This window comes from Motacilla alba, chromosome 3, assembly GCF_015832195.1.
Source record: "Motacilla alba alba isolate MOTALB_02 chromosome 3, Motacilla_alba_V1.0_pri, whole genome shotgun sequence".
NCBI classification, from domain to species: domain Eukaryota; kingdom Metazoa; phylum Chordata; class Aves; order Passeriformes; family Motacillidae; genus Motacilla; species Motacilla alba.
The window spans coordinates 59,206,809-59,492,587 of NC_052018.1; the positions used below are offsets into that span (position 1 = coordinate 59,206,809).

Below are 285,779 nucleotides of genomic sequence, written 5' to 3' on the forward strand. Positions count from 1 at the left end.
CGGAATGGCAACTGCAGGGCTGGAATGGCACCTGCAGGGCTGGAATGGCCCCCGGGGGCCGGCTGTGCCCGCGTCCTGCCGCCCTCCCTGGGGAGGCACCAGCGGCTCCTCCGCCCCGCAGCGCTCGGAGTCACTCGCGCCTCAGCCTGGCTGTCAGGAGCCGACTTTTTCTCGCCAGACTGTTCAAGTGAGCAAACATTTCACCGGTATTTACAAGTCGGGTGAGAAAATCAAGCGGCGCAGCTACTTTTCCTCTCCTCCTCTCTGGTTTTTGCAGGAGGAAAAACACCTTGGAATGAAATTTATTGTCTGCATCTATTGTCTCCCGCCTTAAGCAGAGGAGAAAACAGGGATAAGGCCATAGCTGTCACCTCTGTTGCTCCTTTTGTGATTTCTTTTACAAGCAAAACAAAGGAGACAGGGAGTTAAATGGCAGAGGGAGAAACTGAAGTGTCCCTTCTCACCTTGCTGCTCCATGTCCAAAACATGCTGGGAGCTGCTGGCATCCCCTTGAGATGGTGAACACTGACATCACACTCCTACTGCTAAGAAACTCTTGACTGGCTCACCCAGCAGCTCCTTTCAGGAGACTTGCAGCTCATACTACTGCTCAATCGTTACCATAAGCCTTACTAGACATCTCAGGCTCAACTCAGATATTTCTGAAGCTAGAGGGCAAAGCCAGAATGAAGAAGAATGTAGTAGGTTACAGAAAAATCATACACAAACAGGGAGGAATCTTGGGAGAGATTCTGATTCAGCGCATAGAAAGTTGCAGATAAGGCAATAAAAGAAATCATTATCCGTAGTTTCTTCTTTGCCTCCATTGATTAGGTGGCTTTCTAGGAAAAAATGTGTGACAGTAAATCCCAACAGGTATAGCCCTTGAGAAGGTGAAGTTTGAGGGCAATGGAGCTCATTGGCCACACTAGAAATAAGACCCAGAAACTCATAAAATTCTTTAAAAGAACTTTGTTTTAGAGGGGACCTCATTGACCAAAAACGAGAGGCACGTTACTCTGTTCTTGATTACAGGGAAATACAAGTTCATAGCCCAATTTATGAGCTCTTTACATTCTACCCCTTCTGCCTCACAAAGATTGCGTGGCAACTTGTGCTAGATTCTCAAATATACACAGCATGACTTTTTTTTCTCCTTAGCAATAACACATAAATATCTCTGGCATTAATTATTTTGTGTTGTTTTTTGCCAAGTGGTTTTGACAGCTCTCCTTGATCATGGGACAACAATTTTCTTTAAAATACTCAATTTTCTAGACAGCCACCTTAAGCAGACAGTTTTCTACAGCCAAAATGAAGAATATTTATGGAACTCCATTGTTAAATATTGATCTGTTACTGCTCTTCATCATTTGGGTGACTGCTTTCCACAGTCTAAAACCCCACACAGTAGAATCTCACCAGAGTCATATATTCAGAGGGGTAGTCAGGGTCTTCAGAAACAATGAATTTATTTCTCAGCAACCATTGCTTTTCCTCACTTTGATATATCTGCCCTTTCACTGAGCATATTTTCCAGTGCCACATTGAAAGTTTAAGTGTTTTTCAGTGCTTCCTTCAGAGAGGCCAATGAATGAAAAATAGATCAGCCTCTGACCCATATACCTGTTTCAAGTATTTTTAACCCCAAAAGTATTGTTCCTCACATTCCAAAATTAGTGTAGGGCCTGTGACCTGTAACTAGCAATAGTGATCGTACTGGTTCACATGAAACAACATTAGTTGATTTCTCACAGCTACTACTTAACAGTTGTCATAAGGCTGTCCTTTTAACCAACATTATCTGATGATGCTAAGCTGTGACAGCTGGGGAACCAACACTACAAACTTTGTGGCTCACAATGAACCAATTATTGCAAAGAGTTAAGTAATAAGATGAACGTTTGGCTTAATCATGTTGCTCAAAAGCTGGAATGGGGGACTGTCACCAGCTCAAACAACTCATGAAGGCACAAGATAAAAAGCACAACACATAATTGCCATTAGCTGTGCTAAATTCATTGAGAATGTCAAATGCTTTTGACAGAAACTTTTTTTTAAATGTTGTCATTTATCCATTTTCAAAACACTTTCTAAACACTTTCTTTGAATGAAAAGTGGCTCAGCTTGAGACATGGCATAACTTATGCTCATCTTTGACTATTTCTAGTGCAGTTGAAGATAAATTATATGCTAGAATATGGTCCCAAACCCCCATAGGCCAGTGGAATCCTGCAGTGGAATTCAGTGGGCTTTGGGATTACAACAAAATGAGATGTCCTGAAGGTAAGAAGAAGCATTGACAGAGGATAACACTTTGAAAACCCCACATTAAGTTCCTAAGCACCATCTCCATGGGAAACTCAAAGGAAAAACACCAGCACATCTCTCAGCATTCCTTTCTGCCATGTAAATTATTTTCAAGGGGTACCAGCTATCTTCCCACTGCAAGACAATAATGTGAAAGCCCCTCTGGATTCTCAGCCAACTTCAGATGCTGCTGTGGGAATGCTGCTGGGAAGATCACTGGCAGGACCCAAGGCTGTCCTCCCAGGCCAGAGGTAAGAAAGAAATAGCACAGTAATTGTCCTGTACTGCTCCCATGGCTGCACTGCTCTTGCACCCAAGCAAGCTTGTTTAAAGCAAACATGATGCAGTCCTTTCCTCTGGCATCCCACAGGGTATAAACACACCTACTTTCCATCATTACTGACAGTTCTCATCCTCCCTGCTTTGAATACAGAACTAAAACCCTTCTTTGAAAACTGGGAGAATGAGTTCACAAAATCCGTTGGGGCTACAAACCCCATCTTCTCCCATCATCTTCCCCAGAGCCCTAACAACATTTCTTGCCTTCTCTTATAGCAAGACCATCAAGGAGTGGAAGATAAAACAGTATGAGATTTAAAAATTAGTACAGCGTAAATTAATTTGGATCAACAAACTTTAAAGTTACCCAAATGCAGTGCTTGTAGGTTTTGTACAGTGTCACAATGGGGAAAGTGAAGGTTTCTTCCAAAGAAGATAATTTCACTGGTCATGAATGAAGAAAAATTGAAAGCAACGTCCGAAGTACGTAGTGAACAGGGCTGCAGCTTTTAAACCAGGTGAGGATTTGGAAAGGTTCTAAGAGAGAATATTAAAACTCCTAGCTCATACAAACACATTTTTTTATACCTTATAATTTCTAGATTCACTTATCTAATAATACATTCAATTTTTTTTATTTCTGGTTTCAGATGAGTTATTACAATAGCCTGTAAATATATTTAAACATATTTCAACTAAAACTGTTTAGCTATGTTTCCAACTGGAGCTCTACTTATGTTCTTGCCTGTCTATGAATCAAAAGAGTGTGAACTTGTTCCAAGTACTCTTAGTTGGTGATAGAATTTAATGCAAACCGATATACAACTTTGTAAAGAGAAATTGAATACTACAAAGTAAATCTACACAAAATGCATTATATTACATGATTTTCAGCATTTACGTCATTCTTTAATATTTTACTTTCTTCAGTTCTGCTTGTTTATGCAAGATAAAATTAATGTTTTCTTAATACCAAGGAACCTGATGTTTTCTGTATGTTTATCATTTATCTGTTTCAGTTTCTTGATCTAGGGCTGTCATTGCATAAAAACTGTCCTTTTATCTGCAATCACCAAGTTTTACATCTTGCATACACTCAAGACAGCTTGCTTTTAATTTTTCTTACTGCTAATAAAGCTAACATCCTTTGACAGTTGTAAGACAATATCTAATTTGGAGATGTGGCATATCAGGAAATCTGGATTGCAGTTTAAGTTGGAAAAGAACTGGCATCTAGAATGATTAGACATCTGCTAAAAAGCCCCACATTTCAGCCCTGACAGAGCCATGCAGGTTTTCCTCACATTTTGAAAGTCATGTTTCCAGGGGTGAAGGGGAGAAAAGTGGGAGCAAAATTTCTAGAATATTCAATCTAACATTATTTTGGCAGCACTTGAGAGGCAATCATATGCCATCAGGACTTGGTATGGCCCATGGAGAAAAGAAAAAGGTATGGAGGCTTTCTGGTGGCACCAAGCCATCAGGACAGCTGGGTCAGCTTGGTGGGGACACTCTTCCAACTGTGATGGTGATTGCTTACAAGCAGGAAGCAATGGCTCAGCAGAGGTGATGTAAGGACTTCCCTCAAGCAACAGGGCAGCAGCTAATGGTTATAAGCTGTATACCTCTTTTGCCCATGCCAGGCTCCTGGAAGGTCAGACTGGCTGCTGGTGAGGGAGTGGAACGGAGTTTTTAGGGATTGAGGAAGCTGAATTCACACTCATGCTTTTATTCACTCCTCCACACAAGAAGCCTGTCTGCCCTAGACAACGGCTCCATCCCCTCCCTGTCTCTCTTCTGTCTGTTTTCCTCCCTGTATTCCTGTCAAAGGGCAGGAGCAGCTAAGACTGAGCCCAGGTGTGTTTCCCACCGATTTGCACTGCAGCATCTTGCTTAAACCTACGCTGCAAACAAATTTACAGTTAGCTAGAGCTTTGGCCTGCATGAACCAGAATAAAATAAAATGGCAGAATACGTAGCTCCTTCTAAGAATATAGAGCAGATACAGGCTTTTTTTCCAGAGATCAGTTCCAGTCTCCTCCTAGTACCAGCTGTTATACCACAGATCTCTTTCACAGACCTGGTCAAGTTTGGTCAGGCTTCAATCCTGACACTATTTAGCATTTCAATCCCTTTACTGCTCTCAGAAAATGTTTCCAGAACTAGGTTGTTTGGAGCAGAAACCTCTTCCCAGTATTGAGGGAACATACAAACATTTGCTACAAGTGTACTTTGCATATTTAGTTCTGTCTTAGCACTGGGGAAAAACTAAGTATATTCCCAAGGCTCCTTCCAGCCTTAAAATTCTGTGATGTAAATTTATTAATTTATTTTCCATCTCTCACTCTCCTTTTTTTTTTTTTTTTTATTTCTTGTTTTGGTTTTTTTTTTGTTTTTTTTTTTTTATTCATCTCTCACTTTTTATAGATCCTAATCAATCTATTTACCTTTGTCTTTCAATGGCCAGCAATGATTGCAACTTTATATTGGCACAGTGTCTTAAATATAGACCTTTGTGAGGTGTTCAGACCAAAGCTTAAGAGAAAGCACTTCATCATCCCAACAGTATTAACATATTTTCTACAGTTAATATGCAGTTAAGCTAAAGTTAAGCTAGCAAATATTTTTTTTCCATAGACTACAGTACAATGCTGTATGTAATAACATTTCAGCAAGGCTGAAGCTTTGATTCCCTTTGATGTATCACAGGTATCAGCTTGTCTACAGTTACTTGGGTGGTAATTATGTTCCTCTCAGAACACCTCAATAAAAGAACTCATTGTATGGTGGAAATTCTCACTTTGAAAGTGATCTTGTCTAGATAGTATTGGCAAGCCGGGGTCTTTTTTATTGTTTGCTGTTATTACTCTGGAAGGCAGCTTTTGCCTTTTTTATCTGATTTGCTGTTGTTTACAAATTGCTTAGTGAGTGTAACCTCTGGGAAAAGAATATTAACGATGAATTGGCAGCCAAGATAGAATATTAGCAAGCGTGGCTTCACAGTTTAGTAGTTTGTGCACTCAGATTAAAGTGAGGAGACTCAGGTTCCCACCCTGATTTACAGACCATTTGTGTGCCCTAGTCAAAGACTGCTTGACATAAGTGTTGACTCCTTGTTTAAACAGGAGTCCCATGCTATTTATCTCCCAAGTGAACAGCCAAAACATGTAGCTAAAAACCAGACCTCTTTTTTTACACTTTTTTTCACAGCTACTCTGAACTCCTATGAGCAGTGCCACAACTGTAACAATGACAAAAACAAAGGTACAGTCTTTGGGTAAGGAAAATACTGATCCTTTTTTTCAGAGGGAAATGGAAAGTCATGTCAGGAGAGGCAGAACTTTACATTTGTGTTGTAACCAGGGAGCTCTTGCTTAGCAAGGGGGCACCTACTTGGAAAGAAAGCAATGGTCCCTGCAGTGTCACCTGCAACTTGGGCATCATGCTCTGAAATTGCTCACAAGACCAAACTCCTCAATCTAGACAGGTGGAAGAGCACCTTCAGTGAGATCTCATAAGGATTCCTTTATTTTACAGTAAAATGGGAATGCCACACTGTTGGATAGAGTGCCTCAGATGAGAGAAAAGCTGCTAGCAGCTCACAGATGACAATTGGATAGAAATTGTTTTATTTAATAGTCTCAGGCAGCTATCTATAGCTGTCTACATCATTTCTATAACACATATACCTCCATACTGCATTATCTCTCAGTCATTCACAACAGTCAGCTATAGTAGAGTGCAAGTCTCCTTTTCCCAGTTTCAATATTTCGCAGCCATTAAAGAAACTGTGCAGGTGTTCTACAGAAATCAAGCATAAGATGAACTTCTTTTGCTCTACAATTTATGGTATATTAAACAAACTGTAAATGTTGAATTTACAACATTCTGCTTGTCACAAACTTCAGGTTTCTTTGCACCTGCCTAGGATTTAGCACTTCATTCTCCTTTCAGAATTATTTTGCCAAAACATGTCAAAAAATTATATCCAGAAAGCCTAACTAGCCCTTGAATAATCTATTGATGTTCAATACTCACATACAGTTAGTCTGCAGAGAACTTTTTGATCTCCAAGGGAATTACTTGCACATAAGAAAAACATTGATTCATTTCTTATGTTGGTTTAAACACTGTCAGACGTATGATATATTGTTAGCTCATTGGTTAAAATTTCATAAGGGGTGGAGGCATGCTATTAGCACTTTTCTGTCATGTACTAGTGAGGAGATTGCAGGTGTCACCATGTTCAGTTGAATTGCAGGTGTCACCATGTTCAGTTGAATTCAGATTTTGTCCCATGTGGCAATTCCTTCCCCAGGTATCAGAACCAGGTCCATCCTGTTCTCAAAAAAATCTTGGCCTAAAGTCTTTGGAGGAACTGAACCCTCAGCAGCAAAAGTCTGCTTATTGAGTCTTCTTTTTCTTTTCCTTCTCATGGTGCGACGCTTGGGGTAGTCCTGTGCTGGACCAGGAGTTGGACTTTGGTGATCCTTGTGGGTCTCTTCCACCTTCAGATATTCTATCACTCGGTGAAAACTTTTCCTAAGATCAGAAAAAAGTTCTAAAGTTTCTGGAAAACTCAGCATGTATACGAATTCAGTGCAAAAGAAGCACTACCTTGGCAAAGGGCTATTCTTTTATTATCTTCTTCATTAATATAAAATCATCTTAATGTACAATAGGCAATTGGATACCCTCTTAGCAAAATTAGATAAAATATGAGTAGACTGCAATCTTTGCAGTCAAGCCAATTCCACTATGTTTCTTTCCAGAGGAAATCCCTAGCTCACCTCATTTTCTCATGTCAGTTTTCCAGTCATCAGATTTTCAACTTAACTAGAGCTATGCTGACACAAACCACTTGAAACAGTTACTCATAAATGCTGCAGTGCTACTTACATCTTATTCTGTCCCCGGTGGTTATCATGCATTATTTCCTACATTATCCGACAGTAACCGCCACAGGCTTGCTAGAAGAGTTGGTTTAAATGCATAAAGAATAAAACTACATAAAGAACTGCGTATCTTGGGTGTTTATAGATCTAGTCCTGATTTAATTAACCTAAAGCATGTAATTTAAATAGGAGGTGAATGCATGAATACTTCTGTGGCTGAACTGCAAATCAGGAATTCATAAACTAAGGTCACAGCTCACTTAACATTCACAAAACATGCCCACAGATTCGATTTTTTTCCTCCAATCCAGGGAGCAATTCAAATAACACTAAAAATTAATCCATTACTGGGTTTTTGCTCATGCAGTAAACAGCACTCTCTTCCTGAGGAGAAACCAAACTAGGTAAGACCAGCAGTTCAAACACAGTTTTCTTTGACCTGTGAGATAGGGAAAAAAGAAAAAGAAAAAGAAAAAGAAAAAGAAAAAGAAAAAGAAAAAGAAAAAGAAAAAGAAAAAGAAAAAGAAAAAGAAAAAGAAAAAGAAAAAGAAAGGAAGTGTTAGGTCTTCTTAAAAAAAAAAAAAAAAAGAAAACAGAAAAGGAGAGCTTGCTTTTCTGTTTTTGCACACTGTTTTCTTTGACAAAAATTTTTTTACAACACCAAGTCTCTCTGGCTTTTCATGCCTTTTCCCAGGAGTTCTCCTAATGCAACAGCAGATGAGGACATGCTGAGCAAATTCACTGAGCTTTGACATGGTAAAGGACAATGCTGAGCAAAGAGTAGCTGCATCTCTAGCAAACCAACATAACTACTTCCCTTACTGCAGAATCTATGAATAGAAGAATGTATTTCCTTTGAAGAAACTATTCACACAGATAGTTTTAGATGTATGTGTAGTGTATGCTGAGGCAAACTAGATAATGGGCATATTTGTTTGCATGCCAGCAGTCAGGAAACTCAGATTAATAAGCAAACAAGTTAAAGATCAGCAAGTCACTATTAAGAGTGCATATGTAGTGGATGGCAAGCAGTGGCCAAAAAGAGCAGACAATCATACAAGAAGGAATATGAATCGTTGTAGAAAATATCTGCATACCTTATATTATAGTGCCATATCTTTGGAAATAATTGAACTCTATCCTTAACTGCATTGCCTACTGGCAGACATGATGCATGGGTAGAGGAAGAGACACTGACATTTGAAAATATTACATTAAGTACAGATGGGTGTTAATGTCTTTCAGACAAGACAGGGCTAAATGCAAAATGCCTTCAATTCAATTTTGTTGTTATTTACAGCTGACAGTGGATTTCTGATGAATGTGTAAGGATAAAGATAGGTGTAGGTGGTTCTCAGACGGTAGAAAATAGCATTAACATACCATACTTGTCTATGCAAAAACCCAAGGTTATAAATAAATGCCACAGAAGGCTCACTGACAGTTCCTCGTGCATTATTACAGCTCATTATTGTGGTATTCACAACAAAAACTCTTCCACATAGTGGAAGGGAAGGGAAGGGAAGGGAAGGGAAGGGAAGGGAAGGGAAGGGAAGGGAAGGGAAGGGAAGGGAAGGGAAGGGAAGGGAAGGGAAGGGAAGGGAAGGGAAGGGAAGGGAAGGGAAGGGAAGGGAAGGGAAGGGAAGGGAAAGGTTAAGTAATGTCTTAGAAAATGCAAGGATGTCCTCCATCTTGGGAAGATCCTAAGTGAAAACTTATGGAAACCAGAAGAAAATCTACTACATGCTGGTCCTGCTACTATTGAGTTACAGGCAGCACCTGCTACTGATGACTAACAAAGTCAGAATTTAGGCTGACATCTTTATATTCTTATTCAGTTTGTGGTTCTGTGAATCATAAATAGTATTCTGGCTTTTCCAAGTAAACACAGCCCTGCAGTGGTCTGAGTCTGCAGAAACATGTCACTAGGTGGTATCTTAACTTCAGCATCTGCTTAACACCGAGTTCAGTGAAACTGCTGCGGTGATTCACTTTAAAGAAACCCTAAGGACAGGATTCTTGTCCTGTCTAAGGACACCACGTGGTGGCAATGACACAAGACTCTGAAGACTCAACAGGAGACCAGATGAACACCTTAAAGGATATCTTTAATGGCAAAGGATGTCTATGTTTAAGGAACTGAACTCCACCCTGTCTGAATTGGCCACTGAGAAAGCCCATGCCAAGACTGATCCCTCTAATTCAAATCCAGCGGCCCACATTTTGCAAAGCTTTTTTTTTTTTTTTTTCTTGTTCTGTTTTTTGTGGGGTTTTGTTTTGTTTTGTTTTTGTTTTTAGCTGTTAATGCACACTTAAATATTCTGCTGCTTTGGGACAAAGAGAGGGTACTAATGTCTAAAAGCCAGAGGATAAGATATGCCCTGGGACTTGCACTGGAGAAGGTCAGAACTTGAATATTTATTTCATTTTGTTGATTAATGTCATTCCAACCGTTTGACTGTAATGGGAGAAACAACAGCAAGTCCCAATACAATGGTGCTGAGTTAGAAGATCGTTCCATGCAAAGAACACAGGGAATCTCATGGTAGGAAAGGACAAAAAGAGACAAAAGGTCTTGGTATCTGAACTGGAGATTCTGGGATTACTAAAACATTTCACAGAGCACCATGACTGTGTTGAAAACTAATTTTAATTCAACTTTTCATTTTAAAATTTCCATTAGAGCAGATGAAACTAATAAAAACAAATCATAGATTTAAAAAAATAGCATTTTGAAAGTAAAACTTTGCTCTATGGGAAATTATTTTTTCTGGATATTCTTTCTTGGAAAAATTTAAAATGTCAGGTTACATATATAGCTGAAATTAAAGTAATTTTTTTAACTGTAAGCTTCTCTGAGAGAATGAATTTCTACCCTGTGTGTCTCAAATACAGATTCTGTGTGGGCTTGAGAAATTTAGGCTGGAACAAGAAACTTTTGAAGGAGACAGGAAAAGATACATATAAAAGTAAATTATTGAAATTTTCACTATTAAGCAATTTTAAAGTGAATTGCTCCTCAGCTGCTGGACTTCTAAACTACATCCAAACCTTGCTTCAACATAAGGACAAGGCGCTCTAAATTAAATTAGTGTTATGGCCAGACTGAGAAGGCAGAGAAGGCAGCCGGTACTCTCTCCATTTGTGGAGTTGTTTGAGTCATAAATTAGTTATATCAGGTTGGGTCACTTATTTTTTGGTGTCCCCAAAGTTTCGATCTGAAATATAGACTTCTGACTGCATTTACAGTGTCCTTCTAGAGAGACATTTCTGAGGAAGGAAAGGGACTTGGTCTTTTCTTCCATCTGGAGGACCATACAAAGGAAGTCACATGCTGTATACATATGTCTCTCCACAGGTAGGCTGTTTTCTCTTTTCTCCTCCTTTCTTTTCCCTTTCTTCTACTCTTAATGCTAGAAATAAGTCTCAAAGTTTGTGGTCTTTGTAGGAGGTGGGATTTAAGGCTGAATTAGAAATAGAGATCCATCTTTTTATTAAAGATCACATAAAGTGAACATTGATAATACCCATACCTGTACATCCTTAAACACCATTCTGGGATTACAAATGAGCCTCTTTTGAAATAAGGGGAAAAGCTTCCAGCCTTCAGGGCACAAATCTGTTTTTCCCAAGACGACTGGGAACATCTGGTAATCATCTCTCATTGCCTCTGACATGCAAATATTTATCAGATGGAAAGAGCAAACACTTTAAATAGAAGATATTGGGTATTTTTAAAAGCACATTGGGACAAGATTAGCCCTTCAGTCCCTTCAGTCTCTGCTGTTGCATAAAGCTACTCTACTCATATTTTTCTATACTACCAAAGAAAAGTTCAAATCAATAGTTAAAAATAGAAAAAATATTTATGGTGAGAAGACAAATCATCCACTAATACCTGACAACAGATATGGTGATTGATACGCCTTGGTTTATTTGCTAGTGTTGCTTATAGAACACCACAAAAAAGTAGTGAGGAAAATTTACACGTTACTTGTTACAAGTAACATTTGTAACAAGTGAGGAGTCAGCCCTGGCACCTCTGAAACGCCCCTGCCAGAACGGGCAGGCGCTTTTGTGGACACTCAATGCAGTGAGAGCATGGTTTGGGATCTGAATTCATGCTGGCAGATCCACAAGCAAAGAGCTGTTTGACAAGGCACCAGACAGGAAATGGGCCCAGCCCTAGTTCAGGATTCCTTACCTTTCTGCATGCACTGTAGTCTAAAAGCAACCTACATCAATTTACACCCAATAGAGGAAAAAGATGTTCCTTATTGTTGCAATACCATAAAAGGAAACAAATAGATACAGATAAACTGATGGATAAACTCCATGGCTTTAGTCAACAAAAATTTCTACTTATCCCAGGGCATAGGTCATTACATGTTCTCATGGGCAAGTTATTCCCTGGAAATTTATGAAATTAAAGACTAGACTCATTTTACTTGGACACTTTACAGAGGCACCTGTGTTAGAGATTTTTGAGGTTCAGGACACAGGAAACAGAAAGATTGAGGCTTCCTCAGGAGAGAGAAATGCCTCTTAGACATGATTAAAACCACTTCCCACTCTGCCACTACTTCTTCTCCTCACTGTAGCTCTACAGTACATCCTACAGAACTGGAACTCTTTCTTCAGTTCCTGGCAGAAAGGGAATTTTAATATGAATGGGCTGGAATAACAGCAGGTGCCATTAGAAAAGTGATACTGGAAGTTGCTGCACACTTATGATACTCATGAACAAAGGAAAGTTTTCCTAGAAGGACCTGGAAGGGAAGAAATAAACTCACCAACTTGCTGAGTTATTTATTAGACACAGATTCTCATCTGCAAATGCATCTTCTGTATTACAGCTGAAGGACCCTATGCATTTGCTTACATTTTGTTTTGTGCTTGTGCCCTAACCCCATTCAGCATTTGATGGTCCAATGCTCTCCTGGGCACTTGCATTTAGGGAGCCTCATCCGAAGGGCTTCCTGACTGAGCAAGTGTGCTATTGGAAAGCATGAATTGTAGGGTGCTCTGAAACCACTTTCACAATACTTGAATATGAAAAACATATATTCATTCAAAGAGGGCAGTGTGACTTCAGCCTTTCTGCTGCACAAATGATTCATTCCAGGACTAATGAAATGTCAAGGTTTTGGCAACCCATACTCCCACAAGTCTGCCATATCCAGGCACAAACTTACAAGGACAATCTGAACTCTGAATTCATGTTCTAATTACTCTGCATACTTGACACTCAACCTTAGAAGTTGTGAGAGGACTGCAAAGGTAATCATTGTCTGGCAGGTGAAACACTCACAATAGCATTGTGGATCATGATTCCTGCCTCCTAGATTCCTTTCCTTTGTGCTTATTTTCACAATGACTTCGTAGGTCCTTAAAATATGTGAGACTGAGAATTGTTAAGATTTTTATAGAAATGAAGTCTTGAACAGTGATTTCTCCCTTCAATTGTAAGTGATTTCAGTGAGCTGCAAAATCTAACACCCCCTAATGCTATATCTGGCCAGTACTGCTGCACAAGTTCAAGTGGTCTTCTAACCAAGAAGAGAACACTTCTACCCCGGAGTAACTTGATGAAAGGTAGATGCACTGCAAAAATCATGCATTTAATGGATAATAATCATTTTGTATGCTTCCACTGTACATGTCATCTGAGGATTGCAGAACACTTCTCAAATGTTAATTGAACTTCGTAATACCCTTCTGAGACACATAAAAGATGTAATGAAGGCTTCAGCTCCTCAGTAAACTGTACTAGCTTCCAAGAGAGAATCAAGAAATTATCTGACAATATATAAACACTTCAACAGGAAGTGAGAAATGTTAGCATATTGCTTTGAAATAAAGCAAAGGGAATTCAGTAGCAGTTTATTCCAGAAGGCTAACAGTTACTTTTGCTTCATATTCACTGAAACATTAATGAAAATACAAGTCAGGAATTTACTATTCTCTCCTATTAGCACAGCTGACTATTTAGTAATACTAGTGCCCCAAGCTCTTTTTGAAGTACTGCTGTAGTAAATTCTGCCAAAAAGCAACATCCATTGCTTCTCTTCTCCACTTCCTGCATGATTTGCTATCCTGTATGGCAGTTATACCATCAACTGTGGCTATTGTGCAGCTTCCCACTATGGGTCATTATACAGTTGCAGCATGAAGTGGTGTGGGCCCAGGCAAGCCAATTCTGTGAAGACAAGGCTCTGGAAATATAGAATCATAAAGCCACAAATGGTTAGGATTGGAAGGCACCTTAAAGATCATCTAGTTCCGACCCCCTCACCATGGGCAGGGACACCTTTCACTAGGCCAGTTTATTCAAAGTTCCCTCCAGCCTGGCCTTAAACACTTGCAGGGATGAGGCATCCACAACTTCTCTGGACAACCTGTTCCAGTGCCTTTACCTTATGGTAAGGAATTTCTTCCTACTATCTAGCCTAAACCGACTCTCCTTCAGCTAAAGGCCATTGCCCCTTGTCCTATCACAACATGCTCTTGTGCAAAGTCCCTTTCCATTTCTCTTATAGATCCCCTTTAGGTACTGGAATGTATTGTTATGAGGTCTCATCAGAGCCTTTTTTTCCTCTAGGTTGAACAATCTCAATTCTCTCAACTTTTCTTTATAGGAGAGATACTCCAGCCCTCTGATCATCTTCATGGCTCTCCTCCAAACTCATTCCAACAGGTCAAGATCTTTCTTGTGTTGGGTGCTCCAGAACTGGATGCAGCACTCCAGGTGGGCACTCTCTCACAAGAGCAGAGCAGAGGGGGAGAATCACCTCCCTCGCCCTGCTGGCCACGCTGCATTAGAAGCAGTGCAGGACATGGTTGGCTTTCTGGGCTGCAAGTGCATGTTGAGTTTTTTGTTCACAAACCTCCCCAAGTCCTTGTGCCCAGTCTTGATCCTTTCTACACCCAGTCTGTACTTTTCTTGGGATTGCCCCCACTCAGGTGCAGGATTTTACACTTCACCTTGTTGATCTTTATGAAGATTGCACAGACCCACCTCTCAAACTAGTCAAGGTCCCTCCAGATGCCATTCCTTGTCTCAAGCATGATGACTGCGCCATGTAGTTCCATGTCATTGGCAAACTAGCCACAAGTGCATTCGATCCCACTGTCCATGTTACTGACAAAGACATTAAAAGGTGCTGGTTCCAATACCAACCCTTGAGGAATGCCACGTGTCACTGCTTTCCACTTGGACATTGAGACGTGGACTGCAACTCACTGGCTGTGATCATCCAGCCAATTTCTTACCCACCAAATAGCTGATCTATCAAATCCATGTCTCTCCAGTTTAGAGACAAGGATGTCACGGGACATAATCCAATGCTTTGCACAAGTCCAGGTAGATGATGTCAGTCAGGCCTTTCTCATCTACTCCTGCTGTAACTCCACAGTAGAAGGCCACCAAATTTGTCAGGCATGATTTGCCTTTAGAGAAGCCATGTTGGCTGTCACAAATTACCTCCTTATTTTTCATGTGACCTCCTTTGCCATGACTCTTTTCCCTGGCCCTCTACCACTCTACACATTTATTACAGCAAAAGGAAAATCTTTCCCACCTCCTAGAACTTGCATTCTAAGTAAATCAAGAGAGCAGACAGAATCTGTTTCCCTGGATAACAATAACCAAGTCTTTCCTTAAGTTCCTGTTGCCCTGTGAAGTTCCACTGATTTCATCAGAATTATACCTTACTTACTCCAGTAATATCAAAGACAAATTAGTCCCATTGTTTTCTTTATGGTTAAATGATTTATGGTACAAAAAGATACTGGCATCCAGAAAGGAGAAGTTTTGAAAGTGATGCTAAGGGTGGTGTATCCAAACCAGAAAAGAATAAGGCTACCATGGATACTACTACTCTATCATTTCAAGTACTTCAAATACATAAAACATTAAAAGATAATTATGCAACTACAGTATCCATGTTTACAGTCATCCCTCACACAACTTTCCACTGCATGCCCCATATGTTGCTCCCATTTACCTCAGGCAAAAAATGCACATGCTTCTTCACTCTGTTTATTCTTGCAGGCAAAGACAACAAAGTCACACATCAGAGGTTACAAGAGCTCTTAACCTAATAGACTACAGATGTTTCATAGAAGGGAGAAATCAAAGAGAGAAAAGATATTCTGAACTAGTTTGAAATCATAGAAATTTCAATAAACAATAATTTTCACAATCGAATGGGGTGGGGGTGCAAGGACTATTTTTTCCATCACGTCAAGTGTCATTGTACCCCAACAGGACACCTTTCTATTGCCAGTGGCTGTTAGCATTCAGAATCTTAGTGACAAATTAAAGGTCATTTTCCTGTATGTCATATCCTACTGCAAATTAGTTTTTGCAATCACTAATTGATGAGAAACTGGAAGTGCTTATTATACAGATAAGTGTGAAATCTTCAAGTTGATTTCTTTCTCCTATTGTGGTTGTTTGGAAATGAATCATCTCCTATGCTCTCTTTTTAGTAACTGCAGACTACTTGCAACTAAAAAGAAAACAGAAAAGGAAGGAAGAGAGAACATAAATCAGAAAAATCAGAAATAAAAGTTTATTTCAAATTTTAGATTTTATGTTACTTAAAAATACATAAATAAATTCAGGACATGCTTGTGACCTTTCATCCTGTCATAAGTAGTACTATTATCCCTCCTATGCAAATGTGAAGACTATGACTCAGACATCTAATTTGTGTAGCTTGCTGATTCTGTTATGCATTTGATAAAGAGGCTTAATAACGCACTGAGCAGAGTCTCTGCATGCCTGCACATATTCACAATACAAATACTGCATTCAGAATACAATAACACGTCACCATGTTCCAGTGAAATCCTATGCCATGTGACTCCAAGATTGTTACCTGTTCATATGTTGTCTCTTGTACTTGCTGCAAAGAAATAAGCTGGGCAGATGTACTTCTTCAAGAAAAATTAACCAGGAAAACTCTTTGCCCTCCTTCAATGCCTCCCCTCACCAGGTCCATTGTTCAAAATGGATTAGGGTGGGAACAAGGCTACAATAGTTCATCATTTTCTCAGCTCATGAACTGGCAAGCCACATGTGAAAAAAGCATTATACCAAGAGAGTTCTGCTTTCTGAGTGTCATGGTTTAACCCCAGGTGGCAACTAAGTACCACAGAGCCACTCACTCACTCCCTACCCCTGCTGAAAAAAAGTATAAGTTTTTGGGTCAAGGTAAGAACAGTTTAATAATTGAAACAAACTTAATAATAATAATAATAATAATAATAATAATAATAATAATAATAATAATAATAATAATAATAATAATAATAATAATAATAATAATGGAGAGAGAGAGGAACACAACGCAGGAAAATGAAGTGATGAACAATACAAGTGAAGTGCTCAGCACTCACTCATCAATGGTCAGCCCATCTCCAAGCAGTAATTATCCCCTCCCAACCAACTCCTCCCAGTTCATATACAGGAAATTATGTTCTAGTGTATGGAATGTCCATTTAGACCATTTGGACTGTGCTGCCTCCCTGCTTTTTGTGCACCTCCTCACTGGCAGAGCATGAGACACTGAGAAGTCTCTTATTTAGGGTAAGCATTACTTAGCAATAAACAAACAAAATGTCAGTGTATTATCAACAGTATCCTTGTACTAAATCCAAAACAGAAGACCGTGCCAGCTACTAAGAAGAAAATGAATTCTACCCCAGCTAAAACCAGGACACTTGGGAAAAAATAAGTGGAGAAGTGTAAGTGTCTTTCTTTTGTGTTTTATATAGATGCAATACTTTTAAGATGCAAACTCAAACATTTGTCAAACGTATGACAAGGACGAATGCAAGTAAACAACCTGAGAAAGAGTAGTGCTATTCTTTGTCATAAATCTAAACTGAGATTACACCAGCACTCTGCTTAAGACACTCTATTTAGACAGTGTCATTATCTTGCAACAGTCATCTATAGAGCACTGTGTGGGCTGAGTTCAAGCCCCAAGGTTTCTTTAAAGCAGGCATTTGCAAGTGCTAAAGTGAATCTGAGCACGAAAATCAGAATTTATCCTTTGGACATAAGTTCCCTTACCCAGTACCTGAGGAAGATGCCTCCCTCAATTTGAAATCACAGACACAACTCCTTCCACTGCTGGGTGTCCATCTCCATGTGACTTCATCAATCACTGCTGCTGCTGCTGCTATGCCTTCTCTCTCATATGTCCTAATATGCACCCCAAGAACAAGACACCCTGCAAAGAAGATGGAACACCTCAGCTCTCATCTCTCATGAGATCAAAAGGACCTAAACACAATTAGCAGAGTGCCTAAACAGCAGATGATAGCTCAGAGGAGACTGGGAGAAAAAAAGGATGTGAAAGATCTCTCTCCATTTAGCTGTGGATAATTAACCATTTACTTACCCAGGGCAAAGGGACAACGATAATTGCCAGTTCAGCAATTAAGAAGTCTTGCTTCCTGAGGTGAACTTTAACGCCAATGCCTATTCCAGTGAACATTGCAAATACAAAATATTTAGCATCTAGTGACACATGGCAGCCAAATAAAAGTATGGAACTTTACATTTTGGAAAGAAGTGATTCTGTGACCAAATATCTAAACCTTTTGGTCAAACTGGCCTTTTGTGGCTAAACTGATGACTTGAACTTGAAGAACTCATGTTACATCTCAAGGTGATTGTTCCTACTATTCAATAACAAAATGAGGTTCAGCCTCCATCTCTATTTGCAGGGATTTTTCTAGGACTGCACCTGGTGCTATGAGAAGCCAGATTGACATCAGATTCTTTATGGAATTCAAGTTTTCCAGTGTGCCTTTTCCTTTCCTGTTTGTCTTTGCTTAGCCTCTAGCCCTACTTATGTCTTACATCTGTTATGTGCAAGGTTTAAAGTGTAGTGCTCTCTTACAAAAACAGGGCAGCCTTCCATTCGGAAAGAAGCAAGGCATGCTGCACACAGTAAGAATGCACACAAAGGCTTCCAGAGCATTTTGAGTATCAATTGTCAGAGCAGACAAATCAAGCAAGAAGCAACAATTATGAACTGGATGACAGAGGACCTTATTTTACACTAATTGATACTTGCTGGGAAGACAAAAGAGAGATTAATTCACTTTGCAGTATCACTTACTGTGGAAAGGTTTGAAAAAACAAAGCCCATGGCATACCCGCAGGTAATTGCTCTCAGTTGGGTGTGTTCCCGGTGCCTTTGCAAGCATTGTTTGTGAGGACACTGCTTTCATGATTTATATGAGCCTCTAAAATTATCTCCCTACAAATTACTGCAGATATGGTGGTAAAGTGGACTTCCTCTGCATGTGGAAGAAGGGAGAGATAAAGGCTGGGAGGTGGTGTGCTGAATTTTTATTTTGGCTCATTTCAGTGGTGCCTCAGCTCTGGCTTATGCTTTTGTGAGGGGGAAAACAGGATGTTTGAAGGGCACATCATTTTTAACACTTGTATGCAAGAATAATTATGAACTATGCATTTGTTCAAAACTCCCCATTATTTCACATTAAGAGTATTCATATGGGAACATGAATGATGGCAATTATACCAGCAGGGTTACACTGGACAGATTTCCCTATGATAGATCAAATGTATGTTTTATCACTTCTTGTTAGGGCTGCAAAGGAAATAATAAGCAAGGAAGGATTTAAGAGGGAACAGGACATGAGTTTGAAGGACAGAATAAATAATGCAGTCCTAAAAACAGATCCATATAGGATGGTCACAAAGAAGTTTTGGAAATGTCAGCAGGTAGAGGCAATGAAATGTTAAATTTGATAGACATGTCAGGAAACAAAATCCTGCAGTTGGGTTTATGGAAAGAATCATAAGCTCACACTTCACACAGGAGAAAATTGAGACTATTTCCTCATTTGAAAATAAGTAAATTGTCAGATTTTAAATTCTGTAACTTTTAATCATTTCTAAAACTAACCAAAACACGCATCGGAAAATTCTCAAAATCATAATCCCTCATTTACCCTCTCCTTTTGGTTTTGAAAATAATTTATTTCTCAAAATAAAATCACACGGATAAATCAAAAAGCCAAATATCACGCTGCCCATTCTGTAGAGACTTTGCTAGTGTCCTCCCCTTCCAAGAATCAAAGTCAGCTCTTTATTCTGCCACACTGTATTATTTAATTTCATTAATCACATAATGGGTGGCAATTACTTAGTGTCACATAATGCTCTACTTTTAGTGCTACCAAAGTGGCATTACGCTGTAGTTTAGAAGTTATATTTGTCACAGGGCAATTTATGATGGCTCAGAGTTTTCCATTTATTTCAATGCCTTGTGGAACCTGTGAGCCCCATAACAAATATCTTATTAGTGCATTCTGAGGATTTCCTAGAAGTATAGAACTGTGTTTAAATTATCTATTTGAATGTCCTCCCCTCAGCAAAAGCCAATTTTATGGCCACATAAATATTTTCCCCTACATTACCATCTGTGAGTGGGCAGAGTAGTCAGTCTCTGTGGACAGTATTTCTCCAACAGGTGCATCCTCTGGGAATGTCTAATACAGCCTTTCTGGCATATTAGAGAAATCAGTATTTAGCAGTGAGATTGACAGAGATGACTCTTAAGTTATGTGATCTGTCTCTGCACACATGCAGGGAGAGACAGAGACAGCAGCAGGTGGGGGAACCTAAATCATTCTCTGCCACGGCTACTCCAGGAGCCATCAGAGGAACCACCATCCCAAAAAAGACCCATCTCCTCACACAGGAAGGAGCCTGAGGACACAAGGGCAGATGGGAGAACACTGATAATGCCATCAGAGAAATGAAATCTCTCCCTAGACTGTCCCCAGGCTGTCACAGGGGAGCCTCAGCCCATGGGCCAAGCACTATAACCAACACCACAGGGGAGCAGTTGCCTGGAGCACCTCCCAGACTGCGGAGTGTCACTGCTAGGGATATGGGACACAATATGGGATGCAGGAGAAGAGTATCTTGGGATTGCACAAAAATGTGTCATGAGATGCTTAAGGGAGGAGGAGACACAGGCAGGAAAAGGGAGGGATACAGGCCAGCTACTGGGTACCCTAAATCTGAGGATGGTTCCTAGGGGGGCTTAATGTGTCCACCCCATGTGTGTGTTGGGTGTCTGAACGTGAGTCCATAGCCACAGCCTGGGTGGTGCTGCAGCCTCAGGGCTCCTTTGTCCATGTGCAAACAGCTGGGATGCAGGGAACAGCTACTGGGCAGACTGAGTGTCTGATCCAGGTGCTCACTGAGGAGAGCTATATGGTGTACATGTACACATACATATTCCCACTAGCAGATTTTCACCCTGAAGCGCCAGAAGGGAGCAGGGGGAGGCTGTTGGTGGAGTTGGTGTTTCTGTTAATGCTGTTTGTGTCTGTGCTGGTCTGTGGGGCCAGCTGTGTGTATATGTTTATGTGTGAGTTCTGTGCAGGCGTGACTACTGGGAATACAAGCCCAGTCTGGCTATTAGTTGGACCTAAGGGCAAAGAGCTGCAGCAATCTCCCCTCTGTTAAGCTACTGGATTTGGAAAGCCTAACCAACGACCAAGAATTGAATTTGCAGAGTCAAAACACCAAAGAGCTAGAAAATGTAAGATTGTATGAACTGAACTGTCCCCCTGACTATTGTATTAAATTATATCACACACTAACTTCCTCTAGACCCTTATGTCATTAACTACAGTGGTAGTTTTTTGGAACACCTTTCACTCTTCTCATTCAATATGTAGCTCCAACTCAGCAAAAAATGAAACTATTAGTTTGTCAAGGATAGTTGATAATATAGCTAACTATCAAGGACAGCTAATACAAATGGTCCTTAACAAAGCACCATGAATCTGTTTTGTAGCCTTGCCAGATAATGAAATTGAAGACTGTATCACAGAATGGTCAAGGCTGGAAGAGACCTTAAAGATCATCTAGTCCAACCATTAATGTGGCCCAAATGACACCCCTACAGACTTGTTATGCAAACACAAAAGCTATCGCTTATAGCTACATTTATTAAACTTTGAAGAGACATTTTATTTTCTGCAAGGGCAGAAGAACTCAGAGATTATGAAACTTAAAGTACCTATTTTCAACTAATGGATATAGTATTTGCCACTCTGCAGATTACCCTTATCTGCAGAGTCAGTGTCAAAATCTAGAAAGGAGACACAGGTGATCTGTGAATACAGAAATAATGCAAATGACTGAGACTGCTTCTTTTCTATGAAGGAGGAAAAATCTGAGCTACTAACAGCAAGAAAGACTTAACTGGTCTTCAACTTCACAAACACCCTTTCACCAGAATCTTGGCTACACAGTCCTATACTATCTGAAATTATTTGAAAAAAGGGTATCACACATTATTACACCCAAAATGATCTTTACTATCTGAAAGCATTATTCTAAACATTTATTTCACATTGCCTATGTCCTTGTGAAATAATACTTGTAATAACTTTGCAAGGAGGTGCATTTAACTATCATTCCCCTGCCTTGAAATTTTGCTTAATGAAGCCTGTCTTAAACAGGCTCAACTCCCAGGGCTTTTTGCCAGCCCTCTCTGCATCCTAAGTTTTCATCTGCACCTGCCAAAAGGTTGATTTATTTGGGCATAATTTTTTTTTTTGTGTAATCACTTTTCTGTGAGCAGTCATAAAGAATTGTATATAGCACTCAATTTACCTGGGCATCTGTTTTTAAGGGTTTTTTTAAGACATTTTAATGTAATTTTTATGTCATTTTTAATGCACAAAAAGGCCTTCTGTAGTGAGGATGATACAAATCTGGCTATGACACAAGATATGGAGTGGATCTCCTGGCAGCCTTGATTTTTGCTCCCCATTTTCCCCATCCCTTCCACCGCCAGGCACCGTTGTGTTCAAAGGGCTAAATACGAATTGTGTACTTGTGGCTTACATTAAACTCTTCTGATGGCTTTGGTGCAACAAAGGCCAAGCACAGAGAGAGGCTCCCACACTCTGTGCACATACCAGAGATAAAAGTCTCTGAGAAAAGGCCAGTTTTAAAGCCTTGTTCCTCCTGCTCTGTGTATGACTATACATGCTATACTTCAGCAGGGGATAAAGAGGCAGTGTCTTTGACCACATAAAATCTGAGTTCTTGCTTTCATTTCCCCTTGTCCACAGCTTTTTCCAGAGACAAAAATAACTCCTATTCTAAAACTCATCCTACATGCAATGCTAAATGGGCTCTCTCCTACCCAATGAACAATTCTGAAAATACTCTCTCTGGCCATGAAGCAATACATGCTATCTACTGAAAGTGCCCATTAATAGCTTATTTGTTCCTTCCACTTTAGAATGAAAAAAGGAATGCATATTCTCCATATCTGTATCCCTCTCAAAGTCCAGTGATACCCCTTTCCAGTTGCCTCTTCTTCCTCCCCGCAAATTATCGGATATACATCGAAAGAGCGTGTGGTCAATTCCGCCACTGTTATCTGCCCTGAGCAGCACTGGTTCCCACTGCTTGTGGCACAAGCACATAGGTAATCTAATCCTTATACTAAAATGCCTGAGATTCTGCATCTTTCTCTTAGGTTGCAACTTGTTTCTTCTCCACTTCTGTCGTTACCACTCTTGAAATAGCGGGAGGTGCTCTGCACAGGGTGAGCAGAATAAGTGCGCATCCATGATGAGGCAGCAGGAGCAATCACTGCTACTCTGTCACCTTCCTGTTCACCGGGAGATATTTTTTCTGCCTTACCAGGGATCTCTTCTGATTTCATTAGTGAGACAGTAAATGAGCTAAGCCCTAATAATCAGCCATCAGGCAGTCCTGCACCTCTGTGCTCATTTGGAACAACTGATCAGGGAAAGGTGCCAGTGGAAACAAGCAGTGTGCGAATTAAGCACCCAGTAACAATGAGTGTATGGCTCGAGAACGGTTTTGATGTCGATCTTACCAGTGTTATCACATCCGATAACAATCACACCAACATCTAGGGGAGAACATCCTTGGAGCTCTGAACAAAAGGTCCTCTGAAAATCCTGAGGATCCATGAGATCCTACTAATTTCTAAAGGACAATTCTGTTCACAACCACGCCTCCCACAGTGTTGCCGTAAAGTTCGTCACATTTTATTACCAGGTTCTGTTATCTCCATCATCACTGAGGACATCGTTTTGCCAAGACCCCTGTCTCACTACGACAATCAGTCGCGCATTGAACTCCTCTCTGCACCGGCCTTTATGTCGCCAAGACAGTGTCCCCCGGTTCTCTCTTTCCGGTGTTTGCCACCGATGCCTGCGGCGCTGGGGAAAGGAACATTTTAAGCGCTTTGCCTTCAAGTGCCACCCGCAGGGGAGGCGAAAGCCGCCGGCTGTCCCCCGCAGGTGCGCCCCGCTCGCCGCTGGGGGCGGCCGCCACCGCGTCCCGCCGGCCTGGGAGGAGCGGCGGCGGGCGGCGGGCGCGGGGAGGCGGCTCCCGCCGCTCCTGCGGACACGGCCCCTCCTCCCGGCCCGCCCCGCCCGCCGCACACATGTGCCCGCACCCAGCGGCGGGGCGCGCCGTCGGGGCGGGCGGGTGCCGTCGCCTCGCCGACACCGCGCCAGCAGCGCGGCGCGCCGGGCGTCCCTCGGGCGCGGGGAGCGGGTGGCCGCGCTGACGCCGCTGCGCGCCATGGCTGTCGCCTACCTGCTGGGCAACGCGTCCGCGCCGCTCCTCGGCGGCGCCCCGGAGGTCCCGTTCGCCGCCAACGCCTCCGCCTGCCGCCCGCCCGGGCCGCCCTGCCCGCCCTGGGGCAACGCCTCGGCGGCGCTGGGCTGGAACCGCTCCGAGCCCTGCGGCGGCGGCAATGGCAGCGCGGGCGGCGGCGGGCCCTGCGCGCCCGCGGGCGGCGGCCCCTCCGTGGTCACCGCCATCGCCATCATGGCCCTCTACTCCGTGGTCTGCGTCGTGGGGCTCTTCGGCAACTTCTTGGTCATGTATGTCATCGTCAGGTGAGTGCCGCCCTGCTCCGCCCCGCAGCCCACGGCCGCTGCCGTCGGGGCGGAACCCCGCCGCCCGGAGCCGGGATGCGGGACGGTGTCCCGGCGGGAATGCTGCGGTCCCCCTCCGCCGGGCAGCGCGCAGAGGGGCTCACTGGGGTTGCGGACGGGCGCCAGCCCCTACGGGAAAGGGAAGGAGGCTTTTGAAGCGGGTGATGGGGGAAGAGAAACTTGCGGTGGAGCAGTGAGGGGCGGCTGGTCCATCAGAGAATATTCTAAGGAACCTCCGAGCTGCCCACCTCTGCGAGCGGCTCTGGCAAACGGGGCCTGAATCCCGGACTTGTCCTCTAAGGAGCGAGGATTTAAAGGGACTGTAGCCACTGCCTGTGAGCGTGTACGGGTACGGGATGGTGCACGGATAGCCGGTACGCATCCCCCTGTCTTTCCATCCACCTCTCCCAAATGCGCGAGCAAAATGTAAATGGCACCGCGGTTAAACGCTTCTCTGTGGCCGCGTTTGGAGATCCCGTGCCTCATGTCTAGATCTATATGTGTATATTGAAGTACGTTTATATATATGTATAGACATACATGCGTATACACGTGTATAAATACGAATGCCGTGATCGCGACCGCTTTCTGTGATGCCGGCGTTCCGGCTGTGCTGCGGCACTTCGCAACTTCCTCGCCCGCAAGAGAAAAAGCCCCCAGTGGGGCTGTTACAGATCAGATCACGCGCGATAAATCCATTGCCCGTAAATGAGCGGAAAACGAGTGAGAGGGAGATGAAAGAGGCTCCCTTGCCGGCCTGGCGGCGGAGCTGGGCAGGTGGCTTCCGTGGGGGAACACTGCCACCTCCCGGGAGCGACGGGCCGGGAGCGGGACGGCGGGGTGCGACAGGACGGGGCCGACGGAGCTCATCTCCCTTCGTGGCTGCTCGTCTTTCCCAAGCTAAGCATCCATTGAGCCCTGGAGAGCCCAGCGGGCGATTTTAAGGGGGGAGATCGGGGTAGCCAGGGGCACGCTCCGTTCCTATCGGGGCAGGTCCAGCACTTCCATTTCCCCCCAGGTCTGGAGCGTCCGCTCTCCCTTTGAGCTCTGCGCTCCCCGAGGAGTCGGGGCCGCAGGAGCCAGGGTTGTCTCTTGGCATCAGTGGTAAAACCGCGGGCTGCTCTGTGGTGCATGGGTGCAGCGCAAAGCAGTGCCAGCTGTAGAATGCCGGGGTGAGGGTCGCGGTCACGGTGGGGTGCTGCAGCAGGATGGAGGATGCGGCACGTGTCAGGGATGTCGCTGCAAAGCCTGTGCATCTGGTAGACCTAGTGGGAACACAGGTGATATCCATCAGTGGTTCAGACTAGAGCAGTTCGGAAGCCTTGTGGGCTTAACTATGCTTTAGAGGCTGCATGCACAGAGCCGGGGAGATTCTCTTCTGTCTTGTGGTTTTGGTCAGTCTGAAACTCCAGCTGTCTGTGTGAGGATACATCTGCAGAAAGGCTTCTGAGTGGGGGCATGACTGCAATCACCGGAGCAGTGTTGAATACATTCCTCTGGGAGGAAAAGCAGATGCACAGTGTAACAGAGACAGGATAGCTGTCAGCAGAGAAATATGCCGCAGCTTGTCCCTGAAATTATGTATTTATTATCCTGGGCATAACCCTTACTAGGTTCATATTTCTTTCAGTAATTAATTGAATTACACTTGCACCACAAAGCCAAATCTAATGAGGCACTTGTATTTAGATTCCTATCTAAAGAAAGCATCTTTCCTTGAGATGACAGCTTACAAACAAAAGCCAGAAGCAATCGGAGAAAGCAAAAATATATTTTCATTTTACAGTAGAAAACACAAATTAAATGGCTTGTCCAAAACCATCAAGAATTTTATGGCAATCCCCACATCTCCTGTGCAAGAACAGCTTTTGGTATGACAGAATTCCTTCCCAGTTAACACCACAGCTGTTTAGCAATTGGGATGACAAGGAGTTTCCATGCTAATGGCTGAATAGGATCTGCTGCTTAAGCAGCATAAAAATACATTCCCTTTCTGTGCTTCTCTGCATGTGTAGTGTATCTGGTCAGCAATAGGGAACTTAGTGATTTAGTTGCTGCTGGAAGCTATACTAGCTTGAAAGTGTTTCAAATCATAGAATATGATGAAATGTGCTCACATTCATGCCTCCTTGCATCCAACTACACATAAGAGGCCAAAGTTTCACCGGATTGAATTTTTCATCATATAAAACTCCCCTTCTTTATTTGCCTTTCCCATCATGCCTGCTCAGGAAGAACAAAACATTGAACTTCAAATTAATTGTGAGAGGAATTGAGGCTACTAAAAATTAAGATTTTTGAGTAATAGTGTGTCTTGAAAATACTAGGAGTTGGGAGGTAGATGCTTAGATGTTTGAAACTGTCCTACTCACCTTTCCGAGTCCAGCCCCAGTGAAAGCAACAGTGACTTCACAACAAGTGTACTGCATGCTAACATCTCATGCTTGGTTTCTTTGGAAATAGTTTTAAAATAATTATATCATTCTTATAAACATTATTACTCTTAACAATTTTCCACATGAGGCAAATCCAGGGGTTTGGAGCCAGAGCTGTGCCAGTGCTGGCCTGAAAGGGAACTATCATTATCACTGAACAATGCCACCCTGCTATCTGTGCTGGGCAAACAGAGATCAGAAAGCAGATATGTCCAAGGAGGAGTTAGAAATGTGTTGTGATTATGAATGTGAAAAGAAGGCTCTTTGTGCAAAGCGGATTGACCAAACACATTCCAAGATTTCCAATTTATACACATTACATTATAATTAATGTATTCTCATCCACCCTCCTCATTCTTCCAGATGGTTCCTGTTCAGCTGAATGCTTTCATCCCTGAATTAATATTTACATGTTTTATATGTAGTATGTGAGGCTTAACCTCCTGTTACTAACACTGAAGTGTTCCCTTTCTCAAGTACCAAAAAATGCCTTCAAGTGACAGCAGTAGTAGTTTAATAGGTTTTACTGCTAGCCATGAATTTCCTGCAACCTGAAAAAAATCTATAGATAATTTTATTATCTGTTTTCCTCGTGTGCTTTGTGTAAGTGTAAATTACTAATATGAATACAATGTCATTATGGCTATATCAACAGCAAATGCTGTTTCTACCTGCTGTGCAGTACAAGAAGACAGTGTGCAATTAGTACCATGTGGCATTGAATTAATTTACACAGTAATCCAAAGGCTTTTCCAGCTTTCTCATCAAGTCGGTGGGATATTAGTCTCACAATTTAAGTGGAAATAAGAATGTGCCTTGTGATTAAGGCAACATGCTAGAAAGCTACAATAGAGCCTAGATGAAAATCTTAAGTACTGCAGGTCTGGAAGAGAGGACTAGCTCACAGAGACCCCAGTCCTCCTCAATCCAAATGCTCCGGGAGAAATGTAATTCCACCAACAGCCGCTGAAGTCACTCAAGTTCAGAGTGATTCCTCATTTGTTTTGCTGTAAATTTTTCACATACTATAAACAAAGGGGTCTCAGGTTCTCCACAGTCCTTTGTTGAGGAAGGAAATTTCTTGTTTCATTAAGTAAATGATTACACTGCTTTAAAGAAAAAAAAAGGTAAACAGGGAAAGAAGTCGAAGAAATCCTCTCTCTGAAATTAAGAGAAATCCTTCTGTGTGTCTCAAAACAGCCTGTTAATAGTGTTTTGAAAAAAAAAGAGCCATGACTGGAGGGTCATCTAATCTGGAAAGACTGTGCAGCACTGAAAACTCTGGTCCAGCTGATTTCACTCACAATTCAGAAAAATGATTTAATTAAGTAGAACAGACTTAGAGTTGAAATTTCAGTTGTAGAAATAATTGATATCACCAAAGGAATAAATATTCTCACACATGTGCACAAAAGTGTGGACAATTTTTATTGAAAAAAAATCTGGAAATTATCTCAAGCTTGAAAGGGGGAGAAGCAAAACAAGTGTTTCTAAAAAATAGGTTATTTGCAAGGTGACATGGTGTTATGGATGCTGTCTGTAAGGTGACCTTCAGCATCTTTTGTAGCAGCATAGATCAGGGAGTTTAGAAACCGAGAAGTGCATAAAATTCCTGCTTTTCTTTCCTGTCCGCAGCCTCATGAACCTCTCTGCATTTGCACAGCATTACTTAGGTGAGTGTGTGTCCTGCCTCTTCCACTGACTGCAAAGATTCCGCCCCCATGCTAGGAGCTGAAAGCCTCAGCAGCCTTATCCAGTCATGTCAATTATGAATTAATACAGCTCACAGCACCAGCCAAAGACCTGGGGACAGAACTGAGGGAGCACTCTTGGGCAGGAGCAGCGGAGGAGCTGAATTAAATCAGCAGCGTAGCAAGGGGGTGACCCTCAGCATCCTGCCTTACAGAAAGGCAGGTGTCCCTGTTTGCATACTGTTTGTGACAGAGTTTACCAACCTTTGCTCGTGGGTAAATGTTTAACTAGCAAGCAGCTTCCCTCCCTCCCCCAAGATGAAGGAAAGCAGACAGATAAAATGGAATGTATACCTTTATATTCTTTTTTTTTAATTATGTTTTTACAGACATGATGAAAATTTGACCAAAAATACATGAGGCTGCAACCTGGCGGTAACACCCATCTCACTGAGGAAGCAGAGATACCTGAGGGATGAGTGAGAGCTCTGCAGCCCCAGACTCATCTCCAGACCCTGTGCCTGGCCCCAGTCCTAGTGAACTCCTGCACACAGGACAGCGTGCCAGGCCCAGGTGCACAGACCCTCTGGCTCTGCTAGTGCCTACCACCAGCCAATTCTGGGCAGGGAACAACCCTTCTCACTCAATTTGCCTGTAAAAAGCTGTTTGATCCCACTGTACTTTGTTTGGAGTGACATTATGGTAATGGCTGCCATGAAAAAATAGTGTTAAACACTTAATCATTTTTTTAATTTCTTTATAAAAATAATCGAAAGTTACCAACTTTTCAACGCTTCAGTAAGGGTAGAAAATACTGTATGCACATATTGCTTACATTACATAATTACTAGCAAGCTAATGACTAATGAGCTATTTAGCTAACATAATCCTGAAGTACTGCTTTATTTCATTTTCATGTACAGTGTTTTCCCAAAGCATTGAGTGTAACTTTTGCTGAACACTGTGGATAAGCTTTTATAAATTTTCTAGATCAAAAGGCGACGTATTTACAAAAATCTCAAACATAACATGGTGCAAGTCCAAATGTCACAGAATCATAATTTAGCTTACTAGCCTCTTTTCTAGCCATAGCCAGTAGCTGGTGTTTAGTCACAGAGTGGAAAAAAATAGGGGCAAAACTGTGTGAGTATACTTCTAATAGACTTGAAGACTGCAGAGTTTCTGAGCTGCAGTTTGCATCAGCATTTATTCAGTAACTTTTTGTGGACGTTTCTAACATGCAGCACTCCCCAAAAAAATGAGGATCAAAAATAAGATTGGAAGAAAAAGGTCAGAAAGATTGCCACTACTAAACAAAGTTGCTTCAAAACAAACATGTGAAGCATTTTTACGGATTCCAATTTGGTTATTTTTAAGCTTAGGTGTTTTAAGATGGTTGTTGTACAGATCTTCATTAACAGACATTTTCAAAAAATTATTTATTTTCATTATGATTCCAAGTAATAACAAGTTTTCAATGCTTGATAAGTCTCTTCAAAATACAAATCCACTCTTGTAACTATATTTTTTAAAAAATCCAAAAGCAGCTATTTTCTGAATTGTTGTGCTTAAGCTGATCTCATCTGTGTCTTCTTTGGTGTATATAATGAAGTTTGGATTTATGGTATTGAAAGTGGGAATATTGTAATTATCTTTCAAAGACCTCTAGTCCTTTTTGGAAGTGGACTTTTAATGATGTTTACTATCAAGGAGTTCCACAGCTTAGCCAAGCTGTGATAAGCATTCTCATTCATCCATTTAATGTTAAACACTTCTAAATTTTATTTATATTTCCCTTTGAATTTACATGATGAAAAAAGTTTGGGAAGACGTACCATAGCTAATCAAATAACTGTGAAGGACATGAAATAGATTTTTTCCACCTTCTTACTGAGAAGTGTTCAATTATCAGCTATAAGATCTTGTGTCTCAGATCAAGAATAAAACTTCAGTACAAAAATGTTTGTGTAAAATGGAACATCTCCTCCTTGTTGTGTTGCGTGGAGCAGTTCCAACTGAGTGAAGTCTCTTTTTGAAGGGGGAACAGGGAGCAGCAGTTGTCACAGTGCTGATCTTCAGCCTTGGGATGTGCTGCCCCCATAGAAAAATCATCTAAGGAGCCAATTACTCACATCACTCTCATAAGATTGTGGTCTTAGTAACTCCCTCAGACCACACTTTCAGACACAATCTCATCCTTGTCATGTAGAGACTGAGTCCCTGATTTCCAGTACTTTAGATTTGGTCTTCTCACATAACACATAGCTGTGCTCCTTCTTCATCTCATGCCAGCTTCCACTACTGCCTGCTTTCCCCTTCTCCCCACATCATAGGCAAGCCTTCCTCCAAGTTTATTCTCTCTAACTCCTTTGTCTCACCTCTGTCACTCCTTTACAGATCACACTTAATAGCTTCACCAGAAGATCCCAATCCCCTGCATGCAAGAGGCCATACTTTGTATAGCTCGTGTTACTTTGGTCTGTACAGTGTGTGTATGGCCTGGCCTCTAGCCCCATGCCACCTCCCTGCTACCTCTGACCTGGGGGGTTGCTTCCCTACCACACCTTTAGGGATCTCACATCTACTGGTGTTAAAACTGTCTCCAAAGGCTTCCCCGCCAGCTTCCCTGCTGACCAGGGATATTTCGTGTACAGTCCTTATCTCAGGTGATCAGTCTACAGAGCAGGAGGAAGGTACCAGCACCTGGAAACCAGACAAAGTAGCTGATAACTTGTCCCCTCTGGGAAAATGTCACTGCATTATCTGTTATCAGAGGTGTAGTCAGCAGTTTTACTCTCAATCACACTTCCCTCAAGGCAGAGGGAAAAAGTCAAATTGAATGTACTGACAGTTTTCCTTTATATGTCTTCCTAGCAAAGCGAAACCTTCAACAATAAGCACCTGCTGCTGGATAATGGAAATATATTGAAGTCAGCCTTTTTAGCACCATTGATTTATTTTGGAGAGATATGTTACACAATAACCATGAAAGCAATGACCTTTATTGGAGACCCATATATGCCTCAGCCCCAGGCAAACAGAGACTCAAATAAAAGTGGTTTGACAAACAGGCCAGATTAAGTTCTGAAATAATTGGCAGGTAATTTTCCCCCTGTTCAACTAGGCTGGAAGGGAAGGAAGTGTACCAACAGATGACTGTTTGGGCACTGAAGCATACTTATTACTGTCATTTGTTTTTTATCATTAAGTAACTTTTTATGATGTCTGAGGAAAGCTCATTTTATTTTCTCCGTTTAAGGACTAAACTCACTGGCTTAAACCAAATAGCAGAAAAAAACTTCTATGTTATGCCTTTCAATAGCCAAAAAAAATAAAATCAGGAAGAGCCACAAAGACAGTAGCAAGTAATTTTTAGTCCAAAGTCCATTGCAGGAAAACAGGATGAGTCAGATGCCCTCACAACGCCACATCATTTCCCAAAAGACTGGCACTGAAGGCTAAAGGTGACTCTGCCTAAAAGGCTTTTGTTTAGCTCACCCTCTCCCAAAGCTGAGGCATGAGATAAATTCCTGATGGGTTCTGAGTACAAGAAAAATGGCCCTGAGCTGGTGCTACTTCCCAGGAGGCGATGTGCTCTTCTTGCTTCTTCTGCATCTGGTAAGCAAATACTGCTGGATCTGCACATGCCTTGGCACTGTCCTGATGAGAGGAAGGGAAAAGCTGGGAAGTCAAAGATGCTGACAAGGTAATCCAAGGGAGTGAACTTTGGTGACATTCTGGCCACATCTCGTTTGTGCCATGGAGGAGAAAAAAGTGACAAAGCAGTGGGGAAACAAATTGCTAGGGAGAAAGGAGGTAGCAACTGAAGCAGCTACAGTCCAGCAGTTCCCTGCCCTGTGTTCAGGCCCACACTGACCACATATATGCTCAGACTCCTTCAGAAAATGGACAGCCCCTTGCCAGTGAGTGAAGAAAGGAGAGAAAGCTGCCCTAGAACAATGTATGTGAAATATGACCGAGTATGTGAAATAACTAAACTTAGATCTACTGCACTCCCTCAGGATGTCATGCCTTGACACCTAAGTGATGCCTAGTATTTTTCATCTCTAATTAAACCCCCAGTAGACGTGGTTCTTAAAGGCAGCAAAAGCTTCCTTACTCCCCCATTTCAGCCTTTACCCCCAAACTCAGGATGGGTGCAGGAAGTAAGTGAACGTGATGCAAATTGCACAATTTCATTGCAACCAAGTGTGAACGCTTTCAGCTCTATTATACCTGCTTAAGGTTTTGTTTAGTTTTTCAATTTGTTGTTGGTTTGGTCCACTCAGGGCTTACTATATTTAAATTACAGCCTTGTATTTCTTGTATAGAAATCTAATAATAGAAATCTATTATCTTTCGTAGAATATACATCAAAAGGATGCAGAGGTTGTTAGCCACAAGACAGCACTTCCAATCTGGGTGGCCTTACTGCCTAATAACCTGTCAGGGTTGTGCACAAATTTATGGTGCTTCTAGCCAGAGATGAAATTAAATGGCTTAAGGAAAAAGCATTCAGAAGTACCCATTAATAGAAAAATCAAAGACTTAAGTTTTCAAGGTAATTAAATCATATGTGATCACAGACAGGAAGGTTAGACCTATCCAGAATATATGTGACTTCAAAACTTTTAATAGGTTACAGCTTGCCACAGCACATGTCTCAGCTGTGGCTGAGATACAGTATGGGTCTTTCACTCTATGGAGACCCATTACCGTAGGAAGAAAAGGATAATAAAATAGGTGGACGTCAGTAAAGTCCTTCATTTGAGACCCTTTAGCTCAAAGGTACTTTCCAGAATGTGGCTTGAGAGACTTAATTTCAGTGTTAAATATTACAACTGGATTGGCAGACAGAAAAATTTTTCAGGGTTTTACAGACTACCCTGAGTTTGTCATGACTTTGTTGAAAGCTTTAAGGGCTCAAGAAAAATTGAAAGTACCTGATATCTCAAGAGAACGTGCAAAATAAATCCCTTTTTCCTACTGCTTTTGAGTTGCATATACAAGGTGCACTAGAACAGTCATGAGGGAAAAAATTTAAATTGATTCAACTAGGCATACTTCACATGTTTTTAATCTTCCCACCCAAGGCAACCTCAACTAATCTAATGTATGCACGTAATGATTCTTCATTTGTTTAACAAGTCATTTATGCAAGAAGAACATGAATTTGAAATGCTAACCTAATCTCCAGCATCAAGAGTTATGTCAGGTTGTCTGTATGCAAGACCTAACTGTTGGCTGTTGTTTCTTTCAGCAGCCAAACCATTTTTGAGTGACTGCTTTCTGCAGTGAATCTCCAGTGATTTTGTCCAGTTTTTCATGTATTTTGTGCTGAACTTAAACACAGATCTTGAAGCAGTCTGTGTCTCCAAATTAGCATTCTGTAGGCAAAACCTTGCATGCCTTTGTGTTGCTGAAAGTAATTATTACCAGTCTGTCATCGACCAGCCCATTTCCTAAGTGCAAAAGACTTTGTGCTTTCCTCCTTATTGACGTTATTCAGAGAGGAAATTTCTCAAATTAATTTGTAATGTTATGTATTATTCTGAGCTGCATCATTATCATTAATAATAATTATTATAATAATAATGTAATAATTTATCATTATTATTGGTTTTGGTTTGTTGTTGCTGTTATTAATATGAATATTAATATTAATATTTATTAATATTATACTCTGTATTACACTGAGCTAAATGTGGACCTCTTTAGCTTCTTTGCATCAGCCCAGTGGTCCAAGGATGCTGTAAAGCTGATCTGATCCAGAAGGGCAGAAGACTTTGAAGGAGAGGATATCTCAACAGTCCACATGGATATAAACCACTTGACCAGGGAGCAGTAGGAACATGACTACCTTAGTTGTACAGATTGCAATAGCAGTATTAAAACTCTGTGAGGCTTAAATAAGGTATGATGCAACCAAAAGATTTCATTAAATTTTTAAGAAGCCTAAAAGAAGAGACTCTTAAAAAATATTTGAAGGTGGTAATTAAACTGTTGGAGTGGACAGGCCAGAAACGGGGCTGTGGCAGGGGTCTTTGCAGAGTCACAAACATGCTCACATCTCTCCTGTTGCATGAGAAGTGGAAGGGAAGGCACTCCTGGCTCCTGTCCAAGGTGCTGTTACCCTTGGGACCCAGAGTCTCTTTGAGGTTAATCTGGTGAAAGTTTATTTGGTTTACAAACTACAGGTGCCTCATAAGCAGACAGTTGAGGGTCCATTTCAAGACTTTCTGTTAATCTTTGAATGCTAGGAACATGGTGACTATCTGAGCTGAATTCTCACTCTTTTCTTCATTGCTTTTTCTTATTCCAAGCAAATCTCAGTTGAATGGACCTGTACAGCTCAGGTCTTCAAACTTGAAGTCTACTTTAAAGCTTTGTAGGATTGAAGACAAAGACAAGGCTGAGCTTTCCCTAAAAATTGGACAGACATAACGTGTATTCTTACTGTTGTAAACCTGATTTATCATCTACTATTAGCAGCAAAACAGCAGTTCATGAACAGATATTTTATGATGCAAAACCTGCACTGAGGAATTAGAAGGAGTATACTGGTAGGTGCCAGTATTATAAGGAGCATAATTAATTTGGATATATACCAAAAGCAGTATTGCACTAAATATTCACAAAAAGCTCCCAATTCATCACATTCTATTAGCCTTTTCATTGCAGAGTTGTAAAATAAGAGTAAGGCCACCCAAAGCTAACTTCTGTCATCACTTGCAACCTTGTTCTTTGTTGTGCAGAATTTAACACACTTGAGGTTTTAGACACAGAAATTTCAATATAATCTAAAAACCAGTATTCAGATTTTTGTGAGTTTGCGATTAGGATTTTTTTCTCTGCATGTCTGTTAAGTTTTAGATTCTCTAGTAAGTTTGAATTAAAGTGTGAAAGCAGTATCTTAAAAGATTGTATTTATAAATTTTGGTATTGCATTATAAATTTTGGTATTACTAAGTCCCTCTCAACTGTAGAAATAGCATCACATAAACGTCTGTGTCTGGATAATGGAAATGTTTGTTCTGCTTGTTCAAATAGGTAGACTGATACCTTTAGCTGCAAAAAGCAGCTAAAAAAATAGCAGCTAAGATCAAGACTTTGAAAAGCTTCATTTTGATTGACTGTTACTTTTCATGCTGTTAAAATTACGTTTAATCAATTGCTTTGGCATTTATTTGTTCATGCCAAAAAAATAATCCCGGGGACACTGATAATCTACTAATTTAGAAAAATACATGTTTTGCAAAATGTACCTTGCAGAAATAAGCCCCTTATAAAATCTTTAAATATTCCGTACAGAGAAATGCCCATAGAATTCACTGAAAAGAACATTGTAAATTTCAATAGGCTTTCGTTGATTAGGCAGCAGGTGGAGGTAAATACTTTCCATCACCATAAGAGCTCTGCTTCTATTCATTTTAAGAACAGCATGATTAGAAGTACAAAGATTATAGAGTACATAGAGCAAAACCCTTCATTCATGGTCTACGGAGGCCATTAAACAAAGCAAGTCCAAGAACTTTTGAACTTAAACTGGCAATGAAAATTAGATTGCAAAACTGAAAAATATGTAGCATTTAAGTGGGATAAGGCCCACGGCCAGTGAAGGAACTTTATTCTATTTATTCCATTCTATTTATTCAGAGCGTTTTCCTGTCCCTCTTCTGTCATGCTAACCTGAAAGTCATTTACATATTGATTGATGGTTTGGGCTTTTTTGCTGCATCAAGCATTCCTTTTAAATCCTTTAATTCCTTTTAAATTCCTTTAAAATAATAAGTGGCTTTAATTATCATAATAATAATCATAATGGCTTTAATTACTGCTAACAAAGCATTGTCATTATTATCTGACCGATGCGCTCTCCAGACAGACCTGTCCCTGTCACGTGTGATGGCAGCAGCACTGAGCAGCATTCCCAAGTGTGCTTTCTTGTCCAGCTGTGAAGAAGGCAGGCAGTCATCTAAGATCTGAGCAGGGATCAGCAGCCCAGGTGGGGGCACAGAATCGTCATCACCTTTGAGAGCTACTGCCCCTCTGTTGCTGTCCCAGCCTGAGCAGATCAGGTGGGAGCAAGCTGGATATGTCTGCTCACAACACAATCAGACCTTCAGATCAGCTCTGAACAAACCTTCAGCTACTCCTGGATATCTCAGACCTTTGGAGAGATATTCATTTTGATAAACCACAGGGCTTAATACTAGATAATATTAAAAGCAGAATATAAATGTTGCTGCTTTCATTCTCATCTGGAAGATTCTCCAGCAAATTAACCGAGAAATATTTTCTTCTCCTTCCAAACAGTTTTTAGAGCTGTAGCTTTTATTGTGCACCTCTCCCACACTGCAATCCTGTACATTTTCCTCAATTTCCAGAAGAGAGAGTTGTAGATGCCTGCAGCATTTACCTCCTCCTGTGTTAGTTACAAACTTGTTCTATAAATGGGGTGAGAAAGGTTTTTACAGGACTTTCAGAATATGGAGTTTATTTACAACTTGAAAGTATCATATTCAGATCGTACTTTCTCAAGGTATCAGCCAAGATAGAGCTTGGATCTACTTGAAAATCTGTTTTTAAAAACCACTCTAAATTGAAATTAGGATTGTTAGTGTCTTCTCATGCACAGTGCTAAAATGAGAGAACAGATGCAGTACCAGTGACTTCAAATGTTCATCATAAAAGCTTTCTAGACTTCATTCAACATGAAGGCTGCATTTCTGCACACCCTACCAAAGAAACGTTCCAAATGTGCAATCCCTACACAATCCTTTCATTGGGATTTTTTGCAACTGACTCATGTTCTGAAGAAATCTAACTCAGAGAGATAAAACCCACAAAATTATGTATTATACATTTTGTTTTCCCTAGCAGGTTCCCTGACAGGTCTTTTGAAATGAAGTATTCCTCTTGAAAAGCACTCTATAAATTGTAAAATATTTTGTCAAACACTCTTATTAGTTTTGCAGAAATGGAGGGAAGTTTCATCAAAAGAGCAAGCCATCTGACCCCCTAAAATCCAAGCAGCCACAGGGAACAGCAACCTCAGCAGCAATCAGGGCAGCATGGCCAGGAGCATTGCTTAAATTGGAACTTTTTTTGTACCACTGCAAAAAGTACAGCATCCGCTTAAAAAATGGGTCTCAAGTGCTGCTCATTTGGAATGACATCATTGCTACTGCACAACCTAGAAATGAATTTTCTATTTCTACAGAACATAGTTATGATATTTGGCAGGACATCAGCAGGTACAGAAAATCTGTGCATGCAGTATAGTATCTGATCTGCAAACGTACAATTTTTTTGTTTTCTCAATTCATTAGCATCTGTGATATTGTTTCTTCTTTGTGTATCTTTTTCTTCTTCACAAGTTAAATTATTCTTTTCTTCCTTACACCCTTTAGCTGATGTCTCACTGAACTGCCAACATGGAGATGAATCATAGCATGGTCATTTCTTTAAAAGCAGGAAATGTGATCTTTGACCGTATCTAGCACATTATTTTACAGAAGCTCTTTATAGATGATGCACTGAATTCGGTTTTATTTACCAATGTCAGTTGTGGTCATTCACATGCTCTGCCAATTTTTTTTTCTAGGTACACGAAAATGAAGACTGCCACCAACATCTATATTTTCAATCTTGCATTGGCAGATGCCCTGGCAACAAGTACTCTGCCATTCCAGAGTGTGAATTACTTGATGGGAACCTGGCCGTTCGGTACCATCCTCTGTAAGATTGTTATATCCATAGACTACTACAATATGTTCACCAGTATCTTCACACTCTGCACCATGAGTGTGGATCGCTACGTGGCTGTTTGCCACCCAGTTAAGGCCCTTGATTTCCGCACCCCCCGAAATGCCAAAATTGTCAATGTCTGCAACTGGATTCTTTCCTCTGCCATTGGCCTGCCAGTAATGTTCATGGCAACTACTAAATACAGGCATGGTAAGTCTGGCTTTCACTCCTAAATTGAGTACTCTACATTTAAACTCCTTTCTGCATTATTTCACTGTAGTGTAGCGGCATCGAATTAACTTCTGACCTCTAACCTGTGTAAAGCAAGTACCAGTGCAAATGAGCCCCTTCAACAATTTTGCATCTGGCTGTAGTTGACTGGACAAGCAGTGCATAGGATCTGTGTTTTACAACAAGCAGCTCCAGCTCCTTCAGTGGGTCCATGCAAGTCTTGCTGCCCCACTCGCTTACTGCAGTGTTTGGAAAAGCATCTGTGCCTGCCTGCCTTCTGCTGTGGGGCAGTTCTGCACTGCTCCTCAGCACAGGAGCCTCTGCTTTACCCAGGGTACTCCCACTGGGAAGCTGGCAGTCATAGATTTGTTACACCCTGTCTGGCAGGACATGATACAGAGCAGAGAGCACGTTCTGGACCACTGGTGCTCCAAGACCTTCCATAAAGGGGCTGTGACAGCATGTCAGCATATATCTAGACCCTCCACAGTGCATGGTTACTAAGTGTCGTGGCATTCTCTTCCCTGTTGCCCTGAAATGCCCAAACTCTCAGCATACATGGTGGCTTAACAATCTTTCTTTTCACCATATTTATATTGAAAGTGAAAATCAGTCAAAGTTTAAGCATATATGCAATTCAACTCTTTTCCTTGTTTAGTATGCATTGAATTCCTAGCCATAATGTGCAAAAGAGAACATGTTATTTGGTTTTGTTTTCCTAACTCATGCTTCTTGCACTCTATCCTGCCAATGTTTGTGCAAATGACAGGTCACAGATCGCTTCATTTTACATGTTTACTTAGGTGTAAAGTCTTCATATATTTGCCTATGATATTTAATTAAAGAAAGGATTAAAGAAAAATGCAAAACTGAATGAAAAAATGCAAAACTGAATTTCAAATGAAAAACTGACCTGAATGATGTTCTCTGCTGTTTTCCTCAGGCTCCATTGACTGCACACTTACATTCTCCCACCCTGCTTGGTACTGGGAGAACCTCCTGAAAATCTGTGTGTTCATCTTTGCCTTCATCATGCCGGTCCTGATCATTACAGTGTGTTACGGGCTGATGATTTTACGCCTGAAGAGCGTCCGCATGTTATCTGGCTCCAAAGAGAAGGACAGGAACCTGCGGAGAATCACAAGGATGGTTCTTGTAGTGGTGGCAGTGTTTATTGTCTGCTGGACTCCCATCCACATTTATGTTATCATTAAAGCTCTGGTCAACATCCCAGAAACTACTTTCCAGACTGTCTCCTGGCACTTTTGTATTGCTCTAGGGTATACAAATAGCTGCCTTAATCCAGTCCTTTATGCATTTCTAGATGAGAATTTCAAAAGGTGTTTCAGAGAGTTCTGCATCCCCACTTCCTCAACCATTGAGCAGCAAAACTCCACCCGAGTCCGACAAAACACTCGTGACCATGCTTCCACTGCCAACACTGTGGATAGGACTAACCACCAGGTATGACTAGCAGTGGAGATGTCATCTCTGGATCCAGGCCACCCACTTGGAGATGACATGTGTTCTGAAGTTACCACTTACACTGATTTGTAGCTTTTGGAAGGTCTGAACACTTTCAAGGTTATGTTTGAAACTGGTGTGTGCATACACAGAGACCCCAGTCCTGCATGGTGCTAAGTTGTTCTCTGCCTTGCTTGATGCTCAGAAGCCAAGGGTTCTAAAGGGTACCTTGAGTGACTGGGTCCAGCGTGCATGCATGCACAAAGCACATTAATAAAAAACAGTGTTTCACTTGCAGGGTGTTTGCAACAGGTTGAAAACCACAGATTTCCCTGTTCATACTCCTTGTCTGCTGATGGAGACAGGAGTGGGGCAGAATATAGATCTCTCTTCTTCTCACATTGCAACAGTGAATAAAAAGATAAAAAACTGTGCTTGTTCATTTTGATTGATGTACAAAGAAGGCCTACCTGGCCTTGTTTGTCCTGAAAGTCATGCAAGAAATAGACCAAGGCTTGTCTACATGCAGTTCTTGTGTCAGATAATTATGTGGTGAATAAGGTGGGGTTATATATGTATATATATATATATATATATATATATATATATATATATATATATATATATATATATGTGTGTGTGTGTGTGTGTATATATATATATATATAGTTATGAAGATATATACACACATGTTAAATACTAATGTGCCATTTTGTCATTTCAGGTATACCAAGAAAATACCTTTTCCATGTAGAAAAAGCCTTTAAGAAGTAGGGATTTTATGGCACATCAGATAACAAGAGTTGTTTGTGGGTTTTTTATTCAGCCTATTTTTGCATTGTTTTTGCAAATAAGCTGTTTTGTACACATTCAGTGTTCATGGTCCTGTGCTTAGTCCTGAGATTATCCAAGCTTCATCTCTCAGCAAAACAGGAAAGCAAATCTTAACATTAATGAAAGTAATTCAAGCACATTGCAAGCACTAAAAGAAGTCTCTGTAATTCCTTAAAAATAAGAACAAAAGGCATAAGCCTGGTTCATTCCTTGCCATATCACCTTTCAGCAATATCCTTAGGTTGCTCATGCAACAGTTTCTCACTGCTGCCACTTCAGCCACAAGCTGGCTGCCTCCTCGAGGTGCAGAACTCAGCTACCTGCCTGACATTCTGCCAGAGTGTCAGTTGATGACAGATAGCCCAAATAAAAGTATTCCCATCTCCAAGGAGACTAAACAGTAATTGCACCACAAAAGAGGAGGGAAGTCTAAAGGGAGAAGGGCTAAAGTGAGAAGCTTTATGAAGCATCAACAATTGGTGTTGTTCACCTGTGTCTGACTCATTCATGCCAAACTGTGGCCTGTGAAATCAGCATCTGCTCAGTCTGATGGTGAGGCAGAACTGCCAAACTCGGCATAGCTGCACATATATATGTATGTATGTATGTATGTATTGTAGTATTTACTAGGCGTAGCAAATTGCTACATTCATCTGTTAATAATGCATTTGTAATCTTCAGTGGAGTCAATTTTGTGCATGTGTCTGACAGCAAGATTGTATTTCTGTCCAGTGCAATTCCAGCTTTTTAAAGTGTAGTGTGTATGCACCCATTTTCTACATTTAGTTGTATATCTTTATATTACTTCTAGGAGAGCTGTAGCCTTCTAAACTTCTACCCATAGAAAAGATTAATGTGTACTAGGTACTGCCTAGAGGCTGAGTGAAATAAAATCTGTTTCCCTGAGCACAGAATAGAAGATGATGTTTCCCAGAGAGATGTTTCAGCCTACACCACCAAGAGAGACAGCCTGCTGGGGCAGAGATGGAGCAAGCAAGTGAAGTGATCTTGAGAGTGGCAATAAGGAGGAAGCTGGTCCTATAGTTGGGTTCTTTGCTGGTTAGGGTTGGTTTTTTTCCTTCAGGTAATAGTGATGAAATGAATTAGTTATGAAGAAATGAAGCATATGTAAAGAGCAGGGAAGGGAAGGACACTGAAGGGAAGGGGAGGTAAGAGAGGAAGGCTGAGGAGAGAGGGAAACATAAGGAATAAGGTCTGAGTGAGGCAGTAAGGATGGAAACTGAAGCAAAGAGCCAATCTGCATGGAACAAAAAAGGTGTGTGCAGAGCTGGAGGAAATTGTTTGACTGCTTTGATAGCTCTTCCTAGCGACTAACCATCAGTTTTCCCCAGAGCCAGGGAGAAGGAGCCAGCACTTGGTAGCTCAGGCCCTCATAGGTGGGTGGATAGGACTTTGCATGTTCAGGTATTTGAAAGACTCTGGAGTGGCCAACTCCCCTTCCCTCCCCACCATCCCTGCAGTCCTTGCTTTGGCAGCTGCTGATGCCAGATGCACTCCCTGAATGCTGACCTGGGCCTTCTCCTTGGAGTTCAGCTCAGCAGCTGTTTTGGTACAGTCTTTCTCACTCTCCACAATGTCTGTGGAATACATTCACAGCAAGCCATGTTCAAAGCTTAATATTAAAGTTAATTTGTCTTTTTTCTCCTGCAAACATTGCTCTAAGAGACATTTTTTGATGTCTGCTTTTATCAGAATGAGAGACAAGATTGTTGAACTAATCTACACTAAAAAGCTTCTCTGAAATAGTAACTAAAAATGTAATACCTGATATTTTTATATTATTATTTTAAACGCAAAAGGCCCTAGAGTGAATGCAGCTTTAGCTCTCAGAAAATAAAAAAGAAAATAAACCTCCAGACAAACCAATATTTGCTCAGACAGTGAGATTATTCTGTAAATTCTGTAGACACGGTATTCTTTTTACAGGTAAGTGCTTTCTGTAAAAGAAAGTCTAGCTTGTGTACCTATCAATTGAGGTATACTGACAAGCTCTTTCTTGTATAGACAAAGCCTTTGAGAGCATTTGGCATGAATTCTAATTGCGAGGCTGTGTAGTACTTGGCACACTTCATATAGTTTTCTAAGAAACAGATGTTCTACAAGTTGCTTTTTTTGCCAAGTGAGAATTCTTTGCTCCTGCTAAAGGAGAACTGCAAGGCTCAATCACATAAGGCCTAACACTCTTAAAGCATTTAAAAGCATTTTGAATTGACACTCTTAAGTGTTTAAGTTGTTGGAAGGAACAACAGTGTCTTCTACCAGTTCAAAAGCACCAACAGGAAACATCATAAATATTCATATTATTCTGAGTTAACGTAGTGGCCTTGGGCCTACTCTGTGGCTCCTTGGCATTATCAAAAAGGTCTAGATTAAGTGCTTATAGTTTTCAGGAGGGTTTATGCAATCTTGGAAGTGCATTTGCGTGGAGAAGGAGTGATGTAATCCTGGGGGCAAAAATGCTTGAAAAGTAAAACTGATTTCTTTGAACTTTTCTCTGTGACCAGGTATTGGCAGGGGAGGGGAACAAAGGACCAAAGAGTAGCTTTTGCAAATGGCAAAGGGTTTTTGATGGTATGGACATTAACTGATTCGTATCAAAATCTTGGCAAGTATATTGAAATGGCTTTTACTTCAGATGCTCAGAGTCTCTCTGCATCAGTTATCTCTGAGATTAAAAGAAGGTTTAAGTTTTTGAATGTAAAATCAAGTGATAGTTATTTTCCCATGAAAACTGAGTTTTTGCTAGTATCTATGTGTTATAAATAACTAAAACTCCTAAATAATTGGGGAACTAGATTATTAATAGTTATAGAAATCTAAGAAATTTGTTTCAGTGGATTCATTTCTTTGTGACCCATTTTTATAGCTGTTTTTGTAGCAGCTTCACCTGAATATATCCAAGCAAATAAGGAAATTATGTATAGGCACACCTTTGGGATGATTTAGTGTGTAATTCTTCTTTTCAATTTTAGCTTCTGATGCTTTTTTGTCAACTACTGAAATGTCTAAATGCCCTAATGGAAACGGTAAATCTTCCCCATTTGCTGAAAATGAGGCCTCAGATATGTTCAAAACCAAAAGGCTCAGCCCTGAAACTTTGCCTTTACTGTCTGGATTGGCAGCCACACATAGAAATAAATAAAAAGGATATTGGATTCAAGAGAAAGTTTTTAAGTTAAAACAAGGAAAAAATTGAAAGCTAGTTTCACTTTGATTAAATGAATGAAGAAAGTGTTTTCTTACTTCTTAATTTTCCCTGTGCTATATGACCCACTGTGAACAAATGTGGGGAATGCCCGTGATTCCTGTTGCAGAAACATGAAAAAAATTGGGCAGCTTCTTAGCAGATTCGCATCTACTGGTACTAACAGAGAATGGCCTTCCTGTGTGTTTTTAGAAAATTAATATTTCTCCTTTGTGAATTATGCTGTATTTTAATAATAATTTTAAAGTACTGGTTTCTTAAAAAGCAAGATAGTGACATCTGGAGAGTTTCTGTTGAGATAGTGACATCTATGAAACATTTGTAATAGATCCTTAAAGCTGGGCTTTCTTTTGTAGCTGATATGCATTGACACAGGCTCTTTGTGAATCTCCAGGCTCCATCTGTGTCTATGCCATTCCATAAACCCTTGATTTGCAGTGTCTCCCACCCAGCTCTCAACAGGTTCTGGTACAAAGTTTGCTGAGCAAAAACGGGTTGCAGCCTTTCAGGATGTGCCATGCAGCAAGCAGGTTTTCTTGATGAAAACATCTGTAGAGCTACCATGCCTGCATGCAAGTAGGACTCAGCCTAGAGACTGTGGACATGCAGGGCTGAGGGATTGTTGGGTTTGTTTGCTGATGTGAGTCCATCTCACACAGAATTTAAACTAGACTATAACTGAAAACCCAAAAGTTAGACGCTGTTCTGATATCAACACAGAATGTATTCAACTAAAGCACTGATTCCCCTGTAACTGCTACAGAAAGAATACAGAGAGGGAGTGAAATTTTTCCATGCTCATGAAATTCATAGAGTTTCTCCCTAGAAAGAGAACAACTGGCTTGATATGAAATATATTCTAATTCAAATTTCATACCTACTAACGTTTCTTTGTGATCATTTCCTCTGTTGCTTCAGACAAAAGCATAGCCTTGCCTCACTCTGGACTATGTGCTCAACTTTATACATCAGAACAGTAGCTGTAAATGGGAAATAAATTCCTCCTGAAAAAAACACACACGAAAACTTGTGGGTGGGAAGATATCAAGCAATTGTTCATTGTATTTGCAATTTCTTTCCTTTCAGTTGGAACTTCAAGAAGCTGAAACTACTCCACTGCCGTGACAGGGTCTCCTGCTGCATGGCTCTCAGAGCAGTTGCCACTGCCACAGTGTGCTAGTGGGAACATGTAGGATATGCTTTCCCTCAAAAAAATACCGCTGAGGAAAGTGCCTGCTTTTCCAGTCTGTCAGAAATTGCTTCTGCAGCACATCTGCATTGCATTTAACAGAAGCATGAAATGTAACAGCGAGCAGAGCCAGGAGATGCAGGGGCCTTCCAGGCTCCAGTGTTCAAAGCAGTCCTGTTTACCAGGAGCACATACATTAGTCTAAAACAAAGCTACTGTGCTGCAGCAACCTGACATGCTCTTGGTAAGTTACAGTGGTGTTAAAACACCAGGTTGGAAACAAAAATTCAAAGGCTAGACAACTATAGTTTGAAAAATAAGGTGAGCTTTTAAGGATGGAAACTAATGGGATATGAAGTTGTAATACAGTTGGGTACACTATTTACTCTTAAAATTTATTTGTAGAGGTGTTTTTTGTGCAGGTTATTTATGTGCTGAAGTCCTCACGAGGCCATGTAGAACAACACATTTGTAGTTCAAGAGATCTTCTCTTGAAGGGTTGCATGTTCTGCAGGTTCAAAGGAAAAATTTTTTTCAGTGATCCCTTAAAAAAAAAACAAAAAAGCAAACCAAAACAAAACCAAAAAAAGCCTCCAAGCTTCATCTTCTGCTTCTATTTCACATAAATTAAAAAAATACTTTAAAATCAAAACAATGAGCTATCACTTTTTTTAAAAGATTTGAGTAAATGAAAGTATTCTACATTGTTATTGATTGTCAAATGATTCCCAAAATAGCATAGATTAACATAAATTTATTTGTGAATAAAAATGTAGCTATAAGCCTGTCACAGCTTGCACAGGCTGATGATGTCTTTCAAGTAGTTTCTCAAATTTCAGTTGCTCTGTCAGCAGCATTTTCAATTTGTAAGTAAACTACAGCCCTTACGTGAAGTACTTGGAGCAGTCAATGCATTAGACCTGTTTTAAAAAAGAAATTTTAAAAAACAATTTCCTAGACATCTACTTAACCAAACCCATAGTATGTTTGCTTTTCTAAATAACATGATACAATCTGCATCTGCATTTTCTATTAGCTGCTAAAACACATGAAGATTTCAGGAAGAAACAATGTGCTGCAGCAAATGCCTTCTTAGCTGTTTTCTAGTATGAAGATTAGAAATATCCATGTAGATAGTTTGTGGTTCAATGGTATTTTCTAGACATTGTTTGTTACTTGCTCTGTAAATAAATCATCGGTAGTTAACTGGAGGAAAATTGTACTTTGATGAATTTAAGTGTTTTCTGAAATACAGCTATATGGAACAGGATTTTTTTTGTTTATTTTTTTTCTGCCACCAAAATATATTTATTTTCATTGTTAAAGTCTGTGTAACAATAAGGTTATAATGTGAAATTGTTTGTTTCTGCCATAGACTGCATAATAAAGACTGAAGACCAAATCCTTGCAAGTTGTAAATTAAAGGATTATTTGAGTTTCATCACTGTGTTGCAGCTAAATATGTAGCCTATATGTCAGCAGAATATAAAGCTAGATATAACAGAAGTGCCTTACTTTTTTTTCTCTTTCTGTTGAAAATTCAACTGTGTGGTCATATGAATTTATGTTTAATTTTGTGTTAGTTTAGCTGTATCACCTCATAGCCATCATTAAAGTATAAACTAGAGTCATCACCATTCTAAGAGGTTTTGCATCTAATTTTAAACAGCATAAGATAGGCACTTGGAAGAAGTTGATACCTTGTTTTGCACCACACAGCAGTATTATTTAAATAACAAAACCAACATAGAATACACTAGATTTAAATGGTCTGACATCCTCTGACATCATTACTACCTGATGGATTCAGAGTAGTCTGACATGCTCACATACAACAATCAAAAAATTTTAAAATATTGAATGAATATTTGGAAAGTCTTAACTGATAGACCAAAAACATGTTTAAGTAAACTTCAGATCATAGTTTTGTGGGTAATCAAAAGTTAAGCTTTCACAAAATTTATGTAATTAACTGAAGCCATTATTTCTTCTTTACTTTGCATGAAGCACACAGGCAAAATACTCTGACTTTCCAGCAGACAGCCAAATATTTTTAAGGACATTTTCTTTCTGCAATCCAAAAATTGAGAAACCTGACTGTAAATATGTTTAGCAGTAATAATGTTGTAGCCTTGATGACTTAAGGATATGAGGAAGTAAATTTTATTAGCAGAGCACTAGCAAAAAGTAAGGAAAATGTCTTTTTTTTCCATAAGGCTTGAATGTTCATCAGTAGTACTTTGCAGTAAGTAGTATATTATTACACAACTTCTGTATCTGCATTGTAAACCTTTAATAAAAATGTCTCTGTTTCTTGTGGATTTGCACTCAACCCCATTGTCCATGTTTGTGGTGAAAACATTAAATAGCACTGATCCCAAACAGACCCCTGAGGGAGAACCATTTGCCACCGATGTCCATCTGGACATGGAGCCTTAGACCACTACTCTTTGGGTTTGGCTGTCCAAGCAGTTTCTCATCTATTGAACAGTCCACCCATCCAAGCCATATGTGCCCAATTTAGAGAGAGGGACATTGTAGGAGATCATGTCAAAAGTCTTACCTATGTCCAGATAGATGACACCCGAGGCCCTTTTCTAAACCACGCTGATGTAGTCATTCCATTGTAGAAGGCCACCAGGTTGGTCAGGCAGGATTTGCCCTTTTTGATGCCATACAGGCTGTCCCAAATCACCTCCTTGTCCCCTGTGTGCCTTGACACAACTTCTAGGAGTTCCATGATGTTCCCAGACACAGAGGTGACTGAGACTGATATGTTAGTTCTCGGGAGCCTCCTTTCTACCTATTTTAAAGACAGGTGCAATGTTTCCCTTTTTCCAGTCACCTGGGACAACACCTGATTGCCATGACTTTTCAGATGTGATGGATAATGTCTTAGCAATTACATCAGCCAATTCCTTGTTTACTTGAAGGAGTCTTTATACAAGGGAAGAAGAAAATTGAGTTGACATTTTCCACTGCAGAGATGGACTCCACAAACCCAAGACTCTTTGTGTGAGTTTGTCTCTCTGGAAGGTGGAATGTAGTTGAGAGTAATTGCAGATGCTCTAGCAGAAGAAATATGCAGCTGAGTTGGCTTTGAACTGACTTGCGTAGGTTCACTCAGCTAAAAAAGGGAAGGGAGAGCTCAACAGCTGAACCCCCCATCATTTTGGCTTTATTGTTAATAAAGTCAAGGCAGCTTGAGTAGGATTCCCTGTGCTACAGGCATCTGGCTCTCTTTTTGAATAATAGGAAGAAACCTTAGGAAACTACATCATGCCCTTCCATATCTCCCAATTAATAAAAAATAGGGCACTTAGATTGTGTCATGAGCAAAACAGTCTCAACTAATCCTTGCTGATTTACCATAAGGATTCAGGTAATCAGGAAAAATTCTGGAAATCAACTATGTGCCACTGCAGTGGTAAAAATACTACTTTGGTGGCCTCCAGTGGGTCCCTGCCTCAGTATGGGTTGCCAGCAGACACAGTCCTCTGGGGGCCATCCCTGTCCTTGCTACTTATTTTTCACAGGTTTTGGTGTGTTGGGGTCTTTTTGATCAAAGCAATTTTCTATATCAGGTCAATGTTTTGTCAAATTTCTGAAAAAACAGTTAAGCTCTGATTTTCCAAAGACCATTCAATAATTTTTTTTTTAGGTGACCTACTTCTGTGTTACTTGATTTTCTTAGAACTATATTTTTAAGGTCATGTTCTCTTAAAAGCCTTTTTGTACAAACAAACTGAAAGACGTACTTTCAGTTTTTGCTTTGCATCAAACATTTTCTTCAAGGTGTAGGATCAAAGTGATGACTTTTGCGTCAGGACTGTAAACTGCCTGGAAAATATATCATCTGGGAATTGCCAGCACTGAACTCTCCAAACCAGGTGATAAGATCAGCACTTTACTTTCTACTGGTATCCAGTTCCTAATTTGACCAGCTGCTGTTTCTCCTGATCTTTTAAAAATTTTCTCTAGATCAGTGATTCCATGGACTACACTTTGTTAAGTAACATGAAAGTAAAAGTGTTTGACTTTGGCTGAACTTTTTACCTGACACAGGATCATATTCTTCTCCTTTCTCTCCCCTACCCCACAGATTTCCAATAACTAGTTGTTTTCTTTTGAACTTTTCAAAGAAGCAAGATATTTGTGAGTAAGATGCAGTTTAGTTCAGGATCATCTGAATTCTCTCTCACTTCTTACCAATTCTGCAAATGTACATAGTCAAACCTCTTATATTAAATGTTTGCTTGGTTTACTCAATAATGCAGAGATGATACAGGCTGTTCAAATTTAATTGCTCTTTTTGTATTCCTTCACTGTGATATTTTCTTGTATCTGATGTTCCAGAGAAGAGAAGACAAAAGAACAGGCAGGCTCCAGGCATACACTGTTCACATGTAAATGATGCATCACATTGTTTCGGCACATCAATTTACTGTCACAGTCTCTTTCTGTAAACATCTATTTTATTTTTCCCTTGTAATGCTGTCGGTAGACAGCATCAGAAGAACTCATTCTTCTCGAGAGTCCTGTACATTGAGTCACAGGGATAAATACCACCTGGTAGATCCAAATATGATAAGGGGTCTGATGATGAAGGCAGACAAAACTTGCTCTGAAAGATTTACAAATCAAGATTGCTTCCATGTACCATAATACAATTAGATAAAAACACAGAATGGTAGCATCATAACATTAACACAAAAGTTATTATGCAATGTTTATGAGACTTTTATTTTAAAGAGAGGATCAGATCATATCACATCACAGTATCCACTTACGATGGATCAAAATTTCATGCTTTGACATTAATTCTTGGTAATGGAGAAGATGAATATCATCACCAGATGAACTCTGAATGGAGGGCCTCCCATTGGTGTTGCTAATAACTATAACCTCCCTCTGTGCTGATGGTCTCTGGCTTAATGCAGTTCATTACAGAGGAAGAGAAAATTATTTTTTTAAAACCTTTGATAGAGCTTTTACATTGCCTTTTATGCTGCCATCATCATCTCTGTAATTTTGAAGTTGAATATGGGATAATTGTAAGAAAGCTTTTTTTCTCTCCCAAGAAAAACTTGCATTAGATGTGGCAGAGAAACCCCATGCCAACTGTGTGAAAGTAGAGGTAGCAGTGGAATTACACATGTGCTTGTACCTGCACTCACTACCTGTGCTTCTGCCTACTGGTTGAATTGAAATAGAATCACAGAATCATAGAATCACTTAGGTGGGAAAAGAGCTCTAGGATCATCAAGTCCAGCCATTGACCCAGCACTGCTAAGCCCACCACTAAACCTCATCCCCAAGGGCTGTATCTACACATCTTATAAATACCTCCAGGGGTCAGAACTCAACCACTTCTCTGGGCAGCCTGTTCCAATGCTTGGCAAGCCTTTGCATGAAGCAAGTTTTCCTAATATCCAATATAAACTTCTCCTGGCACTTGAGGCTGTTTCCTCTAATCCCATAATTTGTTACCTGGGACTCCTTTCAGGCAGTCATAGAGAGCAATAAGGTCTCCCATGAGCCTCCTTTTCTCCAGGCTAAACACCCACAAGCTCCCTCAGCCACTTCTCTGAAGACCTGTGCTCCAGATCCTTCACCAGCTGGAAGTTTTAGTCTGTTTAATAGATGGGGGTCTTTAAACAGCCAGAAAAGGAATTGCAATCAGTAGGGAGTGAAGCAATGGCCGATTCAGGTAGCTCCCCTGAATATGGGCCTGGAGACATTTTAGACAGAAGTATTATGAAGGTATAATGGGATTTCAACTTCATGAACCAAGAGCACCCTCCGTTCACACTTTTCTTAAAGCAAAACATCATGTGTTGGGATCACTTGGACTTGGTAAAAGACTAGACAACCTTTGTAGACAGTCTGAACAGAAAGTTGTAGCATTTGGGTTTGGCTTTCAAATCTCTGGATTGGTGAATTTGCCTGTGAGGGATGAGCAAAACACCATCTAAAGAAATCCTTCCAATCTTTTGGTTTAAAAGTAGTAATACAGGTCACTAGTTGCAGTAGATTCTAGGTAACAATGCCAGAACTTCAGCAAATCTCTTCCAGGCCCTAAATGAACATAGTCAATAATAAAATACAGTCTAGAGGAGAGTGAGAAGAAGAAAGCAAACAGAGTAAGTAAATTTATATTGCAGGAAAATTCAGTGAAATCAGTATTACCCATAACGGAGTAAAACTTAGGGGAAATTTTAAATGTCACATAGGTGGTTGTCTCCACAGGCTGTCTTACTAAGTTTTTCCCTTTCCACTTCTCCACCCCTTTCCATTTAACATTACTGCCTCTGCTTTGCAGTTGCTATTTTACTTTCTGTCTGGTGTAAGTTCAGTGAAACTGCTGCTGCCTCTTCTCCAAGACAGCAGCAATCCTTCTTGTCCTATTCTTTTGTAGAAATTATTTTTCCTTCTAAGTGCATATTTTCTAATTATGTATTTGATGGCTGCTGCTGGGCTTTCAGCAGAGGTATCAATGAGAGTGTTAGAAGTGCTATTTTTTTTAAAGTTTATGATTGTGGTGGTTTTAATGGAAGGAAACTGTTTCAAAGAACAGTGAAATAAAATGTCATATAAAAAGTGCTTTGAAATGTTATATAAAAAGTGCTATGAAGAAAAAAGTATTGTGAGTGTTCAATATTGTACAGGCTTTCTTCAAGCCCAAGGTGTTTTGTTGCAACCAATATCAGCACCTTCATCTGTGAATCTGTGGGTATGTGCTGCAGAAAAGGCTGCTGCTGGATTTGAAAGGATTAATTGGAGCAATACAGAATAAATGCCTCTCTTTCATCTTGATCTGTACTACTCTTATAATCCTCACTAATGTAGCACTTAAGAATTTAGCCTGCTACTGCCTGAGCTACAAATTATTCCAAAACTTTCAATGAATCAAATAAAAACTATTATCTCTTTCTTCAGCTAATGCCAAAGGTGAATTTGGTGCAGTGGAATTATTTGGATGCTACGTTAAGAACTGAATACAGATATGTATATAGTTGTTTTTCTGATCTTTATTGGAAATTTTGACAGACAAAGAAGGAGTATGAAATTGTTGCAAAGATCCTCATCCAAAGTCATTTTACTGTGAAACTCTGGGAGGCTGCAGGTGGCATAAGATCCCAGAGATAGCTATGTCTTTCTTGAACTATAAACAGAATTTGTCACTGTAGCCTATCCAGGAGGTAGATAGTATATCAGGGAAGGTGTAAACCCACACAGTAGAACTTCGTATGTTCCAAAGCAACAAAATCACTGGAAGACTGAAGGCTGGAGAAACTGAACTGTGAACATTGCCAAAAGTGGCATCATGGTTCAGGCCACACTCCAAAGCTCAGGCCCTGGGTGCTGACCTATTACAGCTGCCTCTTGTGTGCAAACATATCCTTGGGAACTGAACCTACTGTGGTTTACCCTTGTGTCACTTTCCCATCCTTGACACCAAGACATGGTTTACTATGTCTTGATGCTCTTCTTGCCTTGCCAGGTGGTGTCTATGAAACAAATGAAACTTGGGAACTCAGGCAGTTTTGCAGCCTGTTTTTTCTCTCCACGGGATCCTCTTGCCTTGTGTAATTAATCTAGTCCCAGATGTCAGCTGGTGTGCTGTCCCGTCCTGCCCGGGCTGTGGTTTAACAAGGTCACCCTACAATCCTCCAGAGCAGCCATGCTCCTAAACCACACCTTCCTGTATCTGAACTTCATTCCCAGGGTTTACTTCACTCACTGATTTTTTGTATGAACAGTGCTGTCACACAAACTCTGCCTTCATCATTTCTCGGATTCCTTTCTCTCTTTAATGAGTGAAATTCCCACATTCTCTTTTGAAGATGTCATTTGTGCCACTGTCTCCAAAGTGCTGAGCTTTGTTTGCTGCCTCAGTCCTGAGGCTCTCATCTGCTTCTTCCAAATAGTACCAGCACCGTAAGTCATTCTTTATCTTGTGTTAGAAAACACATTTCAGAAACAACACAGCTGCCTGAATTGCCTCATGTCATGAGCAGCAAGATTAATAGAATAAATTGTTTCACAGAAAACAAATTATGATCACGATGAAATATCAGATGTATCTGGGAAGGTGATGTGTGTGTTTTACAACAGTATAAAATCTGATTTGGAGCTCCTCCTGACATTTGTAGAGAAAAATTTCCAAATTTTACAGCAAATGACACCATTAGCAGAGTCATCTTCATAGCTGCTGTAACATATGAACTTAAGTGCTAGCCAAGGTGAACTGAATTTACTGTCTATAAAAAATAAGATTTAGGAAAATGCACCTTAGAAACAAAAATCCTACTTTAGCAACAGGACTGCAAGAGCACAGGCAGGTCTGTCAGTTACCAGGACATGGCTGCCATTGCAAGGGTTGAGGACATTGGGAATGCCTCTGACTTTTCAGCTATTTTCTTGTGACACACCATGACAGTGGCTTTGGGGTTTCACCAGGCATGCACAGAACATTTCACAACGGACAGAAACATAGTCCTTAAGCACATTTTACACAAAAAAATCTCTGACTTCAGAACCCTCAACTTTTAGGGTTGCAAAACAGCTTTAATAAATTGCTGGATGAGATACATGGATATCAAATAACCAGATACTAAAAATCATCCCCATCTATTGTATGGCCAATTGAGGTGCTCCACTAATCCCATGCCACCTGCTTTTTGTTAGACAATAATTACCCCTTTCCCACACCCCCTAATTTACCAGCTCTTTTTCCTTTGTGTTTGCCTTTGCTACTCAGGTGTTCACTTGCTCTTTCTCACAGAGCATCTTTATCTCCAGACTGACCACGGTTTCATTTTATTGCTTCTGTTTCAGCTCTGGAGAGGGTCAGTGTCCCAGACAGCATCTCCCATTTTCACACTTGCTATAAATGCTGTCACCTCTCTGTAGAATTTCCTCAAATGTGAGCTGAGACCGTCGCAAACTCGTACATGCACAGAAGAGGGGAAAGCAAATACCAAAAACCTTGTACTGGGCATAATGAAGCCGAAAAATCATGATCCTGCAGCAAACCCTCTTATTTTTGTTTCCCCTCTTACCTACGAACCTGTGGTTTCCCTCCTTGCTTGTCGTGCTGCCCGCAGCCAGCAGGCTGTGCTGAGGGATCAGTTTTCTCCTTCAGGAACACGCTGGGAGCCCCTTGCAGAAGTTTTCTCACCGGCAGTACAAGAACTTGCTTGTCTCCCCAAGACTGAGAGCACTTTGCCAAGAAGCGGAAAGGGAAAAGATACAATTTCCCCACCAAAATAACAGAGCAGTTTGTCACTGTACACTGTATGTCATGTACTGCCAAGGCTTCTGTTAGACAATTTGAAATATCCCCTAGTGATAATGAGGATATTTTTTGAGAACAGGAAGATAATACAGGAACTTTCTCACTGACAGCAGGCACTTACTTCCAGCAATAAGAAAAAGCCACCATAATAAGAAGAATGATAACTGAGCCATTCCAAAATAAGCAGTGATGAAATAGAGTCAGATGCAGGCATGGAGCCTTTGTCCTCTGTGTTGCCAGTGACCATGCTCATCCCAAGCTCACAGGAAGCGAGCCAAAAAAGCCCAACAGGGTTTTTTAATCAGGCAAAAGACAAGAGTTCAAATCATAATGAGCAACTCAATGATACTTTTATAAAACGTAGGAACAGCTGATGTTTTGTACCACCACAAGAGGGTGTAAAGCAAAAGCAAGAGCCAAACAAGAGGCAGCCCAAGCCAGAGAGGTGAGGTGCTACAGCAAGCATAAGGGTAGACATATGGTGCTCCACTGCCTTTCCTGTCAGCATCCCCACAGCAAGCACGTCAGGAAGGATCCTAAAGAAAGGTATCATTGGATGCTTTTTTGAAGAGTTTTGTTTTCAGGCCCAGAAACCAAATGTTTGGCCGTGCATTAGGCACTGAAAGCAAGAGCGCAGGCTGAGATCACATGAAAACCGTTTCCTCAGGCTGTCTTCATGACTCTCTGTCTAGCAAGGGGGGAAAAAGAGAAATCATTGCTTGGTGGAAGCAAAGGTATAACTTTGTGGGAACCTGAGCCAAGCTAATGCTTTACTTCTGAAAGGAGTCTCCCTCTTCCTTCCCACTTACACAGCTCTTCTTTCTGCTTCTGCCTACAGAATCCAGCTGCAAACCTTTTGAAGGCTCTGTCAGGCACTGGACCTCTCCATAAGGCAATTTCAGTTATCATCACTGTAGATAAGTATCCAGCTTGCTGTGTCTGTTCCCTGCTGCCTGACTTGGCTGAGCTGACAGAGGTGCCAAATGACGAACTGATTAGCCAAAGGCAAGCAGTGGGAGCATGTAGGAGGTTGGGGGAAGAGAGGGGACAGAGACAGGGACATTCTGTTTTCAGCTGAGCCCTTAGGACAAGTTCATTTCCTAGGAAACACATTTTCACCATACTGCTACCTGGCTGGCCTATCCAGCTAAACTGAAACCCTTTTGACAAAAATACCTATCTTCTTTTAATTGAAGCAGGCTGCTCTGTGAGCTTAAAAAAAATCTAGCAATGTTCTATACCTGTCAGAAAAGACTGATCTTCCTAAAGGGTGCCTAAAATAACCAATTAAGAGTTAAGAATTAACTATTTAAAAGCAGTTTCAAATATCACATTGTGAACCAGTAGAAAGCATTCTTCAGTCAAACCCTTCACTGACTCTTCCTGGTTTCAGGTTATATAACTTAATAATAATATTCGTCCCACAGGGAAATTGCTTGCTTCAAGAACCCGGAAAATTTTATTTCTTTTTATAGCAGTAAACTGAAAAATCTGCAGTGAAAATAAGAAGGAAAAAAAAGGCTGAGCAAAATATTCTCTCATTTCAGTGTTTAATTGACAAGTGCAAACATAAGGCTCTCATTCTGCAAGATGTGTGTATCATTCCATGAAAATCAGTTCACACGTGTAGGCAACAAGCAGTAAAAAGGCAGCGCTGAGTGCCAACATTGTGCTGTGAGTTTTAAACTAGTGAAGAAAAAAAAATAAAAAAAAAGACTCAGCAGATAAAATACTGATTCTGAATTTGGATCCCATGTACTTGTGTGGTGCTGAAGGCCCAGCCACTGCCTGATAGAAGTCCTTGTAAATCTTCTGTGCATGACTTTTCCTCTCTACACAGAGCACAGTGGGACAGACACATCCATTCTCCCTTTGGGCCAGTCCTCAGCACTGAAAGCTTGTCACAAGAGCACTGCTGTTTGTCTGCACAAATGGCTTTTCACCAGGTGACTTATTTTGGTAAACCCTCATAAATAAGGTGACTTACATTAATCTCTGCTAGACTAGTGCTAGTTTTAATGCATGTGGGAGTGGGAGATGTGCTTTCATATCCTCTTTGTATTTTGGTTGGGAGAAGAAAAAACTGCCATAAGCAGCTTCAAGAGACAGAATAATTTGGGCAGGTCCTAAGGCATCTAGGACACAGGGAGTAGTTCCTAAGCTATGGCATGATGACACAAACTATTTGCCCTGTAGAAAGGCCATTCACCTACGTCTTCAAAATGGACCTCATGAGGACCAGATGGGGTGCATAAGCTTCAGACACTGGTAGCTACAATGCTTTCCCAAAGAAATGGATTTTACAGGCTGAGTGTTACAGGCTGAGTCATCTAAAGTCAACCATTTCCAGATCATACATCAAGGCTGTTGAGCTATCAATGCGTATTTCTTCTTTAACTTGCTGCCATCTTATAAACCACTCCCTTTGGATTTTTATCACGAGTAAATAAATTAGGAAAATATTCATTTTTCCAGAGCAGACAGGTCTTGGAACTTCTCCCATAGCAAATTTCAAGGAATGTAGTACTCTTTTCAACACCTTACAATTTTTTTCAATGTTGAAATGCTTAGCTTTTGGCAAGCTCAGCTCCTACTACCCTATGCAAAGATGTGAATTTCAGCATGATCTTAGCTCCAAGATTTTTTCTGTTCTATTTTGCTTTTTTCACCTCAAATTTTGATTCAGTTCAGAATGAAGGCAGTTTTTAAAAAATGCAATAATGTTGCAGCTTGAAGCAAACCAAAATGGGATAAATCTTCAAGCATCGAGGAAATGCTCACTGACATCTTAAAATGTCTGCTGCTTTCAATGCCCCACACAAAACAGGAAATTCCACTTTGGCTCCACTACTACGAGAAAACCACTCTGGCTTCCTGTTAGCAGAAAGACATGTATCATATAAGTGAAGTCAACTCAGGCCCTCACTTGGTTGCAATGGTTACAATTGGCTACTTTTGTATGACTAAACAAGCAAAAGAGTAAAAAAAAGGCCAAAGCCCAAAACCCAGTAACAGTACATGGAGTTCCCCTCATAAAAGTATGCTTTCATGGGCCCCTTTGCTGCTTGAAAAGTTTAAAAATACAGGTTTTCATATTAAATCTGTAATATACATGATTTTGTGTGAGCCTGATGATGATATTGCTCACACAATAGATTTAACACACCCGTAATTTTTCCAAGTTAGAGATAATTTTAAATTCTGAATTTCCACACAGTTTTAAATCAAATACCATGTTTTTTCTTCCCCTTCCTCCTTGAAAAGGCCCCACACCAGCCTTTTCTCTCAATATGATGGTATCCCCCAAAATTCAAATTATTTGCAAAAAAGAGAAGTAGCACATTATTTATTCCTGTTTATTCCTGGTATCAGTTAGGGTATAGTTAATTTCTGCTTCAGTAGCTGTTACAGTGCTGTGTTTTGGATTCAGAATGAGAATGGTATTGGTAACACACTGGTGCTTTGTTTTTTGCTAAGCCATGTTTATCCCAAGTCAAGGATATTTTTCCTTGTCTCCTGCTCTTCCAGTGAGGAAATACACAAAAAACCAAACGGGCAGGGAGCATAGCTGGGACAGGGAACTCAAACTGACCAAAGGGATATTCCACATCACAGAACATCATGCCAGGTAAATAAACCAGGGGCAAAATAAATAAACCAGCTACCTGGGAGGGGGGCCTCACCTGGGTTTGGGAAGAGGGGTTTGGCAGGTCAGTGGGTGGTCAGCAATTGCATTGTACATCACTTGCTTGGGTTTCTTTCCTTTTTTATCATTATTATTATTTACCATTACTGTTGTGTTTTACTTTATTTTAAATTATAAAACCTTTCTAGTCTCAGCCTACAATTTTTACTTCAATTCTGCTCCCCATTACACAGGGATAGGGAAGGAAAAGAGAGGGGGGCTGAGCAAGCACCTGCATGGTGTTTCATCTCCAGCTGCACTAAAAACCATGACAAGGTGAAACCCTAGTATTGATTGAATCATCAGAGCTAGATGTAAAAATATTCACAATCCCCACATGGAATCTCTTCCATCATAACAAAGGAAATGTGATCCCACCTCATTCTCGTATCTCAAGAGATGTACACCACCAGAACAGAGAGATTAGATTTCCAGAAAAGCTACAGAAACAGTTGAAATTAGATATTGTTACCAGGAATTCCAAAATCTCCATTGCTGGACTTGCTGCACCATCTGGCTTTACTGACAGAAGAAAAATTGTGCATGTGCACGTATCCACACACACATACTTTCTCCCAAAAAAGTATATAAAACATCTCCCTTGAGGCAGATGGTTAAAGACTTCTTGACATTCACACACTAGGGATGCACAGCTCCCTCTGCTATGAGTCAATAGTGCAGGTCTTCCAATCCAGACCAAGAAATACCGGTTACTGCAAGCATCACCGAGCAGAGCACAGACTTGTCCAAGTTTCTCCTGTTGAGGTGGCTCCCCGCTGTAGCTGTCAGCTTGTGCGTAATTCTGTCTCTGATTATGGCTTTCACGCTGCTGGGCAGCGCCTTGTGATAAACCCAGGCGAAAAGTGTCACAGTAATTAGCAATGCCAGAAAATTAATCCTGTTTCACTGCAATTTTCACTTTGCATTTTCCACGCTTTCCATTATTTTGAATCTAAGCAGTAGCTGAGAGAGTGGAGTTAGACTTCCTGCACAGTACATAAAACCCATACATTTGCTTTCCTGAACAAAGAAATTTGTTAAAGTTATAACTGGGATTAAAGCAACCCCGTCCAAGAATTTTCTGTTCTTTTCTAAGCAGTGATTGAGCCCATGCTCAGTAGGTCTCCAAAACCTCAATAGTTCAACAATAAGTATCTACTGACCATCTAAAAGAGAGTAATTTAAAAGCAATTTCGGGCTATGTAATCTGTCAAAACCAATAGAAGAGTTTGGGCAGTCCAAGGGCATCTCTTTGTCTCTAGATTTGGGAAAGCTGTTTTGTCTTTGTTTACACAAGTGCAGTGTGAAAATAGCCAACACAGCATGTACAGGCCACATAGGCTTTTCTTTGTAGGCAGCAAATCTACTTCAGCAAATGGAGTTGACTCAGACTTTGCTCAGAACTGCAAGGCACTGACTTGTCTGGCCCAGCTCAACAGGCCACTTAAGTATGTGCTTCTTTTCAGCATCTAAGTGAAGATGATTTTGAAGGAAAATGGTGTTTACATGAGAAACTCACATATGTGACAGAAAATGTGCATGCAATTTGTCCTCCAATATTTATCCATTACTTAGCACCAGGTAGTTAAAAATTAAATGGACCAAGCAGATTAATCCCTACACTCCTAATTTTCAGGGTGCTCTTAGCAGTTAATTGACAACATTTCAATGAGAATGGTGGAATAATTATTTAAAAAAAAAAAAGAAAAGAAAAAAAAAAAAAAAGAAGAACAAAAAAGCAACCCAAAAATGGGCTCCATTTTTAAGACGCAATTACTCCAAACCAAATTGCACCAGGTATTTAGCTTGCTTAACTTCTAGTTACTTAGTGAAGTGATGAAATCACCACGCATATGATGATTTCCTGAAAAGAATAGCTTTTTAACCATCCAGAGTTTTGTGTCTGCTTCCCCATTTAGTCATGTTCATCTATTTCCTTGCCTCTATTATAAAAGAACAGCTGCTGAGAATCAAAAATGCAATATCAACACTCAAATAAATCACTACACAGGTGGAAAAGATTTCACATGTTTCCACTAACACCATTATCTTTTGTTTTGTCAATCAAGCTGTGATAAAACATAAAATGTATAAAGAGAGATGAATATGGCTGCATCCCTATAGTGTATTTTACTTTAAAAGATAAACTGTATTGAAAATAAATGACAAATAATATCTTCATGAAATAGCAACAGAAGTGCAGATTGTCACAGTTCCTATAGTGACATTAATTTGGGAATGGTGGACTAATTCTTGCTTTTCAAAATTCAGCACTCTGCAAAATTTCTTATACTGCAGAAGAGAGGAAGGCAAAAGCCCAAAACCATGTACTAAGGACAATGAAGCCAAAAAATCATGATCCTGCAGCAAAACCTCTATTTTTTCCCCCAAAGGGAAATCTTGAAACTGTCTAGAAAACTTTCTTCAGGCCCTAAATTGTACAGATCTTCTTCATCTAAAACTCAAAGCTAGAAAAGCAGAAGAAAGAGTCACAGCATATGCCTCAGGGTAGTCTCAGCTACAGAGCCATTACCATGATCTATAATGGAACACAAAATAAAGAGGCATTTCAAGTCAATCTGTAAGCACTCACAGCTGGGTGGGCTTGGTCCACATGTGCCTATTTATATTAAGAAATTCCGCATATATAAATATATAAATAAACGTCTATACAGTACATAGTCACATTCATATAAGTCATAAAATTACATATATTTACAAAAATATTTGCAGCTTTGTTTTACACTTCCAGGTCCACATTAGGAGTTGAGTCATTTAGCTTCTGGCTTGTGAATATGATCACCTTCCTTAAGTTGGACTCTGGGATGAACTTGTACCTTATATACTCCCAATTGTCAAAAATAAGAAAGAAGAACATAATCTTCCAAGGAATTCTGCCATGTCCATAAGAAAAGTTGAATCTTGTCTCACTGAAGAGTAAATTACATGTTAGCAAAAACTTAGAGACCTCTTCTTCATGTAGAAAGACAGTACCTTCTTGGTCTGGACCATAAATAAATTTGATACTCACAAAACATCAGGTAGAGCCCAAACTGAGTGCCTGGCAGCTGTCTACAGTATCAAATCATGCATAATTACTCTTCCATTTGTCTCCATTTAAACTGGTTGAGTGGTGAAAGTAAACGGATACAGAGATGAAAATATGTACATCAGGTTACCTTAGAGGGTAAAAAGGTAGAGTAGACTACATCCTGTTTGGATCAGTTTAGCTTCATTTCAAGGTAAGTTGTATGGTCAAAACAATCCCAAGGATCTCATATTTATACAGTAGATATTACATAGTTCTGTGTCCTCCAGGAGCTGGACACTTAGAATTTTCTTCTCCAAAAACTGAAAAATGTTTCTTTGCTGCTTTGTTAAATAGTCTTCTTACGTACGCAGGCTACATTCAGGTGTGCTTTTTTGGGCAACTTGTGCAAGTTTGGGGAACTTGCCCATTTGACATTAAATGAGTTCTGCAAGAGCATTTAAAACTTTGGAGAATGGGTCGTTTTCCTTTTGAAGCACACTTGCGAAAAACAAACCTCAAGATACAGCAGCTTAAATTGCTTGTACGTGAAGACCCGTGCAGAAAATCTTGCCATGTGCAATTGATCAAATAGCACTTTCAGTGACTGGCTGTGGAGTAATTTCTTGCTCCTCACTATTCTCTGTGGACATGTCCTGGACCTCCTGCTGCTGATAAATATCTTGGACCAGCATGATGTTTGTGCTCCTCCACTCTCTGTACTTCACTGCTGTCAACTTTGGGTCGTCTAGCAACTGGTTAATTGTGGCCAGGTCATGTTCCTTACACTAGGAAGAGAACAAGTGGTTAATTCCACAGAAAATGTCAAGACAATTGTCCCTAACAAAAACACTCTGGGAATGTTAGACTCATGTCACAAGGAGATGGCCAATTACCCATCCTCCTGGCAGCTTGTTCCCATTTTTAGAGTGTAGGTCATCAAAGTTATGTCTACAGTAAAAATTCTTCCCAGTTAAAGGCAAGTTACGATTTCATCTAGATTTTTTCTAGGCTTCTTAACAAAACTTGATGAGAGAAGATTCATGTGAAAATTACACATTGTTATTCTGTCTCTCAACAAGACAGTACTTGCATGAAACGAGACACAACAGCACTTATTTCTGTAATTCTCAAAAACCACTTATTCCATGTAATAAATGTCACTTCTCTGGGAACTGGACTGAACATAATTTTGGATATAATTTGTGCACTGGCAGTAGAGTGGCTACAGTACCTGTGTCTGCCATCTACCACCAGCTACTGCCAATAAATCTGGTATCTACTTTTAGGCAAGAGCAGCTCAGACCATTTATTATGGCACCCAGGTTCACTTGTAAGATGTGGGCAGTGACTGATGCAGGGACACTGAGACTGTGTATGTCACAGAACTACAGAATGACTGAGCTTGGAAGGGACTTCTGGGAGTCATTTGGTCCAAAACCCTTCCTCAAACAGAGCCACCTACTGCAGGCTGCCTAGGACTGTGTGCAGATGACTCTTGAGTATCTCCAAGGACAGAGACTCAACAGCTTCCCTGGACTATCTGTGCTTGGTCATCCTCACAGTGTTTCTTGCTATCTGGGGAAACCTTCTGTGTTTCAGTTTGAACCCACCACTTCTGGTCCTGTCACTGGGCACCACTAAAAATAGCCTGGCTCTGTCTTCATTACACCCTCCTTTCACACGCTGATGTTCTTTGATGTCCTCCTCACATGTTGTGGCATAACAAACCACTTTGCTTTTCCAGCCCATATTGCCTATCCATGGACACAGGATAGAGAAGCCCCAGTGAGCAGGTATAATTTATTAATGGAGGCACCATGCTGCACTAACAAAACTTGGCTACAAAACTTCCTACTTTTGCTGGGCTCCCTTGCTCCAGTCTGTGTGTGAAAGCGATGGAATAGTTCTAACCATCTTCTCCTGCTGTGACCCATTCATCATACCCAAGGATACCCTGTACTGGTGGCTGCCTTGAAAACATCTTGAAAGTACTCCCACACATTCATTTCACCTTCTGATAGCAGCAATCAGCTGTTTCTAAATCCATATCCCACTACTAATCTAATGAACCTTCAACTGCTCCAATTCCTGTCTTGCCTTAGCTGCTTTTTAAACACAAAAGCTCTTTCAACTGTATTTTACAGATGTCCTACCCTCAAGATCCAGTGCCAGCTCCTTTAAGAAGACTTCTGGCATTGACACAGGGATATGTGCAGTTAGCTTAAGAGAAGAAGAAAGGAGATAAGGAGGTGAAAGGAAGAGAAGTATTTCTACTGGATAAACTTGGCAGCAAAAAAGTCATGCCATGGAGTTTCTCCTGTAGCACTAAAACTATTTCCCACATTCACTAAGACTGTGATGCATTTGCACATAACTTCCCTCTCTTCCAAAGTATTCAAAGCATGTTTTGTTAATGATATATTGTGGCAGCAACATCAATCTGTTGTTAAATATGTGGAGTCAAAAGTCTAAAATTAAAATTGCATTGAGACTTGCATAAATCACTTCTCAAACTAATAGGGTTTTAATTAAAGCAGAGTACATATGGATCTAAAAAATCCTGATTTTTAAATTTCCAGTAGATCATTTCCAATTATCTAATGTCTTGTATTGTACATTAAGAAAATTGACTTTAAAAGCACATAATTCCACTGATGTAATTAATATGGCACTTTCCCACTGGAGGCACTTGACTTTCAGACAGGCTAACTTAAATACTGCTGTGTAGAGAACTCCGTTTGTGTCTATGAGAAAGTGTCTGTGCTTTTTTATTTGTCTTGTCAATCCTCCAGGTTCTTAGTTTGAAAAAAGAAAAAAAAAACAAACAAACCAAAACAAAGAAAGACAACCAACAAAAATCCAAAGAAATCAACGCATTTTATATGTTATGAACACTCAAAACTTATTTTTCCATATTAAATACAAGTGTTAGACAAACCAAAGTTAATCACAACTCATATAATACTCCCATGCTAAATCAGTGCACCGTTGTCCTCCTTGTTCATGTCTGACAATAAGGCTTCCGTTCAACTCCATACTAATGAAGGTGACTGTCCCACAAATACAACTCCATTTTGCACTACCTGGTTCTTAGATTTATTAGTGAGGGTCCTGTCAGGGAAAACTTTGTGGAATGTTTACATACTTTTTAAATCAACTTTCTGCAATGTGGGAGGCTCACTTCACTGCTGATGCAAATGAATACTTCTGCAGTCACTGCCACATCTCTGAAAACTCTTTGATACTAAGGAGAGACTTCACCAGGTCTCATACAGAGCCAAGAAGGATGCCTCTCTTCTCAATTCTCTTTACTTTTCAGGAATTTCAATACAGGCTAAGGTGCTAAACCCAAGCCTTCCATTGCAACTAATAATCAAACCAATGATTGTGCTGGCAGAATAAGTTTTTAGAATCACAGAACTGCTAAGGTTGGAAAAGACCTCTAAGATCATCAAGTCCAACATGCATTTCTCCAGCTTACAGTGCCTGAAGCCAAATGCATCCATTTGAAACAAGATACTCAATTCCTGCTTCAAATGAATACGAAAAGAAACAAGTGAAGCCCCAAGTTTGCATTTATTCTGTCTTCTCCTTACAATATAAATGCTATGGTTAAGCTTTTTGTTTCCCTCAGTACCATTCAGAAGTAGGCTTTGAAATCCCGTGACACTTGATGTTGGAAAGTAAACTGCTTCATAAATTCCCATATTCCAGATGGATTTACTTGCCCTTTAATGGAACATCTCCTGAACCACTGTACCCCTCCAGCTCCTGATATATTTCCAACATAAAAGCAGGATGCTTTTGTTATTAGAATATTTTAGTTACAGGAGGTCTTTACAATAGCTTTGGCACATCCTGTACATTCTCTGATAATCACATAAGGAAAACTTTTTTTGGCTCAGGGTCATTTTCATGTCCTTTATCATCAATGTACTTTGTCTGCTCTTCCTTTTTCAAGGCTCCCCTGTTTAGTGCATTTAGCTGAGCTTGCAAGTTTTCCAGTTAACTAAGAGTTTTCTTTATTAAATTTTCCAAATGGGCTGGAACTTCTGCAAGAGGAATCCCTCCTGAGCTATTGCCTCTGCTTCCAGTTCAAGCTGAACAACACAATGCAGATCAGTGTTCACAATGAAGCAGAAAAACAGAATTCAAAAACTTAACAATTATCTGGGGCTTTCAGTAAATATGTAATTAGAGCTTGGCTGAAGTCTATACTGCTGTTTTTTTCTCTCAAGCTTTTCCTTGGCAAGATCTGCAAACTCACCTTTAATGTACTGTTCAGCATTCGAATTTTGTGGAGTTTCTCATTAATGGAGGGGTTTTTGCTGCGCTTGATAAATGACTTCCTAAGCTCCTTCTTAGTTGACAGTCGACGATCACCAATGGGAGACAGGCTTGCTTGCTCCAATGACTTGTAAAGTCGCTCCATTTCATCATCATCATCACACTTTTCCTGGTCTGCAAAGAAAAGAACAAATTGGGTATGAGAACATGAATGTGGCAGCAGATAACAGAAAAGTTAGGTTCAGCTATTAGGAAGGCTCTTAACCAACTCAAAAAATAATTGTATTAAAGTTAAAACTAAGGGCAATTAGGGTCATTTCTAGGGTAATAATGCCTATGAGAAAGACATACTTCCTAACTCACATGTTGTTAAGAATCAGGTAATGATCCAAACAGATGTGAGCTTGTATCTCCACTAATAGAGGGCTGCTTTAATGCTCTGAATGTACCACAGACTTTGAACAACTGTCAGTAGCTCTATGTTTGAATGAAACAACTCTGATAGCATCTACACCCATTCATCCCTCCCTGCATGCTACACACAGTGAATTATGCTTCTACTGGGCAACTCACAAACCAAATTCTCTTTGGTGTGCTGATTCATCACCAGGTTTTGGTAATCATTGAAAAGAGAATTTTTTAAAAATGAGCAATTAAAAGAAACATAGAAACATTTCAGGGGCCCCAAGAGAAGGTCCCTAGAAAACAGATTAAAGCAAGAACCCTTGGGGAATCCAATGCCTTGCTCCTGAGTTTCACAGATTGCAGCAGAGAATTCACTTATAAAGCCTCACAACAAAGCCTTGATTATCTCCACGTTAATTATTCTGTTGGCTCCCAAGCTGCGGGACCATCTTCCAAGACAGAGAGTATATGAAAGGAAAAGCAAGTAAACAGCTGAGAATAGCATAAAATAAGATGAAAATTTAAGCAAAGGCATTCCTCAGAATAAAACAACTTAAAAATGAACAGACTGAAATAAAAATGTGCCGGGCATATGTAGGGGCGTTTCAGCAGAAGGACATTTTTAGCAACAGACTGCGCAACTCGCTTCTTGTCCTTCAGTCCACACAGCTTCAGTGATCTCTAAAGGAAAATCTTACAGCTATTGCTGTTTTCAGGGTGCTAATGAATCCCTCAAGATCCACTTTTGGTAACACTTGGTTTTATATCACTGGGGGTAGTGGTGTTGATTCTTCTCAACTGCTTCCCATTGAACTGGCTGGGCACTTTTTTCTTTTCAAGTTAAACATTTACTTTTCTAAATCATCTGCAGTCAGCAAATATATTCTGAACAAAAGGAAGAAGTCCTTCTGCTCAGTCATGCTGCTGTGAAAAGAATGCTGCAATATGTCAGCATGCTAAGGAGGCTGCTTCTTATCTTTTCCATGTTTTATAAAGTACAGCATCCTCCTACATCTCTGTTCTTTCTAAATATTTAGGTTACAAGAAAGGTTTATGATACGCTGCAAATATTTGCCTTCACTGTGTTTCTGGCCTATTCTTCACTACTGTGTGATTATAAAAAGCCTACTGTAACTTGACAAAAACTAAATATAACTTCCAACATTGGTACATTGCTGGGGGAGGAAAAGGGGAACTGTTGTGTATTTAACAAGGTGCAGGAAACAGAAAAAAAATGGAAGCGTAAGGCATAATACACGGCAATAGTATTTCCTGAAAGCTATTGGCACATGCCATGAGGCTTGCAGTAGCTAGTTTCCTGCCTACTTTCTTGGGATGAAGCAGCTGTTTGTTTCATTAGCCAGCTTCTGCACAGGACTGGCTAAGCTCTGCTGTAGACATCACCCATCAGGACTGTGCACAGTAATGCCTTGAAAGATAAATTGATTTTTATTAACTATCCAAGAAAGTCTGTGTTACAAGGGCAAAAAGTTGCTTCAATCGTGCCCAACAACTTTTAGATAAAGTCAACCCACAGGGGACTTAAGGTCCCTGCTCCAGACACCTTTTGAGGCTTAATAATGAACTTCCTCAGTATCCTAAGAGGGCTACAAAGCAGCAAGCCTGTGAAAACACCCTCACCGAACACTCTTATTTTGTGCTAAATAAGCTGATATCTTCCATGCACTTGTGGGAAACTGTAAGGAGAACAGTAATATTCAGCACAGAAAAAGATGGTGCCAAAGTCAGAAAAGCCCAGGAGAAGGCTCAGACATGATGCACTTGCCCAGCAAAGTGTACTCAGCTCCTACAGATTTTCAAAACTTCTACCTGAAACTTCTTTTCTCTTTCTTATTCTTCCACCATTCTCATCCTCCAAGGGATTAATCAGAGTCAGGTAATTTCAAAGGGAAAGGAACGCGTCAGATTCTTCATATTAGGTGGATAAAGGACTAAATGGAATTTCAGCAAACTGCTGAAAAACAAGGGTCAGTGGAACTTACAGGTTGTATAGAGCCAGGTATGAGTTACACAGCACTTTTGTCTCCATTTTTATGAATTTCAACTACAGCTAAAAAATAAGAGAGTATCCTAATATTGTGATTTGTGTAGAACACTGTTGGTGTTGACAAAAGATATGTCTGCCAATAAAACTCTATAAACTGAGGCCAGACTATCTGTTACCTATCTGGAATTTTACCTTCAGCATCCTGAGTAGCCTTGAGCCAAGCTCAGAAAGAAAAAGCCCACAATTTGCAGGCTTGAAGCTGCCACTGAATGCATTAGATTGATGTTGTAAATCGGAAAGGGGGAGAGGTAATGGAGGAACTGAAAAATTCTGATTTAGGGGCACTAAAACACAACTCTGAGGCTTGATGCCATTTATCTGGAATTTCCCTCTAACAGGAGGTATCACAGACAAGAACAACCTCCCAGAGGTTCAACATGCCTATTCTTCACCTCCTCAATTTTCAGCTTCCGCTCTCCTGTCAGCCAACTTGCCAGAGGCTGGAGAGATTAAGATTTTGAGACTCCCCATCTTGGAGCATCAGTGCAGGAGCCTGTCTGAAATCTCAGCTTTAATGCTCTTTAGGCCTCCATAAGTGAAATTATCCAGAACTTTCAAAAAGCAGCTGTGAAAAATAATGTTGATTTTTTCCCAGTAGTAAAGATAAAGAAATAGGAAATGTTTGGCAAAAAGAGCATTTTGCATTGAAAACCACCTCCAGCAGAACGTATCTGACAGAATTTATCTGAAATGTAAATATTTGTTCTCCCATTCTGTGACTTGAGATCTCACAGACCCCCAGTTGTGTATTAATCCCAGGGAAAAAAACTCTGCTTCTTCCTCCTGTTTGTGCTACTCTTATGAACATCTTGTAGCTTTGCCAGCACCTCTGTTTCTGATTCTGCTAAAAATTTTTATGCCAGTAGAGAGAACACATACACCCAAGGCTGAAAAGAGCAGAAGGGAAAAAAGTCACAGATGATTTTTGCCTTTACCTACCTATCCACCCCCTAGCCCTTCTCCACAGAGGTACTGGACTTTTCTATGGGAATATGAAGTCACCTCAGGGAAATCCTATTTCTCACATAATTATGGAACAGAAAGTACAGAAAAAATTTCAGTTAGGTGAGCATAACTCAGGCAAACTCCTCACTGGCAAATGCAGAGCTAAGAGGAAAGATTGAAAGAAAATAATAGGAAATCTATGTTACCACAATTAGACGCTGTTGTCTGACAGTATAGTGGACTCAGCAGTGAGGGGTGGAATTTTAATAAACTGAACTGGAAACAACATAAATAAGTATCTATTTTTCAGAGGGTTCAGAAAACCATAGCACCATAGTTTTCACTGTGATTTCTAAAGCTTTTTTGATGAGAAACAAAAAAAATCATTCAAGTTGTTTCTCTACACAGTTGTTCTCACCAGAAGCACATTTCTCATCTAGTCTCAGCCACGATCTAGCTATTTGCTATAACTTTTGCAGAAGGAGAAAAGGGACCAGAGCACACCAGAGGATCTGTTCTGGCTATTACTGGCACAGGCAGAGTCCAGAGAGGAAGAGGATGTCAGTCATGAGAACACAAGGAATTGAATGAATCCAGCTCTAATTTAACCAACTCCTTCCCACAAAACCAACCCAGATAAAATCCAAAAGGTACTTGAAAAGCTGTCCAGGTTTGAAAATATCAGCACATACCAGATCTTCCACAGCTACTGTGAGTTGAGGTAAAATAAACCAGAAGTGGTAAAATAGGAATGCCTTGCCTAGATACATTAACTTCATACGATCATGAAACGCTTAGAAAATGCAGGGAAGGAGGATCTTACTGCTATAGTAGTAGATCCCTAAATAAACAGGAACACATTCCTATTTTTTATATAACCCCTCAGTTCCTGTGGCTTCCTTTAGCTGTAGTGGTTTTTGATCATAATGGTGGTGTGTCAGGGTCATATACTTTTTCTTCCAGTGGTTGCCAGAAGAAATACAGAGGATGGAGAGTGTGTCTAGCCATCCTGGAGGGGCCAAGGCCAGCTTCTGGATACAGTGCACGTAGTCAGACAGCTGCTTGTATTTTCAGCTGTTTCTTGTTTACCTTTCAGTTTCTTTGCATCACAGGCAGCTTAGAATCCTTTGTCACTCTGCACATAGCAAGCTGCATCACCAAAGTCTTAAATATTCCCAAAATGTAAATGGATGCATAATGTTGGTCTCCTTTCAAAAGAGAAAACTGATAAACTCCCCTTCTTTGTTCTTTGTGTCAGTCTCTGGTAGGTAACATCTCCCCAGTAACTGGTGCAGAGAATTAATGCTGACAATGTTCACAACCACTAAGAGTGGTTGGAAAGACTTAAAAATATCTTACGTTATGGCTCCTTGCACCAGACACTCACAGTTGCGTAGCAGAGTTCATTCAATAATTTCTGCAGAAAAAAATCGTCCATCATCATTTAGTTGAATCTATAGCTTCTCTTATGGAGATTCATTCATTTCTGGAAAATGCTTCTTCCATTGTTTAACTCATCACTAAGGCTTCTTCACTGTTTTTGTACTTTTTCATGGTAAGCTCTTCCCACAAAACCACAGCTTCTCTTTCTTCCTTTTAGGTACCAACTTTTCTCACATTGGTCTCCATTTCTAGACTTTGTCCAGCAAAAGTGCTCTTCAGTTCTAGAAAATTTTCACCTCAAGTCTAGGCTCTTATCAGCTACAACCAAAAATTCAGCTTGTGCCTCTACCTTTAAGAATGTGGCCAGAAAACAGTGTGGCAGGGTTTTTTATCCTCACCAGAAGAAACAGACACACCCGTAGGTTCTGTGGGGGACTGGAAACAAAGACTATCTAAGAATATAGTTGTTCTGATGATAGTAGGGCCATCTTTATACACAGGGAACATGTGCTTTCAGGACAAATGTGGACAAAAGACAGACTTGTCTCCTCCTGCATGCAGTCTCATGACTCTGAAACATGTCAGAAACACACTACTCAGAAGGACTGTAAAGCAAATAATACCCACTGCACTGAGGTATGCCTTCCTGTTTTTGCATCAGATAACAAGGTTGTTCTTACCAGTTATTGCAAATCAGGAGAATCTGCAGCTAGATTTTACTCAACAACTTGAATTAATCTCACAGTATTTATGTACATGCTTATCAACTAGCTGGAGAGGGAAATTATTGGGGGATAAGCCACAGAGCCAAAATCGCATCCTTTTGGATAACTGTCACTTGGAACTGAAATGTTATTTTATATTAATCCTTCTTTTCCTACTTCATGCTCAAATTGAAGTAGCTTAATCTCCTTGCAAAATATTTCCTTAATGTTTTCAGTGACCATTGCAGGGAAGGGCCCCACACAGTAGAACTCTCCACACCCAGCCCATAGTATGCAGACTGATAAAGGAAAGACAGACCTGTGTCTGGTGTACATTTGCTTGGTCAGCAATGGGTTATGATGCAGACAAGAAGTAGTGAGGTTATACAGTTTCCATAGTGTCTGTCTTGGTGAAATGATCTGTTCATGGAATTCTGTCAGTGATCACCACTGTGGTTTGGATGGAAGCGTTCTGTGTTCTGCCATGGGGCCTGCCCATCAGCTAAGCAGTGAGCAGAAGAAGAATTCATTTCCCCAGGAATAATCATATCAAAATTAAACCATCTTACACACTGCAGGAGCATACCAAAATGTGCCTTGAATTACATTTTAATCCCATTTAATTGGTTAGTATGATTGAGCCTATCAAACTATACTTTAAGTGATTATGAATGTGTCATGCAGATTCTATGACATCCATAAAAGGATCTGTCACTTTTACATTACAATGGAAAGCAATAACCTATGCATTATTGCAGGATTTCTGACAATACCAGAGGAATATATTCTAAGCAAAAGTTTATATTTCTGAAGAGCAACCACTGAATCTTTGACAACAGGATCTATAAGCCACTATGTCATCTATGACATACATTCCAATAATCCACTTGAATATCTCTAATGATGTTTTCCAAAGACATTACTTTATCAAATTTAACTCAGAAGGTAAAATTACAGAAAACAATATGGGGGGACTCCATTCCTGCCAGCTCCAGCCTTTTCACAACTTGGAAAGCCAGAATTAGGGGAATTAGATTCCACAGTAACTCAAAGCACAGCACTCTTTTCCAAGACATAAAAACAGCACAAATGCTCACTCTAGATTTTAATTCTTTCTGCTCTTCATTGCTCCAGAATTTTCTAGCAGAGAAGCCTACAAAATGGATAAGGTAAGTGAGCATAAAACAGAGAGTTAATTTTCACTTTTGATGAAAACTTTACTTTTCTTAATGTCCTTTTTTTAATGTAAAATCAGAAAAGGTATGACAACGTAAAGGGGTGCCAGCTAAGTGTGTATATTTGTAAAACAGAGGGACTGACCAGGTAACTAATGTGCCTCATAGTATCATCTTTCAGCATCAAGTTCACCTACAGAGAAATACCCTGATTTCCCAACAACTCCAATGTTGTTCCTTTCCACCACTGCATTATTTTCAGCCTAAGCTCTTTGACACACCTTTCTTTTGCATCTTCTCTTTCAGCACAAAGTACTCCAAATCTTTACAAGGATTTGGGAGGAGCTGAGGCACAGGAATGTTGCTGTTCCCTTAGGTATTACCCCTCCACACAGAAAAACTGTATGCTAGGAACAGCTCTTAGAGCTCTTAGTCTTCAACTGCTTTTTGTTCAGAAAGAAGCTTTGCTCAAAAGGCAGGAGATATTTCCTCGCTACACAGGAGAGTTATGAACAGTAACAATGACCAGATTCTGGAACCATGCCACCTTTTTCAATTAGCAGTACATTTCAGTAGGAGGATACTGTGCAGACACCTATTTGCTTAAACAAAATCCAGTCTTAATAGACTTTCTGATTCAGAATTTCAGTTGTTTTCTCTTGATTACAATGAAGCTTAATGAAGCAAATAGGGAGTATGTTCTTTGACTAAATGCAACAGCACAGATTTGTAAAATTGGACTGACTTAACCCTATGTTCACCGTTCTCTACATATTACAGTTTTGTTACAGTGCCCATTCTGTGACAAAACTTTGTTAACATTTTAATTCAATCCTAGCTAATAAAAGATATCTGCACTGAAATAAAGACTGTTAATGAAATAATGTCTATGCTAAATTTATACACAGAGGTTGTGGCCTAACATATAGATACAATTTGAGAAAAGTTGTTAAGGTACCTACAAACCAGATACTAGGTTATATATTTAATGTGCAGTAATTTAAATGTTATAAATGATGTGCCACTGGAAAACACTTCAGTGAAGAATATAGAGGAAGGAAGGGGGAAGGAAGTTAAGGAAACCTGAAACTCTTCTATTGTATGGCTCTGCAGCAAAAGTCTCCTCTCTCATTAGCTCACCTCTGGCTGGTAATCGCTGTCCTGTTGCATCTGGCACAGTTAGACAATGTGTATCTGCACCTAAGTAAGAGGTTTGGGATCCACCGTTGGGTGCAGAAAGCCGGACTTCCTGGTCTTCTGCTGCATCCCCACAGACCACGTCTGGGGCCTCGTCAGAATGAATCTGTACGCAGAACGTTAAAGGCTGATCACCCTCTTCCGTGGCAGAGCTGGTAACCAGGTCAAGCCAGGACTGCCTCTCGGAATAAACCACTTTGGATGTCAAGGAAGACGATGATTCTTGGGAATTGAAAGTGCTTTCAGGAGAGGAGAGAGAACAAGATGCTTCACTTGACAGAGTTGAGGTGAATGATGACTTCTGCTGATCCTGCTTTCCAGAAACAAAAGGGGCAGGGAGGGAGGAAAAAAAAAGAAAAATTGTTTACTAATTACTCCTGTTGGTAGGTTCTACATAATATATAGCTATGCAGCTGAAATGCTGAATGACCAAAAATTGGTGTAATCTGGTTACTTATTCATCCAAACAAGTCTGTGGTGTGGCAATCAATCTCCTACAGAGCAGTAACTTCAGCAACCAAGAAACCAGGAAGCCAAAGGCCAAAGAGGTATAAACCTGACAATGCCTAGAAACAAAGACCAAGGAAAACTATTATGCTAAATGTAGCCTTCTGTGGTAGGTCTCACACTCACCTTCTTTCTTAAATTTGTCTTCACTTTATTGGCCTAATCAAGAGTGAAGAAGAAAAACTCCAAAGTAGCCATTGAACATGAAGCACTCAACAGTTCCACCAATGCAATAATCAGAGATTGACAAAAGGGGTCCCAAGCACTGAAGTACAGTAAAGTATTTTTCCTAATCCATTCAAGGGATAATCATTCACCAGGGCAAGAAGGCTTAGTAGAAACTAACAGAAATTGTGATGAGGTCATCATGATATGAAAGCCGTATCACCATGATATGATATTTTTGCTACTGCAGAAATTTACTCCTTCTGCATATCATCTCCTACTGGCCAATGCCTGCATCAGAATATCAGACTTAATGGACCACAATTCTGGCAAGTTTCTGTCCTCAATATTTATGTAAAATAGATCTGTGTAAGGATTAAAACAGATGATAACTAGACTGTAAATATTGAAACTTACTGAGAAGGTGTTACTACGGAAACCTGGAAAGACTGAAAACACAGTAAGGGGACTAGCCTGGAATACCTATTTATAAAGTAAACCAGAAATAAGTTTTATTCAAATAAACCAAAACGAGAGTAACAATTTTTATTATGATTTTTAAACTCCACAATTCAGTGTTGTATACTGTAATGTATACTACTTTCTTCTCATATTAAAAACAGCAAAGTCTTCCTGTGCTTCTAACACAGCTGAATCATGTAACAAGGAGTCAATTCAGAGGATGAGGAAGGCCCATATCAGACTGTGGGCACTATTTGCTTATAGCAGCTTCTTCGCTTTTGTAAATTTTTGAAGCCTTTCCTAGTATCAAAGAATTTTCAATGTTGGAAGAGACTCTCAAGTGCACCCAGTCCAGCCAAGCACCCAGCACTTCCTCTGTAACCCCTAAACCACATCATCCAGCACTGGATTTGGATCCCTCTTGAACATTTCCAGGGATGGTGACTTCACCACCTCCCTGAGTAACCTATTCCAATCCCTGACTAACCTAATGCTGAAAAATATTTGCCTTATATCCAATCTGAATCTGCCCTGTCCCAATTTAAGGCCCCTTCCTCCAGTCCTGTCACTGTAGGCACGGCCCCCATCTGGCTACAAGCTCCTTTCAGGGGATTGTAGAGGGCAATGAGGTCTCCCCTGAGCCCCCTCTTCTTGAGACTGAACAAACCCAGCCCTCTCAGCCATTCCTCATAAGGCATGTTTTCTGATCCTTTCATGATTCCTACAAGACCATGCCAACCATGGCAGGACCTAGGCATTTATACCCCCCTATGAGAAGTACAGCACTGTGTTTCAGGCGTGTTTTTGTTTCTAAAATAGAAACCTTCACATATGCATACTCAAGCAAAGGACAAGGAGATGCTGTAGTAAACTAGGAGTGCTAAAAATGCCCTTGGGAACACAGGTGATATGAAGCATTTCATCTAAGAGCTCCTATCACAAAGACAAATTGTTGAAGTGTTTATAAAGTCAAGCAGAATAACCTAACAGTAAAAGCTCTTGCCCACATGTTGCAGATGGTCTAATTTCAGTTGTTCAAAGCTGGAAAAGGAAGATATCAGATCTCACCTCTATTTTTCTGGCATTTGTCTACACAAAAAAAAAAAAAAAAAGTGTTATTAAAATGAAGGCCGTGCCTCACTGAGAGGAATATGGTTTTATTTTCATTTTCATTGTGTGTTAATTAAAAAATATGAGTGAGAATAAATATGACTGCCAGAAAGTGTTTCTTTTTGTCTGCATATGTGTTGTGTTTAGTTTTTTCTTTGGCATGATAAATGTTTACCTAACTTATTTGAGTGACTCCTCTGGAAGTTTTGCAATCATCCATATAATGAATTTCCATTTGGGGATGTTTTAAAAAGCAGATCATAAGGATTCCACTGGAGATTAATGAGTCTCTAGATATTTTTTAGAGAAAAATCATGACCATGAAACACTTCAACTGTTTTTTTGGCCACTCCTGCAATCTATTGTCCTAATGTATCTGCTGATTTTTAAACTGTGTATGCATTCACAAGTGGACAAATTAATGCAGGTGGTCAGTTTAACTTTTGTCCTACAGATGTTATAATTTACTTGTTCCTCACTTACTTTTTTCCTCCACAGTACCCAAACTCATGCATACACATAGAACTTCATGATCACTACTTTTTTCTTCTGCAAATTTCGAGATGGTTTGAGTCAGCGGAGAATAGAACAGCAAGTACAAACTTGGCTCTAGAAGTACAGCAAAGTGTTTGCTGTTCTAAAATGTAACAGAGCCTACACCTGGGTTTCTATTAGTTTCCAGAATAATAGGTTTTGGTTTGGAGTTAATGTCAAGAAGTTTGGAGGCCTTTCTGCTTAAAATAATAAAAAGACATTAACTCCAGTCAATGCCTGTGGCATTCTTGACACTGAGCTGAGTTGACAGGGTAAGTGTCACTTCCAATAGCAATCTGAGAAAATTGAAATAGGCCAAGCGCTGCACCCACATAATATGAACCCAAATCCACCACATTTTTGAGACTTCACAGCTTGGTCCAAGAACTCTGCAACAAATAAACCTGCAGAGAGCTGTGTTTAACCAGCCTTCCCTGAGACAACCACAGGCTGTAAACCTAGAATTGAGTTTTTAGTGGAAGCTGCGTTTTCCCAATCCTTCCAGTGTTTTTCTTGTTTCAGCACTTGCCCAGAAGAGGTATTAAATATGGTATTTAAAAGAAGAGTCTGACTTGCAGTCAAACAAAGCTCTTTCTACTCACTATGTAAGCAACCTGAGCACAGGGCAGACCCACAGCAAATGGAGTGGCCAAATGGGTGAAAAGATGACACCTTTGTCCACAAGGGAAGGGATTTTAAGGGATAGGAAAAATCAGGAAATCAGCTGATGAAGGCAAAGGCTGAAGAGAAGATTCCCTTTAAGGGAAAGCCTGAGAAAGCAGGATTCCTCAGCATCTCCACCACTGCCTGCCTCCCACGCGTTCCCTGCCAAAATGTGGAGGCCAGCACTCAAGAGGAGCATATGGAAAGGAGACAACCGGAGATGGCCTCTGCAGCAACAGACCAGCAAGCAGCAGGAAACCAGAAAAACAGAGAGCTAAAACCAGCACCTGTTTAAAACTCATCATCTGGAAAAAGGCAGGCATTCACTCAGAGGAGAGCAAATGGAAAACACATCTACATCACCTAAAGGCAAGCCACTGAGCTATAAAATTCAAGATGCTTCGTTAACTGACCCACGGCCCCGAATAACTGCGGGAGATATATTGCCAAAGCTCTTCTCTCCTCTGATATTTATAGCCACTCAGTCACATTTCACTTCCAGTTAATACAGGCAATAAAGGACCACGTTCCACAGCAGTGAAGGCCTCACACCCCCGCGTGCCAGGCAGATTGTTCTGGTGATAAACGTCCCACATTTCGGGAGAGGAAGTGAAGACTGACTTATCTGACTGAAAATGACGGGGGTGAGTGGGTGACCATGTGACATGTGCTCCCAGCTTTATGGGAGCTAATTAGAGATTGCCAGACAGGCAACTCTGTCCACATCTCCTTCTATTAATGCCTGTGATTGCACAAGCTTCTCTAACTCAACTGTTTATTTCTGATTTGCTCCTGCTTTGCTGGTCCTGTGCCCACCCCAGCTGCTGGGTGTCATTTCAGCGTGCCACAGAGGAACTTGTACCACAACAGTGAGGCAGCAGACACTTCCCTTCCATGAGATGCCATGAGAATATTTAGTACTAAGTATACTACTGCAACACCTCTCAATGCTAACTTTCAGGTAGGGAAGGGAAAGGCTTGAATCAGGATTCCTTATTACCAACCCAAACCAGATCAGTAATTTCTAAACAGAGAATTAAGCAAATTAGACTTTCCATTTTAATGGGAAAAATTTAAAAAAATTTTAAATGTAGTGACAAAAGACTCTCACAAGGCTGCTCTATAGTTTCCAAAGCATTATATGAACAATCTGTTTACTCCAAAATTGCAGACGAAGCCTCAATGCCTGTTGCTAGCTCCAGGAAAACTTACTGGTTACAAACATCAAGTGATTGCGTCTGCTACTTGCAACAGCTCTTCCTGACTTCTACTACAAATGAAACTTTTCTTTTAAAGGCTGCATAAAGAGGGAAAAAACCCACCCTAAACCTACTAGTGAAGCTACCCATCATATCAAATTTACAACTTTTCTTTCTCTACTTAAAAAAAAAATGGATTTTTTTTTAAATTAGAAGATTTTTTTAAAAATCCATTTAAATCACAATGAGATCACTGGGAAAAACAATTATACAGAAACAAGGATAATAGGGCAAGAAGCAGATAATAATTAGGCAAGCCAATTTGATTAGACTCATGAGGGTTCATGCTTATTTTAATTTATGAAATGAAGTGAGAAAGGAAGGAATATTCTGGGACAATATGCTACATAGATTTTGGAAGAATGCCTATTATCTTTTTTCATAGTCTATTTTTCAGAGGTAGAAGGAAAAAAACAGACTTTTATCTCTGTGCGAAGAGACCTCTTTCCCTTCATTTCCTTGACACAAAAGCAGCTTCAAATTCAGCAGTCTTAAAAACAGCCCACTCAAAAAAATAAATATGAAGCTGTTAGATATGCTACCAAGGTCACAAAAAGAGAGAGGTTTCAGGATGGATTAAAAAGAGAGAGAGAACAGTATGAAAAAACAGCTTATAACAGTGTGTTAAAAATCTAGTAAAGAAAAGACAGAGATTGTGTATGAGGCAGAACAACACCTTCCTTTCCCCAGCAAGATAAATAGGAAGGAGCTAATCTTTTACAGTGTAAAGCTCCCTGTGGTGCAGGATGTGCCAGCTGTGAGCTCTGACTCGGGGCTGGCAGTCTGTGCATGAAGGTTTCACAGGAACACAGCGTGGACATTTCCAGAGAATGTTTTAGGTTATTCCTAGAGGTCCACCGCCTCAGGAGGGTTTTGTTTCAACCTGCTTGCAACAGGAAACAAGGTAATAACTGGAACACTTACCGAAGGAGGAGGTGGGGTCTGAACTGTGTAGGGTGGAGGTGGCGTGTCTGTTATTTCTGGATCATCATGCTCACTTTCACTGTAGCATTCTGAGGCAGACATAGAAAATGAGCAAAAGTAAAGAATTAGACCAACATATTATTCTTCACAGCACTGTGGCAACCAAAGATCACCAAGTAGGGTGTTCTGGATTTAGGACTAGTCTTTAACAAGTCAGTCTCTCCTAATCCACTTGTAGTAATGCTGGAGAGCTGTTTCAAGTAGCAGAGGCAATCCCTTAATTCTGTAACCAGTAAGTTTTCCTGGAGCTAGCAAGAGGCAGTGGGGCTTTGGCTGCAATTTTGGAATAAAAAGATTGTTCATATCATGCTTTGGAAACTATAGAGCAGCCTTGTGAGAGTCTTTTGTCACACATGGTATCTCAAATAGACACACCATACAGCATGGCTGTACATATGAAGAAGTAATACCAAAAGTAAACACAGTACTCTAGGAATACTTGTGTCTTTTTTTTTTTTTTTGGTAACAAACTCGTAGGAGTTTGAACTCATTGACATGTGGCAGAGGCAGTCATCCTGTTATTTCTTTCAACTACCTGAGCAGCAGTTGAAAACATTTTCCACAAATTTGTTTAAAGGTGGATTAAATGAAGTGATAATCATTGATAAAATTTGACACAGAAAAAGGGAGGCAGAATGTTGCTGGTTCTTATGCCCAGAACCTGGCAATAGTAAACACTGGACAAGATCATAGAATAGTTTTGTGTGGGAGGAACCTTAAAAGTTCATATAGTCCAACTTCTCTGCAATGAGCAGGGACACCTTCAACTAGACCAAGCTGATTAGAGCCTTGCCCAGCCTGACCTTGAATGTTTCCAGGGATGGAACTTCTGCCTCAGCTCTGGGCCACCAGTTTCAGTGTTTTGATTTGGAAAAAATCACGTCTTTTTATCCAGTCTAAAGTAGACCTTTCTTAGTGTAAAACCATTCCCCCTTGTTCAGTATACCCTGCTAAAATATTTGCCTCCATCTTTCTTACTGGTCCTCTTTGTGCACTGAAAGCCCACAAAGATCCCATTTCCTACATCTCCTAACACAAATGCAACCTTTACAGAGCAAGTGCTTGCATGCTGCCTGGCAGCACCTGTGCAGGGGACAGCACTCACCCCCACCGCACTGAGCTGGGGACATGGGAGTTTGCAAAGACAAAGACAAAGTCAGAGCCTGATGAGGACAACTGGAGTGCCAAGGGTCACAGAACAGAGGCTGCCCCTGTGGTGTCCATGGGATCAGTGCTGCCCTTTGCTGGCCACAAGCACTCAGCAGCCTGTACTGACCAAGAGCCTTTGTCCAGCTCTACCCCAGAGAGCAGGGGCTGCTTAAGTCCAGTTCTGATTCTTCATCACAGTCTGACTTCAGGGGCTCACACCACTAGAAAGCAGTTTGTTAGCATGGTCTCTGGACAGTCACCTGAAATTATTTCATCTAAAATTAACTCATTTAATTCCCACACAGTTTATTTTTTCTGCATGAGATTGTGGGGGGAGGGTGGATGTTAATAAGCACAGGGTGAGGGGACTAAAGTTGTAAGAGAGAAGAATTTTGTGCATGTTAACAAGGAGAAACTTAAAGAAGTTCATTACTTTTTCTGCAGAACTGTAGGGTTTTGAGTAGCATAGATGCTGTTCTGTTTACTGGAAATACATGCTGGCACATCTAAGCATAAAGAACTGAAACTGGCTGCAATTAGGCCTATATCAAATTCTAAGACTCTATTAATGTCTTTTTGAGTAACTCAGTAAAAAGCTCATGCTTTCTACAGCTCCCCTTTTAGGCACACAGAAGAACTGAAAAAGATTCAACAGCTGTTTCTGATACTCCAAACAGGCAAATGTGGGGGGTATGTTAAAATGCACAGAAAGTAACTGAATACACAAGAAATGCCATAAAAAGATCCAAGACTTCTGAAGAATTATGGTGTGTGATACAGAGAGAGGAACTGGTCAGCAGGAACAGAAGTGACTGTGGGTAGTGCCAGTGTTTTTATGAAACATAGCAATGTTTCTGTAAGGACGTGTCCACCCAGGCACCAGTGGGTGCTGCACCCACACTGAAGGCAGCTGCTGGATCACCTGTGACAAAACATGCATGAAAAGACAAGGAGGTGCTTGACACTGGAATCAGAAGGCCTTTTCCTGAGGGGGAAAGGGGTGACTATCCTTAAAAGCTGGAGAAATATTTGCTATATTTTGCTATTGCAAAGTTATTAGATAACCTATTGCAGAGGTTATTGAGTGGATTATTTTTTATGTTTTGTACCTTTTTTTAAATATTAAAATTGGTGAAATAACTAATTTTTATTGCTTCATAATTCTTGATTCAACCAGTACAACCAGTATCACATTTAACTGATGTTTAAAAAAACTGGTTTAAAGCAAAAAATTTTGGCTATTCCCACTTTCCATTGAACTCTTCCCTTCATGAAAAGATGGACAATATATTTGCACACTTCCTCCCTGAGTACAAGTATCCTGCAGTTCTTGCTACACAACCTAATATTCAATATAGCCTTTTATCCTAAAGTGTTTTGATAAAGTTGGCTTCAAACAGGATACAGGCAGGAAGAATTAGATGGTGTGGAAGTTAACAAGTTTCCTGACAAGAAACAAATATGAACTGAAAACAAAGAAACTGATGAGACTTGCTGAATTCTCCAGGAATCAGTAGCATCAGTGTTTATCAACACCAATGCTGCTTTTAATGGTAGAGCATAAATGGAGCCAGATCAAATTAATCAATAATGTAATGACATGTCCAAGCCTGGACATAAACCACAATCTTGAATTTTGTGGTAAAGCAGAAGGGATGCAGAGAGGAACACTTCATTGCTTAGACAAAACAGGCTGCATCACCTAAGTGTTCATACAACTGCAAATAACAGCTTCTTCTTTATAACGCAGCTCCTTCACAAGCTCAGCAATTCCCAAAAGGGCACTGGGTACCAATTCTCTAAAAATGGAGACTTAAAAGCCCAGATGATAGCACATATTCCTCAGGTTAGAGTCCATTTCTGGTTTGGTAACATACTATTACTCAGAGCACTTCTCATTCTAAACCAGCTCCTCTGCCCAGATTTGTGATTTGAGTGCTGGTATCCTCCCACCAAAGAGTTCTATTAGGTCGGTGTGCAAATTAAGACAATAAATAAATTGTTTAGGACTTTTAAAGTTTTTCATTCTGTAATGAACTTGGGCTTGACTCCGAAACAAATTGTAGGCTCCAGAATAGCAGTACCACCCTCTCATCCCCCAGCATTGCAATTGTTGAAACCCCCCAGACTGGAGGACACGGTAGGGATGGGTCTGCAGAGCACAAGGTATTCCTGGGCAGCAAGCTGCCATGCTGCAGCACAACTCCTGTAACATAACTCACCAGCTCAAAACCCAGAGCAGCACAGCTGTTCCTCTTCACGCTTGGTAGGCTTAGCAAGCCAGCAAACTGCCAGAAAGTAGTTACACAACTCTCCCAAGATCACCTACTGTCTCTCACTCACACTGTTTCTCACCATTTTTTCTTTTCCTGTGATTACTCTGTACTGTGACAATGTGGTTTCTCTGAACTCAGGCAGTAGGCAGACCCAAGATGACAGTTCAAAAGAAAGAAAATAGCTGACAAAAATTTGGCCAAGCAAAAACTGTGAAGGACATAATGGAGTTACACACTGAAACCAGTTAGGAGCATACCTTCCTCGTTCTTCCTGTTTGGTGCCTGAGGGTCTACAGCCATTCCCAGCTTACTTAGCCACCTGTGTTTGAAACAGAGGGAACACAGAGTCAGGGACACTCACATGCTCTTCAGACTGAGTTTTGCTCCTTTCAGTTGCTTTCTACATCACCACATCTGCTTTCATTAGCCTGATGATAAATGTCAAAGTTTCTATTTCTTAGATTATCTTCTGGAAAGGCACCAGTTACCTCTGTTTTAATATTCCTTATATATAGTGAACAGGGACAGGTTTCCTTGATACTGAAAAAAAAGCACTACTGATGACCCAGGAGTCACATTTGTGTAAGCTAAAGAAAAAGTCTTTGGGGTGTAACACCATGTCAGTGAATTAGTCCAGCTGTTGAGGTGTCATCTTTCACCTGAGAGGAAGAAATGGGCATGGGAGCCTCAGAAGATGATGTCAGCTGCCCTGGCCAGAACTATTGCAGCACAGTCTGCACCACTGAAAACCAAACTTTTTGATCATAACATATCACATTTTTCAACTTGCTATGTACTTTTGGTTTTAGTAAGTCTCACTTCCTGTGTTGGTTTATGCTATAATTGGGGTGTTTTTCACTTATCTTCCTAGGTGGCTGCATCCTTCTGGTGCTAGAAACATTCCCTAGTCATACTTTTTGTATAATGTGTTTGCCTGTAGGTCATTCAGATCTATCCACATTTTAAGTAACTAACAACTGAAAAGGCTCAAGCTTTTAAGGTTAAAACTCAAGGCGTATATAGAGAGAGTATGAAGGGCAGGAATTCATTACTGGAAAAAAAAAATTGTGTTTGATTTTGGTTCTACTAAAGCAACAGGGAATTTGCTAGTAAGATCAGCATCAAAGTAACTGTACTTTTACACTGCAGTATGAGCAATAGTCTCACAAACAAATCAGAAAAACAAAGTTGCATTTTTGTAAGAGTGGTCCATTGACTCCTTTCTGGCAGCTAATCCTAACAGAGTGATTTTTTAAATGAAAATCCACCTTAACAAGGAAAAGATTTGCTAAGAAATTTCTAGGACTTCATTAATGACGAGGGTAGCCTAGTCACTAATGTACAAATGGCCAGCTAAAAGCATGCAGCTAGTCAGCATGGCTTTACTTTTCATGTGTGCCTGACAATAGCAAATACATGATAAATTAGTGAAACAAATGACTTTGCTAATAAATTCACTGTTGATTTAATATACATATATATTTAATATATATATTTAATACATACACAGGTATATGCATATGTCGATATATGCATGAAGAGTTCCAAAAGGTCATGATCCATCAAGCATTTATGCACACTAGTAACTCGACACACACAAATGCTCCAGTGAGGTCAGTGGAACCATTCACACGTGTATTTGCAGGACTGGAGCCAAGGGAACAGATGTCTTTCAGTCTGTTTCAACATATGCGTGAGTATGCGTGTACTTCATGTATTAAATGCATGTATTTTGTCCTTTGCCAAGGAAAACATCATCAGTTACAACAGTGGGGGGTTTGTACAGCATAGTGCAGGCTGCTCTAACACTAGGCTACCCAGCTTTAAGCCAAAATGAAATTTAATCAAGAAGTGGAGTTTGAACAAAATCATTCCAAGGGCATAAGAGCTGAGACACCTGCTTGGATTTCAATCACTGACTCACAGGAGACTAAGCATTTTTCACATGAGAATTTCCAGCTGGGCTCCAAACTGGCTGTTAGCACTTACTAATATTGTCCATTAGCTCTAATTTTTCTTCTCCAAACATCCTTCCACCTCCTCTCTTAACCAGGGTTACCCTCTCTACTGAAATATTCCTGTCCAGCTGTCCCTCGTTCTTAGTCATCCTCATCCAATCTGCCTCAGGATCTTGTCACTCCATTCAGGAGCTCTGGTGGGAAATGCAGGAACACTGAAATGGATGGTTATCACCCCACCAGAATGCTCCATGCTGCTCCAACTTGCAAATGGCAACAGATTCTTTTAAACTATATTTACTTGTAGGCATCTGTAGAGTACAGATTTATTAATACATACCTGTGGACATACACTACTGTAATACTGTACAATTCTGTATCTATAAATCTTTCAGAAGGTCACGCACGTTCTCCCAACTTCTCTCTTTTTCTATTGTGGTAAATATGTGTCAGGTCTCTCATTTATAGAGGCAATGAGTAGTCATTGCCCTGTGAAAAATCACACAAAGATCACCAGTAGACCCATGATTAAAATCCTGACCTGACTATTGTAGGAGCTCTCTTCTCATTTAAATTGTACTGCTTGTATCCAGTATTTGGCCATTTAATGCAACAGCATAGAGAACAGAGTGCAATCTGAAGTAAAAAGGGCAAAGATATGAGATAGATCTAAATCAGCCAAATTTGGATCAATAGAAAGTAATATCTTTCTGATAGTTCAGTGGTTTCTAAAATGGCAGCATTCATATCCATTTTTACTTCTTCCATTGAGAAATTTGGTTGTCAATCTTCTGGACATTTGTGGAAAGAAAATTTCTGACTGCCATGAGGATCATTTAACTACAGCACAGTTTGATGTTGAAATTAACACTAATTTGCATAAAGGAAACAGACCTTTCTATCCCTCTAACCCTCCTTGTTAGCTGATATGATACTCTCAAATCAGAAACTGTTATATTCCAGTCCTAGATCACTTCTGGGACTTTTCCTTCTCTTTCCTTTCTCCCCTCACTTCTTCCCTGGTGCTGTACTTGCTATCAAATCTTAGCACCACTCTAACAGAAAGGGATTTATACCAGCAAATGTTGGGAAGATTAGCATCAAAATTGGGCTAATTATGGGATTCTGATTTCAATCATAATTAGTGAACAAAGAGCAATAGTTTTCTTCCATTTAGTGACCAGAAAAATTAGACTTAGTAATTCCCCAAATAACTTTGTCAGCGACTGCTTGACAGTGAAAGAATGAACTTTCAAAGAGTGTTCTCAGGCATGAGACAGAATGAAACATGACCAGTCGCTCCTACTTACGTGTTCATTTCCAGAACATTTTCTGCCGCAAAATAAAATGTCTTGATCTGTGGGTGGCTGATCTTAATAGCACTTTAGGAAAAGAAAAAGATAAGAGATGTGAAGAAAAATAGTTTCCATAAGAAAGAAAAAAATAATAGCCGAATTAACTATTTAAAATATTTATTCACTCCACTGTTTTAATCCAGATTAGTTTGTCCATCAATTACAACTCTAGTCTATTTTTAGCTCATTTCCTAGGTCATACATTATTCAGATAGAATAAACTACAGGAACTAAAAGGGAAGGAACAACAAATTAAAAAAAGTCTTCCGTTATTTCATGATATAATTCTGTGGCCTTCTCAAACCCCAAATACTATGTGCAGTTTTGCTTCCTCCAGCTCTGAGATGCAAAGCAAACTTGAAAAATGTTGGAAGACAGCACCAGTAGTGACCCAAGACATGGAACAGCTTCTGTGTGCTGTGGTCAATCAGGCTAAGACCTCAAAGCATGGAAAACTGATGGCTGAGGGAAGGGACATGTGACACAGTAAAATCTCAAGCAGCACACAGTGGGTGGACAGTGACTGGCTCTTCTGACTTCTCCATCAAAAGAATGAAGGTTTTCTCTTGAGGGACACAATTAAAACCATGCTGCACTTTATAACTTTCAACAACAGCAACACCCCTCCAAACCTTTGAAGTGTGCTCAGAAGCAGCTTGAAATCAGTTCTGCATATGGAGTTTGGAGAGAATATTTTTTAATGTGCACCCTGCTAAAGAAAGTACTTATTCCCTGCACAACCAAAGGCTTCAAGTACAGCCCAAGCTCAGTTGCATCACAGCAGCCTAAAGAACAGTGCATTCTTGGAGTGATGCAGCATTACTTGCACCACTGCTGACCTCCTCAACTAAGAGGGGGCATCTGACAACTACAGTCTACTCAAAATCAGTGAGTGGAAAAAAAGGAGAAGAAACAGAAAGCATTTGGCACACTCATCTGTTTGGGTTTTTTTGTTTGTGGTTTTAGCAAAGAACATCTGGCAGAGATTTTTCAAAAATATTTTTGCAATATGGTTTTCTTTCAGTAGCTCAATTAACATCTCATTATTTATACAACACAAAAGAACTCCCCACAGCTTCCTGTCAAAGACTACTAAGACTCATTCCTTGCAATGTTGTAAAAATCATGCAAAACTGGGAACGAGAGATAAACTTACTGCTTTTTTTTGCATTCAATTGCTCGATCCACACTGAAGTCTGGAAGTCTTATAAATCCTTCTGCTTTTTCAGCCTTCCATAAAAGAAAAAAAAATTAAATATCACCACATCAACCAACTGTTAAACTAGTAGACTCCAATGCTGAATAATATTTAACATGCAAGTGCTTGTTTTTGACAGCTTTTTATACTGTGAAAATATACGCTCATCACCATGGGGACAGATTAACGCCTGATGGAATATTTCTACACCAGCTATATTTGTGCAAATCCGGGGTGCAAGTGCACTCCTGTTGGTGCAAGTGGCAGAGTGTAAGCATAGATTTTGTTGACTAGTAAGGATGAGCAAGGGTTATATCATCTGTTCAGGTCTGGGTGGCACCTACAATCTCAAAGGTGAGTTTGTGCCATGACACAGAATGTGCGTATCTTACACAAACATGAAACAGCAGCACATAAAATTACCTATGTGTAGCTGAAAAATACAATCCAGAAGTGCCCTAAGATGATTCTAAGTAGAAATGGAGGAGGGTGTTGCCTGTGTGATTGCAGCATGGACCATTTTGCAGGGTCACCTATACACCTATACACAAGCAAGGCAGAGGCAATGCAGGCTGCTCCCCTCCCACAGGGTGCAAGGGGGTCATCCCACACAGCTGAGTTCTGTGGTTAAACACTGCAGACCTGCCTCAGAGGGCTTTGGTCACCCAGCTATCACTAGCCCCAGAAATTTGCAGGCATGGTGCAAGAGGTAGCAGACACACATTTACATTCACATTTTACATATTCCAGTACCCTGTTTATATCCAGTCAGCCCTTTCTGCATGCAAGGAGCTTTATTGAGCATTGACGTCTCCGCTCTCAGTCAGCAGGACTCTGAGTCAGAGCTGACAAACTGAAGTGACAAGCCTCAAATCCCTGTTTGTGCTGCCTGAAACTGAAACATCTGAGGCAGAAACATCTTCCTTACTACATCTATCTACATACACCTGGTCATCTGCAGTAAGGTTAGGAGTCCTCCTAAGATGAGATGTCCATGAGGTACAGCAATATATAATGTCAACAAAAGTCTGTAGGACATAATGTCAGGAAAAAACGTACTTTCCAAAACACATAGTGCTCATTCCTGAATTACAATTTTGCTGCTCCCAGTCATGCTAGTAGACACATTAAAATTCTGAAAATGTACACTGAGTTAAAGCAGATAAAATACACACAACAATTACAAAGGCAGAGGATAAATGAAGATGACTGACAGTATCTCAAGTCTCATTACGCATGAATATGATCAGACTACAAAAAGATGTTCATCAAGACAAGTCTTTGAGCTTTAATGCTTGGAAGTATGAATCTCCAAGAACTGAAATATTAATACAGAATGGTTACTTCAGTGGGTGGCTTCCCCTCACATCTGCATATCTGTTCTTTGGTATACAATAAATCATGCCCTAACCATCATTCCTGTCATTTACATGTATTAAACCTTCATGTGAGTAGTTTATATTTCACATCATCACCAATAAACAGTTTTGCTGCTCCAAGACATGGACACAGCATCACTGGAAGGGGTTTTTCTTATTTTCTTTCAGTACAGGAGAGAAAAAAAATCACATCTGGGCTGAAAAAGTTTCATTTTGTAATATTTGTATGAAAAAGTGCTTATTTGCTACTTGGGCTTTTAACACTTTCTGATTGTATTTGTACCTGTAAAACTTGTTTAATGACTATCTTGGAGACCTTTTGTTTCCATTCCACAGGTTGGAATTTCATGAGCTTAAAGTCATTGAGATAAAATGACAACTAACTAAACCTAGTAATACCATCCCAGATGCATGGTATATTAAATATATAGGGATGAGCAAATAAATACTGATGAGTAATGAAGGAGCACTATTCTTGGGCTGTACTGTACTAAAAGTAGAGACTGTATTATTGGAGCATTTCTGTTCTAAAAATATTATCACTTAGTGGACCTGGAACACCAAAATTCCTGTTTAGTTCCCAAGATCAATCTGAGAATACCATGAACTGAACTCAGAAAAGCTGCCCATGAGGTACAACAATCACTATTGCACACACTGCTGGATGAGAAATGCATACAGTGCCAGTTGCTTCTCTGTAGTAGGAATTCATACTACCAGTTTAAGAAAAAGTTATCCCTGAGACCCTGGGTGAAGGAATATACCCAGGTACCCATGCAGCAATAAATCTGTGTCCTGCGCTGGGTAAGCCATCAGGTGAGTGAGTCAGTGACTCAGGTCTGGGACAGGTTTGGCCTTTCTTCCATGTTTTGAATGCAGTTACAGCTAAGCCAATTCTATCTTTAAGTGAGTGACCATTGGTCTAGACTGCGCCCTATAACAGTTTAGAGTGCAGCAAAAGCACTCCTGAGGGGATTAAGTCCATGAAATACTATTAGATATGTCACTGTCTCTACTGTCAATGTACAAAAGTATTTGAGTGTTTGGATTTTGTATTGGATTAGTGAATTACCAGCACCCCACAAGCCAGTGTGGAGACACCCACCTGGAACACTCCCACCCATGCAGAAATGGAACTCCGACTTGAACCACTGACTTAATCCATCAGTAATTTAGATTAGATTAAAATAGATTCCTCTATCTAAATTAGGGGAGTGCCCTCTAAATTACTAATGACTATAGGTCTGTAGGCCTTGATTTCAGTACTTTAATTTTAACAATTGTACAACAGAGAAACTCCATATTTCTTATGCAGTATTTGGCCTCTTCCAGTTGGTAAAAGTTTATGTTCTCACATACACATTCTCTCTCAATGCCTTCAGATTTTATACTAATTCTGTCTGTGATTTCATATTTGTTCATTTAAAGAAAAATTCATGTTTCATTTTATGTATGAGTGAAATATACTATTTGTACACATCTAAAATGTGCCATTGATGTAACAGAAAAGAGGGGTTTGATGGGTATGTAGCTTCAGAATTATCAGGAAAAAAGAAAGGAAAAAAGAAAAATAAGTCACTAAAAATCTTAAGGGTGTTGTTTCAGTCAGCAAATAGAATTCCAAATAAATCCTAGGAATAGGACATGTGGAAGTCATCTTTTTAATCATTCTTAGGATAAAAATGACATTTTAAAACATTTAAAGCATATAGAAATCCTAAGTGCTTTCTTTCTTCCAAAATGTTATCTCTAACATGACTTTAGCATGCTGTTATTTAACTCACAAGTTTCATTCAAGATTCCTTCAGATTTTGATGTGAAGCTGTAAAATAGCCCTAAAAACTCAGATACAAAGATCCTTGACCTATTTTCTACTTAATCAGGATGTTTCAAAGAATAAGCTGTTATCTCTTGTGGGTTTTATGGAGGTTAGGCTAACATAAATCTGTGCTTTTGCTATTCCAAGTTGTAGAAAAATAATCTCATTAATAACAACAGTCTCTGCAAATTCTTGTGGCAAAAAAGAAAGCAGCCATTTTTTTCACAGGAAAAGCTTTGCACTCAAAAAAAAAAGAAATTATTTATGAAACACAATGCATGAATCCAATGAAAGAGGCTAATGTCCTTTTGAGCTTGGCTCAATATATCATCTAAATGTTGTAGCTTTAGGAGATTTAGTAAGTCATTTAAAGTGAGTGCAATGTTGCAGCAAGATTTAAAAACATAGTGCTAGAAAATGAAATATCTTGTTATTGTGGAAGAGCTCCAATCTGCAAATCAGGGTAGTCCTCATGGCTTCATCAGTATTTCAGCACTGCCCCCAGAAGACGCTATGGATGTTGGAGGAGCAGTTCAGCATTTTAGTCTTTTTTTTCTCTCTGCCAAGTACACCAATGAGGCATCCTATAGAACTGTGAATAATTTGTGTACTATATTGGGCCATAGGTCCCCAAGCCTCTCAGCTCAATCAGCTGACATCAATGACTTTTTCTCATCTACATAAGCAGCTATTACAACTCAAAGGTAAAAGATTTTTCTTTTAAAAGACCGTAACTGTACAGCTTCCAGCAAAGCTGTTGGAGTGAGGACCAATTCAAATGCAGTGAATGAGGAAAAAAAGAAGTACAAAGACAAATAGTGACAGTAGATCACAGTCTGCCTCTCTTTAATTTTATATTTATATTTCTTTCAGCTGAATCCCTATGACAACCACCATTAAAACATTTTACAAAAATCTATTTCAACTCTATTTGGAAAACCAGTCAAGCTACCCTAAAGACCCACCAGACAGAGGCATTTAGTCCTTTGTCCCATTCCAGCCAACACCATCCAACGCAGTCGAAACAAGCACAGAGAGCCAGGAGCCTGAGATTACATGTGACAATCCTCCCCCATCACCCCTCTTCCTATGTCAGAGTACTAATTCCCTCTGGGGTTTCAGTATGAGAATTGAAACAGCTGAAGGGTCAGGCAGGATCACAAACTGTACTATTTAAACACTTCTCTTCAAGGCAGCTGCCTACAGAGAGTGGTATTAAAAAAAAAAAAAAAAAAAAAACAACAAACAAAAAACCAAAAAATAACACCCAAAAAGAATAAATGAACACTAATGAAGAGCAGTTGTCCAAGGAGTCTGGTGTTCTTGAATGCACCCAGAAATTCTGACTGCCCAGATATATTTCCTGACATGTCCTGTGTTTTCATTGCAAAACCAGCCCTTCCATGCTTCCTCCTAGGCCAAACAACTTCCCCTCCCCAAACTGGGAGTGCTTCCGTGCTGCAAAGAGAAGTTTACTTGTCTCACGTTTTATAGAAAGAAGAAGGTCGTGTGGGAAGGGGAAGCCTGCCCAAGCCTGCTGAGACCACTGGACCCTGACCTCAGCTAGCTCATCGAAAATTTATTCAGATTTGCTTGTGTTCTCTGTCTTTCTTTCAGTGAAGGAGAAGCTTGACTCTCAGGGTGTCTAATCTGCTATTGCTGACCTGTTTATTTCTTTTACTCTTTTGAGCTGTGGCATTCACAAAATATTTTATGTTAAATTGAAGGAAATATCAGCTGCAAATATCACAAGAGTCCTATATCATGTATCCAAATCTGCCTCTCATGAGAGACCCAGAACCAGAGTGGCTTGAAGAAAAAATAAGCCTGAGTGACAGAAACATCCAGAGCTTCAGAGGCACATGAAGACAAACTTGACCAAGAAAATGATATTAAGATGAGGTTATCTCCCCAAATCCAGGATAATGCATGTTCACATACAAATTCCACCCACTCTCTATTTTCTCCATCTCCATTAGAAAAAAAGGTCCAGCACCCTGTTGCTATGCTACAGTTGCCAGTGTCTGGTTTTCACACAGCCACAAACAAGCTCAAGCTCAAGCCACAAACAAACCAAGCTCATTTCTCACCAGAGCCAAACTGGTCAAGCAGAGCTACAGGCAACCAGTGCGCCCCAGTCCTTTTGACATCAGCCTCACTCTTTCATCACCACCTTTGGCATCAGCCCCTGTAAAAGGGCCGGTCACAGGAAGCCTCAGGCACGTGAGAAGCAGGACTCCTGTTTCAACAGAACTTGAGACTGTCATCTTGTACACCCCCTTGGGACTAAGGATTAACTTTTCTGAAGACAGTGGAAGTGCCAGCAGACCTAATGTCAGAGACCTGTCAAACAAGCAAGTGAATGTGTCACTGCTATTTCTCTTTCATCAATCTAGAAGTGAGAATATCTGGGTCTAATTGACCCCACATGCAACTCTGAGCATGCCTCTGGTCTCAAGAATTCAAGAGAGCAGGCCTTAGCAAAGAACACCTCCCCTCCTTCCTTTCCAGACCCCACAGTTACTGACCTTCTGCAAACACTGGTTGAATCTATAATTAAATAGAGGCTGCACTTTAAGCTGCCCAAAGAAACCTTTAACATAAAATAGTGTGTGAGAGTCGACAGAAGTTGAAAGCAAAGAGGTGCTACCAGCTAGCATGCTTAAAGCACAACTGTGATAGGTGAGAACTCAGGGCTGACACAAGACAACAGTATTTTGAAGCTACATTAGTTCTTCAGAGGAAATGAAGTAAACTGGAATGAGACTGACACTTATTTTTCAGCCTTGTTCTTTTAGGGGCAGTCAGTGGCAGTCAGGAAGTAGGCATGGGCTAAAAGGGTGAGTGCTGTCTAGGAGCACTGGAACCAGCATGATCATGGTTTCTCTGGATCTCAGGAGTGGAATTCAGTCAGGCCAGAACAAATGAAGGAAGTGGAGGAATTTACACCTCTCCCATCACTCTTCTCTTCCCAGAGGCAAACTTTTCCTAGTCCTGCCTTTTTTTTTCCTCTCATCTTGATAACTCCTTAACATTATTCCTTTCTGATATTTTCTGTGTCTAAAAAGTCATGTCAGCCAGCCAGTTCACCTTTCTCAAAACTGCTTGGCCAAAAGTATAACTACAAACAGATTTATAAAAGCCAATAAGGTTTTGCAAGGTATTAATGCTGCTTATTGGTATTACTGCCTTGCCATGTTTTTCAAGCAGAGATATTTTAAGCATAAAGAAAAAAGTGCCTTTTCAAAACTTTTTTTCCCCAATATTTCTATTTATTTTCTTTCTATTATGCATGTATTTGGCATAGTCTTGAAAGGAATCTCTATCAGGCTACCACAACATCCTAAAAAACAACAGCCCAAGACTAGCAGAGTTGCTTTCCTTTACCCGAAAAAGAAATAGTTAATATCATTTTGAAGTACCAGTCAAAGTTTTTATTTGGATTTTTAAAAAGAAAACAAAAAAATCTCTCTCACACACACACAAGCAAACAAACAGCCCAAAAAAACCACTAACACTATATTCACAACTGAAGGGAGAATGTGAGATAGTCTACATGAGTAAAGCTTTGTTTAGATTATGAGGATTTTTTAATGGCTTAAACCATTGGGGTTTTTTCCCTGAAACAGTTAGCAAAACTTTTGATGGGGGTGACTGCAGTGGAAATAAACAAGTGGAAATCATCCAGATTGCGTTTGATATTTTTTTTTAATGCTCTAAGAATTAATAAGTGTTCCTTTAATCTTTCTTTCTTTGCTGTGCCTGTGACATGCTGATTTCCAGTGCAGCTGCTTTGCATTCAAGGAACCTCATGCCCATCCACAATTCGACACTGAAGCTGCTGAGTTTCAAACTATTTTTTTGCTGGCATACCCTAATTCTCTTCACACCCTAATTCTTAGCTCTGTCACTCCATCATTTGAATGTGGTGAGAGCTTTTTAGTGGTAGCAGTGCCAGACAGCAAAGTGAAGGGAATAACTATATATGAATCTTCCTAGGATGGGCAAGACACCCTCTCTGTCCAATCAAAGAAGCCCAGAGTAAAGCCATATGCCCTCTACTATAGAAAAGAAAAGAAAAGAAAAGAAAAGAAAAGAAAAGAAAAGAAAAGAAAAGAAAAGAAAAGAAAAGAAAAGAAAAGAAAAGAAAAGAAAAGAAAAGAAAAGAAAAGAAAAGAAAAGAAGGAGAAAAAAAATTTAAATAGGAAAAATAATAGAAGAAAAAAGAGAAAGAAACCAAGAAGACAAACGGAATAATCTCAGTGTGGAAGGGGATGGAAAGAGAAATAGGAGAGACATTTCTGAAAATGAAATTATTAAGAAGCGAAGAAGCATTCCTGTTTTGAGTTTTGACAAGTGTTTGCAAGTTGTCTATATCCGGGAAAACATTTCTCAAATTCAAATGCCACCAGAGCCTTTAAAGAATAGCTCTTTACAAGGCAAAACAGACAGCAAGTTAACATTTCACAAGTACCTGCTGAACTACAAAACACATAGTTTTCTGCATATTTCAAATTCATACAAACACTTCCCAGATCACAGGAAGTGTCAGGGCTGAGAAATAAACCCAGTTATTTGTACTCCTCCAAGGTGCACCTAAATTGTGACCCCAGGTTCCCCTCTCTCAGTCCCAGCAGATGCTGTTTGTATGGCACCCGGAGCTGCCTGTACACTGTACTCACCAGCTGACTGCTGTACCAATACAGAGACGACTCCTTTAGCACACACCAGAACTTTTTCCATTTGTTGCCAATGAAAGCTCCTTTTTCCTTCTTTTTGTAGAGCCATCCTTGGCAATCGGCTTGCCCCAGCTCTTTGCACGATATCCTCCGTCGGCTCATTATAAAGAACCCTGTGCCATTAAAAATACAGTGTTGTGCTTGCTTAAAACTGCATTACCAGGAAAGATGTTGCTGCCAATTAAGGATATCATCCTTACTTAGGAACCTCAGCAAGTCATCCAAGCATATCTTAAAATATACTTAGAAGTAATTCAGTTTTATAATGGCTGTGACAGTCACACACATTCGTTTGAAAGGCTTGCTGATGTTCAGAAATTAAACAGTAAGCTATAGATAATGCAGATACTAATTAATGCTAAGATAACCATACATGAGTTTTTGTAAATTAAAAATACAGCCTTTGATCCTTTTAAGAGAAGCATGCATATATTTTCCCTCACACAGCTGCACTGAAAAGGATACATCTATTTAAGTCAGCTAGAGAAAACTATTATGCCAAGTACATGAAAACCACTAGTGTGGATGTCTGTGCAGGCAGCAGATTCTACCTCACTGATTTCCAGCTTTGATTCAATTAACATACCACAAGGATTTAGTCCAAAGGAACAGCCCGTTGTCATTTTTCTCAGAATCGGTGTAAGAATCAGTGGAGTTAAAAAGCAGCTTTTCACCAGATGAGTAGCAGTACAAAATCCTCACCCTCCCAAGAATAAGACATACTTAGAAAATAACAAAAGAGGAATCCAGGAGAGAAAAGAAAAAACAATCTCTCATTACCTTGACTTTTCTTTTTTGCCTTCTGACGCAAAGGAACCTGTAAGAAATGCAGGAAGGAAAGAAAAGAGGAAATTTCAGATTGTGTTGCAACATTTGTGTAGAAAGGGGAGGGGGAAGCCAGAGAAGGACGTGGTGGTGATGCTGGTGGTATATGCAGGATGGAAACACATAACCCACTCGCTGCTGAAGGGACGTTAGCAGCTGAAGCAAGAAACGTGTTAATTAAAATTGATGTATATCTAGTTGAGCAAGAGCAAACACAACCCTATTACACATGTCTATCTACTACTGCTTCCTGTTTCACATGCACAGACAGCTTCTACTTTGTTGTGTTTGCCCGAATTGTGTTCTGTGTTTTGAAGTTAAAAAATAGAAGTTAAAACTCCAGCATTTTAACGCTTCATTAGGCTCCATAAGGAGGACTTACAAACATGGGGTGATTAAAATACATGCTAGGTGACTGATAGTCATTTAGCTCATCCTGAAAAAGAAAATAAATTGATCTTCACCTTTGCTTTTTTTATTTAATGCAGAACATGTATTTTTCCCTATTAAATAGTTTCATAATATTTTTAAGGGAAAAAAAATCACACAAAATATATGGAAATTTTATCACTGCAAAAATAACAGAACTGAATTTATTTATGCATTTGCAGTCTACATATTTAATCCTGCATAAACACATAGAAAATGAAACTAAAAGAGAAGACCACAGAACAAAAAAAGGAGGTAATTGAAAATGGAAGGTATGGCTTTTAGAGTAAATTCTCCCCAGACAGACTGGCTGGTTATGTGATTGCGGACAAAGTACTTGACTTCTTTTTGCCCCAACCTTGCCTTCTCTAGCGTGGGAACTAAAGCATTCACTTTTTTTCTATTTTTAGGAAGGGTTTGAAGCCCCCAGATGACAAATGCAGCATAAAGTGACGTATGATTTAATATGCTGGCCACAATGTTGCTATGCAAAGCCGCTAGCTACCTGATCCGCTGCAGAGCTACGCTACGAACATCCCTAATGTAGCCCCTCCGCCTCGCCAGACAGCTTCTTAGGAAAACAAAACCCCAAATCATATCCCATTTAAAAATTTGATGGCTCTTCTCACAGGCAAATTAAAAGTGAGTAAAGCTAGACCATCTGCAAGTTGATAGAAGGGCCCACTGTCATCAGTATTTACAAGAGCGACAACTTTCTGAAGCAGGGATCTCTGCAGCGTGTACCACAGAGCACAGAGCCGTGTCTCGCAGTCCTGTGCTTATCTGGTGCCTGTTTGACATGACCTGAACAACACTTTTGAGGGAGGCTTTACCAGGCAAGAATAATCCCAGACTCCTGCCTAATCACTGAGTATTCTTTTTTCCTTTTTCCCTTATTGTGTTTTTGTTTTTTTATTATTCTACCACTGCCTCGCTCTCTCAGACTATTCTCCATGACAACACACAAAGAAAAGCAATAAGAAAACACATCAGCTCTATTAGAAATTCTGCTATTTCCCCATCCTTTTCATGTCTTCATTCCAAAGAAACTTACGCCCTATTTAGGACACATGGAAATAATGTACAGCCTCAGGGAATCAATGGGTCACACAAACGAATTGCTTTCCTTCAGAGCTATCCAAAATGATATGAAGAAAAACAAATATGAGCCAGGTCTCCTGGCCCAAAAACTATGTAGTAAAGCAACATCACATCTTTGCCATGGCACTATATTGGGGTCTTTTAATCTCTAACCAATGTAAAGTCATAAAAAAGAAGCGCAATACTGAGACAGGATGTGGCTCTCTCTACACAACTGAGGAGGAAGTAATCTTTCCACTTACCTTGTTGATGATCTAAAAAAAAATAGCACGGTCTATTGTTCATGTGTCAGGAAAGAGCTAATACCCATGTTATATAAGACATCCTTTTGGGTCCCACTTTATATCAGACTGAGGCAAAAACAGATCACCTAGTAACAGCCTGGGCTAGCTAAAATAATTTACAAATTTATGTGTATTATTCTGCAGCAATTATGGTATGCTGCTTCAAGTTGACAGGGGTGATGAACCAACCTTCTTTTCTTCATATATTGTGGGAGGAGCTGGGAAATTAATGGTGGAAAGAAGAGCAGTTTCTTCACAGCCAGACCTGTATTTAGTCTGCCTGGAAAAAATCAGTGGTAAATCTCTAACAAAATAACTGATTAATTAAATTTTTTAAAAATTAAGATACATTTCTCATTATCTTTCCAAGTATTCCTGAAAATTGAGGTAAATTTTCAACAAATTAGCACTAAGCCTGGAATTCTGCAACTTCTGGTTGTGTTTTAGTGCTGTTCAGAAACCCAGCTTCATCCTATAAAAAAATATGTGTTCTGCTCCACACAAGAGAAACCTCTTATCCCCAAATGCAGCAATAAAATGCAGCATGATTCACAAAATTGCCTTCTCAAATTTTGTTGATCTATAAACAAATAAAAACAGCCTCTTTCTCCAAAGCACAGTGTTTGGAGTCAGATAGATACTTTATGAAATAAACAAACAGTTTTCAGTAAAACAGTTTTCATCTCAAACCAATAGAAAACTTATATTTAAATGAATCTACCACAAAATTCATTAAATGCCTCACCAGCACAGTTTGGATTCAATTTTCCATGAGAATACAACACATTAGCAAGTCTCCAGTGGCAAACCTTTTTTCAAGAAGTGAATTAAAGTTTCCTTCACTGAAAACTCTTTTATAAAAAGAAAACTTTTTATAAAAAAAAATAATCTTTATATCAGTGGACTTGGGTGAACACTGATTAAGAGATACTCTTAAGTTTCACTCTTCTAGAGATTCTTACCAGTGCAGAGCAAAGAGAAAACTGTGGAAGGCAGAATTGTTACCGATAAAACACAGGGTATAGCAGCAATTTCAGATGTGCATGTACTATAACTAGCAGACATAGTCAGTGGAACAATCTGAAACTAAACCAAATGTCATGATTTTGCTTTTAATAATGGTGGATATTTTCTCACAATTTTCAATTTCCTAATGGGAAGAGATTTATTTGTTTATCACAGGTTCAACTGAAAAACAAGCCAAGAACCTCAGATGTATTTCTATTTCTTCTTACCAAGAGAAACCTGAGAGCAATAGCTCTCAAAAAGCTCTGGGATAACTGCAAAACATACACTTTTGTGCAAGACTGGCAATAAAGAGTAGGTTTTAATTATTTTGGTATTCATTGGTTTGCTAAGGACTGAACAGCATGGGCTAGTGATCCTGCAGAACTACACAGACTTCAAACTTGCTATCTATAACTCCTGCACTTGGCAAACACACCATGAGTGAGTTGCAAAGGAACCTGTACAACTGTGCATTGTTCATAGCCACTTCCATGCCAGGCAGGCTCCAGTGATGAGTAAAAACGTGTGAGAGAAGTGACAACTTCAGCAGAAGCTTCTGTCAGTTCAGATGTCCTTTTTTTCCACAGAGTAACAGTATGATTAACACTGAAGGAACTTCAGGAGGTCATCTAAGTTCACTCTCCACCTGAAACTGGTTTTCCAGGACCGTTTCCAGATGGCTTTTGCATTTCACCAAGCACAGAGACATCCCAGTCTCTCTGGGCAACCTGTGACAGTGCCCAGTCATCCTCACAATAAAAAACGTTTCCTGATGTTCAGAGGGAACCTCCTGTGTTTTAGTTTGTGTGCATCACGTCTAGTCCTGTCATTGGGCACTGCTGAAAAGAATCAGAGAATTGTTAAGGTTGGAAAAGACCTTTAAAATCATCAAGTCCAACCATCAACTTAGCACCACCACCATGTTGGCCATTGAACCATGACCTCTTCTTTGCATCCTCCCTGCAAAGAAGAGGTCCCTCCCTTTGCATCCTCCCTATTTATGCACATGGGTAAGAGCCCTCCTAAGCCTGTTTTCCAAGCTAAAAAGTCCCAGTTCACGTAGTCTTTCCTCATATCTTAGATGCTACAGTCCCTTCATTATTCTTCAGGCCCTTCATTGGGGCTCTTCATGTGTCTCTTATATTGAGAAGTCATTCCAGTGGTGGCCTCAGCAGCGCTGAATAAATTATGACCTCCCTTGACCTGCTGGCAATACTTTGTCTGAGGTAGCCAAAGATACCATTTACCTTCTTTGCAGCATGGGCACATTGTTGGCTCATGATGTCCACCAAGGTTCCCAGGTCCTTCTCCGCAAAGCTACTTTCCAGCTCTACGGCCCCCAGCACATACTGATTTCCCCTAGCAGTATCATTTGTGCTCAAAAGGAATATCAACAGGGGATAGAAGTCAGAGGGCTGGACAGGCTTTGGCAGTCTCTGCACAACATCCTGGATCCTGGCCCCTCCCAGGCAGCAAACATCTCTGGATGGTTGGTCAGGCCTACAGATGGGTCCTTTGTCCCTTGCAGCAGGGAGTCACACAGTGCAGGGTCTCACCTTTTCTTCCAGCATGGTTTACACTCAAGTGAACCACGCCCTTTGCTATGGGACACATCTGGCTCCTCTTCAATTATGAGGGCAGTCAATCTGTTCTTAGATGAGGTAGGAGCTTCCTCTTGATACAAGAAGTCATCAACTTCCATCTTTCCAATTCTCCAGAGGTTTTGCTTACTTTGATAGAGGACATAGACACTGCCTGCTTCTCCATTGCAGGTGGAGACTGGTTGTCTTCACGCTGCTGTGTCTCAGAGAAGAGTCTGTCTCTCTCCCTTCCACTTTCTCTAATGCTGCACAGTTTGCACACTTCCTCCCAAACTTCCTCCACTTCCCAGCACAGCTCCTCCAAGATGGCCTGCAGGGCCAAGAGACATCGTTCTTGGCCTCAGGGAAAGGTTCCCGACACCCACTGAAGTCTGGGACTTGGAGAGCTGCAGCCACCCCGTGTGGAAACTTCTGCCCTAGCTGCTGTTCCTAGCAGGGACAGCTGTTCTACACGTTCTGGGGACACTGCCGTGCTACCACCATGTCTGAGACTGCTACAGCCCCACAGTTCAATGGAGGCCCTCTTATTTCACTCATTCTTCACACCCAGCTGCACAACCTGGTAGCTCTGTTGGCTGCTCTCAGGGCAGATCCAAACACCACTTAAAGGACTCCTGACCCTTCCTAGTCAGAGAGACCTGCATCAGAGGCTCCAGGAGTCCTGGGTCAGGGGCAGCCTGCAAACTCTCCAGGAATAAAAATGGGGTAATATAGGTATATGAGGCTGTTTCAGGGGAAAGAAAAAAAAAGTCTACATGGAAAAGCAGGTGCATTGGGCTAATACTAAAAGACAGGCTTCATGTCTCATGAAGTTTTACTCACAATGCGTGAGTCTGAGAAGGCACCAAAGGCAGCTATGATCAATGGATACATTCTATAGAGCTGCATTTTCTTTAAGCTTTCCAAGGTTTAGACTGTGCAGCTAAGAAAAACCTTTGCTAAGCTCATGTATCTTAGGTTACAGTTCTGTCATCCATTGAGGGATAGGATTTGGAAGTGAAGGCACTGCTAGCAGCAGGCATGTGAAGTAGATTTCATTTTATCCTTATAGCAGAACTGGGGCAACCTCTCCGCTTGAGCTGGCCCATAAGAAAGATCCTGTTTGGATACTGATGCTGTTGTGCATCATTTATGCTGTTCATGGTCTTTGTGACTACAAGGATATAATCCCAACATACGACCTCTTCAGATGATCAATAGCGCTGTCATAGCTTCAAGTATACTTACAAGAACGTTGCCATCAGCTTCCATGAATGGTTTCAAAGCTCAATGGAAAAGCTGTTAAAAGAGAAAATTTCGTGTACTTAAGCTCTGTATTGTATTTTTATATAACATAAATCTTGGCAGTAGAGTAAAAAAATGCTTTCAAACATTTTGTCTTTCTAACTCTACCCTCTGACATCTCCCAACCCCTAAAAAAATTTCCAAAGACAATCCTGTGTTGTGTGAACTGATTTTACTGATTTAAAAATCAACAAGCAGTAAGTAACATTAACTCAAAAGTATCCAAGCTTATTTTTATGAAATAAACAGAACAAAGTGCATGGATTTGGCCAGAGGGTTGCTTTTTGCTTGGTTGTGATAGGTTTTGGAGTTGGGTGGGAATGGAGGTTTTTGGGGTTTTAGGAGGAAATGCAAGAGAGAGAACAAATAAATAAAATTGGGAGTGGATTTTTTGGTTCATCTTGGTCTTTAGTCTGAAAGAAGTCTATAGGACTTGGATTCCTGCTTTGGTAAAGCAATTCCCAGCATTTTCTGCGAATTAAAATTAAGTAACCTTCTGGTTCTCCTGAATGGGATGAGACCTCATACTGGACTACCCATTTTATAGTGGGTTGAGATTTTCCTTTCTGGAGACCAAAATCTGTGCAGTCCAACAGAAGACACTGGACTCTGTTTTCCAAAGACACGAGGTCAGTAGGTATTCATTTAGGTGGCAGATGAGGTGATTTCATTTGGTTAATACAAGCACTTGTCAGCTCCCTGTGTGATTTTCCTTTGGTTGGTAGAATGGGCAGATGATGAATTGGTGCAGTACAAGATGAATGAAAGAATACCTATGTTTTGGTGCCAGCAAAGTTCCTATAAAACTCACCCCTCTGCATGTGAAAGAATCATGGAGGAAAAACGGAGACAATACAAAACTCTACTGAAGCAAGCAATAAAGGATTTCCAGAAATAGAGCCACACTTCAGAAGAATTTCTAACAAGAACATTTTCCTGTTACTAGAACCAGTTATCTAAGATGTGTGCCACTCCTCATACATAATATTTGTCTTAGTTTGAAAATAAAATCTTAAAAAAGAAAATAAAAACCCACCTACTGGCTTCCAGCAATTTCAAACCAAAAATAGAAAGGCAAACAGATACATATTTTTCTGGCTGCTAGCCATTTCTGTTCAAAAGTAGAAAGAAGCACTTTCTATAAGTAGCTCAAGTTAAAGTAATATCATGATGAGGAAAGATGTTATGGCCAATAATTTCAAGGATGTTTAGAAATCATAGCTAGTACAAACAAGCAGAGGAAACACCTTGAGTTATACAAGTAAAATAACATTGAGCCTCAAATACAGAGCAAGAAAGAAAGGGAATAACAGACCATATCACAGTAATTATTGTGATGAGGCCTTTTTCCTGTCATTTCTTAATTTCATGTGTGCCTTGGGTTTGGGGAGGAACTGCACAGCTTTGAATCACACAGTACCAGGAGCAAGGGGAGAAGCATTAGTTAACCGGCAAGGCAGTGTTTCCTCCTGTGTGCTTTGTGCCAAAGAACTTGAAATGCATTTCACCTAACCCTTCTCCGTGACATTAACTCAAACATTTGTCAAGTTTCCAGAAACTGGACAAGCAGTTTTGAGCCAGCACCCAGTGTTCAAAAGCAGCATTGACTTCTGTACCATTCTAGTTAAAGAATATAATTTATTGTTCCCTGTGTAATGAAAGATACTTTAAAAAATCACACAGTCATTGCAGAAATAACTCTTAGACATTTAACCTGAGTTTGTTTCTCCTAAGAAAATCCAACCTGAGTGAGATTAGTTCCTCTGTGAAAAGGCATAAGGATTTTTATATCCACTCAAGTGTACTCAACTGTTTCAAAACTAACATTTCAGAAGGGCATAACCTGCTTATCTCTGCACTAGAGCAAAAGAAGGGATTCTTTTCAATTTTGTGCAGGTTTACTGTGGGAAAACTATCCTTTCTAAACAGTCAGGTGAAATAGGAGAAGGAGCTGGATAAATGTGGCCACTCAAATACAGCCGATCCACCTTACTGGATGGCCCAGCATGACTCTGCAGGGGCTGTCTCTGGGAACCACAGCCCCCTGCCCCTTGATAAACCCCTCACACAAGCTGCAGCTGGGATCTCGTGATGGGCAGTGCCCTCACTTTTCCCTCAGTGAGCTGGTAGTGGTCACAGGGGTGTGCTCAGGGCTGGCAGCTTGGCCAACAGAAAGACTTCCCAGGCCACAAAAGCTACACCTGAGCTCAGGAGTGGCTACAGCAGGAGAAGACTCAGCCCATTGCACAGCACTCACAGTGCTGCTTTGCAGCCTGAAGACCTGTGTGTATCCTTGTCCTGAATGGAATGGAATTTGAAGAGGGATGTTACCCCAAAAGGTGTGTGTGGGATTCTAGCCCTCTTCCCAAAACTCTCCACTTGCAACAAGATAAATTCTAGGAAGAGAAGGAGAGGAAAACCCTCCAACCTATGGATTAAGGTACCCACATGGAAGATTGCAGTCTGCTGTAATGGATGCTCAATTTGCTAAAATTAAAATGTGGAATAAATCAAAGAGAGAAAATAAAACATAGTAAACCCTTTCCCACTTCAGATGGCTTCAGAAACAGCAAAACAAACTTGAATCTCTCATTTTCTGGAGGCTAAACTGCAATGGATGTACTCAATAAAAGCAAAGGGGATGGATCTATATTATCAGTTTGTAAACCATATCTATATTTCTTTGGCTTTTGTAGGAGTTATCTCAACCACTTGATTTTATTTCAGTCTGAATTGAATACAATGTCAAATGTGGTTTCAGTTAAAAGATTTCCAAGTCAAGTTCTTGAGGGCTTTTTAAATTTTGATTTAACAACTGAACATTAAGTATCAGTGTGCATAGTTTTATTAGTCTCACTTTATCCTAGCTTTTTCAAGAAGAGTAATAAGCAAGTAGGTATGTGAGCAATAAGCTGATGCAACAAACATGGAAATGTGACAGGTGTCTTATCAGAAATATCTTGCAATAATAGAGGTAGTCAATTTGACTCATCATCTCTCCTAAAATATATAGAAATATCTATAAAGATCAAATTTAATTTGAAAGGGTGGGAAAAAGGAAAAAAAAGAGAACACTGAGGCTCCAATGACTTAATTGCAAAAATCAATCTTAATTCATTAGCAATATTCCTCTTGGGAAAATCAAAATCCACAAGGCCTTATGCTGTATCTTGCCAATTACAAGCTACAGTGAGTATGTCAATCTGCAATGATGAGGGCATAGGCCTGCCAGACATGCCTTCCAGGCATCTCTCAGATGACATTCAGAGTGGACATATGCCTTCCTGCTTCTGAGCAAAACATTTGATATATGCAACATGACTCAGACTATTTGTGTCACAGAAGCACCCAAAATGTGCATAGCTAAGCTCCTGTTCAGATGGCATTGACACAGACTACTCCAAAAGAAAATTTCTGGTTTACCAAGCACCAAGCCAAGGCTGTGGACAACCTGGAAAATAAGCTCTGAGCCTTCTGTTTACATTTCTCACACTGGTCACCAGCTTTAACCCCTGTGCTTGTTTTCTCTTTGTCTGGCTGCCTGCAACAATCTGTGCTTCAATGGGCAATGAATTGACAGGGGATATGAAACTAGTGAGAGTGCTACAAAGTTCCCCCCCCAAAAATCAATGATTACTTAATCACATATTTCACCAGACATTAGGAATAACATTGCCCCAATTTACAGCAGCGCTTGAAGCACTGTCCTGTGGCAAGGAGACAGCCTTACATAATAGTCCTAATTATCACCTTACCTCTGACTGGGGTTCTTGCAACAATGCAGGGGGAAAATTATCACAGTGATTGCAAGCTCTTAATTGTCCTTAGGCTTACTAGAGATCAATTTAATCTGACAGAACCTTACCATTAACCACTAATTAGTCAGCCCTAGTCAGGTACTTAACTGGTTAATCAGCTATCTAAATTGACTGTCTGACTTGTACAAGGAGTTTCTTGGCCTGCAGATTTTCTCTCACATACAGGCTCACCAGAGAAGATGGATATTAAGGTGGTACTAAGCCTCAGGGCAATGACAAATAGACACTAAGGTAATTTTCACAAAAGTTCATGGACCCATTCCCATCTTTGATAAGGTTGCCCCATCTACTTTTCATCCCCATGACCTTGTGTTTCTAATTGCAGATGAAACTACAGATTCACTATTGGCATCAGAAAGAGCAAGTCCATGAAAATATAGTCAGAAGACATAATTTTTAGAGTATACATTCAGCTTTGGCCAATGGATAGCTTTAACTTTTTGAATAAGCATTACATTTTGAAAAGACCAAAGGGCTGTTTTCACATAGCAGCAAGAAACTGCATCTTTTTGTATCTAATATAATTATATTTTATAATACCATTGGTTACAACATTGTTTTCAAATGCATTTGGAATTACTCCATCCCCTCATGTGAAAGCAATTCAGAAAGATGACTTCTGACTCTATTTGGGAGAAGGCCAGGAAAAACTGGAACAAAGTTCACTGCTCCCGTGTTGGAGACAGAAAGGGTCTGGAGCCATCGCCCTGCTTGGATCATGGCCAGGTCCTGTCAGCCCAGCTGGGAAGCCCAAGGGCAGCAGGTTATATGTGCTGACAGCTCTGAGCAAGCAGTTGCAGGAGCCAGTGCTCTCTGCCTTCAGGAGAAGAGGGGCGGGAAAGAAAGAGGAAGTTCAGCAAAAGGAAGATGCACTCCAGCTACCTCTATGGCCTTACAGACTAAAATGAGAAAACAAAATGGCATGTTTAATGAAGTGTGTTTGCCCCACATTCCTTGTACTGTTGAACTAGTGCTGCTATGCTTGAAAGCCAAGGAAGAGTTTGCAGAAGCACTGAGTGCAATGCTTCAATTTCTACCGCTTCCTAGCTGGCTTTTTGTTTTTGCTGTGGCAGGCAATGAAAGCGGGCAGAGTTAAGTTCTTTGCAAAACTGGATGAGGAGTTAGTGCACTGAAAGGGTAAGGAAACACTCCAGGGATAAAGAAGCACCTCCCTGATGCTCTGCTTTCCTCCAAAGATGCAGAAGGCTTTCTTTTCCCCTTCCTCCCTTCTGTGTTTCATCTTCTGGACTAGAAGTCTAATGCAGACGATGAAACACAGAAGGGAGGAAGGGGAAAAAAGTAAAAAGCCTATAGACCCTCCTGAGACAACAATTTAAGGGGTTTCTCTCAAAGCAAGTCCCTTGTGAAAAGATACAGATGAGGAGAGAGGAACCATCATGCCCTCCTCTATTTTTTCTGATCAGCTGTTCAGCAAAGACAGTTTTGAGGGAACACTGCAAGGTCCAGTACATAAAGAGAGAACGAGGGCATGGTTCACCCTAGCACAGAGGTACGGAACTGCTGCTCTACTTGCAAATTTGGATTATTGCAGTGACAAGAACCTGAGACATCCTCACTGGAAGGCAGTTCTGAATAACCTTTGCTGTCATGGCATTACAGGAGGTTTATACATCCAATGGAAGGTAAAAGTTGTAGGAGCATGCTTTCAACTCCTGCATTTGAGAACAAGAGGACAGAAAAAATTGTTACTCTCTGCACTCGCTGAAGAATAGAGGTAAGTATTTTCTTCTGCCAAGGAAATATTCATTGTATCAACAGCACTATACAAAAGGCCAGCAGTCACACTTCCAGGGAAATCTCAAGAGAACAGATTTTTAAAATCAAAGCAAAATCATTATGTTGATGATTATGAAGATGAAATAGGTAAGAAATATCTGGGGGACTTGTTGCTTCTTCCACCAAAGAATTCTACTCCACATTCATAAAGTTCATAAAGAATCCTGTCTGGTTCTTCATTAAGAGATCAGGAGCAATGAAGAGTTTATCTTCCTCTCACACATCAGAGCACAGCAAATACATGTGCTGCACTCAAACATCACCTCTGCAATAAGGCAATCCCTGTGGGGAGAGGCAGAGCAAGGATGAACTGCCCTGGCAAGTTTCACCAAAGGAGGGTGGAACTGCTTCTGCTCACAATGTCATCTGCTGAGCCATAGAGATTTGCAAGTGGCTCCTTCTTCCTGTGGCTGAAAGGCATTTCCCTAGGAATAAGAGAATGGAGAAAACTGGACTGCTGACATCACAGCTTCTCCAGAGAAATTTAGCCAGAACCCATTCCTCCATTCAACATCCACGTGCTAATATATAGCATAGGATTTCTCCAAGGTCTAGAACAGGCAGGCCAATGAGCTGGGCAGGCAACTGGGAGCAAAATGCTGTTCTCAGTATGTCTGAGTTAGACCAGATATGGACCACTGAGAGGTAGAAAAAATCATCTCTAGGATGAAAGCTCAAAGATATGATAAGAAGGTACTCATAGAAACACTTTTTCCCTGAAATCCAGTCTGATTATCAAGTCACTTGCCTGCTTCTAGACTGTTTCAGCAGTAGATGTATGTTTTTTTAAAACAGATTAATTCTCATCTTCAGTTTCTACTAGCCATATTTACTTTGACTTACATTTGCCATAAGCAAGAGAAAAAAGCCTCTTCACCACACAAAAAGAGCACAGTAACATCCTCTAGAATACAGACCCTCACCAGTGTGAAAAGGGAGTCTTGTCTAAGGTGGGTAACATAACAAGCTGGTTGGCCCTGAGAGCAGCAATGAAACTTTAAAAAAAAATCCCTATGACTGGTTGCAAATGATGGCTGCATGCAAATAATCACTGCAGTACTTTTCTTCAGCCTCCAGAGCCTGTAGGCATTCAGAATTTACTGATTCTTGTTTCTTAAACACCATAGCTTTTGCCAGAACATCTGCACAAAGAAATAAATCATTAGAGATAACTACTTGCTGCTCCTGCAAATGCATATCTGACTACATCAGACACTTGCTTGTTGAATCTTACAGAAATGAACACTTTTCTGTACTCTTTTCCTGTAGTGTTGCCCTCACTGTAGCAAAATCTGAAATGAAAACAGCGAGCCTTTTTCTAAAGGAGAAACCCATGAGTTAAAATTACTCACATGGAACTAAAAACGGAACATCTTTTTTCACAGAAAGAATTTCAAAGTTTTACCAGAATGTCTGGATTTTCTTTTATGTCATAATCTGTATTTCACCAAACTTTTGTACTTATGTTCCACCATCCTGTGGTTGCTCTCACAACAGTCTACACAAAGTTAATCTGTGCGTCATATTTTTCTTCCAAGGAGATACTTCCTGTCTTCTCTGGTTTTTTCCTAAAATGTTCCCAGCTCTTTACATTCTTTTATATTTAAAAGAGTGTATTTCAATATAGAGCACCTCCATTTTTTCATGATTCTTATTATACACGTATTTTGAAACTTTATAGAGGGAAAGAAAATAGTCAAAATAAATTCTTGACATCTCAGTCATAAAAAATAATAATCAAGACAATATAAAATTAGTATTATCACCTATTTGTACATCTCACAGTAATTGCAGCCTCAATATTTACTCTTTTTTCTATGATCCTCTTTAAATAAAATATTTTAATTTCTTACTTCAGTTTCTCCTCTCATTGGAAACAGAACCCCCATGGTAGTAAAAGTAATGAATGAGAGGTAAACACTTGAAGAAAAGCAACCCCATATTTGGTATTTCCCATTGCAGCAGAGCTCTAATTTATACCAATAACAATATGATTTCTAAAGTTCAGTAGGTTCTGATTGAAAATACTTGTTTTTCAAATTATATTACTGTCCTTAAATTTCAATTTTATAATTCATGGACAATTATGTAGTAACATAAAATTCATCCAAATTCATAAGAAGGTTGGCACAAGAAACCTACTTCTCATAAACTGGACATACTTTTGACCAACAGTCTGTGATTTATTGAGATTAATGAGGATTAAAAAAATGTAAGCTATTCCAGACCACTTCAGAGGACTCACTTTCAATACGCTTGTGTTGGTTTTTTCCCTAATGTTTGCCACTCCAGAATTTTAGCCCCAGTTCTCAGCAGGAAAAGAAGACCTGGCCACAGGGATAGGATGAAAGAATGGTGAAAATGTTGAACTCAAGGTAGCCAAGGCTGAAACTCCACAGAGTCAGGTCAGAAGGCTAAACAGCTGTTGAAACTGGATGTCAGTCAAGTTTCCAAGCACATTTCATAATGTGTTGCATGTGCAACAAATATGTTCCTACTTTGTCATGTCCTTAAAAGCAAAAGAAGAGGAAGCAGCAGCAGAGGAAAGCTGTGAACTCCAGCTCAGCACCCACTGTCCTTGCACATCCACAGGTAGCATTGTAGAACCCAAATATAATATCATCTGACATAGTATAAAGTTATATTTTGACCCAAAATTAGGGGCAACATATCTCCACACGCTGAGCAGCTGTTTCTGAAGCTGTACCAAGGTTTCCATCAGGAGAAAAACAGGCCAGAAGACTACCACCACCTGGAAGCCTATCTGATCAGAAATCACTGAAGTGGAGGAACTGGAAAAAGCCCTAAGGACTCAGCAATTAATCAGTACAAGACCAAGTCTTTCTGTGGGTTAGGAACCCAAGACCACAGTTAAATTGCTCTGATTCACTGTGATTCTAGGATTTTATCTTCACAATGCATCTTTGCATTTCATTTGTTCTTCATTTGGAAGTGAAGTATATGCCAGATACAGACAGCACATCCAGAACACAGAGAACTGCTGGAGGGTCTTGCTTACCCCTGCAATGGTGTGTACTACGTGGCAATTTAGAATACAGATTCAATCTTCATCTCAACATTGCTTCAAGTGTGCTGGTAGCACCTGGGCAAAACCCTCAAGACCCCAGGCAGAGATACAATACAAAAACCGCAACTGGAAAAAAAAATACAGTGAACTTAATTCCTAGTAAAAAAATAAAAAAAATAGTGATAATTTCTGGTTCTCCATTTCAGCTCTCTTCCCTTCCCTCCTAAAATTCCCTATTTTGCCCATATCTGTAGAGATGTTAAACAACCAATTTGGGAAATGCTGCATCTTACTAAATACAAACATCTTCACACTGTTGCTTTCTGAGAAAAATTGGCAATTTGGCGTCATCTTCTTTCTCCTTGCACTTTGTACGATCCACACAAGTCATTTAAAGACTCTATTAGAGGGAGCTGCAGAAAACTCAGACAATAAGCAAATTACTGTGTATTAGCTGAGACACATTAACTACGAAGGAGCTTTAAGGCAAACTGAATTGCCTAGCAGTTGTCTTTGCTTTAGATTAAGAGAAAATAAGCACAATTAATATGACTCAGCTGGTACAGTATTTTGGTGGTGCTTGTACCCAGAAGCTGCTCCCAGAAGAACCTGGTAGACTTGGATGTACCACTGAATAAGAGCATGAGCTCTCTTGAGACCTTGCAAGAAGGAACAAGGATAATGAAACAGCTACACAATGTAAAAAAGCAGAGAAATATGTCAAGTGATTCACAGCATCACCATACAAAATATAGTTTGAAGAAACTTCTCTGAAGTGTTAGCAACAGGGATTGCAGTATGCTTGCTTCCATTACAATGGACTGTGTGCACTGTAGGAACAGGGAAGAAAAACCTTGGCAGGTTCAAGCCAAGATACAGCAGGAGGATGTAGGCAGGAATCAGACAGACTCCAAGATAACAGCGGGACAACGACCACCAGGATCATATTTTGGGTCTCAGTAAGCCCAAGGACAGGCAATGTTGAAGGTTTGTGTTAGCACCAGAGCAAGGGCTTTGAAAAATAATGAGATGGTATACATTTAAATGCTTGTAAAACTAAGAGAGAGATCCCAGGGAGTGAAGGATCCAAAATGAGAGTTCAGGCTCAGTATGTTTAATGCTGCTCAGAAATATCAATAAATAAGATAGGAGATTCATTGATGAACCAGAGTAGGAAAACTATCCTTGCAGTGAGTTTCTGAACTGATATGAGGTGATGAAACTACTTTTGCCAAGGCCAGATAATAGCAGATTTCAGTAAAAATGACATTAGATAATGACACTTGGATAAGAATATATTTCTGTGTATGAGGAGCGAAAGCATTTAAAAGTTTATGTGAAATTTAAACAATAGCTTAGAAATGAGAACAAAGCACTAAAGAAGTCCTCAGACTATGACAGCATCATCAGTATGATATCATTGCCAGCAATGAGCAAGTATGACTTAGGAAAGGTAGGAGTTGATCATGCTGGCTGGATTCAACTAGAGGCTGAGCCATGACATACCAGAGAGACAGGCCGAACACTACATTTGGTCAAAAAAAGAATAAAAAATCAAACAAAACAAATCAAATCAAAATCTAAACAGACAAAAAAAAACAACTCTGTGTTTAGAATTAGAGGAGGACACTTGTGAATGAAATCACTTGGGCAAAATGTGCAGAGGAATGGATCAGAGTACAGTAGAGATTAGACCATAAATAGCATATTGAGGTATATCAGGACCTTCTGAAAGACATTTTGCACGTATTTTCAGAAAACAGATGTAGAACCATTGGCAGATAGAATCACAGGTGGAAGGTTTTAAGAAGAGATTTTCAGATAAAATTGAAGGTAATTGCCAGGATAAAATGAAGGCAGAGTGGACAGGATTTTGTTCATTGATTGTATTCAATAGAAGAAATAAGAACATGCTAGCTGAGAAAGAGAGAAAGACTAGAGGAGGTTTTGGAGAAAAGCAAGGTAGAGAAGTCAAAGGAAGATGAGCTCTGCCCTGATGAGGAAGCCATATCTGCTTCAGAAGAAGCAGTTAAAGAAGTAGAAGGTGAGTCAAGGCCATGTCATTATGTTGATTTTTTTTTCTTCCCCCCTAGAAGCAACCCACAAGGGCTGTTTGGAGAGAAAGGACAGAAAAATATGGGGACAACTGAAAGCATAAGCACAGGGAAAGCATGACTCAGCTACGCCAGAGGCAGGGGATAGAGCTGGAGGAGGACAGACACAGCCTATTCACAAAATTTATGCCAGAGATGCCCCATAGCAAAAGCAAAAGAAACAGACACTGGAGGACAGCCAGACTGTAACTTGATGATAGGAAAGAGAAGTGAGCAATTAAAGAGTAGAGGAGGCTGCAAAAGGGAAATATTTTTAGGAAGGCATGTCGCTAAGGCATAAACGCAGTGCACACACTTTGATGAGCTGTGTCTGTAACTGCATATACTGCTTTCCAGAGAAATTCTTAGGAGGAAAAAAACGTGGCTCTCCTTCAGGCAAGAAAGAACTGAGATGCAGAAAGGGGTAATAGGTATAGTTTCACATGCAACATTACCTCTGTGCCCATCTCCCTGTCTAGTGATGGTGCAACACTCAGTATGATTTTATCAGCATTAAGTGACGCATCAGGAAGGACATTCTCCAGACATGAAACCAGTACCAGCTACACTGGTCTGTAAACAGCCCTCATGAGTTAACAGGGGGTTGAGTGACTCCTTGAGGAGAGTTCTGTGCACAAAACAGTGAAACTAATCAGCATGTCACACAGCAACAGCCCTTTCCTTGGTTACTGGTCTTACCACAGGATCCAACAGGGACTGAGAATCTCCTAGGATCCCCCCATGATGAGCTAGTGAGCAGTGGGCTGCAAATCCATGCCATTTAATCAAGCGAGTGCACAATACTCTTGTCTGTACAGTGCCCTGCAGCTGTGTCTTTATCCAGAGCAGACCTTGTCCCACTAACCCACAACCAAGTCAGTATTACCTTAGAGAGATCGTGGGGGAGTGTGCAAGGGATGGACTTGTGGGACAAGGGGAAACATCTGAAATCAACAAGGACAAAACAGAGAATCTTAAAAAATGAGGAAGCCCTTCAGCCTGTATTGGCTTGATGCTTTCCTCCACGACCTTGCAAGGACTGCACAGGGCTGGTGGAGAGCCTGCCATGCTGAGCAGGCAGCACCCAGCTCTGCACCTACAAGGAAATACACACTCACAGAGGGGAGAAGCAAATGTTATGTTCTGGCAACTAGACAGCCCTGCTAGAAACCAGGTCTCCCAGTATGCATGGAGACAAGTAGCAAACAGCTAGAACCCAAAGTTCACATGAACACTAGCAGCCGGGCATTAATAGCTCTTGCCATTTATAAGGTGAAACAGAGCCTTCCACCACTCTGTGATGGAAAAAGGACAGCAGGGAGGCAGCATGTTGGGCAAAGTGAAGGTGATGCAGCATTTGAAAGCAGACAGCTTCAGCATGCCTGACCTGAGGGACACAGCCTCCACGTGCCACAGGACTTACACCTGGTCACATTGTGTGCAGCTCTGCCACCAGAGTCAACACCAAGAGAGGGGCACTGTGGGAATCTCCTTTCCACAGACGTAGTTCTTGCATCTAGAAAGTTCCACCACAGGGGAGGGTACAGAAAGGCCACTCCACAAGAAGTCACAAAACAATTTCTCTCTCCTTTTTGAATTGTCACAAACCATTGAATATTGGCATAACTGGCAGATGGGAAAATCCTGTCAAACTGAACTGCAGTTCCTGCATGGGGATAATAAACCATCCAAGAAACCAAATGATTACTACTGAGCCCTAGACTTCAAAAGAACTTGTTGAAAGAAAGTAGGTAAGTGAATAATTAAACTGGATGCTCATCTCCACTTTCTCCAGAGGCACATTTTATCGAGGAAAACTCGAATCCAGAGATAAAGACGGGGGTTTGGGTTTTCTGTTTCAGCACAAAGGACAGGAGATTCTAATTCCAGCTGTCCTTTTGTATGGGTAAGCCCATTCACACAGTGCTTTAGCCATGTCTTTACTCATTTAATTTAATGTGTATGAGAAGATATTAAAACTAATGGACACTAAAAGTTTTTTCATATTGAAAGCAGAAATAATTCGGCTCAGTGCTGTCACCACAGCACAATAAAATCTACTCCCATATTGCACCCTAAATTCTCTTCACACAACACTATATTTGCACATTTTTATCTAGGGAACCCAAAATCAATAAGGGAATTGCTTCAATTTCCATATTACACATTTGTCTTCACAAATATCAAATTTACATGAACAGCCATGAATAGATTGTCACCGTGTCCCTTGATGGATCTTAAAACTTAACTGAATTAAAGTTGTCCAGAAGAGAGTAATTCATATACATGTTGTCCCTTGTCCTCATTCAACAAATATTTTTTCTAATTATTTCATTATTTTTAGTGATCCATTTGCATTTTTAACCAAAGTAGAGAGGAGAATGGGAGAACATGAGATCTTTTACATTGGCCTTTAAAAACAAGCAGCTACTTGCTCCTGTGAACTTCCTCTATCGTACCAAGTGAACATTGTTTCTTAACAGCTAAAACTATACTGTCTTTAAAAAAGAAAAAGAAAATAGATGTGACTAGACAGAAATAACTAACATTTGTCACTTAAGCAAAAAAAAATTAGCCACAACCTTACCAGCAAGGAATTCTGACAAATAGCCACGCTTGTCCTGTCAGCTCCATACACCTTGCAAAGCAGAGAGGAAACTCTTACAGAAATCAGCTGCAATGCTGAAATTGCCCAAGAGGAAACTCATGTCTCTTTTACAAGCCATGACTACACAAACCACAAGTCAGACATCAAAGCAAGTGCTAAAAGCCTTGCCTGCCAGAAGTGTTAATGCTAGAACCCAGACGTGGAAATGGGATAGGAGATGCAAATAATATATTAGAAATATTCCCAGATAGCTAATTTTTAATATATTTTTGTTTGTTTCCCAAATGGAAATTGGTTTAAAAAATGTACTCTCATACATTCCTGAGCAGAGTCTTGTGGGAGAACAGAATAAATTATGCAACAGTCCCCATGACAAATGGCACTCTGAAAGCCTCAGCACAGCCTCTCTTGCTAACACACTCCTCAGAGCACCTCTCCAGTCCCAGCTCGTGGGGGCCCCAGCGTTCACTCTTGAACCCCAAGGTGTGGTAGAACCTGAACCCAGCCACACCAAGGCCAGGGAGCCCTTGGGACAAAAGGAAAGATGGGACATGAAGTGCTGTCGGTTTGGTTTTTTTGGGTAATCTGCAAGGTGTGTTCCAGAAAACCTCATCCAAGCAGGGATGACAGCAAGATCTGCAGACAAGCACATGGATCTAATAGTTTCGGATCAACCATCTTTAGTTACCACATTTCCTTTTCAACTAACTGACAGAATGGTAAGCCAAAATTAATTGCCCTGTTAAAAATATGAGACAGATGCCTCTGTAAGTTACATATTCACTAGGTTGTGGAAAAAAGGAAATGAAAATTCAGGACCTTGTATTTTGGGTACTTTTCTGTCTTATGTATTCAACAGTTTTAGCCAAATTTATGTGGACTTCAAGAATGAATAAAAACATCCAGCACAAATATCCAAGTAACTTTTCATTGCTCTATCTACACAGCTCTTGTTTCACATACACATTAGTCTACAAAGACTGAGCATGCATTCTGTTAAATTTCATCCTTCTTCAAAGAGATAGGCATTGCTAAAAATAAGGCAGGCCATCACATACTTTGAAATTATTTTTTCCTTTTTAACTCACTGGAATATTACAGACCAGTTTCCTCAAAGCAGGATGGAGGGATACTGCTGCTTAGGGATTCTCCTGCATTTTCTCAGATCTCTTTCCCTGTCACAGCAAAATTCCAGGGCCCAGAGTCAGGTTAAGGAGATACACAGAGATCTCCATGCTTTACTATTCATGACACTGAAATTATAGTGCCACCTGTAGGACATCCAAAAAAAAAATTAATTTGGTCTTGCTGGTGCCACGAACGCCAGTTATAATTATAGGGCTTTCTAGTAGTCTTGGCAGAAGTGTAGGAACATAAAAAACAGATGACTCATGTCAGTCTACAGGGAGTTACTTGAAAGCTTTCTTCACATAGAGCAACACGCATCAGCACATCCAGAAGGAGATACAAAGATGAATCTTCTGTGGAAGGAGGACTTGCCAGCACAACACATTCATAGTCCATCCATTTCAGAACTTGTGCCAGTGTAGGCAGGAGAGATCTGCCACATCCTCCACCACTTCCAGCTGAGAGAGACATCACCCTTGAATCTAAGGAAGGTTTCCATTGTGGCTGCACACTTTTTGTTTGTTTGTTTTTAACTTTTCCATTTTCAATTTAGTTTTCAACTGTGGACCATGTTAACCCAGTGCATCACATTTCATTTGTATTCATATGTTACTTTGCACCAGTATTGAAAAGCACTCATATATTCTTCAAAATATACTACTGAACTTATTTTATGTTGCTTTCCCTTTTCTTTTTTCCCTCTTTACCAAGAGAGTAATTTTCCACTTTTCTAACCCATAGCTAAGGCAATGTCTGTAAAGTCTTCTCTCCAATGTATCATTTCAAGACATAAGGTAAGACAAGAGTAAGCAGATGCATCTTTGTAGCTAACTTCCATTAATAACATTTGAAGTGGAAAGTACTCAACCGATTTACTTAATAGCTCTGTTGCTGCAAATGAACTAAAAAAGAGGAGGTGTACAACATGTTCAAGGGCAGTTTATGCTTAATGTTAGCTGTGGTCAGACGCAGAACAAAATAGTTTGACACCTGAGGAAGGAACGGTGAATAATAGAACAGATTTAGGAATGCTTTTGTTTGGATCAATGGCAGTTTCGTGTGGAATATTACATAACATAGCCATCACCGACACACAATAGAAAGAACCTGTAAGGCTAAAGAAAAAAGAGTGAAAAGAATGGTCAAGAATTGCCAGGGGGAAAAAAGCTCTTGTAGGAAGATGGATTTTAATACAAACAATGAGTTGCAGTGTGGCTTGACTGATAAGGAATTCAACATAAATAGTTTAGATTATGATTTATATAGGGAAAACACATCTCTTTCTCAGTCATGTAGAACAAAAAGGGAAGGAACAAACTATGCAAGGTGATAAAATGGAGAGAAGGAAGAGGATTCAAGCACAGTGTTTGGACCTTTGGTACAGGATTGAAAATATTACTCTGTGAAACAGGGCAAATTGTGCTTCAATATGTGTAGAAAGCAGTAAACGAAGTAGTTTCCAGGAATATTAGGTCAAAATATTCATGGCAAATTTCACAGCATAAAAACGTTATTCTCTTTGTTTTACTAGCTTCTTATAGCCACAGCAGTGACAAAGAGACTGTCACTAACTTTTGAGGTTACAACACAGGAATAAAAATTGCAGTAGGGTAAATGATGCAGAGTTAAAAGAAATTATCTACATAGTTGTGCAAATACAGGCTGTAGAAATCACTAGGTTTCCACACAAGTAGTTATGGAAGGCTGGAGCAGAAAAAGGATTTCTGAAGTGACTTCCTGCAAACATGGTTACAAGGATACAGGAAAACTTGCAGAGGGGAACAAAAAAAATGTTTAGGAATTTCCAATTCCTGTTTCTCTGGCAAGCTGTCTGTGAGGAAATAAAGGATTGTTCTAAGCAGAAAAATCAGAATCATAGGTACCAGGGCACATATGAACATGAGGGCAGCTCACAGAAATAAGTGACCCTTGGTGAAAGCAGGCAGGTCAAACTACTTTTCCACTGTGCTCCTAGCAGATTTCATTGGAGTTGGGAATTGCACAGTTGAAACATATTTGTGGGGTTAAAAATTCAAGGCACAGCATCTGTATTTTTTCCTTGAGCTGAACAACTGTTGTCACAGAAAAGGGGGGGGGGGGGGGGGGGGAAGTTCCCCTATTTGCAGTTTATTTGCAATAAAATCCCATTAGACACTGCATTTTTTTATTCAAAATGTTCCGTGTTTGTTTCTTACCAGACAGGAAAGCAAGGTATCATCTGAACTTTCCTTTGCCTACTCAGACAACCAAGTAACCGATGAATGTTTCAGAAGGTATGGGAAATCAGGGAAATCAGCTGAAACTTATCACTTACCAACAAACCTATTGCTTGCATGACCCCTGTCACAGGCTGTAGAGACCACAAGTGGGATGAGATGAGACTCTGTCAACCAATATGATTCATATTTGCCAAACGCACCTGTTACAGGCAAGCCAGGTGTTATCAGCACTTAACACTTACGATTGCAAGCTACTGACTTGCACAACCATAAAGTTTTGCTTCTAAGCAGTAAAGATGTTCCAGTTTCCTCTGTGAGCTTTCTTTTCTATTTTAACTTGTTTCAGTTAATGATGTGAGTTCGAAACAGAGAGCATTAACCAGTCTTTGAATGCTCCAGTGTTGAGAGAATGGTGGGGGCTCATACACATCACCTCCTCTCTACCCCAGATCAAGTCACCCTTGTGGGAGCATTATTGACAAAATCAAAGGGGAGGAAATCAACTGTGTGTTTGCCTTTACCACCTGGCTAAATCGCTGTGTGAGATTTTGAAAATAAAGTGCTGAAGAAAAACGTGAATCTGAAAGCCTTTGAGCAGGGAATCAGTACTCAGAGGCTCCAGGCCTGATGCTGGCACTGACTGACCACCTGACTTTGAACACCCTTCTTCCACAGCTTTACCTTCACACTTTCAAAGGCAGCACACAATAATTGCCTGCATTGGAAGAATTTTTGGAAAATTTAGTAGTTAATTCCTCTAAAGTGTTTGGAGCTTCCCAGATAAACTGCTTTACAGGTTGGAAGCATTTCAGCTGCCTTTGTAAGGACAGAAAAGAGAAACACTTTAAGTGGCCAGAAAACTGCTTAAACATCTTGAAAACAGTCACCAAAGTTAAGCATCACACACTGGTTTTATTGCAGCACTATACTAAACAAGGACTTTAGCATCTGTCCAGAATCCTAATCCCACTCTTTGCTTCAAAATCGTTTCTTGCACAACCTTATGCCACTGCTTTCCTTTCATCTCTGATAAAAAAGCCCTTATCAGTTCTAGTCACGTTGGCACTGCTGCTGCTTGTTGTGGCTGTATATGTTTAAAATGCCTGCCAGAGAGCCTGCAACAGCTTCCCATTGCTAATGTTGACATGGACACTTTTGTCACTAACCCAGTGACAGGAACTGGGCATTCCAAATGCACTGGGAATGTGGAGGGCTTGCAAGATGGCCCGCGGGCTGTAGAGATGGAAGCACAGGCAGGAGATTGAAGGAAATGATTACACCCCTCTGCTTGGTTTGAACCACATTGAAACACTGTATCCAGTTTGGGGCACACACCCCACTATAGGAGAGATGGTGACAAGCAAACCAGATCAGCAGGGGACACCAAGACAGCTGGAAGTGGATGATTGGTTCTGTGCGAAGTTGAGGCACTATGACACTTCCAGTTTGGAGCGGAGACAGCTTCAGGGCCCCTCTAACAGCAGCCCTCCACCCTTACAAGATGATCAGCAAGGCTGTGGAGATGGGCTATTACTGGTGGTACGCAGCAAAAGGCTGAGACACGAGAAGCAGAAGTTGAAACAGGAGATATACAGACAGAATTTAAAAAACCCTCCTTCCCTATGAAGACAGTGGGACCGGTCACCCAGAGAAGTTGTGCGGGCTCTGTCCTTGCAAGTTTTCAAGCCCTGATGGGATAAAGCCCTGAGGGAGTTGGTTTGAGCTCCTAGCTGAGCCTGCTGGGAGCTGGAGGTTGGACTGAGGCCACCTGCCTGGGTGGTGCAGTGAGCCTGTCATTCTTTGTTAGTTCCGAACCTCCTTCTGACCAGCAAATCGCCCAAAAACCTGTGGAGAAAATACTAAAATGTCTTCCCAGAAGAAGATAGACACATATATTTTCAAAAAGCAGGATATGTATGAACACAAACACAGGTTTAAGGCAATCTGTGACTTGTACATATGTGTAAAATTCTCTGTTAAAATCCAGCCATAAAATATCACTGTTAGGGATATGAAAATGAACTAAGACTATGCAATTTCAAAAAATATGCTCTGTTAGAAGTCATCTTCTCTTACCATGAAAAACATCCTTCTCCTTCATTCATATATTTCAGCTGTTCTGTCAAGTCATCCAAAGTTTTTAAAGTATATTTCTTCACACACAAAAAAAGGGATAAGGCCTTTATCAAACTATTTGGTATTTAAAAAATTATTCAGGAAAAGAGGAGAGTTGTTGGACGTAACAGTTTACTTGAGAAGAAAAGAATTAAAAAGGAAAACTTATGAACAACATGCACGTTTTTTGCATTCTCACTCAACTGTTTCTATTCCAATTGCAAGCTCATTTAGCAAAAGCAAAGATTAAAAAGTAAAAAACTTAATTTATTTCTTGAAAGTGAAAATATCTTAAAGTGCTTGAAAGTTTTTTAAAAGCACCCCATATTATTTTCACATATTTTAAATCTATTTTTTCAAATAGTTCTAGGGTTGTGCTCTAAGATTTCTAAGGCTAGCCCATCTACTTTCTTGTAAAGAACCCCAAAGAAGGATGCCCATTCTAGTTACAAGATGAATAGATAAAAAGCCAATGCAGCCATTGACTAATGTTATTAAAGTCAACAATCTAGCAGCAATTCATCAATAAACTTTTTTTACTTTATATATAAGTCATCGGGAGTGCATTGAATTCAGTGATACTATAGGGTCACATGAGTTGCACCTAAATTCAAATACTGCCATGGTATAGCCATCTGAAATTCAGAGTCTTCAAAAATTCATAACATGCAGAAGGTCAATTTTTGAGACATTGGTAAGAAAAGCCTGTCATACTATGTTTTTGTTGTTCAGGGGTTTTTTTCTGTTTGCATGTTTATTTATCAAATAATGCCTTTTCAAATTATACTACTATTAGGTATATGCACATCATCTAAATTCATTTGGGTTAACTGAATTTGCCCAAACAAATTCTCTCCCTCATTTTCCCTACAGGCATTCCCTCTGGGCTGAGCTGACTGCTGAGCTCTCACCTCTGAGGGACAAAGGAGGTCACACAGCAACGCCGACACATTCTGCAGGAAGAGCAACAACCTCAGCTGCATGTTTTCCATTTCTCATCAGTATTTTCTGCTGAGGTCGCAAAGCATTCACAATTGCTGCTTCCTCTTTCTCACTCTTCCTCCCTCACAGCATTCAACCCAGGCCCAGTACCAAACTTTGCAGGTGAGGACACTGAAGGCTGCTCTCCAGTCATCCTTTCTGCCCAGGTATCATTTTTGCCCTTACTCCACTCCCCCAGGTTATTTGCATTTTTCATGCTCAGTAGTCATAATAATGAGGGAAGAGAAAGGAATAAAAACATTTTGCAATACATCTTGGTAAATGTTTGAGTCACTGTGGTCTAGTGGTTAAAATCTCCATCTATTTTGAATAGGCTCCTATGTTAACACCTAAGCACAAGGCTTAAAGAAATACATTTAGGACTCATTGTTCCTTTTTTACCAAGCCCTTTTTTTTTTTTTCCCTAAGTTCACATGTTCCTTTACAGGGAATTTCACCTTGGTAAAATCTCAGGCTTGGAAAACTCCAAATAGCATAAGGAAAACAGCTCAGTGTTAAGCTCACAGTATTCATGAGGAATGTGAGAATGTTAGGACTGAATTGCACCCCGACTAAACAAAACTATAAAAGCCTGAGAACTTGTGACACGTCTACCAACACTTCTACATTGCTAATGACAGCAATTCTGTGCAAAGGTGCTGAAGCCTCCCATGCAGGCACCGCTGAGGATATCCCACCTGGTTCTCCTTTGTAGTAAGAGTGATTGCTTAACCAGCTCTCAGAAAGGCTTCCAAACAATCCTTGATTAAAAGGCAATATTATCTATGGTATTGTCAACTATAATTTTCAAACTCATCACCACAAGCAACCATTTATTTTCCTTTTATACCAGAACTGACCAGTGTTAAGCACCCCTGAAAGCACCTTGGCTAAATAGGGAGCTCTTGGAGGAACTCAGTGAAAAAAAGAGAGATATTGACCTTTGGAAGAAGGGGTAGGCAACTCAGGATGTTGTTAGGTCATGTAGACAGAAAGGAGGAAGCTCAGCTAGAATTCAGTCTGGCCACTGCTGTGAAACATATTTAAAAGGGGTTTTAGAAAAACATGAACAACGAAAGGAGAGTCAAGGAAAATATTTTACGCAGGGGAACACTGTCACCAAGGATAACAAAAAGCCTGAGGTACTCAGTGCCTCTTTGCCTCAGCCTTGAACAGAAAGACCAGTTATCCTCAGGGTAACCAGGCCCCCGAGCTGGTAGACAGACACAGAGAGCAGAGAAAAAAGCCTGCAATCCAGGAGGAAGTAGATAATGATCAGTTGAGGCACTTAGACACAAGTCTGCAGGGCTGGAGAGGATTCACCCAAGGATACTGGCTGGTGGAAGGACTTGCTCAGCCACTCTCCAACATTCATCCTGAGTCCTGGTTAACCAGGGAGCTCCCAGATGACTGGATATCAGCAAATGTGATGCTAATCTACAAGAAGGGTTTGAAGGAGGATCCAGGGAACTGCAGGCTTGTGAGCCTGACCTTGGTGCAAAGGCAGGTCATGGGGCAGATAAACCTGAGTGAAAAAACACAAGTACAAGACAAGCAGGGGTTCAGGCCCAGCCAGAAGGGGTTTAGGAGAGTCATATCCTGCCTTGAACAACCTGATCTTTTATGAACAAGTGTCCCAACTGCTGGAGGAGGGAAAGGCTCTGGATATAGCCCACCTGGACTTAAGCCTTTGATACAGCCTCCCACAGTATTTTCCCAGAAGAAAAGAGTGCATGGCTTGGACAAGTGCAGTCTTCACTGGGTTAAAAACTGGCTGGATGGCTGGGCCCAGACAGTGGTGGTGAATGGAGTTCATCCAGCTGTAGGCCAGTCACGGGTGGTGTTACTCTGGCCTCAGTGCCAGGGCCAGTCCTGTTTAATATCTTTATTGATAATCCAGATGAGGGGATCAAGTGCACCCTCAGTCAGTTCATGAGTGACACTCAGGCAGGAGTGTTGATCTGCTGGAGAGTAGGAAGGCTCTCCAGAGGGATCTGGACAGGCTGGATCAATGGGCTGAGGCCAGTGGTATGAGGTTCAACAAGGCCACTGCACTTGGGTCATGACAATCCCAGGCAATGCTACGGGGATGGGAAAGAGTGGCTGGAAATTGGCCCAGGTGGAAAAGACCTGGGGGTGATGGTCAACAACCAAACATGACCCAGCTGTGCCCAGGTGGCCAAGAAGGCCAGTGGCATCCTGGTCTGTGTCTGTCAGGAATAGTGTGGCCAGCAGCAGCAGGGCAATGATTGTCCCCCTTACTCAGCACTGGTGAGACCACACCTCGAGTGCTGTGCCCAGTTCTGGGCCCCTCACTTCAAGAAGGACACTGAGGGGCTGGAGCATGTCCAGAGAAGGGCAATGAAGCTGGTAAAGGATCTGGAGCACAAATCTTGCGAAGAGCAGCTGAGAGAGCTGAAGGTGTATAGCCTGGAGAAAGGGAGGCTCCACAACCCCCTGAAGGGAGGGTGTAGCCAGGTGAGGATTGGTCTCTTCTCCCAGGGAACCAGCAACAGAACAAGAGGAAAACCCTCAAACTGCACTGGAGATGTTCAGGTTGGACATTAGAAAGAATTCCTTCACTGAATGGGTGGTTAAGCATTGGAATGGGCTGCCCAGGGAATTGGTGGAGTTACTACCACTGGAGATATTCAAGAAATGACTGGACATGGCACTTAGTGCTGTGGTCAAGTTGACAAGCTGTTGTTTGGTCAAAGGTTAGATTCGACAATCTTGGACGTCTTTTCAACCTTAATGATTTTATTTGGTGAAAGCACCAAGGTTCAAGCCCTTGTCAATGAAGCAGATATGAAGCCTTTTCACTGTCCTCCACCCCTCTGGCCAACATGACTCAGTGACATTACCACCCATGTCCTTTGGCACTTCAGGAAGGGCTCGGAACTCCCCAACCCCACTGCTACTCCTGCTTGTTTGTTCCACCACTATAAACAATTTCTGAAACACAAAAAACTTGTTATGTGAGGCTTAACAGCACTGCAACAATCTCTTCACATTTATGTATTAAAAGTTCCAACAGCTTCCGTTATAGAGGAATTCCCTGTATGCTCAAAAAAAAAAGATTGAGGGGAACAAAGGTAAATGGTCACAGAAAGAGTGAGAAATAACAATTGAGAAAGCAAGAGAGATGTGATTAAACAAGCCAGTGGTACGGATTCCCACTTTGTTACACGTTTCTTCCAAGAGCCTGTACCAGTTCTGGCTGCAAAGTTCAAAGGACCTTTGGAACTTAGAAAAGCACCATATCTCTTGAGGAGCTCTCCATAGATTACCGGGCAGTCTCTGCTGACCAGGACACCCAGCCACCTGGTCTTACAATTTAAGCTCTCGAAGAAGCTGTACATTTTCTCCAGTGTCACCACTTAAAAGTTCCCTTGCTGTACTTCAGCCTGCTACAACATCTGTAACCACATCTGTAACTTCCCGGGTGCTTCTCAGAGTCAGAAACTACCGAATGCCGTTTGAGTGTTCTCGCTTGCTGTAGTCCTTGGCACAGCACCCCTCCACCTGCCCTGTGCCACCTCCCTGCTACCGCTGAGCTTTGTCCCAAATACCACATCAACATTGTCTCAAGGCTGACACAAGCCACTTTCCAAAGCTGGAAACTACAGCAGGACTCTGAAAGTGAGGTCACAGGTGGTGCACAAGGCTGAGAGTTCCCATGCAAGCCTTCACAGCACTAGCAGCATCTCCAGAATTAAAGCAAGCTCCCTTTGGCTTTGCAAGACAATATTAAATATTGTTAGAGAGTAAGGTACATGTGCCGATTTCATCCTCAGATCTTTCTAGAGAGCTTGACTCAAGACTGCTGCACAAAAAGAAATATGAATAATCTGGGTGTCCCAAGGGGATGCAGAGAGGAAGTATTAGTATCTTCAAGAACAAGCTGAAGAAATTTGATCTCATGGATTATTACTTTTTCATATTTACTTAATCATATGCCAGACTTTGAGAGGAAATAAAAGTAGCATTTTTATGTAGTGCTCAAACTGTGTCAGAATAAAGGTAAAGTGGAAATTAACAGAGCACAGGAAAAGAGCCAGAACGGAGACAATGTCAAGTGAGGTCTCCATCAGGAATTCTGCCATTTCACAGTCTGGGCACATCCTGAAGGAAGATTTGCAGAGCTTCCTTGTATGCAGAGCTTCATTTCTCAACAGCTTGTCCTTCCATAAACTTTTTTCTTTGCTTTTTAAACCCATTTATATATTCAGGAAAATGAAATCTGCACTAACTCTCACAATTTAATTTTGCAGTGTGTGAAAAAGTACTTCTTTTTTCTTTAAATTTACTGCCAGTTTTTTTGTTTGAGTTTGAGGTAGTGGTTGTAGCTTTTTGTTTGTATTGTTTTAACAAATGGTGCATACTAGTTTTCCTGTGGAAAATAGGTATTCACTGCCACTTTGTAACCACCTCAGTGGTGGTCGTGACCTTTCAGATTACCTGTCAATCCTTTTTTTCAAGCTGAGGAGTCTTAATGCACTGAAACCTTAGTTGCCTTTTTCCATACCTTGTTTCCAGGCTTTGCTTCCCATTGTTTCATTAGCTGTTAGCTCACAAAAGAGCTGTAGCTGCCTTAGTTGTCACGAGCCTTTGGCTATGGCCCTGCAAAAAGATGTCTGGAAATCCAAGCCTGCTGCAGTGGTACACACATAGGCAAGCAGGCTACCAGCAATGAATCTATAGAGCAAAGTGTGCAGTGCCAAGGATCTGCCATGCACACAAATAAATGAATACCAGTAGTCCAGTCTCGTGGACTCATTAGCAGTGCACTCCTGGAGCACATCTGGTTAATTTTATTCTAAGGATGCTCACTTTGTATAATGCAAGATCTGTCTGCCATGTGAACTACAGCAGGGTAAGTGGGAATAATCTGGAGATTGGTTTCAGAAATCCACTCTTTATCTGAATTAACACACCTGTGTCAAAACATTCCCTATCAGCTGGATACATCTTCAATTCAGGTTGGCTCATAAAGCCAAGGAATGCTGGATTTATGAAGAGCATCATCTTTACCCCCAAAAAAACCCAAAATAAGTGTATCTCCCTTGATACATATGAATCCACCTGTTGTAATTTGCCTCTTCTTATTCCTCTAGTACTAATTCAGCTAATAAATTACATGCCACAGTGTCTATTTTAGCATTTCCTTTTCCCCGTTGCTTTAGAATTCTCCATGAACACTGATGGGTACTCATGATCTGCAAGCTTTTTTTACTAATTTGGTTTAAAATTCATTCTTGTAGTAGTTCACTTTGGGACTTTGGATTTAGAAAATGTTTAGAAATCTTTAGATTTCTGCCACAAAAAAAAGAAAAAAAAAAGTTAAAAAGTTTGTCTCTAGAAACATCTAGTACAAGCTCACTATATATAATAATATTATTTCTTAGTCTTATCATCTTTTCCTACTTCTTTTACAATTCAAACAGTGTCAAAATCTTTCTCTGGTTTCTTTTTCTAATGATCTGAAAGGATTTTGCTGTGACTTCCTCCCCAGTCCATTTTTTATAACTTTAGCAATCAAACCAAAAAGACAAAATATTTGCCAGAACTTATGGTCTTTCCCATTCTTATCCAATTGGATATGACTCCAAATTTTTGAAAAAAAAAAAAACCTTCTTATTTCTAACAGACAGCTGTAGTTTGTTGTTTGCATATACCATCTTTGTCATATTATTGGTATTTATTTTTAATCTTCCTTGACAGGGATACATATTTACTCTTAGTTTCTATTAATCGCACAGTTAAAGAGTCTTGATGCCATTTCAAATACCTTGTCCTTTTAGCTGTTTCTCTTATTTTTCTCTCAACACACATTGTCACATCATTTAGATCCACTTTTTAAAGTTACTTGATTTCTTAACTTCCAGATTGATGCTGAATTTGAAGTCAGTGTGGTTCCTAGATTTGTTAAACTAAATAAAGACGAGATATATAATGCTTTCTTTGTCATTCCCCTTAACCTCTGCCATATGGAATATAAATTTTATCCAGGCTGGTTTTTTTTTTTTTGATGAGCACTTCCTGCTAAACAATCTTGATAACAGAAAAGGTTTTGTTCATCAGCAAAAAAAAAGATCCCTACATATTAAGTACTGATGTTAGTTTTCTCAGAAATTCTGATGTGGAAGATTACCAGTAATAATCAAAACAACCATGACAGTTTCGCCTCAAAGCCAAGGCAAGGGTCAGGGAGGCTGCAGGAGGCAGCAGGACATTGCTGCCCCACGCTCTGGGGTTGGTGACACCTGGCAGGAGAGGACGGGGGTCAGGCTCTGCTGGGAAGCAGCACCATGCCCCAGCCATATGCAGAACATCTGCTCATCTCTTCTGCTAGGAAAACCTACTTGTTTAATAAATGCTAGGTTGCATGCATTCATTGAGCATACATTTGTACAGAAGTGAATTTACAGAAGTCTTCCTTTCCCACCCCTTGGGCGGTCTGCCGGAAACACTCGGTATAGGTTTCTCTACAGACTAACCCCACATTAAAAATCTGAACCAGTATGACCCAGCCTTCTGAGGCCATGGAGTGTTTAACCATTAACTACTTGTTGGACCACAGCAGATTTCTATCAGCAGCACTTTTCCTGGTCCAGCCACTGCACCAAGGTTGGATGAAGCACTGGTTTAAAGAGCAGAATGTGACAGCTGGTGCAGTGCCCTGCTCCAGCGGAGCTAAGCAGGGATCTAGGCTTGCCTGCGGGACTAAGGATTCAGTGGGATGCTCCTTGGGACTTCTAATCCTCTGAGAGGAGATAAGGAGAGTCTAAAAAGATATCTAGTTCCTAGGTATGACTGCAGGAACTCCACCTAACCAAAGCATGGTAGAAGTTGGTAATGTGGAACTGCATTCATTTGTGTAAAATGTTAGAGACTACAGATATACAAGGTATTAAATAAAGCACTAGTTATTAATATTTTTAATCCCAAAAATGCTAGTCAAATTAAGTATTTAAATGTTCTTTTCCAATTCTGCCTTATCACATGTTTCTCTTATATTAAAGAAACTCAAAGGGAACATTACACATAGCTAAAAAGCTTTTAGGAACAAGGTATGAAGATATTTTAGAAGAAATGCCACATATAAATCTGACTGCACCAAAATCTGTAAGACAACAGGTTAATTTCAATGGTTATACCCATTAGAGGTTCCCCCACATGCAGCTGTCTGCTCAGCCTTCTGCTGCAGAAGGTGACAGCAGTATGGGCACCTTGTCCCCAAAGACACGTTGCTCAGTACTTACACAATGGAGCAGGCAGTGGAAACACCACAAAACACAAACACTAAGCCTCTCTTTGAACAACTTTTCCAGACCACAGCTCAAACCATTTCCTTCCCTCTCCTCCAGTAAGGAAAACTGTGCATTTTAGTCCACAAGAGAGAAATATCCAACTGTACTTTTTTTCTCAGGGCTAATTTGCAGACTTAATTTTTTCAAGTTCTTCACTAAATACAGTTCAGCTGAATCCTCTGCAGGCACAGAAACCCCATCAGCAGGCACATTTCAAAGACTGAATAATGGCTGGTGACCACTGCCATGCACCACTGAATTATCCACAGCAACAGAATAGTTAGGAGATTGACAGCAGGGAAGATAGTCCAGCTGCAGAAGAGCACTGGTTTACAGTTCAAGGCCTTTCCATTCCCTCATTTGCTTTGCAGTGCTGAGCAAGCTTGGTTTACCTCCGTCTCAGTTCCTCAAATCATCCAAGGAAAGCAATGGCTGTTCTCTCCTGCAGATGGAAGTGTTGTGAAGGGCAGGTGTAAATCCACAAAACACTAGGGAACTTTGCTCCCCAGATGTGGGGATTGCAGTCCCCAGCCAGCACCCAGAACAAGTACTTGTTACTGAATGCTGGCTGAGATCTATCCACCTCATTAACAGCAGCAATGAGCCTTTCAACACAGGAAATAAAAATATGTAAAGATTGAAAATTCCTAACCAGGAATTTAAGGAAGTTGATTTTAAGTTAAGGAAGTTGATAGCAATACCATAGTTACAATGACACAGAAGTCAGCTTTCAGAACAAGAACAGAAGGTTCTCTCCCACAGAAACAACTCTGGTACAAGGGATACCAGTGCTCCAGTCTTCACATAACAGCATTAGTGCTGATGCCTTCTTGACAGCCATTTTCCTTAGGGTTATGTGCAACAGCAGAGCCTAAAAAAAAAACTAAACTTTTTAAACCTACCCAACCTTCTCCTATAGAAAGCCCCCAGCTTCCAGGCACTTACAGAGGAACGTCCCAATATTTTTTTTGCAGAGAAACCAGATGATAGAGTGGAACTTGTGTGTTCAATTCTAGTTTCATAACATTCAAGAAAACTCTTCCTTTTACCCCACCATTTAAAACATTCAGACATTGCTAGAAAGTGAGGCAGTTTCCTCAACTTACATAATGCTTTCCCTTCTCTTCTTCTTCCCTTACATCCTCCAAGTTGGTGAAGCAGAGGACTTGGGCAGAGCTCCAAGGAGAGTGCAGTAGGTAGAGCAGTGATTCTTGCTACCTTCTCACCATTTGTGCTACAGACCTTCCAGATATGAACAGGACATGAAGTGAGCACCAGACTTTTTCTACCATGTGGGGGTGCTCCACATCAGAGTCAATTACACTTCTGCCCAGTGAGTCTCTTCAGAGAGACAGAAAGAAAAGACTACTCCAAACAAACACAAAAGCTGACTTTGCTTTCTTTCTTCAGCTCTACTGACACCCCCTTTTCTCACTCTTCAGTTCCAAGAATTGTGTTTTACCTGCCGAGCTTACTTCAGTTCCAGGAACATCTGGGGCTGAGAAGCGACCGATCATTCAGAGCAGCTACTTTTCCCAAGCTACTTTTCCATCAGCCCAGCTGCAGCAGAATCGAAGTTGCAAGTGTGACAAGCGAGTGGGGAGAGAAGCTCTGGGAGTTTGCTCTGGCACAGGCTGGGAGGACTGGAAGAGCACTGACGTAACGAGGCCTATATAAGGCTTTGTGACAACTAGCAGTTGTCTCAGTGGTTTGACAAGTATCAGTTGTATTTACTCTAGCTGAGGTGTTGCTGTCTGCAATAGAAATTCAGCTTTCCTATGGCTGCTTCTCAATTCAGCATTCATGAAACAGCCAACACCCTTGGTCAGGATCAAGAGCTCATCATGGTAGATACTAGGTAGATAAAGAAGATGACATCATTCCATCCCAAAGACTTGGCAGAGACAAAGAGGGAGTAAGATGATGACAAAGTGCCTGGAAAGTGAAAAAACAAATCCAACCATGCCCCCTCTTGGCCTCTATCAAAGTAATGATTATGTGTAAAGCCCTGACTGTATGCATATACATAAATAAAATCAGGACTCATACTCAGCACCAGGAAGTTGTTTAGCTAAAGTCTGCAAGATCCTGCCTGTAATAATCTCCCAGCTTTCTGACTGGAGCCAAGAAAAGGGTTTAGCATTTTTCCTCTTCTCTAACCTAATACTATTTGTAAATGTGTTTTTCCTCTCTCCTGTCTTTTCAGTCAGTTTTATTTACGTAGACATGCCAGTGTGGCAAATTTCAGACCTATAATTTGTGGCTTCCTGACTTAGGGATGGTTCTGAAGTAGTTCTTATGTGACTGTTCCTCCAGCTGAATGTTTACACACATACACACTGTGCATAGCTTCTACTTATGTGCATGAGCAAGGGTTCTGCATGCTTCACATAACTTTTCAGAGTCTACATGTGTTTCTGATCATGACAACACATCGAAAATATGTCCCTACAAAACACATTTTGAATGTATTTATACAACACAGTACGTGCTTACCCTTGAGGTGTTTTCTATATATAGAAAAGCTGAATATTAGGCTTCCTGTTCTCATTCTTTCCCTTTAAGTTCTTCTCTTGCTATTCATTGTATCCAGGTTTCCATTACCACTCAGCTATACACTATTTTTCACTGGCATGAAATCAATCAGACCTGAATTCTGATAACACACATGCACATGATGAAGCATGAGACTATCCCCTAAGGAGATATCTGGACATTCACATTTCAGTCAATTCAACAACAGTGATGGTGTGGGAATGAGCATCAGCTCAATGTCTGCTGAAAGACCACGTCTCATAAGCCTTCAAGGTATCAAAAAGTATAGTTACAAATATCAGTGCTCATTGTCACCATATTGAACACAAATGCGCTTTAAATCTCTTCTCAAAAAAAAAAAAGTAAATCTCATAAATTCTGTCTTGTTTTTAATGGTTTTAAACAGTGATTTAGCTCCAAAGTCTTTTTTTTTTTTTAATTTGGTTGTTTTAGCTTGCAGATGAGGCCTAACAAGCCATTCTGTTTCCTTCCAGATGTCAAACTTGAGGGCCTTAATAAGAATTTTCACACCCAAATCTTGCAATCAGCTACATGCAGTATAAAAAGTCAGTCCTATTGGCCCCAAACAGGAAACACAAAGAGCCATGGCTAGTTCTTGATTGGTCCACACTTCTGAAAATATTCACTCTTCTAGGACTTCACAGTATGAGAGTTAAACTTTATTTTCTCCACCATGACCTTCCTTTTGCTAAGGCTGAGATGCAGGAAGGGAAGGCAGGCAGGCTGCAGCAACCCTGGGACCTGCACTCACAACTTGTCAGCTCCCAGTTAACAGCCACCTCGGGCGTGGCCTTCCCCCAGTGAAGAAATACAAAATAGGCATGACCACAGCCTGAAGACGGTAACACTTTAAATTAGATGAGTTTAACAAAATGACTATGTGTGTTCCACAGCCTTTGGACTAATCCTATAAACTCGAGCAGTCCTAAAAGTCAACAGTGCTACATAAAAGTATTCACACGCTGATAACTGCCTGCAGGACCAAGACCAAGTTAAGTAGATTCTAGAAAGCTCATTGTTGTCTGTATTTACAGAATATGATCTGACATATATATGTTCCCTTTTTATCATCATTATCCTGAATGGATTTTTATTTATGTGCATGACTAGACAGGCTGTGTTTTTATGAATACCAGGATTCATCCACAGAGAACAATAAAACATCTTTCTCCCACTGCAGAAGTTTGTCTGGGAGCAGAGACCTACACAGCTCAGCCAAGCAGTCAAATGCCACAAAAAAAAATCCGCGTAGGAAACCATGTAAGCAAACAATTTTCACAGGACTTGTGCAGCAGGCTGTGATACATAATCTGCTTGCTGCACTATTACAGACAAGTCCATTTTTACAATTCAGAATATTTTCAGAATCTATTTGAGATTAGAAGAAAGAGAGGGCTGAGAGGACTAGAAAATCCAACCAGGGTTAGTCACCACTGACAAACCCTCAGCAGCCCAACCAGCTGAGTAATTCCTGTGGTGTTCTCCTACAGCAGTCACACAGATAAAAGCCTAATGGCGCCACCAATCAGATGGCAAGTGCCAGCTGCTCACACAATAATATTTTTTTAAAAAGGTTAAATAATACAGCAGCAAAACATAGTCCAGAAATTCCAGATGAGGGCTACTCTTCTGCATGGATCCATGGTACAGCCTTACCCTGGCAAGGAAGAGGCATCATTCTTCTCCTCCTCCACTCCAGTTAGCAGGACTTCGAGCTTCTGCCACCCTTTTCTGCAGTGGGAGGAGTCCAGAGGGGAAGACAGACAATGGGAAGATAAACACCTCACTCTGGATCTCTCTTATAGCCATTTGGTCCCTAAACACACTCTGGACTACATTAAGTCTCACCCATTAAGTTTCTCTTCCTAAAGAGAATGCTGGACCTGCGGATAAGATCATTGGGAAGAGTAAAGTACTGAGAAGGAGCTGTTTTGGATGGCGAGGAAGCCAAAGGGCATATGATGGCATGTTTGAGAGAGAAAGGCTCAAGCATGTCCTGAAAGCACAAGTGTTCCCAACAAGTGTCCCTGTGCTGGTTCTGTGTGTTCTGGAGCCGGTCAGGTATCCAAGAGGCAGAGACTGATGGTAAAAATAAATAATTTACGAACAATCTCAAGCCGAAAGCCCTTGGGAATAATGGTTTTCTTCCCCAAAACATTTACTGTGCTTGAGCCTTTTGTAAAGCCTGGAATGGAATTTCAGACCACTGTTTTACTCAAATTTTACCTAAGTCCATAATTTTTTGGGAAAAAAATATAACAGGAATTTTAAGTCAAATTATCTTCTAATCAAATTGAGGACCAGTTCATCTATTTTCCCATTCTGCTAAACCCAGTCTCTTATATTACAAATTAAATTCAGAATAATCCACTTTTTCTGTTCATTTTGATGATGTTTTTTCAGGAGAATAAATAGTTATTTATCAGAAAAGGAATAGAAATAAAACATTATTTTAAGAAGGTTAAGTGGTGCCTAATAGTCTACAATCCAATAAGTTAAGCAAATAAGGAGAAGGGCAAACCCTGCCTTGTAAATAAGGCAATTACAAATCTAGTTTCTACGCTCTGGAATGAAGCCAAGATCTAAGTGTGAAGGACTCAGAGGAAAATCTGTTGTAAATTCCTTCAAGTGAAAGTCCCTATTTAAAAGGCAGAGAACACGTTTTAGAAAGGTCATGAAGTCACAGCAGTTGTTTGGGTTTTTTTTCAAAGCACAACTCTAAATGAAATTTGACTTCTTTTTATAAAGGCAGAGATACACACAGCTGCACTTGAAGTGTAACCCTGACACCAGGAGAATAGCAATGATTAAAAATAGGTTTTGCACTGAACTTTTGTAGGAGCTTCAGGCACCTACTGAGTAGGAATTGCAACCTCAACAATTATATAAGAATAAATTTTCACATTCTCAGTTTAAAGAAAAGAAAAAAAAAGAGAAATCTACCTCATATAGGCATAAAGTGAGAAGTTACACAAAAGCTGTTTCAGTAAACTTTCACTTGAGCCTGGTTTTATCATCTTTCTGGGTGAGGGGGCTGTGTGAACAGGGAAATATGGCAACAGCAGACTCATGTTCCTTGACTATAGTTTGTAAGTCTAAGCTCTTTGGAAGGTTTTCAGCAAAGGTAAAAGACTGAATCTGAAAGACAGAGCTGACAAGTCATGCCATTCCATCTCAAATATTATGGTTGAGTAGTTTAAACAGAATTCTGTACATGGCTATATACATTCACCCACAGGCATACACACATGCAAATACTTTTATACTTATATAAAGCTCAGGCAAATTCCACTGAACCTAGGAAACCAGACTGGAAAATCCACTTACATTACACCTTTGCATTTTAGTCATAAATTAAAAAGACTGTGGGTGTTGTGACTAACTGACAGAGAGTAAATTGAGCCACTGCATGGTGTTTACCATGGGGTAAACTGTTGCCTCTCCTGATTTTTAATTGGAGGTTAACTTTGGCACACTTCTATGAACAAGTCCTGGCACTAAAAACAAAGAGGCAAGGAATCATTTCATGGATGTATTCCTGTAGTTCATCAAATATTCATCACTTACTTTGCCCAGATATATTGTCAAAGGTGATAAACACACACATATCAGTAACAATAGTCGGATATTCTCGTATACACTTCTGCTCCATTCCTCATTACAGAGGTACCCAGTCCTGATTCCAAGTGTGCAACCATGTCCATGAACATGAAGAGTCTGGCTCTAACTCTCAGAAGCCTTCCTGAGCAAGTATAGCAAAACAGTAATTTGATCCTGGCCTCCATTTCTATTCACCTTACATATAGTTGCACATGCATACAAAAGTGACTCTGAACTAGATATAGAATGACCCAGCAACACTTCACCACACCTCCTACATAACATCTGAGGTCTCGTGGCAAACACCCCAGTCACTTGCTGTCTCTCTCCCAGTCAGGGTGCTGACAGATCACACACACACACATAAAAGTTATTGCAAGAAAGGATCCTGGCAGAAAAGTGATGGCAAATCCCAGAACAAAGCTACTATAGCACCACAGGATATGTAAGTAGTCTCAGACTGACCAGCTGGCAAGATTGCCACATAGTTCAGCATGCCCAGCTTACTTGGAGTTGTACTGTGGCTCAAGCAGACATGAAGAGATGCAAATATCTTATTTATAATTTTATAAATACTTTGAAAAACAGAGGCTGTTATTGTTTTTTGGCTTGTCAGGCTCTTACTCTCTTACATTGTTTCTTTGCAAAGTATATTATTCCCCCCCAAAAATTAAAACATGACACCCTTAATCACAGGTTGCTCCCACTAATAAATTATCTATTTAATATGTTTACATGGGCTCTTTTCCACAGTACGAGTCATGTTGAAATTGCCCTAATTAAAATATCTCCATTTATTTGCATGACTAATCAGTACTTATCTGTAACATGGCACTTTATATCTTCAAAGCACTTCAACTGCATATAAATGGATTATCTGAAAACTTGCCCAAAAATGTATCTTGAAATCTGATGCAGAGACTCAGCTATTGCTTCCTAAAATAACTACTGGCTTTACGTACACTCTGAATCATAGTGAGGGCAATACTGGCAGGTCTGCAGAAGCACATGTGTTAGTTATGGAAAGAGTAAATATTCCACAGAAGACATAAAGGCAGCAGACCAGACAGTGTTCCTTGATGACATGGAAAAGCAGATGGCTCAGTACTTTGAGTGGTAGTAAAGAAAAAGTCTATCCCACTTCCCACCATGCTTTTTGCTTAGAAGGGCTGTCACACTCATATGCAAATGAAGTCCCACATCCCTAAAATTGCTTGCAAGAGACTTGCCACCATTCTTTCACTTCCCCCTTTTTGGAGCTTTCTGCAGACTTGAATGTCAAAATATTCAGGACGTCTGGTACTGCTTTCTGGAGACTCTGGCCACTGATGATTTGCACTGCATGAGAAATTAATTTCTTGGTACCATGCCACACGTGTGTCTCCCCATAAAGTTCATACCCCTGGGCCACCCACTGGTTGAAAGAAAATGAAGGTGGGTACTTTTATGCTTCACAACTTGTTCTAACAAGGAACTTACATACAGAAACAAGCTACTTCCATAAGCACAGAGCTGCCCTACCTGTCTGCAAGTTATTTTCCTTTTTAAAAATTAAAAATGACATGCAAAATGGTAGGGATGTGTCTTTTAACTTTATCAGGAAGCAGCATAAAAGAGCAGGTTTTGTAGGTCTATTGTCTTGATTTTAAAAGGCCAAACTATATTTTAGAGCTATCAATATGCTTTTCCTTGTCAGAAGTGTAGCGCCATTACTAATACCTTCCTTCTATTAAGAGGAAAACCCCCACGGCTCTTCAAAACAAAAAGTGGTGTTTTTGTAATGTTCTGCAAGTGCCTCAACTGAAGGAACAACAATGGTAACTTTCGATGATGCTTTTACTCTAGATAAGTTCAAAACTGCAAAATTACTGAATCTGAATGTTACTGCTCCCTATCCCTCTTTCCTGTGTGAAGGCCCTGAACTGCATCTTCTCATGCATTCATTTGATTGCTTCAGGGTCCTTTAAACCTCCAAATATCACCATGGCTATGGTAAAGTGTGCATGGTGGCTTTTATCCACAAGGGCCTGAAAGCACTTGATGAACTCTAGAAGGATGCAATCACACACAGCCTACTCACATCTCTGCAAATTCAGAAGGTTGTAGAGACATCAAGAGATCATTAAGTCTGTCCCTCCCAGCAGGATCAACTGTACTAGGCCTATTTCTAACAGATGCTGCCTAACCCGTTCTTTAAGACTTCAAATAATGGAGGTTTCACAGCTCCCTTCAGCATCTTAAACCAGTGCTTAACTCTCCTTGACATCAGGTTTTTCAACCAAATTCAAGATCTCTGCTGTAATTTAGCCTTATTGTCTCTTGTCCTATAAATTTCTTACATAAATCTTTAATGTTTGTTCCTCTGACACCAGTGCAATAATCTTTTCTTAAGACTATGCAACATAGTTTAATTTCATATTTTCTCAAAGGCCAGTATTGTCTAAGCAAGAGGGGCTGTTGCCCCCTCACTAAAACTACCTGCTTTGGTAAGTACTTCAGGTTATTGCAGGCACTGCAAGCCCTAAAATGACTGGCACCAAAAGGAATGGAAGTGCCCCCCTTGCACAGTTAATGAGAGGCTCTCTTGAACAATCTGTTGAGAACCAGAGCCCCAGCCCTTTTTTCCTGTTCTGTGTTGATTAGAAATACAAGTAATTTGCCATCAATTCCCAGGCAGTTCATTTCTCACACTGACAGAGTCACACAGTTTGGTTTAGACTCAAAAAAAGATTTGAATGCCTGCTGGTTGAGTCCCTCTTCAACTTAGGAAAAAAAGAAAAACCCAAAGAAAAGTCAGACAAACAAGATCTGAGCAAAGCCTTTCTGCACTGCTTTTTCTATTCTGCTGCTCTTTAGACCCTTTCAACTGTACTAATAAGTACAATACAGAACAATTAAATCCCCAACCCATTACAGTCAGAAAGTTAAAACTAGAAGACAAGGCTTGATAAAAAAAACCTTTCCATCTAACTAGGTAAGATAGACTGTAATAAAAGGATGGATCATTAAAAAAGAAAAAAGCTTCTTCACCAATGCCAATATAAAAAAAATATCCACAGAAAAATAGATACATCATAAATTAGAAAACTAAGGATGTAGCTGCAGGGAGTACATTTGGGGTTTTCTGCAAAACTACTGTGCTCCCAACCCTGTCACATGTCTGTCCCACTCCTGACCAGGGAGTTTTTTCAGCACTAAACAGCCCTTCATTTCCACTGAGCTTCAGCAGGCAAATATGTAAATTGAGTGTTAAGTTTACAACATGAGCAGCACGAGAGAAATTGAGTTACCATTTTTTGGCTGGTGACTGAGGCAACGAATCTCACAGTTTACCTCCTTCTTTCAAGAGGGGAGCAGGAGACACAGAAGCTACCAAGTCTGAAGGACCCCCAGCCCTAGCACATATCCTATGTCTTCCCCCATGAAGAACTGCTTGAAATAGAATAAACAAATCATGCCTAAAATGTTCATAAAGCATTATTACTTTAAAATAAAAACACTTTGTAACCCAATTGCAATATATATTGCCTCTTCAGTCCTCTTAATATAGTTTTAACTTACCACAAATTTAGAGAGATCTCAGGAAAACCAAAAAGTTTGCACACATGAAGCAATAGCTTCTCCCCCCACCCTAGAGACTCCTTTCTGTCTTCCTTTTTTCCTCCCCCACCCAAGCCCTGAATACAGGAAGAGAGATCACCAGCTGCCTGATGAAGAAAACAACTACCAAAGAGTGTGCATCATTCAGATGGCTTGGATGATTCAGCTTTTCCATGTGAACTTTAAGTGGCACAAATGGTGCTTTGTGCATTTCTGAATCAAGAGTGTATTTAATAGTCCAAGAACATAACCCAATTTCTACTTGAAGAAAAACTTTTCATCTTAAATACAGCAGCATATCTGTTACCTTACAATGGCTCCAGTTCTCAAACCAATCAATAATTTCCTGTGCTTATGGTATTGCAGTATCTTCAGCCTTTAAAAATACTTTTCCTATTGTTCTCAAAACTTGAACCAAGTAGGACAGTGAAAAGAGGATCTAGCGATGAGCTTATAATTTTGAAAGCCACCTGATGTAATGTGCATTGGTTTTAGAGTGGGAGGGCTGGGAAGGAACAGAAAACCCAGGTGTAGCAAGCAGTCTGCTCTCCCAAAATACAACTGTACAATAATACAGCAGCAGCTTGATCATAAACTACAGTTACCTGCAGCCCATTGTCAAGGAACTTGTAGGAGTATAATATTAAAAGTTTCCAGACAGAAGGCTGAGATATGAAACCTCACACAAATGCAAAACACATACACGTTTACTTTGTGTATTTTTTTGTTTAGCACTGCTCAGATAAAGAATTAGTGCCTGGTCTTACTTCTCTAGTTTCTTTATTAATTTGTTCAAATGTTCATTTGAATCTTCTTCATCAACAAGATCCTATTTTCATTTCACCCTTTCAATCATAAATCAAAAATAGCTATAGCTATAATCAACCAATCAGATTTGACACAAAAAGTATAAGGAACCTAGTGCTCAGACCTAGTGCTGAGGACAGAACCTCTTGCCTGACAAACCCTGTTTACTTAGTGGAAGAATTTCTTATTTATGCTCAAGTACAAAAGCAGCACAAGCATGTTGAACACAACACTGCCTTCTGCAGGCACCCAGGTGTGACAATGCCGAGACTGCCTGAGGTGCTCAGGAAGGGCACCTTGAGCAAAGGGAGGAGGTAGCAAGAGACTGAATAGACTAGTCATCACTGGAAATCACTGAAGACTTAGAGAAAAACAACAGAAACATTGCTTGGCCTGTGCTTTCAACAATGGAAACGAGCCTTTGGGGTCATGTAGAGTGCCACCTTCCACCAGGGCAGCACCTGGAATTTAGTCTTGGGGGAGCATACTAGGCAGGAGTACTGGAGAGCAACCAGAGAACAATGTTTTGGCAGCATCTCTTCTCCCACTAATGGCTTTTGTATGTTTTTGTGATTTTGTAACTGACTTTCACTTCATTTTAAAATGTAAGCATGTTATGCACATCCAACCCAAAAAGCTTGTATCAAACTAGTCAGGGTGATGCAGTTCTCACAGCTCCTGCCCTGAGACAACAGTGCCAGAGCCAGCCTCACTAGCCAAGCTGTCTCTCTTCACAGCCAGCTACATGAACAGCAAATACTGTGTGAGACCAGAGGGTGTCTAAAATCTTCTGCGTTTTGAAAACACACCAAATGCTTCATTGCAAACTAGATGAAAAATCCACATTTGCAAGAGTGACTTGTGGGAGAAGTCATGTGCTTTGGTAACCTTGTTGTGATACAGGTTTTTTGAACTTCAGACTTCTGGTGATGTTTGTTTTCACTCCTTGACATTTCTTGATGGGGAGAAAGATAGGAGGAGTACTTCTCATCACACCTCCCCCCTGCTTTGGTCAACCACTGGGAAAATGAGTCATGATGCTGAAACCTGAGCCTCTTCCACAGCCTTCTAAAAGCCTTATTTCCCACACAGACCACATCCATTCCAAGCACAGCAGCCGGCCATGGTCAGTACAGGTCAAATGCATTTCTTGTGACCAGACTCACCCATGTGCGAGCACCCCGGGGTATGGCCTGACTGCCTCTCCCAGACTGCCCCAGCTCACTTGTCCCCTTTGCTTTAGTAAAGGCCTCTCTGTGCAGCACTAGGTGAAACATGCCTGTGCCATACAGGGAGCTCATATGCTGCCAAACCTTTTCGGTTCTCAGATAATGGCTCCCTCTGTGCTAACACTGAGCAACATATCATGTCACTCCACAATGTTCCCGTACTTCCGCAGGAAAACCAACTTTGCAAATCATGTACCTTGTCCCATTAGCCTTTTATTCAGAGGCCTGTCACTCATATCCTGAGCATGAGGGAGGGAAGAAAGGGGCTGCTGCTTTAGCTGATGGGTTTGCCCTTGCCTTCTTGTCCCTCCATCCCACATGGCCACTGCACAGACAGCAGCAGAGGGCAGGCAGGGAATGGCAGGAGGTCGACACCCATCTCTCCAATGCAACCTATGAATCCAATGTTACAAAACTCCGAAAGAGGAGAAAAAACCAGACCTTTCTTCCTATGCAGTGATAAGAAGCTGATGTGTCTGGACCTAAAGGACCAAGGACTGCTTGGGGTGGTCTAAGTGACTTCAAAGCAAAGTCTAAGCCAACAGCTTACTTACTTACTAAGCAGAGAGGAATTCTTACATGAATCAAGAACTTGGAAATGTTGTCTTGTGGGCAGCACTATTTTAGCTGGAAGGCTCTGATCAAAACTATCTCGGACATCAAAACAAACTGATTATGCTATAAATATTAAAGACTTTATAGCTGTTTGTTTGTGAAATAAATTCTTGGAAAGTCTCTTAGCCTTAATGTAGGGAGGAAAAGGTCAGAAAGACATAGGAAAAGGGAAATAATTAATTTAGGACATAATTTATTTTGCTCTCATCCTGCTCACTTATAGGAACTTATACCAACTTCCCCCCAGAAACCAGTGGTCAAGAAATGCACCAGACAATATTAAGACTTCTGCATGTTCAATGGGACATTCAGTGACATGGGAGAATTTCAGCTATAACTGTGTCACACCTAAGAAAGCCTTTGGTCACATTCTGTGGAGGCACATTTAAACACCACAGTTGCACTACATGAATCTACAATACCTGAACTACAGCCCTCACTTTCTACTGTCATGTAATAAACTCAAACAAATCACCCAAGATGCAGCCATTAAAGTTTGACTGATCTTTCACCTGGATGAAAATCGTAGTTTCATTATTATTCATGAAGTTGTTATTCACAAGGCAGAAAATGTGGGGGTTTTTTCTTATGTTTTGCTAATGGAGTTTTGTTTGGTTGGGGCTCCTTTACAGTTTACAGATTAAAATTTTATGGCTCATTTGTGACTACTTGGCATTATGAACATTTTCACTGGAAATATGGGAGGATTTCATTAGAAACATTGGTACTGAAAACAGCTAATGGGGGATGAAAGAGGAAAACACATTAATAAGTAGCACTGAGAAACATGCAGTTACTTGGAAAAAACCCAAAACATTAAATACACGGTCAAAACATTGAATATCAGTTTAGACTGTGGCATATTGTATGCCTCTCAGTAAATATTGCCCAAACAAAAAAGCTTCTAAGCAAAGGTCACAAGGGTCTGAGGCCCCTCACCTGCAAAGGCACTCCCAGAGCACATCTAAATACCTGGTGGCTGAGCACCATCAGTCAGCACAGCCCAGTGATCCATCAGAATCTTGTCAGGTTTGCTCCACAGGTAGGTTTCAACAGTTCCTACTCTGGCTCACTTGCACTGAAAAAGGGCTACACTTACCAAGGAGGGTGTGGGCTGCCAGAAACAACCAACCAAAAAAGCCCAAGCAACTACCCCACTCAGCTGAAGATGGCACAGTAAACTGGACTTCTTGTCCTCTGATTCCTTGGCTGCTGTCTGACATAGAGAACATTCACCCTCACCAGAGAACAAACAGCAACCACAATCATAAATTGACCCCAAGGATTCTCCCTATAACTCAGCACTCTCTGGCACTTATTTTATGCCAAATTACTCTGTCTTGTCTCCATACTCTGTTAATCAATCACATAATTGTCTAAGATATCTTTACCCTCTCCCAAAAAAATATATTGGATAACTCCACAACCACTTAAGGGAGAAAGCCAGTGGCTTACATCATCCCGAATAACTGAGGTGACCACACAGGGAGGTTTAAAAAGAAATGTTTACATCTATTCTGTGTCATGCTAAAACAAACACATTTCTCCCACTGGCAGGAACTGGAGGACACCCAAAGTTCTGGGGTTTTTTCCTCCATTGACTATGTAATCCTAATTTTTTCTTCCACTGGCAAAGTATGAGCAACAGACAACTCCTGCCTGTTTCATATCTAGTATGTATTAAAAAAAAAATCCCAACTCTTAAGCGATGCTGGAGCTGCAACACTGTTTTTAAAATTTGACTTTCCACTTCTGGACAAAGTCCAGAATAACCCAAACTAACTAAGCTTTTGGACCACTGCACGAGGCCCTGTGGGAATGACACAATCTTACTAGCAGTTGCTATCACAAAGGAAGACAAAACTGATTGTTAAGGACTTGCATTGTGCAGGCAACAGGATAAAGAGAGGTTACTATTTTAAACTGATGCAGCAGAAGCACAGGCAGCAGAATTTGGTGAAATTACACACTGACAGCAGCTCTTGACTGCTTTTGTCAATATATCTTACAGCTCAAGTGTGGCGTGTGGAACTATATATAACTGCTTTGAAAGACTGCCCTTATTTCATATTCCAGCACCATACAAATGTACTGGTAGAAACAAATGTGCATGCTGCAGTTGTGTGGGGTGCTTTCTTTGCAGAGTTACTGCCACTCAGCTGAAGCAGCATTCGACACAACACAGACCCATACATTTAGCTTAGCCTGACCCCTCTTTTTGCATTCTCCAAACTGAGTTTTTTTTGGAGTGCTCGTTCTACATTTTAAGTGAATCACAGAATATGCTGAGTTAAGTCAGTGGCTTCCTCAAGAGCTCTTGTCCATTATGAAAACTTTACAGCCGGCAAGGAGACAAAAGCATTCCTATGTGACAGCTACAAAGAGCACGTGCTCCATAACCACAGCATGTGCAAAGTAAAGCTCAGGCTACAGCAAAGAAAGAAGCCACAGTTGTACAGCAGGACAAAGGACACAACACTTCTTTCCAATTGCCCACAAGTATTTCTATCTCACACTTCGAGATGGTGCACTAGGATGTACGGTGAAAATTGGGAGATGAATATTTTAGTGCAGAAAACTCAAGCAGAAGCAAACATTCACACTCCTCCGAGATACCAATCCTGCTAGCAAAGGCATTTCTGAGAATGCATGAGCACGCAAGCCTTTCTGCTCGGATCACGTGTAAGATATTCCAAAAATTGAATGATGAATGCAGGAAAGCTCCTAGGGAAGTAAAACCTGCAAGGAAAGGGACAGGATGCAAGATTTGGAATAAAGAAACATTTACGCAAGAAAAAAATTCTTTATCCTCTCCAACTATAAAGCTAGTCTTTACCATCTGTTTCCTGGTTTGGTTAAGTTTTGGATTTTTAGTCTCTCTCCTTTCTGTTCAACAAGCACCAAGACTATGGAGCATGTTGCTTGTAAAACAAGCCCAGCTTATGAAAAAGGAAAAGTTATTGGTTCATTGATTAACACAGAATTAGTATAATACTCTCAGTACTGTGTTCACCTCTGTTGGTCATCCAGACTTCAAACACTGATTAATTTAATTGTCCATAATACTAGAGGAAACACATGGTTTGGAGAATTGCCCTGCACTCTGTCTCTACAAGCCGTTAGTGTTCATTTTTATGTCCTATTTCCTCTCACATGTTACCATCCAAAATAGGACTTTTTTTTTGCAATGGTTATGTATGAGAAACCAAAGGTATTGGCTTTCACATATTCTACAGACTTTAACAGAAGCCTGCTCCATATTTCAAAAGTGTACGATCCCCACTATACACATATGCAACAGTACTAAATATTATTTTCCATTTTAGTGGGCTTTATGATCTTTTCCAATTAACTGCATTGTTTTGCCACAATGACAGCGTATTCAAAGTACTGTGGAGTACTTTGTACCATGGCAGGATATCTGGAAATATACATGGTACTCATTAAGGAAGTCAGCCTAGATACAGTTTTTGATGGGATAGATACATGTACATTCAACATCAAGAGATGAGCCAAGTTTTTGCATAATAGCAGAATTTTTTGCAGGTTATCCAGAAGGATATGAGCTGTGATTTATTCCTAGATCTGTGGGACTTTTTTTTACCCCTAAACTGTAGAGCATCCTCTATACTCACTATACACAATAAGAGGTTAAGCATATTGGCCCCCATTCATTATTTAAGTACAGAAAACACAACACTGAAGATGAGCAGAATTTCCATTTTAAAAGTCTTGTTTGGACAACACCTTTAGAACAGTTCAGCCTTTTTGAGGCTGGACTATACTACACCACAGAGCCTACAACAAGGCAGTTTCAGCCCTTTTCTTGGGGGCAGGACCAAACTGTCACAGGGTTCAGCTGCACAGCAGCAGTTCATGTCTAGTACAGACTGCCATCTCGGGGAGTGGAGGAGAGTGGCAGAAGACAGACATAACTGCTTTGATCAGAAAGGTCCAAACCAGCCTCCCCAGTCATGAGTGAGTCACAACCAAACGTAATTAATTGAAAAGTGAATGAAACACCCTGTCTCTCCCTGTGGGGCTGTAGCACAACTTCATCAGCTCGTTGCAGCAGAATGGTGACATCTTCACAGACAGAATTACACTGTGTTTTTAACATCCTGTTATCACATGTGATTCCTGCCCCAGTCCTAAGTGCAAACTAGCATTTAACTTCCCTCTTTCCCCACCAATCATTAAATACAAATCCTTCTTTTCAGCAAGACCAAAGGAGTAGAGGCTGTCGGCAGTGTATCATCTACAAAAATAGTTAGCCTTATAATTAGAAGGTAATACAAAAATCTTATTTTCTTTTCATTTGGCTAAGCTGTGCCCAATACTTCAATACAAGAAGGTACAAACTCTATCTGTTTAAATGTAAAAATATATACAACTATATTTAACATTTAAATAACTTTAAACACAACTGTTTGCATACTAACAATCTTATGTACATTCCTTCTTAAACAATACCTCTTTAATATCCTCTTCTTTTGTTAAACAAGTTTTATTTTCCTCCCAAAATACCCAATGCTACTTTAAAATTCTGGAGGGGTAAAAATTAGAGCTATATAGAAAATAGCAAGATGTCTTACAATTGTAGTGTATGATAGTACATATTTTTCATAAAAACAACAACATTCAAAAACTGAACCACTGTAAAAGTTCTTGTAAGTCCAACAGGACTGTCTTTAAAGGTTACTTTGGTTAACAGCAAGTCATTCTTAAACAATTAAGGAAAAAATATATATTCTTTCACCACCTCTACAGATGCATTTCCTTGGCATGTTGTAGCAATCCATTTACCCTCACAGATGAGCACTGTAGTTGTTCAGTGCTCCTTATTTGTACTGTGATTTCAAATAAAATAGATTATATATATAAGGTTGGATTGATTTATAATTAAATTAGTCCAACTTCCTAAAATCTCTGCATAAGAGAACTCTCTTCCTAAGACTTCATAGGAACTCTGGATATCAGAGAAAGAACAGTAACACTACTTCTTCTTCCTCACAAGGTTGAACTCGTGCAGTACTGGAAACAGCATCTCCAAATTGCATGAAACTGTTGTTTCCCTGCTTATTTTCCCAGTCAGGAGAGTGACAACTTCTGTGAGCTCTTCATACTCTGACACCCTGCCAGTTGCACCAAGCCTCTGAGCATTCAGACAATGGAAGTGCCACTGGACTTCACAGTAATGCAATGCTTTCCTCTGAGTCATTACGCATTTCCCAGGTCACTTGTGGCCTCTACCTCATTGAAATTTTACTCATTTCCATGGAAATAAACACCTTCAGTTTTTGGCCAGGAAGAGGAACTTGATCTTTCTTCCCTCCTTGCACTATGAAACCCTCTGATCCATCAAAAATGACAAACAAAAAGGCTAAAGTGTGAGATTCTCCAGGAAAAGAATACTGCGTTAGTCACTGTGTGTCAGTTAAGCTGCAAAGTAGAGAAGTGTGACCGACGAGCAAAGGCACTTGGTAACAGCGCTGGGGACAAGTCAGTGAGTCAACAATTTCAGTCTCGTGAACCAATTGACCAGCAGTGAGGGCTCAGCCGAGGAGGATTTTGTGGATGATGTAACCGATGATTTTTTAGCACCTTCCTCTTGAAAAGGAATTGTTGCACTGTTGTGGAGGTCTGTATTCATAAAACACCTGCTGCCTCGAATATAATCCGTTCCCCTCACTAAATGCTTGTCAGACACTGGCCGGGAGAGCGGATGCTGCGTGGAGGGGCTTTCCTCAATGATTGGGGGTATCCTTTCATTGCTGAAGTACCTGCAGAGGACATCTTCACCTGTACAAACAGGAGGAGGAAAACCAATTATTGCGGATTTCAAAACCCTCCATTAACAATTTCTATTTTTATAAAAGTATTCTGGTTACACTTCAAATACCTAGATCTGGGATATTGTTCATAAAACACCTGGACATAAGCAGCTATCAATAGATTCACAGCTTTTTGCATTTTTAATGTTTTTTAAGTGACACACTAATGAAATAAATCCATACACAGAGGAGATACCATTTGACGTATATTCCAGATGCTATAACCATTTGTTATATTCCAAATTCACACACACCAGACTACCTTCATGCAAATCCTTATCATAGGTGGTATGTAACAAATCTTCTTCTAATGTGTTATTCAAAATGCTGAAGAGACCAGAGATGAATCCATAAACTTCTCAGTATAATTCAGGAGTAACTTAAAAGCTACTAATATTACTTTGAACAAGAGAAATTAATTTTGCAGGTGAAGATGTAAGCACTTCCCTCCCTGGTTTTGACCAGTGATTCGTGATAATTTCTCTTTTTTAACTCTTCCCCTGACACCTGACCAAGGCAGCTGCTGCTAAAGAAATCCTGCTGGACCTAGGCAGGCCTTTGGTTCTGATCCAACACAGCTTAAATCCAAGCCTGCAGCACTTAGATACATTTTGAGCACTGAAAAAGGCAACAAAAACCAAAGGCAAAACCAAACAAAAAACTGTACACACAAAAACCAGCCCTGCCACCTGGTGATCACTCTGTTAGTATCCCTCCTCCAGGTTGATGCTTCATTATCAACTTCTACTTTTACATGAAAATAATATAATCTAGCTTCTAGATTTTACCTAGAATTAGACATTAGCTTTCATAACTGATTCCAAGAATAAACTAGTCATCCTTATTTCTCACTCTAACAGGAGTAGAGTCTTTCAGTCAAATAGTCTTTCAGATGTAGAAGAAGGTAGGAAGAGGACAGTGTGGGAAGAAAAAAAGCCATCCAACCAAACACAAAATGTTATGAGCTTCTGTCTCTCTCCCATTCAGTGATGCCTGCCGAATATGTTCCTTTCTAACAGCAGCAGCAGTAAAAAGCAGCTCCTAAAAGGCTCTACATTTTGTGAACAAGCTTGCTTCTTCAACAGACTCCACAATGAGCTAAACAAAAAGAAAGACTTCGCAAAAAAAAGCAGTTTCACGATCAATATTAAACACAGTAGGAAAGGGAAAGGGCTGCGTGCAAGAGCAAAATGGTAAACCTGTGCTACCAAGTCACAAGTACAGATCTGCCCGAGTCATTCTAGCTAACTTTTAATACTCACTAAACTCTGAGGCAGAAGATTTGAGTCCCATCACTGAATAGCCCCAGAAATTTCACAGTTACCATCTGGCATTTCTGCCAAACCCAACAATGGTCACCTTGCATCAGTTCAGCAATATGCAAACCATAATCCTCCATTCCTAATTTAAACACTTTCATGTAGCTCACCCCAAGGAAATTTTGGAGAGGAACAGAATGAGGGATAAAACCTAAAACCTTGCCTTTTCTTCCTGATCCTCGTGGCCTAGAGAAGGGTTCTGCAGCTGCTATCCAGCTTCCATCAGCAGGCATTGACAAAGGACGAGGTTTTCCTAGAGACAACATAGAATGTTATGAGGAGTTACAAAAAGTTGAGAAAACCAATTTTTAAATTTTTGCTTTTCCCAGTTAAACAAAGGAGAGATAAGCAATAAGGAGTTCAAACTGCAGAAAAAAAGAATATCTGAAGATACTTCTACTGGTGACATATAAGAAATAAGTGTGCTGAGATTAAACAGCTGCCCTATTGCTCATTTAGAGCAGGAGAGGACATAATGTACCAAATGGACATAATGGACCAAATCACATGTGGAAATGGTGTTCTGTAGCAGCAGACCCCAGCTGAATGACATTCATTAGAGAAATAACAGCGTTTAAGAGAAACTATTTCAGATGTAGAATTTCAGATTCACAATTTGTACAAATGGCCTTAATATCAATCAAGTCCGACAAGTTTTCTAGGACAAATCATTTCAGACTGATCCAAGCCCTTATCACAACAGTGATAACAAGAGAGAAATGAACTCACCGTAGGACTGTGTTTTTTCTCTCATCTTGGCTGGTAGGACATTTACTTCCATGGGATACCCAGGCAGCTGATCTGAATCAGCAATCGTGAACCTCCGCCTCCGGCTCTCCTGATCCAGAAAAGAATTGGGAGACTCGGCGCCCTTGGAGCCGGGTAGTGGCTGACTGCGCTTGCTGCCTCCTCCATACACAAAGCTCCCCTTTTCATCTCTGAAAGGACATGCACTGCAGTTAGCAGCTTGAAAGAGTTTAAAGCTACAGACATGAATAAGTTTGAAAGATGCTTCTAGCAGCAAGTCATGCTTGTGACAACTGGCATTGTGCTTCCATACAAGCTGGAAGAAACCCCCAAGAAAGTCAGGTGATAGAAGACTTCATTATATTTAACAATGAGAAAAGAAAGCTACCCTCCTCATGCTAGCTCACTCTTAACAAGCCAGTGATTCAACACACTGACAAATTTAGAGGCTCCACTCCTGCAAAAGATTTTGATAAATGAGACCTTCCTGTCCTGAGGGCATCAAAGCCCCTGATTCACCACCTGCTCAAGTACATAGGTGTGACTCGGGAGTGCTACATAAATTTATCCATCTCTGTATGGGTAACACCTATTACCTCCATCTGAGTGTCTCTGCCTTTCAGTCATTACAGGAGTCCAATACCTGTCACTGAACATTTACCACCTTCTCTCCCCCTCCTTGAGAGTTGCAGTAACAGATTCATAGTGTGTGTATGTGTGTGTGCATATATATATATATATATATATATATATATACACATATATGATTTTGATTAAATTCTGCAAGTACTTTTGGAAGAGAAGCTACCCTTTAAGTTAAGATTTGCCTGGAGGTTTTTTCCCTTTCTACATGTTACAATCTTATTGCTTGAAGCAACCATTAGCCAAGTCAGGCATAAAAACACATAGCTGACTGCCTAAGCACACATATACCCTAGCGCTCATAGCAGCCCCTGGACAGCACACCCCACTTGTCCAGCTCTCCAGCAAGAACAATGCTACAGCTCAGTGAATAGGAAGCAGCTATTTATAGAGATGCAGAGACCAAAAATTGCACTCAAGTGTTACATCAGAAATGTATGTACATGGAGAGCTCTCCTACACCACCACCATGTGGAGACTGTGCCATAGGGAGGGAAACCAAACACTGCCCTCTGACTCCCAGTGTGGAGCAGAGGAGATTCGTGTCAGGAAGGGAAGAGAACAGGAGGATGGGGGGGGGGAAAAAAAGCAGCCATCACACAAATGCACCACAATTTAAAGAGAAAAGCAAAACATGCAGAGGTCAAAATAAAAGACTAAACAGAAGGCAAAAGAATTATCCTTTCTCTTCTTCCTGCCTGCCATAGCTTCTCACATTTGCTTTCTTTAAAAGTCAAAGTCAAGATGCCTTTCCCTTTCTACCCGTAATCCAGGACAAGTTTTACATCTCGTATTGTGATTTCTGTCCTTTTCAACAGGGATTCAGGTCTAAAGGCATTTGAAGCTTGATATAATTTTGTGTCTCTTTAGGAAAGATAAATAAATTGAGCACATGGACATAATTCACCAATGTGCTTGAGATATTTAATGATTTGAAGAAACAACTAAGGCATTCATCGGCTAAATCTATATGATTGTTATTGTGCCAAAAGATTTAAAGATTTGAGGGTTTTTTAATAAGAACTGAGCATGTGTAACCATAAAAACAAGGCATGAGCAGGTCAAGGTGGGTCCAACTTCAGTAAAGAGACCCCACCTCATCAAGCCCCCCCACCCTCCCCCAGTCCTGCCCCAAAAACTGCAGTAATACCACCTCTGTCTCTGTATCAGCCCTTATGTGGCAGGAGGCAAGTGCCCTCCCACAAGGCTTGCAGCAAAAGGTCACAGTTTCTGTGCTGGGCTACCTACACATAACCTAAAATGTCAGGGAAGGCCAGGAAGCATGCCTGCCTTTCACATCTTGCCTGGAAACACTTTTTTCCATCACATTCCCAAATCAGCTGGCAGGGTTCTGGCATGAGTCAACATGGACTTGAGAAGAAACAACAGTCAGCCTTACCATACACACCACTCCCCCTCCCGCTGTGTATACAGGTCTGCATTTTTATAGCTTACACCACAGGTAAAAAAAAATAAGACTTGATGTATTGCCTCTCCCTTCCCTTCAGTGGGAACATATTGTTTTAAACAACTTGCAAGTTTAAAAATTTAATGTGATAGGCATCATTTAACGTGACATTCTTTTCTATCCTAACTCCCACAACAGTTACTCAACTTGCTAAAAAAGAAAAAAATCCAACAGTGAAAAATGTTAGGGACAAAAATTGCTGTGTGCAGTTGGATTTAAACAGTGTCAGAAACATAACTCCACAACAAAACCAGAGATGACATCGGTGTCATGTTCTGGAAACAACTCTGCTCTCTGTGGCACACAATCTTACAGTAATAAAATCTGTTACAATCCTGGTAGTATACACATTTAAGCACAAGTTCAAGCAATCCAGCTTATTTAGGCAGCTAGAAGAAACTTTGAGATTTGCAGTTTACTCAAGCTAATCTGCACAGAGCTCTAACAGCAAGGCATCTCAGGAAGAAGTGCAATGAAGGAGGTTTCTGTTGAGTGATGCAGGTTTGTTTGCATACCGAGGAGAATATGGAACAGCTGGTGGAGGGGGTATGTACAGATCCAAAATGGCTGGCTTCTCCTTCTTCAGTGAGGTATCCACGGTGCTTTCTGGTGACTGAGTTGAAACTGGTGGAGGACTGGTCTGAAATGTTAAACAGCTATCAAACATCTGAACATTCATTTATCATTCACAAAAAGATAATTTAATAATCAATAGCATCATTTTCATCCCCTAGTGAACTACTATCTCTGTGATATATGGACACTTCGAAAACTCTTAGAGTCCACATTTTCCTCCACCCCCAGTCTTGGCTAGCTTTACAGGCCCTCCCACAGAAGTCCTATCATGGGCAATGCTTTGCTCAAGAATATTTCACTCTTTCCAGTTCTATTTTTCATATAAATTCCACAGACAAAAAAAGCAACTGAGACAAAACCCCTCTTCTATATTTAGATGCTTTAAGAGAATGCAATTTGTTTAATACAGATATGATTAGCAAGCCTTGTGAAGCTGCATTATGCTACCTTTACTCCATACACTCCAATGCCTGGGGCACAGACAGGAATATAGTAAAGTTCACCATAGATTGGATCAATGGATATAAGGGCCAGGGAAGCAAACTAAAAATAGATTTGGTATTGCTCATCTTTGTGCCTCACTTCTATATATTCTCAGCATCTTTCTACGTTCCTGTCTGCCTACAGGAGAGAAAAGGTCTCAAAGACCTTTCTTCTCCAATCACTCCCTCCCCCAAAGAAACACTGCTGGGCATAGCCTATAAGCCAGCCCACCTCAGCTCTTCACACTGGTAGTATATGTCAGGCACGATGCCACAAAAACAGGACACATGCATTGATGAAAGGGAGGATTAACAAGTAGTCAAGTATGCATCTTGTACCCATTTTGAGAGAAATCTGCCTTCATAGAGAATTGTGATAGCCACCAGCATTTCACAGATTTAAATGGCTGCAGGGAGATCTGTATCACAACAGGAGGAGGAAGGGGAACTCTCTCTGGTTTTATTCATTTCAGATAATTAGTTTAAATTCAGTTAGGTTGCTCACTCCTGCAAGCATTAAGCCCTAAGTTTCCTAATGCAACACGCTATTCCTCAACATGGCTATTTAAGAATTACTAACATCACTTTCTCTGTCTGCTCAGTACTCAATCTGTGAACTGCCCAACAACCATATCTTATTTAAACAAGCAGTTTAAATAATTTTTTGAAAAAACACTCTTTCTCCCCCTTCACTAGACTAAAAAGAGGACAAATATATGGAATCATCTTAAGTTATTTCATCAAAAACATATTACTGTGATAAATAGAGAAAGCATTTATTTATTGCTCCATGCTGATGAATTCCATACATATCAGCAGTTTTGCTTCAGATAAGTCCTCCCAGTGGCACACAGACTGATTAAAATATTCAGCACACCTAGCCCTTTGTGCACCAAGAGGGCATTATCTGGTAGCAAGGAAAAAGGGAAAAAAGAAAAAAAAAAGAGAAGAACACTTCCCCTTTTATCTAGGAACCATAGGAGGACAGCCATTTCACCTAACCTGCCTTGTCGTATACTCAAACATGAGTACTTTGGGGCATCATTTCTGAGATTTTTCTTTTTTCCAGCTGCAACCAAGGCATTCCCATCCTGAGATGAGAGTGGAGCTGGCAGGCTCTCACCTGCACCAAGGGTGGTTTCCAGCGCAGGTTTTTCAGTGGAGCAGGAGTGAAATGAAAAGAGCCGGTAGGACGTTTCTTAAGCAGCAGCCTAACTCCAGCAGGATTCTCTCGCAACTTTGCCACCAGATTTTTTAGTTGCCATCCAACCTGGAAGAGAACAAAGACATCTTTTATTCAGCATTTCTTTTCTGAAAGCAAACAAACAAGAAAAACCCAAATCTCCCAAGTTAGACAGCTTGTTTTGACATGAACCTAGAAGAGATAAGGGATCCAAAAAAAGCCATCTTAAGAATTAAAAAAAAAGAAAAAGAAGGAAAGCTCTTTTTTTTGCAAGGTTCTTCATTTTCTTTCCAAGTTCTCTACTTAAGCTGTAAACTAAATACTAAGATATCAAGTAGTGCTCTTTATACCTCAGTTCCAGTCCTAGAAGGACACATGGATATGCTCAAATTGACTAACACAGGGATTCACAGTGAACTACTTTTGTCATGTTTCTTTCTCACATCGAAAGGCATCGCCTAATGTGCTAAGCAAAAATGCAATCATTACATCCAGGTTCCCAGATGCAAATGATTGGACAATCTTTTGCAAATTACTGGGAAGCATTTTAAAGCTCTTTATCTGCATTTCAGTGGATTGCAACGAGACATTTTAAACAGGTCTTAAATGCAACATGAACTATGTTAATATGATGCATAAAACATTTTAACATGAAATACTGTATATTTATCTAAATATTGCAAAGAATAAAATTTGTCTTGAAAATAAAATGCTGAAAAGCCTCAAACATCAGAACTGCCTCCTGACCCCATCCATTCAGCCCCTGTGGTGCAGAGCAAGCATAAGGGAAGTTACTCACCACAGTTTGCCGATTAACCTGTATCACTTCATCACCAGCATGAATCTTCTGGGAGCGATCAGCAGGGGACTACAAAGAGGAAAACAAGAGTCATGTGCTGCAGCAGGTCTCCCTCCCATAACAACCCCCACCAATCTAAGTCATAGGTTGCATCAGCACTGCTCTTCACTACACATAATTTTCACCTCTGCTGATGACTTGAGAAATGTAAATAACTTAATCGAATTATTCATTTTTATGCTGGGGGAACTAAACAGGAAGAGAGAAGGCATAGCCTCCATCTGTTACAGGCCAAATTGTATTTAAGTCATGGGACAGTCTCCACTCTCCTTTTCCCTCCAGTTTGTACAATAGTTTTAGACAGTAATGGAAGAGGCAAGGAAGTGCTGAAGAGGATTTCTGCCCTAACCATCTTAAACAACTTTTAAACAAATGTGTATTTATGTTAAAAAATACTTTAAGACTTTGAATGTACAGAACAAAGGATCAAAACCCTTCCAATCCACAAGATAGATCCTTTGCCCTTACCCTTTTTGTTTTCCAATGTAAATAAATGCTTATGACTTTAATGTGAAACTGCCTGCCTGAATCACCAAAGTCAGCAGATAAAAATACTTGCACGGACAGGTATTTTTCAAATACCTATCTAATAATAATACACTTTAAAATACAATTTTCTTGGAACGAAACCTAAGCTCTGGGGAGCCGTTGGGAAGAAATGGATATGTCAATATTTAGATTTATCAACAGCTGGTGCAATGCACCAGTCTTTGCTGCAGTTATTAAAAACACTCTCACTGCTGTAACACACCACCTCCTACCAGCCTTGACAACACCCAAAGCACACAGACATGCTACTCTGGTGCATGTTGCACCCTGGTCACAGGACAGCAAGTCCTCCCATTCCCTCCACCCCATGAGTAACCACCAGGCAGCAGGCCAGTTCTTCCTAGTGACTCCAGAACTAACCACTGGGATTAAGGACTCCTTCTCCACCTCATCATACCTTTAGACCTCATGTAACTTTGTTATGAGAAAGCCCTGTGAGAATAAACAGTGCAACAAAGGAAGAAAACATGGGGAATTTGTGGGAGGCTTCAGCTATCATGAGTAACCCCATTTCTTCATTGTCTTCTTGCTTCCTCTGAGAGGAAATGCCTCTGTGAAAAGCTGCATATATAGGAGTCAACCAAGATCATGAAAAAATGCTGGGTCAGAGTCAAGTTTGTGAAAAACAAAGCTCCTTTCAAGCTGTCCTTTGGGTGATCAACAGCTCATCTGAGGGAGGGTGGGGGACCCTTGCACAGAGAACTCCTGCAGCAAGTGACAGGTCACAGCACTGGGATCACATTGTGAGAATAGAGGAAAGAGCAGAGTTTAGCTGTAGGCAAACATGACATGCAAAGTGTCACGTAGGATGGCATAACTCAAGGATCCTCTTGGCTGACTCATACCAAATGGACTTCCCCAGTTCTTCTATTGTTCAATTTAGGGAAGCAGTTCCATTGCATTCCCATACTGGGATAGCTCCTGGGGATAGCTACTAAAATACCATGCCAAATCTAGCAAGAAAATTGAGCTAAGATCCAGCCTGGGTCATTTAAATGATACCACACCACCATAAAGCCATCAGCTGCTCGCAGATCTCTCAGTCGCTTGTCAAGTTCTGTTGCTCCAAAGGAAGGAGTTTCCCCCAAGGAAGGAGTTTCCCCAAAGGAAGAACCAGTGTTGATAACAAAAAGCAGACACTTAGGTCAACACTGAAAGCTACAGAAGGAATACAGACCCAAGACCTACATGCAGAAGCAGCTTGTTAGCAGTCAATATTACATTCTTTTGCATTTATCATATGTTAAAATTGCTGCAGAAGTGGACATGGTCTCTGTGGCAGGCCCTATAGAGAGTTATGCCAGGACAATAGCATCAAAGCTATAGAAGCTTACACTCTGCACTCAGAACTGCAAGCACAGATTTCCACACTTTCCTGCCTGGTCCCCGGAACAATTAGAACCACTGGTTCTTTCCTATTCACAAAAAAAAAAAAAAAAAAAAAACCAACAAAACAGAACAAACAAAATAAATAAATAAAAAAAAACCAAAAAAAAAAAAAAAACAAAAACAAAAAAACAAACAAACAAACAAAAAAAAGCAGCATTGCTGCAAAAGCCAAGTTTCTCTGCTCTTTTTTTTCTTTGTCACTGTTCCCGGACAGTAGTAGCCTGTTGGAAAACACCACAGCATCACCTGCCAGCCTCAGCTGCTGGCTAGAGGTCCACTCCTTCAAGGGCTGCCCAGAAGCCTTCAATAACTTCGCAGTTGCAAAGGACTCAGTGTACAAATAAAACAAGGAACCACCTGCAGTAAAAAACTAATTCCCTCTCTTGCCAACTACTTCCTTACAGCTGACTACTCCTAAAGTCTTACTTGTTCACAGTCACTTTATTCTGCAAGGTAATTTTGTCATGGGACAGCTCATTGATTTAATTACTCATTACTGAATTTAGCACACTACCACCTAAATGCTCCCATTAGGGGAGATTGCCTTTGCCAGTGGAGGCCAAATACACCCAAGACTTGGTTTAGCAAGATACCATAAGAGCTCAGAACAGCAGATTCAGTGACTTATTAAAGCAATTACTTTAATGCCAAGCATTTGAACTAATTTGTGTACTTGCAGAAACTGGTTTAATCAGACTAACAGTGAAACATGCAGGCACAAAATATTTACAAACTGTGGATAAACAAATGATGGATCATGCAGTACTCAAAGCAGTAATGCCATGCAAGTCATGTCTAAAACAACAAAAAGTAGTAAGTCTAACTGAAATCAAAGCTGCTGTCTGAGATAACCTACATTTGCTTCACTTACGTTTTCTGTAGTTCCAGTAATTACATGCAATCCATCATAAGTTGATTTGATGTACATTCCCTAAATATAAGGAAAAAATTAAAAACAAGTTTAAAGGCAAAACAAACCACATAACTTATCTGATTAAAACACTGTTGGCAACAGACTCAAAACATTGTTAAAACCAGTTAACAATTTGTATATTCTCCCTAAAAAAGTGTATAGTCTAATATTACAACACTCTAAACTTCTTCACAGATCACTTTTAGAGTAATTTATTAATATTTATAATGACTTAAAACACCTAGTGTATGGAATAAGATTTAGAAACACTCTCTGGTTCGTAATACCAAACACTGCTGATTTTTCTGCCTTGTCAGACTTTGGCCTTGAACAGAACTTTATTTCCTTACTATCCAGCCTGCTTTAGAGAATTACAACTTTTTACTAGGTGGCCACCAGTTCTCTCCAAACAGAGCAGACCCACACAGGTGGGCTGCAAGTATTGCTGACACATTCTTTTACTGCTTCTCTTGGTAAGTCAATACACAGACAGCCTCATAACCACAATGCTTACATAAGCACTAAAGTTCCAGCAGAGTATTTGTGGCTCTGTATGCTAATGCTGAGTGTGAACACAAGGACAAACTTGATGAAGTGTGTGTTGACTATAAGAGCACCAAATTAAAAATCATGAACAGGCTATTAACTAATAATTACATAGATTTCCCACAAGAGGTGACCAGCACATGGATTTCATCATTTATGAACAAATACATAACTACTTTTCCTTTCTACATCTGTTGTTAGAAACACTGACACTGAGAAGTACAGAACTGGATATTACTCAGGAGCTGAAAGGAGCTTAGCTGCCTGAAGTCACCACACTTACTTTAAAAATTGGTGGAAAATTAGATGATCTTTTTGACCCTTCCTCTCCAGTCAATTCCCTGTCTGTTTTCCTGTCAGTATCCAATTGGGTGCACCCACCTCCTTGTTTCTTGTTTAGGCCAAGCTAGACTGAGACTCTGCTTCGATGTAGCTTGTGTACTAACAAAGAGATTCTCATAATTTCAAAAATGCATGACTGATTCAGTCAAATCCACTGGTCTAGGTAAAACTAGTAAGACTGTGCAGCTTTCTCTAAAAATGTTCATTTCTCCTGCCTTCAGGGCTAGGAGTGAATACAAATGCACATAGCAATTTAAATTCCCTCCAGCTCATTCTAACACATCTGTTCCCTACACAGAAAATCCACCATTCAAATTAAGTTTCTCATAACCAGCACTCAGCTAAGCAGAATCCATTGAATGAACAAGAGTCAGTAATAAGACATGGCCACCAAACAGTTAAAAAACTCTCATTTTCCTGCTAACAGCAAACCTCCAAAATTCTCCCATTCATCTCTATCTTGCTATAAACATACATAAAAAAGCATCTTTCAAAACACAAACATCATTTCTCCCTCCCCCTCTCCCAGCCTCCTTAGGAAAAAAAGTGGTTATGGTAACTTGAAAAAATAAAACTAGCTTCACAAGCATTTGTAAATTCTCCAATATCCTGGTTAACACACAAACCTTCAACAATTTAGAATCAGAAATTACATTTGGGATCAAGCCTATTAATGTGCATCTCTGTCCCTGGCAGCCACTCTAGCACACCACTTGACAACTGACTTTTAGGGTTCCTTCTTGTGCCTCTTTCTTTTCCCCATAGGTTACTATTGGTTTTGAAATACCTTATTATATATACACACTTGCATTGGCTCACAGGGCTACCTATTAAATACTGGGAACATCAGGACACTCCAGCATTGCTTCTTACCAAGCCTTCCCCAGGTTTAATGTTGGTTAAATGGACCTCCTCCAGACAGGCACACTGGCTCATCAGTGGGTCTGTAGTTGATCGGATGGCTTTATCACAAATGCCATTTAGAGTCTTGGCCTGCAATGAGAACACACAAAAAACAGTTAAGAAAATTTTCTCCTGGCTTCTTGCTCTTTTAGATTTCAAAAGATATAAAGGAAATGAGTTCTAAAATCACCAAAATAGAAGATTCATTTGTATAGATCATGTTTATATCCTTATTGTAACACAGAAACAACCTGTTTCCATTAGTGCCACCTTACCATCACTAACAGATGCTGACACAGCCTCTGTCTGAAAAAATAAACACACAAAATATAACAAAAAATTGGGTTTGGGGTTTGTTTGCTTTAACCAAAATAGAACTCATTAAAATATTGAAACATTTTGATGATTCTTTGTGGGAACAATTCACAGGTTTTCATGTTGTTCTGTACTTCTGCTATAAGAATACAACTGGCCACGTGTCACGAAAAGCAATGTACTGGCCATTGATATATCGGCACAAAACCTTACAGTGTAGGGTAGGATCATCCAGCACTTAAGTGCTTCTGCAGTACTTCTCTCCATTGTGCCTCTGAACTGACCTCTTTTGGAATGCTTACACAGGCAAGGTTCATATTCCCTTTTGACCAAAACATAACTGCTCCTAAGCCAACATTATAAATAAAGGCCAATTCTGACCTTGGCATGTGTGTCAGTAAAGTTGGAGGCAGAATGGCTTTGCCTTGCAGTACATGTAACTATCAGAACGTCTAATTAAACATGAAAAAAGAAGAAAAAAAAAGTCAAAAAATCTGTGCCCTCTCTACACTCACAAATTTCATTATATCCCTATGTGTTTTCTGCTTTTACATCAACTGAAGCAAGGCTGACACTCAAAGTAGGTTGCAAAATCTTAAAGGAAAGGGCACAGAAGATTAGTACACAGTACAGTAGTTAGCTATAAACAGTTTGGGAATCTGCAAGGTAAGTCACCTTTCACAAGGGGCTTGAATGCTTCAGTCAAATTAGACACGTGTAACAGAATAGGAGGGAGCTGTGTCATAGGAAGACATTGGTTTGGATTACAATGGTCCCTGGAAACAATAGCTCCAACGTTTTCTGTTTCATTTTACGTCAGATTTATAGAGCAGCAATGAAATAAATCAAAACAATGTTTAAGTGTGAATGCAAGGAACTGCTCAAACAAGGGAATTCCAAACAACAATACCTACTTCCAGTGTGGGTGTGCACAAATGGAAAAAGAAAGATGCAGAGAACTCCCTTTTACATGGTCTCATTATTTACGAACAAAATTATTTTTAGTTTTTGTGCTACTAAATTCCTAAGCATCTATGAGCTACCGGAAGGCCTTATCAAAGAGCACAGCCTGGTTCATGTCAAAAGCAGGAAGCGATGATTAACTGTTACAAAATATAAAAAGCATTCCATTACACTCTGCATTTGATCACAAGACTGCTTCAAACAGCCCCAGAAACTCAAGCTCAAGTACAGAGACAGAGCTTCATTTCTGTGGCAGGGCAGTTCTTTTACATGAAGAAGCACAATAAGGCAGAGCTTCTGCTTATTAAGGTGCTAAATGCACTTCACAGGCATAATTGGTTTATTTAGCCTGTGATAATTTTACAGGACTAGTTCTCCCTTGAAAATTTGAGGTTAAATTCTCCTGGAAATATAGCTGTGTAATGAAACTTGAAGGGATACTTGACTACATGCTACCACTGCACACTATCCATCTGCTGAAATTTCAGTGATTTCCTCTACATGAAAGAACATTCACAAAACAAGTCACAGTAGTGTTTACTTGCATGATATGTTTGTGCATTTGGGACTGAAAAGCTGTTGTCAATACAGTCAGCACAGAAGTAACCAAATTCACAAAATGAATGTGAATGCAGACAGCTGAGTTTCAACAGAAACATAAACTTACCACGGTCTGGACTTTATCTTCCATGTCAGCCACAGTGCAATCCTAAAAATAAAACAAGAACAAAACCCCTACATTAACCAATAAACATGGAAACAAATCATCTCTGAAAACTCTACAAAACATTCATTTTAACCTCAAATAGAAATAGAGTTATTCATGCTGCAGGGATTAGTCAGATTAGTTTCACCCAGTAGGGCTCAAAAGGACTATTAAGCAACTATTTTCTGGCCCTGGCAGAGAGCAATAATAAACCTTGAAAACTAAGAGAATGTAGGATTCAATTACAGCAGCTGACTTTTCTAGAAAAGCAGAACCTTGCACAATTAAATCAGACTCTCAGAAGGCCAGGCAGATGTGTTTGCCTTACAATGATAAACCCCAACTCAGGTACTCCTCTGCTCCAGGCATCAAAATGGATCTAAAGCATACTGTTAAAAATAGAAGGGAAAGTGATTTTCTAAAATACATGCTATCAATGACATTCCTGAAGGGCAGAGGACTGCATACAAGGCATTATTTGCATAGTCCAGGTATAAAAGTCTGTAAGCTGAAACAAGTTAATGTAAAAATCTACAGAAGTCATCACTGTTTTCTGCAAGAAGTGCTGAACTGGAGAATGATATTATTCTCAGATTAAAAAGTTAAAACAGCACATAAATAATAGACCAAGATTTACAATATCTACAAGGAGAAAACCCCCAAGCATTTTAATAGGCTTAAGGAGGAGTCATGTTGGAGAAGTTCATGGAGGACTTTCCCCTGCTTTTCTCTGCAAAACTACATCTGCACAAATCAATAGCAATCAATCTATCATCACACAGCCAAAATGCTCAATATGGCAAAGTCCTTCTGCTCCCACTCATTTCTGTTTACACTGTTTATTATTTCAGCCCTAAAGTTTGACATGGAACTTTAGGTGGAGTAAAATCCTGTCCTTGAATCTATATAGCTATCATCAAAGGCAACTAGAATCTTCTTGTATTCCTGCCTTCCTTTATTATGATATGCTTTTATGCGTCATTTATGATTATACAGAGCAGCATTGGTTCCACGAGAGCCACTCTGGGCTCTTCACCATTAGAACTGACCAACTGTTTCTGTAGTCTATGTCTTAAGAAATACTTTTGAAATCTAAAAACCCTCCTAAAGATTTTTCCACTGTATCTCTTTTCCACATCAGGAGACTCCTTCAGACTATTCTAGCATATGTGCCCTGTCCCAGGATAAAACCATGTTGGTTGGCTCTTCCCCCATTAATGCTTTTCTCATATGCACCAACCCCATCTTTTATTATAGTTCGTATCAAATTGGCAGAGAAGTAGTCTGACATTTTTAAAAGGCCAGGGTTGCTGTTCACAACTTCCATTCCCCTGCCATCAAAGGCTAACCTAACAGAAAGATTAGACACCCTTTTTCGCAGCTTTATTTATACGTTCAGCAATCTCCTGTCTCAGTTCCTGTAGCACTCTTGGGTGAACACCGCCTGCTGCTAGAAACACGAGCTGTTCCACTGCACAATCTGCACATCTGTAGCTGTAAATCACTGAGTTTGTGTGATTGCACACGGAGCACTCCAGCAAGAAGGGCATTGAGCAGCAGGCACGTGCACCTTGGGGTACCCAGACACCATCCTTTCACAATGACAACTGACATCACTGGGTGGCATCACAGCTTGACAACTCAGGATGTTCCTGTTCTTTGACATCATCCCTTCATCATGGGGAGGGAATCACCCATGTCACAGGACATGGTCCTCCAGAATTCAAACATTATAAGGGCATAGAATTATGGTTAAGAGAAAGTTCGGCAGTCACTGAAGTGTGCACACAGTGCTTCACAGCCACAACAGTGTCACGCTCTCACAACAGGCTCAAAAACAGGCAGCATTATTCAAAGAGCAAAATTATGTCAACTGCCAAGATAGCCATGGCTGCTACATGTCCTTTCAGATATTATTTAAACAAGCACTCATCATACAGCTGGTAAATTAAAGTTTTGAAAAATATTCTTGTCTTGCAATAGTGGCAGAAACAGTCTGGCTAGTGGGATCTGTATCATAAAGGTGGCAGCTCCTTCCATTGCATGCAGCATTTCCCATTTGATGGCTAAAACATCCTGCATGGGACAAGATCTATGGAGTCTGCACACATAGGTACAAAAACCAATGGAGCCATATTTTTGTTTAGAGTTAGCACTAATAACTGTTTTTCAACATACTGCTTGGAATGTGAAAATCTTAAAATGCAAATCAACTATTTCAAAGACTAACCTCTTTCCAGTAAAGCTCAAGAAAATAAGAGTAGCCTTTAAGCTGCAGTCACTTAAGACACAGCCAGCAATACCAAAATTGATAATTAAATTAAAAGGCAGGAGAAACAACAAAAAACCCCACAACTCAGAAACACAGACAACTGAAACTGACCTTCATGGATGTTCAAAGTTAAAAGGAAGCTCTCATTCCCAGAACTGCCTTTCATTGGCACTCAGCACAAAGCAATCACATTACTTCCCCAACACCTCCTTTCCTTCCCTTTTGGAAAGCAGAGAGGAAAAGAAATCAGCTGACCTTTTGAACAGTAGTAGTGAGGTCCAAGCAGAGCTGAATGATTCTGTTCTTCATTGATGAAAAGTCAGCAATACCTGTAAATGGGGTCCTACAACAAGAGAAAATTCCCCTTAGATTGGAGGCACTAGCCTTCTCCCATCCTACCTTACCAGTGAGGAAGAGCATATGAGAGTAAGTGCTGCATCTCTGACATTGACACAGGTGTGAGGATAGTTTTTACAATGTAAATATTCCTGACTCCACTCTTGCCCCAAAACTGGGAATTTTCTAGCCCTGTCCTTGGGTTTACCAGTGAGAAAACCTCCAACTTTCAGACCAGACGAGGAAAAAACAGTTCTCTAAAAGAAGAAAAATAGACTTTCACATTTTATACACAGGGGTGCAGTGAGACTTAAGAGAAGAATCATTACAGGTATGGCAGATTTAGGACCTGAAGAGCCCTACCTCTGACCTTTCATACAGTTGCAAAACCTAGGAGAGGGGTTGAGAAATAACCATAGCAGGTCTGGAAATGGACATGCCAGCAATTTTGATGACTGTGAGTTACAGAAAAAAAAATTGGGGTGAGCTGCCAGCAACAGAGTGAGATGAGAGGCACGAAGTGTTAACATCGCTGCCTGGACACAGATCAAGTCCTTACTTGAGAGCATGATAAAGGATAAAAGTGCACCTTGTTGCCAGTCCCTGTGCAGTTATTCTCCTAACTCTCCTTCTCAGGCAAGCTAGCAAGGGCTTTGAGAATTTGTGTTCATCTCTTATCATGGACTGCACCCCTGCCAGCACCTGACCTGCTGCAGCTGTAACAAAATAACTTCAGCTCTTTCCAGGCCAAAAAAAAAAAAAAAAAATTAAATAAGGAAAAAAAAAAAAGGAGAAAATGAAACAGCAGAAGGATACTCTCTCCTACTGCTCAGTTTTCAAATCACATAGCTAAGGCCATGATTTCAGCAGAACATTTAAAAAATCTTTCAGGAAGGGATCTGCCAATGACAAGTAATTTAGAAACTGGGAAAACCATGTGTATGAGAAACTGACCTAAAAGGGAACACTCTTATAAATACCAGTTTGAATGCAACATTAACAGTTTATTGCTTTTAGCAAGAATGGAAGTGCAAGAATAGATACCCTAGGTTAAATTTATCTACTAGAGGTCTTCTAGCAACACCAAAAAAAGGGGTTAGTGACATCAAGGTCTTTACACCCACGCATCTAGGAAAGGCCCTACAAAGAGAAGCAATTCATTAGTGCAGCTAATTAAAATATAACTGTTTCATTCTTACCTGTCCAACCACGCAAGCAAGGCTTTAGCAGCACCAATAAGCTCGACGACAGAAGTAAGGAATTCATTGGGGGGCTTGCGAGAGGTGTTTCCATCATAATTTGAACTTTTCCTGCGGCTGCTGATGTAGTTTTGCAGATTGTTGGACGACCCGCGCAGCTTGAGAACCAGGTTCTTCATATTGTCTGTTTCAAGGCCATAGTTCTGCAAGGAACATTATGAAGCTTGATAAATATCCTTGTTGAGTTCTCCTATTTATTATAAAACAAGTTAAAAGCTCACAGGGGATGAAAAGTCTTGATGATTTGCACAACTTTCTCATGGTTTTTGGCAAAAATGCCTTCAAAGATTTGTTCTGCACTGTAGCCAGTAAAAAATACTTTTGTGGGTGCCAAACCTCAGTTGCTGTCATTAATGAGATTTAAGGACACTTTTTAATCAGAATCAAGTCCCAATGTCCTAATAAGTATAATTTACTAGATAATTACTGGATTGTGTTGGTTTTCTTTGTGTTAAAGAAGAGCAAGCATTTTGTTTTTCTTAAAACATTTTCTATCCTGTGGTAAATAAACACTGAAATAACATTTCATTCACAACTAAAGATAAGTTAAATCTGGTAAGAGATTAAAACACCAACAGGAAGCAAATGCAGTTTTGCAATCAAAGGCTTAAATAAATATTTGAATCACCAGTTTTCAGTAACTGTGCTCCTCGACTACAGCAGTGCACTTATTTTCAAGTTTGAGGACAGTATTAACATCATACATGGTAATTAAACCTATTTTTAGACATCAAATTTTTCATTCATTTACAAAACCTAAAAAAATCTGAGAGCTTTACCTACAACTTCAACTTTATAGATTCAAATTCCTACTTTTCTTAAGAAGAAAAACAAAAGAATCCTAAACAACAACAAAAAACACTCCCACCAGAACAAAACAAACGCACAAAAATACAAGAGAGTCCTGCCCTTCACTTTTCTTTTGCTGCTGCAGATTCTTGCAACTAAACTCCAATTTCTATAGTTCAGTCAGATATACTCTCTACTCCTGCTTTCCAACTCAAAAACCTAAACCAACTAAGGCAAATTTTAATTCCATTTAATTCCTAGTTTCCAGGAGTTCCTATTACCTCCACTCAGGATCACCATCCCAGCTGAAGGGAAGCTTCAGAGTCTCAGACCAACCTCCTGGTCAGAACAGGCTCAGCTGTAAGCTCAGACCAACTTATTCAGGATTTTATCTTGTCAGGTCTTGAAAACCTCCAAGGACAGAGTGCACAACCTCTCTGGGCAGCCTGATCCACCTGGTCTGACTGTCCTCAGAGTAAGAAAATGTTTCCTCATATCCAGCCTGAACCTCTTGTTTCAACTTCTGCTTGCACAGCCCAACTCTGTCATCCTGACAACTGCTCCCCACCATGGTGGGTGCTGGGGATCCAGCTCCAGATCCAGCTGAGGCTGTTGGGCCTCCCTGGAGCCATTCCTTTCCCAGGCTGAAGAAGTCCCAGTCCCTCAGCCTCTCCTCAAGGGCAAGTACTCGAGCCCTGACCAAGCTGAGAGCACTCCACTGAGCTTGCCCTGGTTTCCCTGTACCTTTGCTGTACTTAGGGGCAGGGGGCAAATTTACACTGAGGAGTGTCAACTAAAGGGTGATAAACACTTCCCTCCCTCTCCCATTAATGCAGACCAGGATGCTGCTAGGGCACAGTGCTGGCTTGTAGCTCCATTCCCTCCAGGGTGAAGCATCTGTAAAACCTGGAATATTTCAGATTAAGTCATTTACAAAATGTAACAATCTTTGACCCAAAGAAACACACGTCCTCAGTGTACAGAGAGGTGTCAGCTACACCTTTAAAATACTACTACCTCCTATGGATAAGATCCCAGTGGGTTTAAGTTACACAAGTGCCTCCCTCCTCCACCTCAGGGCTCTTGGCAAGGAAATACCCTTAAAGTGCAGCCAGGAGTAGGGGTTGAAAGGATATGTCCAATTTTAAAAAATGCCACTGTTGCAACACCAAAGGATATCCTTAAATTTTCCAGGATTACAGAAAGGGAAAGATCTGAATTACTAAACAACTTTAAAGTACTTGCACACTGTGATGTGTGAACTTCTCACCTTTTAATTTTAACAAAAACAACAACAACAACAAAAAACCAAAACCAAACCAAAACAAAACCAAAAAAAACACCAAAAAACCCCAGCACCCCAAGAGCATTATTTGGATGCAATTCTTGCAGTTAGTTTTATCCTCCTATTAGAGGATTGAATATTAGTCTATTGTTAAAGGAATACTTTTTCACAAACAGGTCTGGATATGGGCCAGGTTCCTATGACCACAAGAAAGTAGCCACGTACCAGAAACTCATCCCTTAAAGAGTGGAATAGAGGATGCTGATCCTCTGCTTTCATAAAGGGACAGAAAACAGAAAATACTTTCTCTATGCAGAAGTACAACCTAATCACCCTGATCAGAACTTGAGAGTTTTCATGTAATTAAGTATCTCCAGATCTTTCTTTCTGTCATTCAGATGCAGAAACTCAGCCAGCCACCTGTGTGTACTTGAGATTAGAGGTGGCACCAGCATTTGAGAGGACATGTGTTGATATACCAGCTAAGATTTTGGGCTTGGCCTTAAAACATTCACATACTCCTTATCACACCTCTTTCACCTTATTTATACCATGGATGAGTCTGGTGTGACTCTTCCAGTTCAGGTAGTTTTTAAATAATTCTGTCAAGTAGTTCTCAGTTTGAGGGTGACTTCAGCAACACAGGTGCAGCCTCTAGGGATGCAGGGGCTCCAGCTCATAACTGCAACTGGTGTGCCCAACAGACTCTCAAGAGCACATCACAGCCAAGCTCTAAGTCACTGCTCTAAGCTCCCTCTTACAGCTTCCTCCAAAGGCTCCGCAGAGTGCACCTCCACTGCTAAACCAGCAGTTTGTGCTTCAGGGAAGGTCCTGACCAAGCACCACACCTACCCAGCACAACACAGAGTATGCAGCTCTTGAGTACCTGGACACCAAATTGGATAACTGTGGATCAGCCCTAATGGATGAACTGCCCCAGAAAGAGGAATCATCCCAATCCAAGCCACCTCTGCTCCACCAGTCCCCTCACTGTCTGCTCTAATACACAGAAAGCATTTTGCCCTTTCACCAGATACAGCAATGCTTTTATGCAAGCTGAAACTCTCTTGACCAGCTCTCACATCACCAACTATTCTTTCCCCTTCACTTGCAATGTCCAGTCTGTTGGGAGGGTTGGCTTGGGGATCTAAACACTACAAAGAAATCTAATCCCTTGGTTTAGTTCCCTGAAGTAGCTCACTTCAGGGTCAGGTGAGTGCAAGCACAAAGGATTACTAACCAGAGGACAGGAGGGGGTGGAGACAGCAGCTGACTTGGATTAATTTAACTTGTCATAGAACTGTAGCCCCAATCCATGACAGATAGGAATGCTGATATTGTGGCAGCACACCAAACAACCTTCACAGTGACACACACTTGAAGTGCAAAGCTTAGCAGGCTTTTCTTGAAATATTTTCACAGGACTAAGACTACAAGAGTTAACAAATTATTACTTAAGCAACCAAAAGGTTTTAGATGTTGCTTATGAACCAAAAAAAAAAAGGTTGCACTTTACTATTGCTCCCGATTTTAAACATCAAAGTTGTTTTAACCTAAACACAGGCTGAAGCCAGCGGTCAAGAGCACCTGATGTCAAACATTCCCAGGCTATTACTTATTAACCTGGGGAGCCACATGCAGGGCTGCAGGAGAGACAGCACCCACACGTGCAGGAGAGAGCACATGAGCTCACTCCTTCTAAACTCCATCACATTTAATGAGAAAAAATAATCTGACCAAATAATGGCTCAAGGTCAGGCAGCCAACAAACAAAAAAATAAAAAATTAAACAAAAAACCAAACGTGGCAACTGAAGTCAAAGGAACACAGCAGTTGTGTCAGAGCTGAACTGGGCTGATGAAGAGCTCTGCTACTGCCCAGGGACAGCATCCTCTTCCCTTTCACAGCCATGTTCACATACTGCAATGTGATGAGTTGGACATGCTGGCTGATTGAACTGAAAACCTGCTCTGGGAAAAAAATGAATAAAACCAGTTCAAATGCTTGCTCAGATGCTGACCCAACACACTGCAGGCTATATAAACATTTGAATTAACATAAGGTACTGTCACAGTCACCCATTCTTGCTCTTTTCCTTTTAACAAAAATGCATTCTAAAGAATCCTCTGGAGAAATAAATTTCCTAATAAACAACAAAAAATTTGAAGCCTCTAAAAAAACTAAAATCTTATGTGGTAGTGCATAGATATCCTTTGACAATGACTAGGACCCAAAGGGTAAGTTTTCACGAATGCTTTTTTTTTCATGTTATGACGTTATATTTTGTTATGCTGCAAACATGCTGGCAGAACATTACCACCAGTAAAATTATCAAAGGCACAATGATGTCCTTTTTTTGGTTTATGGGTTTTTTCAGGGTTTGGGGTGGGTATTTTTAAATTGTATACAACTAGTATCTCTTTATTCTAATCTCAAGAAAAATCCACTGCATTTTTGTTTCCAAACTCTCCCATCATACAGTGTAGGCAAAGATTCAGAAATCAAATCCAAAGAACACATTAAAAGTGAAAATATTTGCATAGTTTCTTGCTTACATTGTTTTATATTCATTAAGCCCTCAAAAGCTTGCTTTTCAAACCACAAAAGCAGGGACAGAAAACAAAGTTATGCATGTTTGTTCCCCCTCCCCCAAATACTTCAATCAGCAAAGAAACATGATCTTTCTTCCATCCCTTTCCCCCCGCACCCCACCAAGCAGTACTGTCAACAAAAAGTTGATATACTCGAGTTGATGATTTTTTTGCCCTCTTAAGGGGGAATTCAGGTCCTTTAATATAGCCTCTAAATTCCTCAAATAAGTCTGCAACACCTGTTCATAAAATTCTATTAGACCAGCTCAACAGCAACAGAAATGTTGTATTCCAGTCTACACTCTCCTACTGACTCTTCAAAATGCTGCATATGCAGCCACTGCTATGAGGACATGAGGGAACACTGCTTCATCACCAAGTGAAGCAGAAAAAGAACTGCTTTTCTTTTTCTGAACGAAAAAGATGGAATTATTTCCTTTTCACACCAGAAACTTCCAGACATATTTTTAGCTCAGTGCTGCCTAATACTACTCAGCCTCCAGAAAAACCAAATTCAAAAACCAGGTGCATTTGGTGTCCTTTCTCAAGGCAAGGACTATGTTCATATTCCATTTAGTGACTGATCTACTGAGGCTGGAACAAAGGTCTCTATGGTGAATGCTTGAAATACTGCAGGAGAAAGAGCTTCCAAAGAGAGCCTCCTCACTGTCTTTAGAGCCACATGTGTTCTTGTGGTGTGAGGGAACCAAGCATTGATCTGAAGGAAACTTAGCTGGGAATGTGCCAAGGCAAAACTAGATAAAAGGGGAAATTCTTCTTGGGAACTCCAGGACTGGGAAACCACCAAAATCCCCTCTCAGCCTTTCTCCACCAAGAATGACAGCCTTGTAAGGAGTGACATCAGGCTGGCCCAGCCAATGCTACATTGCCACAGTGTGAGCTGACAGATTAGTGGGGGTGGCAGTGGGGTCAAAAAAGGGGGAACAAAAAAGAAAAAAATATTTTAAAAATTTTAAAAAAATTTAAAATAGTTCCTTAGCTTACAAGGCTCCAAAAGTTGGGGAAATGTCAGCATATTTACAAAACATCCACTAAACAATAAACTTTCATCCACTTTCAAAGAACTAACGCAGATGGAATCAGGAAACCTCTCTCTTGCCCAAAAAGAAACAAAAAAAAATAGTTGTCATTAGCATTTAGTATCCCCTAGGAAATAAAATCAGTGGTGACTTTATGCAGTTCCAAAAATTTAAGGGAATAGGCATCAAGAAGGTGGCAAAGGGCATAATGAAAACTTAGGAATTCTTCCTTCACCTCTTAAAAAGGGAACAAGTACATTTCAGCTGTAATATGCAGTATCTGTCAAATGCATTAACATGAGCTACATTTCACAAAGGATTTCCAGAAATGGGTCTGAGGTCAAAACTTTTGTCTACAAAGGAAATTAGAAGGAAATTGTAAAAGATAAAACACAGCTTTAGGTTCTGGCAGTTGTCCAGCTTTGTTCACTTTATTCTAATATTTTTAAGAGAATAAAAAAGTGCCTTTGGGGACTACCACATAGATGACTTCAGTCAGGACCATATACAGCCCACACTACATTTACTAACTCACCAGACACCTGCACTTGCCCAACAAGTTCTTTCCCACACCATGAACTGCTTTTCAGTCCAGCTACATTCTTCTATTAGGTTTTCAAGTTAATGTTAAAATTTTTTGGTAGATCAAATACCTAAAGGAAATAAAATGTCTTTCAAGTACAAGAGTAACTTTTTGAGAAACATTTTAGATCGTTTGAAGAGATTTCATTAAATATGCTTCTTTCAGTACAATTTGCTCCAGGTTATGGAGTAGGAACACTCCCTGTAGCACCTCTCTGCAGCAAAGCACATATCACACAGGCAATAAACACTCTCCATTTCAAGAAGCATATGCTTGCTGCTCCAAACCTTGCCTAATGTAGGGAAGACAGGCCAGTGCTGGCCGAGGAATCATCAGGCAGGTTTTCCCACCCTCCTCCCTAATATAATTATATATACCTCTGGTGCTCATTACACTGCACTACATCAAACAGGCCTTCAAGGCTGTGACCAAAGTATGGCTTTTAAATCAAGCCTGCACTAGTAAAACAATCCAAAATATATTTATGCTTTTCAGAGTATGTTTGTTTTCAAAGTATCTGCAGTTATATATCAGGAGTAGGACAAAAGAACAGCTTAAGTTCTGAATCCAATTAAGAGTTCCGCTAAACTGTAACTGAGGCGGCTAAACATCCCTCATCTCAAGAATTATTTTTTTCTTCACCTCCTCGGTTTGCTGCAGAATTACCCTAAACCCATTTCAACTGATGTGAGGAACTTCTAGCACCTGTCATTTCAACAGTGTGCCTTCTGTCTTTTAAGACAAACCGCTCACTAACAGGAGGCACAAGATCAAGCAACATCACTCAGACAACTTCTTCCTTTGCAAGTGCAAGCAAATTAATTGAAGTTGCCTCTTATCGGGAGAAAGTAAGAGAGCTATTAATACAAAACTTGCAGGAATTAAACAAATTCTTGCTTTTTTTATTGTGGTGTGTAACAGAAAGCAAGAGACAAAGGTATTTTGATTTTACCAATCTTGCTTTGGTTATTAACCCAAAAAAGCCCTTTAAGAAATTCTTTGCATATGGCTTCACAACATGACTAACCAGTGCACACAGGAGATCCACAGCCTCTAGAACCAGTTCCTGGTGTCCAATCCGTGAGATACCTAAGTCTTCCAGGTCCTGGTGAGAAATCTGTAACAGCTGTTCACCATTTATCTTCTCCCGTTCAAATTTATGGACATACTGCTGCAAGCAATCATCCAGGCCTACCAAAACACAAAAGAGACACAAGGGGACATCAGAAACACACAAACCAACTTCCTCAAACAAAGTAAAAAAAAAAAAAAAAGGCCTTGCAAAAGGCAGAAATTTTACGTTCATATAATATACAAAGCAAAATTATGAAGGAAACTTGCAGTGTGACTGAGATTGTGCCACAGAAGCACAGAAATACAGCACATAAGATATGGGGATCTTTGGGTCATCTAAGTCAATGCACAACCTGCCTGCTCCTTGTGGATCAAGCTCAGCCAGTAAAAATGTGTCTTTGTTGTCTGCATAGGCAAAGTGACCAAGGGACATACACATCAGGGTAACTCCAACCCTGAGGGGCATCCATAGCAACAACAAAAAAATAACTGTCCAAAAAAAAAAAATCCAGGGCAAGGCAAAAACAAAGATCTTTCCCAAAGCCTGTTAAACAAGCGAAGAAACAAAAGCATAAAATTATGAGAAGGAAAATGACCAAAAAAAATAAAACACAAAGGCAAAGCAATCAAAAGGATGTTTGGCTCAAGTCTCATTATTACCTTGATTTATAAGAGCCTGCAGCTTCCTGAAGCAGCCATTGCTTCCCCTTTCTGAGGATCAACAACATACACCAGTAAGAAATCTAATTAATTTTTCTATCTAGAAGTATTTTTTAAAACGGTTTAGACTATTTTGTCCCAGCAATATCCCTGAAATCCTCACTTTAAACAGTGATTCTATGATCCCGTTCTCTACAGTAGGTTTTCCCAAGTGATTACAGAAAGTGTTTCTGGTTTTCATCTTATTTTACTCTAAGCTTCATGTGTTAATCCTGTTTCCTTGTGTATTCTCCTTATTTCCTCTGTTGTTTAAGAGTCTGAACAGCAGCAATCTGGGGAAGAATTTGGATGGATGTGTTATTTTTAAAACATTTCAGTGCTCTTGTAACTCTGTTGCCTTTTCAATATTTTGGCTGGAGCAAAAGGAACAGACCCAATTAGGTCTGTTTTGCAGGAATAGACCACACTCATTAAAAACAGTCGACATGAGCAAAAATTCAGATAAAACATTTGACGTCTTCTTTGTATATCCACTACAGCTACATTGTTTTACCATTCCTTTTCAAAAAAAGGTTGAACCTTTACTTGAATAAAGGATGTTTATGCACAACTCCGGTTCAAAAGGAAACCATTGAGATGGACAGGATATCAAACGCAGCAGATGAGAAACACGAACAGCATCCTGAACTACAGAGAAATGAGACCAGCACTCAGTTCCACTTGTGGAGCTGCAGCAGCAGCCTGGAAAACAAGCACTCCCATCACACTCTACCACCAAGAAAACACTTGAATCAAATCACAAAGGGGGTTTGAGGAGTCACATGAAACAAATTCACGTCCAAACGGCGGCAGGAGCAGGCACCGCTTCCCCACAGTGCCTGCGCACAGCAGATGTGCAGAGGGTGGGCTCCCAAATCACTCACGTTTCCAAGTTAATAATGACAGACACCCCTTTACATGACTCGAGCAAGCTTAATTACTAGCGTGAATCAACATCTGGCTGAACTAGCTTGACTCCTCCCTATGCAGAGCTATCAGTGCACACAGCTTGATTTTTAAGCGTAATTATGAATGGAAAAACCCGCATGCAAGTCTAGCAGAGTCTCCCAGGGCTACAGTTGTTCAGGGTGCACTCTTGTTTCTTCCCATATGTCTTGGCAAAGCTGCACAAATTCTGAAAATTGAGCCCACTGTTCTCTTTCCCACAGGCACCAAATTCCTCCTTAGGCTATACAAACTTTTCCCAGGAAAAATAATAAAAAAAATAACTGGCCTTCATTGTTTAACAATTTATTTTTTCAAACAAATTCACAACCATGGCTGATATACAGTGCACATATTTGGCATTCCCAATTTTTATTGCTGCCTCACAGACCACTGTTTCCCATCATTTGCTCTTGTAAGCCCATAGTTTCCATTACAAACTACACAAACACCTAAAATAAAACACTTCATTCAGCATGTAGTCAAGGTTTTATTTTTTACATTTTTTTAATGCAGATAGGATAGCAGGCAAAAACCATTCTAGAACTTCATTCTATGCTAAAACACAGAGATTCAAACATATCCTCACCAAGAAATACAACTGTGGCTCTTCATTTGCCTGTGCTTTTTTTTAACTCATGCTTGCCCATTCTTGAAGGTCTACTAAAAACTTGAAGGGCTGCTTTAAACACCTGTTTTTAGTCAAGAGCCATTAAAAACAGTACTTTTATAACCACACTGTAGGACTATACTTTATAAAATAAGATATTACAAAATTGCACAAATGTTAACTCAAAATAGCCAACAGAGTGGCACAACTGCTCAGCTAGACTCGTATTTAGATTAAATGATCAAAACTATGAAAGCGGGAAGTGAAGACAGACCAACGAACTCATGTATTGGTAGATAGTTTAAGATGACCTTACAAGCATTAGGAAAATTGTTATTATTTTTACTAAGAAACCTAGGGGGAAATATTAAACATTTTAATTGAGATTGCAACCACATTCTATAGCCTATAGTTTAATTTCCCATGATATGAATGAAATGTTGAATCACATGCGAATCAAACACATCATTGCAAACCACACTTCCAAGAGGGAAGGGAGAAGGGAGGAAGAAGGACTCATAACCCAATACAATAAATTTTAATAATATTTAAGCAAAGTTTTAAAATCAGCATTCAAATGTCGCTAGTAGTCTAAAGGAACTGCTCATTTTTCCCTTCTTCCACACATCTATACTCTTTCCATGTATTTTCTCCATGAACTTCAGAGCCTTATGGAGACTTGGTATTGCCAATTGCAATGCTGGATATTGCTGAAGAACTTAGATGAACTAAAAACAGAAAGCAAGTCGACATTACTTAGATAATTTCTTTTATTACTTAAACACTTTCTTACATGCCAGGTCATTTTCAACAGTGCAGTATTAGCAGGTTCAAGCAACAAAGTAGTTTTCTGTATTTCTGAAAAAATACAATTAAGACTGACAATAAAAAAAGGTATCTCCTTCATCCACTGAAGAGCCTTTCTCAAAGCTAATCTACTAATTTTCAGCTCAAAATGTGTTTAGAAAGCATTTGTCTCAATCACATGTGAAATCTTTATATTATTGAACATACAACAAAACCATGCACAAAAGAATGTCCTTTCTATTTATGTAATTGTTGGAGAATGAAGAAAGGTATAAATAAAAATAGCAGTTGCAGAATAGTATTCAAGTTTTAAAGCATTAATAGCAGAGATTCTTTGGGGGAGGGAGAGTGAGAGAAACAGACTAATTCAGTTAGTGCTATGCATGTTGAGAAAACCTTTCTGATGAACAGCAGTGTAATTTGAACAAAACTCCCTAATTTTGGCAGGTGTAGAGATGTGCAATAGATCCTAAGAACTGTCTAGACTTTTCTGTCTAAAATAACCACCACGCAAAGCACCCCTGAAGACATTCAATACCTTGCATTCATCCAAAAACATTAGGACAGAGCTTACACTTAAGGATTTGCACTGATACCAATCTCAGTCTGTTTCCACAATTAAGAAAGTTATTTTGTATAAGAATTGAGGGGAAGAAAGGAACAACTTGGAGGGAGTTAAGGGTGAGGCTTGGGTCCAAGCCATAACTATCGGTTTTCTATTCAGAGAGAATTAACATTTCTATAGTTGAGAGACATCAGCCATCGAGCAGTGGCATACCTGACTCCCCAAAAACTAGAGAGGTGTGTTTTGTTAAGCAGTTCCGCGCTTTTTGCTCAACTTTTGCGTTAGACACTAACAAACAATTTACCTGCCATAAAGCAACAATTCGCTAATCCACTGTAAGCACAGCTTGTACATGACATCCATTACAAACATCACCTCTTTTTTCCTCCCTCCCTCTCTTTTCTGGTGACACCACAGTCAACAGAGTCTTCGACACAGCAGGGCAGAGGGGGCAGAGAGCAAGGAAGAGGAGATGGATAGGGCAGGGGACTGAGGAAGGCACGGGGAGGGGAAGCTGGAATGTGACAGGGATTACTTTCCGTACATTCAAGAGCTTGAACAGATTCTCAGGACAGCTCATAAAATGCCAAAAGTTGACACCAGGAAGCGGGACACCACAAGCCACTTGAACAGAGGAAGAACTCACAAGTACAAAACCTTTTCCTTACCTAGCAGGAATATGGGGATCATTGCTCACTGCCTCAAGGAAACAAAGCATTCTTATGACCATGTTCTCTCCTCTGTTGGGCAACTCTAACAAGCAAGCAGCACCTGGCATCTCAGCGCAGAACCAAGGTTCAACTACAACCCTCATCCCATTATGGGGCTCCCTCCTTGAATAGCCTGTTAGGATTGGACTGCCAAAGTCACCTTTGCCTCATCACCTAAAAACTGACCCTCACACCTAAAAAAAGTCACTTTTATTCTGGTCTCCTCTTCAGGGTTTATACAGTTGACACCTTTAGTATCTAAAGTTTCTGTGCACCCATCACAATTTCATCCCTCCCATGCCCTGAAAATCTTTGGCATACCCCATGGTATGTGCCATTATACTGTCATTTACATTTCACATCATTTTATAACTGTTACTGTGATAGCTTTCTCTATCAGAGATCATTTCCTCTATTCCCAGGACTGGAAGAAATTAATCAAAGATAAAGCAGGAGGGGATCAAGACAGCAAATGTACACTAGAAAGAGAACTACTTCATAAACAGATGAACGAGCACCTGAGAAGGCAAATGAAAATAAGGAAAAAGGGTCTGCAAGGCAGATGAAAGCTGATGCAGCTCAGTAGGACAGATACAGGGTGAAAAGAAATAAGAAAAGTTCAAGGAGAAGAAAATAAATACATGATTTTCTTTAATATAGAACACGGTAGGAAGGTTTTACACAGTAATATCACAGATGCCATTCTTCTCCTGCAGTATCACAAACAGAACAGGGATAACTTTAACAGAGGAATTCAAGGTTCTTTTAAAGGAGGATAAAAATTACATCTAGAGCAGTCAGTAGAAACTTATTTCACTAATAATTTGATCCTAGGTAAGAACTGACTTTGTAGGATCCACATGCCTGATTGTCAGCTATCATCAATGTTTTCATGTTAATCTTTCCAAAAGTTTCCAAAACAAAAGTTTAGTTATCAACTAGTGTAAGCCACTTTTAGGGGCTAGAAAAGACCTCAAAGGTCTTAGCTTTCCAAGAAAATGCCTTCAAGAGATCTTTGTATTATTGTCTAGTACAATAATACAAAAAAGGAAAAACTTCCTCATTCCACTTTTTACTTTCATGTAATTTTAAAATTAGTCGTAACACTGCGACCATCTGAAGTATCAATCACTTAAAATACAGAACAACACAGAATCAAAGAGCAAGAGCTTCTTATTAGCACCATGGAAAAATGTCTCCTGCCTAACCAGATTGTTTATTAAGTAAGCTCTCCTCATGTAGTCAATTGTAAGCAACTCTTCTATGGTTTTGTCGGAGCATCTGCATCCTCATGAAGCAGGCACAACGTGCTGCCTTACCAGGCACTGGGTACAGCTTTGCTGAGCACAGTCATTGCCAAGAGCAGCCAGAACGGTACAGAAGTTTCTAGTCAGTCTCCCCCCTCACACAGGGATGGTACCAGACAAATTGCTGGGCTCTGCCTGCCAGTCGGGATGCACAGGGCAGCACTCTCATTAAGGTCACAGCAGGACAGAGGGAAATGGTGGAGCCTGCCTTCAGCCTCGATAATGAGCGCTTTACTGTCCCCTCTGTAATCCCCCCTGACTGGCAGTTGCACAGAAAGGCTTTTGCAACATGTTTCTATTTTCAGTATTTTCAACTAATATATTAAGCCTGGAAAAACAGGCTCCATACTCATGCATTCATGTTACCTCAAAATAAATCTATTCATTCCATTCAAATCCATCCATAAATCCCTTAGCTTGTTTTTGTTTGGTTTTTTTAGCACAAAACTGAAAGCTTTGCCTTGTAATAAAAGAACTCGTGGGTAAATTTGGGTTGTAAGCTACCCTGACCTGAAGGGAAACAGAGACTATGTTTAACCTTTAGTTGCTCAGTCTAGATACAATCTCAGACTGACAGCCCTTGTGTTATGCTACACTTTTTATCAGCACTCCCCACAAAGCCACTGATTGCAACCATTCTGGCAGTGCCTATTACCTTGGTCCAGACAGTAAATCTGAGGATAACTCTAAGCTTTAGCACTTGACAATCATAAAGTATGTTCAGAAAGAGTCAAAATAGCTTGCAGAACCCTTCCAATACTCCAGAAGTTTTATAAGGCAAGACTTCTCTCTACAAAAGCCAGAAAAATTAACTCAAATTTTCCTCAAAAAATATTTTCAGGAAACTAAGCAGACATGGAATAAGTTTTATAGAAAAAAATACTCTGGGGAGAAGGAGATGATAAAGGCCTGTAAAGCCAGAAGTGGCCAGAAAGAACACAGATTGCTCATCATCTCTTCCAACACAGGAATCAGAATGAAGCAAGCATGTAACAGGTCCAAACAAGTCATGAAGGAGTGACTCTTCACACAGCAGTATGCAATGAATGCTCAACAGATTCAGGGAAAGGTGAAGAGTTTCATGAAAGAAAGTGCCACAGAAGCCAAGTCTGACCCTGACAGACTCAAACAGAGATGGTTTAAGGCTTGAGGAATGGGAAATACAAGAGTAAATACAGTGTGTCATCTTTCCTCTTACATTGCTTAGTTTGCTTCTTTTTGGTAAACATTCTGGACAGGACACTTAGCTAGGTAGCACAGAACACAGGACTATCACAGCTGTGCCATACACAGCACCAAAACATAGACAACAGCTTCCCTTTTAATTACTTTTAGAACCATAGAATTGTTTGGGTTGGAAGGGACCTTAAAGATCATCTATTTCCACATCACTCTCTCCAACCCCCCACCCAGTGTGGGCAGGAACATCTTCCACTAGACCAGATGGCTCAAAGTCCCATCCAACCTGGCAATGAATATTTCCAGGGATGGGGCACGCACAACTTCTGTGGGCATCTTGTTCCAGTGCCTCACCATTCTCACAGCAAGGATGAGCTCCTAGTCTAAGACTTAAGAAAACTGTCTTCACTTGTGAAAGCTGCTCTTGGTTTTAACATTTTCTGTAAGAGTGACACAAGATTTTCCCAAAAAGGCAAAACTCTATATAGAGTAATTGGAGTTGGGAAGGTAGAGGGGAAGAAGAAAAAGCTATACACTAATACTGAGTTGTGATATCAACTTAAACCAAAGATAGAACCAAAGCTTTTTCAGACTGGTTTAAAAAAACACAGCCAAAAATTTACCCTAGTAATACTAGGAAACACATCATAGCAAATCACACTGCTGGTCTCGTGGGTTTAGTAATCTAGACTGAGATATCAACATCAAATGGAAAATTGCTAGAGTGAACTAATTTATAAATTGTAGCTTTGACTGACAATGCGTGAACTTGCATCAGAACTCCAAAAAAGAGATTTGACATGAAAAAATGGCAGTGTAAAATAAGCAGTTGCAGATAAAGGCAACTAAAGGCAATAGTTGAGAAGTTAACTGTATTTCATTCTGAAATTTCAACTAAAATTCAAAGTAGAGTTGTCTTTTCTTTCTTTTTAATAGCTCCTTTTCAGATAATGCATTAAAAAATTGGGGTGGGGAAAGAGAAACTTATTTTTAACCTTTTCCATAGGGAGATTCTTATTATGACATAGCTTTAAGACTTCAAATTCAAGGCAAAATTGAAATGTCACGTTACAGAAAACTAAGTTGTGATAGTATGTCACATATCTAAAAAAAAAGAGGGAAAACCGGAATACAGCATAACATCATATAGGTTAAACCAAAAAAGGCTTTTTATAAAAAGAGATACAAGCATGAAGAGAGTAGGTCAAACACACTGCTCTACAGTAAAAAATAGATCACTGTGCCAGAAACTGCGGAAAAAAAAGCTAAAGTAGGCTATACCAGAAACCAAAAAAAAAAAAAAAAGAAATCTGTTTTATTACATTCCCACCAATTTGAAGGGAGGTATCAGTATACACATGCAGTCATGCTTTTCACTAGCAAAACTGGACTGGATATCTATGCAAAGCTGTGGGGGCCTAGGCCACAACCCCATGGGGCTTTGGTGCCATCACACTCACTGGTATCACCCACTTCTCTAAGAGACAGACTCATCTGTGAATATTCAGCCATTAAATATCATTTGGCTTCCAGGGTGAAATTTTCACTCACCTGGGAGAGAGAGGGAAGAGATGAGACACCCCCTTGTTGAGGAGTTACCACACAGCCCCAGGCAGTCAGAACCCATAGTGCTACCCCAAATACTCATCCTGGGGAAAAAATGGGTTTCCAAGAAAGAACAGGAACCACAAACAAGGGTTCACACTCAAGCACCCAGCAGCATGATACCTTGCTGCCAGAATTTCAGCTGTAACTCTTTGCTAATCCCAGACACCACCAGAAAAAGGACTCCTGACCAGAAAAAGATGAGGATGAAAAAAGAAGAGAATCAAAGCACACTATTTTTTCCTGCTGACCTTGGTGAATGCTCTGTATGCATCAGAGATTAAGGTCCATACGATGCAGTGTGGAAGGGGCTAACAGCGGGCCTGTTAGCTAAAGGAGCGAGAAAAAGCTGAGAAGCAAGAAGCTGATGAGAAGCTCTCTCCAAGGCTGTAACCAAAGAGACCAAAATAAGTGAGAAATAGAAGAAAGATAAGAACTTCGCAACTAGATGAAGTATTTTTAAAAAGTTAATTAAGTCACTGTAACTTTTCACCAATAGCGTTATGTTGATTTATTATATCCAATACTTAAAGTAGAAAAAGCATAAACAATCAGAAAGTGTATAAACGGTCAACCATGTTCAATAATAAACAGTTGCCAACTAAAACTGCTTGTAGTCTCTGCTTTGTGTTGCGACCGCCTCGACAGCAACAATGCAATAGCTTCACACAGAGCAACACTCACTCTTTGGTTTTCTCTTTTAAGAATCAACTGCATCACTCACTGACCAGCTACGTGTTGCAAAATCAATCTTTCCATGCTTTAACAGATTTTGTTTGGCACACTACATGAATGAGATGGAAGCAGAGCATATCCATATGTTCCGTGCAGACAGACCTGGCACTCTTAGTTTCAACAGAACAAGCAATAAAAGCCAACACTCAGTAAATGCATGCAAACACATCATTAAAACAGAGAACACACCTGCTTTAGGCAGACAAGCCCAAATAGCTTCCTAGCTAATGCCACAGGATGTCTTCAGGGACACTTCTGAAAACACCCTCCCCCACCTCACAGTAAAAACAATATCCTGCTTGTGGCAAGGTGCAACTTGTATTCATCTGCTGGGTGCAGCACAAGCAAGGCAATAGGAACCAAATACAAAGGCAGTATGCTGTAGCTGTAATGAGGCCCTTTTATTTGTATCCAGTACTACTTAAGAACTACTTTAAACTCCAAACTGAAATAAGAAAGCATCTTTTTTTTTCCCCAGTATTTATGCAGAGGTGTGCCTATTTGTCTGTTGGTTGCATTTACAACAATGGTAGTTACATGGGTTTAGAACGGCCCCCAACTGACACACAAGCACTTCAGCCAGTATGACCCAGGTCTTGTTATTCTTTCTCACCCTAATTCTTCAACATTACATCTAGCAACCAACTTATACCTGCCCCAAAAAAATTATTTTAAACCCACAGAGATTGGCACAGCATATTGTAGTAGACTACTGCAGTGGCAGAAAAAATGCATATTTTAATAAAAGATAAGGGGGTTTTAAACAAAAAAAAATTGTTCTTGAACTAATTCATGCAAACCTTTGATAGCCATTATGCCCAGTGAAACAAGCCTTGTGTTTGTCAAAACGGAATAAAATTATTTTGCTGGTGAAGACATGATTGACAGTATCAGCAAATATAGAGCTTTCAGCACCAGTAGAAGGATAATCACTCAGTTTGACTTCACAGTTGCGTACATTATGTGAGGCAAGAAAGACAACCAAATACCTGTACTGAGAGAGATGCAACAGGACTTAAAATACTGCCAGCTTCTTCCTACACCCTAAAGAATTCCCTACTTTAGTGGTTTGCAACTGATATGGTGACCAAACAAAAGATGTTGTTTAAACAGGGCATCACCAGAAGTGAGTTACTTTATTACACCAACATATAGCAGCTTCATCAGTTTCACTCACACACTCAGGGTAGAACTGTTCCACATACATCAGAATATATTAATATGTCCTATGGACTGTTAGTGACACAACATATCATCCTCATGTACTGGGCCGAAACTCTGATGATGAAACTTTCACTGCAGTTTCAATGTGGGGAATCTGTTCCACCCTGGGTTTGAAAACCACACTCCTCTTGGATACCTACAAGTTGTTTCCCAATGATTTAAAAAACCACAAAGTCTTTCTCCAGCAGAAAAAAAAAATCAAGTGGTAAAATCAAAAGCAAAAAGTGGAGAAAACTAGATGATTCTGGTATTCATTTTTCTCAGCCCACTAAGGCTTTTTTTCCACACTAAGTACACTTGAAGACATGCTGGTCAAGGCTTTTTAAATTGTACTCAAACAGGATTTTGTAACTTATATAGTTCCAGTAGATCTGTTCACCAAAAAATGGTTTTGCTTCCTTGAAGCAAATAAAGCTTTGCCTAGGCACGACAGAGTTTTGGCAAGAAAGAAAGCCCAGTGGTATCTGGCCATTGAAAGCTGCAGTTGAGAAAAATCTACCAACAAGGCCTTTGTCCTTCCCTCCACACAGTGCTTGGTTTTACAGGGAATCACTCCCCTTCACCATGTGTTCCCTCCAGTCCACCCTGTACAGGGTGACTGCTGCAGAAACAAAGCACCCGTGGGCACACCACAGCTCCATTTGTCCCCTTCTGCAGCTAGGTGGCAACAGGAACAGGGGTGGGAGAACAATTGCCATGTCAGCTTCAGGCTGGTCCAGCACCCTGACTCCCTCTCTTAGTGAGGAGGCCTCATCCAGGAGGACAACACGACCTCAAAAGATTCACTGGATCCCAGATAGCACAAAGAGATGTACAGGTGGTTACTGCCAACTCACTTCTACCAAAACCTGAGGTGAACCTTCCCCACATCACCAGAGAGACTTGGCCCAGCCATGTAACATCAACATCTTGCAAACAGAAGGCAAGCCATGAGGATGCCTGTGCCTCATCTATGTAATAGGACTCTGAAAGTTCAGCAGCAGCTTCAGCCAGTATAATGGGCTGCAAATTGGAAAAACACACAGGAGGACACAACCCAGTCTGCCATCTCTGCTGTGGAGTTACTGCAAAACACAAGGGCAGAAGGATGCAGGGGGTGGGGGACAGAGAGCAGAAAATGGCACAACTACAACCAGGAGAGCTCCCCTATCTGAAACCTGACTCGTGCTTCGTGAGACCCCCCACACACTCCTCACTAGACTGGCTGCAGACCCCACTCAGAGACATCTATTTCCTCACACCCATTAACAGCTCTAAAGAGAAGCCCAAAAGAAATCTCACTGCTGCTACTAACAGATACAGCTGTTTTCACTAAATCAATGCAACCGCAGAGGAAATACATTTCCCAGAATGTTCCAGCTCACACAACTATGCTGAATTTGTTGTGTGGTTTATTTTTAATACCACTATTCTAACACACACATCTTACAGGAGAATTTTTACTCAGAACAAGTCTTTAAAACACTACCATTTTGCTTACAGAAGTATAACAGCACTGAGCATAGAATAGTTCCAATGTTAGCTATGGAGTCATTCACAAGATTACAAGAACCAGATTCTTTTTTTGTTTAAGGGAAACAATTTAATTTTGTTTTATTGTTCAAGTGGAATACATATTGCAGCTTAATCCATAGCAGGAATAGGAAATTGTTTCAATCTCCAGAGGCAAAAACTCTAGAAGCTGTGGAAATTATGGAATTTGGACTCAGTCTGTAGCTCATGATGTATGGCTGAAGACCACCTCTTTAGTCTCATTCTTCCCCTTGTCCAGTCTCACTCCTCTCTCCAACACCCCTGTTACCCTTCTTTCTCACCTCTGAATCACAAAGTAGGTAAAGTTGGAAGGCATCATGGTGGGGTCTCCTGATCCAACATCCTTGCAGTACCTGCCCGTTGCCAGAAAACCTTCCAGGTCCCCAGCAAAAGGGAGAAAAACTACAGGTGATGAGGGGGTCTCACCATGTGCTATGGCTGTATGTGAACATATTCTGGGAGGCATGCCAGGGCATCAGAGAAACACTGCAAATAGTAGGCTGGACCAACATTCCCCATCCCTGGCACACTAGTGTACCACCTGGCAGCAAATGACACCATGCAAGGCAAGGGTTTAAGCATAGCTTTGGGGAATTATGGGTGCCATATAGGGGGGAACCAGCACAGGACTGCCCTTGGCACCATGGATTTAAGGAATATAAGGCTCTTTAATAATTGATAGGTCACTGGACAAAAGACAGGGAATACTACAAAAGAGAGAACAGTGAGGAACACAATGTGGTATAGGACATAGGGTTGCACTGCTTGCAAAAAAAAAAATTAACTCCTTACAAAAGGGTATGTCCTTTGGCAGGTTTCACTCCAACTCTCACATATCCTTAATTCAGGTTTCCAAGCAGCAGATATTGAAATTAAACTCACAAAAAGGCAGCTTTCTACCAGGTACCTTTCCAGTTTATGTAACTTCGTTATTACTATAAAATAATTCACAATCAAATTCAAACAATTTTCAAGAGAGCAGACATAAGAACACTCGTGGACAACTTAATGAGCCTTTTCCTTTTTAAAAAGTCTTGAAATTTCAATTGTTATGTTAATGCATTCACAGTAACACGCAGCTTACACCAGCACCATCACAAGACCAAACTTCAAGGTGGCAAAAATTCAAAGGTGTCTGAAAGAGGAAGTGTTTCTGCTTCACAGAGAGGTAACCTGAGTAGAACAGTCACCTGTATTTCCACCAATACTGTCTTTCACCTACTGACATTTCAAAGCAGTGCTTCTTCAGATCATTATTTTCATGCATTTAACTATTCTCTTTGTCTACATGGCATCACTGAATTCTTATGAATAATCAAGTTTTCCTCATACTCGGATTTTTCTGTACCACTATACAGTTGGGCAGGGTTTTTTTGTGTTTGATCTGTATGATTTTGTGTGAGTTTTTTGTTTGGTTTTTCTTATTCTAAGAACAATGCTACAATTGAAGTTTTTTTTTAGCAAATTATCATTTTCTCTGTCGGTTAACTTTTTTTTATTAGGGATGGCTTTCATACCAAACTAATTAATCAAGTTTTAAAAAAAAGCATAATTCCCATGCTTGTTTCAGTCAACACAAATGCAATAGCTGAAAGAACAGGAACTGGTAGATAACAGAAACCCTTACAAGAGGCACAAACTGGCAGATAACTCCTAAAACCCTCAAGCCATTCATGGAGAAAATGTGCTACCCTAGTGGCCGATCCACCTTGTCAACACCATATTTCTCCTGCATCCTAAAAACAACTATTCTCTATTTCAGTTATGCCAAACGTCACATCAGCCACTTTACTGCTGTATAGTAACCAAGGGGAAGGATTTTCTAAACTGGATTTTAAATAAGGCTGAATGTATCGGATAACATCTGTGAAAGTGGTACTTAACCACTTAACAGCCTCTCTTCCAAGAGATTATTCAATGGACAATCTCCCCTTAAAGCTTTGAGTTCTGCATTTGCAAAACAGATGCAAGAAGGGATGAAAATCCCATAAATGGTTTGCATTTTGCAATGCCTGACACAATTCAGTCGTTTGGGAGCACCCTACATGTGTGCGTGCATGTATGCTGAAGATTGCATGCAATCCTTCACAATAAGGCCCTGATGCTGAATCTGTCACATTACTTGAAAAACCAAAAATAACCTATTGTCACCCTGCTGCAATAAACAGGTGGAAAACAGGCTAGAAACATACAGATGCAAATGCTGTCCTGAAAACAATGGTTGCGATAATTTTTACACCTGTTTTTTCAATGCAGTGTACGTTCCTCCCTAATTCCTATTTCTAGGGTCACCTAGACATTTTCTTATTTTTCTTCTACTTACTGGTCCACTTACATTTCAAATACCATTAAGTTCAGAGATGCACATCAAGCATCCTCTTAGTGCTTAGATTTTTGGCAAATCAGTATCAAGAACGTAAGCAATGAGAAGCAGTAAACACAAGGCTTCATGTGAAACTGAGTGTTTTGTATAGCTCTGTGACTAACATTACACTTGAAGAATGGGGTAGAAAGAAGAATCACGTTATATTTCATGAGCATAGTAAAATATTCAATGCTTTTCTGGTCCCTGAAATACTGATTTGGAAGAAGCCAGGATATTTATTCCTACCATTTACATTGTTTTTTTAAAAAAATGTCATCTAATGGGTATAAGGGCTGTTTGAAACTGGAAGGTGCAAAAACTTAGAAGCAGATGTTTGCCCAGTAATAACAAGATATTACATCCAATCTAGAAATATCAGAAGTTTTATTTATATGCACTTATTTGTTTGTTTTGACCAACTTCAAGTTGTTTTAGCAGCCTCTCTCCTGGATGCATACTGTATCTCATGTATCACAGAGTTTTATTTCCAAGCTACCTTAGGAGATCAAATAACCTCTTCAAGTCTTCAGATCTAACTTCTGCAAGTCAACCTGCCACATGGTCAGTGCTGTGTAGCAAGCTCCAATCAGTGATTGATTTTTCAAACTTCCAAATCATGAGAAACTGTTCACTGAGCCCAAAGTACTTGCAAACATAAATTCAGAAGTAATACTTTGATGCAGTACTTTGCAAGGGGAGGCAGAACCTGCAACCAGGTTGAATCTCTTCAACCCCTGAGAGTGCCCCTATTTGTCAACTTTATGGAAATGGACTTTTAAGATGGTGATTTATGGAAGCTTGTTTGATCACTCTTTATTCTTTTCTTACAGGCACTGCAGTGACCTTATTTACACCTGAGTTAATCATTAGGTCCTTACACGAGGTGGGGAATGGTGGGGGAAGGGAAGCGAAGAGGAGCAGAGGCGGAAAGAGGAGGGTGTATATTCTTAATTAAAGGCATTAGTGATATTTAGAAGTTATTAAACAGCAAAGAAAGTGTCTCACACAATAACCTCTGTTTATGCAGACTTGGCTTCACATCCCCAAACCGAGACCGCTACGGAGAGTGACACCTTCCCCACATTCCCTCTACTAGAACTACCAGGAAACCCACCAGCTCCAGCAGTGCACTCTGCACCAGCAACAGAGACCCATAAGCAGAAAATTGTGAACAACTTATTTGCAAGCTGTCATCACAGAAGCCACCAAGCACTCCTGTCTTCCTCTTACCATTAGCTGGAAAAGAATAAGGGCTCTCCATACAAGGGCTAAAATAATTAAATAAATAAAAAACCCTTGCTTTTGTCACATCTATAAGCATCTTCTTTACAATGGGGGGGGGGGGGGGGGGGGGGGAAGTCCAAATACTTCCGAAAATTATTGTAAAACAGCCAGGAGACAAGTAAGTTATGTCAAGTAAGTGACAAGTTCCCCAAGTAAGACCAACATGACAGAATAGCATCTAGGAAAGATCACATATAACAGAAAAATACAAGGAATAAAAGGAAGTACAGCCAAAAGAGTAAAGTTGATCAGAAATAACTACTGAAAGTTTTCCTTATATACATTCACCCCAAAGCAACCATTTAACAGACTTTTAGACAGCCACGCTGCTTCAACTGCAGCAAGCACAAAAAACTTCTTTGCCTTATTTTCCACTTAATGTTTATTTCAAATCAACAGAAGTAGCAGTATCTCAAAAGCAGGCAATCCACAGGAGAACATTACAAGCATATAACAAACAGGGAAACATACAAGTCTTCTTATCCCAAAGTTACTCTCTCTAGATATCCCATCCCACTCATGTGAAATATGAAAGACATTTATTTTAGCCCAATGTTTTCAATCCTAAGAAATATAAAACTATCATCAGCCTCTTGGTCTGCAGACACTAAACTTCAGCTGCTGTTACCCTTCTCAAGCACACACACTAATCCTGCTGAAAAGATGCTGGAATGAGAGCCACAGAAACCAAAAGCATGTATTTACTTGCAAGCCAGAGCTAACAGCAGCTCCTCAATCCCTGTTCCTAGACAGTAAACTGCTCAGGCCTGGAGAGATTACGGATAGAGGGGACAGGCCAGACCCCCACCCACCTCCGTGCCAAAACCCCCAGCAAGGGAAGCCTTTAGAGATAACTGCACAGCAAAACTTCCCGGCAAAGCAAAAGTCAACTTGAAAAACAAACAACCCATCCCACCTGAAGGCAAAAATCACCCTTCAGTCCATTCTATCTGGAGCTGGGCTTCCATCAGCCCATACATAAATCTCATCACCAAGGCTCTGCCCATCTGGTTTATTGTTGTAAAGAACTTCACAATAGCATAGAGAATTACACTTCCAAAGGAATAAAACGAAAGTAAGTACGAGCACAGAATTCAATCACATGCAATATTAATATTAATCACAGTATTTACACGATAATTGCAGGTAACACAAAAGCACTGTCTCCTTCAAAGCATGCCTCCTAAGGTGGCTGCTTCCATGCCTTGTCAGCTGTATTAAGTTATGATCCTTCCATGAGGAAAATAAGTCAACATCTTTGCAGCAAGAATAAATTTTATACTCATTACTGCTCTTTGCTGAGCCTAAAAATAAATACTATCCTAAAACAGGTCAAGGACAAAGTTATTTCATTTTCCAAAAGCAGCTACAGTACACTCTACATTACTTGTGTGTCCAGCACATGAACCTTGTGTTCCTGAAAACTTTATGTGCTTTATACGCAGTAATAACCCCTCCCGCCTTACAGCCGCCACACAATTAAGAGCTTGCCTTTTCAAAGTTACAAGGTTTTTGCGGCTGAAGTGAAGTTCATTAGTCACAAGAGCTCCTTTTCTTGAACTCAGGCACTTAACACTCTGTTGCCTGTTCCCACAGTGGAAACAAAAAGAAACATTGCAAAATTGCCGGTCTCTTATCTCCCGGGAAGAAATGGGGTGATCCCTTTAATCTGGTTTGGCGGCCTTCTCGCAGCACCATGTGGAACTGTTTTGGCTGATTGCAGCAAGCTCCATTGCTCACATCTGCCTCTCCTTTGTGTGTGCACCCTTGCAAACACTGTGATTACTGTTCCACCCATGAGCAAGTCAGGGAGCAGCCTGCTGCAAGGCAACAGCTGATGCACTTGCCAGATAGCCAAGCTTTCGGATGACAACCTCCTACTCGGTTAGGAAACACGGATGCCTAGCACCTTACGGTCTGACAGTCACCAGGGAGGAATAAGTACAGGCACATGAGAATCACCAGCCATCAGCACCTGCTGATGAATGACAAGCTGGATGACATTTACAAGCTGAATGACACGACATTAACAGAAAGAAGCTGATGGTGCATACACCTTTCCATCATGGACAGATCCCCAGGAGTTACTACTGGATTCTCCCAGGAGATGCTGTCATTACTTGGATGCATAAATTACTTAGTTTTAAAAAGCTCCACATTTCCATTAGGAATTCTATCTTCTTAAAAGTTACTCCTTGTATTATTTTACCCAGCCCTCAGAGTGCCTTCCATGAACCAGGACTTACTGTCTTCATGTACCAAATGCAACAGGCATTTTAAAGCATGTCACAACTGGGTCAAAAAACAAGGTGTTTCAACTGAGCAGTCGAACACCAAATCTTTGAGCTTCTCCATAATTTCATAATCACTCATAACATCTAAAGCAATTGCTTGAAACAATTAGCTGCCTGACCCATTTTCATTATTTCATATCTTTCAGCCCTAGCTATGATGCTGTTTCCTAAAATAGCAGAGACCTCAGAGTTCAAATGCAAAACCCTAACCATAACAAAGCTGAAGGGATCTTAAGATCATCAGTGGCAAAGCTGAGGGCTCTGTCTGAATCACAGACAAGTCTAAAATATCATTAAACGGACCAGGAGACCTACCACCTTCCTAGACAAAAAGCAGAGCAGGAGAGGGCAGGGAAGAGTCCTACAAGTACCTCAGCTAGTCCATCTGACATCCTCATTTTCCGTGGTGATGAAGAGGCAAGAGTGTGAGCAGATATTCTACCCTCCTAGTGGGGCAGTGCTAAGATATTTCTGACCCTCTGCTGAAGCTCCAGACAAGTCTCCCTGATGCTTTTAAGCCACAGGGTATTTGCACAGGTATTAAGCATTATCAGACATTTGTGGGGAAGTCAGGCGATTTGATTGATGACTATTTGCCTCCTTCTCACAGCTAAATTGGGTTTGGGCTCTTTTTCTTTTTTTTCTTTTACATCTGTCACAGAGTACAATTTTTTTTGGAGCAACTTCCAGACAGTGCATAATTCCTAGGCGCAGGAAGCATCTCAAGGGAAGGCCCATGCATATGTGACTAACAAAACTGCTAGGGAGATAAGGGGCAGAATGAAAATAGTTTAAATCTTAACTGAAAATTACTTTTCAGAAGTTAACACATTTTTGAGAATACCCAATGACAGGCAAGAATAATAAAGAGCAAAATATAATTCAGTGAAGCCACAAAAGATAATTAAGTTTCCAACTATCATTTCAAAACTCTCTTAACCCTTGGAAAGTTGAGGATGATATTGGACAATAAAATTTACATGCATTATATCCTCAATTATACATGTATTAGAAACCACACAGTCCATTCAGTATTCTGCAGCAACCAAGCCACGTTAATTTGAGCAAACCTACAAGCGTGCATACAACCTGACCATTCTGGAAATTATCATTTCCACGAGAGGCAGCTCAGCAAAAGTCTCCAGACACACCTAGAACATGACTAACTCTACTGAGAGCTAGAATTCCTCCCCAAATACATCACCTTGAGAAGGCAGCAATAATCTCACTATAATAAAAATGGCACATTGTCGCTACTGGTGCCATGGCAACATCCAATGGGATTATCTAATTGTCTTGTTTGAAGAGATGATTTTACACACCAAAGGTGCTAACTAGCTTGGAACTTACACACCATGCTGAGGTCTAAAAAGATGTGTTATGAGGAGATAAAACCAAAACCAGCAAGATATAAAAATGTTATTGGCAGGTTTGATTTCCAAGTTCATTTTTCAACCACATATATATTTATTTATCCAATGTTATTGTATGAAATAGAATAAAATAAAAAACATGTAACATCAGGGACACCATGATAATGATGTGTTAACCTTAAATTAAGACAAGAATTGCATAAGGCAACAAAACAACACTTCATTAGCTCTCAGAGGCTTTGTTTCTTGAGGCTCTACTTCAGTCATCTTCTCTTGATGTTTTAAAATCTGAATAAAAGTACAATTGGCCAGAATCCTAACAGTCAGCATCACTCTGGTACACCTAGGCCCAAAGCAGTAAGGAACCAAATATTAAATTAGCATGAAACTATCATAATAGCAACCACAAAAATAGATCAGCTCACCCCTCGGAGCACCCACTGGCAGAGAGTACCTGCTATGGAAGGACAGCACCCACCTCAGTCCATTTGAATGCTCCAGCCTTGGCACTGCTGCATCAAACCCACACTTACCCTCACAAATAAGCAATGAAACTTATCCTCAGCCATTACATTACATGTTCCTCCAAGATTATCTTTAAATTATAATCATAACTGAGGGCAAAATATGTTCTTTTTTTTATGCAGTGATTCTTTTTTTTTTATGCAGTGATATGTTATGAGAAGACAAAAGCAAAACCAGCAAGATATAGAAATGTTATTGGCAGATTTGATTTCCAAGTCCTTGTTTCAATCACATATAGATTTATTTATCCAATGTTATTGTCTGAAATAGTGTGAAGCAGGTATAGCTAAGAGAAAAGATGAACTATTTTGAAATACAAGGAAACAACTACAATGCTTTTATGTTGACACAGGGATTATATTTCACAAGAGGTATAACATTACACCCTCTGGTAAAAACAAAGTCCAAATACCGCAAGACACACTACAAATTTTGACAAAAAAGACTACAAACATACAGAATTTATAGCATATCTATCTTTTGTCTCCTCTTTCTTCCAAAGTTTCCATTACAGCTCTCCTTAGGAATGTCAACAATTATTAAGTGTAACTTTTGCCATAATACTTTTACAATTCTGTTTGGTGCAATTGACAGAATACAAACAGCATCCAACACCTTGCACAGGATGCAGTGAGGCAGTGACTAGAACAAGATGGGGAGGGAGAAAAAGAAAAGGTTTCACATCAGAGTAGGTATCTGTATTTCACTAGGTTCCCACTTTTCCTCTGCAATACTCTCTGGGCCCATCTCCATCCACTACACATGTTGTTCAGGCCACATTCCTCAGGCATGTCTGAACTTGTTCTTAGAGCCCTCTACACAGGGCAAGTCCTATGGGGGGGTGAGGAGGGGAAATAAGTCTTCATCCCTTTTGGATCCTTTCTTCCTCCCCACTTGTATGGCCAAGCACACACACCCCAGTGCAGTGCTAAGATACCTGCTCAGGTGCAGCGTTCTGCCTCCTGCAAAACTTTGAGTCCTTCTCTTCTGGCTTGAAAAGCACATGTACCAGAGAAGGTACATGTGCTTTTATTTAATGATAAAATGGGCTTATTGCAGAGCTTTTAATAAAGCATTCAGCCAGCCAACTTCATTTCACTAAAACAAGACTATGAGATAAATAAACACAACGATAAAAGGATGGCAACCTAAGCAACATACATTTTGCACACCCAAGACAGAGACATCAGGATGATTAGCCCAGAAGCATGTACCAACACTTGCTTAGCAGAAGCCTTAGCCCTTGATGAGCACCAATTAAGTTCTTTCCTTTGATCAAGGAGCAAGATAAGATCACATTTATGCCACAAAGCTTTGATTGCAACAACACACCATACACTTTGCTTACCTACACCTAACTACTAGTCTAAGAAAGAGTCCAAAAGTATATTTTGTCATTACAGTGGCAAAGAACATTCTTCATTCAAAAGGCTGTAGAGAGAAGCACATATTAGAAACTACTTTAACTGATTCAGTATGCACTGATACAGTATTATAACAATTCAGCCAGGTGCTGAACACAAGACTGTAGGCCAGAGTTACAGAGGTCAGTGATCTGATCTCACCAAATCAAACACAGATGCCTGGTTTTGTCCAGCATGTGTCATGTTTGATGAAAATTAGCTACATTTCATAATACCATAAATATCTATTCTAATAGGTAATGAATGTTTAAAGCCAGCAAAACAGATCAGGCTGATTCAGTGCACCTCCTGCAGATCCTACAAGCTGTGAAATGTCATTGCTTGTACTCTGAAAAGATGGAGGCGGGCATATGGAAACCCACAGGCAATTTCCTCATGCAAAGGAAGCATGGCCCAGGGACCTGAATGATAGGCTCAGACTCCAAAGTTATCCCACTCTGGTAATGAGAGCCCAAATGACACAAGGACTCTATACCAGGTCTAACACCAGCCAGACACCCACAGTCAAACAGCATTTTTATTTGAATCTCCTCTATTTTACTACAGCCCTGTGTACAAACACACTAAAATCTTGAGCTACCCCATCACAACAAGCAGCTGGGGCCTGAAGAACTCCCATGAATGTGTGAGAGGTTGCTACAGCGACCCCAGTTCAATTAACTCCTGTTCACCCTCCCACTCATCTCCTCAAATGCGCCTTGCCATCATCAGTACCTCCCTACCTCCTCCTTTGGACAGGATTTATTCGGGGTGTGTGGAGGACAGAGCACAGAGAAACACTGCAGATACACCATTCCTCTAGGAAGGCAAGGCTTGACTGTGTGATACCATTAGGCACCACAGGTGCAAATTCAGAACAATATCATCACTTCTATGGAAAATATACAATGGAAATCAAAGTCTTTCACTTAATCTGCAGAGGCACTGTTTAGACTTACTCATTAATATGCCTTCTGTGTGAAGCATCAGTGAAAATGCTGTCCTAAGACCATGGAGCAAACCAAAAACTGAGCAGTCTTTCCACCTCTCCTGCAATTCCCTAATCCTGACCAGCCACCATCTGTTAGACATGCCTGGAAGGAGCTCCATGTCTTAAACCAGGAAAATCAGAAATTTTGATTTAAGAGACAAAAAGCAACAAAGAAACACCACCCAAAAACCCCCACATACTTTTGAGTACTTCATAATAGCCTGTATTCACACATCACTCATAACTGCAATTCATCCTGTAGCACATGTTGAGTAACAGCTTTTTGTTGGGGTCTTTTAGTAAAGAAAACAAGTCATCATGGCAAATTTCAACATACATTTTTATCCAGTGCCCTGTACTTTGTCTTCCTGTAGCTCTTGCAATGTGCTAATGACTGTAAAAACAAGGAGAGGCATGATTCTCATTCAAGAAGTTTTGCATGCTGAAAGCACAGGGTTCCAGGCAAGAAGTGCAAGGAAGGAACACATAACAAGAGTTCTGAAAACCTGGAGCACAGGCAATATTTCACCAAAATGAGGCTTTTCGTATAGAAGTGTCCAACAACAGATACAAATTACTTCCTGACTCTCAAGTTCTAAAGAAAGAAGGAGAAAAGCAGCCTGCACAATGGCCAATCTCTGCACCTTTAACTAGGCAGTTTCACTACATTCTATGAAGTTACAATCAACTTTCCACTAATGCCTATTGTGATTTTAGCTCTTAAAATATTGCTTTTCCAGACATTATGCTGACAGCATTCAGCTTTTAGACTTTCTGATGTTTGATTATAATAGTTTGAACAGCAATTTAATGGCAAATAAACAGAGCTGAATGTGAAGACAAGAACATCAAGGGGAAAAAAATCACAACCCACAAGCAGCTCAAGAAAGTCCAACACAGAAAAACCCATAAAAACGTGATCTAAACACAGAGGCTAACTTTGATTTATGTTTTCATACTTATTCACTCATCTTAGCAACAACACATGAATAACTTCAGGACTGCAGTAGTACAAACTCGTTGTGCTAGTTTTTACTTTGTTTCAGCCCACAAATAAATATAAATAGATGTATTTAGTATAGTCCACCTTTTACTTTTTTTTAGTAAAACATTATGGGCAAGCTTGAATGTGCAAGAGTGGTTATTCAATACCATTCTCTGATCTAATTAACAAATACTCATACAGAGTATCTTTTAGGTAACCAAGAAAAGGTTAGAAAAGAGGAAAGAGATCGTTCTGTATCCCAGGCATGGGCAGCTCTCCCTGCTATTCCTCACTGAAAGCCAAATACTCCTGTCTTACAAAATAAGTAGGGGTTTCTTAGTGATAGATTTTCCAAGTAACTTGAACACAACGGCATTCACTTGAGAGTGTCTAAAAAGAAAAAATAAAAAATAACTCCAGTGCTAGGCATCACCCATAACTTGTTTTGAAATCCAGCCCTGGTTTGCAGCTCCCAGCACACACAGTTAACATGACTGACCTTGTTGAAATCTCCCTGGGTAAGCAAGATAGCTCTAAAAAAAGAACAGCAGGCCCTCACGATTAATTGCCAACTATTAATAAATTAGCATATTTCTCCCTCTTCTTCCAGACATACCTATAAATGTAGCTGCCCAACAGCTTTACCAGGAATGGAAATCTGAGTATTTCATGACATATGCAGGAAAAAGTAATGTCCATGAACTACTGAGAAAGGGAATAACTGAACCTGGAGTACAATAATGAGCCCAAAGCAGATGCATGATCCCCAGCCAGCTGAGTCTACAGCTCCAGTGACAAAGGCCAGACTGTAATGGAGCCCCACAAGAGCAGAGGCTTCAAACCACAAGCATGTCAAACTGTCTTTACGGCATAAAATTTTGCTTGAAGTCACAACTCACACAAGCATGTGAAGCCTGGGAAAAGGGGGAAGAGACAGATCAGGCTACAGCAAACAAAGAGGAGGCACAGCACTGTGTCTAAGACAACAGTGACATTTCTCACACAGGAGCTCTGTGACAAACGCTGCTTTCCTCCTCCTCACATCTTTTGAGGAATGACCTTAGCTGAGGGGTTTCCAGTAGCCAGGGGCTTCTGAGATCAGAAAATGTTTCACCATACCATCAATTGTCATTATGCCATTAAAATTAAGTCACTTTTATACAGTGTACTGCAAATGTGCTACGATTTCTATGGCCACTCACCTGCCCTGCAAGAAGCTGAATAACTCAAGGAATACCTCTTGAGGAACTCTCAAGAAATTCAGGCACACGAGAGAGGCTGTGATATACAGGTGAGGACTTTGAGCCCCCAAGCATCTTACACTGCACAAAGCAAGATCACAGGTCAACTACAACTCTAACCAGATGTTAGTCTGTACCACAACAAGGATCAACTCAAAACAACCCAGGGAAACAAACCCCAAACACATCTTCTCAGCAGAGTTAGGAAACAATGCAGACAATTTTGATCAAAGAACACAAACTCCACACCAGCCCAGGCACAAGTAAATCAACACAGCATCCTAGGAAAATACATACCTTTTCAGGGGCTGAATATGACCCCTAAGCACTATCTTAATTAATTGTGCTGTAAGAGAAACCTTTAACTACACCATCACTTCTTTCAGACAAATAGAGGTGGTGCTTATAGAAAAAAAAAATCAGACTGTTTTCAAACACTGATGCTGTAGCTAAAAAGTTATCACACTCTTGCTATAAAAATGCTTCACATACACAGAAAATTGTTGGCAATAAAAGCACAAGTCTTCCTCTGCAATTTCAGTTTAACTAGACCAGCTCTTATTAGCTGCATAGCCTGCTATTGCCAGTACAGCACCCTGTGCCAGAAAAAACACCCTTGTTCACAAAAAATAGCAGCATTCTAGTCTGAATTAGCAAGAGAAGACAAGCAACTGTGTTTTGTATCAGCTGTTGTTGGTAACAATGAACAGAGCCCTTTTTATTTAAAACCTGACTACAAATATCTAAAAATATTTATGTTTAGCTTACAACTTCTAGATAGGTTCCATTTTAAATGCTAGATAAATGCTTCTTACAGTATTTTTCAAGGACTGAACATCTCAACATCTCAGAGCAAAACTCTTCAGAACAGGAGTTACCTTGTTAAAAAAGTTATTTAAAGCAATTGGAAAAAAAAAAAAAAAAAAGAGTAAGTTGACCAAGAGCAAATAAGTCGTCCAGCAGTGATTGTATAGCCTACTTTGGGATTTTGCTTTTAGGGGTTTGTTTCATGGAAAAGGGTTAGTTTCCCTTGATTCCTTGTGATTGGAAGATTTATGATTCCTTATGGGTTGGAAGAATTATTAAAAAAAAAATTTAATTTATCAAAATTTGATTGAAGGGGGCAGGGGGGAAGAAGGGGAAATGTTCCTGGACAAATATTCTCAGTTTCACATTGAACATTAATATGGACTGAGTCAAATCACGTATTTCCACCATTCTCTACATTTGGCCAAGATATTTTTTATCATTGTATGATAAGTAAGAATCATTATCTGCAAAACTAATCTCCCCACTGAGAGCTGGCATCTCCCAGCAGTTTTTTACGTCATGCTCCGAAAATACATCTCCACAGCACCACAGCACTAACTACTGGCAGCAGATATCACCAGCCAAATAATTTTTCCCAGAGTTCAACCAGTTCAGTTAAGATCATGGCATCACTTCTCACAGAAGGCACGTGCAAGACAACAAAGAGCTTAACCTCCCCTCCAAACACTTGTTCATAAAACTAACCTTGAGAATTAAATGTAATATTCATAAGGTAAAATTAAATTGGTCTTGGTCAAACATGAAACCCACTGGTTGTGAACTACACAGTAAATAACTACTTCAGGTTGAAAATAAACTATGAGACATTGTGCTAACAAGGCTGTTAGCTAGCTATTAAAGCCTCTATTTTCATGTTCAGAGATGAAAGTATAACCATAAAGAAAAATTTTCCATATGTCATTTCTTTATTACAGTCTTGTCATGCAGGGAGTGACATAAAATGACTTTGTATACTAAACAAGTCCAACGCTTACCTAGAAACTGAAAAACAACAGCACAAACAAAAGTCACCAGCAGTCTTTAATTTATTCCTTTACATTTCAAAGTACACGTGTTTGCATTAGTCAGAAGATCCACCTCCCAACTACAGCCAGCCCTCAAATTATTCTGCATAACACTAATTGAGGGTCCAGCTGAAGAGTTACCTGTTCAAGGAACCTGCAAGTAAAATAAATTATGCAAGAAAGGAAGCTAAGAATAATAAAGGCTTTTAAAATGATTAGCAGGTTTACTCTTTAATCTGGCCAGGCAACAAACTTTCAGCACCCAAGAGAAAAAACACAATGAGGGAAAAGCTTTATATAAATATCCCACATGCCAAAGCAAAAGGCTTATTTCATTGAACAATGCACTCCTGTTTAAACCAATTCCAAGCATAAAAAAAAGGAGAGAGATCTTTCTGGGGAAGTTATTTATATGTTAACGCATAACTTCACAGCACGTTTGCGTGGAATCCTCTCCTCACAAAGGCTGCTTGGACGGTCCCTCACTGGCACGGGCCCCTTCAGGCACATGTTCACGCTCAGGAGGGCTGGGAGCATCCATCTCTCGCCGTCTGAAAACACGAGTCTGCTTTCCAAATTTGCCTGAGTCTGGAGCCGCGCTGCTGCCAAGCGCTGGCCGCAGGCACGCAGTCCGGGCAGCGCGATGCTCCCGCGCGGGATACGGCAGTAATGGCTGCTGAGAGAGAGCGCCGCTCCCAGCGCGGGCAAACTTTCACCCCTCGCAACATTCCGAACTTCCCATCAAATGAAACTCCAGCTAAGCCTGCGAAAATACTTTATGTAACCAAAGAGGATCACACTAAAACCTAATGCCGCAAGGAAAAAAAAAAAATTAAAAAAAAAAAAAAAAAAAAAAAAGACGTACGCTCCAGAAGTCATAAATCCCTCACCTAACTCATAGCTCCACTTCCCCTCATTCCCTGTAGAGCGGGAACTGCGACACCCCGGTCGGCATGCGGGAAGCACTCGCAGGGTCCAAGCGCAGTATGACAACACAAGGTTGAACCTGCCCTCAGAGGAAGCCCCGGTAGCACCCAGCGCTGCCGAAATGCCCGGGCAGGAGCGGGGGCCCGCGGCCATCCCGCCCCCCGGAGCCCCCCGGGGCTGGGCGCAGGGGTAGGCGGGCTGCACACCACGGGCCCGCCGAGGCTTTCGCTGCTCTGTCAGCACTGCCAACAAACCTCGAAGCAGAGAAGGGCTTTTTTTGCTAGCGGGAGAGATACAAGAACACACCCGAGAGATGAGGGGTGGGAGGGATGGACGGACAGACGGGCGGACGAAGGGGCCGCTATTCACCTCTCCGAGCGGCAGCCCAGCGCTTCAGTCCCATCACCGCTGAACAGGATAAAGAGTTCTTGCTTAGTTGAGCTAGTTTAAAAACTTCTCGCTTAACTTACAAACCTTTAGTTTTTTCGAACCGTCAACGGCTTTCGCTTGAGGAGCTGAAAGTTAACTTTCGCGGGACTTTTCCCAGCTGAACTACTCTGATTCCACGATCCTACCTGCCTGACGGAGCGCAGTAACCCCCCTCTCCACGCATGCAGGCTGGCCAGGACAAACAGAGGGAGAAGGGGACCGAGCCATGGGCAGAGACCCCACTGCAGATTCCTGTACATATATATTATACATATACACATGGACCTCTCGAGTCAGCCAGTCTCGCTGCAAAACTTTCTTTTTCCAAGTGTCAGGAAAAGGAAAAAAAAAAAAAAAAACCAAAACAACACCGAAAATCCCGCAAGGGGAAGCTGGCGCAAGCAGGCGCGGAGGAGCGCCGGCAGAAGGGCGCGGGAAGCCGCCAGCCCCCGAGCACCACGCCGGGGAGTGCCGGGGCTCGGCCGGGGCCGGCGCTGGCAAAGGCCGCGCTCCCCTCGCCGGGCAGAGGAGCCGCGGAGGCAGCAGGGCACCCCCAGCGCGCCGCCGGAAAGTTCCCCCGGCGCCCAGACGGCAGGGCCGGCTCCCTCTTACCCTTAGTCCAGTCCACCACTTGCTTCGGGCTCCACTTGGTCACCGGCTCCATGGCGGGTCCGAGCCCGCCGGCACCAGCCCCGCTCAGACCGCAGCTCCTCCGGCCGCGGACTCGCCCCCTCTCACGCTCCCATCCCGGCAGCGCCGCTCCGGGCCGCCCCCTCCCCGGCCCGGCTCCTCCCGCCGGCCGCGGCCGGGCCCGCCCCGCTGCCGCTCCGCCCCCAGGTGCCGTGTCCCGGCCGGGCCTCGTGCTTGGGAAAGTGCCGAGGATAAACTTCCAGGGGTTCCCGCTCCGACAGGTCCGGAGAGACGGCGATTCGGGAGTCGCCCGGCATCCTTCCGCGGGAGCAGCGGGCGGGCCATGGGGTGGAGCGGCGGCCGGCGCTGCGCCCTGCTTCGGTGGTGGCTCAGCGTGAGTCACAGCCTTGGGGCAGTTTAGCAGCAACTGCAGAGTGCCTTGAACCACGCTTGTCCCCGTATTGGCATTTGGGGTTTTTGTTTCTGAATCCCTCGCCTAAAAGCGTCCTTGGGTGTGGAGGCTATTTCATCAGCAGAGTTTACTTTTGCTGACTTCTCTTGGGGGTTGCATTAAGCCATCAGCTACACCTCAGACTTGCATTCCTCGTGGGAAATGTGTCGCTTGTGTCCTGGCCACCTCCTGAAGCTCGTGGAAGCCCTTACGGAATGTCAGTCTCTTCTCAGAGGTTAAAGGGCTGACCTCCAGAACTGTGTGCCCAGCACACCGGCTTCTGCCATTCCCTAGCACTGAGCACATAACTCGGCCTTGCAAACACCTTTCCATGCCGCAAGGAAACATGAAGAAAACAGGAATTTTTATTGTGTCTATCACAATACTGTCTGGTTCAGCAGCAAATTGCAGCCTGAAGCCCTTTTGTAGCATGCACAAATGTCCCACTGCTCCTCTTCCCCAACGAGGAAGAAACAGCGTAAACTCTGCTGTGACAATGAGACTGTGAAATTTTAACTTGGCAATATTACAGAGTGGGCAAGCAGCTGGCATTTGAGACTGTCCAGTATCCCACTGTTTTCATCGTCTCCCATCTCGACCCATCTGCTATCCTCAGTCATGCAGCTGAAACGTAAGCTCTTTGGGACAGGGGTTGTCAGTCCCATGCAGGGCTGTGCAGCACCCAGCTGTGCAGTGCCCAGCTTTCCCACCGCGGCACAAACAGCTGCCTTCTGGCACACACTGCTCCAGACTCCTGTTGGAATCAGGAGGAGTTTTAGTTCTAGTTCTAGTTTGGGGAACAAGTCGTTAAAAAGAAAGGGGGTGTGCATGTGTACTTAAAAAGTATAATTTGTTCATTTTTTTTGTTACATGGTGACTGAAGGTATATTTTTAGTTCTTTATTATAAGGTTATTTCATTTTAGCTGATTTCTCGCTTTCTAGTTTGTGAAATAGAACAGCTGCCAGTTAACCTCTCTGCCTATCTGAAAGATTAAAATGCAATTTCTTGCAGCTTTAATATTGGTGCAGCAACCAAGAGTTTCCTGATTCCCTATTGAATCATGTTGCCATTCATGCTTAAGAAACGGTAAAACAGCAGCTCTCCCCCCTCACAGAGGCCTGAGTAAACAGATGGGCCCTGCTAATGGTTTCACGTGGGTTAATGTAACAGCACTTGTTTTAACTACACAGATGCTGCCCTAGGTTGCAGGCAGGATAGCAAATGTCTCTGGCCCTTGGTGTTTGGAATACTCATCTGCTGTCATCCTTCTCTGCCACAGGTCTGGGCCAGTCCCTCTGCCTCATTTGGGTCAGATGAGCACCATATTTTGTGAGGAAGGCATGCAGAGATGGTCGCTTGCTAGCAGATTGCCAATCCAACAAATCGATTATTAATACTTAGTATTTTTGGTCATTTTCAAAGTGACAAATCTATTCTTTTTTTTTTTTTTTTTTTAAGCAGGACAACATTGCAGTGACTTTCTGTTCTTTTACTACATTATGTCCCCCAACATCAACTGCTTCACAGCCTTCTCTGAACAAATGAAATGGGGCTGACAGAGGAAGGCAGCGTGTCTCCTGTTTCTCAAAAGCCACATTGCTTACTTGTGCTACTCTTTGAAAGCCCAGATTGCAGCTGCCTTTGAGTTGATCTTTCTCATGATTACATCACCATAATCTGATCTTTATTTGAGATGAGATTACCTAGTAGTCCACTGGCATGATGCAATTAGAAGTTCTGTCTATAGAATAAGGTGGTTTTTGTTTTAAAAAAATACTCATTGCCAAAAGAAATAATAATTTTTAAAAAACCAAGCAACTCTGTCCATTTTCTAGCAATGCCATATTAAAAAATGACCCTTCTCCTTTGAATGCCTTCAGATGCTCTGTAGGTTAGTTTATGAGCTTTTAGCCAGTATCAACTATTAGGAAAGATGTCCATTCCTTTTCTCTGCTTGCAGCCTTGCATGAAATTCATTGCTCTACCAAGGACCCGGCTGCCATCTCTCCAGAAGTGCACGGGTTTTCTTTTATTACCATTTTCCAGTGGTAAAAGTAATTTGATTTGAGAAGATGATTCAGACCAATTGTTTGCTGATTCCTTGTTTTGTTTTCTTCCTTTGTATTTCCTTTTGCACACCAGGTTTTCAGAGGGCTCTCTGGCCAGTTTGCCTGACAACACAGAGCTTAGTATGGACCATGATCTTGGTTTCACAGTCTTAGGCACAGCAATATGCACCCTCCCATCACCCCGGAGGAAAGACAAGAGTCTTTTGTCTAAACCCACAGTCACATCCTGTCAAAAGGCAGAAGAAGCTACACAGTGTTTGTCACCTTCAGCTTTCTCTCGTGGCAGCTGATCAGCAAGAGGAGGGCAGGTGACTCTCTATAACAGAAAGTCTGTGGGAATAAATTATTCTTTCAAGAAAAAAAAAAAAAGAGTATTTGGATAATTGAAAAACCTTGGCATCATTTCATTAGCTATATTGGCAGTACTCTAGCTTAACAGTGCATTTATAATTTTTTCTAAACACAGTCTGGTTGACTCTGCCTCTTAGGCCTTAATTTTTCATTCCAAATCTGTGACCTACCAGGTTACCTGCCTGGACCTGGTTTTTTTTTTGACATATAGATGGTCATATGCTTGACAAAGTAACCAAAGTGGACAACAAGGATGCCATTCAAGTTTTTAACTAGCATGAGGGTGAGAGGCAATAGATAATCTAGCACAAATACCTGCTGATACAGAGAGAACACACCAAAATTCCTGGAACAGTTGAGAGTTAAGTGAGTTTGAACCAGGTTATCTCTTCACATCACATTGCTGCTTTTGTCCCCTGGCTGCTGCATCACAGTCTGTCTGTTGCCAGACTTACTACCACCCACCAGAGCTACGCCTCACATCCCTTGGCATTGTGCAGGTTTACAGGGACAGCAGCTCCTTTCTCTAAGAGAGGTAACTGCTGCTACCCATCTCTAGGGGGATGAATAAACAATTGCTTAGCCAAAAGTCACATACCAAGTTCAAAAAGTGTGGGTTTTGTTCAGGGCCACAAAAAGGTAATTTTCTTACTGGATCAATTTTTTTAGGGGGGGTCAGCCTATTGCGGTTTGTGGTTTTGAGTGGAAGGGATGTTTTTTTTCTGCAAAGCGCTGTCTAAGCAAGTTTTACATTACCTTACATTTTAATTACATTATTCATGAAATGCTCAAGATTTATTTGTTTCATATTCATAGCTGAAAGCTGTGAAAATTGACAAATTTAAAGTGTGCAGAAGAGAAACCAGTATATGGGTAAAAAATCCACTGTTTGCCTCTATTGACAATCCATAGATGAGCAGTTACGTGCTCATCCCTAACCTTTTATTAGTCATAATGCTTCAGAGACCACCTCAAATACTGTCACTACAAAAAAAATAAATTAGGATTTACCTTTTCAAGCATTACCTTAATCATACATATAGGCCACAGAAGTCAGTAGGACTTTTTGCACAACGACAAGAAAATTTTACCCTATGTAAATGGTGTTGAGAACTTCCCGGTAAGGCCAGTGAGTATTAAAGTTCTTTTGGAAATTGCAACAGGTAACTTAACTGAGTCAGTGTGAGTCAAGTTCAGAACTGGGTTTGGTTCTATCAGCATGTAATTAAAAAAACTCATACTAGTGGGAAACTGTTGTTGCATAAGAATCAACATCCTATTTCTCACTTTGATATCAGTACTGTTAATGATGTATCTCTTCTATACATGAGAGTGTGGGAGATCTTGTTGTAGCCTGATGAGAGAAATAGGTCTGCCCAGTGGTGTTTCGAATACAAGGTTATGCCTGGTTTATCAGTAACCAAAGTTAGGTTAGGAAGATCCACATATATGGCTGTATTTATAGTGGATCTATCAGATTTATTATTTTTTCCCCCATAATAAAGTTCCTGTGCTACTTTTTTCCTAAAAATAGGAGTTCTGTATTTGGATTATCCTTGTTATCTTCCATTCAGCTTTAAAACTACCTACACAAAGTTCCTAGTTGGGTGAAAGTTGCCACTGTCTGCTGGTATAGGTGTATATATATATATATATATATATATATGTCTGGATATAAATATATGTGTGTGTATCTGTACACTGATGACTCTGCACGAAACTGATGTGGGCCATAAGGAGAAAGGTCTTCTCCTGTTTTTCCTCGCAGCAAAATCCTATAAACTTTAACAAGTATATCTTTTTCCTTCAAGAATGCGGATACAGTACCTGATTTGCCACATACTGGCCTTTTTAATTTCCTAGGTGGTTTTATTAAGCAGATCTCAAATCCCTGCATAGAAATAATTTCCTCCACTGCACCTTATGCTAAGGTACATGTTTAAGAAGAGGATCACAAACCTGTTGTGCAAAATAGAAATGTATTAAAAATGTATTTAATAATTATTAGAAATTAGGTTATAAATTTATTTTGGTCTAGCTTAGGTCCCTTTACCTGGCTATGACACTATCTGATTATCAGGTAAACAAAGCACAAAAGCGATTTGTGGAAAATTACAAAACTCACCAATATCAACAAAAAAAGTGAAACTTAAAGTCAAGTGAGAGCATTTTTATATAGAGAAAAAGAGAAATTATTTTATCTGGTCTTCATTTCCCTACCCAAAAGGCACACAAGAGGAAAGATTCATCTTGAACATACTTCATCAGTGAGTTTGATCGGCTGTAGAAGATTTACGTTCCCAAATGGAGAACAACTTCTGGGAGTTTAGCACAAGCGAGGAGACATTTTTGCTGCTAGAGCAAGGAAACCACTTTGCAAAATTACCAGGAGCAGCGTCTGCCCCACCAGCTGTGGATGTTTGTCCAGCAGTCATTTATCACAAGCACACAAAAGCAGAGTGGGACCCAGTCCTGCCTGGTGCCTGGAGGGGTGGAGGGAGCAAGATGTGGCGCAGTGCAGGTGAAGCAGATGTGCGCAGCTGAGTTCCTGGCTCAGGACCAGAGGAGGGGGCTGAGGTACCATTCGGCTCCCTTCAAGCACCATGCTGCTTTGGGCTGAGGAAGTGTGAGGAATGAGGGTGCAACAGGCAGCTGGTGCAGGAGGAAAGGGGTGCAAAAGGGGAGCAGATGGGATGTCCCCACCACCCCCAAAGCCACAGACAGATGGTGGAAACCTCCTCCTGCTAAAGGGATATCTGTGGGCCAAGAAAGAGAAGACCACCTCTGATATGTTAGTGGTACTGTCCACACAGCCTGGGCCATATTTGCCTGGAAACTTGCTCAAAATGAGGTCTAAGAGAGACAAATTTATGGAAGGAACATCAGAGTTACTGCTACATGGAGCATGTAGGAATACTAAATATTTGTATTTAAAGACCTTGATTCAAGAAGCCTGTGTTCTGCCTAAATCACACTAACTCTTCCCTCTTCTACTTAAGTCTTCAGACATCAGAAAACAACAGCCAGAGAGATTTAAGGCCAGACTGGCTAAATGTGCACATGCAACAGTAGAACCACAAACTAGAAACATTTCTTTTAAAAAGCTATGTGACCTGACAAGAAAAATTTTTGCTCCCTTTTGCAGTCTTCTTGCTCCTCCTTTTCAAAGGAAGTTAGATATACAAGTATTGTAATTCACCCATTTTTCTTAATAGACTAAATTTATCTGCAAACTCTGAAATGTGCATCACTACCTGCTTGAGCTTTTATTGCAAATGAAATTGTTTTTTTGGAAGGCAAAAAGAGTAATAGGAATTCAAACAATTCATTTGAATATCTGTTTAGCTTTAAAGTAATACCTTAAATCAGAGAAGAAGGTTTAATTTTTTTTTCACTAACTGTCATCTATTTAAAACATTTAAGTTGAATTGGCAGCAGTATCACAACAGGTTATTGTAGAAATCCACCTAATCAGGAATGAAAATCCCCAGTAACGTAAGCAACAGTTTTTCTAGAAAGTTAGAAAGCCAACTATTACTGGAGTATCTTCTATAGAATTCTCAAATCTTCAGATCTTCAAACGTGCTGCAAACATTAATGAGCAGTCTCTCAAAATACCTGTGGTCTTGTGGTTAAGACAGCCCAACACAGTTTCAAAAGAACGACGTTCAAAGCCTTGCTCTGTCACAGCCCAGCTCACACAAAACTAAGACTGATCCTGCAATTCTTTATGATTAGGGATGAGAGTAATTCTCTTAAATTCATTGAGGAGAATGTGCCTGAATGTTTTTATATTAAGGGGATTTAAGGCTATCTTTGGGTTCAAAGTCCAAACAACCATCCTGCAGGTGCTAATAGCCTCACCTCTGACTGTCCATTGGAGCACCTGAGGAGATTCCAAAAATAATTCCATGTACTCCCTTGCAGAGGGAAGATCTCTGGCTGAGGGTCTCTTCTAAGAAATAGAGCAGAGGTAGGAGGAAAAGCAATAATATCATAAAACACAATTTTTGAACTATTGCCCCAGCTGTCTTGTGACACATCTGCCCAGGCCCTTGGTCCAGGCTCAGCTCTATACAGAAATTACTATTTTTGGACCAAAGGCTCTTCTGGGTTCGGGTGCTAACTTTGTTCACTCCTCTGTGGCATGTGGGGATCCTGAAATAATAGGCATATTCAGAGTAGGTCTGATCAAACCAGTTGGGTGAAAACACTGGGGCTTCATCCACCACCTGGGTGAGCCGCAGGCTGTGGGGCATCTCAGTTCAGCTCCCCTCTCTGCCCCACAGGATTTCAATTTGCTTCCTGGGGCTGTGTACAGGTGTAGGTTTCACTCCCTAGTCCAGCCTTAGCAATATTTCCTAACATACAGGCTCAGCTAGTTCTTTCAAAGCTTTTTAGATTTTGTGGTTTATACCCTTTATGTGGCCAGCTTTCCTCACGTGTTGTCTGTGCAATCTGAGGAGAAAGCTCACACCTCTGTGGCCCTTGCCCTGACAGCAAGGGCTGTTGGTACTGGCAATGTACCGCTATTATAAAACACAGCTTGAAAATGAAATGATAGATCTCACTCAACTATTTGCTTGGAAAATGACAGCTTTTTTGTCATTGCGGAGAACTATATGCCAGTCATTCCTTTCTTTGATGAGCAGTATTGAAATATTTCCTGCACATTCATCAGAAGCTTTTTCCTTTAATAAATTACTGCATTATGCATAATACTTCTTTAGATTGTATGTTACTCTTGCTTCTGTAAAGAGTTGACTCATTGGTTTTGTTGAGACTGGGATGCAAAGTGAAGCCCCAGGGAAGAGAAGCTCTGAGGAATGGAGAGGAAAAAGTGGTCATTTAATCCCCTGAAAAAATGGCTTTGCAGAGACGAAAGACTAGGTCTGTCCTTTGAATGAATGACTGCTCTGAGAACAATAAAAGTCACAAACAAATGCTGGTACCACAAGTGTTGGAAGACCTTATAAATCATATGAGAAAGGTTAAAACAATTATCTGAAGTACAATAGTCCTTTTTGAAACGTACTGATCTTCAAAACAGGTTTACAGCCTCCTTTCTGGACAATAATTTTCATAGCAGAAGTCTAGCAAAAATCTTTAGAAACTGCATTCAATAAGTATTTTTTGTCTCTACTGCATGGATAATTATGTTTCCTTTCCTCCCACTTTCAGGACTTTTTCCTCAACATTGGATAATTTAATTAGAAAGTGTAGTGACAGGCAAGTTTATCAGACTGGAATAGCAAGTTTCTCCAAGAATCATGTTCTTAGTAGAAGAGCACTTTGGTCACCTCTACCTCAGTAACAGCTTCCTAAACACGAAGAAGGAAAATTTGAGAAAGGTTAAAAAAATATCCCAGGGCATGTAAAGACTTGAATGTAGGAAAGAAAGCAGATCAGAACAAAACAAAAAACATAAGAAAAAAAAAAGTCATGTAAGCAGCTCCAAAACAGCATATTCAGTGGACAGAAATTAGGCCAATACATCAAATATACACTGCTTGTTGTTGATGCCCGAGGCCACAAAATTATTTGGAGTCTTTGGCTTTCTGTGTGTACAAGATGACGGCAGAAACCAGACAATGGGCTGATGTTTGTTCTTCAAACCCAACCACCAGATGAGTGGAGTTGTTGCTTTTAAATATTTAGTGTTTTGTTGGAAGGCTGGCACCTCTCACATGCTCCTTGAAAGAGAAACAGCAATACAAAGATCTGGTGGGAGCTCAAAATCCTTGTTTGGCTCTCAATTAAACATCCCTACCACACAGACAGAGATGTGTTTGCAACATACTTGTTTGGGGCCTACTGTTTTTTAATTTTGATTTTGGTTTAGTTTATGAAACTATCTATTTTTCATGTTAATGGGAAGATGTAGAGACCAAAAACTCTTAACTGAGCAAAGCAGAGAAAGGTGTGGTGTGCTGAGCACATTAGCAGCAGTGGCCTTTGGTGCAGGCTCATGTCAAAGCTGTTTTCACTACACAGCCTGGCCAAAGCCCAGTAGTTCTGCTGTGTGCAGTCCATTATTTGTAAGGACCTCTGCTTTTGTCTTCCCGAAATGATGAGCTTTACAAGAAAGCAGAAGGGAATTGGCCCAGCCACTGGGAGATGCTTGTTTTAATACCAAAGCCCATGTGAGCATCTGAACATCAGTATTCGAAAGAAGTACAAGAGGAAGACAGAACTCACTTATGATCAGCCTTTCTTCATGCCTTCCCTCCCTTTCTGAAGTCAAGAGGAGAGATCACCAGAATGCAAATGTGCTCTGTTGGGAAGAGAGTGGAATGAAATCCTCCTCCACCAGTTTGTATGTGAAGTGTCTGTCTACCACTAGCAAGATTTATTCACTTAAGACCTTTCAGTGTCCTTGAAATACTTGTCTTTTAATTTACAATTTGATTTAGGTCATTTTCTAATGGTTTCAAGGGAGGACTAAAGAGATTTTGATAAAAATTTGTGCAAGAAGAAAGAGAAAACAGTGTTCCCATAAGCTCTTGTATTGTTTGTTTTGACCTCCATGGTTGAAAACAGAAAAAGTGTGCAGAAATCTCAAAGGTGAAGACGTTCCTGTTCCATGGGACCAAATCAGATGCAATTTTAACCAGGACTAAAAAAGATACTTCAAGAATTAAACACCAGAAGTGGAAAGGGCACATTTCTATGCGGGATTCCCATCAGCTTTCTGGGGTAGATTCCAGCTGTGAAAGCCACAAGAGCAGCTCTCCACTCACTGACCCTTTTTGTGGTCAGGATTTGCCCTATAAAGGCCTAATTGACACTAACGTGAATGGATTCTTAATTCACTGCCTAGAGCAGGTTTATATGAAGCCTGCCTCCTTTGCATCCCTGGCAATTTCCTCTGCACTGTTTGCATCAAAACGTGAACCTCTTCTCAAAAAGGCAAACATGTATGCTGTACATGAAAGCAATCAACAGAAACCTTTCTCCCTGAAAAAGTAGGGAAGGGCTAGGCAGCCCTGTGTGTCCTTTGTCTGTGTTCTGAAAGGAGCCCATTTCAATGGGAAAATAAAATACATATCCCAAAGGCTTCGTGACTCCCTTTTCATCCGGTGTTACTGCACTGAAAAAATCTTTTGTATAGCAATATTTTACTGTCTTTTGACAAAATTCTAGCTTTATCGTGACCAATTGCTCTGGTTTTATTGCACTATTATATGTTTGGCATCTCAATCTGTAGTTAAGGCTACTGAATGTTTTTGAACAAAATAGGTTTAAGAATGGGCTACCAGCCTGGTGAGGCTTGGGTGTTTTTCTACCTCTGTGTGTAATCATCTGCTGATAGACAGAGTTTCAGAGTTTCACAGTACTGTTTATTTGACTGTTTATGACTATGCTTTCTGTTTACTGTCAGTTAAATCATGGATTTTTCCCTCTGGTTTTATTGGTTTGAAGACCTATGCTATTAAAAAAAATAAAAAAAAGAAAACAAGAAAACTAGTTGTGATCCAGACACAAATCTGCCAATTTTACTGAAGCTGCTGATTCAACAAGGTCTTTCAGAATTTGCAAATTAGGGGGCATGACAGATGGAGCTATTTTTGAAACAGTACCACTAGTCATATGTTTAAAACTGCACTGGTGTTTAAGCGCTTTGTGGAATTAAACCTTAGTTCTGTGGGTTAAACTGAGATGACTCATTTAAGGGAAAATATCATATTATGTAAAAAAATATTGCCACTTCCTGGTAAGTCATCAAACAGCTGCTTTTGTTAAAATTCCAAAGATGAGTTTCTCTTAGTTGACTCTACCATTATAAGTCAAGACGCTCAAACCTCAGTAATATCATTAATATGAGATGTAAGGAGATGCAACCCATGCAACCCCACAAGCAGAAATAAAAATGGCTAATGTAAATAGGAGATGCTTTATTAACTTCTTACATAAAATCTGTCTAATGTGAAAGATGGTTGATTAATGAATTTAGCTAACTTAAAGTGAACAAACAATTCTGAAAATGTAGGTCCGTGGCTTTAAATGAAATGAAGACCAAGGAGAAAGTACTGATGGCAGATGATTTACCCCTAAGTCCATGATTTCTGTAAGCATAGTGTAGTGTTGGGTGCTAAGTGCTAAGCATCCTGAAACCTTCATCAGCAGGCAAATTTTCCAGTCTGTCTTTAGATGATATATTATGCCGCTCCTAACTGCAAGTTCCTCCTTTATGTGTTGTCTTCACTGCTGCTTCAGTGTGAAGGTAAAGCCTTTAACTATTAAACAGCTGGCACAACTTGTGTGAACAATTCTTAACAGTGCATTTGAAAATATTTACAAAATTTATAAGTCTCCAGCAGACATTTTACTATTAGTATTTCATTTTCTATACAAAATATTTCAGAAACATAAACAGGTAAGGCGTTTTCAGCTCTGTGTCAGTCAATATGCTTTTTCAATGAATGCCATTTACAACGGGTAGCTCTTCCAAACACTGTAGCTGCAGGAACAAAAAGTGCAGATGAACAATATCAAAAACCAAGCAAACAGACAAAAAACCCAAACCAAACAAAAATCTCCCAATTTAAGTAATACTGTCTTCCTCTGCTGAGTAAACAAAAGTCTCTAATGACTGTAGTTTGGGGCTATTTTTCACAAATCTCTCTTTTTAAAAACCCAAAAGTACAGGAATGTGTTCATGGAGCTAGTGGGATTTTACATTTGGTTTATTCTTTCTTATTACAGAAGCAGAGCAGTAGCATTTTTTCTTTTTTTTTTCCTACCATCTTTCTTTGCTCTTTTTTTTTAACTTTTAAAATTGTGTTTCAGAAGATTTGCTTACACTACACGTGAAGTCTTGAAGATATTTGGAACTTTTGAATGTCTTCTTGTTGACATCTTTAACTGTTCAATCCAACAGAAATAAGGTGAAATCTGCTGAAACTCAGACAAATTTTGCCCTGGATATATACCACTAAATTTTCTCATAGTCCATTACAACATCCAGTGTTCTTGTATCTATACAGGCAGCTTTGAGATATCACAAATGTGGTTTATGGAAACTCTCTGGGGCACACAGACCCTCGTTAAGATCCTAAGCAACCACTGTTTCTAAAGATCAGTGGTCTTATTTTTATATTTTTTAACAAACTAAGACATGTTTGATGCTGATCTCAGACTTCCTATGTTGGTCTTGTTATTTGCCAAAATCTAATGAAACTCAGTTGAAGTTGTAAGTAGTGATTGTGACATTTGCTCTCACAATTTGTGGCAATGTATGCATCATTTTTTCAAATGTTTAAGTAAGGATATTTCATAGTAGCCTCTGTTGACACGAAAGAATGTTTTGTATGGAAAAATAGTGAGTGGTCTCTCACTGATTTCAATATAAATAAAATTAGATTCAGCACTTTAGACTTTGAAAGGTTGTTATGGCCAAATAACCAAGATATAAATTTAACTAAATGGAGCCTCTGAATATTTTGGCAATCTTTAGCTACCATTGGTTCCCCATTTAACTCCTCAGTCTACTGAAAACTGGCCAATAGCTGATATTAAGAGCTCCCAAATCAATTGAGATTTTGGGTTCACTTTTCATGTGATGTTTTGCTTTTGTGGTTTTAAATGTGCTACGGAATTTGCTTAAAACAGGAGGTTGCAATAATTACCTCAGTCTTCTTGGTGGCTTCAGCAGTGATGGGGCAGATCTTTTTTAATACTTTTACAAGTGACAGCATCTCTATCCAGACAGTTCTTGTGCAGTCCTGGTGTGTTCAACTTATTCAAAGGACTATTCAAAGGACTATTTGTCTGGCTATTTACACACTTCTGAAGAGGAAAAAGAAAGAACTTGAGGCAGCGAAGTTTTTCAATGAATCAATCAGAGCAGGCAGTATATATTCAATCTGTACTCAGCTCTAAGAAGTTGAATGAATTTATATTAATTTTTAAAATATTTTCTCCATGCGTGTTAATAATCTATTAAACTTGACTTATTCCTTTTCCTTCAATATGATTCACAATTCCTTAAGCACTTTACTTTTGAAACTCACAGCTTGAGAAATTTTAACACCATAACAGTTCCTGATTTTTGTGGGCTGGTTTTGTGCTTATTCCATGGAGCTGTGTGCCAGTGGTGCATTCAGGCTATGCAGGTGATAGCCTAAGGTTCACCTGTGCCTCAAGGATTTTGTCTTCTAACCAGACTAAGAATAGCCCCAAGCTGCAAAACCTGCCTGCATTGCAGTGGAGAAGTCAGGTTTTCCTGAGTGCAGAGGTGTGCAGAGAAGGCAGGATTGTTCAGTTTAGGTTACTAGTACACTGGAGCTGGTACTGACCTTGCAACATTCCTGTGTTTTGGAGAAGGAAGTGAAGGCTCAAGGGATGAGCGATCATGGCAGGAGGGTGTTCTGACTGCCCGGGACACCAGGGTAGAGGAATGGAGAAACCCTAGGGAAAAGAGATTCCAGGCCCAACATATCAAATAGTAAAAAAGCAAAGCACATCAGTAAAACCAGAATTACTGCAGAGTAAGCTGATAATACCTAGCAGGGCATCTGGGCAGTCAGCTTGCAATGCCTACTTTTTGGCAACTTAAACATTTGTGTCTCCCAATAGCCACTCATTGTCATCCAGATCCCAAGGAAAGAGATACTGTAAAAGTCCCCAGAAAGACCCCACTCATGTATAAGAGTCATGTATATGAGGAGTGAGCAAGACAGCCTTTTGGATTATATCCCATAATCCTGAGAATGTGTGAAAAAATATTTCTACAGAGAAAGAAAGGAGATCAGTGAAATCAAAAGGACAATTTGCTTTTTGACCAAGCAGATTATAGAAATTAAGTGTTTTTCATGACCTTTGGGATTTTTCTATATTAGTTTTTTCTCAAAGGTAATTTTCTCATCCTGGGCTCAGAAATCCTGAAATATAATTATATTTGCCAGTTGATATAAGACAGAATGTAGTCCAAGTTTAAATAGAAATATAATGGCTTTTATCCTTTTTTTTCCTCAAAATGTTTCAGCAGTGTTGACATAGATCAAAAATCTATGCTTCCAAATAAACACAAGGAATTCCTTGTGCTAGTGGAAAGTGTGGGAAAATTCTTATGCAAGAAGTTGAGATGGACATGTATCACATGCATTTTAGCAGAGAAGAAAGAAGATTCATATGTATTCAAAGTCACAAGTATTGTAATAAAGTGAAAAGAGGACTCTTACTCATTTGTTTTATCATGATATTACAAACATGAGGATCATCTGCTGAAGACAGTCCTTTTAGCACAGCATCAACTTTATTTTTATTACTAGAAGATATTTCAAAAATTTTACTGCAAAAGGCACTTTGAGGTCTCACTGGCCTTAGCAAAGGTCTGGTTTCTAAAAGAAAGGAAAAATATAATAATGACATTATGAGACAAAGATAAGCAGAAGGAATATGTTCCTTTCACTGAATTACATCATGATAATACAGTTTGATTTGTCCTCGCATAAACTTTCATCTGAGGAGTTCAAGGAAGTTCACAAATATCTGCATGGCAGAAGGAGTATGTTCTTTTCACTGCATTACGTCATGATACTGCATTTTGACTTGTTTGTCCTTGCATAGACTTTCGTCCAAAGAGTTCAAGGAAGTTCCCAAATGACTAAGTGAGTCTCAGACAATGTGACAGAAAGTGATATCTCACAGAAAGTGATAAACATTGAGTGATTTATGCATAACAATTCAAAAATCAATAGCAGAGAAAGACCAGAGCTCACATTTTTTGACTGCAGCAAGTCATGCTACTGATTCATGAGCACACTGAGATTATGCTTGGCTTGAGCACCAAGGTTCATTTTGAGCATCTGAGCACTATTCAGGTGCTCAAAGTAGAAAAGATACCTAAGCTAATTTCTGAATCATGATCTAATTTTGTTTGTTAGGATACTTGGTGAACCTTGCACTGCAATGGACTTCTGCACCCATTCAGTCAGAAAAAAAAAAAACAACTCAGTCTCTGGCCTCATCCAAACACAATCATGACTACAAGACACCAAAGATGACAAATCGTCTTTCTTTCATGAGAGTCATCATCTGCTGATGACTACAGGGGAAATGGTTTAAATTAGGACCCTGAGATTCCCCTCAGCCCTAGCTGAAGCCTTGTTCAGCTGTGCACACCGGGACAGCCCAGGCTCAGGCACCCAGGCTGCACAGCAGCTCAGCAGCACATTAGATGAGCTCCAGCAGAAAGGTGCAGTGGACAGCTGGTGGGGGGACACAGAAGGGGAAACAGATTCATTGAGTGCAAGGCATTGGGGAGAGCCTCAAGTGAAGATTGGACACCTGGAAACTAGTCCTAGTGCGAGTCCCAGAAGTGCCTGACAGGATCTTCTATAGGTTACATACTGTTAAAAAAAAATCAATAAAAGATGGGCTAAATAGTGTTCTAGATATCTATCATCCTATACAACTGTCTTGTTTTAAACTTCAGTGTAAGATGCTCAGTTCTGTTCTATTTTTACCAGAATAATATTTGAACAGTGATAGATGCCACACAGTTCATGTAAATCAAAGAGACTAGCTGGTAGTGGGAGCTGTGAGGGTCAGTTTCTTGTGTCTCTGTACTGACACATGGTTTATTTCTTCTGTAAACAAGTGTAGTGTCTGATCAGAATGTTTCTGAATTTTCATCATCTGTCTCCCTAGATCATCTCACTAGAAAATGTGGCATTTTCTAGTGGCTGGTATTACAGTTGAGCTCATTTATAGAAACTTCCCTCAATAGGAGCACAAATTTTCCTATATTGTTCCAAATAACTTTACACCTTGATAAGAATTTTATAACACAGCATTGCATTTTCAAAAGTGCTTAGTTCTCTTAGTCTATACTTTATTCTCAACCATCTCCCAAAAAAATCAGTAGTTTTTTGGTAGTTTTTTCTTGGGTTCTTTTTTTCAGCAACATGTGGAATAAATTGAGGCAACTCTAATGCTGTGGCCTTACAACACTACACTATAATGCAAATAAAATACACTTTAAAAAAATCTTCATGATCTCTCAAGCACTGCCTTTTTACGAGAACAAGCTAATTCTGTGAAGACAAAGCAGGGCTTTGCATGTCATCAAAGACTTATTTTAAAATTTATTCAGTTACATGGATCATTTTGCACCCAGCTCCACCAACAAATAATTGAAAAATATCACCAGACAATTTGCTCCACATTTGTGAGCCCTGGGGAACTGGATTTCAAGGGAGAAAGGAGATAATGAAAGTAACATTACAGATTACACTGAGCCAAGTCTGTTTCCACTCTGTTGCCAGATTGGCAAGTTGAGGAGAAAGTAAAGGCTTCCCTTATTTAATAATTATTCAAGTCCTAATTAGTTTCAGAAACCTAGGGAAGTGAGTAAACTAAAATCCTAGATAGAGATGAATTTATGTAGACATTTTTCTACAGTTACTAGGTAACAGGAATAAGTATTGCAGGAAAAGATGTGATGTGATGTGATGTAGGTAGAAGATCTACTCCCAAAGCACTTTCAAAGTACTCAAAAAAGTACCCTCTCATATCTACAACTATCACAGCTACAGAAATGCATTGCTCCTCTATTCCTGTGCTTACAGACACTGTTGACAATACATTATATTATGCTTTGAGAAGGCAGTTATTATCCTGTGAAAGACCCACCTGCGTCCTATAAAAAGAAAGTAGGAACCTACCCCGACAAACTATATAGATCAAGACAAAGGAGCAGAAGATATCAAAGTCCCATTTTGAACTAACCTGAAGGCAGCAATAACAAAATATGTACTGATCTATTTTGGAGTCTGCTATGTTCATTCAAAGGGCATGTTGACCAGGCTGGCATAAGAAACTAGATGAGTAGTTCTGCCTTCACAACAGCTGGAAAGGAAAGTCAAGCTGACATGGTGGCTTAATAAATTGAAATTTTAGCCCATTAGATCCTGGTGGTACAGCTAGGTCAACACTGGTTTTACTGTCAAGCCAAATCATGCCCACATAACTTCTCTTTCTGGGAAGGAAGAAATATTTGCATTCATTTATCTTTTCACTGAGAGGCAAAAGTTCCCATGAAAACCATGAATGACTTGCTGACTGAGTTTAGCAGCAAGAATGCCTAACAGTGAAGGCAAATGTATTGCACAAATTTGTTTATTCCTCCAGGTCCATCCTGGTTCCATTCTGCACTATTCCCTGAGGTGGACAAAGCTCTAAAGTTTGAAAGTAAAATTAGGGTCAGAACAGTATGCCATCATTTCCATACAGATCCAAGTTCCACAGTGTGGAAATCCCAGCTGGTTGGAAAACAAGCTAGAAATATCATGAGAACAGATTATTTTTCTGACTGTTGGGTGTGTTTGTTTTATCTCCCTGGGGAGAATGTGGGTTCCCTAAGCCACACTCTGCATTTAGATTCTTTACCAAGAAACCCTAGAGAGGAAATTCTAAATTATAGCTTTCTACTAACTGTATTTGGCAGCCGAGTCTTGGAAACCTTCAGTGCCTGGTGCTTGCCCAGCTGAAGCCAACAGGATTTCTACAAAGGACTGAAGGGGTTTCCCACCAGAGGTCCATGAGGATGCTACTAGTATGAGCTTTGATGGAGAATTCCCATCCTAAGCATTCACCTGCGCTTCTCTTTTACAAACAGGACAAAACCCATCTAGCTCATTCCAGGAAGAACAAGCACAATGGCATTGATACAGGCTCGGGTGTACCTGACCAGGCCAGGGGTAGATATGAAAGAATATATTTTCCCTCAGTGATTTTTTATCCTTTCTTCATTTCCCCCACTAAATACAATAAAATTTGGCAATATTTTAGCTTAACACCTTCCTTTCAGAAGTTTTAGAGAAATGAAAGTTATTTTATTTCTGTTTTCAAAGGGGCTTTGGGTAAATCAAACACAAAACTCCAATTAATTCAGAAATGTTTTGACACATGTCACTTTCAGCTTGTTAAAAGAGAAGACTCAATTTCACTGGCTACCTCAACAAACTACTGTAGTCTATTTTGTCATTTGATTTGATATCTGATAATCCACATTTTAGGTGGTGTATTTACCCTCTTGTCTTCATAAAATTTGGAAAGCAAAAGGCCCTGCCTGTTCTCCAGGACTGTGTCATTTTTAGAACTACTTATAAGAAAACAGGAACATGATCTACTGCATCCTCTTGTGAATACTGAGAGGCAAATACATGCATTAATATAATCATCAAGTAATGCCACCTATTTTAAAGATAAGCCAAGCTTAGTCACAGCTGGAGATGAGAGATGAAAGGTAGAAGTTGAAGGTAAGAAAGATTTCAGTACATAAATTGTTTTCACTTGAGCTCATTTCTCTCCCTTGTGGAAGCGGAAGGTTGCCTTTGGGAGTAGGGCTGTCACTTTGGACATCTTAAATGTTCTTCTAAAACATCTGGACCCCTGTAGCATGACCTGCTGCAGCTGAACATCCTGCAGAGCCACAGGAGCTCTCCTGAAGTTCCCCACACAGTACATGCCTCCCCAGTGAGATGTAGGCTGGGGTTTTACCTAAGAGCTGATGCCATGTAATCATCTGCATTTCTTCTTGTGGGAAAGAGAGGTCTGCGGGTCCTATTTGTTGCAGAACTCTCATTTATTCAAGCACAGATAAAAAGCTGCATGAAGCTAAATGGTGTTTAGGAATATTATTGTAATATGGAAATCAATCACTGAAAACATACAGGAGTCAACTTTTACTTAAACTAGTTTGAAGTTAGTGAACAGATCAAAGTAGTTAAAGCAGGAATAATGACTTGCAAAGTCTAATGATAGAGAATAAGAACCTGTACAAAAACAAATAAAACACCTGCCTGAACTTGAGGGTGGCAAGGGAATTACCCACAATGAAACGTATTTCCTGAAATATGTTTACATGAAAGTTGCTTGGGGGTTGGGAGCACAAAGTAATTAGCTGAAAAATAACTAGATGGGTGAGGTCAGATGATCTGTTTGTCTAGTCAGCGGTTTGAGGCCATTGCAATGGAACTAGAGAAAGAGCACTGCAGGTAAAAAAAAAGGGAGCAAAGGACATTTTCTTATTTGCCAGAGTCAATAATAACACCCCGTAAAGCTACAGTGCTTAAATTATTGGAGCTGATCAAGGATCTCTCGCTGCAATGCCTTTCCAATAGAAAATGCAGTTCCCATAAAGCTATTTGTTTCCAGAGGAGCATTAGGTTTAAATATAATTTTCTGAGGAAAATAGTGTTTTGTGTTGTTGACTTGAAATGTTTCATTTTAAGTAAGTCAGCTAAATTGGTTTTCTTTCCTATGACAGATAGCCTCCCATGAGCTCCAGGCTGAGCCCCTCACTGTCTTAGGGCTGCACTGGACATCGGGGCTTTACAACATCTCCAGTGATGCAAAGCAGCCATCACCTGGCTATGTGTTATGGGGCATCACAGGATTCACTCCAACAGAGTCTGTACTGAGAGATATAACTTAACCAGACCAGGCTTGTCTCTTCAAAAAAGAATTAATGAATCCAACTACCATGAGGCAAACCAAGGTTCATCTGTACCAGACAGTGTTGGCTACATACCATACTGAGTATTTATGAGCTGGAGTATTACAGGAATTACGATCACAGCTCCTGCACCACTCAGAAAAAAAGCCATATAAATAAATGAATAAATTATTCTTATATTCTTTGCTATATAATACCTATGTTCCTACATCGAAGTACACATTTGGCAATGAGATGACAGGAAATCTTCTTTATCCTTTGGTGACCACAGTGTCAGCATTTATCACAGCAGCTGTCCTGGAAACAGGACCCTTTCCCCATATTTTTGTCCATTTCCAAATGTCTTCTTGGAAACCCAGTGACTCTGGGTGCAAGTCTCAGGGAAAACTGGTTGCCTATTCTTTCTGAAGACTGGACAGCAATGCTGTGGTTTAGCTAGAAGGAATAAACTTAGCAAAGTCTTGCTACAGGAAACAAGCATATACTTACATATACTGTCTTAAACTTAAAGCCTTGGTAGTACATAAGAAGGGAAACCTTTCCTGAGCAGGGGTTTGATATTTTACCCAACTTGCAGTGATCACTGGGGTAATAAGCTGCATGGAGTCCCTGCAGGTGATCTAGGCTGTGACTTTAACACCCTTTCACCATAATGGAGCTCTTCTTAGAAGCTGATCCCCTTCATCACTATTCATGGCTATTTGCTCCTATTATCATAATGCCAAGTGTAGGCAAAGTGCACAGGTAAAGAAAAGAGCTAAAAGCCCTGACCTGTGCCACCATCTGCCCACCCCACCTACTAATACAATAAATTCCTGGAATTTTTCCAGGAATGCTGACATAAGGAATGCTAAATTAAGTACGTGTTTCTGGTTGTGCACACTGGAAGTCAGAAAATTTGGATCCCAACGGTAAAAAAGAGGAAATGAGTTAGCATCCCAGGGACTTTCCACTAAGAACATTCTGTTGCAGCACCTGGAATTGAAATCTGGGGAGTAAGCCTAAAACCATCCTGGGAAATATCATGGGCCAACCCAGGTCATATCCTTTCAAAAGAGAAGAGGGCTGAGGCCCTAAGACTCACTCCAAAAATATTGGAATAATTTTCTGGAGGAAATCAGTTACATGCAGGGACATTCAGTAGTTTATGTCAGCAAGAGCACATGGGAATTAAGGCTGTGGGAATTTGTGATGGACAAGGTCATCCGTTTCTCCTTTACACCTCTGGTGTAGAGTCTGTCCACAGACAGAGCAGACACCAAGTCCGTCTCGACCTGCAATGACAAGAGCTGTGTCAAAGGGGAGACAGGACCTGTAACTCCAGTGTGACAATGGGAGCTGCCCCCTACAGAAAGCAGCATTACACCCACTAGTGTAGAGTCCTGCAGAGCCAGCTCTGGCTCCTTCAAGAGGGGAAAGATGCAAATGACTTTGTGCATTGCTCTTCATTCCAAGACTTTCCACAGGCAGGGACAGGGATCGCTCAGAGCCCACAAAAGCACAAGCAATCCCTATTTCTGCATTACTTGCTTCTTTTGACAGCCAAGCACCAAACATCAATAATTTTTCTATCCATCTTTCATTCTGCTGGTTTACACCACTGTAAGTAAGAGGACAATCTGACCTCCCATTTCTATTCCACGTATGACAATCAGCATCTAATGTATTTGATATGCAATACAGAAAATGTATATGGTACATAAAGTGTTCAGCTATCAGCTTTAATTTTGTAGTAAGAAGAGCTGCTTTTAATTGTTACCAGGAATGTATGTCAAAGGGGAAGGAACCATAAATAGAACTGGATGCAAAAAAAAAAAAAAAAAAGAAAAGCAGCTCCATAGCTGCTATTCTAACAACACATGTATCTCTGTTAATCTTGAGGATTTGCCAAATGTAAGGGCACATGTTTTAACTTGCTATAAAATGAATGTGCCTATGGGCCAGATTTTTATCTTAGTTATAACTATGTAAAGCAGAAATAAACTTCTTTGAAGCTGTTAGACTTATTTTGGATTTATAGTACTCTGAGATCAAAATGGGAACTGCATTTTAAATTGAGATGAGCAGAACAATGAAAGAGGCATAAGATTCAGATGGCAGTGAACACAACAAGATCTCTAGCATAAACCTCAATTTCTCTGTGCACAGTGTAATGAAGCAGTGGAGCATTGCTGGCTAGATGGTCCATGTTACTATGTAATGTAGTTAGTGTATAAATTATTGCATGCAGATGCACAGTCTCACACACTATTTCTTTGGCATGGATTTTCGTGAGTCTCTTTGTTCTGGAAAGCAAGTAATAAAACAGAATACAAAACTGAATAATATGCATCCAAGTGCACACATATTAAATATACTTGGAAGCATAATGATTATTTTTTTAATCTATTTTCCTTATGATGTGCCTCCTAGAACACAGAAGACAAACAAATACATGCCTTTCACTTCTTATGAAAAAAATAAATTCCAAAGCCTCTCTATTCTAAGCAAAACCAAAGAAATATGTAAAATTCTGGTATACATATGGGAATGCCTTCTGCCAGCATCTTAGTATGTCTTCTCCTGTTTACCATAAGATAATTAATTAAGAATAAGAGAATGCTGGTGGTCAGTGAAGTGTCCCATGTAGTACATTAACTTTGTTAATCTTGTAAGATAAATACAGGCACTAGCACAAACACATAGCCAAGGAACATAATTAATGGTGGGTGAAATTAATTTTAAAATTCTTTTATGTAATGATAATTATACCTTTGTGTTCCTACTGACATACAAACAAAAACTGCCTCTTAAAAAAATATACCTCTTTGAGAGAAATTGCCATTGTTTCTGGTTGTTTTGCTTTTATAGAGAGAATAAGCTGAGATGATGAATATTTATAGTTCATTTAATGGGATCAGAATATACGTAGTCTTCCAAAGTCAGGCTTACCCTGCTAAGGAAGCATGGACTCAGAAAAGCACCTTTACCTCTGATAAATGCACCTGACTCACAGATGGGTAACTTTTCACTCAGCTTTCCATACAAGAAGCCTGAAATTCAGAAATAATGACACCAAAAATGCAGTGGTGTCCCATACCTAGTGCACATGAAGGATCCTTTTCTGCATGTTGCTTGTGAATTTGCAGTGTGAATTTAGGTAGTTCAAAAAAAATCCATTGAGGACATAGAAAACCACCCCAGAAACAGGGTAGCTTGTTTTCTTGCTCAAACAGCTGCTGTACCCTCATGTTTTGCCAGGAAACTGCTTTTGGTGGGGACATGAACTGGTTTGGAGAAACCCGACCACAAAATGTGTATTGTTTTGAAAAGTTTGTGTTTCTGCTGTTCACATGCAAGTAGCCGTGGCACACACTGTTCACTAGGAAACATCTGTCTATGGGTTTTCACAGTTGCAAGCATTTTAAAGCATAATAATGATTCTGAGAGTAGATAACGTTGACACAGTTATATGCAGGCAAGTTTTAGTGACTAAACAGAAGTCACACGGAAAATTCGTGTCACCGATGAAATGTCAACATGCTGATGTACAGGAAGACAGGGAAGAACATCCAGCCCCGTAACTGCTTTGTGTTTGAAGGCCAGAAAGGTACTTCTGTGCCGCAGAGAGGTTCCATCTGTATTTGGAAGACATATCTGTTGTGATCCACAGAATAAGACTGGGTTGCATCATCCCTATTTTGCCTTTATAAGTCTTAGGGATTTTCACTGATTTCAGTCTCCATAAGAAGTATAAAAGCATAGATAATTTAGCAAAGATAATTTGATGATGTGGGATTATTTCTGCAAAGAAGACTGGTTGATCTGGGTACGGTAGGAGTGGTAGAGCTGCACAAGAGCAAATGCACAGGACATGCACAAACACAGGTGGAGGAAGGACTGTATCTCTCTGGAGCCATCTGATAGAGGAATGTCTGACTGTGTAGAGTGAAAATGTAAAATTTCCTGCAATGGCCTATTTCAGAGTCCTTACAACTCAACTGTGTGTGTAGTAATAACTACCATAATATGAGCAGCAAAACAGTGATGGACAACTGGGACAGTTAAAAAACCCAAGACATTAAGGTGCCATGAATGCATCTCTCTCACAGTCTATGCATAATTTTGATCATTTGGAAAAGCTCTTAATCTAAGAAGCAAACTGTCAAAGTACAAGAGTCTTGTTAAAGCATATCAGTGTTGATACTCAAAGGGTGTGAGCAACAGTTCCTCAACACCTGGAACAACCCCTCTGGCAAATCAATCATTGCCAAGTTATTTACCTCCTGCCACCTCTTTCCCAAGTAAAGCATAGCAGGACAACTGCAAGAGCCCAGGAAGGTGACAGGGCAGGTTGTGAGATACATATGGTTTGCAAATGTAATGTCTTCCCTGCCAACAGGTGATACTTACAGTAGCTGCTAAATACTGAATATCTACTTCCATGCTTTGCGGATGCTGTCACATCACACCAGGCAGGGGCACACAGAAGCTGTAGAGTTACATCAAAATCTGAAGAAATTGAATAAGCTGGTGCAGCAACATACCTGAAATCTCATCAGCTGGAGATACTGGAATTCTTTCACTATTGCATCAGAGTGCTTGCAGGCAAATGAAACACCGTGGGTAAGTGTTGTGTATCTGGAACGTTGCAATCTCTAAGCCATAGAACATTGCCACAGAAGAGGACTTCTGCTACAGGCACAGTTAGTCTCTATGCATAGCCAGAAGTTTCCACAATTAGGTTTCATTGCCCTTTCTCTCCTGCCTGCTGAGTAATTTCTTAATGTACCAGATTTTCTTGAACTATAAATACTTGATAACAATAAAATACATGTCAGGTAGCTGCAATGTTTAGAAAGTTCTGCCTATAATATACTTCTTAAGAAACTCAAAACAAAACATAAGGTATTTTTGAAACAAAAATAAAAGTATACCTTAGCTTTTTAATGTAAAGATATAGCAATGCAATAACCTGTTGAACAAAATAAAGTAAAAATAAATTAAATAAGAAATAAATTGAATTATGCTTTTATGCATTTTCCTAGCCTTGTTCACTACAATCTTACTTGGTGTCCCTACTATCAGCTGCGATATTACTCCAAGCCAAAAAGAAGCTCCTCCTGTCCTTTTGTTGGGATTTAGTGTTTAGAAATAAATGTTCTTAATCTTTAAGGATTTGTAGAACAAGCTGTCATTTTAATCCATCTTAATGCAACTTGCCTAGTATCTGAAGAAACTTCACCCATTTCCTTTTAGGCGAAGCAAAACATGATGACTGTTACATAGTAAAACTGCTCACTTCTGCTGCAAGAAAATTCAAGTGCGGATGAACCAACCATGTCTTGTTATCGTTTCCTACATACAGGAAAAACGACAGTGCCAGCCCAAGCAAGTTTGTCAGTAGCCTGGAAACACTTGTTTTTAATATTTCTAGCAATTTTAAGGGTCAAGCAATAGCTAGGCTAGTCTACCCTTGCACAGCTAGGCACTGGCTTTCACCAGATCAACACAGGACACAGAAATAGAAGCCGAGTGTCTCAGTGTCCCCACTCACACAAAAGCACTGCACAAGACACATCACCCATTGTATTGGCTGTGGCTTCTCTGAAGCATCTTTCATACAATTCCTGCTGAAAATAATGTTATCCATGCCACCACACAGATTAAAACTGATTTTTATACTCCTCATCTTTACATTAATATGCTTTGTTCATTAAATTAATTGGATTTGGGATATGCCATGCTTTATATTTGTGGCACTGGGAGCTGGATGCTGTTCTCATCTCTGTCACTTTGAGCAACTCACATAGTCTTTGTCCCAGTTCATGCAAGACATCAAATGGTGATAATAACAATTACCTGTCTGACAAGAAAGTTGTGAAACACTTTTCATTAATGTTTGTGACCAGGTTTTAGAATTTCATACAGAAGATTGTCAGACAAGCCTTTTCCAGGCCAATATTTTTATAGCACCCACAGTTGCAGAACCTGTCTCATTAGGGAGGAAGAAAATGGCACCCAGATGTTTGCAGTCACATTGGAAGGGTAAGAGAGGATGATCCAAGTGGTAAGGTTCGTGCCCTTACCCTCATTCACTGAGGGGAGAGCCTACCTTTGGAAGCAGATGAGAAGAAGCAATTCCTCCCTTGGTTCTATGTGTGGGGAACAGTTGAGTGTCCTTTCTTTATGTGGTGATAACTGTTTAACCCAAGGACTCAGGAAGAGCCCTGGAAAATTTAGGTTAACAAAGTAACAACTGCCTGTGAGAAACACTGGCTGAACTATATATTCCTTCATAGAAGAATGAGAGAGGCACTGGTTATTCCCAGCACAAATTTCTGTGTTGCTACTTGAGTTCTTTTCACTACAAAGGTTTTCTGTGTTGAGAAGGTCACACGTTCTTCACAAGCTTGATCTGCAGCCAAGCCAAGTCTTTGGGTTCAGTGACTGCAGAGGACTATAACCCTTTCAGGGCAATGAGACAAGTCCAGATAAAAACGGCGGGCAGCGCAACTTGGGAGTGCCATGCTTGAGTCCAAGGTCTGCACTCTGCAGTTTGCTATCCTGCTCCCTGTGTTCTCCTGCAGGAAACAGGCAAGAAAACAAAGATGCATTCACAGCCTGGTAGTTGAGGTCTATTTCCTGAACCCTACCCAAAATCATCATCTGAATGCAAATACTGTGATGTGTCTGTTTCTGTAGTAATTATTTTTTTCTTGTCTTTTAACTCTACAAGTGTAACAGGACAATTAGAAGGACAAGCCTGGAAAATGCTGTTATGGGCTTGGTTTGAAATGTCTCTCTCTCTCTCTCTATTTTTAAAGGGGATTTGTAAACCTCAGTGTCTGTCAATGATGTTGAGCCAGTGAAAAAGCCAGGAGCTGAGATTTGGATGATCACGGTTTCCCTCCTCAGGACTGCCAACCGTGGGATGTACTTGACTCAGCAGTGCCCTTCAGCTCCTTGCATTTCTGTCTGATTTGGCATGGTTGTTAGAGATATTGGAAATATTAACACTGTTGAACCCTGACAATAGGGTCTTCATCAGCATCTTCAGCAAATACTGTATTGTGACTCTTTTGACAGCTGTTTCAAAATACCAACCAGAGAAACAGACAGAAGACTCTCTATTGGACATGAGGATGCGTCACTTCAGTTGGATGATCTGAGTGAATATGCTTTCCCTTTGTGGATGTCCAGCAAGGGAAAAAAGAGAGTTGTTAGATAGCTGGAGTTTGAGAATAAATTAAAATCTATTTGTTCCTTGTAGATATATACTATCAAGCACAGCACCCCTGAATCCTGTCTTCCATCCTCTGCCACTCAAAGTTCTATCTAGAGCCTACAGGGCACTGCCATCAGATGGGAAGTAAATTTAAGTTTCCCACAACTGACCAGCTATTATAAAAATATGAAGAGGCCAAATAAGCTCGTTCATGTTCTGACCCTCTAAGCTGCATTAATTAAGAAAATCACAATGAATAAAATTGACTAGATTCTCAAAGGTGAAAAAACAATAAACTGGCGATTTCATTGCACACAGCTCCTTTCTCATCTGTCAGTGAAAGGATGGGATTTTACTCGTGCCTATAACCAACAAGACTAGTTGTGCAAGTGCAGGCTTTAGAGATTGCAAATAGAAACAAAGGACCTGCAACAGCCGAGATAAAAACGAGTCACAGGATGAATCAGATCGGTGGCTGTGGGAATGAATTTCAGGACTTTTATGAAGCTATGTGACCTGGCAGGAGCCCAGGGAAGAATAAGATAAAGAAGATTTGATTGAGGAAGTCACCAATGACACGTCTGGTATTATATAAAAAAGTGGGAGAGGTTGGAAATAGATTTTTAGAGTCATCATCACAAAGGTAGCAGTTAAATCTATGGGAATAACTCGAGTTACTCATTCATTTACCTACCCACACACGTACACACCCTTGCTGGCTTCTTAATTGACTTTGTGGCCAGAGAAGGAGCACTGAATTCAAATAGAGGCTATTTGTATTTTATTTCTGATCCAGCTGTACCCAAGAGGTGCCAGGAATCTTGTGAGAAAGGCTCCTTTCAGAAAGAAATTGAGCTGTATTTCAGGCCGTGTGAATTATGGTCCTCTGAATCCTCCAGTCATTCGAAAAATACTTTTTTTACTCACTAAGACATCATGGTAACTTAGCATGATAATGTGCTACACAATCAGATAGAGAATATAGAGATTTTTTTATTAATCCTGTACTGTGCTAATTTTAAATACCAACAAGTAATGATGCCACCAAGAGAAAATTGCCTAATCATTTTTTTTCCTTTTCAATTGGAATTTTTCCAGGACAACTTTTTACAGCTCACCCTTTCCATTAAAATTTAACTTCCCCACACCTCAGCTTCCATACTGTGTTTTGTCATTAGTAACTGTGGAGGGGCAGGAGGTACCGTGTCTGGCTGTGCACTGTCTCTGTGCTGGCCACACAGCTGCTACCCCCATCACCACTGGCCAATGGACACCCTTATAGTCCAGGCTTTTCCTCAACAGGGAAACCCCTCTCAGTTTTATTCCACTCTCCAAATACTGGCTTTCCGTAAGTGTATGGAAGTTTCATGTCTCTGAGATCTTTATGCCTTTTTCAAAGTGGCTGAAATGGTTTGAAAGTTTTAGAAGGCCACTGAGGAATATAGCAAAAAAAATAAAAGGTAATAGTTGTATTGAATTTGGAAGCCTTGAGTTTAAATGTTCCACCCAGTTCATGCCTTTGGCTTAAAAATTATATTAACATCTATTTTTTTAAGAAAAGCAAATTCTGGTACATCACTTTTTTTACTGAGATATAGTTCATGCTTATCAGGTATCCCAGGGAGCTACCATTAAGCACTGCCTATGCCATGCCTTCAGGGCACACAACCGAGCAAGAGCTGCTGTTTGATTTCAGTGTTAGTTTAACTGATATAGTCTATTTTTTCCCCATGAGGTAGGTATGCATATTAGATTTAAAAATTTAGTCCTGCTGTAATGGGTGCAGTCACTGGTCCTTCTTGCCTAATACTTACATTTGTCAATCTCTTGTCGGATCTGTGCGATCTGCTTTAGATGAAGTCAAGCCCTCTTGTGCCCTGCTAATGCCAGCTGTGTAGTGATGTGTGTAAGCAAGGGAGTACTCATTCCCTGTTCATCACTGACAACTGATTTGGGATGCAGAAGGGTCAGCACAAGCATTTCATTACCTCAGGAACTGATACAAGTAACTGAATAAAATTCCAGTTTCAAACCTTCTCAAGCATTCTATTTAAAATATTACCCTACTTAGGACTAGAGGATAATTGGGACCATCCTTATTGCCACTGAGTAGGGAATGGCTCTTGGGCTACAAATAAGGGAGATAGCTGCCTAGGTGCAGGGGGCTGCAAGTGCACCCAAGTTTTCATCTCTCTTGGACACTTCTGGTAGCTTGTGCTGGGTTGCCTTGTTTGCTCCTTTCCTACTTAATGAATGTAACAGTAGTCTGACACCAGTGTGTTTCGCAAGAGGAGGTGTCCGGGACTGTGGTGTCTGGGACTGTGGCAGCTCCCCATGGGAGCAGCCAGGCAGGACCCAGCAGCCAGGACCCATCCCATTGACCCAGCCAGGAGCAAGCATCCATGGGCACCAGAGCAGCCACAGCCCCAGGTACTGGACCCCTCACTGCTGAGACTGGTTGGGACAGCAGGTTTTGGAGGCAACTTGGTAGAATTCAACTGCAATATGGGTAGCTATCCTAAACGGCTTCATACATGAACTCTTTTCCATATCATTATTTTGGATGTTACACCTTGCAAATAGTGGATGAGGATGCACAGAAATTAATTTCTCTGCTTTTACAAGTTCATCACATTTGTCCATTTACAAATGCAATCTCCTGTAACATTCACTGCATAAAACTCCAGCTTCTCTACACTTTCCTAAGAGGTTTCTCCTCAAGAAGTTCCTCATGCTTGATTAACTGGACCCTTTACTGAAATTACAGTACCCAGTTTGTTGCCATTATTCTCTAGAGAAGATTCTTCCACATTTGCTCATTTTGGTAAAATTGAGGGCCTAATTAGAAACAAGCTTTGCAAGATCATTCAGCTGGACATTTTGACTCACATTAACAAGTACTTATTTGCATATATTTTAAGGAATCAGAATGTAGAGGGAGTTACACATAGGAAAAAAGTCTAAAATATTTCTGCCTTACTAAACCCTGCTGTTGAGTATAGAAACAGAAAAAGAACATTACTTCATTAACAGGGTTAACATAGCCTGTGTCAATATATTCTGATCCAAAGATACCGTCCTTATTATTAAATGTCCTGCAGCTGCTTTCATTAAAAATCTCAATATTTATGCTCTGGGAGGTGCCGAAGTGAAGTCTTGCTTAAGAACAGCAATGTAAACAACATTATACCTCCCTTCAGCGGGAACTACTCACACACCTGTCCTTTTTGGAAGAGTTTCAGTTTAATATTTTTATTTTCCAATGCTTCTGAACTCAGTAGGTTAAGGGCTGGGGTTTTTTGTGTTTTGGTTAGGGTTTTATAATTTTTGATGCATGTGCCAGCTATACCTTCCCTTTAATCCTTTCTTGATCTGAAGGTGGGTATATCTAGTCCCAGGAGTGTTCAGTGACCTCAGGGCATAGTGAATATTTTGCATGCTCTACCTACTTCCACTGCGTTAGCTGCTGTTATCTTAGGCATAACTATTACCTCTGACTTGCCAAGTGTTAGGTATGTGACATGGCACATATTTTCCCACATGTCCTGCTCTTCCTTGCAGAACTCAGTACCTCACTCAACCGTGGGAACACCTCTTTGTGCACTGGCATATTGACAACAGGAGTGAGTATCATAAAATTGGCAATACCCAATGCCTGGAGTCTCCACATTTCACTATAGCACAAGAAAGTCTGACTCACTGCATTTTTCATTGTCCCTCTAGGATTTGCAGGTGTCCATATGTGCTCCTCAACACCTCTTTGCAAATGAAGGTATAGGACAAATTGTGGAGTGAGGCTGGTGTTTCATTCCAACATCCCTCGGTTGATACTTTTCTCTGTGATAAACCAAGAAGTCTCAAATTACAGTAGATTTTATTTTAAAAAAAGGCTTCCAGCAGCCAAGTTTCTCCTGACAGCACAGTCCTACCATTAGCACAAAGCCAGGCCCCTTCCTTTTGGGGGACAGCTTGGAGCCACTCACCAGCTGAGAGCACTCTGAGTCCTCTCAGGCCTTTGGCACTTGTCACCATCACTCGACATAGTTCAAGTACAGGCAGGGACAGGGACACTGCTAGTGCAATAATAATAATACACTTAAGTATTTCATAAAGGTTGTGACATGTCTTTTGTAATATATTTTCAAGCTTTAATAAAGACAGCAAAGCATAAACATGCCTTGTCAATAATGTTGAACCCTAGAAACAAAACATTTATAGAACAAACAGTACACGTGGCACATGGCTAAATCCCACGAATGTCACATCTGTTAACAGAAATCATGGAGAATATCAGTTCCCTGGAAATGGAAATATTTCCTCTGTGTTGTGAGGGATGCCTGAAGACTAGGGGACTAGGGGAAACCCGTGTGCCTTAGAGCTGGAGCTGTAGGAAGGCAATTTCGTTAGAGCCTCCCAGAGACTCCCCTGCAAATGCTTCGCTACATTTTGGTTAGTTACCTAATCTTATGGTAAGGGATTTCTGCAGTTAATATACAGCCTTATCTTATTAATGTAAGTTTAAGAGTATTACAGGATCAGCAATAAGTTTTATATATTGCAAAGTTTGTGATATGTCCCAAATTGTTCCCTTACTAGTCAGGATCGTCACGTAAGTGAGAGACGCAAGCATGACTTTGGAGATTTGCCACACAGATGCATAGGCCAGGCACTAAGGGAAGATGCAAAATCTCACTCTTTTCTAACCAGGCTGGATCAATAGCTAAAATGCTCTAAATTCTGTCACTGAAAAATGTTGCAGTGAAGCATAACCAGACTTAGATCATTACAACATGCATATATTTCCAACACACAATTCTGTTACTTAACAGGCATAAAAGAAGAATTGTTTGCCAATGGTGAGCTGCTCATCTACACAACATATTGGCAATGTTTTAAGTCAAGCACTAGAAACGATCTGAACTTGGTCTTGGTCTATGTTACGGCTTCCAGTGCTAACAGTACTGGTATGGTGGAGGAATTTTCTTTGGGGGCAGAGGGGGAAGCTATTGCTGGCATAATCCTTACACCAGCAGTGAATGCAATTTGCTAGAAAAATATTTCTCACAACCCTTTTCAGACAATAAACAGCAGCTCTTATATGCCAGTTGTGACATACCTTTACTGAAAGCTAAAACTAACCAGTTTTATGCAGCTGTCTCACATAAAATAAATAATTTCTAAAAATCAATTTTCTGATTCAAGCGTACCTTAAAAATAATAATGAAAATTTAAAATTGGTTTACCTCTGAAGTGATAAGGAAAAAAATTCTTCCTTTAAATTATATTCCTGCAAAACAGGTTTCACTGTAATTTTTTTCAGTAAAGAGAAAGGAAGCAAATAAATAAGCAAACACATCAAAAACTGAAATATCATTGAGATGTTGTCCCAGTGGTATCTGACAGAAAGTTTGAAGTTGGCAAACAGGAAAATTTCATAAGAAACTTCTGCTAAGTTTAACTGATATGTCCACTATTGCAAAGATGATGTTTTATTTATGTTCTGTTTCAGAAATATTTAAAGCAATTGACAGAGAAGTTTCCTGCCACAAGAAGGGAAGGAGACCTTTTTAAATCTGTCACTGTCTGCCATATAAATTAATATTAAGTGATTAAGTATAGCATTTAGCTATCAGCCATAACCATAAGAAATTTAATCCACTGCAGACTGCAGAGGACATTTGTAAATATCAGGAGAATGGCATCATCCTCCAATTATCAATAATGGTTTTAGACCATCAATAAATTCTGAAAGAAAAATTCTGTACTGTTCTTATTTGGCACTGCACATGAAAGCAAAGTGAGAAATATTTAACATACAAATTATATCTAATGTATACATACATACAGACACATGAACATACAAGTGTGGACACAAACTGAGCAACGCTCATCACTAAAAACTATGAAGAATATTTGAGAAGAGCTTGATTCACTTCTGCATGTCTCCCATCTTGTGGCCCATGATTCCCATGTTAGAGAGGAACTGTACAGAAGCCTAGACGTCTCTAGAGATGTCCAAAGTGCTTAAACCCCAACAGCTTTGCTACAGGTTTGGAGATAATGTTTGGACAATCAGGAAGATTCAAAAATAGGGAAGAAGAAAATGCAGATCAGGACATGTAATGCAGAAACATATTCCTTATTTCACTTTTAGGTGTTTTTTAAATGTAGCAAGTCTATTAACTTACCTGAATCTGAACTACATGCTGAGAACGATTTGTGCTGTTTGTTGACCTGCACAGGGGAGCTGTCCTGACATGAAACATCGCACATCACAAGATACCGAGGAAGGGCGTCTTCCTTCTCTGTCAAAAAGATAAACTAAATTTTGATAATTTGAACATAAAATGTTAGTTAAGGAATTAAAAGCACCCCTATTCTGCTTTGCTTCTTTTTTCTCTTTTTGAGGGTAGGGTCTTAGAAGAATCAATCTTTGTAGATCACCATATAAAGTAACTTTCAATTCTGTGTTGAATTCCTAGAATAAATGTTTCTTATAAACTATAGCATAAATAATAGTTTCATTTGTTATTCCTGTCATTATTTTCTTCTTTTTAAAAATGTCAACATGAAAATAAAATCTGTACATGAAAATCATTGGCTCCAAGCCAAGCACTTCCCATGTCACAGTTCGGGTAAGAATTATTTTCTTCTCAGACAAATTACATCACTTCAGAAAGGCCAGCAGATTCCTGAGCAACTAGAAAAGCAGTATTACTAGAAGGTAATTTCTTTAGAACTAGAGGGCAATCAGGAGCTAATATTCAACAGTGTTCCCTCCCTTAGGGTACAAACTTTAGTTACATTTTAGTAGGAGAGCAAGCTGTAAAAAATAGATTAAAACATTGTTTTCCAAAACCTACAAACTTCAGTTCCAAGAAGCTAATTACTTTAATTACTTAAAGCCTTGTTTCAGAAACTAAAGCTGAAATTAGTCCGTGGTCCTGTGACATGCTTCATTACCCCAGGACCAAACACTGCTCTGAGGTTCAAACCAGGCACAGTAAACCTGGTATAGAGCAATTGCTGTCTACAAGCCAATGTATGCAATCTCTTTCACAGGCAAAAATTATTATTCCATAATGTTTTTTTTTCTTCTTAGTCTTACCTGTTCTTGGAGTGTTACCATGGCCCCAGTGGGTTTTAATTGCCACAGGGGCTTTAGGAGATTCTGAGATCCCCTAATACCCCAATAAAGTTTGGGTTTTCAGACCATAAATAAAATTATGATTCAAGCATTCCCGGTGTCACAACTTGAGGAAAGTAGTGCTGTGACTGTCACAAATACCAACCTTTATTTTAATAGTGAGCATACAGAATTATGCTTCCACTATATAACTATATCAGGAACACTAAAATGCCTGAGACACTCAAATAAAGGTTTTCATAGACTCAGGGCCACAACTGAATACTGAAAAAAATTTATGAAAAGGAAATAAATAAATTGCATTTTTTAAACTGCTGGAATATAAAAAGAATATTTGCTTTCATAGTCTGACATTAATACTTAAAAACTTTAAGTGTAAGCAATGAAAATGTGCCAAGAACAATAAAAAGAATGAAAAGGCAAATGTTAAAAAAAAATGAACCCTGTTTTGCCTTTTAATAAATGAAGTAAGGTTTTTAATATGGGTGAAGCATTCCCTCCACAAAATTATGAGCCAGATATCCAAGGAAACCATGTAAGAGAAGGAAAAAGAAAACAGTTCCTTGATGAAAAAAACCAGTTCCTTAATGACTTATTATTTCATTAACATGCATCTATCATTTCTAAAATATAAAAATTTTATTGGGACCTTAAATGTGATATCACCAGTAAGTTGCTATATGCTTAGAGTGTTTCTTCCTCAATGGCCTGAAAGATCTTGCTTTATTTTTTGTCTCCCTATTTCTTTCTTCATATATCTTATTTGGTTATCGTACTGTTTGGTCTGTACTGAATAAACAGAGCAGAAAACACAAGACTTACTGTTTCCTTTTATAAATTCAGAAATGTTTCTAAGGCAGGTTTTACTGATCTGCCCCAAAGCTGTACAAGATTAGGTAGGCATTGCAAGAGGAATTTAGTGAAATTGTGATTTTTTTTTTCAGCTCAGGCCTCTTTATTTTAAGCCATAGCCTCTGACCTGCTTGCTTCACAACGTGTGGAAGTTACAATCATCAAAGCAGTTTCAGCAATACCTTCATGAGTTTTCAGACCTGATTTCTTCATGTGGAGGAAATGGTATGTTTTCTTTAAGCAACTGCATTTTTGTACTATGATTAGTTTTATTTGTGCAATGATTAGGAATGGCACTCCATCTTCCTAATCAAAGATGGGATGTTAATTTTCAGTTCTTATACTTATTAATGATGGCCAAAATTGTGGCAGTCAATTACCCAGATTTAGGGCTTTGCCCATCACTACTATCTTAGTCTTGCTGAGATACAAACTAACCAAAATAAAATCAATTAAACTCTTAATGGAAAGGAAGTGAGAAAGATGGTGCCTCTGAAGAAAAGAAGTCTGCTCTAGGCTTGCTTCTCTCAGCTGGTGCTTCTTCAGGCCAAGAGCTGACATCACAGTGGACTTCACAGATTCAAGGTGCTGGCTAGGCAAGGAGGAGAGATGAGCTGCCACTAACAGCGAGCAGAGAAGACCTCTGGGCAGTCAGGTGGTGTAGCAGGTAGCAGGCTTCCCTACCAGCCTGGGGCAGAGCCAGACCTACAAGCAGGTCAAGCCAGGCTATGGCTTTTTGCTCTTAGGCCATTTCTTTGGGTACATCTTTGGCAAATAAACACGACTTTGTTTTGGATAGGCTGTTTTCTGAGTCACTCTAATTAACTGCTGTCACAACAGAGATAAAGGGTGTGTATGTGCCAAATCCAGTTGGGCCTGTTGAGTTAACCCTGCTGCTAAGCAGGAAAGTTGAAGCCTTGAGATATAATCTGAAATTGGGAGCATGTGTGATTCCCCCAAGAGGGACAAGATAGCCAGGATCATCTGTCTCCCAAAGGTTTCCTTAATGGGAGACAAAAATAGGTCACCTTTCTGGATAACCACAACTGCTGTCAGGAAAGGAGAAGGGGTCTCTCTTTAGGCAAGAGAAGAAAAAAAGTTTCCTCTTCTTAAAAGATGAGAAGTTGAAGAGAAGACTTTGTCTTCTTCTATGAGCTAGAAAGGAAGGCATGAAGATGTGTTTCTATTCATCTGTCAATTGCTTATTAAAATGACAATCCATTGTGATTACACCATGGATTATTGTCCTGGAAAAGTAGCTTTTGCATGTGTCAGCAACACAGGGCGTGTGAAAAGAAACAGCGTGGCACAAACCAGCACACTATGCAATGGGCAGGGACAGGTGACACAAGAAGGCAGAAGGCCTCTGTCTGCTCCACTGATGACACATCTTAGAATTTGCTGGGTTTGCCTTGAAATTAAATTAAATTAAATTAAATTTTAAAAAAAAGTTTCTCAAAGATGAAGTCAAGACTAAATACTTCCGAGAACTGACCACAGTTCTATGTACTTCCACAGGAACAAGTAAAGTTATTTCTCTCTTTTATTTTCCTGGACGTTCCTCTGTCCCATTAGTGACACATACTTGGGTTTTCCCGGGATCTGGGGACCCTGTGTGCGATGGTTGGACCATCAGAGCCATTAGAAGTATATGAAGATTATTTCTACCAAACAATAGTGCCAGAAGTGCCAAGACCTTTGCCATCTCCATGGAGATAAGTGACATGTAAGTATGCTTTATGTCTCACCAGGGAGGTTGATGTCCTCCCTCAATGTTTTCATTTACAGACAGGAGGCTGCTGGTTTTCAGCCAGCTCTGTGCCTTCTAAATTCTGTAAGGGCCTCTCTACTCAATCCCATAGAAAAGTTAATACCCACATCTGGGACAGCAAACTGCATGAAGCTTTGCTATTCTGAAGGCAAACATGAATTTTGCAAGCCTAAGTGGGACAGACCAAAGCTGCCTCTATGGAGGGAGAAGAGGTATGGTGAAAGACATAGAAAACATGCAGTAACTAGAGGGAAATCAGGAAAAGGTAAGTAGAGCCTGCTCAGAAAGCCAAGATTGTTGGTCCTGTTGTCACAGAAGGTGTGGAAGTGGGATTAACCCTTTTGACATTACTGCTACCCTAGATCCCCCCGATATTTTGCTGGGGGGATCAACAATAACAACAGCAGTGTTATTCTGGCTTTCAGAGCTCTCTGCCACCCCATCAGTCTGCCATGGCAGCAGCCTGATTTGCCTTTGCCTCAAGCCAGTCTGATCCCCTTTTGCCTCAGCACCTGCCCGCATGTGCCCCTTGCTAATGCCATTTCTTTTTTTTCTTTTTTTTATTTTCCTTAATAACTGGATTTCAAAAGCTGGGGCTTTTACAATAAGCTGATAGTACAGCATTTACAACAAAGCCTAGAGGGCTGCCAATTTCACTTAGACCATAGACTCAAACCTTTGCAGATGGTTTCTACTGGGCCCAACAAGCGATTTTCTTTGATACAGCTTTTGGTAAGGGTTAAAACTTTGTGTTTGCAAAATGACATTAACTATAAATGATTAGAGCTGCTAATTGTCACTGAACTGCCATATGTAACTATGTCCAAACATCAGTCTCTTATTGTTCAAGCGTATGCTTCTGCAAATTTGTGTTGTTTTGCTAATAGAGCTTTTTCTTTATTTGGCTGAAACTTGTTGTGACTGCAACGGTTATTCCAGGGCTGTACAGAAGCCAAAATATGGAGGCTTGATTCCAGCTGGGAGCTATAATTGATATTATTATCTACAATGCAAATAACTATAACTCCATGTACTTCCTTTTCAGTAGGTTTTTCTTGGCAGGATGAGTTGACCCTGACTGTTGAATTATTCATTTTCTCCCCACTTAAAATATATAGCCCATTTCTTTATTCCACTAACATGACAGTCTGTTCAAGAGCTTAGCCAAATAAGGCCCCGTTCATGCACATTTTGAACCTGATTAAAACACCTCATTGGGACCTGGATAACATAAAAAAATTGCGCTGTCAAATTTTGTAAACTGATAGTAAACTACATATTAAGAAATCAGTTAATTATATGATGATCACAAGTTTTGGTTTGACTTGCTAGTGTAACCTGGATGGAAGCAAACTGTAAGCAAAGAACAAGTAATAAATCTACTTGTTCAGTATAAACAAACCTGAGGTGAAGAGACTACAAATTAGGCAAAGAAGAGGAACACACACTGGTTACAGGCAGAATGGTAGCAGGAAGATGATGTGCTCACCCACGCGCTCGCCAGAGCATCTGCCTCAGCAGCATTCCAGCTACCTCTGGCAGAGTTCAGAAGCTGGCTTCCAAACTGCTCCTTCAGGGTGAGCTTCATTCCTTCAGAACAGAGAGACAGCATTGCCACTCCTGTAAGGAGATGTGCACTCAGTCTTCAGGAAGGGAAATATTCTTTTAAAAATGACAATTGATAGGGCTACAAAACTTTCTTCTCTGAGTGATACTGGCTCCATCAAAATTGGTAAAATTTGCTGAAAACTAACCAGGTTTCATATTAATTGCCATTATCTCCTCAGGTAGTGTCACTGGACAATAGGTGGTCTCTCCACAGAGTGGGAGGTGACCCCAATACAGCTTCACATATGCCGATAAAATGGAATTTCTGCCTCCATGGGCTCAGTTTTATCTGTAGGAATCTCTCTGAATGTAGAGCCTTTGCCTGCAATTTTATTTCCATGAAACAGAGATGAACTTTTACAATTTTCTTAGATTGCTTATTGTTGCCTAAAGGTGCAAAAGGAAGGCCCTGTAAAATCATGGCTCAGGCCTGTAACTTTGGCTATGTAGAAAAGGACTTTAGGAAAGAGACCGAGCTGAATTGGGGGTAGAAAAACAAGTTATGTAACTGTTGTGTGTTCACATCATGGTGTATGGTGGTTAGTTGAGTTATGTTTGTTATGTTTTAAAACTATGTAACTGAAAATGGGCTAACTGCTTTAAAAGACCAGGTTTTTGTAACAAATTGGCTCTCTTTGCACCTGCCTGGGGACTTTGCATCAGTATGGACTCTTCCCCACAGCTTATAGATAATCTGGGAAGAAGAAGAAGGATTTCTGTTCTACTACATGAAGGATATTTTGCTGTGTTTTTTTGTTTCCAGTTGCTAAATGGTATAGTCAAACTACATTTGGATTATAGCACATACTACCTTACATTATATTCATAATTAGCAGCTAAAATGTACCTCTAAGTCTTTACAGGAAAGCCAGCATTCTTCTAGCCACCATACATGATTGAAAATTATTTGGACCATCCCAATGAAAGTAGGAAACATTCAAGGGGATGGTGTCGGGCAGCAGTGTGACTGAGAGGACACACAAAGAGCACCTCAATGGATGTCCCTTCCATCTCTGCTGTGATGGGAGGGAAATTCGGCACAGTATCCTTGGTCCTCTCAGACCTGCAAGTCCCTAACATTCCAGAGAGGCCAGTTGCAATGCTCCTAACTCACAGATTCTCTCTCCAGCTTCTCATACTCCAGAGTCCCCAAGAGATCAAACCATTGCTGTTTCTTCATAATCTCCCAGTATTTCCCAAGCTGAATATCCAGCCTTGTACTCCTTTTTGTTTCCAATGTTCCTCCCATACACAACCTCACCATCTCCAAAACTCTTCTTTCTCCAAGCCATCCAGGCCTAAACTCACCAACCCTGTTATCCTATTTCACTCTCCTTGCCAGCCTAAAGCACTCCCACTTTTCACCTTCCTACCTACCTACTTCAGTTCTGTTTTTTCTCTGACCTGCTGTCCTCAGTTATGCCTCAAAATACCTCCAATCCCTTTTTCCCTCACAGCTTTGGGTGTTCCTATTTCTTTCAGTTCCCAGGGGCTTCTGCTCTGTCGGGATGCCCCCAGTTGGAGGCTCACAGGTATGTGGGTGAGGTGCTCATCTTCAACTTGTTATATTACCCCTAGCCACTGGCACTTCCTTCTACCTCCCATCTGTCTGAGAACAGCCAGGTATTTCCAAACTTGCTTTGTCTGGGTAAGACTGTCAATAAATAATAAATAAATAGCAGGCAGGGACTAAAATATTAATTGTTAACCCCAATGGGACATAAGGGATAGAAAAGAATGATCTGTCTGAGAAAAAAATTACTATGTCTTAGCCAGAGGTATGTGTAGAGAGTGACTCATTTCACCACAAAGTCTGCCTGATGAAGCAAAGTAGGTCCTCTGAGGTAGATGCTTCAGGGAAAGGAAGCAGCAGAGGAAAATAGCTCCTGGTTATATACTAGTGTGCACCTGTTCCTAGTATGCTGGCAAGTCAGAAGTTACACTCTGATTTCTTTGGGCAGTGCCAGCTCTAAAAGGAGAAGTATGCAGGCTAGGGTTTGCTTCTGCATTTCTTTTCTTGTTATACTAAAACATCCTTGCCCATGAAAGCCTTTCCCTGTGGCGGTCAACAGAAAATAAATGCAAGGCAAGAAAAGGAAAGGCTCTGGGGACTTTCCTCCTTCTGCCTTTGAAGTCATAAGTTTGTCCCTTCCTTGACCCCTTTTGCATTTACAGGAGATCCCAAAGAATTAATACTCAAATTAACATTTTGGTGGCTGACCTTGAGGCTTCCATTTGCAGGTTTCCCTCTTTTCTTGGCCAGAACAGCTTTCCTCACTCCTTTTTCTTCACTCACTGCTCTGCCCTGCCAAGTGCTGGACATTTGTGGGCAACGAAAGTTGAGGACCTTGACAACAGCATGCCTAGAATGTCTTCACGGGGCTTTGCTAAGACAAAGATGTTGCTGAGCTGGTGGCAAGCACCATGCATGCATACCTCAAATTTCTTGTCAAGTTAGAGCTTCTACACTCAAAGCCACAAAGAAAGAGAAGCAATTAACTTTGCAGAGTGGTGTAGTGCCATATGTTGAAACAAAAAATTGCACACCTTTTGGGTTTTAAGTCTTACTGGATCATTAAGCCCAGCTGCTGGACCATCTAATGCTATATATCAGAATTTATATCTCCTGCAAAGACATCTCTGGATCTCTTCCTCTGTGGCAGTGTGAGTGCTGATCAGGCCCATCAAGAAGGTGAGAAGTTTGCAGCAAGATTAAGATTCAGAAGTTCTCCATGGGATGCATCAAGAAAGTGAATGAATGTTTATTCTCAATTTCCATGTCTAAATTCTGCCACATGAAACTCCATATCTCTCCCACACATCCATTGACATTCCTGTCAATCTTTAGTTAATAAATCTGTTAATCTTCTGTAATCATTTCAGTGAATAATGAGGTGATTGTACTACTGAAAAATACCAAGGCACCTGGAACTGGCAGAAAGTTTTGAAGCAAATTTTTAAACTTTACTAAAGCCTGTTGGACAGGAAGAAACAGTCAAAAGACAAAGCACTTCAGAGAAACCCAACACATATATCCACTGGGAATGCTATGCTCCAGCCCACTCTCTTTTCATTTTACTCCTGAATAAATGTTTTGAAAGTGGGGGAAAAGGCTTAGAAATTTAGGGGTGGTTTGAGATACTACAAGGTAACAGACACTGTGACTGAGCGGCACTTTTCAGCACAAGTGCCATGCTTCCTTCATAATAGTCTCAGTCTGTGTTTGAGTACTATTAGACCATGAAGATTTCATACCCTGCAACCTGCATAACTACCTAAGAAAATATTTCATTCCAATTCCACTAAATAAAAATGCACAGGGGAAGCACTTCAAGCAAACTGAAAAACATTTTGAGGTGAGAACTGCCTAACCCCCAGGAATGACAGCCAAGAGTGAGAAACTCTTTCTCTTACAAGTTTTTTAGCTGGAAAGACAGAAGCAGAGAGCATTCTTCCTTTAGTAATCAGTTTAGCTCTAGTGTTTCAACCTTGACCTCAGAAGAAAGGGCAATGAGAAAAAACTAGCCAATCTGTTTCTCCATTGGTAAATGACTTACTCATTAATGCTATAGAGAAAATATCTGAGATTATTTACAAGGATCCAGTACTACAGAGTTTGATAAAAAAAAATAATCCCCAGATTCTGTTTTCATAAAGGAGAACAGTTTTGTAGCTTTTGGCCAACATTTTCAAGATTAGATGCCTGGTGGTAAGCACTTAATACTGGGGCCTGGTTTTCAGAGTTGATTGTTACATAAATCTCTCTGTGTCTGTAGTTTGTGTTCCTCTTGCCATTCCTGGAAATCAGACTGCTTATCTCTGTACATCAACACCGAATGTGTTTCTCTGAACCAAGGCACTTGAGTCTGAAGGGGTTTCTGTCATTACTCCACACCTGAAAAATTCAAGGGTGGGAACCAGGTGTACTTGTTCATTCCCTGACCCTGCTAGTTTGCTTCCCAAGCTTATTGAAAATATATCTGTAGTTCAGCAATTAGTGAATTGCAAGTAGGTCCCACAAACCTACCAAGGGCTCCAGCCATCCAAAACACATGCCACATGACTGCTTGTATGCTCAGAGCTGCTTTGCTAAAGCAAATAGCAGTACAATGTATTATGTTTAGCAGTGGCAGATATTAGCTACCACTTTCAGATATTTATAGCTGCTGAGCTCCTGAACTCCATCAGCCATTTAAACAAGCACAGAAATGTTTCCTTTACAGCTCCTGTATGTGGAACTCCAGACTTTCAATGTATGCATGCAAAAATGTGATCTCCTATATCTGCATAGAATGTGTTTGTGCAACTGCTCGCAATCTTCATTCTGTTCATATTTTTCATATTTTCCTTTATGACTGAATCCCATTATTTTTGAGTACTCACAGCAAAAATTTATGACATCTGTCTCTGCATTTTTTCAGACCCTTGACTCATCTCAATTTGTTCATGATAATACCAATTATCAGCATTACCTCAGAATTGGTTTCCTCCTCCTTTTTATATGCTCTTCACAAGCTAACTTCCCTCAACAGAGCCAGTGTCTCCCAGAGAACACAGCCAGGCCATGCAGCCAAATGGGTTTGGAGAATCATTCTGCACAAATCCTGAAATTGACTCCAGCTAGTAGTTTCATACTGAAATGATGATTAATATGTGGCTTCTTGTTTCTCAAAACAAGCACAGCAATGCCTATGGGCAGGATCATCTACTAGCACTTGCTTTCCCTTTATTCTCGTACAGGAAAGTAAGGCATGGATGCTCAGAAACATCCATTGTAATACTCTTGGGACTTTGTGCCACAGAAGATGTCACTAAATTAATATAAAATAAAATTGCAGAGACTTTTAAAAAAAAGCACAAGGTATATTTCTCTGTCAAATTAATATTTCCTTAACTAAGCAGTTAAGGAATGCAGACATAAGAAAGCTTTCATGAGACAGCTGTCTCATAAAGTCTTTTTCTCCTCCTTGGGATTCCAATCTTTTTCAACAGTGAATACCTACAAGATGATATTAAGGCTTTTAACTGGTTAGAACTTGTGCAGAGTGCTCTGTCTTATTCATGTCCACACAAGGGTTTTTTTGTGAAGAAACAGATCCAGCTGAGGGAAGTTCAGTACTGTTACAGTGGCATAAGAGACTAGTCCAAAATAATAAACACTTAGAAAGGATAAAATTATGCAAGTACAAAGCACTCTGTAAACATCTTTTAATCCTCAGATGTTCCTGTGCCAGTTTCCCCTCCCCACTTTATAAACCAGGCTGTCCAAGGCCACACAACAAGTCAAGAGCTGAGCCAAAACTGCCTTCTGATGCTTGAATTCCAGTTTTGAAACAGAAATGTATCTCTCCTCTTTTATTTCTACACTCCGACCACTACTCAAATTGCTCCTTTACTAGAAAATATAGAAAGAAAGATTACTGAAGCCGTTTGACCCTTGTGCCCTGCAAATCCAGTCCTTGGGCTGACAAGGAGCTTTGCAGAACTTGGTGCTTTACAGTTTTGTAGTCTCCGTAGTTCAAAGTAACTTCAAACCTAGCAGACATCAGATATTAATTTCTTTTTCCATATCTGAATGGCATCTGGATTCACACAAATTCTATCCCCTTAGCAACAACTTTGTTTGGTGACTTGCAGGGAGACAAGGAGACAAGCAACCTTAGGGAGAGCAGACTCCCAAGAACAGAAGTAAGCAGTAATAAACCAATAAAGCTGCCAGAAGGGCAACTAAGCATTTCCCAGGTTGGAGACACATCTAGGTTCACAGTCATGCTGTTATCTTCAAAGACAAAGTCACTTGATTGTTTCTATTCCTTCATCATAGCAACAGCTTCCTTTCCTCCCAGTTCAGCAATGACATCTTGCATCCTCCCTGTCCATAAAATAGATCCCTGCCCCTAGCATTGTGCTGATGAAGAATTCTGCTTTCCTGATTGATTGCCAGCCAAGACTGCTCAGATGCAAGTGAGGGTGATTCAAGCTTTTGGATAAACAGTCTTAAGTTCCTGCATACCTGAATCTGAGCCAGATTCCTGCAGTAGCATTGCTCACTAGAGCTAGCTACCATCTCCAGATCCCAAACAGCATTTGAGCTAACCTCTCTTGAAAGGATGTCAGTGTTGAGATATATCATCAGTACATGGAAAACAATCTCCAGCTTTGAGTCTTTGGTAACATATAAGGCTGCAGACTTCTTTTCTGTATTTATAATACAGACTTTCTGTTTAACATTTGTCTACTTCATGTATCAATGGCATATATTTTGATAAATGAGAAGCATTAATGTGTTGTCTTTTGATGAAGCAGCTGGTATATCCAGCTTCAGTTTAGCCTGACTCCTATCAAAGGCTCCTTTAATTCTAACCATAGATGCACAGAAATAAAGAGGACAATTTCTTTTGCTACACTTGGAGGGGATCACAAGCTCTATCAGGTCCCTAGCATATTTGCTGCATTTTCTTTTTCCACTGTTCTTTCATCTTTCTTCTCAAATCTTTATCTAAAGTACACTTATTGCACACCCAATCTTGACAAGACAAAATCTGTTTGCACTCCTTCTATGATCCCAAGTCAGAAAAAAAACTTTTCAACATGTGCCTATCCCATAGGCATGAGTAGGACATGTTTTCTAGAGGAAACTTTCTTGCAAAGCAGAGAATCCACTGTGCTTGGAGTGATCATTTTTGCATGAGCACAACACAAGGAAACCATGAAGTCTTTTATTCCCTTGTACTTGGCAATAGTGAGGCCGCATCTCAAAACCTGTATGCAGTTTTGGCCCCAAAAAGAGACATTGAAGCACTGGAACACATCCAGAGAAGAAAAAGGAAGTTGGTGAAGGGTCTGGAGCACAAGTCCTTCGAGAAGCAGCTGAGGGAGCTGGAGTCATTTAGCCTGGAGAAAAGAAGGCTCAGGAGAGACCTTATCACTCTCTAGAATACCTGAAAGGAAGCTGTAGCCAGGTTGGAGTTAATTGCTTCTCCCAAGTAACAAGTGACCAGACCAGAGGAAATGGCCTCAAGTTGTGCCAGGGAACATTTAATTTGGATATTAGGAAAAATTTCTGACTGAAAGGGTGATCAGGCATTGGAAGAGGTTGCCCAGGGAAGTGCTCAAGAGGCATGTGGATGTGACGCTTGGGGAAATAGCGAAGAAGGTGGTGCTAGGTTAATGGCTGGACTCAATGGTCTTAGAGGTCTTATCCAATTGTAAGGATTCTATGATTTTATGTGGGTGGCAAATACAGGGGGGTGGAAGTGGAAACTCAGTCAGAGCTGGGCTTTTCCAGAGCTTTCTGAAAGGCAGATGAAAGGCAATGCAAGGCAAGGCCAAGTATGCTGTTTCCTATTTTTTTGTGTTTCAAAGGACGCTGTTCAGAGCTGGGAGATTCAAATGCCACCAGAGCTGCTTGTCAAAAGTCAGTAAAATGAAGACTTGTGTTATCATCAGAGGTGTAGTATCTTCTGCTGTTCTTGTGAAGATTTTGTAACCTCACTTTAAAAATTCATCACCTCTGTGGCACTGTACTGTGGCCCTTGACTGAAAGGCATCTGTGAGTCTGTTCAAGGGCCCACAGACTGTGAAGGTTTTCAGAAGTTCTTAGTGATTCTTTTTCCCCCACTTCCCTTTGCCTGGGAGTAAATTATTAGTAACTGCAGAATACATTTATTTGAAGAAGGAAAGTGAGGCTTTGAACAATAGGGGTGCGATCCACCCTACAGGAGAGACAACTGGACTTAGACATGCTTATCTATCTTATATGGAAAATTTATGCTCATACATCACTGCTGTAGCTTTATCAGTTCGTGGAGATAGAGCAAAAGCAAGTCTTTTGGATGGCATTAGATTTACTTTATTGGGGTTTTTTAAAAATGTATTTATTCTCAAATGATGTTTTTATTATGTATTGGAGATAATTTAGTTCAAATTTAAAAACTTGAGCGTGGCATGAGACAGGAGTCACGTCCAGTGTTAATGCTGAAAGATCACTGGCAAGCACAAGCCCATTTAATAAAAAAATGGAAACTTCATGGAGTTCAAGATATCTTCTTATCTTTTGGTGTTGAATGACCGACAAAAGGAAAGGAAGTGACTCACTATCACTGAAACTAAATGGAAGATTCATACTTTGTTCAGTTATGAGTTTAGCCATAAATTATTCAGGAAAAGTTGTTTCCTGATAAAGAAATTGGCCTTTTGTGTTTACAATGTCCTAGCAATCCTGACAGGCAGGACCTGTATGCAGAAAAAGAAATTGAGATCCACTGCTAAAAATGTAATTTGTTGCTATCAGTCTATTGAAGAAGGTTGTTAAAAATTATAGTTCTGAAAGAGAAAGAAAATGTCATAAAATCCCAACAGTTTTGGTGCTTGGGCTGTGCATAAGTACAATTTTTCAAAAAGGTCATATCTAAATTTTCTAGAACACAGAAATATATAATATTTTCTCAGATGACCTTGAGAACTCAAAAAATGACACCATGGAATCTTCAGCATTTTTTGCAGCAGATAGATCTTGGGCTATGTCAAAGTAATTCAAACTCTTCTTGATATAATACAGGAATATAATTCAAATAAAATATAGCTTTAACACAGCCTTTTACCTGCTTAAAAGGCCAGTTTTGCTTTGAAGTCAGCAGAAATGCAAGAGTCATGAGCATTTTCAGCAGTACAGTACAAGCACTTGAGCTGTTAGAAAGGCACTGGTAGCCAAAAGAAGCATAAGAGACGCAGTTCACAGAGGACTCCAAGTACTCAGGTGTTCAGGGGGCCCCTCCTGCCCTAGAGAAACCACGCCACTGCTCTACCAGCCCAGCTGAAGGCCATGCTGGGCCCACGCATTAAAGAGCTTCCACAGCTTGTTGTGGAAGCAGGATTCAGCCCAATTCACCACGGAATTCTAAAGGGGTAGAAAGTGATTAACGTTCGAAAGTGATTAATCTTAGCATAAGCTCCTGACGTACTCAGACACCAGCTGGATACAGCCATCTGCATGGAGGCTGGCAGCAGCTGCTCCCACAGCCTGGCAGAGGAGCTGGCAGAGCACAGGGAGGAGCTTGTGCACATCGCGAGTCTATGCTGAAGGGCTTCCTTCCCCTGCTATGTCTCCATGTGAAGAAAGAAATTTATTATACTTTGGAAGGGAAGGAGGCGTGTTAAGCCGCTATGAGAAGTTAAAAGAAAAAACAAACTCAATAAAAAACAAAAAAAACCCCAAAAAAACAGGTAACAGAGAAAGGAATGAATTTCAAATCTTACGAGTAACTCCCATCAAGATTTCTCACATCCATTTTCCAAACAATTCAGACTACTGACCATGAGAGCTGGAGGACTTTTTTGTTGTCATTGTTGTTCTTCTGTCAAATTTATTCTTGCAGTAACCTTCCTGAAAATTACATATATCAGCATGCAATAAGAACTCTGTATACCTCTTTGGGATCTCAATTATTGCCCTGTCTTTCTGAGGAAATTACAATATTTGATTTTACTTTTGGTTTCTAAGTGGATTAATTTAAATTAATCATTGACCAGAGAGTCTTGTAGCCCCACCATTATATCAACACGAGTACCTCAACAAGTTCCATGGACTTTGGGTCAAGTGGTATATTTATTTAATATAGATGAGAGTGAGTTTTATTCCCTGTCTACAAGAGCCATTCCTTAGCCGTGTGTGAAAAACCTCACACACTCATCATGTTCTTTACCCTCACACATTTAACCAACACAGTGATATTACCATGTACATAAGTTACATTTTCAAGTACATGTTTTAAATAGCCCATGAGAACAGGCTAATTAGCTTTCCCAATGAACTTCACCCTTTTTTTTGAGACTACAAAACCTTCTTGTGTTTTAGGGATTAAAAACCAAAAAAAAAGGCCATCTTCTCCATCATCTTCCTCTCTGCAGATAAAGGTGACTGGTACATACTTGTATTGAGAGCATGTTTGCTCTATGTGTTGTAGAAATTCCTTACTTTCCTCTCAAGGAAAGTGTTGGAGGCCTGGCACAAGTACCCAGAGCACCTGTGCAATGTCCACACAGAGGGTGCCAAAGTCTTGTCCAGAAGTACTCTCAGCTGATGGGTAAAGGCATGGCCTACTTTCTGTATGAGAGTTTGAACTACAGAATATCAGAGATGTCTTCAGACTCTTTAACATTTGGTGGTTTTGCAGTGTCAATTTCAGCTTTCTCCTAGGCAAGTCCTTTATAGCTCTGGCCAGTGCCCATCCCAATGACAGCCTCATGCAACAATAATGTTTAGAGGTGGGGAAAAACTCATTCCTGCAGTCTAAAGAGAGAATGGTAAGACATTAAGTAAACACTTCTTTCTAACTTCTGCTTTTAAAATGGATTTGTTTCCCCAAAGGAGAAGAAAAATCTGGAAGTGAGATATAGCCAAATTCTTCCTAGCCTCCTTCTGCCCTAACTTCCCAAGTAACTTTCTGAGAAGAAAAATGGTGAAATGCTTTCTTACTTGGCAACTTCTTATCATTTTCGCTAAACAGTACATGTACCCACAGTGCCTCTTTCTCCTTTCGGCTGCAGATTTCAAATATTCTACATTATTATGTGACACAAACTAAGGCAGCAAATCATAATTCTAAAAAATTACCAGGAGTACTCATCTTCAATTGTTTCTCTGTCTTTACTCAGAAGAGATGTAGCTGAGCAGACCCCACATGGCAAATAACCCCAAGAACTGCAAGGAGACTCTGCTTTCAAACAAGAGGAATCATTTGTTTTTAACAGCGCTTACATTTTTTCATTCTCCCCAGAAATATTTTTTTTTAAAAAATCAAGCTATTTTCAGAAAAGCTTCTTTTACTTTCAAAAGCTTCTTTTACTTTTTTATTTTGTCTGTCAATAAAATTCTTCACATGAGCAAGCTGTCTTGTAAAGACAATGTTTTTCAACTGGATTAACCCAAATTAAGCATTTAATTCACAGTGAGACATTGAAGAAAATGGCCCTGTTTTCTGAAGAACTCTCAGGAACTTGACCCATACAGGATAAAATAAATTAATGAACTAGAGCTTTTTATTAAGTGCTTCAGTTTGAGAATTTGAGCACTTAAATTTAGGTTTGTATTTTTCCTTAAATTAAAATAAATGTAAAGTGTGAAGAGATGTTGTACCCTGGCTAAGGCAAAGCTGTCCAGATCAATTTGTCCTCCTGTACCTAAATAAAACAACACGTTTCAGCAATCTCGTGGTTTCTCTGTGTTAGAAGCTGTAGTTAGATCCAAAATACAAATATTAATCCACAAAGCTCTTTGCTTTAAAAAAAATACCTCAAATCATTACCCTGTGTTAGTACAAGCCAAATTTTGCTGCCCCTAGTAGAAGTTCTGGGTTTTGAACAAAGCTGTTGTCCCCATGAACACTCTGTGTTCTGCTGACCCGGTGGGGAGCTGCAGTGGTTAGGAACAGTGAGCCCTGTGAGTGCTCTGCCCACTGCATTGTCTCACCACCCGACAGTCAGGTAACTTAAACCCCCTGGTTTAGCCCTTATTTTTACAGAGGAGCCCTAACTTTAGATTCATCTGTTGGAGAGAAGCTTCACTGTCCGGAATGCAAAGAAAAGGGGAGTTTCGCTCACTCCCAACAATTAGACTGAGCTCTCTGCCAAGATCAAAGGTGTCTGGTTGATGAAAAGCTGCTTCTTTGAGGAGCACAATTCATTTTGGCCAAATAGGACTCAAAAGTGTTAGAAGTACTTGGAGAGGCAGTGGTCTAGTTCAGTAAAGCACCTAAGCACAGCCCTGCAAGCTGCAGTAGGTTTGGAAGCCACAATGCACACCCCAGCACCTGGTCAGGGTCTGCAGGCTGGTGGCAGGGCAGGCAGGGGAGATTTACACAGCCACACAGCTGCTCCCACTCACACCCCAAGAAGGGAGCTCAGAGCCTTACTCAGAAATAATTTAAGGTTCAATTCCAGCCCCTTCCAACACAGTCATCAGCAGGTGACCTTTTTGATGAACCTCAGTGGGAGGCAGCCCTCAGCAAAGGGGAGAGCAGAGAGCAAGAGGCAGCAGGTGTCTGAGAAAGCTCCTCTGACCAGAGTCCATCAGCAATGGCATTATTGGTGGCATTACTGACACAGGTCTTGTGCCAAACATAAGGCTTGTAACTGCTGATCTGCATCAAAACAGGGGTTCTAAGGAACTAAGTGATAAAAAAATCAACATAAGCAACTAATTTACTTTTTTTTTAGGCAATTAACAGAAAATATTGTGGGTTATGAATTTTAGAGATGGATCTAAATTAAAACCTCATGTTGAAGGAACAGATCTCAATGAGAATATAGTGTCTTGCCACACATTATTGCATTTAATAAACTCATATGCACAACCATCTCTGGGTGTTAGGGCTTGGTGTTTGATGTTCAGGCTGGGATCTGCCTTTGCAGTTAAGATAGTTAGTAGTACTATCTTCTGTACTATTTTCTCTCTGGAAATTACTTCATATTAAAAATATTTGAAAACTTAAAATGTAATAAGCAGAGAAAATTTTTAAAAAAAGCATAAGAAAGAGGAAAGAATAAATAAAAGTTATTTTTTTCTCACTGAAGAAAGGGAAGGGAGATTAGTGGTAGAGAAGGCTGCTGATAGCAATTTAATACAGACCAGTGTCACAGTATGTTGCTGTCCTCCTCATCCTCCTCCCTCTAGCCTGACTCAACAAGGGCAGCTGCTAATCCTTCCATTTTTAGCACAATGCAAACCTTTCTCTGTTCACTAATCCATCACCACATCAGCAGCATCAGCTGATGTGCAGCCCCTTTTTGCCTACAACCCCGTGGTCTCTGCCAGCATGCCTGATCCTGTATACATCTCCTGCCCAAAATTCAGTGTCTTGAAAGGTTTGTGGGGAGAGCAAAACACTGCCCCTTGAATGGTGCCTCAGGAGAACTTCGGCAGCCTGAGTTTTAGTTTGTTTTCTTTAAAAAGCAGTTCAGTCGAATAGCGCTCAGATTTACAGGACAAAGGGGGAGAAAAAACCCTGCTAAACTGTCATTAATCTCACTGCAGTGGTGGAAAGAAATTCCATTTGTGTTCCTAGGGAGGGTCTTTGCTTTATGATCCAGCAAATGCTGGATGCTACAAGGCCGTTTGAACTTGTGCCAAATTCAATAGAGACCCACAGCAGTGGAAAACAAAGCCATTTAATTCTACAGCTAACTAAACTTCTACTATAAATTGTAGGGATATACCGTACAATTAAATCCACAGCTTTGGCACTTAAGCTAGTTTGAATTTGAATCCACCAAAATTTTTTATAAATAAATCCTAATTCTTTTAGTCAGTAACATGCAGAGCAGGAAGATCTGTAGAGTCCAGCAAAAATAGTTTTTTTCTTTGGTCTTCATTCATCCTAAGACCCTTTTGCATAATTTTGGTAATATAGAGGGCTGAGTACTGATACAGATCATGCAAGAATGGACACTGAAATGAAAGAATGGACTTCATGAAAGAATGGACTTCATGAAACTGAAGAAGGTACACTTAAGCTGCATGCAACTGTATAATATAAAAAGGGCATAAACAAGACAAAGAGCAGATGAAGAAAAAACTCAAAAATCCAAACAACTCTGGAATACCCTGCACATGGTAAAGGGACATTAATATGCAAAGCCTCACATCCATTTCTTTGGTCCTAAGAAATTGTGGGATACCTTGAATTAGCTGTGATATAACGCATGGCATAAAACACAGCACATAATTCACTCATACACTTTAAAAGCATTTGAATTTTGAAATCCTCTGTGATACCAATAACAAAAGAGGCATTTAACCTTTACAAAGAATGAAATGTTCATCTAAAATTAAATTTATTTTTATTCAGATGTAATAACCTCTGTCCCACATCCAGAATATGGATTGTTCCTCCCTCACCCATGATGTTTTTTCCCAAGGAGAACTGTCCAGGCAGAAAATATCTCCTCTTGAGCTTGCACACAGCTCACTCAGAAGCAGCAGGACTGTGCACACATGCAAGGACATGGGCTGCAGACATGTCCCTACACATAACACGAGGTAGTTCAAAGCAATTGGAAGCTGCTTCTGCATCTTTGGCAACCCCTGAAAGAAAATGGTCTCAGAAGTGGGACATCATGGCCTTGGTACTGATGGGAAGGGTAACTCAGCTCCAGGGATAACATACTGCATATTCCTGCAAGTCGCTTTGCACCATGCTGAGTACCAAAGAGCTTCTATTGAAAACAAAAACAACAACAACAAAAAAAACAAAAAAAAAAAAAAAAAAACAAAAAAAACCAACAAAAAAAAACCAAAACCAAACAAACAAACAAACAAACAACCCAACCAGGAAAGTGTGTGAAAGTGTCTGAGAGTTGAATTATATCAGCTCTGAGGTGGCACACAGTAGCAGTAGTTAGGAACAAAACAATCATAGGAGGCAACTTCATAACGTAATTGGCTTCTGCATTAGGTCAGAGTTGCTACAAACCTCACCCATCTGTGAAGCAGTCAGATTTTCTGCTTGAGTTCAGCTTCATCCAGTAAGCCAAGGGAACGAGGAGTACAGAGGATGACATAAAAAATTCTTGGCTTTGGAAGAAACAGGAAACAAAATTACATTGTCTGAGGAACTTCCTACAGCATGATTTTGCAAGGCAGTCAGATTCAGCTATCAGCAATACAGAGCACTACCTTAGAACAAAAATACTCCCGGTACAACTTCACCTTCACAGTTCAGCTTGCTGTGTAAAAAGTGAAAAATAAGAAATAACTCCTTGAGAAAGTGCCAAAAAAGGTCATAACAATAATGTAGAGAGTGATGTAATACAGCAGGTGTTTGGAAACGTGGCATTTGGTTTACAAGCATGGTACTATCTACTGAAGATTTCATGCAGTAGAGCCCCAATACGCTCGGGTGTGTAGAACCTGTGCACTTCAGGACCTTATCTCCTTCTCTTATTAGACTGCATGGATGCCAGAAAATGCTATGCTGGCCCCCAGCCTGAAGCAGGAGGGAATTTCCCCATGCAGGAGGAGGAGGAGGGAGATACTCACCAGGTCTTATCCCATGACTGCAGGGAGGGGTGTCCAGCACATGCACCCAGACTCAAGCTCAGGAGCAGGCATGAGGCTCCCAGGCTGAGAACCAGATTAAAACCTGTTTGCTAAAGGCCTCTTCAGATAACCTTGCACAGAGCCTGGCACCCATGGGCAGTAGAAAGGGAACTCCTCAGTGACCCCATGGGGAGGACAGCCATCCCTGGCATAGGAAAGTGATCTTCATACTGTATGTGTTATGCAGGGAAAGTGAAGGCAGCCCTGGATAGACACACTAAATACAAAATGGCTTTCTCAACCATTCCTTAAAAAAAAAAAAAAAAAAGTTTCATTGTTCTTCTATAAAGAGAGAGAGAAAAAAGCTTAAAAAGCTTTGCCTGCTGGTGTCCATCACTCTACATCTGAAAAGCCTCCTTCACTACTGGCAAATGCATATTATGCCTCCACATATGGAGGCATTTCCCCAAAACCCAGGGACAAGCTAAGTCTGCCTCTTCTAGCCAACAAGGAGATGAAGCATCTGTGGGTTGATCAGCATTTTTAAAAGGAACCAGAAGTTTTTAACGTGAGCTTCACTTAAATAAGAAACAAAAGCAAGATTTAAACTGAAATTAAATTCAGTGAGACAAAAGGCTCTACTGTGATACAAAAATATAAACAATGTTGTTCTTAACAAGACACTGATTCATGTTTCCTTTCTGGAAAAAAAAATCTTTATTTTTTAAAATCAGTACTGGTACGAACATATAGTCCAGTAAATAACATTTGTTACTTTTCTCTTTCCCCCACTCCCTTCCAACCCAGTTATATGCTTATAAAGAGAGAGCAATTACAGCAATTTCAATGTCCAGACACTTGAGAAGATGTTGCAGTGAACACAGACCACCCACTAACTTCATCTGCCTTGTTTTCGTAGTCCTGAATTTTTTCAGATTTTCCACTGCCCTTGATAATGAAAAACATAAGCTTTTTCTTTTTGTTATTAGTTTTTATATACAAAGGGCAAAATGCAAGGGCAGGTCAAGGAGAATTTGTTAAATGCCGAAAAATCCAAGACATTCCTCCACACATGTTGGCTTTCCTCTCAATTTGTGTGCCATCAGGCACAGCACTGTTTTCTTTCCCACTCTCATTGTAGCTTCAAGATCCAAACTGGTTTCTCACTAAGTTTGCTCTCACAAACCTGCTAGACAATGACCACCATAGCTTCCCTTTCTCACATGAGGCTTATCTCTCTCAAAGGAAACTACACTGGTAAAATAGAAGTGAAATTAACCCAGAAACACAGAAAATTTAGTGTGATTCCATAGGTCAAAGCTGTTATAGAGCTTTCTTCCCAGAGTCCACAAATTCTCTAATAATAAATAATATCAATAATAAATATTTGCTTGCATAACATGGTTTGTGTGCTATCACATGGAGCTATGTTCTTGAAGGGGTCTGCAAATGGGAGCTTATTGCTGACAGGGGCAACAGAAAAAGAGTTTAAACTATATTTCACTGTTTAAAAAAAAACTAGATAGGCTGCTTGCTAGTTAACATATTGGCTTTGCTGTTCACTTCCAAAGGTCACCTTCTTCCTGCTGTGGAGCCTTCTGCCACATATCTGTCCAGTCTAACAATTTTTGCCAGACAGTTTTTGTCAGATTAGGTTAATTATTAACACAAATCACAAAAACAACCCCATCACAAAATCCTTTTCTTTCACTTGCAAACTGGGTACGTTACTGACAAAAGCTGAACAAGCTTAATCTACCATAAACAGCGGTCATGTGTTACATTTACATAGCTTTTGTCAGCAGTGCTTCAGAAAAACACACACAAATAGGGATCATTTCATCCTTCACTAGACTTAATCGATTTGGAATTTTTGAATGGTGTACAGTGATGGTTTATAGAGCAAAGGAAAGAGCACAACTTTAGTGAAATACAGAAACCAGGGAGAAAATATTTTAAGCAGGTCAGGCATCACACCAAACTGAATTATATCCTGAATCACAGAATAAGTCCCTTATAAACAGGGCAGTATAAGTTTTACTGACTGCAAATGGTCAACGGCTTTGATTTTCTGCTTCACTGCAAAGGTTGAAACCCACACATCTCATTTTATCAGTAGATAAACATCTATCTCAGGATAAAGCACAGTCCCATAGCTGAAACCTGACACCCTGAATGCTAGATATCCAGACTTACTGAACTGTGTGGATATCTTTACATGATAATCCATCTGTAAAAGATACTAAAAATTTCCAGTTGCCTAATTTTCTTCCCTTGACTTACTACTGAATTGCCCACTGCAATTCTGAAGCTTTTCTGTGGAAAAGGGTTGATTTCTCATGGGGAAAGGCAAGCTAAATACCTGAGAAAAAAAAAATACCCCACCACCAAAATTCCACCAGCATAGAGACTATCTCCTCAGGGAAATTTTCAAAAGCAGGTATTCAGAATATTGCCTAATTGAGACCACTTGTAACAGTAATTACGTTTAAGAACCAGTGCCAGAGGTGCAATTTTTATTTCAGCACTAACACTGGGTTTGGGGGACATTTTTTGAAGTTTGGGTGGTTTGAGAGTTTTGTTTGATTGATATTTTTTTCCAATAAAACGTTATCCATTATTCTTCTTGGTGTATTTCCCAAGTTTAATGAAGACAGCATTTAGCTTAGCTATTGTCAACAGGTCAGACAAAGATAACTCTATTGGCAGGTGTCAGTGGTGCACCACAGTCAGAACATGCTCTCAGGTTTGCTTCCACGCACTAAAGCTCACTCTGGTCACACAGGGCCTGTTCTTGAGGCAACAGGGGCTGCTTCAGTTGTCTGATATGGTAAACACTAGGAAAACAGCTAGAAGACCCTTGAGGATAAACACCAAACTATAGTTTAACAAGACTAGAGAACATTCTGGACTCCCGGCAAGAAGATACTTTCTCATTGTAGGTACCAGCTCATTTAACACCACTAACTCCAAGGCCTAGCTCAGCTTCAAAACACAGCTAATCAGAGTTTAAATTAGCTTTCCTACATCTCCTGGGTAAACTCTGCCTGCACCCCTGCCAAAACACACTTCTTTCCTCCCCTGCATTTCCAAACAATCCCTCACCATAGGTGTTTCCCCTGCAGCTTCTCACAGTGCTGTGCACCTAGCTGTAAATTGCACAGCCACACCAAAGGATCGGAGGCAGAAGTGGATGCATAGAAATGTTGGCTGTGTATCCTGGGAACAGGAGAAAGCTCTTAGCCCTGCCTCAGCACTTCTGCTCCTAGCTCTTCTTCCCCTTCATCCAAAAACCAGACGTAAAAGGAAGAAATATTTCCAGGCTCCAACTTCAGCTTCTGCCACGGTGCTCTGATGGGTCTCGGCACAGCCAGCCCTAATCACAGTCGCTCTTCACGTTCCTTTCGGGGACAGGCTGCAATGCCTGCAGCGCTGTCCTCCCACAGGGAGGGCAAAGCAAAGCTGCGGTGGGAATTCAGCAGCTGCCCAGACAGCAGATAACAACAGGATGTCATTTATCCTCAGCAGCGGGGTTGGAGGTCTCGCCGAAGCAGTTAGAGGTCAAAATTAGTTACCAGGCAATGGCTGCTTAGTGATTCATGCGAAATTAGTCGTGACCTCAGCCACAGGGACTGCGGAGAAGTGTTCACGTGGCACTAAGGCACTAATTAGCACTGCCACTGGATGGCTCCGTGCAGGTCACAGCCGGGTCTGGATCACACGGTGAATTACCCCATCCCGCTAATGACGCCAGTGTTAATGAAGTGAAAGTCTGCTCCCATGGAAAACTTAAGTCAGAGATTACTGCCTTATCTGATGCAAATACAAGAGGGAATGAAAGTTCTGCTCCCTCCATGAGCATCAGCCAGGGCCTGATCAGAGAGTGAAAGTAGGAACCCATCCCAGAATCTGGACAAAGTTACTCCCAATCACTCTTTAAATTAGTCCTTCCTCTTATGTGATTGAATCCCCAAAAGGCACAGTTTTTGTCCTGAAGTATGGGAACAAGCAGATAACAAGCAATGGGTGGGAGTAGTAGTGACTGCGTAGCAAAGGTGTAGGATTTGGTGCCACTGTCAAAACACATCCAGACTGAACTTCCTCTCTTGCTGACTACAGCCTGGCTGAGTGCAGATGAGAGCAATGGTTTGGGTCTATTTTTCACCACATTAGAAGGACTTTTCTTGAAAGTTTGTATTTTGACAATGCAATTCCCTGGGAAAAACAAAGTTCTTGTGTTAGATATATGCAAACATTATAAGTAAAAACACACCACTGCTCCCATTCTGCATTAAACTTCACCACAACCTCATTTTTAGATCTTAAAACATTCAGATTTATTTAGAGAAATCAAATTCTCCACCCAGTCCCAATGTTTAAAAACATTAAAGCCCAGGAGTACCCAAGGAGACACAATGTAGCAGCTTGTATTTTATTATTTGATGGTGTGGGGAGAAGACAGAAAAGACAAACTCCTGAGAACATCCTGGCTTTGGAGAAAGTGCAGACCTAGAGCAGCTAGGCAAGAACCAAGAGCACCTGAAGTCCAAGTGTAGATTAGGGAGCAGGAGTGATGGCTGTGGTGGTACCATGGGATGCAGCAGAACTCCTGAGGGTGGGCAGGTAATATGCTGACAAATCCTGGCCAGAAGACTGTGCAGCCTGCTCTGGAGGCCACATCCATTTCATTTCAGTAGAGTCCTTTTCTTCAGACTTATTTATTTATTTATTTATTAAACTTCCTAAAATTTGACTTGGCAGCGAGAAAAAGGGACTGGCAGAGGGAAAAGCAACATTTCCCAGTAGGGTAAGTTTAAGCCAGCCAGTGAAACTTGATATGAGTTCTTAATCTTCAAGACTTGTGTTGACATCACAAGCTGTGAAAGTGCAGCCAACGATCAGGGGAGCTGAAGTTTGGGTTACATGAAGTGCTCGCTTTTTGTTTTTCTTTCTAAGCTATTATTGCTTTTAGTGCAAAACTAAAGAATTAAAAGAATTTTAAGGGCATGGGGAGTCACATATTTAAATAACAACAGCAGTATGGGATGGCCTTGGATTTCAAGTCAGTCCAAAAGCAAAGGCAGAATTAAGAAGGAAGCCGGAGGTACAGAGCCGGACTAAAAAGACTGCAAGGCTTAGGAAAGAAGTATCTGGCCAAATACAGAGAATGAGATCCTGTAATGTTTAACACAGCCTAAGCAAAGACATTCTTTCTCCATGACTCCAGAGGAGCAAGGAATAGACAAGATAGGGCAGAATGGCACTGCTTGCTAGCAAAAGTGCTCATACAATATGACACTACTGCCCATTGTGTCATCAGCTCCAGTAATGCAGCAGCCTGGATGGTGACAACCTCCCTCCTCCTGTAGGTTTTTGAGAGCCCAAGGCTCCCCAGCTCCATGCAAGGAAGAAATGGTCTGGAAGTGCTTCTGCCCCGGAGAGGAATGCAGTGGCCATTGCCCAGGAGTGCAGCTCTAGGGTTAAGCCACTGCCTAAATTATGGCTCTGGGATTCCAGGTACCTGTCTGAGGCAAGAGGTCCCCAAACCTATCCCTAGATTTATTCTAGTAAGATCAACCTTTTGAAAAGCTGAGAAGCTGACTGTGCACTGCAAGCAAGATGCAGAGCACTGGGAGTCCAATCCTGCTCTTACTAATGTCAAATGAGAGTTTTACTGTTGGCTGCAATGGGGTCAGGATGGCGTCCTCAGAGCCTTGCAGAGGAAACAAGATTAAAAAGGCAAACTTTTCAAGTCTAAATAAAACGTCAGACTTCAGATCATACATTTCCAAACAAAAGTTACTGAAAACAAGGATTGAAAGAGCTAGTTGCCAATTTTGAATGCAGCCCTTTCCAACAGCCCACTTGGACACATCAACTTACAGTGAGGTTATGGAACTCCAAATCCTTTTACATAGGCTGGGGCACGTTAGCACCTTAACATTACCTGTTCTTTAAGAGGGTAGGTAAGATACTTTTAACAAGAGAGGAGAGGAAGGGGTGTAACTTAACAGCAGGAGCAGCTTTCCATATTTTCCACACTGTTTGCCACCAACCTTAAACACACAGAAGCTATGTCCTGAAAGTTCTTACAACAAAAATATGATACCATAGTATGAAACACACCTTCTGCTCATTTGCAGAAACAGATGTCCTCACTGCCTTGCCAGGCTTGACAGAGATACATAGAGCCTAGAAATCAGTAAATGTTACGAGAAAACTAGGCTCAGTTTTACAGGCCTGACTTCAGTTTGTTGACATGTAACTTAATGCCTCTCTTGAAAGAGCTCATCAAATATTTCAAAGAGAGCACAGATTTCTTTCATTACTTTTACAGAATAAAGCCCAGAGAATAAAAACCTATCAGAGTGGGAAAGGGCAAGCCTGTGCCATTAAAAGTTTAGACTCTGCTAAATGCTCCATTCTTGCTATGTTTGCCACTTATGCAGTGAAATGAATGACTCCAGACAGCAGAGTATGCAAACTTTAACCAAGGGGTAAAACAGCTGTATCTAACCACAAGTAACAGAAGGCCTTTTTTTGACCACTCAAGTAAAATTCTAGGCAAAAGCCTATTATGGTTGTCCTCAGTGTAGGCAGGACAGAAAAACAAAAAAAGCAAACAGAACTTTCAAAAGCCAGTAACACCAACAGAGAAAATGTTTTTTCTACCACAGAAGTGCTCAAACTCACTTTTTCCTCACTGCTAAGGCTGAAGACAGTTATTCATTCACCTTTTTATGCAATCATATGGAGTCAAATGAGGGTAGCAAAGGCTGAAAAGCCAGAGCTAATGTTAGCACTGTATATTTTTATGACCTTTGGTGTGTTTACAGAATACAGAAGCTATTGTCTGGAATCCTTTCTCTCCATGCTGAGGAGGACGGAGCTAGGGAAGAGGATTATGAACAGTTCTCTGTTTGTGCATGAATACCAGAGCTAGCATCTCCACAATGCTGGATTGTTTACCCCCAAACAACTTAAGAGCAGACAAGAATTGTTAAATAAACACCAACATGTGACGATTAATGGGAAAGCAACATTACATTTACCAAAAAAAAAAAAAAAAAAAAAAAGGCAACAAAATAATTCTTAGCCTTCTACTTGAATTTTGACCATCATTTTAGAGCCCACACAATTCTGTATTCTAATATTCTGGACAACTCCTAGTAAATACAATGTAAAACAAGAGAAATAATAGTACTTGTGCTGCAGCAACTCAGTTTTATAGTTTTTCTTTCTTCCTCATACAGTAGAAGTTCCTATAGAAGAGCCATTCCTATTCCTTGGCCATAGAGGTTCCTTATCACCTTCATCAGCCATATCCAATGCTAATTGAATGAGGGAATGTTGCTTTTACAAGCGCTTTGGACACAGGTGCTGTAATTGAATGCTCACCCTAGTGCAGTCTGTTTTGATGGAAAAGTACTCTCAGGTCATAGAAAGGCCCCATAAACATGGAAAGGATAGATTTATATGTGTTTATAGGTTCTATATTTTTCTAGGCATTTAGGAGATAGATTGGTATATAGCTTAAGCAAACTTCTACATACAGCAATTCCAAGGCACTTCAATGACTGCCTTCCTTTCTGCCTTAGTTATTTGAACTGGAAACTTCTGAAAACAGGGCAGGTCTTTCCGGGGGTGTTGAGGATTTTTTTTGGCAGGATGTTTGCACAGCAGATTTCCCACCTGGACTCCCACTAAACATGATACTTCCAGACAGCAACACTATATTATCACTATTGCTGCTATGAAAAATAAAAATAAATAAAAATCCCTTCCCCCCCCCCCATGCTGCAGTACTGTAGTCAAAACCATGAAACAAAATATTTTTAGAACCCAGAAAACCTCCTGACCATCAACTCAAACCCATCTTTCCATTAGAAGTTTTCCTGCCTTTTCAGCTTTTGTACAGCAAGTAGATGACACTGGCTTAAGGGCCTTAAAGTTAGAAATAAACTAACAGAATAGAGCAACATATCAACCTTTGTTGTATTAATGAGCAGAACAATCAAAACTTCAAGAGAAAAAGGACAAGAGTCAAATCCCATGCTGCCTTATCTTGCAAGAAAACATCACTGGTCAGACAGATGGTTCCCCCAACTTTAGAATAGATGCCGCCTGCTGGCACTGTGCATCCACAGCCTCTAGGGCAGAAGGTCCTGGACACAGACCCCCATGGGACTCCTCATGACTCGACAGCAGAGGCAGCCAGTGTGCCCAGCCTCCCACAGAGCAACAAGTGGCTGTTTTGCATCACCTTTCTTCTGGCGCTCTCAGCTTACTGAAAACCCCGAAAACCCCAACTTTCCTGAAAATCCTTCCAAGACAAACCCTCTTCTATCCCTAGTTCCTCTCCAAATGCCCTCCCCAGCTCTATACAAATTATATACCCTTTAGAAGTTTATTTGCCTGGTCAGAATCTGCTCAATAGATAAGCATGTTTGTACTTTGTCAAAGAAATTGTTACAGCCTTTGGTTCCTCTAAAAAAAGAAAGCCTGGCATCAATAAGGCCATAATTAATTCTGTGAATATCAGACCACTCTTAAAATTTTGGTATTCAAATAAGCAACTTTTCTTCGCATTGCTTCAGACCATATGAGTACCAGGAAAACAAAACAAAACCAAAAACCAACTTTCCAAAAATCCCCAAGCGCACTGGGGAGGAAAAGAACAGATATTAGGTTTGGAAAATTCTGGTTGGGAAGGAGAATTTAAAGATGTTTCCACAAACTTGAATGCTCCCAAGAGTCAGTTTTGTTACACAATCTCAGTGCTCTGAACAAGCTGCAAGTTAGCGAGCTGGCTGGAGAGGAAAGAGGATGTAAACACCCTACAAATGCTCAGACACTCTCACAGGACATTCACAGAGGGCTCGGAAAGGAGCTGTCACCCCAGCTCACATTGTTCATATTGTGAACTTTCTCCACCTCTTCTTCCAGGCAATTGGTCACTGCTTTCACACACCAACACATGTACACATCCCACGTGTCTCAGCAGCTACCTGGGGAGACTGAGATCTCTAACAGGTCTCCAGAGCTGCCCTAGAGTTGACCTGTGGTTCAGTCATTAGTAGGCAGGAAAAGTTGAAGCACTACCAAATATTCCTTAACTTGTTGACCAGAGCTGGTATTTGAGTAACAAGAAAGTTGTTTTTTCTCTCCTTCAAATGAGCTCTGCTTCTTGGTGTTGTTTAGAAGGAGCCTTCCTTGATCTGGGACTGGAGTTATTACTCTGGCTGCTCTCTGGCCAAGCTAGCCCAGAGCAGGGGGGCAGAATATATTTAGGCTGTGCTTCTAGCTCACCAAAGGCAGCAGCTGCTCTGGGGAAGATTCTGGGTGCAAAGGTCTGAGCACATAAACCATCAAGCAGAGTGATTGATATCAATGCAAGGATACCACAACTCTCCACTGCTGGATCTTTAGCACAGACCAGAAGCCAGCAGTTTTGGCATTCTGAGATCTAATTCCTACCTCCACTGATTTTAGCAGCATCCTGGCTTGCCAGACCTGTGGTTGCATCACTTTTGGAAAAGGCTCCTTACTATGTATTTATAATAAAGTAGTAGAAGCAGACAAAGAGGTCTGAGACCTAAAGAAAAGCCAGATTGGCAAAATCAGTTCACATTTCATTGTTGTTTGAATTCTAGTAAATACAGCCCTAAGAACAAGGGAAATCTGGATGAAATCCAGTAGATTCTTTGGCCTGAATCGGTGCTGTACTAGAAGTTGAGGGAGGGAGAAAAGGCTTTAAACAATGCTCGCATCCTGTCCATCTGCAGCCTAACCCAACACAGCCATAGGCCCTGCACATGCTTAACCAGCTCAAAAACCTGGTTTGAAAGAGGCATGAGAGCACTCTTATGACACTGCACAATCTGTTCATACGCATCCTCCTGACTGTATTAGGACCTCCAGCACTTCTGTGCCACCCAGGCTCAGTATGTTAGTGCTTCTACAGACAAAATAAGCCTCTAAGCACCCTGCCCCTCTGAGTGGCTATGTCAAAGTCTTCCTACTATCTTCTGCCAGGCACAACTTCCCTCCCCTCACCTCCCTTCTCCCACCCACAGCTTTGCAGTGTTTTCTCTCCCCTCTAGCCCTCAGTTTCTCTTCCTTCATCAAATCTGATTTAAAACCTTCCTTCGAAAGTTAAAAACTCTTTTTGCAATATTTTGATTTAAATAGTTATGACAAAGGTTTTTAGCATTTTGTATGTACACCAACTAACTAAAACCAAGAATGCTTACATTTGCACTGGTTTATACCTTCACAAATTCACATTCAAGCTGCTATCAGACAGATCATCTGTCAAACCTTTACATACCTCCCTTAACTGTGTCTTTAAGAACTTAGGATGTTTTTTTTCTATAGGCATCAGTTTCTTTCCACTATGCATCAGTGGTTGTTCAAAGATATTTATAAATTATAGGATTTTGTTAGAGCTGAATAATGCTTGAAACATTGAAAAACCAAAGGGAATAACATTATTTTTCTACTACATTTTTACAGTCAAAATAAAGGCTTATAAGAAACATAACACTGAAATTGTAAAGAACAAATTATTCCTAAAATGACCAGAACTGCCTCTTTTTACATTCTTAAATAATAATGTATTGCAAAGAAACCAGCAAACTCATGTGATCACCAGAAATAACCATGATAGATCTCTAGCTCAATTTTTCTTGAAAAGCAGCACATACCTTTCCAATTAAAAACTCACAAACATTGCCATGTATTTCCAGCATGTAAGACCACAGGGCAGCCCTTCTCTTCCATTCCCTGTCTCTTAAGGCACACCAGTATCAACCAGCAGACTTCCTGGTTGCATTAGCACAGCCAATCCGCTGTGTCCCAACCTGAGCCCATCTGAAAAATATTTGTCTTTTGTCTTGCCAGTGTTGCACATGGGCCACAACAGCATAGACAAGACCTGTTGCAAAATGAAACAGTTTTGGAAATGGCTTCTTCTTGCCTTCAGTGTCTCATGCACGTCTTTGGGCATCCTCTTGTAATATCCTTGAATACTGGAGAGTTTCCACTTACCAAAGTCTTCTTTATGACATGACCCATTACAGGAAGGGAATGGAGGCCTCTGGTATAACAAATTATACCCTCCAATTTCAAACACAGCAATGAAAAAAAAGCAAAATTTCAGTTTGTCCTTTACATACTCTCTCAGTGAATAAGCATTGTGTGTTATTCAAGGTTTTAATTGTTAACCAGTTGACTGTAAAATCCCACCAGAACTGGCATATTTTTTCACTTTCTGAAGGATTACAAGATGGAAGTTCTAATATTTTTTAGTAGCCCCAGAGTAATCTTGAAGTTTTGTTGCCTTCAAGCAAGTACTTCTTTGGAGATGCATTGATTGTTTTCTCAAAAGAATTAATGTCAAACCATAACATGAATCTCTTTGGAGACTCTCATTATTTTTGTCAGAGTGCCCATACCAAAAATATCAACCCACGGACAGGCAGAAATTCCATCTGAGGAAAGCTGGCTGCCTGCTCCTGCAACAGTGTGGGGACTACAGGATGCTCAGAGCAAGCACCTCATGATGGACAAAAAGGTAGATTAGCCTGGCCTAAGATAACATGACCATGAAGTGTCATATGGCATACTGTCACCCCTGAAAAATCATTGCAGAGCTACAAAAAGAGTAAGATAGAGGTAGATTAGAATTAGACTAGAGGTAGAATAAAGGGTAGCTAGAATACTGGAGAATACTATGCTGAGTCACAAGGAGAGGAGGACAAGAAAAGTGGGATGCATCAGCACAGGAATGACAACCACCCTTGCTGCGACCTACTGGCACAAGATCAGAGGATGATGATGGAAGAAGAGAGATTTTTATTTCCAGTCTGACAGAGCAAGTCTGTTTTCTGATGTCCAAAGTGGGAGGTTTGATGTTTTGTAAGAAGCAGTTTCAGCATCACAAGGCACTTTTCTGCGCTTGTAGATTCAAAGGGAAGATGTGACTGGCCAGGATCAAAAGTGCAGTTCAGCCATGGCTGATAAGCATGTGCCTTGTGGCACCTGTCCTGTAAATAGGGGCTTTCACCTTTCAGAACACACCGTGGCTGAGGGACCACCTACAGCAGGGAGACATAGGACAGGACGTCTTCCTGTTTACTGTGGAAAAAAGGACAATGAAAATATGGAACTGAAGGTACCTATAAAATGCATTTTAGTCTGAACTTTGTGCTCTTTAAATAGACCAAGGAAGCCTTGACAGGTTAGTTCTATTAAGCCCACAAACCCTTAGAACAGGTTAGTTATAGCAATACAGTAACAGCAGTTTCACTAATTTTCTGATATTTCTTCCTTCCTTTGCTTTAAAATCTCATCTCCAAGTCTTTCTTTTCCCTCGTTACCTAAAATTATCTTTGGTAAAATGTTTAAGTTAATTACTTTTCAGAAAGCGCAGATTGTTGTACTCTTTTTTCAGCTAGTTGAAGCTACATTAGATTCTAAATGCCTCTCACACAGTGCTTGACCTCCTCATTCCCAAGAAAATCCTTCCAGTTTTAGTGAAGGAGAGCCATTGTGCACAAAGCAGATGACTAGTACCGAGAATACTTGATTGTTTTCCAGCTTCTGCCATGTGCTTCTTGGGTGCTTTCCAAGAATTCATTTTACTTTGCTGTGCTCAGATCTCCACATATGAAATGGAAATAATATTATCCAACAGCATGATATCAGAACCAGATATCATTATTGCTAAACCAAACAAAACACTCACCACTTGGTTTTGTGGTTTTAATGCCCTAAAAATAAACAAGAACTATATACCTCTTCCATCAGAAAATAAAACAAGTAAATGCACTTCATTCATAGCATCATTTTCCCTCTTGGGGATAAGAATTACATTTAAAAACTCAGAGGAGTGAGAAATGTTATTTATCATGTAAGACTTCCTACATTCAGTGTAAGAAACCCACACAGAAATGGCTTGATCACAGCAATCTTAGCACTGTGAGCAATCTTTACACAGACAAATGAAGTCCATAAGCAATCATCGTGCTTTGTTAGTGAATAGAGGCTCAGGGAATCTGATTCCATGGGGCATTCTGGAGAAAGAAAGCATCAAGACAGCAGATAAGAAAAAATTATAATTTCCCAGTGACACAAACCAAAGTCATCAATGAAGACAATAATTGATAGAGATGATTTTAAAAAATATATGGTGTTTCCTGAAGAATTGGAGCCTCCTCAGTGACAGAAAAAAGCTGGTTGCCATATACTGTTTCATAGAATACATATACTACTGCTCGCTGTCCTCTTGTCCCAGGACAGCTAAAAAGTTCATGTTAGGAGCAGCATTCACTAAATATTTAGCTTTTTTTAGAATGGACTTTCATTTCACTGGTGATCAAGAATTTCCTTTATATGGGATAAATCTTCCGTCACTTTGGCTAATAAGAGAAGAGCAGTAAGTTTCACTTAGAATTAACGGGAAAAATAGCAGTGAAAATGAGAGGAAAAATGTTTCCATGAGAGCATAATGTGCAGCTTCCTGTAATAGACTGCTCTTTCAAATCCAGCAGATGGTAGTGGATCTCTTCAGCTAACTAGGCTGCTAGACATGTAAAGATGGAGCACACCGACTCACAGAACTAATCACTGTATTCTTATAGACATGCAGGAATGACACATTTCCTATAGACAACTGGACCATGATTTTACTGCCTGGGACAGCCGGACTTATCCCCCTAACTTTGCCTTTTCTGTGTGTGCAATCCGCACACTCCAGGCCTTCTAGGGACTGGACTGCTGTGATTCTGCAGGTCCCATGGTCTCCTGGCAGAGGCGTAACTGCAAAAATGGGCTGTGGAGACGGCTTGGTTCAGAACTGCTCACAGCCCCGTCCAGAGCTCACAAGCTCCCCCCTTTCTGCTAACAGGTTAGAGTGCATGAGGGATGCACAGGGGAAACAGGATTACGCGTTTAAAACAAAAAAAAACACAGAGTGAAGCGTGCAGGGCATCTGTCCGGGGCTCCGTTTGCCTGCCCTGCAGATTCAGGGAGCCCCTCGGGGCACTGTTCGCACTCCAAATCCACGGTTTTTTTCCAGCACGGGAGGTCCCAGCGGGGCAGCCGCGGGCCAGCGCTGCCCCCCAGCGCCGGGAGCCCGCCTGCGCTCAGCCCCGGCCGCTGCCGGCTCCCAGACCGTGCACGCCTTTCATGGGGGCACTAAGGATACAGAGAGGTCTAGATATATTCTATTATTATATCTATATTAATACATATATCTATGTCATGTCACAGAACTATATGCATTCTATGAGTATGTCTACAGCAATATGTTTTTATTACACATATATATATACAGTCCCCTGTACAAGTAAATATCACTCCCCTGTAAAAATAAACATTTATACTTGTCCACACAAAAGCACCTTAACACACAATGCATTTGTACTTTTTTTTTTGTTGTAGGTATCAGCACATTGGGTAAACAATACAGCAATTAAGGCATGAGGGTAGTGCTAGGTGTGATGAAGAAACACTGACAAGTCAAAGAATTCTCATATCTATAACAAATTAAGGTTCTTGTGTGATGAAATGGTGCATCCCCATTTCATTTTCACAGCTGAATTTCATATCAGCAAGGAACATCTTGCTCTGTAAATACATGCTCTCTCCCTCTTCCCTCCCTTCTCCTAAGATTTTGTAATTATTTTTATTCCCAGCTTTCTATAAGATACAGATTGGCATTCTATACACAGCAAGAAAATCATAATTAAAACTTGACACTGCCTTTAGCTAGGGGTTTGTGTTTCTGAGTCACATTTTCCTCTGCAAAACCCTTGTGAGAATTTTAAAGCACTCCTAAAACACTCCCCAAAAACAATTGTAAGAGTTCTGCTGGGAACAGCAAAAGCACACTGAAAATGCCTCCTGCCGTTGGGGTCCATAGGCACTCTCCAGAAAAATCCCATTAAGGATCATAACTGGATGTGACACTGCTGCCTTGGAGTGAGTATATGGGCACTGGTGTCACTGGTAGATTAACACCAGCTTAACACTGTATTCCATATTGACCCTGACAACATTTACAGAGGTTGCCATCTTGCTCAGGCCATGGAGGAAAGTGCTTTGCCTTCTGCCCTTCCCCAGGTCACCTCCATCCTACTGTGCAGAATCCTACAGTGGCGAGTCATTACAACCATTTTCCAAAGACATGACCTAAAGTTAGGACTCACTTTCATTGTTTTGAATATAATCATTTTATGTTCTCCCCAGACAGGATTAACCAGAAATTTGCCATGTGTTGGCTGGGCTCCAGTGCCTCTGACACAACACTGCATCCCCACCAGCTCTGCAAAAGGACATAGTCTGCCAGGATTTTCCCTGAGCCTTCAGAAAGATCTCACACCAGATCTTAAGGATGACTCAGCAAACAATCCTTACCTCTCCTACATCCCCTCACAGAAGGGAAACTAATTCAGAGGCCTAAATTACAAAGACAAAAACCTCAGAAACCATGCAGTCATACAGCATCATGGAAAATCCAGACACTTGGAAAAAATGGAAGAGCTGCAAGAGAAGGAGCAGCGCAAGGAGTTAGCCAAGTCAGTGTGGAAAAGATAAGCTGCTTCAGGAAGAAGACAGTGTTCTCTGTGAGCAGACAGAGCAAATTGTACTTTCCCTCTGATTTAATTAGGGCAAAGAACAACTTCAGGGATCCCTCAGACTTGCTTCTTTAATTAGGAGATTAAATAACAAAGTATATGGACAACTGCTTTGATATCCTATAGTAATTTGGAGGTTCCTACATAGTGAATTGGACATGTAACATGGTGTGTGACACATTATGTTTATTTTAAAATAAACATATTGGGATTAGACCACTGTTACTATGTATGCACTTCCTAATGAACTTATTGATTTTGACTGTATTCCAAGATCTGGACCAGAACATCTGATGTTTTAAGTTTATCCAAATAAGTAAAAAAATGTCCTGGTTTATGTATTGCCCAAATACAATGAAAGAATTTTCCGAGTCAAGCTAAATATGCTGGTATACACTGTACCCTCACAAGGAACATGAGTCAACAGAAAAACTAGCTTTATTGCTTTTTTTATTGCTTTATTATTTAAGTGAAATAATCTCCTAGTATTTTCTTAGCTGTTTAGACACATTGAGTTCTGTAATACAAAGCAAAAGCATTTTAAACTTTGAATGCTGCCTCTGTTACAGTAACAAACCAAAACCAACTTATCTAAAGCAGATTTTGCTATTAAAGGGCTGGAGTCTAGTCACACTAGAAACATAATGGCCTGCCACAGTTCAGTAAGACAATACCCTTATCCTTTGGACTTTCTTCAGTTAATTTTGGAAATCACTCTGCCATTCATAATGCAGCACTTTGTCTTCACATATCCATTTTCTGATACAGCCAGCAGTATTTAATACTTTTTGACACTCCATCAGTCTAGCAGCTGTTTTATTTTGGTTTTGATACTGCCTGTGGAAAATTCGACATTTTAAAGTAAAAAGAAAGAAGAAAAAGAGAGGAAACAAGTGCTGAACCATGAGAGACTTTGCACTCATGTGAAGGCAGCTCCACCAGCATGGAAATAGATGGCCCAGCAGATGTGAAATCAAGGGAGGCTTTCCGGTGTTTGCTGAATCATTTCTTCCTTTGTTATCGCTACAGGGCTTCCTGTCAGCAAGTCAATAGTGCATTCAGAACACAGCTAAAAGGCCAGATCCTATTCACTGAGGAGCCCCAATTAGCCATGTGATGTCAAGGGACCTTTTTGCATCTAACACAGTAACATTGTATCAAAATAATGGTTATCTACTTCCAAAGTTGGAGGAGGGAAAACAAACTGGAGCACACCCATGCATTGCTACTGGGGCCCATAACAGATTTCTACAGTGTGCATGTCAAGATTTGTTCTGTTCTCTCATTTTTCTCGATCAGATAAGCATTATTCAGCAGGATTTTCTTGGTTTAATTTTAAAGAAACAGAACACAAGTTGCATGCAAGCCCTCTAAGAGAATAAATACAGAGTTTTTACTGAGACTGAGATGGACTGAATTTACAAGTGTAAAAGCCACCCTTTCTTTGGGGTCATCGGATGAGGAAACCCATATAACCAAGACTGAAAACCTATTCTGACCTCTTCTGTGTAAACTGCCTTAAGTGACCCTCAGTAGCACAGGCAGAAAAAGAGATGGGGAGACACTCTGGCTTAAGGGTTAGAGAAAAAATCAGGCAGGCATTACATAGTTTTCACTGGCAGCTGGACTTTGGCAAAAAAACCTCAACTATTGAGGGCTAACTAACTCAAGCAGCCACCTCTGCTCCTTACCCGAGCACTGGTCCCTACTCCAGGGCAGCCTAAAGCTTACGACACCAGAGGTCTGACTGCTGCACCCAACACTGTCCAGGGAGCAGCCTGATCCCCATAAGAGACCAAAGAAAAAGTGCAGATTTGTAACTAAGTGTTCAACTCCTGCTGCTCTTAGAAGGACTTTTGGTGACAGCTTACTCTCCATGAGAAAAAGAAACCAAACAAGACAACAAACCTGTCTATAAAAAATCCGCAGTGAAAAGAGAGTAACACTAGTTTTGCAAATTTCTATATACAAAGCTCAAACTCTACAAGGAGTGTGTCCATGTAATTCATCATATAGCTGCAGCTCTGTTCCAAAAGGAGGTAACTGAAACAAGGACTGTATAGCTTCTCTTTTTAGTATGAAGATGATATTTGATAACTGAACTATACCTGTATATTAACAGATATCAAGTTTTGCTTGAATTAAGCTAGTTTCCCTAAACTTCTCCTATGTTGTAATGAACTAGATACCTCTATAGAAATATTAATAACTTTCTACATCACACTTTCATTATTTTCACAGAGATTTCAAATAAAAAGGACAAAACAACTCAAGACTCCAGGAAGTATCATCTCACAGGTAATAGAATTCAATAATATTCAGTTAGGTTAAAAACAATGCCACCTTTGAAAATAGGTCAATAATTCCATGTGAGATGCTATATTTTACATCAGAGAGAAATAGTTTTTCCCCGGTAATTTTTACTCCTCTTAACTTATAGGTTACTATAAATGTCAGGGCTTAAAGTTTCATTATGTACAACTCCAGACAGTCCCATCTCAGCTTTTAAAGATGACAGAACATGACAAGTACACAATGCACATAGACAGTTTGAGCAATGCAAACTACCAAAAAACCCTGAATCCTACAATAAAAGCCTACTCTACTATATCAAGTCCCTATAGGAATCTAAATTGAAAGTACTAATCAGAATTTTTTTTTACTTGTCACACAAGCCATATACTGATTAAACTGTACAAGAGATAGCGCACTAAATAGCACAAGGGTTTTTTTCTTTTGCTACCTTGAATACAAATTCTTTCCCTAGACAATCTTAGTACTTCCCTTTCCTTGTTCATTTTTCTAACAAGCTCAATTTTTGTAAGCCACTTCATTCATTTTTGTGAGTCTTTGAGAGAAAGCATCCACCTCAACCAGTGATGAGCAAGAAGCCCACATAACAGCACAGCACAGAAGACTACCAATAATACAGTAGCTGTAGGCATTGCTGTCTTTTCTTTCTAAAAAAGACTTACAGACTAACATATATCTCAATACAGCCACAGCATGCTTTCCTCTGTCCCTGAACTAATTACACCTTTCAAGTAGAAAAGCTATATCTTTATAGGAGCATGCACACCAAAACCTCATAGCTACAAAACACCAGAATCAAGATTTTAATTTTTGGGGAAAGAGAAAAGATACAAACAAACAAACAAACAAACCTGCCTACCCCCACACTACAGCAAACAAAGCCTTCTAACCTCCTCACTTGAGATAATAAAAACCTTTTTTAATACCTTACCTTTTCAAATAAGTACACCACCCCATCTCAATAAACTACCTTAAGTAGGTTTCTGTCACCTGCATCTTATTCTCATCAAGAAGATTAAGTTAGATATTTAAGGTGGGTTTTTTCACACTACCACCTAGAAGACAAGCCAAGCCAAGATCAAGGTGGTTTATGTACTTAATATTCTGTTTTGTTCTCTTTATAGTAAATTCAACTATGCTGTAAAATGTTCACTATATATTTTCATTACAATGAAAAAAGAGCTGCTATGTTAATTATTGTAGCATTCTAATCTAAATATGCTAATAGTTTGAAGTGTTTCAATTTTAAAGAACTTTTAAAGCATTGATACCTCTCTTACAAGCTCTTTTTGCTGTTACTGAATTTGTAATTTGCTTAACTAGTTTACCATCCAATACAAATACATAAACTCAAGAAAACAAGGGGATGTAAAATAGAAAACCAACCTAATTTTGCTCTTGTCTCTCTTCCAGTGATTGCAACTCCTTGGCAGGAAAAGCTGAACCTTGTGTCAAGCTGGAGTCTAAGAGTTGTGGCGTACAGTCTGCCACACTAAGGTCAAGAAGCATTTAATATGCAGAGTTATAAACTAGTATGCCAAAAGATGCTCACTTGTGGCTTGGTAGTACTTTCTAAGGCTGGGATAAATAATCAGGATGGAATTTTTTTTTCTTGATTTAAGTCTGCCTATGCTTATCACTCAAGGAGGTGTCTGACTGATATCACTGAAGTAATTCAAGTACCTCAGGTGTTTTCAGAGGTGCAGTTGTTGTTAGCAACTCATGTCTGAGGCAAGAAGAGTGCTGCATCTGCTCTGGGTGTCAAGGTAGTGAGTTAAGTGGATTTTTTTTCCTTGGTTCTCTTCTAAGAAGTAGCAGCAAGCATTTGTCTTCCATAGACACTGCTGTGCACATTAATTATGTAGAATGAAAAAAAGGGATTTTTTTTCTCACGGGCACTTAGGCAGAGTATGATCTCCTCTCTTGTTTCTTGTGCCTAAAGAAGCTCTGACTCACGTTCACTTATTCTACCTTCTACTGAGGAAGTCTTTGTACTATTGTGATAGACTGAATGAAGAAAGATGTAGCTGAAGATGTACTCAAAAAGACAGGGAAAAAAGGCTACCTTATTAAAGCTTTCAAATACAGGCATTAAAGCTTTCAAATGCAAAAGTAGTTCTGGAAAAGCTTTTCTCACATTTTTTAATTTTTCTTTTTTTTTTTTTTTTTTGTGTAAACTTTATTTATGGTTATGTGGCTGTGTTGCAATTTTTCTGGCGTCTATCTCTCTAGAGCCAGGGTACTACAGCTCATCTGTTTGAATCAACCAGAGCACCCTCCCTGGTTTCCCATACCTCATCATGAAAACTGCTGTGTTCTAGGCTAAATCCCACTCCTTGTACAGTGGTCTGAATTTGCTAGTATTGGGTATTAATTTTCTTACCTCTTCCAGGAGATGCTTTTCAGGTAAGTGCTCAGGCTTTGCAAGTGAGCATTTTTAGGGAACTGCTCAATAAGAGAAAAGTAAAAAGGATGGACACCTTACAGAAACAGCGTGATCGTCCTGTAGTGTGTTCTTCACATCTAAGTTGTAGCTTCTGTTAAAACAACAACACTTTTATTCTTAATGCAATATTTGCTCCACACCTTAATTTTGTCAGGCATTTTGCTCAGGAGGAAGAACTCTTCATTATGTTCCTTAGATATGGATGGATTAAATCCATCTCTTTTTCCCCATGTAACTATATGCCTCCTTGGAAAAACTGATGTAGTATTTCTCTTTTCCACAAAACCTAGCATTAACAGTATAGTTTAAAGTTAAGTAAGAACTTTTAACCTGGAAATGTAAGGTGTTACTTTATGGTTTTGAGAGTGATGTTTTTGGAGACGAAGTGCATTACTTGTAATGATAAAAAAACATGCACCACTCTTTCAAGATAATAGAATTTAGCCGTGTTAATAATAACTGCAAAATGCAAGCTATTTTTTTTCCTTTGCTTGGTGGAGTAAAGTTTACATAGAAGTGGTCTCTGAACAGAAATGATGCAGAATTAGTGATCTAAATATCATGATTTTTTTAAACGGGTTTGGTTTGTCTGTATTTAACTACAGTCTAATTAGTGTTAACTAATTAGCACTAGTGTTAACTAGTGCTTTCTGAAGTTGTTTTTCTTCTGTAGCGTTTTCTTCTTTCCACTTTTCTCCAGGTCTTCCTCAAATCTCAAAGCTCATATGTTGTGTAGGTATTAGAGAAAGAACAATATGTAATAAGTCACAGAAGATGAAAACTCAATACTAATTTCTTGGTAGGTAACTCTGTGTGAAGGATGGCACTGGAAACTTACCAAAATTTTAAGGACTACATCTAACTTGTGATAAAGAAACTGTGCACAATAGCATTTATTGTACCTTCCTTATTAGAGGAACAATTGCTGCTTGTTTTATTCTCACTAGCAACAGAAGCATGAAATTTAGCTTTGCCCATGACTGAATCCTTGTGTTCCAAGTCTAGCCAATCCTTTTTCAAATAGATTTGAAGAGAAATCCCAGGGAATTGTCAACATCAGTTACAGTCTTGCAGTCTGATCCTATAATTGGATGCCACTTTGTTCCTTTTTGTAAAACTTCAGGGGATTGCTCAGATCCACCAACTCAGGCAGACAATTTGATGTTAGATTTCAGAATAATTACTGTACTGACTTATTAGGACCAGCTTTTTGTAATAAATGCTTTTTTATTTGTTTTGGGTTTTGTTTTTTTTTTTTTTTCCAGAGAGAATTCTAGTATAAGAATAGCATGTTGTGTTATTGTCCTTCTTTTTCTCTTTCAAAAGTTGATTCCACTATGAATGTAGGAATCAGGCTTATAGAAATTATGACCTACAGTAACCCAGCATGCTTAGAAGATCCAAATGCTATATATTACCTTTCTACTAGTTCACGATCATGTTACTGTTAACTTAATTATTTTGGGAGTATTTTTGGATAGGAGCATAGGCTTGTTTCCTTTTTGTTGTTGCCTGCCATAGCATTTGTTACTAAAGAGTCTTCTTTTATTTTGATTATTGTTGTCAGTTTTCTAGCATCAACTACAACTTGTTGAGTATTGAACATAGAGAGAACTGGAGTTTTGCTTTTTTTATTTTTTTTGTACTTAGATCATCATTTGCCTCACTTTGAAGAGAGCCCACCAGGCAGAAATGACTAGTGCCAGGGTTCCCTTTATTAGAATTAGAGTTTTAATTACAGAATTGTCAGATCCATTAAGCAAATACAGGTGCTATAGCTGACAGACTTTATGCCTATGGTTATAATGCACTTTATTCATGTACAGCCTCAGCCTAGTTACATTGTATTACCAATACACCCTACCTGATGCTAAATCAGTGGGTAGAGAATTGTATCTAGAAGTCTGAAAATTCACCAGTGCTTAAAACTAGGAGCTTTGAGAGGCCAAAAGTAAGACTGGAGTCCCTTCTGTGTGTTTTGTAAGAGGCATTTTCAAGGCTTTAGGTAGCTTGTGACTGAACATTTTTATTCAGAATGCAACAGAAATTTAAAAAGAGAAAACTGAGTCACTAAATTGAGAAAAAGAATGAGTTTATAATGGCACTATTTACACTTTGTATAATTTCTCCATAAATGACTATGAGGAGATAGTGCAGGATATCTCTAGGAAAGGTGATTCACCGCTTGCATTTATTGCAGCAGAGCTCTGTATGAATGTGGTGATTGATGGGCAAAAGCTGAGCTCACCAGTTATGGTCCTCAGTATGCAAAGCACACTGGGGGCAAGTACCTAAACTGAATAAAAATCAGCAAAAACTATAGCTGAAGTGCAAATCATATGCTAATAATCTCGCTTTGGTTTTGATGTGGCATATATAATTAGCATAGCATAGCAGCATATGCAAGTAAAGGGAATATTTTATTAATATAGATTGTTAGCAGAATAGTGGGGGTTTTTTGTTTGTTTTTTAAAATCACTTTCACCAGTGGGAAATGGTACAGGGAGATCAAAAGATTGGCTAATGAACCAGCTCCTCTTTTCAGGTGGGGTTGTTCTGAGAGTCTCCACTATCAGAATGACTCCCAGATGGGTTAAAAAGTCCTTTTTTTTCCCAGCCAAGGTGTTGAATAAGGAGTCAGGACTCTTCAGCTGCAGTTCTCAAGGCTGTTTATTTTTTCTTATCTCTTACATTCTTTTTCTGACCTGCCGAGATCTGTTCAGCAGGTCAGCCAGAGGCACACTGCCCGTCTCCCGGGCTGGTGTTGTCTTTTATACTAAAAACTACGTGTACTATATTTATACTTATGTTGCAATACCTGTCACCTATGTTAGACAGTCAGTCTCTACTCTAAACCAATCTAAAAGTGCCAACATCACCCAAATCATGGAGGCTAGAAGGAAGAAGGACAGGGCACACCCAAATCCCTCCATCTAGGGACCCCGAACCTCCCTTCTAAAAATCAAAAAAATTCCACTTTTCACCCTGTGACAACTACTGTTATGCTGCTTAAACTTTTGTGACTTGTAATTCTTCATACAGAGTTGGTAGATTGTTCCATGGGTCAAAATCGAAGTCACAGGTGCCTTTGGCTGCACGCCAGGGTCTCGGAGCCCCCTGCCCGGGGCTTGAGCCATCCTGAGCAGTCAGAGGAACGTCCTGGATTCCGACAGGTTCTTAAGGCCATGCTGTTGGGGAGGATGGTTTTTAGGAGAGCCGGGAGTGGAGGCCGGTCAGCAGCTGAGGCCGAGCAGGGACTCTCCTGCCTCCAGATTTGTGCTGCAAAGCGCTTGGAGCAAGCGGGGCGGGGAGCCGCTGGCTCTTGACTGCGGCCAGACTGCCCTCGGGGGTACAAGTGAGGCGGGGTTAGGCGAGCAGCAGGGAAACAAGGGATGCCGAGCGCAGGGAAGGGAACAATATTTCGCAAAAAAAAAAAAAAAAAAAAAAAGGAAGAAAGGAGAGACGTGAGGACGGCCCGGGCTGCCCGAGGGAAGGCGCTTTCTTCCCCGCCCCGCCAGGTGGCGCCGTTGCGGCGCGGGAGCGGCGGGGCCTGCCGGGCCCTGAGGGGCTGCGGGGCCGGGCTGCTCTCCTGCCGGGAGATGCCGGGGCTCCGGCAGCCTGCTGGAAGCACCGGCCTGAACGATGAATAACGGGACAGCCCGATGCGGGCCGCTGTTGGCGGCGCAAAGAGCTGAGCTCGCTGTGGGGGGCTGCAGGTCTGCCTCGACGGGGAGCTTGTAGGCTTTTGGGGCAGCAAGGGGAGGAAAAGACCTTCAGGACTGTAAGTGCAGCGCGAAAACGCAAAAACGTCTTTCACCATAATCTTTTTCCCTTTTAGAGCTGCCCTCAGCCATGCTGAGCTGCCGGTCTGCGGCTGGATGAGCGAGGCCAGGGTTAGAGTTGAAGTGTCTGCTCCTGATGGCTCATGACGCTTTGATCAAGCTCCATAGAACAGTTTCTCCTTCATGAGGCTTTTGAACCAAAGTTTGTGTCATACTTCTTTACCAACCAAAGTTGTGAAGAGACTACAGGCTGTGTCCCCGAAAAGTCAGGAGCCAGGGGCTAGGGCATTTTCAGACATTTAAGCCGTGAAGTGCGACTCCTGGTGCAAATTTCCCTTTGGGGAATGCAGTCGTAAAGCATTCGGTGAACACCATCAGCATGCCAGAAAAACTGCAGCTCAGGGAAAGCTTTCATCAGAAGCAACTTTCTCAGTATCTTCTATTTGAAAGATACAAGAATAAATCTTAGTATATCTTCTTATGTGGACTTTAACACAGTTAAACCAAGACAAGGTTGCATTTGAAAACTTTTTTATACTTGGGAAAAGTTAATACATTAATACTTCTTAGTTTTTTATGCTGTTTATCTACTACATGCATTTGACTTCTCTGTACCATCCCTACAGTGGTTTTATACTGGACATTCAAGAGACTGATATTTTTGCAGATTGCAGGTTAGTTTCTTCTCAGTTTAATTATACCTGAATAGATACATATGAAGCTCAATACTCAGTTTGGTCAAGGTTTTCTGGCCAGCTGGCCAGCACATACCATGTTTTGGGTTGCGTAAAAGGTTTTAATTTATATAATCTTGTTCTGTGAATTTTGCAAGCTAAGCATAAGACTGAGAAGTCTCACCTGGCTCATAACAGCAGCTGAGCTCTAGTCTGGAGAGATAAGCTTTACTATTTGCATTTTGTTCTGGGAGGGTTTTGGTGAGGTATGTTTTTAAAGCACTGTTGTTAACATCACTTTGCTGTTGAACTGGAAAGCTCCACGAACACATCCAAAGCTTGTCTCTCTGCTATGCCCTACTGTGCTTCTGAATGTCTCGTTTAGCATCTTTTGAGTTATTTGGAATTATTTGGAGCAATTTTTCGACTAATGCATTCATGTCAAGAGGAGATCTGATGATAATCAAATGTTCTTGGATGTTCATGGTCTTGTAGTGGCAAAACAGTCTTCCAATTGAGACACAGCATAGCAGTGTTAATTCTTAAGGCTTGCCCTTAAATGCAGTGACCACTGTAAAACACATCAGACTGGACAGGATGATTTCTGCCAGACCAGATGATTTGCTCTAAGAATCAACTATTCAGATCTTACAGCCACAAAGTCTTAAGAAAGGCAGTAAAGAATTTTTGAATACTTCATCCCATAACTTCTCACCAATGTAAGGTCTGTTATTGCTTGGTAAATTAAAAAATTATATTTTATACGCTGAGAGTCTTATTGTAAGTGCATATACAGTTTCTTAGTGTTTCCATCCTTGTAGCATTAATTTTTCGCCTGTATAACATAGTCCTATATGGAATTTAAAGGCTATATAGGCCACATACTTCTCATTATCTTACATTTTGGCTACAAATGCCCTTAGGGAGTCCAAATTGGAAGCCTGAAAGTTGAAGGTGGGGTATCAGAAGTACATAGGGATATCAAGCATGGCAATGCAATACCTTGTTAGTAAAGGTATTCACTTAAAAAGGCTAGGTGGATTACAGTTTGTCCTGTAGCAAAGCTAAAGCAAACAGAGGCATTTGGACTGTACTGAGAAGCCCATACCAGTGTTCCTACAGAGGCAATAATGAACATTTTGCTCTCGATCCCCAGCAATTCCATTAGTTCAGGCACCAGCAACCACTGTGACAGTATGCTGTTCCAAATATTATTTTATGCATCCTTGGGTTTAATGCTCACAAGCAGGTGGTTGTCAGGGTTAACCAGGTGGCTGATTTCTGTATAGTTTCTGATCTGGCAAGCACAGTTTTAGGAAACTGTAGCTTCAAAAGTGTTAAAATTAAGTGTACTCAGGTGCTGAGCATTTCCCTCCCTGGATGGAGTTTAAAAATAATTTTTTGTTTGTTACTGTCTTGTGCTAGTTGTAGGCCAAGAAATAACTGAGTGTATGTCTGTGGACTCCTGAATCTTTTGGATAGGTGAAGGATTAAGAGGTATTATTAACCACTAGGCTTTAGTGGACAAAGGATTCTGCCCACACAGGGGGTGTATTTCTTCCTGCCAAGCTCCATGTGTGCCGTGCTGTCATCTGCTACACTGCAGATTCAGCTCACTCTCTTCTGCCTATGCTTTCAACATGGCTGACCTTCATACCCTGTGATTTTATTGTTATTTAATATCTTCTGTGCAATTTTATTTATTAAATGTTTATATTTTCTTTGTGAGCCTACACATGATAAGTGTCATTCTTGGAGGAAGTAGAAATGAATTTGCCATCATTCCTTTTACTCACTTCTGGTCAATAATTCTTGCAGATGGTCCAACTAATGGCTTACCTAAACTAGTGAACATGTGCTCATGCCAAGCTTGAAGCATGCAGATAGTGCTGCCTAATAACATTCAAGAAGGACCATGTTTCCTCTTGTAGAATTTGAGCATTACACCCAAGAGATCACTTTTAAAAACTTGTTTTATCCTAACCATAACCATCCTAACCTATACTAACCTATAACTGAATAGAGTAATTCTTTTCTTGGGCATCTGGAGAGAAATCTAATGGTTCATAGAAAAAGCTAACTACCAGGTCAGGAACATATACTATTACAAAATAGAGTTAATAGTGTAAATAGTAAATATTGTCATTATAGTATCTATTTTCAGTAAACACATTGAAATGGGAGCACACAAGCATTCAGAAAGCATAGTTATGGAAGTTTCTCCTGCAACAGTTGTAAGTAGGTAATGATTTTTTTTTTTCTGCCTGGGGTTTTCCTTATCACCCCAGGTAAGGTGGTGGCTATTTAAAATTCCTTGGACTTTAGTGCTGGCCCACACCTTGTGTGTGTATGTGCAACTATCTCTGTTCTGCTTGTTCCCATTTAAAATTTCCAGTGCAAAGCTTTCATTGACTGAGCTGTTCTTTTCTAAGTGATGAGCATGTTTTTAGAATGAAAACAGATTTTCTGCATAGTTTGTGCCATCATGGACTTCTGGTGTCTCTCCTATTGCAGTGAAAATTGTTAATGAGCTGAGTCTCACTGTCCAAGATCTACCAGAAGAAAGTGTAAGGAAATTATTTAAGTTTTTTAACTGGAGTTATTCTTTGTTGAACTTGAAAGGATGATAGAAGAATTCCATTTCTTTAGACAAAAAAAAAGTGTCAATGATATGACTGCAATGAGGTCATAACTTGACAGAAAAGAAGATCTGAAATGGGAAAGTCAGGCTTAGCAGCTGAGTGTGATGAAAGAACTGTGAATGTGATAGGGAGGCCTATTTCATCTCTGTGGAATATCTTTTTTTATTAGTAGTGGATTAGACATTGAAGACATTTAGGTTTAATCAGTATGAAATGGACCTTGGCCACACCTTCATTTCTGGGCTTCTGCAGACTGAGGCTTTGGTAGCTATCACAGTACAGGTGCATGCAGTGAGTCTGGACCAACCACTGCAGAAAAATATGTCCAGTTCCGTATATACCTGTGGCAAAGGCCTGTGCCTAGGAGATCTGCCTATGATTGTACTGTCTTTGTTGTGGTATTTTTTTAATTTAAAAAAAAGTGATCTGAAGCATTGGCTAAAATTTTGATTTCATGTCTTTGCAGATTTTTAATATAACAAATGTGATGTTCTAAATCTAAATTGTGGAGGTCAAAGAAAAGTAAAAAAGATTGAACCAAAATTGCTCATTTTCCTATGTTATTTGCTAGAGACAGTAAAGAGACATTGTGGAAATCATTCTTAGTGTATTGTGCTCAGTTTTGTTATGCTGATTTAGCAGGAAGGGAGAAATAACTCTGCTTTTGCAGTCTTATTGTTGCAAGTTGGAAATTTGAGCTGTATGGCAGGAGAGAAAAAGTAACAGTATGCAAAGGAATGGCCCAAATTTCTGGTTCTGCCCTCATTGCTGTTAGTCTGTATGTAAAAAGCCAGCTGGTAAACACTTTTTTAAAAGTAAAATTGTTCTCAGTTGATCATCTCTAATGTTTTTCTTTAAAACATAACGTAGTTTTAATGTAGGTTTTTGACCCTACATTTGCTTGTTACTCTACAAGCAGTACTCCAAATAAGCAGACTTTTGCTGTTTATAATGTCTGAAATTTATTAATGAATCATCCTTGATTTTTTCCTTGAAATAGCTAGGTATATTTTAGAAAGTTTTGGTTTTTTACTGAATTCATCAAGAATTCTTTAGATTGAATTCTTGAAGGCAATTTCAGTATAAAAACATATATGTTTCATATCTACTGAAAAAAAATCTTTCCTAATTTCAGCTTCTCTTAAATAATAAGTAGATATGTTTGTAGTTGGAATTTACTATAAAACATTTCTTTTGTCTTCTGTGATATTTGCAAGCTAAAATCACGTGGGTTTTCTATCCTTGTACTTCTGCTGTTACATTAAAATGATGCAAGTATGCTACAATTGCTACTGTAAAACCATTGTTTGACCTTTACTTTAAAAGAATTGTCTTGTTAGGAGCAGAACTAAATGTAACCATGCAGCTGTAGGAAACAATGGTTGTTCTACCTGGTAATTGTACACTACAATCAATAAACAGGATGCCACAGAGTTCAAGCTTCAGGATTAGAACTCCACACAGAATAAGAAAACATTAGTAAACGCTTTCTGGCTAAGCTTATTACAAATGCCACGGTTGGTGTGACTTGTACTGCCAGCATGCTTTAGCATCAGGTTATCCAAACCTCCTATGGGCAAGTCTGAGAAATGTTACTTGAAGGTAATTTCCAAGACTTTGTTCTCCTTTCCTGATTAAAGCAGTTTGCTTTGAAATCAACAGAGACTTATAGAGTGAGCCTCCAAGAGAAGTAGCTGGCCTGTAAATTAAAGCTCCAAATGCTTTTTTCAATAAAGTTGTTTTGAGGTTGCTTCTGTGCTGTTGTGCTGAGAGAGTCTGACACCATCATGCTTGCATAAGTGCAAGGGTCAGTCAAGCTTGACCAGAAGGAACTGCATAGTAAACTAACTGGAGCTCCAAACTGTCAGGCTATCATGAGTAACATGTGGTTACAAATGATCCAAAAGTTCTCTTTCAACCTCTGAAATTTTTAAAACTCAAGAAGGAGCTTGTTATGTGAACATATGTCTGTAACAAACTTAGGAAAAGATCAACATAAGATTTATTTCCATACTTTTGTTGTTACAGTTTAAACTTTTAAAATGGTTACAGAGGTTAAGAGGACTGAAAATGCAAATAAAAGAGAAAGATGAGGAAGAGTTAGCGAAGAAGGACAGAGGGGAGAAATTAGTTCAATTTCAGTAAAAAATGTAAGATAATCCTTGAAAATGCACTGAAAAGTTAAGTAGAAATGGGCAGAGGAAAAATAAGTAGAAATGGTGCATGGAGGATGACTTGTAGCTGTGCATTCAAAAAAAATTGTGGAGTTAGTATGAGGAAAACTGAGTGACATTCTCTTACCTGAAGCTAAGTTACTAATAACAGATCTATTTTCCTCTGCTCTCTGTCAACTGGAACACCAGTTCTCCCTCCAGACACTTCCATGCAGTTTCCTCTGCTGAGAGGAGACAGAGAACTGCTTACTTGGATGACAGCTTTTTTAAGGGCATTTGCCAGTATGACACTTGTTTGATCTATTCAGTCTCTATTTGGACTTGTCTGAAATAGGAAAAAAGCAAGCATACCTATTTTACCTTCTCTTATGGGGGAGGGGGTAAAGAACAGGAGACTAAAGATGTATTCAGTCCTGCTTTTCTTTCAGAATTGCAAACCTAGGTGTTTGCATCCACACAGGAAGTGTGTCCCATCATCACAAATCCCACATATAATTCATTGACATGTTGGGAAGCAAGTGGGATTTCATCTGCAGAACTAATGGTTCTGGTATGAGTTTGATCAGTTGTGCAGAGCACTGGAACTGCAGGAAGCTGACGCTTACTCTGCTGTGCAGCACAATGAGAACTCCAGGAGGCTTTGGTATGTCAGGAGCGATACCAAGTCACTGAACTAGAGAGCCTTGTGGGGCAAGGCCACCTTGCCCCAAAATAAGTTAGTGTTTCTGCGCTAACACTGTGCAGAAACAATGTTACATGTTTCAATGTTACATGATTTGTATGTTTTCTTAGTTAGACCATGTAAATATAATGTATAATCTCAGATGTTTTACAGTATTCATTTTGTGGCCTATTTCTCATTCTTAGATGACAGCTGGCTCCTTTTGAGATCAGGGATGTAATGTGCTGCTTTTCTCCTTTCAACTGCTGGAATTAAAAAGGGCTGTTAAAAGGCTTTGCTACATCAACATTTTAAACGGTAAAAATACTTGTTTAAATGTTTATTACACACCTATAGAAAGCAAGCTTAAAATGTGTGTGGGGAGGGGGCAAAGAACCACTTAATTTCAAATTCAGGCTCTGCTTTTGAGGTCAAGGCTTTGTGCATGTATCTCTAAGTATAAATCCTACCCCTCCTTCTTTGGTTTCTCCTTTATTGGAATAACTTCTATGCTTCTGGAAAAAAATATTCCTGAAAAGCAACTGAGTGGGAGTTTGTGATCACTTTGAAGCCAATGTCAAAACTTTTTAAACAAAGTTTCTGCAGTGTGGAATTCCATCCCTTTTGCTAGGGAAAACTAGGCTTGCTTCAATTTCACCTAAAAGGAAAGTTAGCAGATCCTGGAGGACTGTTTGTAACTGCAGTACTTCAGTAAGCTTTCCAGAGGAGTACAAGATAAATAGTTACAGCAGTTATTCTTGTAGTACAATGAGTACCCTGTAAAGCCTTCACAGTAACTTGAACAGAGTTGTCTCTTCATATTTTATTTACTCTTAATTCCCACAGGAAAAAATAAACCCAAACAACAAACAAACAAACAAACAACCCCCCCCCCCCCCCAAAAAAAAAAAAAAAAAACCCAGAGAAACAACCAAACCCCCAAGCAAATTAAAAAAGCCCCAAGCAAAACAAAACCTGAAAGAGAAACAGAGGCCTTGTCCCTCCTGGTAAACCTAGTGTACTTCTGAATCATCTGTCAAGAGGGACTGCCAGAAGGTTGCACTGAACTCTGCAGTTCGTAGAGTATCAGTGTCACTCAGATTAGAAGGGACCTGGGAACTTGTCTAGAACAGTCTCTGGCTCAAAGCAGGGTCAGGCTGTGACCTCTGAGTAGCTTGCTGAGGTCCTTATCCCAAGGAACTTCATACAGGGCTAGAGACTGCACAGCCTGTCTGGAACACCTACTCTACTGCTTGGCCATCTTCACAACCAGAAAGGTTTTTCTTGGGTTGTGTCAGAACCTTCCCTGCTTTAAGTGAAAACTACTACCTCTTGACCTCCTGCTGTGTAGGAGGTCTGCAAAGAACTTTATTCAGTTGTTTAAAAATAATCAAAAGTCATTGAGCCTTAGTCAGTCATTTTACTTTGCAGGCATTGGGGTCCTTCCTACTCCATCTGGGTTTTCTTTCAGTCTGAACAGACTGAGTCCTCTCATCCTAGCAGGGTATTTGCCCTTGTTTCCTGACCCTCATGGGGGCCTGATACTGCAACAAGGGTGGTTGCTAGAGATGGGCTTTTTCTTTACGTAAGACTATTGGGGGGGGGGGGGTAAGATGGGAGGAACTTTCAATTCCTTTTATAAAAAGACTTAGTAATTTCTCTTGTTCCTGTAAGAATGGAGCTGTAGGATTCCAGATCTGCCTCCAGTGTTGGGTTTATCTTAATTTAATTTACCTTGTTTGTGGGATCAAGCTCGCTTCAGTTTGAAGTCCCTGACTCAGGCCTGAAGAGGGACTTTCACTGTCCATGAAGGGCCTTTATGGCTCTGGTCTGAGGGACACTTGAGACCGTCAAGGCACAGTCTATCTAGAGCCAGACCTAGAGCTGTGACTGGAAATAATGGAATGCAACTCAGATGGGAACTGTCCTATCTCTGCTGTGTCAGTAGAGTTGAAAGGACATAACCAAGCAGGGAAAAGCAGCAACTAAAGACAAACCTAAGTTTTCATCTCCAGTGTTTCTGAGACCCTTGAGGGTCTTCCTGGCAAAGGTGAGTCATACGGTGGTTTTGTGTTTGAGGGAACAAAAATCTATACCCTGGAAGTAAGTCCTCCTTTTTGACAGAGCTGCTCCTACTGGAATTTCTCGGCTAAGGAAGGTGTTTGTGCTTCAGGGAGAGAGGCAGGTGCTCTGCCGGTCTGGCATGGTGCTGGGGCCATGGGGAAATGCGCCCTA

General features: G+C 40.3%; 3 protein-coding genes across 12 annotated transcripts; 1 reads left to right on the forward strand and 2 right to left on the reverse strand.

The window, feature by feature from the left end:
* The first annotated feature begins 23,994 nt into the window (after positions 1-23,994).
* OPRM1 (opioid receptor mu 1) lies at positions 23,995-47,758 on the forward strand. 2 transcript variants are annotated; one of them, XM_038133344.1, is made up of 5 exons: positions 24,356-24,449; positions 29,004-29,187; positions 38,222-38,574; positions 39,539-40,059; positions 45,206-47,758. In XM_038133344.1, the coding sequence occupies exons 2-5, from the start codon at positions 29,090-29,092 to the stop codon at positions 45,242-45,244; spliced, it is 1,011 nt and encodes a 336-aa protein (XP_037989272.1). In that variant the 5' UTR covers positions 24,356-24,449; positions 29,004-29,089; the 3' UTR covers positions 45,245-47,758. The 2 variants fall into 2 exon arrangements, with proteins under 2 accessions (XP_037989271.1, XP_037989272.1); XM_038133343.1 differs by lacking the exons at positions 29,004-29,187; positions 45,206-47,758 and having other exon boundaries at positions 23,995-24,449; positions 39,539-40,668.
* A 9,999-nt stretch (positions 47,759-57,757) lies between these two features.
* On the reverse strand, positions 57,758-145,302 carry IPCEF1 (interaction protein for cytohesin exchange factors 1). Of its 9 annotated transcripts, none has more exons than XM_038130488.1 (11): positions 138,396-145,302; positions 101,522-101,572; positions 95,827-95,863; positions 94,990-95,159; positions 87,068-87,141; positions 85,867-85,938; positions 82,856-82,917; positions 79,114-79,202; positions 73,433-73,802; positions 65,593-65,786; positions 57,758-62,110 (listed from the first exon to the last, which is right to left on the reverse strand). In XM_038130488.1, exons 2-11 carry the CDS (start codon positions 101,543-101,545, stop codon positions 61,910-61,912), a joined length of 1,293 nt encoding a protein of 430 aa, XP_037986416.1. In that variant the 5' UTR covers positions 101,546-101,572; positions 138,396-145,302; the 3' UTR covers positions 57,758-61,909. The 9 variants fall into 9 exon arrangements, with proteins under 9 accessions (XP_037986416.1, XP_037986417.1, XP_037986414.1 ...); XM_038130489.1 differs by lacking the exon at positions 138,396-145,302 and adding an exon at positions 130,141-130,339; XM_038130486.1 differs by lacking the exon at positions 138,396-145,302 and adding an exon at positions 129,785-130,339.
* A 153-nt stretch (positions 145,303-145,455) lies between these two features.
* Positions 145,456-200,423, reverse strand: CNKSR3 (CNKSR family member 3). Its single transcript, XM_038130483.1, has 13 exons — positions 200,234-200,423; positions 172,004-172,167; positions 164,629-164,831; positions 163,349-163,436; positions 160,783-160,824; positions 158,808-158,927; positions 157,005-157,064; positions 154,136-154,204; positions 153,277-153,423; positions 151,611-151,735; positions 148,968-149,176; positions 148,402-148,491; positions 145,456-146,887 (listed from the first exon to the last, which is right to left on the reverse strand). Exons 1-13 carry the CDS (start codon positions 200,283-200,285, stop codon positions 146,589-146,591), a joined length of 1,668 nt encoding a protein of 555 aa, XP_037986411.1. The 5' UTR covers positions 200,286-200,423; the 3' UTR covers positions 145,456-146,588.
* Positions 200,424-285,779: the final 85,356 nt, after the last annotated feature.

Bases quoted from the DNA above. Each gene is read 5' to 3' on its own strand.
- OPRM1 (XM_038133343.1), top strand. From the start codon at position 24,130: ATGGCTGTCGCCTACCTGCTGGGCAACGCGTCCGCGCCGCTCCTCGGC. The intron at 24,450-38,221 runs GTGAGTGCCGCC...TTTTTTTTCTAG, and splicing joins GTCATGTATGTCATCGTCAG to GTACACGAAAATGAAGACTG. The intron at 38,575-39,538 runs GTAAGTCTGGCT...TGTTTTCCTCAG, and splicing joins AACTACTAAATACAGGCATG to GCTCCATTGACTGCACACTT.
- IPCEF1 (XM_038130488.1), bottom strand. From the start codon at position 101,545: ATGGAAGCTGATGGCAACGTTCTT. The intron at 95,864-101,521 runs GTAAGTATACTT...CATTTCTTACAG, and splicing joins AAGCTGATGGCAACGTTCTT to GTTCCTTTGCGTCAGAAGGC. The intron at 95,160-95,826 runs GTAATGAGAGAT...TTAATGGCACAG, and splicing joins GGCAAAAAAGAAAAGTCAAG to GGTTCTTTATAATGAGCCGA.
- CNKSR3 (XM_038130483.1), bottom strand. From the start codon at position 200,285: ATGGAGCCGGTGACCAAGTGGAGCCCGAAGCAAGTGGTGGACTGGACT. The intron at 149,177-151,610 runs GTATGCAAACAA...ATGTCCTTTCAG, and splicing joins GCTGTTCCATATTCTCCTCG to AGATGAAAAGGGGAGCTTTG. The intron at 148,492-148,967 runs GTGAGTTCATTT...TGTTGTCTCTAG, and splicing joins AGAAAAAACACAGTCCTACG to GAAAACCTCGTCCTTTGTCA.